This window comes from Festucalex cinctus, chromosome 5 (assembly GCF_051991245.1).
Source record: "Festucalex cinctus isolate MCC-2025b chromosome 5, RoL_Fcin_1.0, whole genome shotgun sequence".
In the NCBI taxonomy this organism is placed as follows: Eukaryota; Metazoa; Chordata; class Actinopteri; order Syngnathiformes; family Syngnathidae; genus Festucalex; species Festucalex cinctus.
Window position 1 is genome coordinate 27,341,698 of NC_135415.1, and position 229,440 is coordinate 27,571,137.

Sequence of the window (229,440 nt, forward strand, 5' to 3'; positions counted from 1 at the left end):
AACTCTTGTACTGAAAATCATTCGACATGCAGGTGTTTATAATGACATAGCCAGAGAGAGTCTCTATGATTAATTCCATTAAATATAGTAACATTCCTTGCATGTTTGTCCAATCGCCAACAGTCATGCTGGCAGGATGGCTCATTGTTGTTGTCGCGCACAGTGTGATCCATGATGCACAACTCGTTTGGAATGTCTTGCTTTTAGGATGTGGGGATGGTGGCACGGTCCCGCTGTGGCTGGCATACAGGTGGCAGAGGTGACGTACAAAGCACATCACTGACGCAACACTTTGAGCAGCCCAGTGCAAACACAAACACGCGCACCAGATTCCGCAGCACATTTCATACGCCAGCAAGGGCATCGACAATACACTGAGCCACCATAAAAAACAATCAAGCCGACTTGGGGAAGAAGAACTTCATAAAAATATTTGGAGACAACACATGGCAAATGCCAGGAATCCACCTTTCGTATTCCCGTCATGGGTGAATGCGGGCGTGTTGGAAGAAAAAAAAACAAACCAATGAGTCAGACAGGCTGGCGCGTTAGTGTGACAAGCGCCCCTTCTTTTTCCTGCACTCATCTTTGCACACATTTCATCTGCTTCCTGTATGTACACAGCTTACATCACTGTTACCCTCTGACCTCTGCTCTGGAATGTCCAGTCAGCCTGCCAGCAGTTAGCGAGCACGTGCAGGAGAAAATAGGCCATCGTTTTGGCTTGAATGATCAAACGCTCTCCAGTGGAGCCAACTTTGTCAGTCAGGGTTAAGTAGGAGGGTGCTGGAGGATTAAAACGGATCGTCAATGTGACACAGCAGGGAAAGCATGTAGGGCGCAGTCAGGATCTTTGTTGCTGGCATGAAGGCTGCGGCGAATCAGTTGGCAAATATCATCCATCCACCCATTTTCTTGACCGCTTATTCCTCACAAGGGTCACAGGGGGTGCTGGAGCCTATCTCAGCTGGCTATGGGCAGTAGGCGGGGTACACCGTGAACTGGTCGCCAGCCAATCGCAGGGCACACAGAGACGAACAACCATCCACGCGCACAAGCACACCTACACTGCAAAAACACGTCTGCTTAACATGAGATAAAATACACTTGTTCTTAGTGTAAATGTACTCGAAACAAGTGAAAATATCTGCCAGTGCAGTAAGATAATTTTACTTACTTAGATTTCTTGAAATAAGAAAAAAAGTGTAGGTCTAAATTAATCTTAAAATGAGCTTTAAACACTTATTCTAAGCAACAAATCAAGGAAATTAAATTTTAAAATAAGCTGTAAGCACTTATTCTAAGTAACAAAACAAGCAATTAAATCTTAAAATAAGCAATAAACACTTGTTTTTTTAAAAAGGTTATTAAATGGCCTTATTTCAAGTAAATTAAATATTTTTTGTTTTTAAAAGTGTGAAACACAACTGAAAGAGAGCATTAAGTGTCAAAACGTTTAATGACGTATCCTAAAATCCTAATGAATGCCGCCATAAACGTTAATTGATGTTTACTAAGGTTGTTTTTTTTTTCCTCTCTCAATGGGCAGTGCAACGTCTTGTGCAGCACTGCCTGCTCAATGGGTTGTGGAATCAAAAATACCCACTAACTATGGCCAGCAGATGGCAGCATTGTATCTTTTTTCAATGGCTCACGGTATATGAAATCACAATGAAACGTGACTGATATGATGAAACTGAACGTTTTCAAGGATGACATGAATGATTAAATCTAATTCACAGAGCGTCAATAAACAATAAAATACCAATATCTAAGTCACTGTTGTGCACAGAAAGTATCTTTTCAATGTCACTCAAATTACCTATTTTCAAATAGTGATAACTAAAGAATGGAATAAGGTAGAAACATACTTTTTATTTTTATTTTTATCTAGTCATAGCGCACAATATTTTGTTTGCGTTGAAAGATGAGCGGGTCCTCTAAGGGGAAGCAACATCTGTCCTCCTGTCAGAACGACAGTCTGGGAACTACAATTCCCATCGCGAGATGCTGTGACTATCGCGTGACCGGTAGCGAGACTGGGAAAATCTAACATGGCGGCGCTCTGTTGCTAAAATAGAATTAGCTTTATATTTCTAATTAAACCCGAATTTAATGATTAGATAAATTCGATTTTTTTCTTTTCTAAGAAAGATCGGAAATATTATCCAGTGTGGACGACCTCGAACGTTTTATTGACGATCATTTTTATAGCTGCGCGATGGATGAGCCGGCGGCTAGTCGGGATAATCCTTCGAAAAAAAAAAGGAAAAATGACTCGTCAACAGACACGGACGATTTAGCAACCGCCGACGTATCGGTGAGTATGCTGGATTCCATAAATAAAAAACTTGACGTCCTCTGTCTTATCCGCGAGGACGTCAAAGAATTAAAGGCAAGTTTGGAATTCGTTAGCCAACAGGTAAGCGATCTCCAATGCGATAACTCCGAGCTACGCTCCTCTCTCGTCGCTGTCACAGCCGAGTTGGAGACGATTAAAAAGGAAAATAAAATGCTAAAGGAAACGGTCTTAGATGTTCAATCCCGTAGTATGCGGGAAAATCTAATATTCTCAGGTATATCCGAAAATTCTCCAGATAATCCAGAGGGTGAGATAAAAAAATTCATGACATCATCGCTAAAGATCCCACAGGAGACGGTAAATAATATCTCTTTTCACCGTGTACACCGGCTCGGAGCTCGTAAGGGCAATAAGCCCCGTCCTATTATTGCTAAGTTCGAACATTTTAAACATAAAGAATTGGTAAAAAGTAAAGGACGGGAGCTCAAAGGGACATCTTTCGGGATGAATGATCAATTCCCAAGAGAGATAAACGAGCGGCGAAAAGTACTGTTTCCTATCATGAAACAAAATAGACAGGAGGGTAAACGGACTTCGATGGTCGTTGATAAATTATATATCGACGGCCAGCTATTCCGAAACCCAACCTCGACCCCTTGGCTGTTCTAACTGACAATTGGTAGAGCCGAGCATTGTGTGATTATTTGACGTAGGTATATGTATATGTATGTGTATGTATATGTGTATATATGTATATATATGTATATGTATATGTATGTATATGTATGGATAATGGGTTACGAAATAGAATATGAATTTATATTATGCATAGGCTATATAGTAATAATAATAATAATAATAATAATAATAATATAGAAATATATTCTTAAAAAAAATAAATTAATAATAATAATAATAATCTCGCTTAGGTCACCATTTACTGGTGTATTGTTATGTTGAATCCCCCACAGATTTCCTTCACACTCACTTCCCCCCACGTTTCTTCACTATTATACTTATCTACTTGCTATCTCTCTCTTTATATAAATTATATAAATTGCCTAATTACTCTTTTGCTATCCTACAATATGTTAATATTAATAAGCAGCTTATATAGATGTATACATAAGACTGAGTCTATATTGCTTGTATGCAGAAATTAGTTCTGGTCTCCTGGAATGTGTGTGGCGCTCGCTCCCAGGCAAAAAGAATAAAAATTTTAGACCATCTCTCAAAATTTAAGGCAGATATTTGTCTCCTACAAGAAACCCACTTACAAAAATCAGAAGAAAAATTATTTATAGATAAAAATTTTAGTCAAGTTTACTCTGCCTCCTATAATAGTAGACAAAGAGGTGTCTCTATACTTATACATAAGAATTTATTCTTTACTCTAAATAATATAGTAACAGATTTAGAGGGCCGATATATTATTATCCAGGTAACTATATTTAATAAAGTATATACAATTGGTAATTTATATGCCCCAAATAATGATGACCCTGATTTTTTCCATGAATTTTTCTCTCGGTTACTCGATTTAGCAACAAATTCTACTATTATTATTGGAGGTGATTTTAACACGGTCTTGAACCCGTTAATAGATCGTTCTAATAATACGATATATACAAGGCGATTACGATCCGCTAAAGTAATAGATGAATATATGGAGGATTTTGGCCTCAGCGATGGCTGGAGACTTCAAAACCCAACTAAGAAGGAATTTACTTTCTTCTCTGCTGTGCACCGATCATTCTCAAGAATTGATTTTTTCCTTACAAATAATTCTATTGTTGATAAAACTGCTATAAAAATACATTCTATAATTATAAGTGATCATGCACCAGTCTCCCTCACTCTACAAATTGACTCTACCTTTAAACCTCCCCCGATATGGCGTTTTAACATCTCATTACTGAAAGACGTAGAGTTTGATAAAATTATTAGAAGGGAGTGGGCAGATTTTTTGGAAATAAATGACTCTCCAAATATATCTCCATCTCTTCTCTGGGAAGCAGGGAAAGCGGTAATTAGAGGGAAAATTATATCATATTCAACTTATAAAAAGAAACAGGATCAAAAATTAGAAAAATACCTGGAAGATAAAATTAAACAACTAACGGATGAATATGTATTAAACCCAAATAATCAAATATGGATAGAACTACAGAATATAAAAATACAGTTAGATAACATGTTATCTAAAAAGACAGAGTTTATAATACAACAGTTGAGATATAATAATTTTGAACATAATAATAAATCAGGTAAATTCCTGGCAAATCAACTTCAACGGAATCGGGAAAAATCTCTTATAACGGCTATTAAAGATATAAATGGTGAATGCACACAATCACCAGAAGAAATTAACCATATTTTTTATAACTATTATCGAAATCTATACACAGAAATTAATAGACCTAACCCTGAATATATTGAGGAATTCCTAAACAGCTTAAATATACCTCAGTTATCTATTGAACATAAAGATATTCTCGATACCCCGCTTACTATAGATGAGTTGTATCGTGCTTTAGACAGTATGCCTAATGGCAGAGCACCTGGTCCAGACGGCTTTCCGGCTATATTTTTTAAACATTTCTGGTTAATGTTTGCTCCATTATTTCTAAGAGTAGTAACTGAAATTAAAAGTAAAGGTGATATACGTCAAGATATGAATATAGCAGCAATTAAACTTTTATTAAAGCCAGAAAAAGACCCTACCCTCCCGTCAAGTTACCGACCGATATCACTAATTAATACCGATATTAAAATTATCGCTAAGGCCTTGGCATCTCGATTAGAGACGGTAATCTCGACAATTATTCATAGTGATCAAACAGGTTTTATTAAAGGTCGTCATTCTACTAATAATATTAGGAGACTCTTTAACTTGATTAGTATGTCACAGCGGTATGATAAAAAGGCAGTTGTTATTTCGCTGGATGCAGAAAAAGCATTCGATAAAGTTAACTGGTCCTTCCTCTTTGCTGTCTTAAATAAATTCGGCTTCGGGGAGTCATTCATTCAATGGGTCTCAATATTATATGATTCTCCTAAAGCTACAGTTACTACTAATGGGATTACATCACAGAGTTTTACTTTACAAAGGGGAACAAGACAAGGGTGCCCAATTTCTCCTTTATTATTTGCTATATTTATTGAGCCGCTTGCATTAGCTATACGTCAGGATAGACGGATCCAAGGAATCCACTCCGGGACAATAGAACATAAAATTAATCTATATGCCGATGATATATTACTCTATTTAGAAGAACCTGCTATCTCGCTAGGGGAAGCATTTAAATTAATAACTAAATTCTCTCACTTATCAGATTACTCTATTAACTGGACAAAATCAACATTATTACCTATTACAGAAAATTCATGGAATCCTACAAGTCAGGATCCACACTACTCCTTTCCTACAGGTAATTTAAAATACTTAGGTGTTAAAATTTCACCTAAGTTAACTGAATTAACTTCTTTAAATTTTTCACCATTATTGGATAGTATCCGTAGTGACCTGGAGCGCTGGAATAATCTTCCGATCTCTTTAATAGGACGGATAGCTACTATAAAAATGAAAGTTTTACCAAAGATTAATTATTTATTTTCAATGATTCCATTTAAACCTACGTCTAACTGGTTCCAATCGCTGGACTCTGCTATCATAAAATTCTATTGGAATAAAAAAAAAGCCAAAATTAGTCTATCTACTCTTCAGGAAAGTAAATCTAAAGGAGGTTTAGAGGCACCAAACTTTATGTACTATTATCTAGCTAATCAACTACAATATCTTGTGCTATGGACACAACCCAACAGAGATACTAACTGTTGGTTGGAATTGGAGCAGAAGGATTGTAATAATCTTAGACTGTCAGATTTACTCTTTATTACAAAATCAATAAGACGACATAATTGTTTTAAAAACCCAATGATAGCCGCCACCCTGACTGCCTGGTGGAAGGCATTAGAAATTACAAACTCCCAATTGGCGCCCTGTGGGCTCTCTCCCATTTGGCATAACCCCGACTTTCAACTTAATAATCAGTCGTTCCATTTAAGCCTATGGGAGCAGAAAGGAATTACACACCTTCATCATCTTTTCTCAGATAATAAGTTTATATCGTATACAAACTTGGTCCAGAAATATGAAATAAAAAAGGGAAATTTCTTACATTATCTGCAAGTTAAAAATATGGTTAAGAAACAAATCCCAACACTTCAGGATACGCTCCAACTGCCTGTCTTAGCTAAAGATATTATAAAGCTTTCTCCAACAACAATAAAGAAAATATCAAAAATATATAAGTTATTTTTATACACAAATAAAACGTATTTACCGACTTTAAAATGGGAAAAAGACTTGTCTATAGTTCCGGAACCAGACTTTTGGACCCAAATCTGTGAAAATGTATTTAAAATGACCAAACAGACAAATTTGCAACTTATCCAATATAAGATACTTCATAGAACATATATTACACAATATATGATGAAAAAAATGGGACTCTCTGACTCCGACATTTGTCTCCAGTGCTCACAAAACACTGCCGATACTTATCTTCATGCTTTATGGTCATGTACTCCAGTGCTGCATTTCTGGACTAAAATCTTGGAAAAGCTCGCTGATATATTAAACTGTAGGCTTCCTTTATCTCCAAGACTGTGTTTACTAGGTGACTTAACAATAACTGAGCTACCATGTAAACAATCTCAATCTATATTTATAGCCCTTACTATTGCTAAAAAAATAATCCTTGTCAATTGGAAAAATAAACAATCTCTAAATATCGACCACTGGTTAAACTTACTAATAAATTATATCTCAATGGAAAAAATCTCTGCCTTAAATAAAAATCAAGTATCAAGATTTAAACAAATATGGTCTATGTACATAGAATATTTTAATCTCAATTTGGCAACTTAATCCTGCCAAGATTCTGCCTGTTAACGAGAGCCACCACATCGTTACAACTTCTGTTTTCGCTGCTCCTGTATTTGGTATTTTGTATCTGATTGTTTTTATTTTTATATAGTTAGGAACCTAGTTGCTGCTAGTGGGCTCGAGCATACCACACTATACGACACTATACTCAATAACTCCTTAAGATCTATTTCTAGTGGGCACTAAGCATCAACACTTGGTGTTACTGCATGCTAATTAGTCAATTTTCTTGACGCCGTCCCCTGTGGTCGGGCGGGGGTGGTTCTACACCCCCCCCCCACCCCCCCCCCCCCCACCCCCGTTGTCTGCTCGGTGGCGGTTGCGTCTTCGCCGCTCCCTGGGCCCCCTGTGGGGTGCGGTGTTGGGGTGCTTCCCCTGGTGCCCGGGGCGGTGCCGTCCCGGCGCGGTCCGCTGCTCCGTGCCCGGCGGCGCGGTTCGGGGTGGGTGGGCCTCCGGTGTGCCCCGTGGTTCCCTCTCCCCTCCCCCTTCCTCCCCCCCGTCGCCTCTCCCTCCTCGCCTCCTCCCGCCCATCCTCCTCTGCCTCCCGGTCCCTTTTCCCTTGTCGCCCTCCCTCCTCCTCTCCCCCCCCGCCTCCTGCCCTGCAGCCGCCCTTTCGCCTTCTTGTCGTCTTCTCCCCGCTTCCCCCGCCCCCCCCCCCCCCCCTTCCCTGTCTGCCCTGCGGCCCCTCCCCCTCCCTCTCCCTGGGCCTGGGGCTCCCTCCCCGGCCCGGGCGTCGGGCTCCGGGGGCCGGGCGAGGGTTTGGGGCCTGCCCCACTCCGGTATAACTCCTGGCGCCCCGGGCGGGCTCCGGTGGCCGGTGGGCTGTCCGGTAGCCCTGCTGCGCTGGCTGTCCGCCCATTGTGGTGCCGGGTGGATGAGGTGGGGGGCGGCAGGGGGTGGGGGTGCTGGGGGGCGGGCGTGCCACCTACACCCGCCGGGTTGGGTGAGGCCCCGCTGGTCGCTCCTCTTACTCACTTCACTAGCTTGCACTATACACTTTGTAAATATACACATAGGGCACACAACACATTTCTTGGTGGGGTGGGGAAGGGTGGAAACACCGTCTTCACCCTTCAACTCCCCTCCAATTTTAATGCACCTCACGTCCAAGGGGAGGGGTGAGTTGGGGCGGGGAGCCATCAGAGGGGATGGACTGCAGTGCCTGGCAGCGCTGTGGTCCCCCCCATTTGTGTCCCTGCCCCACCACTTTGTCCCTCCATTCCCTTTTTTAATGCACCACACATATACATATTCATTTTTTGGGGGGGGATACGGGTGTGTCGGAATAGGGGAAAATTTTTCCCTCTGCTCCGACTCACCTGCTCCCAATTTTAATGCACCACACGCACACACTTGTATATACACTGGGTGGGGCCACATTCACGGTGTAGGGTAGAGCTCGCCAGTCGGCGAGCTGGCGGACTCAGTAACAGGGTTAGGTGTCACTTGTACTCTGGCGTGACGACCGGGGCCTCTCCCCACCGGGCTCGGTGTTCTGGTGTTCCGCCTTCTCCCCTGGTGCTTCCTCCTCTGCTTCCCCCCTCCCGCCGCTGTGCAAATCTCGCGCGGCTGGAGGTGGGGTGGGCACATCTTCCCTCTCTGCGCTGCTGCCCGGTGCCGGTTTCCGGGGGGGGTGGGGGGTTCTCGCGGGGGGCCGGGTTCGCGGGGGGGGGGGTGGCGGCCGTCGGGGGGGGGCGGCTTGTTTGGGGGGGGGGTGGAGGTATGGGTGGGTGGGGGGTTGGGTGCTGGGGGTCGCGGTGTGTTCGGGGGTTTGGGGGTCGGGGGTGGTGGGGCCTGGGTCGTGGTGGATGGCGGGTTTGGGTGGGGTGCGGGGGGGTCGTGGGGGGATGGGGGCTGGGGACCGGTGGGGCGCTGTGGGGGCCCGCTGGGCCTCGTTCTGCGGCCTTGGGCTCGGGGGTGTGGGCCGGGGCTGGGGCGGGGGTGTTCCGGGTGTCTGGGTCGGCTCGCCGACCGGTGTCCGCTCGGGTGGCTTGGGGGTGGCCTTGGTGCTGCCGCGGCCTGGGGATTCCGGGGGGGGTGCTCGCTTTGCTGGACCGCGGTTGACGGCTTCTTTCTTTGGTGGTGGTCCTTATGCATGCCAGATCCATCGCACCAGCATCTACTGAAACTCAAACAGAAGTTGCCTCTCCCTCCCACAGCCCCTTGAATTAGTGGGTGCTGGTGTCTGTGGATCTCACTTTGCTTTATCTATCCTTCCCTCCTTCCTCTCTTTAGTTTTTCCTCTGGTCACTTGAGATCTCAATTTATTGGAAGTTTGAGGTTTCTGGGGTTGGCATAAGACTCCGGTTTTGTAACCACGCAGGAGGGGTCTTGTTGGTGCTGGACTTCACTTTGATGGATTGGATGTACTGGCTTCTATTGATCTCACTCTGCCTTATCGATCCTTCCCTCCTTCCTCTCTTTAGTTTTTCCTCTGGGCTCTTGAGATCTCGCTAAATTTGCTGGAATTTAGAGGCTTCCGGGGTTGGCGTAAGACTTTGATTTTGTAATCATGGGGAAGGCAGGAAGTGTTTGGTCGGTGCTGGATGTCACTTTGATTTACCTTTCTTTTCTCTTTATTTCTTTTTTTTTCTGACCTTTTCTCTGGTCTCCTGACCATTTAAATCTCACGACTCTGGCAAGATTCTGAAGTACCTGGTTAAGGCGAAGGGTAATGGGATATTTATAAGGTTTTAGGTGAATGAATGAGTATAAATTTATAAGTATTTGCACGCACGCACACGCACGCACGCAAACGCACGCAAACGCACACACGCAAACGCACGCACGCACGCAAACGCACGCACGCAAACGCACGCACACATACACACACACACACAAAAAAAAAAAAAAAAAAAAAAAAAAAGAAAAGAGCAATGATGACAAGACGTTGAATCGGTAAGACTACCGAATGAACAATTCTGAGCTCTTAAAAAAAAAAAAAAAAAAAAAAAAAAAAAAAAAAAAAAAAAAAAAAAAAAAAGAAAGATGAGCGAAAATGCTCGAAATCGGCTGCCACTGTTGGGGTTGTTTTTTTTTTGATAAGTCAAAGAGTTAACAGGTGGAGAGCACTGGGTAAACTTACTAACAGAATGTTACCATATAAACCTCCTGTAAAATGTCCTCAACATACATGAAATATGAATAGCTGTTATTATACTAAGCTTGTGAGTGTATTCTGTTAAAAAAAAATCCCGTGAGTCAGGATGCCTCATGACTTATTAAGAAGACCTCAAAGAATGAATAATGTATTCTTTCAGTAATTTTGTGAAATATAAATAATTTGTGCTGGGTGGCTAATGTTAACACTTAAAAATTCTTAAGCAATATTGTGCCAGATTGATACATAGGAAGTTTTTTTTTTTTTTTTTCAATAGTACACTATCATTGCACTTTTTTCTATTCAGTGTGCCGAGTGCACATCATTCAAAGAGTGACATATGGCCCGCGGCAATTCCTTTTATGGCGGGATCTTCCAGCAACAATGCTGAGTAATCCGAAACCGGCGTACACCTCATGCTTAGTTCCTCATGTAAGATGTTGGTTTGAACTGGTCTGCGCTGGATACGAGTTGCGTACCACTCCCTGCACTGTAATCACTTGATCTGGCGTCTTTGCGTCACCCACTACTTGAGACAGACAGACAGACAGACAGACAGACAGACAGACAGACAGACAGACAGCATGCAAACAGGTCTTGTAATCGTTGAAACATGAAAACTTACGAGAGTTATTTGTAGCCCTGCTACATTAAATATTTAAATTAATATAAGTGTTATAGGTCTATATAGTTTTTAACCCCATATGAGGTTAACTTTAACTTGTCTAGACCAACAAGAAATAGACAAAACGTGCAAATATTCATAATTACATTTGTTTTGCGCTATACAGTGTAAATATTTCACATAACTCGGTTTCATTATTATTATTATTATTATTATTATTATTATTATTATTATTATTATTATTATTATTATTATTATGCACCAGCAATTTCAGTTCAGAGTAGAATAAAATCTTGTTGACTAAACTGGTGTTATATATAAACCTTTGTTTGTTTGTTTTTTTATTAGCATTTCACATTTCCATAATTCCGTTGTAGCCTTTCCCGCCCAGCCCCGCACCGAGGGGGAGTTAGGAGGCAATGACCGTTTTGAATGCTGTTTTACGGGTTCTGCGCTGGTTGGTCGGGATGAGATCCGGGTCAGACCAGCACCTTGAAGTTGCCGCCATGGAGATAGCTACCCCGACCGAACGGGCTGGATCTGGATGATGACCCACTTCCCTGATGACATCTTCTTGTCGTGCTTGAACTTCCTTAATGGACTTTTGCACTATTCTAGTTAGACTTAGCCTTAGACTTGACTTTATTGATCCCTTTGGGATGGCTCCCTCTGGCAAATTTACATGTCCAGCAGCAATGGGAACAGATAATAAAATAGAAAATAATTCAATCAATCAATAAATAAGGTTATTACACCAGAAATTGAATTAATAATAATAAGAATAAGAATAAAATGAAAAATAAAAATTCAATCAATCAATAAATAAGGTTATTACACCAGACATTGAATTAATAATAATAATAATAATAATAATAATAATAATAATAATAATAAGAAGAAGAAGAAGAAGAAGAAGAAAAATAAAATAAAAAATAAAAATTCAATCAATCAAAAAATAAGGTTATTACACCAGAGATTGAATTAATAATAATAATAATAATAATAATAATAATAAGAAGAAGAAGAAGAAGAAGAAGAAGAAGAAGAAGAAGAAGAAGAAGAAAATAAAAAATAAAAATTCAATCAATTAATAAATAAGGTTATTACACCAGAGATTGAATTAATAATAATAATAATAATAATAATAATAATAATAATAATAATAATAATAATAATAATAATAAGAAGAAGAAGAAGAAGAAGAAGAAGAAGAAAATAAAAAATAAAAATTCAATCAATCAATAAATAAGGTTATTACACCGGAGATTGAATTAAATAAATTAAAGTACAGAAAAAGTGCCATATTTGTGTTTAATATCATAAAGTATGTAAATTGTTGCCCATTCGGCATCCATTGCAGCCGGGTCATCCTGGAAGGGGATTACCACATCTGTGGCACCTTTTCAAGGTTTCTTTTATTTTTTTCATTTTTTCCCAGATGTTGTGTTTTTTTTGTTTTTTTTAAATAGTTTTTCCTTGCCCTTTTGTGGTTTGATCGGGGACTGTCGCTGGTATTTGTCAACTGTGAGCATGTGAAGCCCTTTGAGACGTTTGTGTGATTAAGGTCTATTTAAATCAACTTGACTTGACTTCCTCTAACAGTCATCCAGGTCCGATGGCTGTCTGCCACACTGCCTGTTGACATGAAAGCGTTTGCCGTTTCGAAGGCTGATGAAAGGCAGGAAAAGGGTGGGAGAGGACCGAGCCGAGTCCAGCACGGCACACCGCAGCCAACACCGCCCAGACAATTGCCTCGAATATTTAGCTTTCTTTTCCTGAACAATTGGATGGCAATAAAAGGGAGCATTAAAAAACATCTGTTTTGAGATCATACACAAGCCAAAAAAGGAGACGGCCGAGAGCAAAAAAGTGCAAAAATAGTTAACGTAAGTGTGACTTATTACAGGCATGTTGCATGGAATGCAGTCTTTCCTTTAACATTCCTCTAATAACACTGTAGAGAAATTGTTCACAAGTCAAATGACAAACTTCACTCAACTGACTACGACAGGGGTGTCCAAACTTTTTCATTTGAGGGCCACATCCAGAAAATGAGAAGGACGCAAGGGCCACATCATGTTATGAAGAGAAATTGTGTTTAGTCCTAAAAAATTGTACAAATTATTTATTTGTGCTTTTGCATATTTAGAAAAATTCTACAGTATATAAACCAATTTATTTGTGATATGGCAATAGGGTTATTATAGTTGTGGAATTTTTCATTTTAGTTTTTATTTTGTTTTTTTAAATGTAGTTTTGTTTTTTGTTTTTTTATTTAGTTTTCAGGGTGGTTGTTAGTTTTTTTTTTTAATTAGTTTTAGTTCTTTAATAAATACTTAGTTTTAGTTTAGTTAGTTTCAGTATTAGTTTTAGTTTTTTTTTTATGTGTATTAATTACTTGTGTTAATATTTAAAAAAACACCACGGGCTCAATGTCATTATTCCAGTTGATATCAAAATAAATGTACTAAAAATCACATTTAAAATAATCTAAGAAAAAATTAATTGCCAAAGACGAAAACGAAGGACATTTTTCCTATAATTATAGTTTTGTTTAAGTTAGTTTTGTAAACATAATGTGTATATGCACTTCAAAATGTTTGCTTTGTTCTTGTTTTGTTACCTTATACTTTACTGCACAACCGATACTTATGTTTATGTGCACCACTTTGTATACAGCAATGCCTGTTCTTAAAGCGCTTTATAAATAAAGTTGAGTTATTTAACAGGCAAAGGTGTTTTACAAAATAAATGAGGACAAAGTTCTCTTGTTTTTTGTCATAATGAAAACGACAAAGTGCAATTTAAGGTACATTCCCTTCCTTTAAACATGGAGAGTGAATTAGAAAAATAAAGAAGTGACGAAAGCAAGCAGCTGTCAAACTCATTTAAGTTGCCAGCCAGACACTTGTTGCCAATGCTAACAGCTAGCTGCTAGCCACTATCACCGGAGACTTGTGCTGTGTCATACAATGATGGCGTAATGAACTAGCGGTTTCCTTGTATCCTAAATTAGCGATTAAATATACTTTTGGGATGGCATCATTAGGTAGGGAATTTCCATAAAACCTTGATGATGTCGGCCGAAAGATCAAAGACATCAAACAGAGACATCATGAAACATAAAAGAGAAGATACATTATGAAACATCAAAGAGAAGTCAAGCTAGCTGTCACGCTGCCATTCAAAGTAAAAGCCCACTGACGCTATTTGCATTGGCATCAATGTATTATTTGGTCATCTTTATTTTGATTAGCGTAGGCGCTGTTACCTTGAGTGTGTTTCCACATAGAGTAACTCATCTGTGACAGTTGCAATATGTGTCATAGAAGAGATTATTAGATAGTCAACGATGAGCTGTATTTCAATGCAACACTCTTCAATATACTGTATGATGTCCCAGCACGTGAGAGAGCAGAGGCGTCATGCGTACCATCTCAAGGAACTGGTTTGAGCCAGTAGAGGGACTATCAAAGCAAGCAGATTAGGAGGCAGCCTCTCAAACCATCTTTGTGTCAGCAGCAAAGCCTGCTGTAGACGCCTCTTATCCACTGATGGGAAGCTTTGAAACCCAGCAGAAAACGTCTGAGGTAGCAGGAAACGTACCACAAGCTTTCAGCATAGAAAAGTCATTTACGATTCTGTTGTGAGGGATAAACCAGAAGGTGAAGGAGCAGACATGGCTAAAGCCTGTAATGCTACTTGAACAGGTTCTTATCTAGAGAGGAGGGATGATTAAATAGACTCGAGCGCAAACACACAGCGCGAGAGGAATCACCCCCACCCTCGCCGGACTGATCTGAACTGGTTCTTGCCGGTCTGATGTAGCGCGTGGCTGTTTGAGGGAAACCCAGGGAGGCTTTTATTACATCCTTCTGTGAGTAATACTCACCCTCCAATGGGCTTGTCTCATCAGAACAAAGAGCAGATTTGCAAACAAAAAAATGTGCTAACCACGCACTTTATGAAGAAAGAAATTTGGGCTTGGTTACATGACTCAACATTAAATATCAACTATGAGCACCAACCTGTGACTAACTTGCCTCTCATTAACAGTGTTGTGACTTTCACATTTATATGGTGACTTGTGATTAATATGAATCGATTACAGTATATGTGAATGAAAATTCTATTCTACCTCATTTATTGTCACCAATTTTATTATAATAAACTGGTCACACTGGTGTTTTTCGCTCCATTTTATGTGGACTTGCTAAGCTATAATTATTTTTCAACTATTATTGTGGCTTTAGGAGTACAATACCCATGTTTAGTTTTGGGAATACATGTATAGCCGTTTTTTGGTGGTACTTGAAATGCATATAATAAATGTCAAATGTATCAAACCACACAAAGGACACTTGAGTCCTAAACGTTACATGTCAACTTGGAAATATGTCTGCATAGATGAATTCACAGGACAAATGAGTTTAACTTTTGTAAACAAAGCAATTTATTTAAAAAAAAGGACAAAGAATAGGAAACATTCGTGAAAATCATTGTGCTATTTGACATAAGAGTGACATTACAGTCAGTGCAGTGACAGTGTTCATGGAGAAAGAAGGCATGTGTTCAGGACAGGCATCCATGAAGGTTCTTCTTCTGGCACTCAAAGTCTCATCGAGTTGCAGCTTTTCAGCAGAATCTCCTTTGTTGTGTTGCTTCACAGTGGAGCAATCCGCATGGCTGAATTCAAGTCCCAAGGAAGTCATTTTCTGTCAATCATTGCTCCCCGTCAGCTCATCTGCTTCCATCCGGTCATGGCTGGCTGGACTCGCCATCACCTCCGGCGCGGCAAATGTGACCTCGGCTGGCGGCCTTTTTCGCTAGCCCATCATCGGCCCCGGGTGAGCCACCGCACTTTGCAAGCAAGTCGGCTTTCGAGTGCCCATTCGGAGCGTAGTCTCGTGTGTTCTGGGCTCCAAGTCGAGCCGAGTGAGAGAACAAACACGCACGGGTGGCCGCAGCGGTGCCGTCAGCGCAGTTTGAGCATTTGCCGGAGCGCGCCCGCGATCTGGAGGAACTTGTCCTTCTTCCTCTGCTTCAGAGCCATCAGCGCCCGGGCCGTCTCCTCCGGGTCGTGCGAGTTGGAGAAGATGCTCCTCACCCGCTCCTCCGCTTTCATGTCGCCCGTCTTCTGGAAGAGCCTGGTCAGGGCGTCCTGGCTCACGTTGTCGAAAATGTTGGCAACGGCTTTCTTGCGGTGAGCGGTGTCAAACTTGTTGCCGTGGACGCAAGGGCTGACACGGCGGCAGTCTGAAGACGCGTACGCGGACATCTCGTCGCTCGCTTGGCGTGGCGTGGCTGTGAGACAGGCTTGAACGGCGTTCAGCTGCTTGTCAGGCTCGAGTCGAGTGAGTGCAGGATGAACAGAGCGGCGCCTTTTTATACTTGCTGCTGTGGGCGGATCGCCAGCCAGCAGTGACGTCAGCAGTCGTGAAGCAGAGAGACGATCGCTTCCCTACTTCCTAACCGTCGAAAGGAATTTTCTTCTGCTACAAAAGCAAATGCCCACAGGCATACTAATGTTGACGAAATCTTATTTAAAATAGCAAAAAGTTGGCATTCTAATGCCTGACCTTAAAATTTATGGTATTGCTTTTTTTTTTTTTTTTTTTTTTTTTTTAACAGACAGGAAATGCTCAAACAAACAGCTGTTGCTGTTTTTCAGAGTAAAAATAGGATCTCGCCTAGACATCATTCTGGAATTCGCAATTTGAAGACGTCAAATTGAGTGAAGCAGGATTGTGCACCTTTAAATTCTGTGTTGGGATTAAGTGTAAAGAAATTCATTTGAAAATGTTGCATAATATTCCTCCTTGTTATGTCACAATCTCCAATTTCGCAGATATTGATGTGAATAGTTCGTACAAAATTGTGTCAACTAATTAAAAAAGAAATCGCTCTCCTACTTCCCATCTTGGCATAACATCATACCGAGAGACCTCGGTGACTCCCTAATATCACCCAAAATGATCAATTATTATTTTTCCCTGCCAAGCCGCACTGGCATTTGCGAATTTCGCTGTGCGAACGCCCGTTCCTGATTGGTGGGATGGTTTCACGCTCATTCTTGGTTGGCTGCTGTCCTCGGCTTTCATGGAGTGTCAATTTTGAAAGTTATGTTTGAAAACAGCAACTGAATAAAATCGGACAACACCTTTAAAGTGTTTCCGTTGTACACAACATTCAAAAACTGACGCACGATGACGCAGCCAACCAGGACTGAGCGTGAAAGCACCCCACCAATCAAAAAAGTGCGTTGGCACAGTGCGTTCACACAGAAAAATTTGCATATGTAGTCGCCTTGCCTCCATGGCTTGATTCGAAGGAAAACATTGAGTCTTCGCCCGGAAACGTCCCGGACACGGACAGACCAATACAAATCCTTTGGAGATTGTTTGTTTGTTGATTGGTTGCTCATCGGAGAGAGTCGAGGACCGCCACCACCCAGAAACATCGCGCTAGCACAGCTGTCCAATCAAAGCGTCGCGCTGGCACATTTTACGAAGTCCTGATTTATTTTCACATTACGGAATTCAATTTATTATAGTGTAATTCAAAAATCACATATTTTGATGTTATTAGATTGTGAAAGTGCAATTAGTGGGTGAGTTGTATAATGTTAATTATTGCTTGTTTGTTTTTATTTGGGTCATCTCTTTTAAACGTGTGCCATCTTTATAAAGGTAATACTGTATTTGATTGTCATTCCATGCTGTAGCTGGTGAAGAGTAACTGGCTTGCATTGCATGCAGGAAGAATACATGATGTCATTTTTGTTATTGATTGTGTCATAAAGACAACATTGTGGGGAACATTCAAATCAAACGTTTTGCAAAATGATGTCAGATGCACTCTGTTACGAGTCATTTACTGACAAATGTTACTTAAAGTGCGCTTATTTGTTTGGGTTCCCAAAATTTACACTCTAGATTGAGTCAGCTATTTCTGTGGAAAAAATACATTTGGATTGCAACTTTTTTTCTTTTTTTTTTTTCAAATGGGTCTTGAGTGGTATTTACAAGTTGACCTGAGGGCAAGTACTGGCTGGTTGATTTTATCTGGTAAGGTACAGAGCCCCCCATTCTGTCACAAATATGGTAATAAAAAGTGGTAAATAAGGGTTAAAAAAAAAAAAAGTAGTTACACTGAGCTTTGCCCTCTCACATCCTGAGTGCCTTATAAGGAAAAGGAAAAGTCCTCCACGCCAATGGTGATAAGTGACTCAGGAAGTATATTTTTTTATTTATTTTTTTCCTGTGAGTGCAGCACAGTGAAGGTCACACAGTATGCCCGGCATGTGGCACAATGTGGAACAATGAGCCAGGAATCCTTGGCGGGTTTGAAGTGAACTCGGGTCCAGCTTTTCCTGCCAAGTATGATTTCCAGGTCTGCGTGAACAATGCGTCGCCACAGGATTATCTGACTGTCTGCAGGTGGCTTGGCTGGAGACACGAAAAGTCAATGCATGTCTTCGTTTAAAAAAAATAAATAAAAATAAATAAAATAAAATAAAAAAAAGGGGTTAGGTGCATGTTTATAACCCCAAAGTTGTCATCGGGTGCAAGGCACGAGCAGTGCACAATGACAATTCAGCGGGAAGACGGAAGGCAGAGCCTTGAGCTGTTGGTCTTATTCTTCTGCGGACAACAAATATTCACACTTTATCTTGGCAAAAGCGCCACTAAAATGAAACAAGGACTTGAGGCTACGTCTCTTTTGTCCCCTGGGAGGGAGATTCTCAGGAGACAGTTGGTTCACTCGCTTGCTTAAAGATTAAACCTTTTCCGCATTGGATTATATTTAGCTAATATTGCATAACCAACGCTGACAAATGTCCCTAAAATAGAGTCCAAGGGACTGGTAAAATCTTATTGCCCAAGTTTTATAAGTCCAACATGTAGTAATATGATTAACGTTTCCACTTTAATTACAGTGGCTTTTCTTGTGTTTTTATTGATGTACTTTAGATGGTAAATTAACATTTTTTAACTCTTAGCCTACAAGGATCTATAATTTGAGATACAACATTTCTGTTAAGTACAGCAGATTTTGAGGCTCTAAATGAACTATGAGACATGACCATGCAGTTTGACAATATCCAGAAATCTTATGCAACTTAGCAATTGTAAACTATTTATAGTCTGCATTGTTAGATAAGGTGCACAGTTCATTCAACCCAGTACTCCAAATGAGACAGACAGAACGACCGACCGACTGATTACAAAAAAGAAATCAATGTTCAAATCTTGGCTCCAACCTTGCGTGTTTGTTGCGTGTAACATATTCCAGTCAGGCCTTGATGACTGTTATAAACACAGGGTAAACATTCTTTTCCTTTAACCCCAATGCATATGTGGAAGAGTAACTTAAACTATATAAAAAAATCTTCATAGTATAAAAATATAATGTAAAAATAACAAATTTAGTTGTTTTTTTTTCTTCATATTTCAAAAGGTTCATCAAAGAAGAACTTCAACTTTCTGTGGGATTATATTGAAGGAGAAGTCAAGTAAAAAAAAAAAAAAGTCTTCACAGTATAACAACAAGGCATTGTGATTAATATTGTGTGTGTGGAATTATGAAGTAAGCAGCAAAATCCCCAAGTTTTTTTATTTTTTTAATTTTTTTTTATTTTTATTTATTTATTTATTTATTTTTTTATTTTATTTTTATTTTTTTATTTTTTTATTTTTTTTATTTAAAAAAAAAAAAAAATCCCCAAGTTTTTATCCATGTCAGGGTGTGGCCCTTTTGACACTTGCTATTTTCAGTCAACGCACAAAGAGTGCCTTCCGCCATGTTGTCGCCTTGCTCTGTTTGATTGGTGTAATAGAGTCAAACGTGATGTGACATCGTCTATACTGAGCCCATATGTGAAAAAAAGGGTCCTCGTGTGTCAAAAAAAATAAAAAATCAAAAAAATCAAAATTGAGATAGGCCAGGATTTTAATTAATGGGGGGGAAATATTATACTCATGAAATAGAGGACTCAAATTGTCTTGTATTTAATATGATATGTTTGGCTTTGTAGGGTTCAATTTGTAACCAAGTGCGATATTTCCCACTTCCCATCCTGTTCAAATGCACCATACATTTCTATTTCAAACTCAGTATTTGAAAAAGACCTTTACAGAGGAAAGCATTCCTTACAGCAGGCTAACTTGTACACAAAGCGGAGTTTATGTTTCCTCCGTTCTCAAATTGTCCCTCGTTCACTCCATCTACCAGCACCCGGGGGAGGGCCTGACCTGTGCATGCAGATTAAATGACTGAGCAGTGAGTCTGCATGGACAACCAGGCAATGGCAGGCATTATCACGCTGAACTGGCTCGATCCGGCTCCCGCTCGCTTCCGCGGGGGCCCTGAGGCCAAACGTAACGCTCGTCTGTCCGCGCGATGGATCCTGCGCCGTGCCAGGAACTGCGGGCCGCTCTCATTCAGGTGGATCATATTAAGGTCACTCTCGTGCAAAAATGACTTGGAGGCCCCATTGCAGGCACCCTGCTTGATATCATACACTTGGATTAAACTGCATCTCATACATGTGTTCCACTTATTAAAAAAAAAAAAAAAGGCTTCTCAGTGAATAACATTGGACACCTGACACATTTCAAACCGTAGAAAGAATAAACAGTCCTGACCAGCAGATGGTCTTATGTCACTCACAAGTAGTGGAGAAGGGCCCTGTATCCTACTCAGAGCTGTTTGTAACATCTTGATGCCATCTTGAAATTGTAAGTAATTTAGCTTTTTTTTCTAGATGGCCCTGGTTGATCTCCTTTGCTCTGCTGCCACCTGCTGGCCGTTTGTGTTATAACTACCATTTCTGCAACCGTTCTTTGCAGTTGAGAGGCTGAATCAAAGCCTTCTGTATGCTCTAGCATAAAAACAAAAAAACAAAAAAAACGTATAAATACGTCTTTGGGACACTTAGAACATTTAAAAAAAACGTATTTACATGTTATTGGGAGCAAATGTGTTAAATCTTTTTTTTATTTTTTTTATTTTACGATGTGCTGTCATCCACAGAGGATAAAAAAAAAAAAAAAAAAAAAGAAACCAGCCTTTTTGACACTTATCACTATCCAAATATAGAGAATGAAAGTCAAATGTCATTAGAAGAACAAATGAGATGCCTGAAAAATTGACTTAGGTACAGAACAAAGTGTATTTGCACTTTGTTACTTCCCACCACTGGCGAGAGGCGGGGTACATCCCGGACCAAAGACGACCTTGACCTTGGCCACCAGCCAAATGCTCCATTCAGCAATAATCGGGACATTTTAGCATATTGAAATCTTGACAATACACTTTTGTCTTTCATTATTAAAGACAGGTCAATATGTGAAACATTTCAAAGCTTTTTTTTTTTTTTTTTTTTTTTTTTTTTTTTTTTTAGGATTAAGATGGAGCCAATCCCTCAGTGGTGTTAAAAAGTGACTGACGTTGACACTAATGGATGTGCGTAAAATCCCTACAAAGACAACACAGAACAAAGACGCATGGAGTGATGAGGTCTGACCGGGCGCCAAGCAAAGGAAAGCGCTGGAGCCGCTCGTAAGCGGCGCCATTGTTCAACGTGGCGGGAGGGCCAGGTCACGCAAGGATCAGGATGATCAGGGACAAGTCATCAGTGGTGCTTTCGTGGATTTGAAAGCGATACGGTACACGCCTACTGCGCGATAGCTGTTTTGTTTGACACGGTTATTAGAACAAATGAGAAGCAGCCTTCTGTGTCTAAAGGTAACACAATCTTGGGTGCTTGGGAGAGGATTCTGTTACCTGTTAACAGGGTCGTGACAGCAGTTTAATAATATTGCCAAACTCTATATAACATGTTGCAGAAGACAAAAGCTGTTGAACATGTGCTTAACACATTCACTGCCAGCCCAGCAAAAATGCATTATTTGACGTATTTTTCCGTCAATGGCAGTCAATGACTTAAGATGAGATGTAACCAAAATTGATGGATTTTTAAGCAACATTTGCCTTAAAAAAATAAAAAAATAAAGGAAAAAAGGAGGCTGCAATATAATCACAAAATATATTGGCACATTGTGTTTAATACATTCACTGCCAGCCCAGCAAAAATGCATTTGACGTCTTTTTCCGTCAATGGCAGTCAATGAGTTAAAGGGATTTAAGCAGTATTGTGCTGGAGTTTTCAAAAAATTTGACACCAACATTTTTTTTTTCCCTGCAAATGAATACTGGCTTCAAATATAGGTCTCTCTCTCTCTATATATATATATATATATTAGGGGTGTGGGGTGTGAATTGCTTAGTACCTGGAGATTCGATCCGTATCACGATTTATAGGTCCCGATTCGATTTGATGCCGATTAATCCCGATAGGAATCTGTACATTGATTAATGCGATATTTTTTTTTTTAATAAACACAAATGTAGAAAATACTAATCAGTAAACTTGTACATGTACACTGTAAGATTTGTATGAAAATGTATTTAACTGAAACCTCAACACTGTATTTGACAAATAGGTTGCAATCTGTTTCACAGCATTAAAATAAAATATTAAGGCTTAATGGTCCTTTAATATAACATTCTTCCATGCTTAAAGTGTAAACCCTAATCCTAAGTAAGACTTTTTTTGTTGTTGAATATTGCCATTAAATATTGATGTTTAAATATCCATTCGGCCGCATATTGAATCGATACGAGAATCGCGTGCTGTAATACTGCAATATATTGCCGAATCGATTTTTTTCTTCACACCCCTAAGATATTCGTGATACGAATCGAATCGTCAGGTACTAGGCAATTCACACCCCTATATATATATATATATATATATATATATATATATATATATATATATATATATATATATATATATATATATATATATATATATAGGGGTGTGAATTGCCTAGTACCTGACGATTCGATTCGTATCACGATTCACAGGTCACGATTCGATTCGATACCGATTAATCCCGATACGAATTTATAAGTCGATTGTTGCGATTTTTTTTCATTCAAATTTAGAAAATACTAATCAGTAAGCTTGTAGAGTGTAAGATTTATATGAAAATGTATTATTTATTTATCTGAAATTTCAGTCTTATAGAGGTTGTAATCTGTTTCATGTTTGAACAGCATTAAAATAAAATATTAAGGCTTAATGTTCCGTTCGTATAACATTCTTCCATGCTTAAGGTGTGAATCCTAACCCGAAGTCAGACGTTTTGTTGAATATTTTTCCATTAAAAATGGAAGTTTAAAAATCGATTCACACACAAAAAAAAAAAAAAAAAAAGGCAATGATGATAAGACGTTGAATCGGTAAGACTACCGAATGAACAATTCTGAGCTCTTAAAAAAAAAAAAAAAAAAAAAAAAAAAAAAAAAAAAAAAAAAATCGATTTTTTTATTGAATCGATTCGAGAATCGCGCGATATAGTTACGCGATATATCGCCGAATCGATTTTTTTTAAACACCCCATATATATATATATATATATATATATAATGTTCAGAATTAACAAGACCCATGGTGACTTTTAAACCTATGTGATATAGTGCTTACAACAATAATAAACATTTCTACTGTAGATGTCTGCGGCACATGAAATAGGGAAATAAAATGTGTGACTATTAATTGTCTTGAAGCAAAATGATCAAAGAGGAAGTCTCGCAGCTGGTCTTTCAGGAAATTCGATGAGCTCAGAGAGGTTTAGGAGTGCTTAGTGTGGTGACTTGGAGGTGGAACTGAGAATCCCAGCTAGCGTCAGAGTGAGGCTGGTTCAAACCGGTATGCTGGTTAGCGAAACAAGCCTGAGATGCTCGCGAGACAAAGAAGCATATAGAATGTGTGTTTGTCGTCTTTATTGATTGTATTCATTTTGTAAATTAAAAGGAAAAGTGACATAAAACATACAATGAGAAAATGTATCATTTACGTTTCTGTTTCAGAGCACAGAATATCGGACAGCAACAGAAAGGAAAAAGGCAGACAAGTAGAGTCATGGAGGGCAAATGCTTGTTGTAAATAAATAACCGTGACTTAAACACACAAGTCAACTTTTGCTTTCAGCTTGTAAATGTGCCTCCGAACGCACAATAATTGACAGCAGGCGAGAAGGCAGCGAGAAGAGAAAGATAACAACACTGAAATGAGGTCAACAGTCACTCAGTTGCTGCCACTGAGTGCGCTGCGATACGAACAAGGTTCGACAGATGAGAATCGAGCAAGTAAGCCGACTTTTTCATGATCAGCCCCTCCAGTTTGATGCAGTGGCACGTGGCTTGTTAAAAAAAACAAAAAAAAAACATCCCACGTGCGGCGTCAGCTCACACTCAACATTCCCTTGACTGCGAGGGAGAAATATTAAACATGTTTTTCTTATATCATTTTGACAGAAATGGAATGGATACCAAACAACATGTTTAGATAGGCGGCATGGTGCCTGACTGGTTGACATTATTATTATTATTACTGTTAACTGTGTGTTATAATAATTATTGACAGCACTTTGTCACAACTGTATTTATTTATTTATTTTTACCTGCTCTAGCAATAAAGTTGAGTTAAATTGAGAACTTTTTGGCCTCATCGAGAACAATTTACAAGAGCCACAAAATCACAGGGTTTTTTTTCCTTGACATAATCTTCTTGCTCTGGTTCATATTTTCCACCAGTAAAAAGTGTTTTCTCCGCAGTAATTCACCTTTGCGTCAAATTCCACAATGGCGGCCGTGGGAATTTCCAGAGCTTGACGTCAAAGGAAATTCGATTGACACATATTCATTGATAATAACTTGAGGAATTATTGTCAATGTTTTGTACCCTTATCGAGTTGCTTTTTCTGTCCAAAGATTTTATCAGTAAGGATTATGAAAAATATATCCATCCATTTTCTTGACCGCTTATTCCTCACAAGGGTCGCGAGGGGTGCTGGAGCCTATCTCAGCTGGCTTTGGGCAGCAGGCGGGGTACATCCTGGACTGGTTGCCACCCACACTCACAAGCACACCAAGGGACAATTCGGAGCGCCCAATTAACCTGCCATGCATGTTTTTTGAATGTGGGAGGAGACCGGAGTACCCGGAAAAGACCCACGCAGGCACAGGGAGAACATGCAAACTAGAGATAGACCGATAAGGTTTTTTTGGGCCCGATACCGATACCAATTATTAGTAGTGAAGGATGCCGATAACCGATATTTGGAGCCGATATTCATTTTCACTAAAAAGGGACATCAAAATTTGGAAAAAATACAAACTCGAGCTCTTATCTTTTTTTTTTCTTTTTTTTTTTAATTTTAAAGCACATGTTTATTGAGCAACTTTTAGGGTTAGTAAAATATTTTTAAGTTTTTTTTTTTTTTTCAAAAAATCTTAGTCAATACACAAGTTCTGGGATCTCCCAGGCGCAGTAGCATGTTTTCAAAAGTTAAATAAAAACAAACAATTATTTTCTACAAAAAATAAGTCTTCAAAAATTTCAAAATATCCAAAGTATTAAATTTTTACTTATCTTAGTTTTAATTTCAATCAAAAACAGAAGGTGCAGAGAGTTCCCAGGGTCGACAAAAATGAAAATAAAAACTTTTTTTTTTTTAATTTACATTTAAATTAGTTCCCTGAAGTTAACACTTAAAAAAAAATAAAAAAAAATAAAAAAGGATCTATTATCGGCCATATGATTCTTCAAAATGGCCGATGCCGATATCTCTCAAAATGCTGAATATCGGCACCGATAATCGGCCCAGCCGATAATCGGTCTATCCCTAATGCAAACTCCACCCAGGAAGGCCGGAGCCTGGACTCGAACCCGAGTCCTCAGAACTGGGAGGCGGAACACTAAAAAATATTAGCGGGCTACTATGGCTTGTATAAGCATTTGCTAGCCTGATGAGAACTTGCTCCAATGCAATCAGACTGAAATGGATCAAATGGATCATATCGCCTGCAGGCCTTTTTTTTGTTGTTGTTTATTTTTCCACATCCACTTCCATGGTCATCATTGATCATTAAGGTCAGACCAGCGGTTGAATGACATGTACTGTCCCTGGCTCGACTCTATCATCCAAATGTTTACTTCTCTGCAGCGGGATCTCCAGGCATTTGGAACCACATGAAGAAAGTATCATTTTTGAAATACAACTGTCTCGGGCCCCTGTCCCCCAGAATGGTCATAATTTCCCCCTCCTGTTTACACTGTATGTACAACAGTATATTTGCAAGCAAACGCAAGCCACATTTCGCCACAGTTGTCAGGTCATTTGAAACCGCCTGCAGGCTGGACAGCTGACAGACACTTTGTGCATCATCCAAGTGCAAATACGCAGTCTGTCCTCTTTGAGGGGGACACGATACGTTCGTTCACTGTACAGGTCGCTTTCGAATGTGAAATCAGACGAGCACTGCTCCCTGGTGGTGGTATTGTGTGATGCAAACTATTGAACATGAACGTTTCCAAGTGCAGGGTTAACATTTTTCCCATGGTGATCAATTATAATGAAATATATCCACTACTGGGCAAAACTGTTGCTGCCATAAAATCTATTATTTTAACATTACTGTGTTAACTTAAGCCAAAGACACGTAGTGGAATTGGTCCAAATGTTTGCTCCCTTGTATTCAAATTTGGCAAAAGCCCATTACGAAGTTGTTCCGGAGCTTTGAGTTTGTTGATGTGCTGAAACGTTTTCTTTTGAATTTCATTTATGAAGCACACTTCAACAATAAAAATGTGGCTTTCAAATCTTCTCTTCCTGGTATATTCAATTGAATAGTCATGCGCTACAATTTTATAATGTCCTAGAATTAAAATTCTTTATTTGGGGACATTTAGTAGATATGACATTAAAATCGATTAATTAAAAATTCTGTAATTAATTAATTACATTTTTAGTCGCATAACAGCACTAGTACAAACGTATTATATTCATGCGAATGTTCATCCCAAACAAGTGTCCCTTTTCAGTATTAAGCTTCTAAAGCACTCTGGTGCCCTCTCCTGGTGAAAAGCACGAATATGTAATATGTATATGCTTGATGAGTTGCTTTTAGCATGTTGAGACAAAAAAATAAAATAATAATAAAATCAAAAAGTGGCCCTTGCATCGATCATTTTTTTGTCTGTTTCTGACCCTCAGAGGAAAAGTTTGGATAGCCCTAATCTAGAATTACTGTACTCAGATTTACTTGAAAAGCGAAGCATTGAGACTCACTGGACAATGAAGAGGAACAGAAAGCACTGTGGGACACGAAACCAGATAAATGTGGGGAATGACGAGCTGTCCTTTCAGCTTAATCATCACTTTATCACTGTTTGCTTGCATGAGGTGGATGATGATGATGATGATGATGATGATGATGATGGTGATGATGACAGGAAGCAGGTTTAGCAGTCGTGCTGTGTCGTGTGCCAAATGCTCGATCAGTTTGACTGTTGGTCAGTTTGTTGGTAAGGAAAACTCAGACGCAGAAACTTGGTTCTTGGGCATTGAACCACGAAAATCTTTTATAGTATCTGGTACAAAAAGTTTTCGTGGTCCATCCATTGCATTTGGCCATTTGGTCTGAAAAATGTACATCATTTTGATTTAGAGGAAGAAGCTAACTGTACTGTAATGTGGCAGGAAAAAGATCAAAGCCATCCAAAAATGATGTAATAAAAGCAACAAGGCAGTACATTATACTGTTTAGATAAGATTATTTTTAACAACGTAACCAAACTGTTCTTGCCTCGGGCTGCTGCATCCAGTTTCCTCTGAGGAAAAAAACAAAAACTGAGGCTACACCTTGTTGTCGGTTCACGTCACTCGTAGGCTAGGCTGGCTTCCTTTATCTTCTATCACAGTGCAAACATGTCAAATCAGAACAGGAGTGAGTATGCAAACAGCCGTCGACTTCAAATGAGTCAAATGGAGTGAGTACGTCATCTTACAGACAATTTGGAGTCTTTTTGAAGCTAACGTGAATGACACACATAATAAGCACATTATTCAACTACATAGTAGTGTAAAATTCAACCTTGAACCTTTTTTTTTTTTTGCAATGAGGCAGCAGTGCTAAACACATGTAATATTCCTGTTAATTCTAATGTCTTTTTCCAGCACACCGCAAAATGCGTAGGAACGACATTTAGCTATCGAATATCTGAGCTAATCCGAGGTGCCCTCGCATCTCATTCTCTTAGCAATAGTCGATTCAGCCATCCATTTTTCTGGACAGCTTTCCCGTTTTAGACTTACAGCTTGCTGTTAGCCTACGCAAGCTGATTTTGATGAAAATGAAAGTGATGACAAAAGAAAAAACAATTGTTAAATACAAAAATTGTTGATTAAAAAGGGAAATGAACTTTTGGAAATATTTTTGCATATATTAAGTGGTTAAAATGTGTTTGATAGATTTATTGTTCCATAAGGTGGCTTCATATTTCTTTTGGCTGGACGGTAGGTTTATTTCATGTCTTAAATTTATGTTTCTGAAATACTTCACAATGTGCAAATATTCTGTTTAATTGTGTTGGTGTCTGTCTAAAGGTTAAATATTTATATTTAGCATTAAATTATCAACCTTTTGTTTTCCTGATCCTTATTTTGAAGAGAAAAAACAAACAAACCAAAAAACAATTATAACTGTCAATAACTACTAATAAATATTTAAACTGATACATGTGTACACACTGGAATAGCGGAACAAACAAACAATAGAGGAATTTAGGGGATTTTCATTTTCAACCTGGATAGATTTTTTGTTTTTGTTTTATAAAAAGTATTTACGTTACAAGAAGTCAAGAGAGACAGCCTATTTTGTTTTTCATAAAAAAAACCTTTATTTTCATGTTAAAAATGCACTTTCAATAAAGTATTTGGAACTCCGTTTCTACTGCATTATTTTTATGTTGAGATGGTGTTATCGGCAGCTGCTGAAAGTAACTAAAAAAGTAACTTTTAATCTAACTTAGTTACTTTTAAAATCAAGTAATCAGTAACGCAATTTAGTTACTTTTAAAACCAAGTAATCAGTAAAGTAACTAAGTTACTTTTTCAAGGTAACTGTGGCAACACTGCGTATAACAGAGGGGGAAAAAATGGATTTGATGGCATGGAATCGTATATTTAACTCCATAACTCACAACAGACACACTCAGTTCAAACCAAACCAAAACAAAACACCTTGAATATGTCGAACCTGTTAGAAAGTTAGGTGTAGCATCAATGCAGCATGTGTCCATCATTTTTATTTCCAGGTCACCTTAAATCCATTTTGGGTGAATATAAGCCAAACCAGCAGCGTCAAATCTGTAGGATTGTGACTTTTTATTAGAGCACAGTGTCATCCCTCCGTGACAGCAGCATCATTGTTTCGGCAGGTCATGTCCTCAACATCATTGTATGAATGTACGTCAATAAATCTCCGTGTTTTATGATTGTGTAAATATGCATGAAGCTGAAAAACAAGCGATAAAACACCGCCCTAAGATATCATAAAACTGGAGTCTTCAGTGACGTCTCTTTCTTTGGACCTTTGAAGTTCTTTTATTTGTAGTCGCGTCATCTTTGGGCAGTCGCCGATCCAAATGTTTATAGTGCAAATATACGGCACTGTTAATTAAATGCCTGTGTCTGTCTTGGCAGTCATACAGAAAAACAACCAAAACACTGTAACAAAAATCTTGCCAGTAGGTAGAATCATCATTGTGATGCGGCTGGATCAAAAATAAAAGCAGCACTCTGTGTCAGCAACATGCTCCGCAAACACTGAGCCAATGTTCAGATCCATCCAAGACACATTGGCCTTATTGTCTTCTGTCGCCTTTTTTTTCTTTTTTTTTCTTTTCGACAGACGCTGCAAGCACGCGTGTTGTGGGTGCAGGACAGTGCGCAGGGAAGGAGCGTTAATACAGAGCTCTGTCAAAATGACTTTATTCAGCGGAACTTGTCAAATCGTTGTGTAGATGTGAAAATTACTCGATGGCGTAATTGCGGTGACTGATGCTGCTGAGTTAGTCAGACACAATGCAGAATTAGTCAGTCTGCGGGTTTATGGGCTTCATTACAAAAAAAAAAAGAGAAGCGTCTCATTATCGACCTCAGCAACAAGGTAAGGGAATTTAATTACATTTTTTTTTAAAAACACACACTTAACTCATTTGCTCCCAATAACGTGTAAATACGTGTTTTTTTTAATGTTTTAAGTGTCCCAAAGACGTATTTATACGTTTTTTTGGGGTTTTTTTTTATGCTAGAGCATACAGAAGGCTTTGATGCAGCCTCTCAACTACAAAGAACGGTTGCAGAAATGGTAGTTATTACACAAACGGCCAGCAGGTGACAGCAGAGCAAAGGAGATCAACCAGGGCCATCTAGAAAAAAAGCTAAATTACTTTGAATTTTAAATAGATTTGTGAAAACTGATGAAACTTAGCTCTCTTCTAATGCTAATTGCTGCAAAATGGAAACAGATAGAAACATACTTTTTTTTTTCCTGATGAAAGAAGAGACTTTAATCTTTCTTTTGATAGGTTCCATGCTTTTATAGCAATTGAACACAATATTCTGTGGGCCTTGCAAAATCAGTCAAAATTCAGTAAAACAGCCGGGAGCGAACGGGATTGCGAAATGTGAAAATGGCTGCGAGTGAATGAGTTAATGAATTAGTTTGGATTTAGTGTTACTCGCACACAATTTCTAGGCCATGTCACTAAGAGCAACGCTCTTCCTGCATTCCTGAAGCGTAGCAGGGGCGTGCTCGGGCCAGTTGTGTGCGCTTGGGAGTATTTGATGTCAACGAGGAAGTAAGCTGTGACAGGTCCCACTCAGCAGATGAAGGTGTGGCCTCAGGGAAGCAGCAACACAACATGCAGGTGGAGAGAACAAAACTTGATCGCGTGACTATCTGCTCAGTTACGGCTTGTTACAATGACACGTCAACTTCTATTCTGGGCCCTCGTCCTAAACGCCTCACTCAACATATCGGGTAAGTCATATACTGTTACCTCAATTGTGAACAGGCTAATTAATTACTAACAGAAGGACTCTCTGCTGGTTATGTGTAGTTCATCGACCTGTCTGAAATGTGTCACCTTCTTCCGAAAAAAATATTGTCTTGAAACCTGTGAGTGTCATGAATATGTGTATGTACAATATCAGCACATTGTATAAAAGACGACACCTAATTATTTCAGCGTTGTCTTGAGGTGATTGAAAAAATATGGTGATCAAGCTATAATCATCATCATCATCATGCTAATAACTAATTTTGTAGATTTGCCAAATCAACTTTACACTTAATAGCAAAGCGCTTTGAGCACTATAGCTAAAAAAGCTACAACAATAATAATGATAATAATAATATTATTATTATTATTAGTAGTAGTAGTATTATGTTTACATTATTATTATTTTTTTATTATTTTACTATTCAATTTAATGATCTATCGAGCTAGCAACTTAGCTAATTACCTGCACCCAGCCTGCACCCCTTTTTTGTGTGATAACTGGGGAAAAAAAAAAAAAACATATTATAACTAAGAAATATATGTTGTGACGTGACTTAACGAATCTATTTAAAATGTAAATAACATGCACAGTACTTTTTTTTTTTTTTTTTTAATAGGATTTTCATTTTCACAAAAAATACACGGGGGTGGCGGGGTCTATACTGTATACAATTACCCCCCCCCCCATGCATTTCAACGGGTAAACTGTCTGTCTGTCTGTCTGTCTGTCTGGATATGCTATATGCACCCAGCAGTAGAGAATAATTGATTTAAATGTGACAAAACCACTAAAATGATTTAAGCCCCATATAAAACATTTTTTTTGTACATATTTATAAACTTAAATTTAAAGAGACTGTGTGTAGAAATTTTTGCAATCTAGTGATGAACTAATAGAATGCAAATACCTAAATTTGAAGCGTGTGAATGTTGAAGCGCGTGCACGGCGGTGCCTCGGAGAGATGACACTGCAGAATATCACCAATTGTTCACATTTGGAAAGTTTTACTACTTCGGGTATCCGTAGCAGAAAGATGGCGACGAAACATGTCAGATTTCTTTAAGGTCTGGCACAACTTATGTAGTATAATTAGCGAATACTAGACCTACAAAAAAAATAAAAATCCAAAAATTCTACACATTGTCTCTTTAATCTTACTGTAACCTCTAAAATTAAAGCTGGTCAATTGTCCCCCCTCCTCCCTCCCGCCCCCATTACTGTCACCACAAAGCAAAATATATGTGTTGCACCTCAACAGACAGCCATGCTCCCGTCTTCGAGGGGGGAAAGGACTTTGAGCTCGTTCGACCTGTCAGACTTCACTCTGTCAGAAGACGAGACACCGAGGTGAGCAAACACTTCAAAGGACCACGTCAAACTTTAATTTCATCATGTTGTCTCAAGTTGCAATGACAATATTAATTCTCAGTTGATTTATTCAAATACAATATATTAACATACTGGTGGCCTTTTGCACATTTTTGTCAGTCAAATGACCTTGATGGAGTTGAATGAAGCTTTTCATATTTTTTTTTATTTTATTTTTTTTATTGCAGAACTTCAGGCCCCAGACCATTAAGTATGCAATGACGGTTGGAGGGAGAGATGTTGAAATGCATTTACAAAAAAACAAGTAAGCGCTCATTTCTGCAAAGGAGGCGGCTAATGTTTAACGTGACATTTATTTAGCAATTGTAGTTGAGTGTTAATGCCAAAGGATGAGTTTCAGTCTGTAAAACTTCCTGATTGTAGGCTGAGGTGTTTCATATCCTTTTTATCTCTTAAGGATATTCAAGCAATGCTTTTGGTCAGTGTTTTGTTTTGAACCATGTTACTCCATGCTACTTTATTTTCATGATTTAGCATCAAATAGCGCGACTATGTATGACTGCTAACATCAACATTTATTTTCATCATCAGTGACCTGCTCACTCGAGACTACACCGAGACTTTTTACCAAGAAGATGGGACACGAGTCACCACGTCTCCAAATGATATTGTAAGTCTTCCAGATGTGTCGACTCTATAAGGCTTGTTGACAGTTGTTGCATGTGATGGGTGCAGACTGCAGACATAAACCAATACATGCTCACATCTTTACCAGGATCACTGCTACTATCATGGGACGATTGTGAATGAAAGTGACTCAACGGTGAGCATCAGCACTTGTGATGGACTCCGGTAAGGGCTTTTATTAAAAATGGCTTCTCACTAGGGGTGTTAAAAAAAAAAAATCGATTCGGCGATATATCGCGATACTACATCGCGCGATTCTCGAATCGATTCAATAATCGGCAGAATCGATTTTTTTTTTTTTTTTTAGGATTCACACCTTGAGCATGGAAGAATGTTATATGAACGGCACATTAAGCCTTAATATTTTTATTTTAATGCTGTTCAAACATGAAACAGATTACAACCTCTATAAGACTGAAATTTCAGATAAATAAATAATACATTTTCATATAAATCTTACACTCTACAAGCTTACTGATTAGTATTTTCTAAATTTGAATGGAAAAAAATCGCAACAATCGACTTATAAATTCGTATCGGGATTAATCGGTATCGAATCGTGACCATTCGTATCGGGATTAATCGGTATCGAATCGAATCGTGAGCTGTGAATCGTGATACGAATCGAATCGTCAGGTACTAGGCAATTCACACCCCTACTTCTCACAAAGTGGGAAACATACAATTGTCCAACGTATCTTAAAAGAAAAAAGGTTAGATCACACATTTTTTGAAACCGCAACATTTTATCTTATTTTATTTTATTTCAGGGGTTATTTCAGGACATCATCCCAGAGGTACTTGATCGAGCCCCTCGCTGGCGATGACGAGGGCGATCACGCCGTGACGAAGTTCAACGAGAAGGACTACACGCCCGCAGTGTGCGGTGTCACAAACACGACGTGGAGCACAGATTTCGAGCCCCCGACAAGCCGCAGTCGCTCCAGATCAGCGGTTCGACAAACACTTCCATGAGCATATGATACTGTCAGCTGCTTTTTGTGAAGATCAATCGATTCAAATTATGTTTATTTGAAACAGCAAATATACAATAATATTTTGACTTTTTTTTTATTTTATTTTATTTCAGGGTATATCTATCGTCCATCAACAGAAATACATTGAGCTCTTCCTTGTTGCTGATAACCGTGAGGTAGGACTATGCACTATGTCGCTCACTATGAATTAGAGATAGACCGATAAGGTTTTTTTGGGCCCGATACCGATACCAATTATTAGTAGTGAAGGATGCCGATAACCGATATTTGGAGCCGATATTCATTTTCACTAAAAAGGGACATCAAAATTTGGAAAAAATACAAACTCGAGCTCTTATCTTTTTTTTTTTTTTTTTTTTTAAATTTTAAAGCACATGTTTATTGAGCAACTTTTAGGGTTAGTAAAATATTTTTAAGTTTTTTTTTTTTTTTTCAAAAAATCTTAGTCAATACACAAGTTCTGGGATCTCCCAGGCGCAGTAGCATGTTTTCAAAAGTTAAATAAAAACAAACAATTATTTTCTACAAAAAATAAGTCTTCAAAAATTTCAAAATATCCAAAGTATTAAATTTTTACTTATCTTAGTTTTAATTTCAATCAAAAACAGAAGGTGCAGAGAGTTCCCAGAGTCGACAAAAATGAAAATAAAAACTTTTTTTTTTTTAATTTACATTTAAATTAGTTCCCTGAAGTTAACACTTAAAAAAAAATAAAAATAAATAAAAAAGGATCTATTATCGGCCATATGATTCTTCAAAATGGCCGATGCCGATATTTCTCAAAATGCTGAATATCGGCACCGATAATCGGCCCAGCCGATAATCGGTCTATCCCTACTATGAATACTTGGAAGCAACAAAATGTATACCGGTCGGTGCACGACGAATTTACAAACATCTTTGTATTGCTTTCCAACTGATGTCCGTTCTGGCCCGGACGCTGCCGACAACACGACACGATGCAATCGCACGCATCATGAAACAACCTTCTACGTTCACCAGACCTCACGCCATGCGACTTCGTTTTATGTGGATACCTAAAAGACAAAGTCTACACGATGAGACCTGCAAGGAGTGCTAACAAAAATAATTTTGTCAACACATTTTTCTCTGGAATAAAACTAGACTAAAATCCTCGTTAATAAATAATAACTAAGACTAAATCAGTATGCATTTACGGCGAATAATAAAGATGAGATGAAAATATACTTCACTTAGCTCTTTGACCGCCAAAAACGTTTAATAACGATTAGTAAAAATCACGATATATGCCGCCATAAACGTTAAATGATGTCAACTATGTTTTTTGTTTTGTTTTTAATCAATGGGCAGTTCAGCGCCTAAGTGCCTGGTCAATGAGTTGTGGAATCAAAAACACTCACTATATATGGCCGGCAGATGGCAGCATTGTATCTCTTTTCAATTGGGCCCATTGTGTATGAAGTTACAATAAAACGTGATGAAATTTGATGAAATAGAACGTTGTCAAGGATGACATAAATGATTAAAGCCTTTGCCATATTAAAGTTTTTTCTTTTAATAACGTGGCAGTAAAAGAGTTAATAAAAAGAGGACTGAAATCTATGGACATTTTAGTTCATAAACAAAAACTAGACGAAAATTATTATGATTTTGTAAAATCGTGTCTGCTAATCTGTCACTGTGACACTGTCATGTAGCGAGTGCAACATGCACAAACACATGGGACAGACAGAAGCTAGATTCACGGTAAAGGGTTAAAAAAATTAATAAAATAAGTTAGAGTTATGATGTAACATTAATCCAACGGCTATAATGTACCAGCTCATCGCATGGAGCCACAATAGAACCTTGTGATATACAGGAATTGTGTGTCTTGTCAAGTTGGTTTCATCAAAAAGATGAGAGTAAATTTTATGTGAAATAGTTTTAGATCCAAAATGTTCTGAGACTAAATTTAAAAATGGCGGATAAAATTAACACCACCTGCAACAGTCACTGAATTGAGAGCAACCGTTGAACGTGAATGCACGCAAATATAACGGAATTGTTTCATGGCGCGCGCTCGTCCATCGCTCCGTGTCATCGGCAGTGAACGGACGTCAGTTTGAGAACAGGCGGTGAATTCTCTTACATGTTGGAAATAAAACAAATCGGAATAAACACCAACTTGATAATTCTTTAAAGTGCGCTCGGGACACCGTCTGTGTGCGTGTGCCTGCTCTAAAAATGTTCACGTGGTTTCAGTATGTGAAGATGGAACGGGATCAAACGGCGCTGAGGAAGAGGATATTTGAAGTTGTCAACTTTGTCAACATGGTGAGTCAATGCAAATTCAAAGCATGACCTTTATATCGCACTGGCCTCTGAGGTTTCGGTGACATTCCGTGACAGCTTTGTTTTGCAATACGGATTGGTCTCATTTTGTTCAATCTTACCTTGTAGGAGCGAGTGTATTTGATGATCTCCTTTTGTTGCCGTGTGCAGGTATACAAGCCCATGAGGACCTTCATTGCGCTTGTCGGGCTGGAGATCTGGTCCAATGGCGACTTGATCACCATCACTCCTCCAGCTGGAGCTAATCTAAATGCTTTCATGACATGGAGGAATTCTGTGCTGGTCAAGAGAAAAAAACACGACAATGCGCATCTTATCAGGTCGGAGTGATTTCATGAGTTTGAAGAATTACACATACCGAGTCAGGACAAATCATGTGCAAAATAGCTTATGTGTCACACTTCCTGACCAGAAATCAAACCAAAAATCTACCCATTTTATTGTGTTGTAGCTTGACTTCCTGCTGGCATTTATGTTATGTTAACTCTGAAACTGATTTAATTTGACACCAAATTCAGAAGTGTCCCTTATAGATCTGTGCCTCACTCACACTCAATTTTAGTTTTCACAAATGTAACATCTAAGTTTATTGAGCTATACTAGGACTGTGGGAAGGTCTACCTTCTATTCAAAAGATGTTTGCGTTTGCCTTCCAGTGGGATTGACTTTGAGGGAGCAACGGTGGGACTGGCATACATTGGGACTCTCTGTTCGGGTCATTCAGTCGGGGTTGTGCAGGTAAGCTTTTGAACAACCAAACATGTGATCTCCATTTGAAAGAACTGGCAGACACATGCTTCATTCAGTGGCGATTGCGACCTTTGACTGACCTGATCAAAAGATGTGAGAGAGCGTTTGCGTGATCTCAAAAGGCAAGGAAATAACAAGAATTATGCAATATAGTATGCGCAAAGACTTTTGGCCCTTTCATCAACATGCAAAACTGAAGCAGAAATCTCAAACGCATTTAGTCGAGAGTAGTCCTGTCAGTTCACATCCGGCACAAATGTACTCCTGAGAATAATTTTGCAATAATAAATCAAGAATTTCCCCTATATTATTGCTATGAAACCAGACTGTTTCCCTACTCCCATGACCTGTCTGCGTTTGTGTCCAAATTCACGTCACGTGACACCTTTTTGTCTTTGAAACAGCAGCTAGATGTTATTTCTGAAAATATGTTCTATGTTCTTCCCTCTAGGAATTTTAATGGTAGTTTGAAGAGTGAATTTTGGGAATAGCTAAATCCTTAGTTTCTTTGCATTTACTAAAACCAAGAAGATATGTACAATATAATCGATTAAAAAACAACAACAACATGATTTGGTATGAAACTAGGGCTGGGTATCAATTCAGATTTCCAAAATCGATTCGATTCAGAAGGGCCCCGATTCGATTCGTTATTTGAAGGAAAAACACTCCCAAAGTCGATGCTAACTTCCTGTTAGCATTTGCTAACTTCCTCTTAGTGCTAGGCTAGCGATGTTTTAAAAACGAAGCACATTTTGTATTTAAGTAAACAGTGGATGTCATGCTTAACATTGTGTATTTAGTTTTACAATTAACTTCAACTGCGGTCTCATTAAACAGATAAAAGGACGCTTCGGGACAAAAGAATAACATGCGCTACACACTTGCTAGTTGCTAATGCTATGCAAGCAAAATGGTGCATTTAGGGTATTTTCACAGCATCAGAAACTTTGGCTTTCTTCTATAACATTTTAAGGGGAAAACAATTGGCCATTTAGCTCAATTGGCTGATTGTTTTGGCTGATGTTTGAAGGCCAATTATAATCGGAGACCGATTAATTGGTCAGGCCCTGTTTGGCACATTAATTTACAGTGGGAAACTGCATTAAAAGTATTGATTCATGGTTGTATGAATCGATATTGGGCTATGAAAAGGAATATCGATTCGATATCAATATATCGATATTTTAGACCTAGCCGTATATGAAACACATTTAAACAAAACTCCCACACTTGTTTTGTACAAAAAGATTGTGTACAGGGAAGTGGATATTTCTCATGAATTGCAAAACATGATCTTAAAACTTATGACACACACTAATGGTGAAAATAAAGGAGAAGAAGGCAGATTGAGGAAGCTCACCGATGTTGCTATTGAGGAAATTGACGCATTTGTCTCAACAGGACCATAATAATCGGGCCATTGCTGTGGGGGCCACCCTGGCCCATGAGATGGGTCATAATCTTGGCATGAATCATGACGACTCCAGTGCTTGTTTCTGTTCTGGTGATAGCTGCATTATGGCTGCGGCCCTCAGGTAAGGAAAATCCCGGAAATGTGGATTCACATCTCGTGAATTCTCACTCAACAGTTGAACGCTGGATAGGTCAGTGTAACATGTGAAGACATGTTTGTCTAGTTCCTATCAGGCATGAAAATTTCAAATCCCTCCATCACTTGCATTAAACACACAGTCACTGATCGTACTAACTAATATGTAGGCTACATGTAATGTACAAACCTCATTTAAATTATAGCATATCAACTGCAGATAGTGGGACACCAAGTCAGGCAGCTGAGGTGATATATACATATACATATACTATTATCGTATATGTATTAACAGTATTTTTATCCAAAAGGTTCCAATTAAAAAAAAAAAAAAAAAAAAAAAAAAAAAAAAAAAAAATCCTTTTCAACAAAATAATAGAAAAATGATCAACAATCAACTAATCGGATTCATTTTGCATTAAAGTGCATACCCCCATAAAAAAAAATCCCTGAAAACTGTTATAAACCAGTGATTGGTGGTGATTTCATGCTTCATATTTGTATAGTGATTAAAAAAAAAAAAAAAAAAAAAAAAGTGTGTTGATTGATGTTGTACTATGTTACCGGTCCGGTTATTATATTATTATATTTTATATATATTACATATCCAAAGTAAAAACAAATGTTTTCAAACGTCTTATGTATTGATTAAACACAGAAGATAATCAGTCTTTCTTCATGAAGGACAACAGAAATCAGTGAACAATTATTGTTGATATGCTGAAGTCAGAGGATGTGGATAACATGTAAATTAAGAAAGGGCTCCAAACGATTACTCGATTATTAAAATAGATTAATTTGATACTGATAATCGATTAATTGTTGAGTAATTGATTAATTTTGACATTAACGGATTACTTGCGGACAAAAGACAATATCTATAAAAGTCTGCTGAATAATAAGAGGCAGTGTCAGACTACACTTGGTTGAAAATGAAAAATCCAGCTTGTTAGTGTGCTCTCCTGGGCTGTGTTTGGTCACATCCAATGTCTCGGCTTATGGAAGAAGGCATCGCAATGTCACAAATTGATATTCGATTCATGTCATATTTGCCCTCGACTCCACCAGCTGGGACACCCCTCGCGCTTTCAGCAGCTGCAGTAGCAGAGACTATGAGAAATATTTGAACGGCCGCAGCCCAAGCTGTATGCTGGACAAGCCCGACTACATGAGCCTGGTGGCGCCTTCTGTCTGCGGAAACGGTTTCGTAGAGAAAGGAGAGCAGTGCGACTGCGGCACGGAAAAGGTAAACGCGTACACTGGACTTGAGCGAATTCATTTCCTCTTGATCGGAAAAGTCGTTATCAAAACTTGTCTTTCCCTTTCAAGGCTTATCTTTCGTCAAGGACGCCCGTCAAGGCCTTGCTAGTCGAAGGGCTAGCTTATCCAAGCAGCTAAACATTCATAAACAAACTCCACGGAGTCCAGGTGCGCAGTGAAGTTGTCTATTTATATTGTGAAACTGCAACAAGAAACATACAATTGACATTTGCGCTACATAGCCTAAACATAAATAGTAATAGGACAATAAACGTCATTAGCATATGCTAACAATTAGCGATCGCGATCAGCATTAGCATTTTTAAATGATTAGCGTTAGCATTTTTAAATTGACAAACATCTACAATTTGGCACACATTTAACACACATGCTTAGTATGCAAAGTTTCTTTTAAATCACTTACAGACGATGCTTGAACAAAGAACTGTAAGAAGGGAAGAGTGGAGTTGTTCGCTAGTTTCAATGAGATCAATTACTTCCGGTTTCTGACTTCTTCTATTTCCACGCACGCAAATAACGTTAACCACTAGGTGGTGCAATGATACAACTTACCCACTGGGTGGTGCGCTAACACAATTAACAAACGGTAAACACAACAATGTCACTTAGTTTGAATCTGCACGACACAGCCAACTCTATATCGATATCTATATCACATATCTGATATGATAACACAAGTTGCATTCGATATCTGTATCAAGAGGACTGATTCTGAGGATTTATTTTCTCTTTCTCACTTCCATGACTCGCATCCAAATTTTTGTCACTAGAGTAAAATGTCGCGATTGTGTCACATGACTCACATAGTGTAAATCCAAACCTTTGAATGGTACATTTGTACCACATGTCGAGGTTCCCCAAACAACATCTGTGGACGGCTTCTCAGTGGGGAACTTTGCAACAGTGTTGGTGTGTTGAAATCTGCCGCAGGGTTGTTGTTTTCATTAAAATAAGGTGGAGCACATTGCTTCCCTTGTCTGAGAGTTTGGTTTGGGTTTTTGCCCGAAGGCACCATCAGAAGTCTGACATGAACAAACACATTTCCAAATGATAAGAGTCGGTGGCTAGAACTGGTTTATTATTACAGTGAGTATCATGTGAGATGGTTTTAATATCATGGCTAAATGAAGTAGCACTCTGGTTTAATTCTCTAACACTGTAAATTACAACCAGGAGCTTTGATTAATGTATTTTTATTTTTTTTAACAGTTTGTCTTGTGACCACAGATTTTGTTACCACATTTGAATGTATGAAGTAAAGCTCCAAACCCCAGCAACTTTTGCTGGAAATATGTATTAGTCAACTAACTAAATTAACGAATGTAAATAATCATTTAGCCTCAGGAAGAGGGGGTTAAACAATGTCAAGAAGCAGAGGTGAATTTTTGGGTGTGAATGATTGGATGGAATGTTCTTGTTTTAGTTTAAACTTTGGTTGTAAAACTTGTCAGAAACCTCAGCGTGATTTGCTGCCACTTGTGCCCCTTTTGGAATGTTGGTGCATGATGTTTGATGAAGAAAAAAATAAATTGCGATCTGCACATTCCAGTGGAATTTTATGGCAAGCTGTGAACATGTTTGTATTTGCTCGTTATACCTTGTCTGATAAGCCTTCAGCTTGTTATCAGCTGAAAGGAAGACCACCATGACTGTATCTGCTTCAAAAAGCATTTACTGCCATTGCGTCTGTTGATCATGTGTGATCAATACCTTCGGTCCTATAATGAGTGTAACGTCTTTTCACAGGAGTGCACCGACCCATGCTGTAATGCTACTACTTGCATGTTTAGTGAGGGCTCCCAGTGTGCTGACGGGGAATGCTGTCACAAGTGCAAGGTGAGCAAAGTTGCAGTTGCACATCGCTGTGCAACGCAAGTCCATTTTTTTGATGTGGTGCAGCCATCTTGTGGGCCACAATGAAAAAACAGTGCTATACTCTCACAGTCCAAAAGTCAGTTTTCAGTTGTTACCCCTGAACACTGTCAGCCAGTCATAAGCCAGATAAGTCACAGTAAAAACAAAACACTCAGCAGTTATTTTATTTTAACTCATTCACTCCCAAAAACGTATTTATACGTTTTTTAGGTTTTTGTTTGCTAGTTTTTGTATGAAGGCTTCGATGCAGTTTCTGACCTGAAGTGGTCGCTTAAAGCGATGTTAGTTATTACCACAAAAAAAAAAAAATTAACAGCAAAGTATAAGAGATCAACCAGGTCCATGTTGCAACAAGCTCTTTTTCCCAGTATTTTCAACAGGTTTGTGAATAATGATGAAACTTAGCTAATTCTAATGCTAATTGCTACAAAACATAAAAACTGGTAAAAAATATACCGTACTTTTTTTGCTTTTTTTTTTCCCCCTGATGAAAGAAGAGACACATTTTTCCTTTGGTAGGTTCCATGTTTTTATAGCAATAGTACATGAAAATGGCTGGGAGTGAATGAGTTAATGGGCTAAACGGGCCACATGCTTTCGTAATAGGGGAATTATTAACTGTCCCTTAACTCATGACAGGAAAGGCAGTCATCTAAATAAGGGTCAACTCCAAGTATGAATCTGTCGCTCCAACATTAGACTGGAATACTTCAGTGACGGCAACATCGTACTAAATATGTCCAAAAAAGGACAATAAAATGCAATCGTTCTTGTCGTCTTTGCAGATACTTCCGCGATCCCACGAGTGTCGGCGGAAGCAGGATGAGTGTGACCTCGCCGAGTACTGCGATGGACACAGCGCCACCTGTCCTGAGGATGTATTCAACGTAAACGGCGTTCCGTGCGATGAAGGTTCCGGTTATTGTTATAATGGCCAGTGTCCAAAAAGATCAGAGCAGTGCATCAAATTGTATGGAGCAAGTGAGTTTCAATGTTCTTTGAACATCCAGCAAGGATTTCATCCGTGGATCGAAAATGTCAACCTCACGTGTCATCAGGTGCTACCGAGGCCAGTACTTACTGCTACCGGCAGAACACCAGAGGAACTTACTACGCCTTCTGCAAACGTCCCTCAAATGATCAACACATCCCCTGCCAGCAAGAGTGAGACGTCCGCGGAATCAAAATGGAGCTTATTTGTGTCTGCCGTACGTTCTGTAAAACTATTGCGCCGGTTGCAGAGACATCTTTTGCGGGAAGCTCTTCTGTAACGGTGGAAACGACAACCCAAACTACGGTCGCATGGTGCGTTTTGGTGAATGCAAAGCAGCTTTCTTTGCAGACTACAGCAAAGACTACGGCCAGGTGGACACCGGGACCAAATGCGGGGACGGAAAGGTAACGGCCAGCATCACTTTTTCTGAATTGGATTTTTTTTTTTAGTAGAGTGTCAAAGTTAAGTTAACAAGTTCAACCTCTAACATGATAGTTTTGTTTTTTCAGGTGTGCAGTGAAAATGAATGTGTGACTCTTCCGATTGCTTACAGAAACGTCAACTGCTCTGCAAAATGTTCTGGCCATGCGGTAAGCACTTTCATTATACATTGAGGGCAAGTGTGTCAAAGGTTTTTTTTTGTTTTCATCATAGACCACATGGTAAGGATGGTTGCCTCACGTGGCCCATTAAAATGCTGAAGCCACAATGGTGTATAGCGGTCCTTCTCAAATAGTGGGGGGTGCCATGCCAGTGTGACCCTGAAGTACGACGGCATATTAGGGCCACATACAAATATATATATTTTTTTTTTCAAATTTTTTTTTAGGGGGCGGGGGCAATATGATGAGAAAAAAGTGGCAAATTTGCCACTTTTTAATATGATGAGAAAAAAGTGGCAAATTTGCCACTTTTTAAAATGCCACTTTTTTTCCCGTCATATTAAAATGTGGCAAATTTGCCAATTTTTTTCTCGTCATATTAAAAAGTGGCAAATTTGCCACTTTTTTTTTTTCCTCCTCATATTGACCCCGCCCTCTAAAAAAATATATACATATATTTGTAAGTGGCCCTAATACACCGTAGTACTGAGGAACATGTTTCTAGATTTGATTTTTGATTTTTGATTTTTTTAATGATGCACTCACTTGTCCTTTCAACTTGTCAGGTGTGTAATCACAGAAGTGAGTGTCAGTGTGAGCCTGGCTGGTTGCTTCCTTCCTGCGGTTCCAAGGACGACGCATTCAGCTCTCTTTCCACTGGTACCTGCAGTTATTTATTAGAAAAAAACCCCAACAAAAACATGTGTATGAGAAAAATCATGTCAAGCTTGCATTGATGCATCTGCAATTCATCATATTTCTGCCCGTGCAGGAGCGGCTGCTGCCATCGCCGTGACGATTACATTAGTGGTTCTGGGGATTATTGTTGCCATCGTGGCCGTCGTCTGGAAAAAACGACAGAGCCCCATGTTACCAACGTAAGAAAACATCAGACATCTTTTTTTTTTTTTTTTTTTTTTTTTTAAACACAGCTTGGAAATGTGACTGCAAACAGAGCTTTGTGGAGCCAACAAGGATCAAATGTTGTTTTTATATGACAGTGCACACAAAGTAAGGAAGGAGCCAGCAGTGGACAGCTCCGCTCTCCGTCTTAACAAAGCGCCAGTTTCCCGCCCACCCACACAAGCGCCACAGGTAACATTGCAGTGTACGAGTATGGAATAAATGATCATAGGCCATTATATGTAATAAGTCATGATCACTTCAAATATTCCGTGCTAAATTGGAGGTTGGGAGGCCAAAACCCAAAGGAGCCCCTCCTCCACCTCCAGCAGCTGCGAGCAGACCAAATCCCGCGAGCCACGCCTACATGGGAGCCCGCCAGGTAACACTTTCTTTTCATTCTTTCACTTGATCCATTCAAGTGATGTCACACAAACCCAGACGTGCACTCAGTCTCCCACCCAAATTCAGCTGTGATTGGCTCCTGGTCATCCCTGATGTAACAGCGTTTTAATAGTTTGGCAGATTTCATTATAGGGAGATATTTTTTTTTTTTTTTTTTAACGCAGTTAGATTTAACTAATTTTCACAGTATTTTTGTTAGTTTTTATTTTTTGTCTAAAATGCTTTGTTATAGTTTTATTTTATTTTTTTAATGAATTTTAGTATTACTTTTATTTTTTACTTTTTGTGATAAAAAAAAAATCGCAGTATGTAGTAAATAAGAATCAACACAGATATTGATTTTGTTTTAAATTATTTTTTTATTAATTAATAAATTAATAAAAAAATATGAATTAAAAAATAAAAAACTAATTAAAATAAATTAAATTATTAAACATTTTTAAAACAACCATCCTCAAATCAAATACAGGTACCTGTTTATCAGTGCACTGACTTTGAATGACAATAAGACATATGTGATGGGAGAGTGGGAAATAAATAATTATGATAATTGTGGGAAGTACGTACATTTCCATATGTTACTGTGATTTTCATTCTCCATACTTTTTTTTTTTTTTTGCCATGTAACAACTCCCACATAATACTTCCAATTTACATAGTTAAAATTTCAACTAGCTTCAAAAATTCACCCCTCCCGAGGTACATATCGTTTGATTCCACATTACTGACAGTATTCGCACAATTTAACGTTAAATGCCAACTTTTCCCCCCATTCATTTTCAATGGGAGAGACATTGAACTTTTTCACATGCATTCAAATCTTAGCATTCGGCTTTCAGCATTCCCATGCAATTTCTCCAGAAAATTGCACTTAGTCTAGTAATAATAAAGGTTTTATCATTTCATTATGTGTTTGAAGATGTTTTCCTTCTCGGCTCACTAGGCACTGAGACCCGTACCTCCGCCTAAGGTCTAACGGCTGACACTACAATACTTCCAGTAAGGGTAAACCAGGAGGGAAAGAGCCACCTTTTCCTTGGAACAGCCATTTTTGTTCTGCAGGTTCTCTACTGCGGTGCAGTCAGAGGCACAGAAAAGCTAAATGGACTGTATTGAGTCAAGTCCCAGGACTAAGTACTCCAAGACTTTTTTTTTTTTTTTTTATCCAACACGGGGCTCTTAAGTGTGGCATTTGATACATCTTTACTTTAATTACCAGTGCCAGCAAGTGTATTTTAATTATTTGGATGTTGTATTTGTATATATATACATTTTTTACTCTAAATGTATTCTCTGCATAATTTTAATGTTATGGTCCTGAATTCAACAAAAAAAAAAATGGTTTTGTGTAATTCAATGTATCTGTTTTCTTCACTTTTAAATGTAGCAACAACAACAGCAAAACGGACTCAGATCAGCCTTTGACTGCTTTTGTTGATGGGGTCCCTCTCAGGTTCAAGTGTAAAAATGATTGTTATCTTGTACTTGGTAAAAATGGCAGAGCAAATATTATGTTAGAATGTCATTAACATTCAAAAGGACTTCCGTAAATATTTCTCAAAGCTAAAGGAGTGCAAAAATAAATAAATAAATAAATAAATAAATAAACAAAAACGATTACGACAACTTGCGGTGTCGTGTTTTCTGTTGCTTTAAAGATTTTAGTGTACGATATACGTGTTTGGCTGCAAACACGATGGCTATCAATTACTGTATTGATTGCAAAGGACTGGGAACATGTGTGGTGTCGTGATGGGAAAATGAAGCTTCATGAAGCATCGGTGGTATTTTTTGACTCCTCAAGGCGGAGCTCTTGGCTAGTGCAATGGAAATTGAGCACATTTTATTGGTAATATCTAAACAGCGTTATAGTACAAGTCTTTTTTTTTTTTTTTGTAATATCAAATGTGTTTCTTGTTTCTTCGAGATCTGTCAAGCTGCTAATTAGTTACTGCTTGTATCACAATGGTTTGACATTTCAATATACACAAGATCAGGTACTACTGGGGTTCTTACAAATATAAAAGGTTACCAGATTCATATACATATAGAAGTAGGCTTTTGTGACAAATTTGTTTCAAATACTTTTTTAAAACTGTTATTTCAAGGAATATTAACATAAAAAAAGGTATAGGAAGCTCACTAGTAAGTGGCACTATTTCTTTTAAGAGTCAGTGTGTAGAATCAAGTGCTCTCTAGTGGTGAAAAATAGAATGCAACAACTTAAGTTAAGAAGCTTGTGCATTTTGAACTAGAGTGCCTGAGTGACCACACTTGCAAGCCTACCACCAATTACTACGTTTTTGCATATTAAGTTAATAGTGGGGTTTCAAAATGAATAAACATTGGGAAAAAAAAATGGAAAAATTCTACACACTGTCACTTTAAGAGTAGCCATACAAAAGCAACTCACTCATCAGCTACTTTTAGAACCGGCCCACTGGCTACTCATGCGGTCCCTGTACTGGGGGCTACCTGCACCACACAATCAGTACGTTGCTGACACCTGTATTAGATGCTTCAAAACATAAAACACTGTATAATTAATTTTAAAAAAAAATGGAGAAAATGGGAGCCTTTACTAGCATAAAGTTACAAATTTACAAATAGTTGTAATGTTAATTAGGACAATTTTGCACAAGCCTAATTATTGGGGGTGGGCGTTAGCCAGTATTAAGACAATGCCGCATTATAATTGCAAGGTTTCGATTTACAAACCAACAGACAAATGAAATAAAACACATGATCTCAATTTTATTTTCTTTCAAGTGATACATCTATGTATAAGATTTTCATGGCCTCGCATGATACGTACGGTACACTTTCACCATTTGAAGATCCTTGGTTAGCGGTTTTTCTTCACTTTTTTTTTTTTTTTTTTACATTCTGCAAGATATGTACTGTACAGTATAAGACCTAAACAGGTCAGTTATACTGTGTGGGTCACCCAATAAAGCTTTACATTTTTAAAGAAACATTAAATGAACATGAACTTACAACTCAACACTTTGGGGTCTCACTGAAATGTCGTGTACAATAGAACAAAGTACAATACTTGACTTAAGGAACTCCTATTCAATAACGTTTGCATGGCTTGACTCTGTTATGCCTTCCACACACATGCAGATCTTCAAGTGTGTCCAGAGTGGCACGGCACGAGTGCAAAACAACTACTCAAATGAAATCAAGGAACATTTCTTCATGAAGATAGCATATTCTTCTTTCGTTAAAGCTCCGCCTTTCCCCGCAAGACTTAAAGGGGTAGTTCTGATTTTTTGACATGAATCTGTATTTCATCCTCACCTCCAGTGTGTGCGATCATCACTGACTTACCCCTGACAGCGTTCTGGTTGGGTGCTGGACGAGAGGGAAAATAGTCCAGCAAGCTGGCTGGGGTCACGGAAATAAAGCGTTTTTCTTCTAAAAACAATTTGTGTTCAAAAGAGTGATACATTTGTATCACAATACTTTCTGGAAAAAAAAGTCAGACGACATTACCGCCAGGCACTACTTTTCTGTTCGTATTACTGCGCGGCGCCCCGCATGCAGCTGATAGACGCGCACTAATCTACAAGTTGTTTGTCTTTTCGAAGGCGAAAGGCTATGGAAGCCCAAAAGTGTCAAAATTCAATAAATAAAGCTGTCATTTTGAAATAACTATCCTGTAGATAAACAACAGACAATTATGTAATATGGCCATTAAAAATAAAAATGAGGTGTTAGTATTATGAAAAGTGTTATGCTATTCTTTAACATGTAACAAATATTTTATTTTGATTAAATATTTCATGATTATTTTAACGTCATACTTTTTAAACACAATGACATTTAATTTATTCTTCAAGGTTTTATAAGATAAGAAAACTTTGTTTTACAAAGTCAGTTTTTATTTCATAATGTCCAATTCCACAATTGTCTTCTTTTACATAATGGCGTTTTACAGCGGTAATGGCGTCGTACTTTTTTCAGAAGGAGTATTGTGATGCAAATGTATCACTCTTTTGAACACAAATTGTTTTTAGAAGAAAAACGCTTTTATATCCGTGACCCCAGCCAGCTTGCTGGACTATTTTCCTCTCGTCCAACACCGGACCAGAACTCGTGTCACAGAACGCCGTCAGGGGGTAAGTCAGTGCTGATCGCACACGCTGGAGGTGAGGATGAAATAGAGATTCGTGTCAAAAAAATCCAAACTAACCCTTTAAGAGCCAAAAACCAAGCGTCGGGTATATAACAGCACCAGTTGAAACGTGAGAGGAGGCTCTGGGTCGCATATGAACATACAGTGCTAGCAAAACAAAACAAAAAAAATGTTAACCATTATATATACAGTATATGAGAAAAAAAAATATTCTTAGGACCAGGATGGACTGTTTCCCTTTTTTAAACAAAGAAACAAAACAAATATTGCACATATAAGTGGCCCATCTCCTCCTCCATTGTTGCTCTAGTGAAAGGTAAAAGCAAGTCTTAAAGGGTTGCTTGGGTGCCAATGGAGATAAGTGAAGGTGGTTTGGAGCTTAAAGTGCGAGCAAAGCCACAAGAAAACTTCACAAAACAGCAGGAAATCACAGCGACTATTAAGCGGCTCCCACACCAGCTTGTAAAAAGAAACACGGGTGAGGCGGAAGATGACTACAGTACTGCTAAAGCCTTGTCAGACGTGCGGAGTGGCGGCGCTCCACGTAGCAACATCAGTCACTGAGAAGCCTTTTTAACAGAGTAGTCACATTTGTTTTTGTTTTTGTTTAGAAAAAGTGCACGCACACACACACACATCTGCATACTGTAGATGGAGACACTTATACAGCGTTAGTAAAGCAACAAAATGCGTTTGACAACAATGCTGTATTTCCTTTCAATACTGAAATATTTTTCAGCGTGTGAATTAAAAGTCTGTTTTCCAGAGTGATCGAGTGTGCCCGACGGCTCCTCTGTTTCTTGGGCAAAAAAAAATTGTCCTCTTTTGTCTTGATTCAGTTTCTCGATGTGCTTCCACTGCGCCGACGGAACCAGTCGTGCCGTGTAATATCATCTTGCTAATTTGTTTTAGGTGAGCTTAGCGCAAACGTCCCAGCTGCCGTCATGTCAACAACTATTCGAGCTACAGCACAAAAAGCATTTTATCTTCATTTTTAAACCATCTCATTGACAAATGATAATACAGGATTATTGTAACTCAAAGAGAAGAAAATACTCAAATCCTTCAAAGTTTTGCGAACATAAGACATCACATTTCTGTTTAAAGTATAAAATAGTATCCCCCCGCTCCCCCCCCCCCCACCCCGCTATAAGCAATGTAGCCCACTTAAAATCTTGACAAAAACTTGAAAGTGAGGCTGCGGGGCTACAGAATTCATACTTCAACTTATTCGTTATCACACACATTAACAAACAAAATAACCGAATGAGGCGAAAGCTTCATCTTACCAAATCAAATGTATACATTTCTTTTTAAAATCATGCACGCAGAAGACGGACGGACAGATGGTTTGGACAGATGATTCGATCGGATGGACGCGATCGGAAAGCGAGGTGGAGCGGGATCGGTGCGGATGAGGTCGCAAAGGTGCGCTTCCCGAGCTCTATCCGTCAGTGCCGTTCTTGTTGGGTGCGCTGGTGTTGATGGTCTTGCCGTCCGGCTGCTGGCCATCTTTGCGAGGCGGCATCCTTTCGTTGATCCTGTCTAGGCCGCGCGCCTCCTCGAAATTGCGAATCTTCCTCGTGGGAGAGAAGCCTTGGATGGCTGAAGGGCAAAAAGAGGAAATGAAGTGACTAAAAGCCACAAAAACGCTCCATCAAGAAAGCTACTGGAGTGGCTGTTCTTATAGAATGTTACAACACAGTACAGTATTGGCCTAACAGTAAATACTAGTAGGACACATGCACACTACAGTATGTTGGAAGGGTCCAAACAGCTGAGGGACAAGCTACGACAATCAAACATCTCATGCTGGCTTGACTTACGGTCGTGTCCCGAAACATCCGCGGAAACCAGACAGAAAACCAGATGAAAAACTTGTGAGGGATTGTTTGAAAAATGATTGTGTCATCAAGTTCAAATGGCAACAAGCACTCAAGGGGATCTCGAAAAAACATTTCATCTTTAATTTAAAAGATCTCTAGCAAAATCAGATACGTGTAACTTTGACAAGATGTATGAGAGCTCATGTAGCGTAACCACTTAATCGGACAAATTTATGAAAATAATAATATACTTGTTTACTATGTTGGGGTTGCAGGGATGGGCAATCTCGGTCCTCGAGGGCCGGTGTCCCTGCAGGTTTTTGAGGTTTCCGTTTTCCAACACAAGCTGATTCCAATCAACGAGATCGTTATCCCTCTTATGCAGAGCTTGCTGATGAGCTGATCATATATCAGCTGTGTTGGAAAACGGAAGCCTCAAAAACCTGCAGGGACACCGGCCCTCGAGGACCGAGATTGCCCATCCCTGAAGGGTGACGTTACAAAACAGATAGTCAACACGTAAATAATTACTGGTATGCTAGCTTAGTTGACACTCGGTTTCCGACCACCTACCTGAGTCCCGGTAACTACATTTATGGTTCACTTTACTATTATGTCGCTATTTACATGGCCAATAGGGGTCGCTAAACGATAAGACGTAACACTTGGTCGTAATTTGGCACATTTCAAAACGATCTATGTGGTCGTATTAATTGGAGGACTGTCAGACTAATCCCCACCATCAAAATGATTAATTATTGCCATGGTGGCAAAAACGTATTTATACGTTTTTTTTTTTTTTTTTTGTTTTGTTTTTTTTGTTGTTGTTGTACTAGAGCATACAGGCTTTGATGCAGCCTCTGACATGAAGAGGCCGCTTAAAGCACTGGTACCTATTGCAAAAAATGGCCAGCAGGTGGCAGCAGAGTATAAGAGATTAATCACACCCATGTTGCAACAAGCTCTTTTCCCCAGTGTTTTCAACAGGTTTTTGAATAATGATGAAACTTAGCTATATTCTAATGCTAATTGCTGCAAAACGGAAACAGATACAAAAACACTTTTTTCCCCCAATGAAAGAAGAGACTCTAATCTTTCTTTTGGTAGGTTCCATGTTTTTATAGCAATAGAACACAATATTCTGTGGGCCTTGCAAAATCAGTCAAAATCCAGTAAAACAGACGGTAGCGAAGGGGGTTGCTTCGATCAAAATGCCTGGGAGTGAAAGAGTTAACTAACTTTGTTACCATAAAATGATGGATTAATAGTAGAAGCGATAACATAAATTGAATGCATTTGGTTGGAAAGCAGCCCAATGAATGTCACCTGCGTCTCCTCCATTTAGTGTGTTTGAGCGAGCTGGAAAGTAGCTCGTTGCTCCATAAACCAACCAGGAGGGGCAAACAATCGAGCAACACCCAAATGGTGTAACAGGATTAGCTGCTGAAAATATCCCGGGAAGGGATGTCCCAGGTCTTAGCAAGGTCTTAACAGGCTTTTCTCTGTGTGGGGAGCCACAGTTGGCAAGAAAAAAACAAACAAACCATGTGACCTCACAGAAGTACAGTTCCACCCCACCGACAGCTACAATAATAAACGTTTCTCCGATCATTAAAACTGATCATTCAATTTAACGCTGGAGTTTATGATAAAGCTCTTAAATTGGATGATTGAATTAATTTCATTGTAAATTTATTGTGCAAATTACAGTCCCTTGTCGCCAGTGAGTGCATATTCCTTTAAACGAAGTCTGCTGCTATGGACTTGCAACAGCGCAACTGCAGTTTGTGTAAGTGCCATATTACAAAAGTAGAAGGCAAAAAAACGCAAGAGTAATCGGCAATTACAGTACAGAATAATGCAATAGTATGTGCAATTGGCAATGTGAACAACAGAGAGAACACAAACATGAGAATTGAACACAAAAGCCATGCGTACCTTTTGCTTTAGCTGCCTCAATAGTAGCTATGTTAAAAAAAAAAAAAAAAAAAAGGGTTTGGGGAAAGAAAGCAAAAAGTCAGACGTTACAATGCAGCAAATACCAGAGCCAGCAAATACATCATTGAAATCAGGCCTTGATGTCATTAACTCATCTACTCCCAAAAACGTATAAATACGTTCTATTTTAAATATTACCATGCTCCCAAAGATGTAATTATACGTTTTGGCTTTGATGCAACCTCTGAACTGAATAGAATGCTTGAAGCAATGGTAATTATTACAAAAACGGCCAGCAGATGGCAGCAGAGTATAAGAGATCAAAAGCTCTTTTCCTCACTATTTTGAATGGTTTTGTGAATAATGATGAAACTTAGCCATGTTCTAATGCTAATTGATGCAAAATGGAAACAGCTAGAAATACACTTTTTTTTCCTGATGAAAGAAGAGACTTTCATCTTTCTTTTGGTAGGTTGTTTTTATAGTAATAGGACACAATATGCTATGGGCCTTGCAAAATCAGTCAAAATCCAGTAAAACAGCGAAAATGTCCTGGGAGTGAATGAGTTAACAGTTGTCAGCTGATGGTGAAACATATACAGTAGGTCAAGTTGGTCAACGACGTCATAGGCAATGAATGTTTGGCACAATTGGCAACAGCTAGAAATTATGAAAACATCTTGTTGAGTGAGTGAATGAGTGAATGGCTGGGAATGAGAGAAGAGTGTTGGTTCAAGATTTAAGATGCGGCTGCTAGTGTTAAAGGGCCACGAGGATTTAGGAAGAATGAGAAAAGGGGGGATTTGACTGAGCACTAAGGGCCTGATTTACGAAGATCACAAACAGGCACTAAATTGCAATCAGTCTAACAGTCTGACGGTTTTCACCGGCAAAAAGTTAGCCGAGTACCACGAGCGTAGCGTGAAGTTGAAAGTGATGGAACTGACCGTACCGTGGCACGCCCCTCCCCGCCCACAAAACGCGACGACCAGCACCCTCCGACATTTACCGGTCGAGATGAGCTGTGAGTTTGTTAGCGGTGCAAACGTTCGCCTGTCAGTGGGATACGGCCTTCCTTGTCATGTGGTAACATTTGAACAAATGTGACAGAAAGCAAGTGCTAACCTCGTAAGCACTACTTTCATGTTATTAAATTTCAATTAAAGTGTACTCAACTCAACAACAGCCCAATAATTTGTGGCTGATGTAATCTTTGGCAGCCATTTTGCTTAGATTTCACAGTTATTAGTAGAAATCCTAATATGCTTGATCTGATCGCTGATGAGCTTGGAGGAGTATTTGGGTTAGAAACTGCAGTACTGCTTGATCTGTTAGAAAGGTAAAATTCTCCAAATTTGACAACCAGACTAGCGGTGGCAAAAGGTGTCAACATGAACAATGACATTCTCCCTAAAGGTCATAACATGTGGTTTCCCTTCTGATGGCTTCAAAACTTCTGAACATCTCCAGCGTGGCACCCAACATGTTCTCTGAGGGTGAGACCAGGAACTGACCTTTAGATCAGAGGGGTCAACACCCTTTTCTAAGCAATCGGCTGACCTCACAGACAGTTTGGCCTGGAAAATGTCGGGGGGGGGACTTCTAGTGATGAGCATGCTGGCATCGATCTAAAGCCCTTTAAAGCTACTGGCAGACAGGGGAAGCAGTGAAGATGTCACTCACGATGTACACCAGTGGTGTCCAAACTACGGCCCGGGGGCCAATTGCGGACCGCTGTCCATTTTTAGTGGCCCGCGACATATGCTACAAATGGCAATTGAATCAGTTCAAATAAAATAAAAACAAAAATGTTTGGAGATGATCAAAGTACGAAGGGAAGGTGTCGAAAAACACAGGTGCTATTAAAGGTTATTTTAGTTAACTAAAACTAACGAAAAAAATAAAATTCAAAAAACAATTTCGTTAACGAAATAAAATAAAAACGAAGATGCTTTTCAAAAAAGAAAACTAACTGAAACTACATTTTATGTTTACACAACTAACTAAAATAAAACGAACTATAATTATAGCAAAAAAGTCCTTCGTTTTAGTCTTTGGTACTTAATTTAACGCATGAGCCTTTGGGGATGATTTTAAATGTGATTTTTAGTAGATTAATTTTGATATAAACCAGAATAACGACGTCATGCCCATGGTGTGTTTTAAATATTGCGCACAAGTAATACACATAAAAAAAAAACGTAAAACTAATACTGAAACTAACTAAACTAAAACTAAGATTTTATTAAAGAACTAAAACTAATAATAATAAAAATAAAATAAAATAACAGAACCACCCTGAAAACTAATTAAAACTAAATAAATAATAAATAAAAAAAACTCAAAATAAAAACTAAAATGAAAAATTCCAAAACTATAATAACCCTACTGCCATATTACAAATAAATTGGTTTATATACTGTAGCATTTTCCAAAATATACAAAAGTACAAATAAATCATTTGTACAATTTTAGGACTAAACACAACTTCTCTTCATAACATTATGTGGCCCTTGCGTCCTTCTAATTTTCTATATGTGGCCCTCAAATGAAAAAGTTTGGACATCCCTGATGTACACCATTGCACCAGCCATCCTCCATGTGGCACATGAAACATGAAACCATTCCAAAAATGTAAAACCTCTTAAGTGGAATGCCACTAAGGTTGTATAATTTTTCGGAATTTAGTACACACTTGGTAACATGGCGGTCAGGGAATGTTCTTTGGGGTTCATTGCTATTGCTCACCCGAAATGCATGCAGGTAGTCGGAAAGCACTAACGAGCAGCCAGACTGTGGATAAAAGCACACTCACCCGTCTGTAATGTCTGCTTTCCACCTGACAGTACTCCCATGGGAAGCGTTCCGGTGGGGGTCAGGCCTTTGAGAGTTAATACGCTCTCGCTCTCCTCCCTGGACCACAACGCCAACAAAGCACACAGGTGCAAATGCATCACATCTTGACAAGAAACACTTATTGGTTGCATTGTTATGATCAAATTAAGAGCTTTCATTTTTTTTTTTTTTTACTGTCGTCTCATTATAAAGAAAGATGCAACCAGATTGATTCGGCGATATGCAGCAAAAACAATGACAAAACAAAAAGGATTTCTTCAGGGACAATAAGTGGAAGGTTTTGGACTGGCCAACTTAATCTCAAGATTTAAAGTTGGGTGAAAGAGGACTGAACAAAACCATCTGAAATATTGTAACACAAACTGGAAAAGCATCACAAAAGTATCACAGCCTTGATGGATGCAGTTATTCTAAACAAAGGATTTGCAAACAAATATTAAGTCTTTTCCCCTTTAATGCATTTTATTTTATTTTAAAATTTTGATGCTTGGTGAAAACTCCTCATTTAATTATTTTACTTACATGAAAATGAAAGCTAAAATGTTGATCCCTTGTCTCAACAAAAATAAAGGAATTACGCCGTGTTCCAATTGTTTTGGAAGGAAAGTAATTTTTGCAAGTGCCATTTTGGTGTGGCTTGTCTGTGTATATAGTTGAAGAGCTTCAAATGCTTTTGATATTACTTTTAGAAGATATTCCAGACATTTCAATTGGTAAAAATACACTTTTCACAGGACCACTTTGTGTCCAATGTTTTACTGTAGCTGCTCATGTGAATACAAAGTAAACTAGTAGCAAATTGTGGTCTATTAGTGTAACGTGTATGTGCCTGCTGTCTGATTCTGGCTTATTGATCCTTGCAGGACCACAACCGTCTGTTGTGTCGAGTTTCAAAGCACATATGTCTGCAGAAGCTCCATTTGAGGAACGGCTATAATGTTCATGAAGGACGAAGCACAAAGTCAAATCAATGGCTCGTACCTGAGGACCGAGAAGACTCGGGCCATTTTCCCAACAGCACGGATCTTGTTCCGGATGACCTCCTTGCGCATCGCTGAAGTACCACCTGGAACACATAGCATGTACTACTGTACTTTTCCTTTTTGTAGTCAGTCATGTGACTGACTAATGATCTGTCCAGTGAATAACTCGCTTTCTCAATCGACTGACTCTGTCTCTAGCTGCCCTGATAACATGAACAGGACACAAATGGACAAAGCACAAAACAGCAGAATTTTCTGATTGTCTGATTTCTCTTTGGATTGTGATTGGCTGGAGGGGTATAAACACTGTCTTTCCACAGAAACGTCCCGCTGTTTACAGAACAAACACAAAATGGCAAAATAAAGGCTGGGGGTGTGGGGGTTTTGGACAAAATCACCCCCACACGTTACGAAAAGCCTATATCTATAAATTCAGAAGTAGTCTGTTTAAATCCTGTATTTAAAAAGTGCATTTTCCTGAGTGAAACCAGCAGACAGCCCCTTTAACATGCAGTGAAGAAAATCTAACTGTTGCATTTAACTGATAGAAACCAGATTTAAAAAAAATACATGTCAACTTTATTGAAACACTATTTTGATTATGAGGTATAGAAAATCGATGTATGAACAATGAGTTGTAGAGTGAACATTTGTGATATAATTAGCAGCTGCATCCTTACCTTCATATAGATCGTCTCCCTCTGACATGAGCTCATCATCAGAGCAAATGTTGAGCACATTCACCAACATCTCCGTCACTGTAGATGCAGGGAAACTTAAGGTTTGAATACATTAAAATACATTTGTACAGTCTCAGCCGTGCTGGGAGAAGTTACTGTGTACGTTTTAGAAATTCAACATTTAAGTTGTTATTTGTTTTATGCACAGCGGTTGAGAGGAATTATATAAAGTGTATTCACTATTAGCCTATTATTTTATTTTTCCAAAATACCTTTTTCTCCAACAAATGGCAAAGACCATGTGAAGACATCCATAAAGTTGGGTAACCAGTAAGGGTGGGGGGAACAGTTGAACTGTCGAATATTCATCACGTTGTTCTCATATTTTAATACAGCAGCTGGAGCAAAAGAAAATGAAGGCTGAAGATTAAAACTTTAACATGAGCAAGAAAATCAACTACTAAGTCAACGAAACGGACACAAACCTTTGTTGTTGTACACGTCAAGGTAATTTGGAGCTGAAAAGATCGTAATTAACGAAGGGAAGCCCGTCGTCTGACTTTTTCTGTACATCCGGTATCTATTGGGCCACAAAACAAAAGTGCTCAGACATATACTGTCTTGCATATGATAACAAATCTAAACAAATCTACTTACCCAGCATCTTGGGCTTCATGGGCTCGAATTACTGATAACAAGTTATTATTTACCAAAAAGTCACAGACTGCTGAGTAACTGCAAAGAGGACAAGAAGACCTGTTAAAAGTTGAGTTCAATGCAGTGCTTCTTAACTCATTTGCTCCCAAAGACGTATTTATACGTTTTTTTTTTTTTTTTTTTTATTTTTTTTTTTTTAAGGCTAGAGCATTCAGAAGGCTTTGATGTAGCCTCTGACCTGAAGAAAACGCTTGAAGCAATGGTAGTTATTACAAAAACAGCCAACAGGTGGCAGCAGAGTATAAGAGATCAAACAGGGCCATGTTGCAAAAAAAAACTCTTTTCCCCACTGTTTTAAACAGATTTCTAATGAAACTTAGCTATATTCTAATGCTAATTGCTGCAAAACGGAAACAGATGGAAATATAATTTATATATTTTTTTCCTGATGAAAGAAGAGATGCTATTTTTTCTTTTGGTAGATTCCATGTTTTATAGCAATAGAACACAATACTCTGTGGGCCTTGCAAAAGCAGTCAAAATCCAGTGCTTCAGTGAAAATGGTTGGGAGTGAATGAGTTAATGTCATGGTGTGACAAACAGGAGATACCTAATACCTGAAAAAGTAGGAACACCCTCTGACGGAATTATGGTTGAAGTGTTCAGTTGTCTTTTCACTGCCATAGTCTTCACCGGGGTCGGCCCAAATCAGGTCACACATTGGCCCAAATGCTGGAGGTTCTTTAAATCTATCTAACTGTTAGAAAAGACACGTTTACGAGCATTATATGTACGCGTTCATGACGGCGTGTGACTCATGTGCGCTTTTAAAGTATGTTACTTACTTTCCTTATGTCGTCAAGGCAGTTAATTTCTGGTGAGAGTCCACCATGTACACACAAGAACTGTTGGTTAAGCAGGGCAGCAAGGGGCAGGCAGTCAAAGGCCTCCATACAGGCGTCATAGACCCTTTCTGAGTACTTAATTTTACCTGTACAAATATTGAAAACAGAGTTGTATGGTTATATAACTGATATATCAATTGACATCATGTAGCAGGTTACACTGGGAAATTGGGGCAAAAGGGATACACGTCCATAACAAACATAAATTGTTGGCTCAATCAACAAAGTTTCGCCAGAGGAGACGCTGTGAATGATTTCGACGGCTCCTTAGCAGTAAGAGTCGTAATACATCTTCCACTGTGTCACTTGTGCAGCACTGCAAATCAGATTAGGGTCAGGTGAAGCAAACTCATTACAGGAGGGAGCAGACAGGACAAAGCCAGTCAGGATACTTGGTTGTCCAATTCTGCACAAATAATGCTGGTTGAAGTCAAGGCAGACTCCATCACTGTACTGCAGACTGGCATCTAAATCATGTCAATGCAATATGTCAGTGCATATGGGCACACTATTGCCTAATATTGCAAGGAAAATGAAGTAGCTATTGCACATGGGGGGAAAAAAATCATCATTACCAAATATACTTTTGCCGTAGGCTTTTTGCACCTATATCACGTGATCAGCCGAGTGGACGGCGGAAGTAATAAATGTTGAGGGGGGGGGGGGGGGGGGGGGGGGGTTGGGGCAGGGGGGTACTTTTAGCCCTATGCTTGAGTTTGACACAGAGGCGGCAGTTACACTTTAGGTCAGAGGTGGTCGTTGTGAGTTAAAAAATAAATAAATAAATAAAGACAACCTCCGCAATGCACCTTTAACCACAGAACTTATCTAGCTAGCTTTGTATATAAATAAAATACAAAAGCATATGAAATATAAAGTCTTCAAGCAGCAGATCTTAGGAGAGGTTTTGTTTTGTTTCAAATTGCAAGCTTTGCAATTTGAAAATTTCATTCAACTACATTGCGATGATTCAAAATTGATTTTAAAACAAAAAGCACATTGCCTCAACATTTTTAAGGCATGTAAATATGGATGCACATAAAAACACAGTTTGTGCATCTGCTGCTGAGATTGCATGTGGGTGGAGGTGAAAAAAAAGGTGAAGATGCTTTGAGTGAAATCAATTAGCAGTTGGCAAGGTTGTCTATGCTGTCCCATTAAGCCACACAAACACACACAAGAATAACTGTACACAAACACGCAGGCTTCAACTGAAATTGTGTTTAACTGTGTGAAAAGGATCAACAGCATGCCCGGCGGCTCTGACAGTTTATCATCGTGACAATAAAAAAGGCTCTTTTGGCTGTGCAGTCTCTTACGCCGATGAAGTGTCACGCTGATCTCACCAACACTTTCTGACAAAGACGGCCAGGGACACTGCTTCATTTATTAAGTGGACTTTTTCCACTACGCAACCGCCGTCATGCTTTGCAAAACTGCAGCTTCAAATATGCTGCAGCAGCAATGCAAGGTGCTGAGAGAAAATTAGGGCTCAGTGTCTTGGCCAGGGACACTTCAACAGTCAACAGTTGGTGAAGCGACTCGAATCTGCAACACTTTGATCGCTGGACGGCCAACTGAGCCCCAACCGTCCATATATGAGTTCATAAAGTTTGAAATTCTTTTCTTGCAATAACTGCATCAAGCCCACTGACATCACTAAGCTATTCTTTGTTTGTGAAGCTTTTCCAGGCTTTCATCACGGCCTCTTTCACTTGCCGTTTGTTTTGGGGGTGTTGTCCCTTAAATAAAGTCGCTTCTTTAGCAGTTGCAATGAATGCCGTATCGCATTTAGTTCTAGTGTCTGACTTGGCCAGTCTAAAACCTTTCATTAATAGCCCATGAAGGAATTCTTTGTTGGGGGGCATTAAACTGGCAGACAAAAATGTTTCTTTCGAATTTTTAAGTTAATTTTGCTGCTGCCATCGTGTTACATTAGCAGTGAGGTTTTGTGAGCTCATCGCAGAGGTTGACCTGCAAGCCTCAGTTACTCTAAATTGTGTATCAAACCCACATGTAAACACCTGGAAATAAAAGCTGAGAGTTTATCTGTTGTCTGATATTTATCTTTTGAAATCAAACAAAAAAGATTTCCGGCTGTATAAGTTCCATAATTATTATTATTATTTTTTTTAAATGGACATTGTATCATTGCATCTTAAGTGCATCTTTGCTTTTTCTCAGAATTATGGATGAGCATAATAATAATTTAATAGATTATTGATAATTAAGGATTCTGACAAATGTGCAAAACTGAATCGCGGAGCTCAAACACCAAAAAAAATAGTGCACTACTTGGCTGCACCCATCCAAGGAGCTATTGATTTAGAGTATTATACGTGATGATGATGAAAGCTGAGCTATGTTCATGAAAACCTGCACTACAGCACAAGTCTGCAGTGTTAACCTCTTCAATACAACCCAAACAGGAGATCATATTTCATATTTCGTCTCTCATCACTCACTGAAATGCAGCAAGATGCCCACAGCTTCTGATGGTATTTTCTTTGCAGTAGTTATGCTTCAAACTGTTAACAGAGATTGTAATTATGATTTTGCATTCATCAACACTTTCTCAGTGTAGCAAATTACTGAGCCTCGGGATGAGACATTTCACGGTTTATCGATGTGTGGCATTGTAAATGGTTAGTATTAATATATCAAATGTGAATGAATCGTTATTACTGCATTCATCGTTTATACCGAATTTAGTGTCTTACATGACAGCAGTTTGTTGTTTTTCCAGCATCATCCTTCTACCAGCGCAACAGCAAAAAATATGGCAAATGTTTTGACTCATCTCCATGAATAGCAGACATTGTACAGCAACTCGAGGCAAATTTGCTATTAGTTGAACAGATCACTATCGTGTTCGGCATTCAGTTGTTAAAAGGGAAGTCAAGTCCAAAACATCTATTGATTGTATTGTGAACAAGATGTTGGACTTGACTTCCCCTTATAGGTACATTTTATGGGACCCTGAATGGCAATTAATTTGAATTTACGAGATTACAAATTGTTTATGTTGCAAGATGATATATATATATATATATATATATATATATATATATATATATTGGTAATATTAATTTGATCAATATCATCCATTCATTTTTAAACTGCTTATTCCTAATAAGGGTTGCGGGGGCAAAATCCCAGTCAATTGCAGGGCACATATACACTAGGGATAATTTAGACTCCTCAATTAACCTAGCGTGCATGTTTTTTGGGAATGTGGGAGGAAACTTAACATTGTAGGGCTCTTCAAGGGATATTTCAGAGATGCACCTTTACATAATGTAATGGTAAACTACTGCTGGACAATTTAGCAATTTGCTTTGGTGTCCAAGTGACTAGAAAATGTAACTTCAGTCCTTACTGTTAAAAAGTACAGAGACTTGGCATAATTCTGCCTTTAAGTCACCATATTTTGTCAGCAGATTTCATGCATATTTCAACGAGGAAATTCAATTCTGCATACATTTAAGAGACTTATCCTGAGAAAATGAGGGTGGTAAACCAGCATGCCTCCGGTCCTGAGCTGTCCTCAATGTAAATTTTGTTGTGGATATGCAATTATGACAATAAGCCCATAATGCTGATTTAAAAACAAAAAAAAAAAAAAAAAAAAAAAAACATGTCACAAGACGAACAGCATTCATGCATGAAATCTGTCATCACTTAGTGTCTACAGACCTGAGACATACTGTATAATTTTGTTGTGTGGTGTACAGAAATGCTGTTTTACACTCGCGGACAAGTGGTATACCTATGTGAAAAAATAAATCTATATCTATCTATATATATATATATATATATATATATATATTAAAAAACAAAAAAACAAAAAACAAAACAAGCTGCAAAATGTTGGACATTGAAACTTGGTGTGGGCCAGTATTATGTAAATTAGGTAGACTGTTACAGCTGGGCAGGCCTTCCAAAGACTACGACAATATTTGAATAAAAGCAATGTTCAATGTTCCGACATGTCTCCATTAATATGTGACAGCACAGTATTAGCGCAAAGGGAGTGGGAGTGCATTGGACTGGCCTTCATATATCTGAAAGACATGCACTTACATTCCTGCTTGAAGGTGAAGTACTCTGTAAGGTGCCGGCACTCGTGGTTCCCTCGCAGAAGGAAGAGTGTCGTAGGGTGGTTGATCTTGAGCGACCAGAGGTAGAGAACACACTGCGAGGACGGACAAAGCGACAGGGGGAAAAAGAAAAAAAAAGTATATTTATAGAGATGGAGAAGTTACTGAGTTATGATGCACAACAGGTACATGCACAGCCTTTTAGCTCGCTGTATAAAAGGCAGAAGGAAGCAAACCAAGGACACATTTGCAGGAGCAGAAAAGTATGCTTCTACGCTGTTCATTTGAGACAACCCCCGCTAGTACATCTGAAGCAATTTATGAACAAAGACATTAGATGGGTAATTTCTTACAAATTATGCTGCTAAATCAACGTTATAAATTTCCTTTTAAAAACAGTTTACTGATACACAGGTTTTTATTTTAAACATTTTTTTTTTTTAAATCAAATTCTGTTCTTTTCTTCCCTCCCTGTGTCGATGCCTTCTTAAAATAATTGCATTATTTTGCAATCATTTTTTCAGATTTTTCAGGAAACAAAAAATTAAACGATTTGCATCATGAGGAGATGATTTAGGCATTTTTTTTAGTATTATTATTATTATTAAATATAAACTACTTAGACAATTATTTTAAGAGTAAATTGGTGCCAATTGTGACTAAAGGAAAATTTAAATTGTAAAATAAGTAAAGAAAAGGGATTATTCACTTGCTCTGAAAGGCTTTCTTGCAAAGGTATAATACAACTTCAAGGACCACTTTATGTTACTAGGCAACCACATCCCTGTATTCATCTTCATGTACACCAATCACTCATTTTTGAAGAGAGCTATGTTGCCTTTTGCAACAAAAAAAAGAAGAGAATATTCAATCCTAATAGAGTGCAAATGTATCTATGTAGATTGTGTGCAACATAATATATGACAGTCAATGTGATACATGTAACGTCTATGTTTCATCGTATAGATTACTAACAAAAGAAAAAAAACCTACATACTAAATTTAAGTTTAACAATGATCATTTAAAAAACTCAAAAATAATCTGCAACAACTAGTTTCAATATTGAGCCTGTATTCTACACCTGGGATAAAGTGGCAGCACAGTGTCATTGTTGGTCTGTATTCTTGCCCAGCGCCTCCATTTAAATAACAAATTTACTTCAGCCCACATGCACTCGTGGGTGTGTTGCTTTGAATGCAAGATTTGGTCAAGCACATTGTTGGTACTTTCCTGACTTGATGCTGCTGCCTTCAGCGCTTGCAACAATTAACTAAAAAAAAAAATGGAATGAAAAATATATCTCAAGACAGTGGTGCATCTTTGAGAACAGCAACGTGAAACAATCGTTCATTCTGTTTGTTCCAAACTCAAGGACGAGCTGTAGCACATAAATTAACTAAAAAGCTTGGCAGCAAAGATCTGGCCACATCTTGATTCAATTTGTGTGATTGCATCATAAACAGACATCAAACAGGAATAACATTTGAATTTTTATTTTAAATAACTGTGACCAAAGCTATGATAATAATTGGTATTTGTCATAATATTGAACTAAACATTAGTGCTTGCTTTTTGGCTTTGGGCTTCACCTGTGAAAACTGCATTGGCTGTTCAGTGGCATGACTCAAGTGGTAGAGTGGTTGTCTTCCAACCCAGACGTTTTGAGTTCGATCCCCAGCCCTTGTGACCATGTTGAAACACGCTTGAGTAAGACACTGAGCCCCAGTTGCTCCTGTTACTACATCATCAGTAGGTGAATGAGGAGTCATTATTAAAGCGCTTTGAGTGCACTATAGACCCAATTTCAGTTTACGTCATCAAAGGTCGCGTGCACATCATTGATTCAAAACAACGGGAAACATAGGAGTGTGGCTGTGACTGTTTTGTTTTTGTTTGTTTAAACTCAGTTATAGTTTTTGAACAGTGTCAAACGACATCAACATGCCTAGATGTTATGTGCGTACGAAATGGAGTACAAAGGAGTTAAAATTATCTCAATTCCAAAAGTAAACAGACCATTTCAGAAACTCCAAAGGAGCCTGTGGCAGCAAGCTATTGAACGCACAGACTGGACCGAGGACATAATCAGGAATTCCCATGTTTGTGGTGCTCATTTATTGTGGTAAGTTATCGTGACCATTTGCTTCAACTAAACCTCTGTCCAGAAATGTTGAGTAAGCATATTTATCAGACATTTCCGTAGCCCTACACAAGACACCAAGATCGTCTTCACATCAGTTTGAGGTGATTCTCAGTTCCCTCTTGCATAATATAACAAGAAGTAACGCAAACTAGTTGGCTAGTTACACACCCTGCCAAGCAAGAACAGTTAGCTGTTTGGATGTAGTTGCCCTTTCTGTTGACGGTGACCCAAGCATCATACATTTCAGTTTTGTGTCCTTCATCTTTTGACTTGGTAAAACATTCGTTCAGAAACCAAAACTGAATCGAAATCATGATATTGTATGATCTCTACATGGCCGCACATCACATATTTGTAAGCATTCAAAGACTTGTTAGCTTGTAGTTTTTTTTTCTAGTGTAAACACGAGGGATCTCCACTACATAAAGACGAATATCTGGCCTTTGGACATCGGGCCACTTTGAAACATCTTCCTCCCACTCTAATTCCAGAAGGATAGGAAAGTTTCTCCCACTCTGTAATCTCATAAGGATCGGAAAGTTGCCTTCCATCTGACAATGTTTATTTTTTTTTAAAGTAATTTTAGCGATCAATTAAAGTCGGCTTGTGTACATGTTAACGAATCCCGCCGTGCGTTGTGCGTCAACAATACGAATGCATCCTGATTACATCATCTCAGTCTAGGGGAGAAAAGCAAACCGTTTTACGGCTGAGAGAAGAGAGAAAAGTGGGCATAGCCAATACAACAATTTAAAATGTCCTGAAAAAGAAAGAAACTGCTGATTGTACTGAACAATAGACGGCAAATAGGTAGGTCAAGCATAACAACAGCAGTTGAAGACGGAAACATTGCAAGAGCTTTGAAAAAACACACAATAACAGTGACATCACCGCCAGGCCAGCCTCCACAGGACAGGGGCGAAGGTGTCACAATCCATTGTTCGAAGAAGACTTTGAGGGAAGAAATAAACAGGCCAAACCACACGATACAGACCACTCATCAACAAAATGAATCGGAGGGCCAGATCGGATTTTGCAAAGTACACAGACAGATAAGTCTCAAAGGTTTTGAAAGTTTTATGGACTGATGAGACCAAGAGTAACTTCTATGATGGAAAGGCCAAAGTTTGGAGCGAGAAAGGATCTGGTTATGATCCAAAATACGCAAGCTCATCTGTGCAGTATGGGGGAGGGAATGTCATGGTTTGGGTTTGCGTGGCTGCTTCTGTAACAGGCTCACTAGTCTTTGACGAAAGTCATGAATGACTCATGAAGTCTATAAAATCACTTTGTCTGGCAATTTCTAGAAAGATACATCCAAATTAACTGGCTTCATCATGCAAAAAGAAGACAATGACCCAAAATGCGCTGCCGCCAGGAACGTTTGTGTCAACCAAAACAAACGTAAGACTCCAAACAACACCAATATTTTTTATATTTTCACTACATTACATGGTAATGAATTCATTTTTTTTTAAATCCCAATTAAAGAATGCAAATAATTTTTGGATATGAACTGATTGGAGCATGTGAATGCATCAATCACACAAATGCATATGGAGCGAAAAAGACAGTTCAGGGATATTTTGAGAAACTTCTATACATGCTTTGATATCCTTTTACTCATGAAAGTGGGTCATCTTTGCAGCGATAATGAATCCAAGCTTAGTCTAGTTGCCACCCTCTAGCCATGACTCTCACCAAGGCCACTGCAGACCACTTGGTACAGCCGGCCTGCAGCCCTCTATTCCAAACCGTGTCTTATTTTTAACCATTCCAATCAGCATGTATGAACTGTGCCCTTTGGAATTGTCACTGGAATAGAAGTTCAGGCAGCTAGAAACATTCAACCAAGAAGCGTATATTGAAGCCCTTTAAAGTGGCACCGAAAATTAAGTATATTTAGGAAGTTACAATAAAACAGCAACAAGAAGCTTCATTAAATTATGACATAATAGGTGATAATGACAAAAACAACAAATAGAATATAACTTACCTCAATGCTGAAGTATCCTCGATCTACGTAGTCTCCGAGGAAGAGATACCTTGTATTACTCGGTGATCCCCCTACTTCAAATAACTTCATGAGGTCAAAGAACTGACCATGGACATCGCCACATACTGGTAAAAAAAAAAAAAAAGAAAAAAAAAAACCCCATAAAACTGCAGTTAGTTAGATTGCATGGTAAACAGATACTTAAAACAATGTTGTTGTTTTAAATAAAACCTGCATTAGGAAATGATTATAAATTAGCTATTGTGGTAGAAAATTGTATTATTGCAAATGTGTAACTTTTGTATTTATGTTGTGTTTCTCTATGCTAAATGTAAACATAAAGGGAGTATGTTTTAACACATTCATTGCCAGCCCAGCAAAAACGCATCATTTGACGTCTTTTTCCGTCAATGGCAGTGAATGAGTTAATTAGAACAAAATATTATTTCATTTATTTATTCTTGTATTATTTTAATGATTGTCTTGTACATTTTATGTACAGCACTTTGTTACAGCTGCAGTTGTTGTTGAGATGCTCTATAAATTGAGGTGAGTTGAGTGGAGTAGGCAGCAGAGCAAAACTTTCTAACATATGCTTACGCTCTGACTGGAAATTATTCAAATCGTCTCACTTTTCACACAGTTTGTTACATTAAAATCGTATCCCAAAATTTATTCAATTTTCCACGTCAGACTCACACACAACACAGAAAAGAGATTTTTTTTGTGGATAATGCAAATAAATAAATAAATACATAAATAAATAACATGAAATAAGAAATCATGCGTAACATTTCACAGCTTCTCATAAGATATTAAAGCTATGGCTTGAGGACAACTCTGTGAATGCGCTTGAGCCCAGACATAAATCCTATTGATTATGTATGGAAAGACCTGGATGGCTGTGCAGTGCACCAACATCACCACATCATCATCCAAGAGCAAAGGGCAAAAGACAGTTATGCTAAGCTTGCATGCGATATTATAATATCATTACTCGAAAAATAACACAAAAAAAGGCTGTAATTGGTATATTGGTGCATTTAAGTATTGATCAAAATGCTATTATGAATACTTGTGTACATGGGATTGATTTCTTAGTTGTTGTTGGGTTTTAATAAATATGGGTTGTTGTACGTTCAGAAGAAAATTTGAAAAACTTACGCAGTGGCTTTGCCAAATAGCAAAGTTGGCTTGTACGCTCAGTAAAAAATGAAAGCAAAGCAGACCTGCCAACAATCACTAACAATCAACGGTCTGGCATCGTAAAAGTTGTTTACCACCATACCTGTAATAGGTGCCTCCACTTCCAGCATGCACTTCTCTTGGCGAAGGATGTTGGCACCATCGTTGATGATCTTTAGCGCCACATCTTCTTCCACTCTGCCCTCTTTGACGAGGTGGTTTCGAAGCAGCTCTGCATTTGGCTTGCCATCTTCAAATAGCTCTTTTATGGTCAGTTTATGTTGTGGGGGGTATGGCACAGCTGTTGAGGGGGGTAAAAACAAACATTGCTTTATTTGGATGAAAAGAGGAAAGGCAGTTGTGAAATCATCAAGAGATGTGTTTTAGCGTTTATAGGCAAGACGCTCGGGTTCAGAGATGACAGGGAAACTGTAGGCGTTAAGAAACAGATGTGCACGGGTGGAACAAAATGAGGAAGAAAATCACGGAGGGCAGGGGATAGGAAACAGCCATGCATCTGCATTCTGCATCACCTACATACGATGCGAAGATGCATAATACACAGCATGAAGCCCTGCACCTTACATGACCTGCCCTCCATTTGCAATCTGCTCCACACCACCCACACAATCCTTTTTGCCATCAGCAAAAAAAAAAAAGGTCAGTGCTTTTGAGGCTAGAACTTGAGTGCTTCATGATTAAAATGAACCTAAAAGGCCATTTGTTTTCAATCTCTAATTTAGTGACAATATAGTGCTGCTAGAAGACAGCCACCGCAGCTGCAACTCAAATAATGAGGGTACTAGCAGTATCGAACTTTAATCCATTATGGACCCCAAAAAAAAAAAATGTCAGTCTGAAAGTCTGTCCTTGGAGCTGGTTTGGGTCATTAAACATCAATTGGATACCAATATGCAAGCTCAGCACTTGCATTGCACATCAACAACAGCAAACAGGGCATCGCCACTGAGTAAATTGTCACTGTCCCAAAAAAAATACATTTTGTGATATTTAGGATGAAAAGGATGCACATGGTATAAATAACCAGTAAGTGGTCCTCAGCCTACGAGGCACGGCCGCGAAGAGAGCCGTAAGCTGAGGTGCTGCAAGCTTTAAGAACAGATTAGGTAAAGCCTCTATTAGCCGTGGCTTCCAGATTCAGCGACTGTTTACTTAAAAGCCCTGACACACTCCAGACGGCTGCTGGAGGGAAGAAAGTGGGTTTTTCAAAATAAATAATTAACGCAAAGAAAAATGAAGAAATGAAAATGAAAATCCCTCACATGAAGGTATCGATAAATGATTCAAAATGACAACAAAAACACAACCGCACTAATATTGGTATAGATATGAAGAGACTATGTTCAATAAGGGTGTGAATTGCCTAATACCTGACGATTCGATTCGTATCACGATTCACAGGTCACGATTCGATTCGATACCGATTAATCCCGATACGAATTTTTAAGTCGATTTTTGCAGTTTTTTTCATTCAAATTTAGAAAATACTAATCAGTAAGCTTGTAGAGTGTAAGATTTATATGAAAATGTATTATTTATTTATCTGAAATTTCAGTCTTATAGAGGTTGTAATCTGTTTCATGTTTGAACAGCATTAAAATAAAAATATTAAGGCTTAATGTTCCGTTCATATAACATTCTTCCATGCTCAAGGTGTGAATCCTAAAAAAATAATAATAATAAATAAATAAATAAAATAAAATAAAAAAAATCGATTATTGAATCGATTCGAGAATCGCGCGATGTAGTATCGCGATATATCGCCGAATCGATTTTTTTTAACACCCCTAATGTTCAGTGTACTTTTTCAATTCACATTAGTCTTCGGGGATACGAGCTGCTTTCATCAATGTACGAAATGCTAATCACGCTGTGGCTAATGTCAGCCAGCTTGCAACGGCACAAGCCTGGCTCAGTGCAGGGCTAGTCATTTGGCAAACAAAAGCAACCCCCACCCCCACAAAATCCCCAAACTTGGGATGCGCGGTATAGACAATCGTAATATCAACATTTTCTTTTATCTAAAATATCAAATACTTAAAAACTTGCCACTTGCCAGAACATAACCGTCAGTAAAAGAGGAAAGGGGGTTGTCCTTGATAGAACTGATTTAGTGAGAATTGTGAATAAATCAAACCGAGTTGACAGAAACTCAAGACCTGACTTTTGATAGGCAGATTTTAGGGCAAATATTGTCTGACGTTCACTTTGTGCATTGGTTTATGAATTCATAACCATTGTATTTGATTTCAAATATATCTTGCCAAACTTGTGAAGTTTCTTGAAAGTTTTTTTTGGGGGTGTTTCAATAATGTGACCTCTTGCAGAGGACAGGTTGAATAATAGACCCCGTGACTGCTTACTTCAACTTTAACCTTTTAAGCATGTTAATTGTGATGAATCTATTGTATTTATTTTTTTAAATACAAATGATACTTTCTTATGTAGGTCAACTCTCAGTAATCAGTGTCAGTGATACAGTGATTAGGGGCTGGGCCCGTTCCTAAAATTCCAATTTGCTAATCGTGCCAACATCAGTCAATGAAATCCAGTTGGATCCGTAACTTAATATGACGTAGAGTGTTTGTGTGTGTGTGGGGGGGAGAAAAAAAAAAAAGAAAAAAAAAAAAAAGACATATTTCAAGTCCACGTGAGAATTCTTCTTCATCAAGACGCGTGTCCTTATGTGGGTGCCACCTAGTGTTCAGATGGAGAAACCACAGTTGACAACTGGTTTAATTCCTAATTGCTACATGAAGCTAGGGATCTAACGATAAGAGCAATATCGTGATATCATGATATTAAAGCTGCCACAATATCGTCGTCGTGATGTTCACGATATTTAAATGCAACACATCTGTTAAAAAAAGGTCAGGTTGATTTCCATTTGTGCATTTCTAGCACCCTCTGGTCGCTATTTTTTTTTTTTGTGCAATTTAATTTTCATTAGGGATTTGTGGGCCTTCTATGTTTAAAATCTACACTAATTGTCAGATAAAGGGGAACGTAATATGCCCGTGAAGTAAGCCATTATGTGTTGGAACTCAATGTGTGCATGCATTAACAACATAACATAATAATAATAATAATAATAATAGCATAATAATAATAAAAAAAACAATAATATAACATTGATGTAATGTACAAAAACACAATATTGGGCTTTTTTTTTTTTTTTTAAAGTACGAGCTCATTCTTTTTACAATCTTGTGACCGTATTTAAATATCGCCAACCTCCCCACAATATCGTGATAATTATCGTATCGAGAGCTTCATATCGTGTTAATATCGTATCGAGATGTTTGGATATCGTTACATCCCTACTTGAAGCACTCTTCTTATTTTCCTTAAGTTTTTATTATACTTACACTTCATGAAATTGAAATGATTAATAGATTGATTAATTCCATACTCATATTCAGCCAGGATCAGCAACAGGAATATGTAGGTAAGTGACAAAAATAAAAAAATCTTTTTGTCAGCAAAACTAAAGCGTCACCACACTGATCTACACTCACACGCACACACACAAAAAAAGAAAGATGATAGATACATGGTCGCTCTGGCACAAGAGTGAAAACGTTTAAGACAGCATATGGCAGCAGTTATGCTGACCAAATTCTAAGCTTTTGACCATGACGAACACACAATAATAAACAACATACGTGTCGCCAAATGTGGCCAGAGCAAACCTGTTCAAACACAGATAGAGAAGCAGATCTGTCTGTCATTGAACAGCGGCAAATAACACAAGCACAAATGTTTGCGCTCTCGACAGGCTGAAGTAAGCTTTTGCACCCCAGCGAGGAAAAATGTTTTGTTAAAAATAAATACGTACCGCCGCCCCGAGCTGGGTGTCTTATTAGAGAGCGCCTGGCTTAATTAGCATTAATGTTTGATGAACTCTTCAAAACGACAGACACACATTGGGCTACTGCTGCACTGCATCAACACCCACGCTGTCTGGCATGACAACAAACGACTCGCCAAACAAAAGCGCTACTATCAACCATCCTGCCCACTGTGGACAGTGTTATGAGCCGGTGCCTAGAATATGTTTAGTATTGTCTCAAAATCAATACGATACACAGCATTGAATTATGAAGATGCGGCTGGGTAGAGATGAATGGAGCAGAATGTGGCAGGGTGAATTATAAAACCCACTTCAGATTGCTCTAATTATCAGTGAATGCATTATCCTTGCATGCTAATTAATTAGGCAATCCTTGAGATTATTCCTCATCACCGTCAGTCAAACCTGGGGTGGTGGTGGTAGCGAGCAAAATCCGCCTCTTAAGCCTGCACTTTTACTTCATTTCAAACAGTGGAAGGCCTCCTGAGCAGCTTTAAGGCATTTTGACACATGTCGGTCTGGACTAGAAGAAATGGTCTTGTGTTTCGAACATTACTGAATCACTCAGAAACGACAAAGGACATATGCCGCATATGGTGGTGTCACGGACCAAATCATAAAGCTGTAAAACTGTTTGACAATGGAAGAACAGTTTTTGCCGCAAGTGGAAAATCTGTTCTTACTTACCTATCTTTCCTATCGAATAAATTACATTTATCACCAGATAACGAGCTTAACTATTAATAAAATTAGAGAAATATACCCCAAAGATCAAGAATTTACAGCACAGTACACAACACCAACATTCAACCTGTCTCGCTTGCCTCTACTGCTGGGCCAACGCCAAATACCGGGTGGTTTGATTACACGCTTGATGTGTGGCAGGCAGCCCAACTATGTGTATTGAAGCAATTAACAAGTCGAATTCCCATAATACCTCCCTTGGAAAAAAAATAAATAGTTGTCAGTTGTACTAAAATTATCTGTACCTTCCTTTCTGGCACTACAGTCTACGTATTTATACCTAAAGGCCGTCGCACACTGCGTGATGCTTCTGAATGCAACGAGCACTTGACCATCACCAAAATAACAATAAATAAATAAATAAAAAATTAAATAAAAAATAAAAAAAGATATTCGGACACTCACACCACACATTGAGTGACTTAATGTATAGACTGCCTGCAATGTGAACTATACGAGCCTGTATTGTCTGCATTCTGAGGTTCCCCATAAAATGTTATTTTGTGCTATTCACTATTGAATATTTTTAGAATTGATTATTCTGTCGAGGGCGGCACGGTGGAGAGTGGTTAGCATGTCCGCTTCCCAGCACTGAGGACGCAAGATCGAGTCCAGGCTCCGGACTTCCTGGGTGGAGTTTGCATGTTCTCCCCGTACCTGCGTGGGTCTTCTCCGGGTACTCCAGTCTCCTCCCACATTCCAAAGTCAAGGTTAATTGGGTGTCCCGAATTGTCCCTAGGTGTGCTTGTGAGTGTGGATGGTTGTTCGTCACTGTGTGCCCTGCGATTGACTGGCAACCAGTTCAGTTCAGGATGTCCTCCGCCGACTGCCCAAAGCCAGCTGAGATGGGCTCCAGCACCCCCCGCGACCCTTGTGAGGAATAAGCGGTCAAGAAAATGGATGGATGGATGGATGGATTTATCCGATTCAATTTAATTTTGCATTAACATGTACTAAAAAAGCTTTTTTTTTTTTTTTTTTTTAATTGATTACTGTTTATTAACCAGTGATTGGTGGTTATTTTGTATTTGTATAGTGATTAAAAAAAAAAAAAAAAAGTGGGGGGGGGGGGGGGGGATTGATGTTTCGTTATTGTTTATTAGGGGTGTGAATTGCCTAGTACCTGACGATTCGATTCGTATCACGATTCACAGGTCACGATTCGATTCGATACCGATTAATCCCGATACGAATGGTCACGATTCGATACCGATTAATCCCGATACGAATTTATAAGTCGATTGTTGCGATTTTTTTCCATTCAAATTTAGAAAATACTATCAGTAAATTTGTACATGTACACTGTAAGATTTGTATGAATATATTTATCTAAAACTTGAGGCTTATAACCGTGAGCCACTGTACACAAACAGTTTGCAATCTGTTTCACATTTGAACAGCATTAAAATAAAAATATTAAGGCTTAATGTGCCGTTCATATAACATTCTTCCATGCTCAAGGTGTGAATCCTAAAAAAAATAAATAAATAAATAAAAAAAAATCGATTCTGCCGATTATTGAATCGATTCGAGAATCGCGCGATGTGGTATCGTGATATATCGCCGAATCGATTTTTTTTAACACCCCTATTGTTTACCAAAGTAAAAACATGTTTGTAGATGTCTTATTTTGATGAAACACAGAAGATTTTTTTCATGAAGGACTACAGAAATTAGTGAACAATTGTTGTTGATGTGCTGAAATCAGAGGATTTGGACAATTTTAATTATTAAAATAGTTCATTTGATAATTGTCGACTGATTAATTTTGACAGCTCTCGCAGTTACTATATTGTGAAACATTTGTGCAGATGTTCATAGCTCCAAGTACGAGCTTGCAACATTTATTTTTTCACTTTTATTTATTTTATTTTTTTTACTTAATTGGTACTGTCCAGTAAAAAGCACAAATACCGGTACAAGGACTAGGGATGCGTGATATTGTTGGCCGATAATTATCGACCAATTTGACATCATACAGAGAAACCAGATGATCAAGAAATCCGCCGATAATAATATACATGGCACGTTGGCCCATCTGTCGTGTTTGTGGCTCAAGTTGTGCCCAACTCCTCAACCCCTCCCCCCTCTTATGGTAGTGCAGTTGACAGAAGATGCATCATGGTGACATGGCAGTCACCAACAAGCACCCAAGACATACATGACATGATTTCGCAAACAGGAAATGAAAAAAAAAAAAAAAAAAACTGTACTCTGCCTGTATTAATTTTGACAGCTCTACAAAATGTTATACTGTATCACTTTATTTCATCCATAAAAATAAAACACGAAAATTGGCTATAATTTGCGATGTCGCCACATCATCTAACCGCAATTCAAATTTTGAATCGTCGCAAAACCAGTGGCCGAGACTCGTCCACTCGTGAAATATTGTGGCAGAGCCCCACACAGTCAGCAAGTGTTTAGTGGAGTGCTGCCGCATCTCTCAGTGTGCAGCTGCCATAAAGGGTGGGGACTTGACACACAGCAACTACTTGGTTTAGAGAATTGGTACGTCTATAACACTGGGAATGGAATCCAGAGAAACGCTCCTTTCCTCTGGGAATAATCTTCTTGTAATGTACAACCATACGTAAAGAGAAGAAAAGCTAAATGCTGGATGTCTTTTGGCATTGTGCTTCGTAGTTAGACTATTTACATAGCTGATGCTACTATTTCAGTTTCTCTAGAATCCCTATGGTAGCTATGCAAACCAGGTCAAGGTTTACTATTCTGAAATGGACCATAGTGAACTGAACTGAACTGAACTACATTACATGATGGAAACATGGCCTAAAAGCCGCTAGTTACATTATTGAGGCAATGCACCTACTTCCGAAATATGAGACAGATTACACTGTATTATCATGGATTTAATGGAGATCCCATTTTAATTAAACATATTGGTTTGGGGCTTTCCCTAAATCAGAAACGCTTCCGAAGTAATGTCACCCTTTTTTCCTTCTCGGGTTCCTGTTCTCGCTGGCCAGCATGCGGCTGGCCATGTTGGGAAGATCACTGGGGAGATTCTTTCCACAATTAACTCACTCACTCTCTACTGGCTCACACTTCAGCATTCCAGTCCCCTGGCAGGACACACTCGTGCCCTTGCAGACAGACAGGGATGTGAGCTGTGCTTGCTCTAAGTAGTAGTACTGGTGGCCTAAGTTGGGTCGGATTCTCTCTCCTGGGAGTTACCTCAGCCTTGGCCCTGCCCGTCTTGGGTAGACACAACAAATGGTGCACTGCCTGTTCAATGGAGCAGAGAAACCTCAGGGTGAAAGAATCCATCTTGTCAAGCTCTGCTAGCAACCTGATCAGACCTTGGGTATTCCCGTGAGTGAGCAAGGCCCTGAAGAATTAGGTATTCATCTCTCCTAAATGTCAAGGACAGTGAGCACCAATATAGGACCGTGACTCTCCTTTGATTTATGCTTAAACGCCACATACATAAACAAAATAACTGCGGTGTAGATGATGCGCTTGTTGAGTTTCACACTGTCATTTACCAGAATCTGCATTGATGGAACAGGTGATTAATAAGTATTTAAAATTTGCCGTACATTTCTCGTTAAAGCACAAACTCTTTAAGGGTGCGGTTCTTGTAAAGAAATCAAAAATAGCAAGACGCAGTACAAAAGAAAAAGCCAGTATGATGAGTGCCCGTGAAGACAATCACTCACCTTTAATGAGCCGCTCCGTGGTGGACTGTTTCTCTGGTTTATCTTTATCCTTTCCTGACATCTTCGCTTCGTGTGTATTTCGCAGTTGAAATAGTGTTCTGTTCTCCACCCGGCTAGGTTGATACAGTCTCACATCGGTTTCGTGGTCTTGACTTTCGGTTTAAATGTTATTTCCAACAGTGAAGAAGAAAAAAAAAAGGGGGGGAAAGGCTCGACTAGGAGCTCCAGCTCTTTGTGGTGTGCTAGCTTGCTTGCAGTTGCAGCAACATTAGTGCTGGAGAAGAATTACGGTGTAATAAATGTTTGCATGAATAGAAGCGTATAACGCGGAGAGGGGGCTTTGTAAAAGCTCTCAACTGCAGCAAAAATACCTGGATATTACCTAGAGAGAAGAGTGCCGTTACAAGATAATCCGATTCACTTACTCTATTTTTCGCTAGTTAGCCAGCTAACATTTTAATGTAGTGGAAAGTGGGCGAACAGGAAAAGACGGCAAATGAAGACTGGCGATTCATCTTCTAGGTACAAGCCGTTCCCTGAGGGAAAATGACGACCTCTAGGTAACACACATAAAAACGTAAAGTCGCTCCAAGACACCGAGCTCGTCTTGACTGTGTATCCTCCTCCACAGATTAAAGTGTAATCTGACAGTGTGGAGCAGCGGTGGATTTCCTACAACATGGTGGAGCCGCTGTGACGTGACTATGGAAACGTGACACGTGGGTAAAGGGGTGCGTTCACAAACATTATGCGTTCTAAATCGACACAACTAACAATTAAGCCTTCAAGGGGGAGTTTGTTGATGTAACAAACGCTTGCGCTTTTTTTTTTTTTCGCGGCCGACATCCACACAATTAATTAATACGCTTATACTACATGTACTACCTACTCACAAAAAAATAAGGATATTGACCATTCCGGTGCATCAAACACCTGTGAGTAAGGTGTTCATGTACAGGTAGAGCCAAAAGTTTAGATTGACTCCCACATTTTACTGCGTATTAGGAGTGGGCCTACCCTAAAAAGTATTTCCTCCTTTTCCCGAGTAATGTATTCGCAAAAAATAATAATAATAAATACAAATAAAGCAACTGGCTGCCATTTTACAATGTTTTTTTTTCTCAATTAAAATCGAATTAAATGTTTGCAATTTTTGCACTTGCAGCGGTTTTAAATTAGCACAATACACCCACTTAAAAATAATAGTTGGACGAGCATCTTTCAGGTATTCACTAGTAGGATGAACACGGAGAATTGTATTGTTCATGTCCTGACAGGTTCATGCATTATCAATCCAAGACACTAGATGGCCATCTTGTTCAGTATAAAATAACTATCGTTACAGTACCTACCTGAAAGGCTGTGCCGTCAATATCACCGTGTGCCAATGAAGAAAAACTTCAACTGATACAAAAATTTGCGATTTATTGAACTTGAAAATAGCCTAAAATTCCACCTAAACATTCAGAATAAGTAAACACCTAAACAGTACACTGAAAATATCACCAACCACACAAAACCATGGCTATGGGTATCAGGTCAGCTGAAGAGCAGCTAAAATAATTGTTAAGAGGAGTTTTCAGACTAAGCACAAAGGCCATGCACAAAATATTAATCTATTTTAATTTGAAATGCTTTTTAAATCAAGTTTTAGCTTCCAATTCTGTATTCTTATACTCTGATATTGAGGGGTAAATACAACTGACAATTATTTCAGAGCCCTGTTAGTCCACACATTGGGTTAAAAAAAAAAAAAAAAAAGACAAAAGAACAGCACATGCAAAAATATTTAGTCACGCCAGGCATACCTCAGTACAATGTGGTAAGAACGAGGGAGATCACAAGCACCAGTCGGCACAAAGCCTGCTGAGGATGTCACACTGGCACTTGCTCAATGGTCTGGCCTTCTGCTTCTTGTGAGAGCAGACGTTGACAGTCCTGACAGTCACAAGTTGCTCTTTTCAAATCTCTCAACCGGCCAAGTCCATGAGCAGAATAGAGGAAACGGAGCAGTCAGCAGGACGTGGTCGACGCCACCACACGTGTAGGCACTCGTGGCTCTTCAACAGTGCACAGCAACAGCAGTATGGGTTAAAAGTGATGTTCGAGTTACATCAGAAAAAGACTCGTTTCAAAGATTGGCTACTCCTGCAAGTCCCTCTTTTAGAAATCTGTTTTGCATGTGTGCAAATGTGTTTTTGATCCACATATTATATAACACATGCCAGACAGTCTGACCAAAGACTGCATTCACAAAAAACAAACAACTTTCAAACACAGTGCTGCGTGAAGCCTTTGGTGCTCAGTGTGAGATAAGACAAACAAATGTTTGTGATCAACTTAAATGTTTAAGATCAACTAATTTGTTGGAAGCAGCTCCAAACCAAATCAAGGGAGTTGAAGACAAAAGATGGTGCTGCACTACAACATGAATCCAGAGAAGACACACAAACGAATTGTACTGTATGGCAATATACAAGTCCTTCATGTTAGACTCTGCTCGAAAGGCCCAAATTATTCATCAAAAACAGTTCAGCCACCCATCTTTCTCAAGTCCCTTTTGACATCTGCCCTGATATTTGACCAACTGCAAAAGTCAGCCCCCAGTGAACAAGTCAGATCTGGACTTTCTGAGACACGTTGCATTTTGATTCACTAAATAAAAGTTTCCGTTACATTTGTTGATCAGTCTAAATTATTTATCATAAACATAAATCTATTAAGCACTACTCAATAAAATGATGCTGAAAATAAATGTTTTTCTATGTACCATGTGAATTTGTGAACGTGTATAGAAAAAAAAAATCACAGCATAGATGCTTTCCCTCTGAATATATTCTGGGAAATGATATTTTTGTCAAACAGTAAATATGGTCTCTGCTTGCATACATTTAAGTAGTAATAGTATGCTTTGACATGAAAACAATGACAAAGTAAAACCTAGCTTCCTCCAGAGTTCCATCAAAGCTTAATAAGGAACAGGCCAGGAGAGTGTGGAGAGACCCAAAACTAATGGGTTGACAAAACTGAGGGCACTAAATGGAGACAAAGTGCCAGTAGATGACAAGCTCAGCAGCCCACACGCTGCAGCTTATGTCATTATAGTCTACTGGGCGCTTCCTCTGTGGAGAATTGGGGCCAAATGGCGAAGCAGGCTGATCTCATCATTTGTTGTTGGGAGTGTATTGAATAAGAGGTACGCACGTATCCCCATGATTAAAGATCGACTTCAGATGAACGTCACCATTGATTGCATACAGTGCTGGTCTGCGTTCTTGTCTGTGTGGGGATTGTTCAAAATCAAAGATGGCAAGGGCCACCGAAAATTGTTCACAAGAGTTCCAGTTGTGGAGTGTCCTTGGCACACTGTAAACTCTTTAGTGGCAATGGCTTTAATTCACTGGATGATGAAGCCAGGCTGTGGGGCCACACCAGAGGGGGTTCTCTGTGGCAAAGCAGGTGGGTACTGTGCTAAGAATGGATAGCCGGATGAAACATGCGGGTAGGGTTGACCCGTTCTGGGAGGGATTGGCGGATATGGCGATACTGCATAGTGGGCAACAGTTGGAATTGGGTTTAGTATTGGGGCCGTTTGGGATGGGGGAGGTGGGGGTTTCCTCCTGGGTTGAAGTTGAGGGGATGAGTCACTGGCTGCCTCACTGAGGTGGGAGGTTGAGGGCCGGGCTCCAGCTGACATATCCTGAGATCGGGAGGTAGATACCGATGCCTGTGGAAGCTGCTGGCCCTTTAGCACCATCTCCTGCAGCTTCTCAATCTTCACCCTTCTCAAGTGTGCCAACGTCCTCTGGTTCTGGTAGGAATCAATGAAGGCTTCAAGGGTCATGTCACCATCCAGGAAAGAATCTGCCATATTCTGTAAATAGTGAATACAAGTGCAACATGTATAATCAAACAAAGATTTCTGCATAGATCATGTCTGGAGTATTTTTTTTAATACAATAACGTGTATGCATTATCAGTCATTCAGCATTATTTTAACTATTAAAAAACAAACAAATCAGAAACAGTTTTAAATTTGGTTTACTAAAGATAATTATACCAAGTGTCTACCGCTACGACTGCTTATAATGTCAGGACAGCATGATAAAACAATACAACTGACTAAAATGGTAGTTGTCATCCCCATTTTAAAGATGCTCTTTGTAACAATTTGCCTCCAAATATATAAAGCCTTTTTATTTGACCATTTATAACTGAAACATCTTCTAATTACCAGATGAATCCTTTAGCGGTTCACAATGGGTACTCCTACAAGGCTCTGGCCAATAGTTTTCAGACTGGATTTCGGTGTGCATTTCCCACCCTCTGTCTTTGTTTTGTTTTTGTTTTTTTTAACACCACAGGTGGCAGCAACGATTCAAAATTGAATTTCCTGCATTCAGCAGCTTTAGCATGAAATAATTTCTACATGAGAATATCAGGCAGAGGAATTACTCGCAGGTAACTGTGAATGAAGCAACACATTTATGAAGACGGCAATGGAATTACCTCAGTTTCCTCCTCTATTTTGGCTCCCTCTGCCTGCAGTAGAGCCAAAAGTATGTCCAACGATGTGTTTCCCAATTTGTGGTCTGAAACAAAAAGAACGGTAAGACACAATGACATTACTATTAGTTCAAAAAATGAAAATGAATGCCAGCAGATCCAAAAGATGTGAAAAGTGATGTCAAGTGTGACATTTTTTCAACAAGAAAGACTGCAACATGAACCAATGGGTTAATTTAACTGCTGTATAAACATTTTCTGAAATATAATTTACTTGTCAAATCAAGCCTTCGCCTGAATACATTTGGGTATGAAAACACATGCTTGTCACACAGGGACTGAGGCTATTTATGCAAAATGTGCCACTCCCGGCCCTGTGACCAGCACATCCCAACAACCACAATTACTTTCTGTTTGCCCAGAACTTGTTCCACTGAGTAAACTGAACGATCATGTTACCTATTCATCTCGAAGGAAGGTATCTGTTATGTTTGAGCTCCTAGGCAAGCCTGAAAGTCAACACCAGCAAGTACTTTGGTCGGATCAAGACCAAAGGGCCGAGTCATCAGGCAGGTCTAGTATTCAGGTAAATCTAAGCACTGAAAACTAGCAAAGACTGAACAGTTTATCTGCTGGGATATAGCGTTAAACTCTTTCACCATTTCAGTTGTCCAGGTTTTTTGGATGTGGCTAGAACACAGACCCCAGTGATGCTTTCGTGCCCTTGGCATGAATCCGCCCAGAGGAGTGTCAGAGAAAACAATCTAATTTAACTTATTTAGTCTGTACACTTTTATTTACAGAGAATAATCTCTTTGTTTAGCTCTTTATTCAACAAACACATGATTATGGACAAAACAGACCATTAGAGCAACCTGTGTATCCACCTGTTACCATTTTTACAACGGAGTATAAGAGCCCAACTCAACAGATGCAGTTTGGACACCAAAGAGAATATACAATTATGATCACATTTTAATACAATATATTTTTGTGACATTTTTGTGCGTGCTGCAGTATTTTATCAATCATTTATTTATTTTTAACCTCAAATGTGCCTTATCTCAATAAAGGGAGGGAATCTTCAACTTGTCTTTAATAACTAACCAAGTCATTAAGTGACAAGGCTTACTATCAATACGACCATAGTCCATACGACGGCAATAATTAAAACAATAATCAAACCATCTCCACTACTCATGTTCAAGAACAACTTCCAATGCACTTTCCTTCAAACCAGATTCATATTCACATTTTAATAAGTATTTATTAAGCTGTAACTAAATGTACTCTCCTCTCCTATTCCACTTAATTAACTTCACTATGGTGCCTTGCATCAAAATTGGCTGGGGGAGCAAATCAAGTGGAAAGTGGCTTGTGAAGTTTGTGCGTAAATACATGCACAAAAATCACAGTTTGCTGGAAATCAGCAAATGACAATACACAATACAATAGACCAGGAGCCCAAAACAACCTTAAAATAAATAATAGTGCCTATCATTTATCATTTTATTTTTTTTACCTTATGTACCATACAAAAAACTTAACTTGTACTGTTTGCTCATAAAGGATATTATGAGCCAGTCTCCCGGATCGCCCCCATTCACTGATGCATGGTGCACTACATATTTTTATGAAGGCAGTGGTGCGTGCCCAGAGTTTAAGTCAAAGGTGGGCGTGTCAATGAATTTTGAGCGTCAGTCATTCGGCAATGAGTCAATATTTCAAGTCGAACTGCACTGTAATCATCAATCCATCATTCCTTATTGTTCAGCAAAATGGGCGGCCGTCAATGTTTCTGTCATCAGCAAAATGGGGCATCCGTTGACGGATTGATGACTACATTGATGAATGACAATGCTTAGTTCGTCAATTTTTCCAGGTTTCTCATCAATCGTCAACAAAATGGGCGTCCGTCATTGACTGTTTGACGCACCTGCCGTCAATATTGACGGAAAGCCCCCCTCTGGTTTTACTATTCATTTTCTCAACAACTGACTTAATTGTATTATTTCTAAGTACACACTTGCACATTGTGGTTGGGAAATGTTTCAGCTTCGATAGCACATTTTGGGCATGTTGTGGATGTAGTCCGGCCTCTGGTGCGTTTGCGTTTCTGGATATTGCAATGTCCTGTAAGGACTTTTACCATTAGATGCAGTTAATTTCTACTCAAACTGGATGCAGTTGTACAGCTGAATCGATGGCCAACCAACATTTAACTTTGTTCTTTTCCAATCAGTTGTGTTTTTCCCCAGATTGAATGCCAGCTTTTTATGCTCCACTCCTGCAAACCATAGACACAGATAGCATACAGGATCGGAATGAAGTGTTCTGATCCCTCAATGAGGAGCTCTGATCCCCGTTTTGCAAAATTATACAAGTTTATCAGCCTCCTCACTGCCCTCGATTCCCCGGCGATGACTGAAAGAGAAGATTGTCCCTCTAACCCAGTTCATTAACGTTTTCGATGCAATACAAAGCCGTCTGATGTGACAGCATTACATTCCATTGCCTTAACAGCAGCCTAACTATCAGAAAGCAGGCAGTACATAAGCCCCTCCGAAGTATTGGAGCAAGAAGGTCAATTCCCACACACATACACACAAAAAAGTAGCGCAAAGATGATATGTTGACTCGTAAAGGCGGCTGAATGAATAAAACAGCTCTCCTAAAAATAAACTAAAATAAAATAAAAAGGAAGGTCAATTCCTTTGTTGTTTACTAAAGACATTTAAAACCAAATGCGAAAAGTTCAGATTTCCCATAGACAGCTCTCTGCTGCAAATGCAGTTTTGCAACAACAACGAGATGTGAGTGTTGCCTCCCAAACATTCTTGTGACAAACCATACGACAATACGACCCGTTCTAACTTGAATCCAAAAATTCTGGTTCAGCATTTGTTTTTAATGGCCAATTCGCTTCTCTATTTGAGTCACCACCCCAAAAATCCGTCTGACTTATGTCACAACGCGCGATCGAATTACTGGGTGTCGATCCTCCTCTGTCCTCTCCCAAGTTTTCCCAGCATGAGTGGCTGGGATGTCAAACGTTAAATATTCATTGAAATTTTATACTGCTTGAAGGCTTAAATAATAATCATCAAACCTTATTGAAGGCCAAAGACATTTTGTACAATATTGGGTATATAGAAAATGATCACATTCAATTGTTAAGTATTGTGACAAAATCAACTAATCAGTAACCAAGTTACTTTTTCAAGGTAACTGTGGCAACATTGTTCATTATTCATGTCTCCCTAGACAAACCTAAGATTTAGTGCCTTTGTTGGGGGTCATTCTAATTATTTTACAGACTTCCTTTACTGTCCTCTCATCTGCACTCAAATTAATTCAGGTATATTGGGAGTGCAAAGACACTCCTCATACTTGGCTGACTACTCATTGCCCTGTCCTGCCACGTCATGTTCTATCCTGCCCTTTCCTATTTGCACCTTTCCACATTCATTCCTCATAGGGTGTAGCACCGCCTTTCCAAGTCCATGCATAGGTTAGAATTGGTTACCCTAAAATATCCATTCTAATAACTGAGAGTGTATATCAGACTCTTATCATTTCACATAAAAACAGTTACAGTGAGAATGGGATGCAGATCATTCATACTACATTGCCAAGTAGCTGAAAAAGACTTGGAAAAAGAATTCCAGTGAAAGGAGAAAAACAGTCATTGGGAGATGTTACTCACAAACAATACAATTGAAAAATGTGTATATTATGTTACGGCCCAACTTTCCCACAGCACAGACATCATTCATAGGCATCCCTTAAGATAGAGCCCATGATGTCACCATACCAGGTTGAATGAGGCATCATTTCTTGTGTCAACAAGATCCATGTTTTTGTAGGCCAGGTACAGCTTGCCTAGGAAAACACTGTTTAGACAGTACTTTTCCACAAGCAGGATTAACAAAAAGCTGGGCCTTTAAGTTTGCGTATTTTGAAATAAGTTTTAATAGTTTTGCGTGAGAATACTAAAGGACAAAGTATAATAGAGTTAAACATTCTGCCTGCAAATCATGTTATTGTTGTAAGCATACAAGAACCAAAATATATTTTTAAATAATCAGCCGATTATATCATCTAATGGAATTTTATACCACCATGCAACAGAATCTGCATGAAAAAAAAAATCCATCAGTTGGGCTCAAATTCAAACCCAGGATGTCCTGTTTCGGGGACTACAATGAAATTATTGACACCATCATTTTGAACTAAAAAGCCAGTATAGTGCAGTGGAAAAGAGGCAAATATGCCTGGTCCCATCATCCACCATTCTCTCCGGCCACTGCTTCTGTTTCACACAGGCTTTGGTAGTACAATGGCCCACTGTGCTACAACATCCTGAGAGGCAACAGACTTGTGGGCTGGTGGCAGTGGACAGGCATTGCTTCGACACCCAAAGCATAACGGACAGGAGAAGGCAATCCACCAGGAGGCCACACTACCACTTAAAGATAAGGTGGAGCCTACAAATAGTTGTACGTACTATATTTAAGCAAATACATAGAATGCCTTTTGAGTCTTTTATCTCAGTCAAAAAAATTTTGTGATTGCTTTGAGCATCAATGTCCTCCACCAGCTGCTCAACCGCAAATCCATAATCAGGATGGCTCGACCATGCAAGTAAGGGGTTGGGGGGGGACATTGAGTAACCGACATTTGACAAAAGAGTCTTTCTGATGACAGAAGAGGCTGCTGAACACCTATGAATAAAATACTGGGAAAAAGAAACTAGTAATAGCATTTTTTTGAAGGCGGAGGAAACCTCATTTTGCCTAATTGACCCAATTAGTGGATCAGTTTTTCTTTTTTTCTTTCTTTCTTTCTTCTTACCTGTTCTAGCATGTACGGGGTGTAACCGAAAATAATTGAGAAGCAGTGCTGCACATAGGCTCTAAAAAAATGGCACTCAATTTTACTTTGTTAAGTGGCTGCGCTAAATAAAATCTGGCTCCAGTATAGATATGGGGAGAAATTTGTCAAAAAAATATTCACAAAATAAAATTAATGATTTTCACGTGTTTTTGAGATCCAAAAATACATGCGTGACACTATAGCTCAGCTGTTACTCCTATTTTTCATTCACCTGCCAGTAGTTTTGACATGCAGTTACTTACACCTAATTTACTCGATTCACTCATTCCAATTTCAACATATTGCAAAAATTCACGCCTTGCAGGTTACTGTTGTCTATAATAGTATTATTATTCCCATTACAAAAATTCATTGTTTTCCCAAAATTCAACATTTTTAAGTAATACTTCCCCATTCATTTCCCATGGGACATTCATTATAAAATATTCAGCTCATTCAATTTATCATTGGAACAATTTTGAACTTGCCAAAAATCCCACTGAACAAAACATGTTCACCACTGAATTTGACACCGAAAAAAAAAAACCCTATCAAACATATACAGTTCATAAAGACAACTGAACATATGTCATCTCAATTGCAGGTGAAAAAGTCAAACTTCTGCCAGCATAAAGGAGTAGTAAATGTCTGGAGAGCTATTTTGAGATGGTAGCTAGGCAACCACTGCATCAACACAGCCAGAAGTATAAACACATTATGTTCACGCGCTAGAAGAAAGCAGTGAAGGTGTGCCAGTAATATTACAGCTTATTGGATATTTATGAGTCTGCATCACAGAATCAACTCAGTTTGCAGCCTTCTTCATCTAAAATAAAACAAATTGACTATTCAGCCCCTTATGAAGCAACAATTTATGGTAAAGTTATTCAGCCTTGACAGGGAAGTACCCAAACTGGAAAAACAGGTTTTCCAGCACATATTTGTCAAATGAATAACTCTACAACCAACATGGGAATAAATGTTAAATTGAATTTCAAATCCATTCAAAAAATTGACGAATGATATAGACCTCATCGTCACAATATGTCGATGAATGTGTAAGTATGAGAGCTCGGATTCACCACCACTCATCACTCATTAGTGTACTCAGGTTGACAGTAATGAAATTAACATCATGTCATACTCCATCAAATCAAATACCCAATTTGATATAAATGTTAAATCAAATGCTCTTATATATGCTTTATCGACAACATACAACATATTGTTTGTCTTTCCTATTAATTGTGGCACTCCTGTGACTCCATACGTGTGTGCTATTTTTACAATTATTGGCCAATCTCAAGTTTTGAGAATTGCTTGCCATCTCTGACTATGTTCAGTCAAAGACCTTGCAAATGTCTTTTTTTGGACTCTTGAAAAGTGATGATATTGTAGGTAGATAGAATGATTCTTTTTACATACATGCATTGCACAAATATATTGATGAATCACAAATTTGTGCATGCATGCATTTAGTAATGATCTGAAAAATCTATGTATGGAAATGACAAACTTGTGTGACAATTTAACTGATCAATCAGTGTTGGACTGTGTGATGACACACAATAAATTGCCTTTATACCTAGAGTGGACTTGAGCAGCTGATGGGCTTCAAAGCTTTCTTGAAGGCAGCCGTATCTCTTGGTGAGAGTCTCTTTCTTGAGCTCCAATCCAGGTTGAAGAGCAAGGTTTTCCTCTGCCAGGGTTCTGTTGTTTACAAGTGTTGTCTCTTTGCTTTGCTGGACTTCCTGCATCTGCAACAAAAGAATGTCACTAGTCAGTACTGTATCTTAACATAATCTAGTTTAAAAAAACAATTTTTTTAAAAAGCCTGCAAATTAGCTAAAAGTTCATAAAGAATACCCTTGTGAGAAAATGGGTTTTACCAATTTTGTTTTAACAATTTTACCACTGATGAGCAATAAATGTTACCAATGATGAGGAATAAATAAGTATCATGCATGTTAATCTTTGTGAAAATTCTACAATATGACAATCTCATGTCAAAAACAACTATGAAATAACACTTTAAATATTACTTTAATCAGAAAACAACATATTTAAAACTCAAGACTGGTAGTTTAAAAAATACATGTTCATATTGACATGAAACCACTAATTGTGGTCATAACAAATAACCTTGATTAATTTTCTGAACAACTGTTAAAAAAAAGAAAAAAGAAAAAAAAAAGTAAAAAAAGCATCTCACATGACTAAATGCATTTAACAAACTGGCTAAATGTGCAAATGTAGGAAGCATAATGTGAGGATGACGGAAGTTGAACAAGTATCTCAATGTTACAAACAATAGAATACATAAGAGTGACTCATGCATGCCTTTACACTGAACACAAGAAAACATGTTATACTGGACAAGTACCGACCGGTAGCTAAATATATGAAATACCATTGTCTTGTGCTTAAGTAACCAGTCTGTCTTTCTTTACATCAGCCAGTTTGCTCTTCTGTCATGGCTAGCTAAAAATGCAAATCTCTAAATAGCATCACAACCTGCCAACAAAAAAAGGGATACACATATCTCTGTCCTGGCTGCTCAGTACAATATAAACAAGTACGCACTAACAATGAAGTAATGGAATGCATGTCTTGCATGAGAGTTAAGAATGTTAAAAAGTCCCTAAATAACATTTGTCTCTAGAGTTAAAAAGAAAAAAAAAAAAGTTCAAAGATGGCGACAGATTAACCAGCTGGAACATACTTTTTCCATTGATATAATATACTTCGGGAAACAACACCATTTTTGTTGAGGAGTATGTCTATTTGTTGCCATTTGATGGCACGGCCACAGGACACTCGTTGTTTTGGGCTTTACAAGGCAGCATTTATGCAACAGCGCCATTTTTGTTCAGCAAAAAATGTCAGTGTTGTTGGACACTCTACGATGCAATGGCTTGGAGGAGCTGCGAAAAATTTGGACAGGAATAAGAGTGGGCACTTAAAAATAAAGTGAAGTGAGAGAGAGATGACTAAATGGGACTGAAGAAATTAAGCATTCTTTCTATACGTGTTTTACTTTACATTTAATCTTAACTTGTAGCAAGTTAGCAACCATGAGTGACATCACACACGTTCTAATCGTGACAGCTATTATCTTGATGACCTCACCCTTCAAAGGACACTCCCTTGTTCTTTTTCATCTATTAACAGCTTCAAACAACATGTGCAGCAAGAGGGAATCAAATTAAATGCAAATAAGAAGGGATTTATGGTGTATTTTGAAGATTTTGTTTGGTCATTTATCGTAATTGTATTATTGTTATTATTATTATTAGGTATTTTTGTGGGGGGAAACTACATAAAATTGAGCTGTGAGTTAAGTTGAGAAACATCGTTTTCAAAAATATGAACATTCCAGATATCAGAGGGACTGACTGTAGTTGATCTCAGTTCTGATTATTCAACAACGCCAAGTCAACAGTCTACTATATGGATCTTACTGCAAATAAAAAAGTAGAAGAGGTAGGGCTTGGGTATGAAAACGCAAACAAGTCCTAAAAGCTCCACAACAAGTGATTCAATAACAATACTACATGATTTATATTTTAGTAATTGCTAGAAATTATACTATTAGTGCTTTTATCGTTATACAAAGAAAGAGCAACTTCACATGTGTTTACATAGTGGGTCAATGTTCTTCTGAAGTCGAGACACTTTGGTGAATGCTTAAGTTTCAGTTAATGAACCGTAACACTCACTTCCTTTGTTTCCATTTGGTGTCTTTTAGAGCAAACTACCCAGACAGCACCTATGCATGTCTTAACTTTGGTTGCTTCTCTTCTCATGACTAAAGTCAACAACTGTATTATTGTTGAAGTAAATACACCCCTCCCACTGTGTAGCTTATGGAAAGAGGAAACCATGGAGACTGACAAGCCAGGGTGTGGGATCTAGAAACAGAAAAACGGACTCACAACTTGTAACCCAGTAATCTTCCAACTTCAGAAATGTTAAACGTAGTGGTGCTAGCGCACTTGAATCCTCTAACTTTCGACTGACAGCATAGGTGAAGTCATCATTCGTTGACGTTGCAAGAACATCAACCACGCACACACATACGTCATCATGAATTAGTTTTAGCAGAATCTAAATAAAACCGTATAGTAAGAAATCCGTTTGTCTATATCACGTTAATCTTTGTAATTATTTAACTTCGCTCATGAGATGAATATGTAGCCTATGAAGTCCTCAAAATGATCGCTAGTTTCAGTTCACTGGAAATATTGTTCTCGGAAAATACGAAAAGCCGGCCGGTTTAATGCCTGTCAGATTAGATAACCGTGAAAGCATACTCACGAGTTAGCCAATAATTAGCAGGTTTCCGAGTTGCTGTCTGGCAGGACCATACGTCTCCGAAAGTGTCGTACCTAGGAAACTTCTTGGCATGTTTTCGCGTGACTCACCATGACAGCGCTTCTTTACTTTAAAGGGTCTCACTCATATTCCAAAAGATTCATTATGTAAAATTTTTATTCTCTCCCCTGAAGCGATGTGGCAAATTGAATATGATAACAATCAGACTCGAAACAATCCTTGCCCGTGTTTGTTTGTCAAAATGTGTACGTCATGTACAACTACTTTAAATGTAGTAATGTATATATGTAATATTTACGATGAAATGATGAAAACCCATGCAATGTCGATGGGCGTTTTGTGGGGAAAACAAAACAAAACAAAGGATTCAGCCAGGAAACGGTAACCGAGTGAGCCAGTAAGCTAGCAACTGACTACATTAGCTAAAGCTTGACATACCTCGTCCATCTCTTGAATCATTTTTGTCAGTTTTTCGTCGTCCTCTAGAATTTCGTTGAGCTGAGTCAACGTGTACTCGCTGAACTTGTTGGAAAAACTCGACATTTTCGCTGTCGTCGTGTATTTCTCCTCGGCTACGGTCCCTCTTCTCGCCTCTGTTTGTGACAGCTGACTGAGCTTCTCCTACAGGAAGTAGATTGCGATAGGCCCAATGTTGCCTTCAGGGCCCGTCGGAAATAAATGAAATGTTGTAGTTCCGTCTTTCCCAGACCAAAGCGCGCATTTACGTGGGGGCGGGGGGGCACACCACTGAACAAAAATGTCACAAAAAGTGGATACACCGGTTAATTTTCTACCATCTAAAGGAAGAGCATTTAATTGTTCGCCTGTCACTATACATATCTGAAATTGGTAAATGGTCAACTCGGTCTACACATTATTTGTAATAAATACAAGATTTTGACCAATTAAGTGAATTAGATAATTTCCCACGGCACATAAATCTAATCCTATCTGGCATAACATACTGGTCACCTAAATGACAAGATGGTGATCAAATGAATGCATTTATCAAAGGCACTAAAAGCTGCATTTCTTTCTAATGAAGTGCATACTTGATGAAGACAAAATGAAAATCTATTGTTTAATAAAAAAAAAAAAAAAGGTATGAATGTGATATAAAAGTCTTACTAGGTTAGTTTTTATCACCTATATATATATATATATATATATATATATATATATATATATATATATATATATATATATATATATTCATTATTTTCTCACATAGGGCTGCATAAATTTGTTTTTTTTGTACTCCCTTCGTGAATATAATTTTCATTTAGAAAATGAATTTTGTATGAATGTCTTTTTGAGATATGATTATTATATGGTGTGAGAAATTGGGATGTGGCAAATAGTTCTCCACTGCACTATTTATATATTTTATTGCCCACCACAAACTGAAGCGGTCATCAGAAGTATTGTTAGAAATATATAGAATATATTTGGTGAGAGATTCAATAACCAAACAACAGGAAACATTTGCACACAGTTTATTCTCAATAGCGGGGATTGTACTCTTCATCACTGGCACTGCTTCTTTGTCTGTCATGCTGCTGTTCTTCATCAGGCTTCCAGAAGGAATTTACTGAAAGATTTATTACTTCATCCCCAGTCTCTATGCCCAGAACCTGCCGCTGCACCAGTTTGTAGTACAGCCCCCCACTGGCCATCAGCTGACCATGAGATCCCTGTTCGGCCACACGGCCCTTATCGATTACTATGATGCTGTCTGCTCTCTCCACAGTACTGAGCCGGTGTGCAACCACCAACACCGTGTGCTCGCTCATGATGTTGTTTAGAGCTTGCTGAACCTGTAGGAAGCATAATGATGAAAGAAAAGATCAATTGGATCACTTTTTTTTGGATTAGTAAACTGAGGGTACAGATTAACAACATTTTTTTTTCATATGGTGGCACGAATGAGTTAAACAACAACTGCACAAGACACATTGAAGCGGTGGGTGCATGTAACCATTAGTGGAGGTTATTCAAAGTTTCTCTTTTTTTCTATCATTTAGCTCTGTTAGGGGTGGAAAAACACCCTGCTAGAATTATCAATTAATGTTACCAGGATGGGCGCGTACTGATACCAAGTATCAGTGTCGGGCTGATACCCGGCCTTATTTCAAGGTATTGGTACTTATTTGAATAAGTACTGCAAAAACAAAACAAAAAGTCCAATTGTCAGTTGGGAAAAGCAATGTTACTCACAATGTGTTCACTCTCTGCATCTAAGGCACTGGTGGCCTCGTCCAGGATAAGAACACGAGGGTGTCGGACAAGTGCTCTTGCAATGGCCACCCTTTGTTTTTGCCCACCTGACAACTGTGCACCTTTCTCTCCAACACCTGGCAAACAATAGGATGCAAACAAAAACAGTTTGTACAAATTTGACTCCATTTGAGGGGAAACTCGCACAACACTTCACAATAATACAGCTATTCATTGAAACTCGATTTCAAAGACAGAAATGAGGATGTGCAATATTAACTTGTTTGATAGCCTTGGGGCAGGTCGATGATGAAATCATGAGCATTCGCTTTTGTGGCTGCCTGTATGACAGCCTCCATGGGGACATCAGTCAGGCCATAAGTGATGTTCTCCTCAATCGTTCGGGCAAAAAGCACTGGCTCTTGACCCACAAGCGCCACCTGCACAATGACTGTCATTACTCCAAATGTAAGGGCGCTTATTCAAGTCATGCAGCATATCATTAAAACAGGTCATCAACTCAACTCATCTTTATTTATAAAGCAGCAATAATGAATGACGTACAGCACATTTGCTAAATGTCACAGCAGAATGATGGATTTTCTTTCCCGATGGTCTGACGTGGACTGACCTGAGAATGGAGGTCTCCGTGCTGGAAGGTGTGAACAGGCTTTCCATCCAACAGGACTTGACCCTGCTGGGGAACATAGAAGTTTTCCAGGAGGTTGACACATGAGCTCTTTCCACTGCCTGAAGGTCCCACCAGGGCGGTCACTTCACCAGGCTTTAGAGTGAATGACACTCCCTGCATTACACCAATCATAATTAAACCAACTTGTAGTTGCATAGAATGTTTCACTTGTAGGCTATAATTGTGGGAATGCTGAAGCATTCCCACATTGTTATTGTGATTTTTATTCTCCACACTTTTTTGCCGTGTAAAAACTCCCACATAATACTTCCAATTTACATCGTTCAAATTTCAAATTGCTTCAAAAATTCACGCCATCTTGGGTATTTATTACCTGATTCCAAATTACTTAGAGTATTCGCACAATTTAATGTTAAATATCAACTTTTCACCATTCATTCTCAATGGGATAGACATTATTATTATTATTAATTCAATATCTGGTGTAATAACCTTATTTATTGATTGATTGAATTCTTTTTTATTTTATTATCTGTTCTTATTGCTGCTGGACATGTAAATTTCCCAGAGGAAGCCATCCCAAAGGGATCAATAAAGTCAAGTCTAAGTCCAAGTCTTTCCACGCCCGCTTCCATACGTATAACTTATCAATACCAGGTGTCTGATACTGCTTGGTGGCACCAGGAGGTTATAATTTCATAATTTATCTCTCAATTTACTTCATAAGCATCCCACATGCGTTCAAATCTTAGCATTCAGCATTCCCACGCAATTTCTCCAGAAATTGCACTTAGTCTAGTTACATATACATATAGTGTATACATATATAACCTGAAGGATTTCAATTTCTGGCCGAGTCGGGTAGGCAAATTTGATATCTTGAAACTCCACCAGACCAGTGAATGTCTCCAGAGTCTCTGTACCATCTGCTGGGTGATCAGGTTTTCTATCCAAGTACTCAAAAACCTTTTCCGCAGCTCCGACGCCCTGCATAAGCCCTGAGTAAACGGACGCAATGTTCTGCAAGATGAAGCCCACATGAATTTAGTAACAGAATGAGTCACTCCAACCAAACACGGTAAGAGAAAAAGAAATTGAGATGAAATACCGCCAAACATTCCCCCATTTCAAGCATGTATATGAAAAATGATAGCAATTGGCTGCTTTCCATCTGACCGGTAACCACGAGGTGGCCACCATAGGCGAGGATTGTCACCTCTAGAGCAAGCTCTGAGATCTAGAAAACAGAAAGACTAGATAAAAACCTGCTCTGTGACCAATGCAATCGTTTCATTAGCGATGCATCATCTGATACCTACACAACTGGACCACATATAGCAAGCATACGCCAGGGCTTGTTTCTTGTTGAGATGGTACATGACAAGAAGCTTGTCGTAGTAGGAGTCAGCCTCTCGATGCTCGTTAGCAAAGCTCCGTACTGTCTTCATGGCGGAAATGGTTTCTTCCGCAACTTTGTTAGCCTTTGCAAGAGTTGTTTGCACCTCTTTAGTTAATTTCTAAAAAATAAATACATAAATAATAGTAGCTAACTTCCAATAATAAAAAGTAAGAAAAAGAAAACAGTCAATACTACATTACCTTGTAGTAATTGCCGTAATACTCAGAAAGAAGGGCAATAAAAGGAAGTCCCATCATGTTCACTAACGTTAGCTTCCAGGACATCCCAAACATGAAAATGAGAAAGCCAACAGCCTTGATGGTGCTCCTCAAGAACACGTTTATGTTCTGGGAGATCAGGTCACTCACTTGGGTGGTGTCAGCTGACAGGCGTGAAGTGATGTCACCTGAAGAGTGATAAATCAATGAAAATATTAAAGTGCTTCACCGAAGGACTGATGTTATGACGAATGAACTTACCCGTGTGGTTCTCATCAAAAAAGCCAATATCCTGTTTCATCAAAGTTCTAAAGAGGTGGTTCCTGAACCGGAGATTCAATCGTGCAAATGTGAGCGTGAACACTCCTCCACGCACACCAACTGCAATCGAACTGAATGGGGGGAAAAGTGGGTGAGGAGTTATTTAAAAATGGATGTACTCCACATTGTGATTTCTAAGACCAGGTATACCTGCAATCATTGGATGTTTTACTGACTAAAAATGTTACTAAATAACCAATACGACAGATTAATATACAACTGGAATGATATGAACACAGGTTTAATTTAAATCAGCTCCAAACTTGTGCTGAAGCATGATTCCCCCGTTCTGCACATAACAGTCAGATAAATTGATGCTTAATTCTGTTAAGATGAAGTAACAATGTTTTAGATTAATGATCCACAACAAAATAATAATGCTTTTCCATGCTCGTTTTGTGGAAATTCCTTATGCTGTTTATGATTCTCCAGACAACGAAACTTATTAGGAAATATCTTAGTTGTCATTTTAACCTCCCACAAGAGTGATGTTGTGTTATGTTTAAAAAAAAAATAAAAATGCATAAAAATAATGGATCTTTCACTACGCCCCAACAAAAGGATAACTGAATGCTTACCTGGTTAAGGCCAAAACTGTCAGTGTGATGGCAGGTTTAGCAAAGTATTCCATGCTGTGATGAACCACAATGCTATCTATTGCCTTACCATAGTAGTAAGGTATGAAGGCTTCACCTGCGGGTGAAAAAAAGAGAGAGTCATAGTAGAAGCTATACTAATATCAGAGATGGGAAATGCCGGTCCAGAAAAAACCCTGCCAGTTTGGCTTTCACCCCAGGTACTTCTACTCAAGTGGCATGTAAACAAGCTCGCCTACAGTATTCAGAATTGTAAAATAGTTTTGAATGTGTCATCCAGCGGTATGTTAGTTTAAAAAAACAGGAACCACTTGATTAGTAATCCAAGTCGATACTCACAAACAGCAGAGATGATGAGGAAGATGACAGCTACAGTTAAGAGTCCTCCATCTTTTTTTGTGTACCTCAGCAGACGTCCCAGTGTAGCTCCTGTGGTGGTCTTTGCTTTTTCTGTCTTTTCACAATTGTTCTTCCTCTCACTGCACACCCCCTTCTCCTCATCCTCTTCCCCATCTGGCTGAAGCAACTGCTCCGTGTCCTCACAATGTTTCGGTTTATGGCTGTTACTATCTTCCTTTCCTAGAACCCACCACAGCACCAGAACTGCCAGCGAGGAGAAACAGGTCCAGCAAATCAGACTCAAAGACCAGGGGCGATGAGATAGCGACTCAAGTTCACTCAGCATCAGCAGCTTGGCCAGAGTATACGTTATAATGGTCTGGCAGACTAAAAGGATGAGGGTGGTGAGTTTGGTCACCCTTTGTGGGCCATCCTCTCTGTTCCATAGCACTCCGATAGAGGCACCCAGAAGGAGAGAAGCCCGAAGTAGTGCAGTACCCCAAATGTCCAAAGTTGACTGCAGTATGCTAAAGTTCAAGCCTTCCTCAACAAATATGTTTAAATGTGACCCATGTGCATATAGGACTGTGGCAATAATGAGGTCCAGTAAAACGTATAAAATAGTACAGCTCACGTTTATTTTAATACCCATGCTTATTTCTTTGTCAGGATCTAAAAGAAAAGCGTGCAGTAATACTTGAGGATTATGGACCAAAATAGGCCTACATCTCTTATCTCTCACTGATGTCTATATCCTATATTCTGTCAGTTCGGTTTATATTGGGCAGTAACAAAATAATTCCGCAATAAACTGACACAAACACATAATTGACACGAAGGAAGTCATTCAGGGGGCACAGACAGTTCTGACCCAAGTGCCATCACTATTTTGAGCAAACGTTAGTTATCTTACAGCAGGCAGCAAGTGCAGTCTTTCTGCTGCTATCAGCGCCTCTGGTAGTAAGTCTCGTAGCACTGCATTCTTGCTATAAATAAAGTCCGAAAAGGCTTACCGGGAGTGTGATGAAACAAAAACAAAACTACGCTGCGTTAACCTTTCACAGAAAGTGCACTCTCAATGTCAAGTCGTGGTAGTTTGGTCAGGTGAAAAAAAAACATTTACAGTAGCCTATCGACGTAATTAATGGAGTGCCTCCGCTTAAACCCTGGTAACAATAACATTTGTTCGGAAAGTAATTCACATTACGGCGGCGGCGACCCCCATTCACTCTACGTTACGGTTATTACTGGGGGGAAACAGAATGACACCTGAGCGTGAGCATTTTTTTGATGCGGAAGGAAACAGTGTAAAGCTCCGCCCACAGTCATTCTGCTCGTTCAAGAGCACCAAGTAGACGTGAAAGACGACGTCAGTGATGCATTCGATCACACAATGATGAAAGCCTTTTAAACGGTTTAAATTACATATATAATTGCTTATACGTATTTTGAAACACACTGCGCATTGCAGCCTCTAATCTGTCTCCGCTTTACTTTGCTAAGACGCATCGAGATAGGTCTAATTAATCACAATGCGATTTTGTTATTTTGCCATATGATGCATGTTCTTACGAAAACTACACTGTATATGCAGCATTGCTAACATTGTCAGTTTTATGGACAATACTGATTGGCAGAGTGAACTACTTTATTGAATGTCAAAATGCGTGGTGGTTCTCTGGTTTGTTTACCCATCATGAACCAATGTAAAGTTTGGAAAACCCTGATATCAGTGCCCTCCATAATTATTAGCAGCACCCGGGGTTAAAAGTCTTAAAATAAATTCAATTTTTATTGGTAAGCAGTGGGGGGGGGGGGGGGGGGGGGGTGACACACAATTAAGCCGGTCCTCCCGAGGTCGCTGATGACCGAGCCTGTGCAAAAAAAAAAAAAAAAAGTCCCCTCTTTCTGTATTCTCCCATTGTGAATCGTTACAGAAGATTAGGTGCTGTTTTGTTTTGTGGGATTGCCACCCCGAATAAATGCACTTGAATTAAAAATCGTAGTTTCTCTTTTTTTTTTTTTTAAATAAAATTGGTCCAATATTAAAAAAAAATTAAAAAAAAAGGTCCAATATTAAAAAAAAACAAAAAAACAAAAAAAACACTAAATTTATTAGAAGCTAAAGAAAACATTTACCAGTGACGCCAATAATTATGGAGAGCAGTGTATAGTCAACAATATAAGTAATGACGTATTAATGTTAAAAGAGTACTCCAACAACAAAATGCTACCAAACACAAGGTGGACTGAAATAATTTAATATTTTGTAGGCAAATATTTGTATTTGATCTGGAACTCAAAAAAAAAAAAAGAAGCACAATTAATGTATGTAATTGTAAGAGACACTTCAGTGGCTGAATGTTAAGATGAACTGTGATATCTAAACACACCACACTCATTTTAACACTATCTGTACGCCATTTTCTGTTCATAACCACAGATGGCTCAAATGCAGTGTCCTTCTTGTGAGATGAACATTTCAAAGAGCACGAAATTGTCAGTGGACATCAGACTCAGCCAAGTGATAAGTTAATTCAGTTTTTATAACTTCAGAGCTGCTTTGCTCGGTGGCCAGCACCGTCTCCACAGGGAAAGACAAATATAAACCGTCTTCTTTCGTTTTCTTCGAGGAAGGGGCATCTCCAACACAAAACAGTGGCCCCGATGTTTTTAAAGTCATTGAGGGGTTCTTGTGCGCCTTTCTTTTTACAATCTTCTTCTCCTGTTTGTAGGCTGCTTTCATGTTGGCTATCACCTGAAAAGAGGAGACATATTCAGAGACCAAACAAATGTGTGTGACAGTGTAGAGACTGAATGAGGATTAGATTTTTATTTCCGCCTTCATATAAGAGTAAATTTAACGCCAACTGCCGTATGCTGATATGGAGAGAAAGCACAGATTGTAAAAAAATTGTAGCTGAAGATTAACCAACATTGTACTCTACAACTCCTCACACTGTAGCGTGCACTTCACCTCACAAATTTGACACTTTACTATACTTTAATTTATTTAATTCAATCTTCGGTGTTATAACCTTATTTATTGATTAATTTTTTTATTTTATTATTATTATTATTATTAATTCAATCTCTGGTGTAATAACCTTATTTATTGATTGATTGAATTATTTTTTATTTTATTATCTGTTCTTATTGCTGCTGGACATGTAAATTTCCCAAAGGGATCAATAAAGTCAAGTCTGAGTCTAAGCCTAAGTCTAACACTTGGCGGGACCGCTTTCATTTTAAAGTATAATTCCTGGTCATATATGTGGCAAAATTGGTTTGAAGAAAGTGTCTGTCCTTACATGAAACTTAAAAAAAAAAAAGGCATAAAATAGAGACGTTTTCTGTACTCTCTTAAAAATGTAATACAGTGTACCCCCACATACTTGTGGTTTGGCACCTGCGGATTTGTGGAGGTTTAGAAAAGGGGTTGGGGGTTTGGTGCTGCCCGTTTGCCCCTTTGACCCCGTTTTTCTGTTTATTTTGGGGGTTTCTTGTTTTCCTCCTCTGAATGCTTTTTCATTGGTCTTCAATTATACGCTTATTTTCGCTGTGCGTGGGCTGGCGCTAACCCACGCAAATAGCTGGGGTCCACTGTATAACACAGCAAATGAGGTGAGATAGAACCAGACAGTTTGCTGTCAAACTACTCACATCAGAAAAATTGCACTTTAAGGCATGCTCAACATGCAACATACACATATTAAAAGATAACCAATTACCAGCTGCTTAACAGTATTCTGCTGTTCTTCCATTATAGTCATGTATGTAGAAGCTTTCTCTTTCATGGAATACACATCCTGCTCATGATCATCATATCCAAGTGGACCAAGTGTAGCCTAGATTAAAGCAAATGGAATTTAGAGAACAGAAAAACAACTTATTTGAAATAGCTTGGTTTAGCTTACCTGGTTTAGAGTGTTAGCTTTCCGGTTGAACATGAGAGAATAAGGAGTAAACTTGGTTGTGGGGTTAATGGATGTTCTGAAGAGAAACAGCACAGGGTCCAGAAAGTCATCCCAATCTGCCTGCTTTTCCATCACCATCTGCATAATGGCCTCCTTCAGTAACGGACTGGTGCAGTCATGTAGCGGGTTAAGTTGAGGCTGAGCCAGAGGAGAGACTTTCTGCACGACGCCCCATCGGTCGCTCAGCAGATTTGTAACCTGTCAAAGAGAATCCTCAACACACTGATATCCACCAGAGAGCCACACAATCTCATCTTTCTGACTGATCAGCTTTGCTTGATTCATTCTTGACTTACATCTCACCTCATCACAGAAGTCTGGCCTCTGTGTGCACACGATGGTTTTCGGGGCACCAAACCTAAAAACACAATTAATTACAATATCTGAATATCAAAACATCACAAGGATTTTGTTTTTCCCTTTGGATAATTTGATGTTCAGGTTTTAATTAATGGTTTTAAATAAATATCTACTATATTTCAAGGTTCACTACATCAATTATATGAGCCAAAGACACTTAATTATTCAGCTACATGAGTTTGAGAAGCTGCAGGTATAACAGCTTCCAGAATGTTGAACTGTCAACAATATTTTGGAGAGCTTCTGTGAGATTCTTTTTTTCTCCATGGCTCACGATAAGGTGGGAACTTCTACAAAGTCCACATTTTAGTACGTTTAGGCAACATAAAAATATCGACAGATCTAGCACAAAGTAAAACACTAAATATTAATCATAGTAACAAGACTCCATGTTCTAGATCATTTTAAGAAGTCAGATTGTATTCTCTTACCTGGACATACATTTGGAAATACACCTTGCTATGGAGACAGCATCTGTCTTTTGCACTGGAAATGCTTCCGGCCATTTACTAAAGTAGTCAATGAGAACTGTAGCATGCGTGTTTAATTGCTGGGTCTCTGGGAAAGGCCCTGTGGAACATACACACACACAAAAAAAGCAGAGAATGTGTTTCAGAACTGGAACCACGACACAAAATATGTTTTTTTGTAACAAAGTGAGGCAAAAACCTATGATGTCAACTCCAACTATATCCCATGGAGCATCAACTTTGATTGGCCGTACGGTCCTTGCCAGATTTTTATTCCTCTCTGCATGCTGACACGTCTCACATACTTTAATCTAAAAAATCAAATCATTCGGGTTAGACATCATCATTAGCGTCACAGTCCATTGATGTTAAACGTAATAATAAACACATGATAGCAGTACCCAGTCCACCACATCCTTGATGATGCCCAGCCAGTAGTACTTGCTTTGAATTCTGTGGACGGTCTTCTTCTGACCCAAATGATGTCCGATGTCATTGAAGTGGCAGTCAAGAAAAATTTTCCTCTTCTTCTCAGCCTCAATGACCACCTCTCTCTTTTCATCTTTCTTTGGCCCCACATAATAGAGTTTGCTGTCTTAAAATGCAGAGACAGAGACAAATTAAAATATAGTGGATGTAGTCAGGAAAGGCTCATAACTATTTCAAGTTACCGGTACAAAAATGTGAAATGATTGTGAAAGCAAAGGCTAATGCTCTTACATTGAATATTCTGTATTACCAAATGTATTTAATTTTGTTATTGTTTGCTGTGTTGGCGGCTAATAAAGTATCAGTATGAATTGTGTGAATTTAAGATCAATTTTGGCATACTTTTCTGACCAAACAAAACACTTCAATAAAATGTTCAACGTTTACAGTCAAGCTGTTATATCAATGATGCCCATTGAGTGTAAATATAGTAAACGTTTTAAAAGTTGAGTTGAATTTAATAAATGACGTTGGTTAGATTATGCATTGCATGCCGGAAATCCGTGACACGTTTAGGAAACGGAAGCTTGGCTTGATCACGGACATTTGGCCAGTAGGGGAGCGGGGAAATCAATACCAATCACTCAATTAAAGATCGACAGTATAAGATTTTAAAGCCAGCCTTACCGTCGATGATGAATTTCTGTGCGTATCTTTTGAGATTCTTCTTTCTTAAAGGATTCATCGACTGCGGGAAACATCCCTTGGCCACAAAAGTGTAAATGTCGCCGAGTTTATTAGAACTGGAGTCGACCACCTCCTCTTCTGCAACTTGCAAAGCGTCCACACTCAACATTTCTGCAAAAACCTAATCGATAACGGAACATAAACAGGTCAGGAAACATCCAGAAGCATTTTTTAGCTAAATGCTAAAGCATGCGACCGGAGGAGCGTCTTCTTCTTCTTTTACTTTAATGATGAAAAGCAACACAGAGGATCATTATCGCCACCAACTGTCTCGCAATCAAAATCCTGATCCTCGTTTCGTAAACGCACGTTGTGCCCTCATTATCATTTTAGAAAGAACAAAACTAACGTCTATCGTTTGAAAAAGATCAGCTCAAACTGTGTGAATCTATCAGATTACAAATTTGCTGTAATTGATCAGATCGGCGGTGAAGTGTTTTATAGCAATTTGTCACAATAATCAGGTTAGAAACTGTGACAACAAACCAGCTTTCACGAATTAATACACGCAATTATAATGTGACCCTAAATAGATCATACACGGCTGAAAGGAGAAAAGTAATGTATTTTTGTAGTAATTGTACTATCTAAAAACAAAACGTTACTCCTCTTTTTCATACAGTATATAATTGTACAGTAAATACATATTTTCAACTTATTTCGAACAAGTATAAACATTAAAAGTACAGTACTTAGAAAATACGACAACTTGGACAAATATAACACAATTGAAAATATAAGCAATTACAAACAAAAAACAGAAGTCAAAAGGTTTGCTGTTGCTGTTGTTGCTACTTTCGGCTTATCCCATCAGGGGTCGCTATAGCATTACTTGCATGATTTATTTATTTATTTTTTAATTATTATTTATTAATTTTTTTGTGTGGGGGAAATTCATCTTCTTCTATATTCACAAATAAATTACTTATAGTAGAAACTTACCCTTTTTATCCTTAAATTCTTTTATAAATTTTATTGTTATTGATTGCACTTGTCACGCGTTTCCTTTGTGAACCGGAAGTTGTGTGCAAATTAAACGCCAAAACAAGGAAGTTTGCGTGTAGCATAACGTATCAGATGTCGAGTATCCGTATGTGTAAGTTTTAGTTAATACTTTTCGTAGTGGCCACGATGACAAACGAAAGAAAAGCAAAACCACAGTTTTATATCTGCAGCTGTTTCACGACAGACAACATATTTCTCGAGGACTACAAGCTTCACGTTCGCTTTCTGACAGAGGTGCAGTTCAGACGAGACTATGAAGAGGTGAGTTGAGTCCAGGGTCACTTGTTTTATTAATATGGAACGTGAAACCCCACTAACCTACGTGACGCGTAATTTTTTAGCTCCTGAAGAGTCTTGGCTGCGTTACAGAGCAACAATTTGAGGATGTCCTGAACAAGGCAAGTGCACCAAGAAGTGATATATTACTGTTTTTTGTTGTTTGTTTGTTTTTTGCTGCAGAGGTCCACACCTCAAGTGGGAATCCAAAGCTGTCAATGGCCCTTATTTAAAAGCAATACTTAATACGATTTTAAATGATATATTTGGTCTTTACTGAAGATAAAATACTGAAGCGTGTAGAACTATGAGTGTCACAAACATGTTTTTAATTATTGTTTTTTAGAATTGATTATCCTATGTTCGTCTCTCTGCGATTGGCTGGCAACCAGTCCAGGGTGTACCCCGCCGACTGCCCAACGCCAGCTGAGATAGGCTCCAGCACCCCTTGCGACCCCTATGGATGATTATCCTATTTTTTATTCGATTACTCAGCTAATATCTGTCCATGCGGAAACATGAAAAGAGCCAAACATTTGTTGCGGGCATCGCAAATATGGTTTTAAAATGATTAATTATATTTTGAGGCATACATTTTTTGTGTCGACCCATTTTTGTGGTCTGTTTAACCGAGTTAGCCGACTTATTTTTCCTCAGCGGGCGAAATGCACAAATGATTGCTCAACTGAATTACAAAATATTTTTGTGGTTTGTGGGAAAATGTGAAAAAATTCAAGGGATATGAATATTGTATTTTTTGCAAGCCACTTTAGAGTCAATGCACGTCTTTTCTTTCTTGTTTTAGATTTCCCTGGAAGTTGACAGGCGGATGTGTCTTGCTGTGACATCTGTTAACAGAGCTGCTGTTATTAAAAAGACATACCGGCCTCTGCATCCTCATGTTTACCAACTGCAGGTACAGTATTTGCTCTTGACGGTGTCACCATTATTTATCACAAACAATATCGTGATACATTTGCGCGCCTCTTCTTAGGAGACGTTCCTCGCGCCAGAGTTCAAGCATATAGTCGAGTATTGTCGAAGTCAAAAAGTCACGCTCAAAAGTCTTTCTGACTTGTTGGAAAAAGAAACAGGTGAGCTAAACAAACATATTTATATTTTGCCTGAACTTTGGTTGGACATTTAGATCATTTTTAACAAAGTAATGCAACTATAGTACATTTTATTGTGTGACAACCAGGTCGATACTGTACAGTTTTAATTAGGGGTGTTAAAAAAAAAAAATCGATTCGGCGATATATCGCGATACTACATCGCGCGATTCTCGAATCGATTCAATAATCGGCAAAATCGATTTTTTTTTTTTTTTTTTTTTTTTTTTTTTAGGATTCACACCTTAAGCATGGAAGAATGTTATATGAACGGAACATTAAGCCTTAATATTTTATTTCAATGCTGTTCAAACATGAAACAAATTACAACCTCTATAAGACTGAAATTTCAGAAAAAATAAATAATACATTTTCATATAAATCTTACACTCTACAAGCTTACTGATTAGTATTTTCTAAATTCGAATGAAAAAAAATCGCAACAATCGACTTATAAAGTCGTATCGGGATTAATCGGTATCGAATCGAATCGTGACCTGTGAATCGTGATACGAATCGAATCGTCAGGTACTAGGCAATTCACACCCCTAGTTTTAATATTATGTAAAGTAGTAAAAACATATATATAAAAATAATAATAATAATCACTGTACAGGTAGGTACGGTACATTAACATATAGGATTTGGTGCGATACATTGTGGTCATACGTTAATGACAAAAATATTTTTGTTAGCAGCTCTTGTGGTTTACCACCAAGCGGCATACCGGGTTGAAATATGTCGGCACTGCAGAGCAAGGAGCAGTTTTCACAGACACACCGGGAAAATGTATTAATATGCACGAGCCGATATGAGCAAAAATATCAAAGTATTGAAATTACAGCTCTAAAATGTGCTTACTTTAATAGTTGGGAAAATAAAAACAGCATTTTTTTTCATGTCACACATTCTATTTCATTTTTAAACAAAATATACGAAAATTGGTACATTAAGACACGTGCCATGTTAAGTTTAAAAGTAAATAAATGTTGATATTCTTCCTCTGCTTTAATTTTTCTTAGCAAGACACAGTGTCCAATCACGGGTGAGCTATTTTTGCATTAATTGAAGTCAATTAACTTCAAAGACGCTGCTGTTTTAATTTTTAGGTACAATGCAAGCTGCAAAGGCAAACGTTAACTACCTATTTAAAGTTAATGAGCAATATCGATTCTGATGCCTGCGTATCGATACGTGTATTGTAATGAGGCACGCAACGATATATTGCCATATCGATTTTTTGAGCACACCTCTAGTTTGTTGGCATGATACTGGCACACAGAGCAGTTAACAATTATTGCACTCTTCTTCTGTTAAAGCTCCCAGGGTTTATCGCTTCCCAGTTTTCAACAAGAGCTTCTGCGCGGATCTGATAGACGAGCTGGAGCACTTTGAGCGTTCTGCAGCACCGAAAGGTCAACCCAACACCATGAACAACTATGGGGTGATGAAACCACCTTTTCTGCAACTATCTACATTTCATATTCATGCAGCTTGCGCCAATCTCACTCAACAAAAAACCTTAAACTGGAAGTCAATAAAAAAAATGTTCCTTATAATAATATGTTCTATGCGCCCCTACTAGTCTAAAGACGGTATTCGGATTAATACAGGGTAGGGATAGACCGATTATCGGCCGGGCCGATTATCGGTGCCGATATTTAGCATTTTGACAAATATCGGCATCGGCCATTTTTTTTTTAATCTGAAGGTCGATAAACCTGGTATCTCATTGAGCAGTGAATGCTTGCGAACGTAGCGAATTTGGGGTTTTCATCAGGCATTGTAAGATGTTCGCAGTCAGTTTTTATTTGTCATAAAAACATTTGGAACATTTTCAGACAATTTTTTTTTTTTTTACGAAGCCTAACAAAAACCCCAAATGAGCTACATTCGCATGCATTTGTCACTCAGTTGTCATTTATGGATCTATTTAAATTTCCACTTTATAAAAAAAATAGGAACTCCCTACAGTTTTTATAAAAAAAAATAAAATAAAAAATAAAAAAAAATCAATAAATTGTGCTGAAATTTTAGAAAACTGTATTTACAGTAGAAATCTTTAGGGCTCTATTTACTTGCTTTTTAATTATTATTATTATTTTTTAATTTAGCTTAACATGCTCATGACGCTGGAAGCTCTGCTCTCAATTTTTTGTTATAATTTTAATTCACAGTGTCACTAAACAAAAAAATATTAGTGTCAAAGTCACTGTTGTGGAGAAAATGTATCTTTTGACAAAAAGCTTGTTTTCTCTTTATCTTTTCAATTTTTTTTTTTTTCAATGTCACTCAAATGACCTGATTTGAAATGATGATTACTAAAGAACAAAATAAGGTAGAAAAATATTTTTTTTTCCAAATAAAAGAATAGAATGTGATCTTTCATTTGGTACCCACATTGTACATGTAGTAAAAGCACACAATATTCTGTTTGCCTTGAAAGATGAAGTTAAAATGCTCGGAAATCGGCTGGCACTGTGGGGCTTGTTTTTTTGTTTTTTTTTTGATAACGTGTGGCAGTAAAAGAGTTAAATATCGATGATGTTATCTCACTGGCAGCATGTTTTTCTTGGTTCCCAGATCCTCCTAAATGAACTTGGCTTTGATGAAGGCTTTGTCACACCTCTTCGCGAGCAGTACCTGCATCCACTCACCTCTGTGCTGTACCCAGATTGTGGAGGCCGCTGTTTGGACAGTCACAAAGCCTTTGTTGTCAAATATGACATGAAGGAAGACCTGGACCTCAGCTACCACTACGATAACGCTGAGGTCACGCTCAATGCCTCCTTGGGCAGGGACTTCACAGAAGGAAACCTTTACTTTGGCGATATGAGACAGGTATTTACGATGTGTCTCACCTGTAGGAGTGCTTTTATTATTATGCATTCGAAATTGAGGCTTTCGTTCCATTTTATTACCGTATTGTCCGCACTATAAGGCGCACCCAAAAGCCTTCTATATTTTCAAAAGCTGACCATGCGCCTTATAATCCAGTGCGCCTTATATATGGATCAATATTGAGCCGTCAAGACGCTATCGGTGACCCTGCACGATCGGTGACGCGCACGCGTAGAAGATCCCGCCATCTTGGATCGCTAGCTAATACTGATACTTTACCTCAGAGAAAATAATAAAACAGCTGTTTTGGGAGTGAATGGAGTTGTCAGAAATGTGGTTTGTAATCTATTAATAAAGTTTGGCTGACCTATCTGACTGTTTTGTTGACATTCCCTTTAGCGCAGCACCATCTAATGGATGCAGAACGTAACCCCAGCCTCTACTGTAGCGCCTTATATATGGAAAAAGTTTTCAAATATGTCATTCATTGAAGGTGCGCCTTATAGTGCGGAAAATACGGTACTTTTTTTTTTTTTTTCTTCTTCTTCTTCAGGTGCCTTTAAATGAGACGGAGTGTTCGGAGGTTCAACACAGAGCGGGCGAGGGCCTTCTTCACCGAGGCCAGCACATGCACGGGGCCCTGCCGATCTCTTCCGGCCAGCGTTGGAACCTCGTCATCTGGATGAGGTCATCCCAGGAGCGCAATCAACTTTGCCCGATGTGCAACAGGAGGCCAGTGCTGGTGGAAGGGGAAGGCTTCGCTGACGGGTTCACCAGAAATTCCACTCCGACGCGCGTCGACTTGTGTGAACTCACCTGATGCATGTTGAGGCGCTATTTGACTGAGAGTGCGTCCGTTCCGTCATTGGCGACTTTTTCATTGGTTACCACTGTAATACACTCGGGTTGATAGTGATGTCGATGTGCCATGCGAAGGTAGCGTCACTAAACGGCTGAATGTCGGTGTTATGTCAGGTGAGCATTAGTACTCGGCTGCTTGTTTCATCGTCATCCGAGTGGTCATTTGTAAAATTGTACGTTTAGAATTTTTAAAATCTCAACTGTTGTGAAATGTGTGGTTTTTATTAAATTATGTTTCTTAATTTTATTCAAAGCGCTTTTAGTCCACTCAGAACTGGGAGGCGGACATTCACTAAGTCAAATTCCTTACAAGTATTTTTGATTGATATAAGTCATTAAATAGAGTCTGTTAAATTTGTAAGCAATAAGAAAGGTCCATGAAATGTATCACCTTTTTTTTTTTTTTTTTTACTTTAGCTTACTATATAAATTTGTAATTGTGGTTGTGATGTGATATTAAACTGGTATGTCAGTATGTATATTTTTGTTGTTGGTTAGTATTTGACAGTATTTGCTAGGGCTAGCTGCTAGCATGCTGAATGGCATGGCACCAGCAGGCCATTTCGTTGTGCTCGATTTAATCGTTTTTCTGGGAAGTTAAGTCGAACTTGGAAAGCTTTCAAAGTTACAAGAAACAGTACGTTTTACAGTAGTATTTTTAATACAATATTTAAGTTGCACAACATATGGACATTTTTGACACATTTTCCAAATGGGCCTGCATGTGAATGTAATTTCTCATTCAGCATTTGTGAAAACAAAAAAACTGAACTCTAAAACTTGCTTAATAAAACCACAAGAACATCAAGACATTTGGTTGTTTCTTTTTGTTCCAGGTAAATATCCCAATGTGTGAATCTTTCCCTGATGACTTTGGGAGGCCATGGTCAAAAGAGAGCTGGTTCTGAGGGATCAGAAATGCAGTACAGCTTTTCAAACACACAAAATGCAACATACTACAGCAAAACTATTGAAAATAGATGAGTTAGGCCTACTATACTGCATGTTAAATACATCTGTACTTTTGAGGTGCAAGTCAGCCTGACAACATAACGCTGTAGGCGATGCACGATAGTACGGTATCATATTTACATAGTATTGCAACAGTAAATACATCATTGTACATCAAAGGAAGTAATACAACACATGGAAGCTTATATTTCTCAATAAGTACAAGTTCAGGAAGTTTATCAGAAACCCACTAGTTCAAAAGAGTTTTTGAAGGTGTCTGGGACACCTCCGGCTGCCCGTGGGCAAGCTCGGGTTCGGAAGCACATCACGCTACGAGCATTTACTTCATAACGTCGTCTCGCTGCTCATGTCCCGTGGCCGGTGGTGGTCCACGTCCGAGTCGTCGTCAGACTCCATCTCGATCTTGACCTGTGGGACCGGGCAGGCCATCCCTCGCCCCATTGGCATGGCAGGAGATGACGGGCAGGAGATCTTCAGGTGGAGGGTAATGCTGAGGAAGGGCAAGCGCCGGTTACAGTATCTCACACACTCGGGCAAAAACATGACGAGATTGAGGAGGATAAAGGTTGTTCCTGATATGCCAGACAGAAACGACAGCAGCTCATGATGGAATCTTGGAAAAAGGGGCAAGTGAAGGGAAAGTGCCTCTACGGTTAATGAAAGAAAAAAAAAAAAAAAAGAAATCACTATAGGGTACCGCAGGTAAGTAGGTCAATTTTTATAGTTAAACTTCAAACTATACGTCAATGATTTTTGTGACAGAGCTAAATTTAGAAAAAAAAATACAATATACACTTTGCTGCCAAAATAAGTTACTTTATCATTCATTCCTCACTAGTCTGTTGTCATATAGACAAACTACAACTAGCAATGTATGGTGATTTATGTATGTCAAAGGGATCATTCGGATTTATTTATTTATTTATTTATTTTTTACATGAATCTCTATTTCATCCTGCCCTCCACTGTGTGCGATCAGCACTGACTTACCCTTGACAGTGTTCAAATAGTGTTCAAAAGAAAATAGTCCGGCGAGTTGGCTGGGGTCACATAAACAAAGCGTTTTTTCTCCTAAAACAATTTGTGTTCAAAAGAGTGAGACATTTGCATCACAATACTCTCACCTGAAAAAAAGTCAGACGCCATTACCGCCGGGCACTACTTTTCTGTTCGTTCGTATCACTGCGCGGCGCCACGCATGCAGCTGATAGACGCGCACTAATCTACAAGACGTTGTTTGTCTTTTCGAAGGCGGAAGGCGCGATTATCTGTTGTCTGCAGCGCGTCTATCAACTGTCTACAGGGCGGCGCGCAGTGATACGAACGAACAGAAAAGTAGTGCCCGGGGGTAATGGAGTCTGATATTTTTTCAGGAGGGAGTTTTGTGTGCAAATCTATCACTCTTTTGAACGCAAACTGTTTTTAGAAGAAAAACGCTTTATTTAAGTGAATCCAGCCAACTCGCCGGACTATTTTCTTCTCGTCCAACACCGGACCAGAACTCGTCTCACAGAACACTGTCAAGGAGGGTAAGTAAGCGTTGATCGCGCGCAAAATCCGAACGATCCCTTTCAACTACTTCACATTGTGTCTGTACAAGCATTTTATGACAACAGACAATTTTGCGTTCGCTTTCTTTCCAAACCATGCCTCTTTCAAAGCAATGCAGACTTGTTGGTCCATTTGCATACAAGGAACGACCAAAAAAAAAAGAGGCAAAAAGAGTGATATGTATTTGTAGGGAAAAACAAACAAACATATACTTTGACTTTAGACGGGGAAGATCAACTAGATTACAGCGGATTTGCTGGATTTTGGAACATGGATGAAAAAAGAAACAACCAAAGTAATAATGATTCTTGTTACACTTGGACGTGTCTACAAATAAAACATCTTGAATAAATCTTCTAAACACGACATTTGTCCTTTGGACACCAACATTGTGATTGATCTCGTCTATTCTTACCATCCATGCAACCACTGTACAATATCCTACAGACAGAAAATTAAACATCCTGAAAAATGGCTCACAGACCCAGCAAATATACAGCACACAGTACAGATGAATTATTTTCACAGCCTTTCTCTATCAACAAAGTTGTAAAAGGAAAAATAACATTTCAGTGCATAACACAGGAAGAAAAGTAGCCAACATTATACAGCAAGTAGGATTGTAATGATCTGCATTGCCTTAAAGTGCATGGAGAGGAAACTGCATGATTACAACTGAGCCAAAGCACGGCACACTATGAAAACAATGTTGTATGTATTGCTGTAAGTAGAATGTCTACGATTGTCTATTATTTACATCTCATCCAATAATAAGACAGGAAATTATATACAGGGAAGCAAAAAGACTATGGATCATCGCAGACCTAATTTGAAGACAATTAGAAGCAGCAAAATAAAAAGCAACACATTGAGAACATTAAACTATTGTAACAACACAAACTCGTTTTCAGCTGTAATTACAATATTTTTCTAAACGTAAGTTTTAATGTCAATTTCTGTGTGGAAAGTCATCAGACGGTGGAGGTTTTCAGTCCTGCAGATCGTTTGCGGTCGGATTTTTACACTTTTGGATCATAAATCCGAACTGTAGCGTATACTTCAACTTTATGCTTTTTTTCAATCTAAAATCCAAAATATGTGTGAGCTGCAGATGAGGGTAAGTTCATTTCTTGCACCTCAGTGAAAAGATGAGCTTTAGTAAAATATGTTTTCTAATTAAAAAATAAAAAATTAAAATTGCTTTCTCCCTCAAAGTAGCAAGGTGACAAGTGGCTGCCATCTTTGTTGAATTTTCTTTTTAATTAAAAAAAAAAAAAAAAAAAAAAAAAAAAAAAACGTGCCTAAAATCCTCAATAAGAAATAAATTCAGGAAACACAATAATTTTGCCGAATCAACTTGGCAAACCCCTTGTAATTTTCTGTTTATTGGTGGATATTAACTGAAACTTGTCAGCCATTTGGAGAGTAGCAGAGTGGAGAAATAATCACTTTATAAGTTTTACTCTACTTTGAAGCTATTTTGACCAGATTTTATGTAGGCAATGAAATATATATATATATATATATATATATATATATATATATATATATATATATATATATATATATAATGCTGTCAAAGTTAAAGCGTTAACTAATGAATTAATCACAAAAAATGTATCACATTAATCATGTATGAACGCAGATTAATCCCACTATTAATTTTGACTGCAGATGATCCTTTAGCTTGACAGCGGATGGTTACGTTAAAGGTAGCACAGGTTGTGTTTGAACAATAAACATAACATGCATTAAAGTGAAGCATTTAATAAATGTTTGCTTGTGACATTCAGAATATTTGTTTATGTCAAACTATTGGGGTCATTTCCCCCCCCCCCCACTTTAAAATATGCAAGTAATTAACTGATTAGAAAAAGAGGAGGATGAGACGTCCTCTTAACATTAAATGCCGAAAAATTAACACATAAGAGGTGCATTTTAATTTTGGCGGGCAAAGAATGTTGATAAAAAGCCTTTTTAATTAAGCGATGAATGTGTGTGTGTGTGTGAGCGTTAAAGAGCGTGTTGTGTGGCAGAGGGCTGGCAGTACGCCCCCCAGTCAGACTGTACATCAGGATCGACCAGATCTTTGTAGGGGATGTGCAGTTTGAGGACACAGTACCTGCGATCCAAGTCCGAATCTGAACTTGGTGAATGGTTGGAGTATGGGTTGTACTTATCCTGAAAATCAACACACGCACACACAGACAATAACAGAAGATCAGTTGCGGGCTGCAGGGGGCAGCAAAAGCTCATTTTTTTTCTCACCTCCTCTTCGCTGGCTTCCAGTTTGGGTTTTTTCTTGTCTTTTCCGCCCTTCTTGTCGTCATCCTTCTTTTTCTTCTCTTTCTCTGGCAGAAGGTCATCCAGCCAAGCCAGGTCATGCTGGGAGAAGACCATGTCCAGCATTTTGCGAACGACCAACAGACCCAGGATCTGAAGTTTTATGCAACACAATGCACCAACATTTGTCTCATATAGGCAGGTTTTGTCTATATTTAATGTAGTGGGATGGCATTTGAAGATGGCATCAACTAGGGATGTAACGATATCCAAACGTCACAATACGATATTATGATATAAAGCTCACGATACAATAATTATCATGATATTGTTATTTAAAAAAGGTCACGATATTGTTTAAAAAAAAAAGAGAGCTCATACTTAAAAAAAAGCACAATATTGTGCTTTTGTACATAACATCAATCTTGTTATTATTATTTTTTATTATGTTGTTATTATTATCTTATGTTATGTTGTTAATGCACACACACGGCGTTTCTCCACATATTGACTTGCTTCGCATTCATCTGACAATTTGTGTAGATTTTCAAACATAAAAGGGCCAAAACATCCAATTTAATGAAAATTAAATTGCACTAAAAAACTAGCCACAAGAGGGTGCTAGAACTGCACAAATGAAAATCAACCTGACTTCTTTTTTTTTTTACAGATGTGTTGCATTTAAATATCGTGAACATGACGACGATATTGTGACAGTTTTATGTCACGATATCACGATATCGCGCTTATCGTTACATCCCTAGCATCGACATGAATCACGCGTACTTAATATACATGGCTCGTTTATGTACTACAGATTGTTTCATGGCAATGTATTCTGGAGCAGACAAAAGACATTTCATTTAGCAACAATCTTCTAATGTCGAATAATAGTTACAGAAGTCATAATTCCATACCATAACTGGAAAGATGATCGCTAAAAACGTAGATTTGAGTATCCAGAGTACAGCCAGGCATATGATCTGGATCAAGGTGAACAGGTGCACCCTCCTCAGAGGAACATGGCGCAGGTAGGAGAGGTCAGGTTGATGCTTGGATGGCATCATGTACAATTTAATCCGGTCCCAGAACTATACGGATGATGAATAAAACCAGGTAGTGTCAGTTTCAAACACCCGGCCGGTCAAATTATTCTAGAAGCTATCACGGGTCACTTGTTATACAGGTCCAGACGGAATGCATTATAAAAACATGAATTATTTAAGCAAGTGGCAGAGGGGTGAAGAATTGAATTAATTGAATGCGGACCTATAAAATGAATGAGCAATCGCTGAATATTTGGAGGGTTCGCTTAATATGTATCACAGCTCTGACTGGCTGTGCATAAGTGTTAGCTTTGCTGCGTGGAAGAACCAGGTACAATACAAGAGCTATCAAAACTACTAGGCCATCTTCATTAAAAATAATAATAAGAATTTTGATTGTTTCTAAGGATAAATTGTATAGAACTGCAGACTATCATACTATAAGAACTGCTAAAATATCTGGGTGAAGTGATTTACAGTAGCTTTATGAGATGGTCAAAATATATGAAGCCGACTTCAGAGTTATGCATGAGTGCACTGCAAACTGCAACCACAGTAATGAAAGTATTATTGAATCATGACCCACTGACAGAGTCAATCGAAAGTGATAATTGTTATCCTGTACGTGTAGACTATTTCATAAAACAATCAGATCTCATTTATGAATGCAAACAGTTGAAACTGCTTCATAATAAAAAATAATGATGCGGCTTGCGAGTGCACGAAACGCCCTATAATGATTATGTACAGTTGGTTTCGTTAAATGAGCGGGCCGCCAGGTGTCTGTCTGCCTGCTGATTGGTTAGTTTGGCAGCTTGCAATGAGTTGCTTCCTGTTCCCTATCAATTAAAAAAAAAGGTAATAAGAATGACATGCAACTGTGAATACCTGAATTCCGCTGAGGGAAGCTACTCCCATGTAGAGGAAGACGCCGTACAACACGGGCATTGGGATGTACTGTAGAGAAGGATAACAAAGAATCATTTAACTGTGATGTTTAACCACCTACACAGTGTGTCATGCTGAGAGAGACAGAGGGGGGGGGGGGGGGGGTGTTCACTGCCTAAGTTTTGGCCACCATCAGTTTAGTAATTTTAAAGCTGCACGATGCAAGATTAGACTCAAAATTGAGTGTTAAAATAACCATTTTTAGCAGCTAGTTTTTAGTAGCTAGTTCACCCAGGAACAGATGGTCAACCAAACACAAATACGGCACTCTGTGATACACACGCAGATAATTCTATCACTTTTATTAACAGTTCAGCTCTTCTAGGTGAAACTGTATTTCTGATCTGGGATGGTCCAAGACTAATGCACAGAACCAGAGCCAAAGAGCTAATGTCTTATTTGGAAAGTGTTGAAATTTATTCAGAGCCGTCCCTTTATTTCTGCCGATAATATTTGTTTTTGATCATTCATTGTTGGATTTCCCTACAAGAGAGGACTGGGGTTGATTTACACAATATTCGAGGTGATGATTGATGAAACATAAGATACAGAATATCAAGTTATGGGGGAAAGAAAAAAAAAAAAGGTCAGCAAGAAGAAAAAAAAAAAGTGTAAGAATGAATACGATACGTTAGCATGTCTCAAACCCGTGGCCCCCGGGCCATTTGCGGCCTGTATCATTATATTTTGCGGCCCCGCGCTTGACATCAAGTTTTAATGTTAGTGCAGCCCCTGCGGTTTTTGGCGTGGTGTTGTTTTTTCTTCTTCTTTTAATCACTCACGACAGCTTTCGGCAAATCGTAATTCTGAAATGATACCAAGTGGAAGGAAACGATATCCTTTCACCCAGTCCCAGTCATGTCTTTTTGAAAACCTGCCGTGAAGAGAAAGGTTGGAGACGAAAACAGCCAATTTCAAGAAAAATGGAGATGGAAGAAGAGTATGCAAAAGACAAGGGAGGTAAGAGAAGACTAGGTCATAATTAAGTTAATTTTCAGAAATGTGAATTAAAAAAAAAAAATAGTAGATTGAATTAGTTGTAAATTTTTTTAAATACTTGATCTCCCTTTTTTTGTCGAATACAGTACTTGCCTGCTCTGCATTTGTTGCATGATGATTACATGAATAAATATAAAGCACATTGTAATAGCACAAGTGCTACATTTCCAGTATTCTTCATACCTTTAGCACTGGAGCGAGGAAGATGGAAACCCCAGTGAGAACAAACACCAGAATGCCTGTCACTCGTTGTTCTCTGAAAATCCACACAAAACATATCAGTTCAAAAACGTATTTTTCTTCTACGCTAAATAACTTTCCAAAGGATTTCACTCCACAGGGAAAACGACGGACATCCACACATGATGCAAATGTATTTTTGCAGTTGCTGACCTGACTCCGAGGAACTGTGGCTGCTCTCCGGGAGCGCTGGATTCGCTTTCCATCTTCAGAGAGTCAATGTGGGCGATAGAGATGACGGTGGCAGCTACGTACCAGGGCAGACCCAAGAAGGAGCAAGTGGCCATCAGGACACCCACCCAGAAGAGATCCAAATGGTAGCCGCAACCTTTCTGCCGGGACGTCAGCCATAGGACATTTCCATCATTTAACCACGCATCAAAACATTTTGATAGGCAAGAAGGTCACTCATTTAGCTTTTTGTTCTGTAGTGGGATTCAACACCAACTCCTCTGCCAGTCCAAAATCCATTTCTATCTCCAATTATGTTTTATTTAGGAAGTGAAGTATTTGCTCAGAATTGTCCCTACCTTGAGTTTGTTCTCCTTGCGATTAACAATGACAGCACTGATTTGCTGGTCCATGAAGATGAGGATGGTGACGAGGAGGGCGGGTACAAAACTGGCCAAGTAAACCCACCAGGGGTTCTTCCCAAATGGCAACACCAGCCAGCCGCGATCAGGCCGAGTTGGCTGGTTAGAGACGAGAAGAAGACGCTTCATTTCCACAGTTGGAAAAGTCTCAAACTGTCATTAAATACTGTATAGCTGATATACAGCAAATGGAAGCTATTGCGGCTTTCTGAAAATTGTTATGCTAGTATTTACATGCTGAAATTGCTTGTCTCTTCTTTACCCTACATTGATTTTTGAGTGGTTGTCCATTTTCATGATAGATTCAAATGAACAAAAAATGGCACTTTACTGTACTTTAAATTATTTATTTATTATTATTTATTTTAATTCAATCTCCGGTGCAATTTATTTATAAACTTATTTATTGATTGATTGAATTTTTCTTCTTCTTCTTATTATTATTATTATTAATTCAATCTCTGGTGTAATAACCTTATTTATTGATTGATAAAAAAAAAATAAAAAAAAATAAAAAATGGTACTTTACTGTACTTTAAATTATTTATTTATTATTACTTATTTTAATTCAATCTCCGGTGTAAGTTATTTATTAACTTATTTATTGATTGATTGAATTTTTATTTTATTTTGATTATTATTATTATTAATTGAATCTCTGGTGTAATAACCTTATTTATTGATTGATTGAATTCTTATTTTTCATTTTATTTTTATTATTATTATTATTAATTCAATCTCTGGAGTAATAACCTTATTTATTGATTGATTGAATTATTTTTTATTTTATTATCTGTTCTCATTGCTGCTGGACATGTAAATTTCCCAGAGGGAGCCATCCCAAAAGGATCAATAAAGTCAAGTCTAAGTCTGTTATTAACTATGAGCGGTGAAAGAAGCATCTTTAAAATGCAAAGCAATGGCTGGAAACATGTTGCATGCATTCATCCCTGTAGTAATATGCCATATTTTCGCAGCGTGGCAAATGAAACATCCAGAATACGTGCATCATTACAGCGAGCTAAGCAATTTCATTCCCCTCCTGTCGGGAAAAATGTTTTTCCACCCTGTGCAAGATTGATTTAAGCTTGTGCACAAAATCAGATCCGAATGTTGTGAATAAAAAGAAAAGAGTTTTGACTGACTCAAGCATGGGTTAACAAATCAAGCTGGGAAAAAAAAAAAAGAGCAGTATGATGGGGAGAACAAGAAAGTTTGTACCTTGAATTCTGTTGGTACAATTAACTTGGGAGTTTTAAGACCCATCAGCATGTCTAGACCCACAAACGTCATGATTGACATGAAGATAGAAAAGTCACTGATGAGTTTCCTAAGCTGGAAGAAGAGACACAAAAAAACAACACAACAGTTACAATTGGACACACGGAAATGTTGAATAATTTATACAAATTCTAAATGGAAGCATGTTTCCCAGCAAGGTGTAATCTACAAACTAGTTCTGTGAAACATCTCGATGTACTTTTATGTCAACTGATTTTGGCAATATTCCTTTTGATGTGATTTATTGCTGGGCCATTGATCATTTTCTGTTGGGTCGCAGAGAAAGGATAAAAAACGTTTTATGCCTTCCAGCAGATTGTTTCATTTTGAAAAATGACTTGAACATTTTTGTCCCATCATCCTGTGATCGGCCCGCTGTGAAGGGCGCCAACTGATTGTACATTATAGTGAGTTGTACACTCAATATATTGCTGCTGTGCAAGAACAATCATGTATAACACTTTCTTTTTTTTTTTTTTTTCAGGAGCATTATGTTTTTGTTGTTCACAAGCGCATCATCTTTTCATGCTGGAGCAAGTCTAGTTCAGCGTGACAAAAAAAGTAGACCAGGTCGTCCAAACTACGGCCCGGGGGCCATTTGCGGCCCACCATCCATTTTTTTAGCGGCCCTCAGCATATACAAAAAAATAATAATAATAATAAAAAAATCTGGATATGCAAAGAAACTATTTAAATCTAAAACAGAAATACTTCTTTTTGTAATTTGATTGATTAAGTCAGATATTTCAGTTCCAGAAGCATGTTCTGCTGTCTGTGTCAAGGTGTAATTTGTGAACACATCACATTTATGATTAACTAAGATCCACTTCTTTAAAATTTTTCATTTTATTACCGACTACTCTTCCTTTGATTGCGAATGTGGAGATTTGGTTCAGGGCTGGGGCGGATCTATTCTTGTGGGACACCCCAAAATCAAGAAAAAAAAATCCAAACTGTCCTGTTTAAAAATCACTAAAAAACAGCTAAACTATAGCACATTATTAATTGACTTGTTAGTTTTAGCGCGTTTAATAAAATCAGACAATTTCACAATGGCCCTAGCATCCTTTGATTATTCCGTATGCGGCCCTCAAAGGAAAAAGTTTGGACACCCTTGAAATAGACTATATTTTAGACTCTCTAAAACCAAGTCTAACTTGTGGTGCAGGTGCTGCAATGCGATGTTGTTGGCTTCAGCTGAGGCAGAGACAGATTTGGCAGTATGCGGACGTCGTATTTCATTCATAAATACGCCAACAGAAATCAATTCTTTGAACAAATTATTATCATTACCATCTTAAAAATATTTAAATAATATTTGTCAATTCTGTCATTAGGGCAACCTCAGAAGCTTTATCAAGTCTAAGTAAGTTTTCTAGCTTTGCCTGCACCACGTCTACAAAGAAAAGAACATTTGACTGTGAAAGATGAAAGAGGCTTGGTTATATTCTGGGGCTGCTTTGCTACATCCAACACCGGGGTGGATGACAAGAGACATATTATGCAGCTATTAAAGAGTTGCTTGGTCACCTTGGTGGGAAAGTAGCGGCTGAACTTGAACTTCTTGAGGGTGACGGTCATGGAGTATGTTCCAAAGAAGAGGATGAAGGACATAAGTGCCAGATCTGGGACATACTTGCAGGAATTCCCCACCAGAGAGCCCCCGTACTTCAAACACTCCTTCTTACTCAACTGGCTCCAGTCCAGAGCTGTCACATTCAACTGGGGGTGGTCCGGTGGCAGTGGTGCAGAGAGAAAGATAAAGATAAAAGGAAGGTGCTTGAATTGAGTGTTTGTTTATTTATTTATTAATTTCCAAGTAAACAGTGAGATTAGTCAGCAGAAATGTGACATTGTAATCCACGCAAGACAGAGGGAGCGTGAGGATTATGGGATCGGTGGTGATAAAGGAAAGAAAGTAACAGGACAGCAGTTCTCAGAAAAAAAAACAGCATCTGTAACCAGGGCTCTACTTTCAACTTGAAATCAATGGCTCCAAAATAAAGTATTCGGTGAAAATAAGCACTTACCCCAGAGACACTAGAGCTGTTATCTGGCATTGGAACTAAACCATTGAAGATCATTGCAGCCGCTGTTTGTGAGTTGGAGCGGACAGGTTGAGGCCGAGGGTTTAATTTGACATAAAGAGTAGATGAGGAGGGGGAACAGAAGGGAATAGAAAAGAAATGTACAATGAGAATGCAGCAGAATGCAGCCAGCGGGGCATGCCGTCACAATCAAACGGGGACTCACTTGTAAGAGAGAGCAGCCAAATTGGTTGAAGCGTGCCAAAAACAAACAAGAAACAAATCAGTTACAGAAATCAATGTTTGGAGAAATGATTGCATGTTTTACAGTCCATTTGGGCCTCAAATTGAGATAAGTATTTTCTTGGGCCCCTGTCAGCCTTGGGGTCTTACAATGGACAGCCCCCACCTCACCTTTGGGATTCCCTTGTTCGTTTTGAAAACTGCTAATTGTCATTAAATACTACGGCTGGGTATCAATTCTAATTTCCTCAATCAATTCGATTTTGATTCACAAGAGTTCAGTTCGATTTGATCTTGATTCCCCCCGATTCGATTCATTTCACTTCAATGGATTCATTATGGCACATCAATTCTTCTAAAATGTCAAATACATGATAGAAACTCCACAAATATTAAATTCCAACGTAAATTTTGGGGAGGCAGTAACTGGTCACATGGTTTAGTTTATTAAAGTAACACGTGTTATAATCACTTAACGGGGTTTTTTGACTCAATGAGCCATTTTCAGCAGTAAAACGTTACTATTTTGTGCATAATTAATGTGATAACTTAATTGTATTTCATGTACAATTAATACCTTTAAAATGTCAATTTTCTACTTGCTGTCAACTGATGATGACATCACCTGCGCTGAGGAAGTAGGTAACGACCAATCATGGCTCAGTTTACTGACCAAAATCCAGAAAACAGGTGAGCCATGATTGGCTGTTACCTACTTCCTCAGCACAGTTGATGTCATCATCAGTCGACAGCAAGTAGAAAAATTACTTTTTAAAGGTATTAATTGTAAATAAAACAAAATAATGAAGTTATCAAATTAATTCTGGACAAAATATTAACTTTTCACTACTGAAAATTGTCCAATGAGTCAAGATTCTCTTTAAGTGCTACACAAACAATGACATCAGCATGGATGAGCTGAAAAAAAAATTCATAATCTAATTCAATAATTGTGAATATAAATTAAAAAGATTCTGAATTTGTCTTCTAGTGAAATAAGTCAGGTATAAATGGAAGAAAAATACTTTAAAAATACTTTTAAATTCATGTGAACAGTAAATTTCAAGAAAACAATAAGATTAAAAAAAAATGACCGATAAAATTCTATTTTATTTATAATTTATGGGGAGGAAAGATATATAAAATCGAGTCATGGTTTTACTAATCAATATTGGGCTTGAAATAAAAAAAAAAATCTATTCAATATCAATTATTCGAGTTTTTAAACCCAGCCCTATTAAATAAAATTACGCATGATGAACTCTGTATTCCTTATGAAAATCAAACACAGGTGTGTGCGCTTACCATGTAAAATTGCATTCATAGTTGCCACTGACTGGCATGAATGTTTAAAAGATAAGTGTTGAAAGTCAAATGTTTGGGAGAGTGCACATTAGTGGCTTCACTGTCCGTTACGATCTTAAAGCTACACTTCATGGTCAGTGCACTCGTCCCTGAAAGAACTCACTCGGGTCTGGCGCCAAGCACTCGCACTTGTAAGCAGTGACGTAGTCTGGCTTGAAGTTGGTGTTGATCGGGTAGTATTTGAAGCAGCCCACCATCTTCTTGATTGCATCGGAGATGAAGATGAAGGAAATGAGGCTGGAGAAGCCCTCCTCAGTGAAACGTGTCATGTACTTGATAATGTAACTGGCGTCGGTTGCCACCAGGATGAAACACTGCAAGCACGAGTGGATGCCGATCCACAGGCGCAGCTCCATGTAATCGATGTTGTTATTCCTTCAGGAAGGAGAAAGCAGGCAAGCGTGGTGAATGAATGGGTGAAATTAGTCAAGCTCTGACATATCAAGTGCTCAAGGCCCTAAAACCCCTCAAGGACAAATCCATCTCATTTCCGGCTAAGAAAAGATGTCCTGAACAGTTCAATAACAATCACTTTAAAAAACAGACACGAGGCCAAAGTTTCTTGTCCTAAGTTTTATGTTGTGCTGAAAACATAGCAAATATTTTGGTTTAAAGGGGAAGTAAAGTAAGAATAGCCACCCCACTCATCCAAACATGTCATTCTGGTTAATATTGTGTTTGTGTAATATGAATTAAGCTGCAAAATCCACCCATTTTTATCAATCTCAGGGGCGGCCATTTTGTCTCTTGCTGTCGACTAAAAATGACATCAGAGTTGCACAGGGTTCGGCTTGCACATGACCAAACCCAGAAAACAGGTGAGCCGTGATTGGTCGTAAGCTGAGCCCTGAGCAGCTGCGATGTCATTTTCAGTCAACAGCAAAATGGCCGCCTCCTCAGATGGTTTAAAAAGGGGGTTAGGGAACCCTGGTCCTCGAGAGCCACTGTCCTGCCTGTCTTCCATGTTTCCCTCCTCCAGTACAGCTGATTTGAGGAACTGGATCGTTATCACTCTTCTACAGAGCTTGCTGATGATGATAATGATGATAACGAGTCAGCTGTGTTGGAGGGAGACATGGAAAACAGGCGGGACAGCGGCTCTCGAGGACCAGGGTTCCCTAACCCTGATTAAACTGGTGGATTTTACAGCTTAATTCAAATCCAACACATTAATAATCACAAATGCTGTGTTTAGACTAGGTGGGGCACATACAACATATTGTTGTAAATACATTTTTGACTTGACTTCTTCTTTACCAGTTTTTTTCATCCGATATTGTGGATCACCATATTTAAATGTGTCTACTCATTAAAAATGACATTTTTAGAGATGGTTTGTTGCTCTGGTTGTATTCATGTTTGGACGCAAATAATCTCCTCCTTTGTTTCAATTCTATTATCTTTTAATGTCAACTTTAGTCGCCCCAAAATCCACTCATTCTCCACCCATTCATTTTCTATGGTGCTTGTCCTCTTTAGGGTGACAAGTGAGCTGGGCCAGAGGCGGCACCATGCACATGGCAATCACAGTGCACGTATTATGCCCTTTTGTAATATAAAGAATGCAAATTTGGACACCACATGTGTTAAATTCTTGCTTTTGTTACAATACGTCTCTACAGCCTTATGAACAACTTGGCCCTGCTGAACAACAGATTGGTCGTTTAACTTGCTCTTTATCGACGCTATCAGCTAGCCTAATGCCAAAGAACGCCAACTGGAACATCTTTATGACAAGACGGGTCTCACGACACATGACGACAGTTACAGTTGTGTGTGAAAGTTTACATAACCTTGAGTCGGGATGTAACGATATCCCAAACGTCATGACATGATATTATCACGATATGAAGCTCACGATACGATAATAATCACGATATTGCGGGGAGGTTGGCGATATTTAAAAATGGTCACAATATTGTAAAAAAAAAAAAGAAAAAAAAAAGGCTCATACCAAAAAAAAAGCACAATATTGTGTTGCAATGTTATGCTATTATTATTATTATTATTATTATTATTATTATTATTATTATTATTATTATTATTATTATGCTATGCTGTTAATGCACGCACACATTGAGTTCCTCCACATATTGACTTGCTTCACAGGCATATTACGTTCCCCTTCATCTGACAATTAGTGTAGATTTTCAACATAGAAGGGTCAAAACATCCCTAATGAAAATTAAATTGCAATAAAAAACTAGCCACCAGAGTACATAAAGTATGCATTTGTTTAAATGATGAGCAGCGTTGTGCTTGAAACTAACATAACCGTTTGATATTATGACCAAAAAGTTTAACCTTGGTTTAATCGGAATATTGAAAGCAAAGTTTCAACAGTTGTAAATGGGGCCTTAAGACATGTGAGGAATTTTTAACAGTTCGAAATAGCAGTCAGTGTAAGACTTGGGAAGTTTATTTTAAGGAAGCAAGGAAAAGTTGAGTTTGCTGGAGCGGTATAGAGCTGCGTGCCATCCGCATAGCAATAAAAATGGATTTTGTCATCGTGGAATATATTTGCAATGGGAATGAGCTAAGTGATGAAGGCACCCAGAGTAGCGTGTGGAAAACAAGTAATGGCTACCAGACAATAAAAAACATTTTTGTGGCAAACTGACACATCACTAAACACAATCCCAACAATGATTTGTTTTCTTTTCCCTGATCTACTTTTGCTCTTAGCGTTCCTTCTTCCAAAGTCAACTTTAACAGGTTTCAGATTGGCTAATAGCCACTGCGTATTTATATTCAAACTCTAAAAACAAACTGTATAATAAATAGTGATACAGATTTGATGCAACACATTTGAAAAGTGAGGCTATGCAATGTTAATAGTGTTAGATTTAGCAGCAGGTGGCAAATCATTGCCAGCAAAATTAGATGTCTTTCTATAGGGAGATTAAAGATCATTCAGGCGTTTACTCATTTAAACGGATCACCTGTAGAGTTAGAAACCTTCTGATGTTTTTGAACCTACATGCACAAAATTGAGTTTAAGTCATACCTGTGGGGTTATTCACACACATTTTCAGATTCTAATTATTCTCTGAACTGTTTTAAAAAAAAAAAAGGACCGTGAACTGTAATCCTCATTCATTTGCAAAGAGGCTCACTTGCTGAACTCATACAGGAGCTTTTCAAAGATGAGGATGGGTCCAGTTGAGCTGAGAATGATGAGAGGCTGACCCCCGAGCAGACAGAACACCGAGCCAGCCAGGGCAGTACCGAGAAAACTTTCCATGACTCCCTGTTGAGGATGAGACAGATAACATTGCAGGAGGAGGATGACTACGTGTGAGGCCTTTTAAAATTGAGTAAAGAGGAAACACAAAATGAAGAAGAAACAAGACGCCCAAAGCTGAAAATCGCAAGATTGATCCAGTGAGAGATCAACATAATGAAAATAAATTAAAACAATGAAAATTAAGAATATTTTATTTTGACAGTCAAATGATGCCATTCAGCAAAAACTCAAGATCAACATATCTAAAACAAGCAATCATTTACAATCGTAGAAACATTTGCCAATTCGTGAATGTACACCAGGGGGTGTCCAAACTACGGCCCGGGGGCCATTTGCGGCCTGCTGTCCATTTTTTTAGTGGCCCCTGACATATGCTAAAAATGGCATTTGACTCAGTTCAAATAAAATAAAAACAAACATGTTTGGAGATGGTCACAGTAAGAAGGGAAGGTGTCGAAAAACACAGGTGCTATTAAAGGTTATTTGAGTTAACTAAAACTAACAAAGAAATTAAAATTCAAAAAACAATTTAGCTAACGAAATAAAATAAAAACGAAGATGAGTTTAAAAAAAACAAAAAAAAACTAACTGAAACTACATCTTATGTTTACAAAACTAACTAAAATAAAACCAACTATAATTATAGCAAAAATGTCCTTTGTTTTAGTCTTTGGTAATTTAATGCATGTGCCTTTGGGGATGATTTTAAATCTGATTTTTAGTAGATTTATTTTGATATAAACCGGAATAATGATGCCTTGCCCATTGTGTTTTTTAAATATTGTGCACAAGTAATACACATAAAAAACAAAACAAAACTAAAACTAACACTGAAACTAACTAACCTAAAACTAAGCATTTATTAAAGAACTAAAACTAATGTTAAAAAAAAACTATCCGAACCACCCTGAAAACTAATTAAAACTAACTAAATTTAAAAAACAAAATAAAAACTAAAATGAAAAATTCCAAAACTATAATAACCCTACTGCCATATTACAAATAAAAAAAACTGTAGCATTTTTCTAAATATGCAAAAGCACAAATAAATTATTTGTACAATTTTTAGGACTAAACACAATTTCTCTTCATAACATGATGTGGCCCTTGCGTCCTTCTGATTTTCTGTATGTGGCCCTCAAATGAAAAAATGATGTACACAGACATCTTTAGGAAACAAAAAGAACAAAAATGGCTAAATGTAGTTGTTGTTTTTTTTACTTTCATACAGCAAAACAAAATAAGAGGCCAAGCGCACTGTTTACCTGGTAGTTTTCTGTGGCATCTCCCAGCAGGCCACCAAAGGTGATGGCATTCGTGATGCAGCCCAAGTAGATGAAGAGCACAGCAGAGATGGACTGAATGTGGAAACCCTCGTAGAAATCACTGGGCAGCCAAGGCAATTTGCGCTTTATGTCCAGGTATAACCCACCACAGAAGCTGTTACATAGACAGGACACAGTTAGTGAAGCAGATGGTGAATTGTGCTGTAATTTAGTGCGATTTGCAATCCGTCCTTCCATCATTTTCTTCCCCTCTGCACAACAGTGACAACATTGTCATGTCTGGGTCACGCCAGGGTTAAGTTTGAGTTCATGGCCTGTTAAGTTTGGGTTCATGACCATTAGATCTGTTTGGAATTGATGTAACGTGTTACGTGACAGCTATGTGATGTCAGGAGCTTTTTGATGTCAATCTTTAATCCTTTACTTAGTCACAACCAATCGGATCGATTCACTGTCTGTAGTAGCTGTCTGAGAAGTGTGTGTGTTTGTCGGATTATTACCACTGTTCCTCTGTGCAACTCTCGTTTCTCATCTAGTCAAGTTATGTGAATAAATAGTTAAAATCTTATTTGTGTCTGCGCTTTGGGAACCAACCTCAGAACGTAACAGACATATGGTCAAGCTGCAAGAGATGTAACGGTAATATGTATCAAAACATTCACATACACCGAAATGGTAAACAATTTTATTCATAACTGTTGTATGTAATTTGACTGAAAGTGTTTTTGATTAAACATTTTTATTATTGTGATTTGCAGAAGTGAAGAGATGCCAGTGTGGCGTAAACATTTTTTAGTGGCAAATATGTTTAAACGTACTTGCAAGTATACTTTTGAACATGTTTAAATACATTAGAGTGCATTTAAACGTACTTACAAATACATTCAAACAAAAAAAAATGCTGTAAACATGTACTGTAGACATAATTATGAATAATAATGAATCATGAAAAGTAGGAATAAACAATGTTTGCTTACTTAATTTTCAAATGTATTGGTTTAATGTAGGCTAAATGCTAAAAGAACAAAAACATTTTTTTGGGTGGGTGGTCAAATGTTTTTACGCAGTTAGCCTCCAAGTACATTCGAACCTACTCACAAATATTAAACGTACGTGCAAATACGTTTAAACATATTCGCAAGTATGTAAATCTACTTAGTAATACTGGACCCTTAAAGGTAGAACACAGGGCTCCAATTAGTCTAAAGTGTTTTAGGAAATAAAAAGAATCAAGGTGAAATATTTGCTATAAAAATTAGGAAAAAAAAGTTAGTTTCAATTGTTGCTGCTCAACAGTCCATTACTTTATAGTCTTTTCACATATTTGATGTATTCATTTTTATTTTTGTTAATGAAACAATCTGCTCTATGCTGTATGCTGCTCTAAAACTTACATTTCCCTTTCGGGGCTCATTAAAATATTGACTTATCTCAGCTGAAGAAACATTTTAAAATGAAGTATCGGGAACTTGGGACACCACAACACAGTTAGCCGACGCTAAACAAAACACAGTTTGTCTGCTAACCTTGCATAAAGCCACCAACGGCAAATGTAACCACATTTTCAGACATAAGCTGATAAAGGATTTACTTGGCTTTATTTGGAAATTGATAGCTTAATTTCACTCCTAAAGTCTGAGCAGGCAGAGACTCAACTATTTATATTAAAACAATAAAAAGTACATTTTCCATCATATATAAGTAGTCACTTAATGACGCAAATCAGTGTTGCAGAATGCGGATAAAAACACACACATTAGCATTTATATGCGTTGTGTCCGTCTGGCTCGTTTGTTTAGAAATGATTTGACTTGCTTTGGCAGAGTGTGAGTGGTCCCACTGGCATGGTCAGCGGAGTCATTGCCTCAGGCCTCAGCCCAAGGTTTTATTAGCTAACAAGCCTACAACAGATGCATTATAATCTATAACATAAGCCTGTCATTATTCGTTCGAAATGATTCTAAACACCTGATTAGTTACTTATTATTTTTGATTTGGAAAGACCAATGTAATGAGTACTTAACCCGCATTGAGTGACGTTGACATTTTGGGTGGTTTCAAACTGATTTGGATCAAAGGGATCACAATACTAATGATTGTTGTATTCCTTTACTAATTGGAAGGATGAATAAATTCTGATTGGTATCTGATTGAACACCCCAAAAGTTCATGTCCTATATTTGCCTGTTCCACTTTATTACTGGACTGTCAGTATAGTAGTTGTGATGTAGAGGGGAGCATTTCTACCCCACAACAAACTACAAGCATGTTTATTATTGCGCTAATAACTCTCTGACAATCAGGATCAGGTGACGTCTTTATAAAGCGAGTTTTTATAGTGCATTAGATTGTGTCTGTCAAACCCATTTTTCTGTATATTTTCTAATAAACGCAATTTAGTATTTAAATGCAATATCTATTCAAATAAGTGCAAATAATATATCAGTTCTCAAATTGGGAGGTGAAGCTATATTATCCGCCAGATAATTAACTCATTTGCTCCCAATAACGTGTAAATACGTTTTTTAATGTTCTAAGTGTCCCAAAGACGTATTTATACGTTTTTTTCCTTTTTCTTTCTTTTTTTTATGCTAGAGCATACAGAAGGCTTTGATGCAGCCTTTCAACTGCAAAGAACGGTTGCAGAAATGGTAGTTATTACACAAACGGCCAGTAGGTGGCAGCAGAGCAAAGGAGATCAACCAGGGCCATGTAGAAAAAAAGCTCAATTACTTACAATTTTGAATAGATTTGTGAAAACTGATGAAACATGCTAATTGCTGCAAAACGGAAACAGATAGAAACATACTTTTTTTTTCTGGTGAAAGAAGAGACTTTAATCTTTCTTTTGATAGGTTCCATGCTTTTACAGCAATAGAACACAATATTCTGTGGGCCTTGCAAAATCAGTCAAAATCCAGTAAAACAGCCGGGAGCGAACGGGATTGCGAAATGTGAAAATGGCTGGGAGTTTTGTTTTTTTTAGGATCGCTGTAATTCTACATAAATAATTCTGACACATTGGAAATCCCCAAAAATACGGATGAATGAACAGTCACATTTTCTTCCCCTAAAAAGGATGACTTGTAAATGCACCGTCCAGTGAAGGCCAGTTCCTCTCCCAGTTCATGTTGTGCTGGCATTTCCTCATCCTCAACCAGGCCTCCTCCTCCACCCGCTGTGCCATTCATCTGTCCCAATTCATTTAAGGAGAACACCGACTTCCTGAAGATGGGAGTCACACTGAGATATATTCGTGCTTCACGCGCATTAAAGGCACAAGAGAAGGTACAGCTCCAACCTTTTGTCTGCCGAGGGAACCTTCTTGGGCGGCTCGATACGGATTTTAGGATCCCATTCCCCAGGCGGAAGCACAATCACCTCATCCAAAAACTCATCTATGCCAGCAATGAGGTCCTCACGGTCTCTGGCTTTGTAAGCTACATCACTGAAGAGCTGTGATAGGAGGACAGAATGAGATTTTAGCATTTCATTTGGCACATGCGATGGTGATTTGTATACGTGGCACTTCGGTGTATGCTGAGTATCTTATAAGATGGGTTTGACTTATTTTCAGCCTCTGCTGTCCTTTGGAGACTTGCTCACATAAATTCTGCAAGCCATACTGACATTTCAAACCCAGCTGGATTTCATTCAAGAACACCTGCCAGTCACCAGCAAATGATGCGCCTGAGGCTGAGCGTCAAGAGCGGGGGGGGGGGGGGGGGGGGGGGGGGAATCATTCAGTAAAGGAAATGACAGAGGAGACTGGTAATTGACGACCAAATGAGTCCATTTTCATAGTCCATTCCAAAGAACAGGTCTCTGCCCAATGGGATTAATAACCAAACAAAAAAAACAAAAATAACATTCACAGGATGGCCTTTAACATGTTCAATCATCAGACTGAGAGAGCGATATTTTCCCCAGAGCAGTGACATGGTCATTGATTTTCTCCCACCAGCACAAGAAAGTTCACTTCATCTCTGTCGGTCTTTTTTCCAACGATTCAATTTGAAACCAGCAGACAGGTTTTACAAGACACCCACACTGAGAGTATGTTTACTAATAGAGTCAACAATTATTGCAGAGCATCCTTAACTCATTCACTGCCATTGACGGAAAAATACGTCAATGATGTATTTTGTCGGGGCTGGCAGTGAATGTGTTAAATTAACAGTGTTGGTAAGTACCCAAATGTATTTTCATGCTTCTGTAATGCTTAATCCACCAGTATATTCTGCAGAAGTAGCTGAAATTATATTTATAGGTGACGTGACTACACATTCGAGACTGTCTGTCAAGTTAGCGTGCTACTTGCAACACTTCTTAACTATACCAGTAATTGTTTTCAAACTTTCAAATAACTTCTAATGAAAAACTTTTCATGAGGTTGTCACTTAACTGCACTTCATAAGTTATAAGATGTCTGCTACGTCACCAAATTATGGTTTAATCACCACACCTGTCCTTTTCACAAGGGAGCAGTAGCCAGGTCAACTTTGCAAAAGAGAGAATGTGGCCGGAAAGTCGATGTTTATTACACTATCAAAAGTCAGGGTTTCATACTGTATTTCCATTCATCAAAGATACAAGAATCAAATCACATATTTATTGTGGCTATCCATGCAAAACCCGTGAAATGTGGAAAACAAATTTGCAGTTCCTGTTGAGGAATTTTTAGTCAAAGAGTGTAATATTGTATTCTTAAATCTGGCTTTTGGAGGGAAAATACATGAAAATTTCACAGATCCTTCTTAAATTTTGCTCCTACAGGATTATGATTGCCATCTATCTACTGTCTTAACTTCGACCTGTACTGATGATGAAAAAAATGAAGATTGATACATTTTTACACAACAACATTTTCAGTTGTAGTCAGTGCAGCCCAGCATTGCATCTCAGGAGGTCTTGCGTGCCAGAAACATTAGAAAAAATGTAATTACTTACATCATCGACCATCAATGTTGCTATGGCGCGGCCTATCTCGTTATATGACTTGGCCTTTCCCTGTGGTCCCAAGAGAATGAACAGGAATCTGTGCAGTGATGAAACAAATATGAGGTATCTGCATAGAGGAAAGATTTGATACGCGACATTCACACGATAAGGGACATTTTGATAAGGGACATTTCACCTGGTGGGCACGGGCACCTCAGTCAGACCTCCAAGTGTTGTCGCTTGGGACAAGCGAACAAAGGCAACAAAGGGTTTGTTGAGGAAATCCACTTCTCCCACCAGCACGTTGGAGGCCTCAGCATCTCTGGGGATCTTCTTCATGAATTTGTTTTTCAACTGATGATGGCAAAGACATAAGGTAAGGAAGTGTCTCATAAGACATAACAAAAACACATTGGGCCTCATTCACCAACTTTCCTCACCAAATTTTCATTTTGAAATGCGACTCGCACACATTCTTCAAGAAGATGTTGGTATTCAACAATGTTTTCTTATCTGATCTGTTGACTCCAAAGTTTTCAACCCGATACAGATACCTGGTATCAAATATAATGTATAATGATTTTCTTTTGTCTGTTTTTCTTGTTCATTTTGAACTTGGGTATAAAGAAGTGGCTAAACAATGCAGGCTTGTGCAGAGGAACTGTATTTCATAAGCATATTGACCTACATATTTGGATGTAAAGGTGTGACAAAAGTTTGCCACCACATTAACTCATTCACTCCCAAAAACGTATGTATACGTTTTTTTTATTGTTTTTTTTTTGTTTTTTTTTTAGGTTTTTGTATGCTAGAGTTTTTGTATGAAGGCTTTGATGCAATTTCTGACCTTAAGAGGTTGCTTAAAGCCATGGCAGTTATTAAAAAAAAAAAAAAAAAACATCCAGCAGGTGGCAGCAGAGTATAAGAGAACAACCATGTGCCACAAGCTCTTTTTCCCAGTGTTTTTCAACAGGTTTGTGAATAATGATGAAACTTAGCTAATTATAATGCTAATTGCTGCAAAACATAAAAACATACAAACATACTTTTTTTCCCCCTGATGAAAAAAAAGAGACTCTAATCTTTATTTTGGTAGGTTCCATGTTTTTATAGCAATAGAACATGAAAATGGCTGGAAGTGAATGAGTTAATCATCATATTTATCAATAATATGACAGCTTTGTAAATTAAGAATTTACATCACAAGTCTAGTTGGTGAAATGAAGCTCCCTGCTCATTGACAGCATTGGAATTCATCCATCCATCCATTTTCTTGACCGCTTATTCCTCACAAGGGTCGCGGGGGGTGCTGGCGCCTATCTCAGCTGGCTCTGGGCAGTAGGCGGGGGACACCCTGGACTGGTTGCCAACCAATCGCAGGGCACACAGAGACAAACAACCATCCACACTCACACGCACACCTATGGACAATTCGGAGCGCCCAATTAACCTGCCATGCATGTCTTTGGAATGTGGGAGGAGACCGGAGTACCCGGAGAAGACCCACGCGGGCACGGGGAGAACATGCAAACTCCACCCAGGAAGGTCCGAGCCTGGACTCGAACCGGAGACAGCATTGGAATTTGGATCCTTGTAATTTGATTTGTGAGGATTATTTTAATTTCAAAATGTGACAATCTGCCTGGATTGTATGATAGTCGCAGGAAAAAGGAATACACCGTATAAAAGGAAGCATTTGCATTGCGTTGCATTGATGAAATATCAGAATATGTCCGGATGTTCGGGTATGTCAATAAGCCACAGCCTGAATCTGTAGCACCATGTGAGGGCCAAGCACGTGGACAGTGTGATCTTTTTTTTTTTTTTTTTTTTTTAACCAGTTCAATATTGACACAGATGATGCAGCAAACAATCCTCACATGATCTGGCCAACTATAGGTCAGCAAATACAATCAGAGTGCCCCTCCCACATTTGTATCATTGTGTTTGTATTGTATATAATTAACTTGCACATAAAATAAAGTAGAGGAGGAATGAACTTTTGAATATTTCTAATCTAATTTTATTTTGAACTGTAATTTTTATGTTTGTTTAATTTTGCCTGTTAGTTGTTAAAACATTCAGTCATTCCAAACACAATAACTGTTTTAGTTGGCACGTCATTCATTCAACCAGTGTGAAAACCTTATTGTCAACCTATGCATTTCCCATCCTCGCATATGTCTAAGCATGCATCAGTGGGCTTAAGGCACATTGGTGCGAGCCCTGGAAATGAATGTGTTATGTGTGTGCACAATCCCTCGCTTGCCGGTTGTCACCTTCAAAGACTGATGGCAGAGCGTCCTCTCAACAAGCATGAAGCATCATTTCAACACATTTGTCAGATATTAGGTGGTAATTTCAACAATAATTCAACGTGGCAAAGTGGAAAATACAGCGATATGCTTCCAGGCAGAAAATAGATAATACGACTTTTGTAGGAAAATGAGTTTAGCCATCAGTCATTGTGGGGGATGAAACGCTACAATGTCTCTTCTCTGAAGAAATGTTAAATGATGAGCTTTATTTTTTTTTTCTAGCAGATCATTAGCCATTGAGTACATGACAATACCTCCCCACCGTAGATTCTTTCTTTATAACGCTACTTTATATGCAAAACATTAGAATTAAAAGCGATGAAGACGGAATTAGAAATAAGTCAAAGGATCCGAGATAGTCAGAATGTGGAGCTTGTTTCAGGATAAAGATGGACAAGAAAGGTTGATCACGTAAGGAGAGTGCCATGACAGAAGAAACACTTTTGAGAATGAATGAATTAAAAAAAATGAAAAGTAGTCTAGAGGAGGTAGAAATGTAAGGCAGGAATTCGAGCAGATTTGAAGGGAGGAAATTATGCCATTACCAAGGCTGAAGAATGGAAAAACATTTGGTCCTGATGACTGTGATGTTCTTGATTAGTTTTTTACATTAAAAATGACAAACAAGAAATATACGAGGCGTGGAGGAAAAGTTTACTGGTACTGACTTTGAAACAATTTGTGACTAGCAATGTTAGGGATGTAGAAAAGTATTTGACAAGGTACCAAGGTTGGAGCTGCATTGTATGAGAAAGTCTAGACTGAGTGACGGAAAAGTCAAACTGGTGCCGCATATGCAGCGTGACAGTAGAGATGTGCGCAATAGAAATTACAGATGGCTTCAAGGCGCTGCATGCTATGACTGCATCAGGGATCGGCCCTGAGACCCTTCTTGCTTGCGATAGGGATAGACAGGCTGATGGATGAGCTGAGCTAGTAATCCCAGTGGTCTTTCCATGTAAAAATGTGTGGGAACCGCAGTTTTTACTTTTACATATAATTGTGTTGAAGGCTTACCTGGTCTGTGCTGGGAGTATCTGCAATGTCATTCATGCTCCTGCTCTGAGCGTGACCTGCTGGGTGACAATTATCAATTATATATGACTATTTTGACAACTTAATCATCAGCTAATTATTTTGAATTAATTCCTTTTTTGGTATAATTTCTCAGTGCCATCTCACAGTTCACTAAACACAAAGTTTTGAATGACAAAACACTGTAAATATACACAAGCATCCGTCAATCTTTTGTTGACCACTTGACCTTATCACTATAGTCAGATGGCCTTTTAACTCTTTTAAACCCAAAATTGTGTAAACATTTTTTTTAAATACTTTGTCCTCCACTCCCAAAAACATTTACACTTTTTTTAAATGTTTTTTTTTTAAATGCAAGAGCAAGGCTTTGATCCAGCTTCTGATATGAAGAAGTGGCTTAAAGCAATAGTAGTTATTACAAAAACGGCCAGTAGGTGGCAGCAGAGTATGAGATCAGCCAGGGCCATGTTGCAACAAGCACTTTTTGACAGTGTTTTCACCAGGTATGTGAATATTTATGCAACTTCTAATGCTAATTGCTGCAAAACGGAAACAGATACAAATATACTTTTTTTTTCCCTGACGAAAGAAGACACTCTAATCTTTCTTTTGGAAGGTTCCATGTTTTTAAAGCAATAGAACAATATTCTGTGGCCCTTTCAAAATCAGTCAAAATCCAATGAAACGTCTGGGAGTGAATGAGTTTTTAAGTGTGAGGAGTGTGGTATGTAAATGACAACTACTGTTGTGAAATAAATAGAATTAAAAAGCAACCAAAAAGATCGCTTAAAAAAAAAAAAGACGTATGGCAATACAGCCATAGTTAAGTGCACAATACTGTGAAAACTGTATCAGATCATTGTGAATTGAGCAATAAGTAGACACTCACGCAAGCGGCCATAGCTGCCAGACTGCTGCTTGATCCGGAGGTCCTCTGTGGATCGATTGTAGTTGGCCGCCGGCACCGGGCCAGGTGCCCCTCTGGGTCCCACTGGGCGAGCTTGACAGGCAAGAGACGCAAACAGAAAAAGAGGTCAGACGTGTCGAGCAGCTTACACCCTGGATACCGTGTGGGAAATTGATAGCTATCAAGACATCACACATTAATAGAGTCACCGTGGACAAATCTTAATATACAAATGGAGACATGTTTGAATAATAATAATCAGAAGATGTCACATTATTCACATCACTTAATAACTCAGGGGAATGAGAAAACATTGCCACGTCTACACGTTCCGCTTGTAATGGCTTGTCATAATACGTAATGCGCAGCAATGAGCCGACTATTTTGCCTCCATTTCCTTTCTCTAGCAAGAGGGCTTTATTTTTCAGACAAGAAGCAAAACTCACAGGTGGACGAACTAGACTTTCCAATATCTGCTAGAGAGCGATGAATCGGCTTCTTGGTCTGGTGTCGATGCTTCCTCAGCAGAACAAAACTGATCTTTTCTCGCAGCTCGGGCATGATCATGCCTTCCTCGATCTGTCTCTCAATGATGTCATCTAGAAAAACATACATGGGCAAACGTTTAACGTCTGCTTTATTCAAGAGTTTGCACGTGCAAAAAACAGGTGCAAACTTTGTTCATCCACGCAAACAGATGTGGAAGCTCATCCACTAACAAATTAAATATTCACATTTCATGCAGGCACTGCATCTGTTTGGAAATTTTGTGGACCATTCTGCGCCAAGTTGGACTTTCCAGCATACCGAGTCCTTTGACGTGAACCGGCACATGTGACAGTTTGGTGGCAGTCTTTTAAATGATAGGCCAATCCGATGACAGTGATGTCACGGCTCTCCTTAGCCTGTACTTTAGAACCTGGTTGGAAGGGGTTATCAGGAACCGTTCAATTGTAACCACATGGGGCTTAAATACGTTGGCTTGTGCGCATCTGCAAGATTACAAACACTCGGTCTAATCTGCCTCTTTGCAGTGACGCCGAGCTCAGCACTGGATTTGCACTCACTCATCCGATTGAGTTGACTCCTGGGCCCTCTTGGGATTCTCTTTTTTACGTAGGAAATTTCCTTTTGTATTTTATCCGAGCGAGTTAATTGTCATTGAATAATGTATCATGTGTAAGCAGAACATTCTTTAAACAATGTACATATTTTAATGGGGGGGGGGAATATGTCTTGAGGCATGATGTGAATTTATTAATTCAACATTTGTTGTATTTATATTCTAATCATTTGCCCATGTAAGAGTAGGTATCATATGGATATATATTAATAGCCCTGACTCCAGCAAAATGATTCATCGCCACAAGCAAATCCCACTTCCGAGTCACTTGTAACTGCTTCACGGGGAAATTGCGGTTTGTAAAGCTCAAATTATAAATGCTGATCCATGTTATATCAAGCTGCTCATCAATATATTGACTGCTGCATACAACTGTGCCTGCAGCTTGTGTTTGAGCCTGTGCGAGTTGTATTGCACCAGTACTGCACACGTCGGCGTGCCATACTTTTCATCAGGATTGTCATGGCATGAAAGTCTTAATAAAATGCTTTCATTGCTTTTTGCAGCAGAGCAAAATAAATTGGCTTTCAGCAGCATCTTAACCCGAGTTGTTTGACAAACAATAAATAAATATCCCTGAGCCCAAGAAAGCTTTATGGTATTGCCTGCACCACTTCACTTGAATGCCTTCTTCAGTCGGACTCTCAGCTCCACATATTGTCTGCACGTTGCAGTATCCCGTGCACAATACTTCAGTACATAGCTATGTTACCTCGCCTGCACACCTTGTAGGCCATGTGATAATGCAGAATAGTGGCTCAACATGGACCATAAAACAACTCCTAGTTGAAATCATTGTCAACGCACCACAAAACTTTCTGAAATTTGTAATTAAATATAAAATGTTCAGAAATTTGAAGTGAGAGCTCTCTCTTGTGGTACACAGAAGAATCACTGCATTAAGTAGGACTAATCTTGAGTTGTATTGATTTTTTATTATTATTATTTTTTTATTACAATAGTGACCTTTTTTTAATATCGCCAATCCCCCCACAATATTGTGATAATTATCGTATTGTGACCTTCATATCGTGATATCGTATCATGATGTTTGGATATTGTTACATCCCTACAAATTTGCCACTTTTCTTCTCGTCATAATAAAAAGTGGCAAATTTTCCACTTTTTTCTCATCATATTGCCCCCGCCCTCTAAAAAAACCTATATATTTATATGTGATCCTAATACGCCGTCAACATCCCACCTTAGCAATGTTTTTAAATTTTGACAGAAGTGGTTTGGTAAGCTATGACTGCATACGCCCAGACAGATTTAACATACAACTCCTGATGCCATGTGAGTAATAAAAAGCTCACCAACTATTTGAGGCAAAGAATAGCCGTCCAGATCCAAAAGAATGGTTCCTGTCTGAAGACACGTCCTGAGCTCAAACAGGCTGTGCAAAGACAGCGTGGACACGTGCGGCTTGCTCCACCTCTCGCCTCCCTCTTCCACTTTCTCTTCAAACTTCACCCATCTGAAAGCAGGCAGCAAAAACTCACAAAGAATGACAAAATGTTGAACACAATAAGACACAGCTGGCGGTGCCGACGGAAGCCTTTTGGACGTTGCGCACTGTGAATGTGAAATAGAGTGAGGCGAATGTTCGGCTGAGCTCTGAGGAAATGTGCCCAGTGTGAGATCTTTTCAAGAACTTTCCAGAGCTGAAAAGATGTAAAAAATATATTTTGCTTCTCTTTAAAAGTATGTTATCATCGCTGAGCAGCTTATTTCCCCTGTAGTGTTTGAGTTGAACTCAACTGGCAGGTGATGATCCTAAATTCTTTGCAATTGTTCATTGAGAAACATTTTGGACATGCAGTTGTTCAGAAAGTAGATTGAAAAGCATTTGCAAATCATTGTATTCTGTTTTTCTTTACATTCAACTTAATTTGAATTGTTTTGTTTTTTTTTTTTTTTAGATTGATGCAGTTTGTATTATTAGTAAGTGAGAGCATCCACCTTGCAGATTCCTTCCACTCCAGTTCGTCCCCTTCACGCTGCAGAGTGTCCATTTCAGTGAAGAGTGTGGGCGTAGGCATGTCATCATCCTCACTTAGGATGTAGCGTAGCCGCTCAGCTGCCGGCGACACTTGTCGGAAAACAGGAAAAAAAATAACCTTTTAAGCTTCACTGTTTGTTTGAGAAACTCGGCCAAGCATCGGCTATGGAAGGATTCGGGAGTTTCTTCACTTTTTTTTTTTTTAAATGTGCATTAAAAAATAATTTTCCTTAATTTCCCATAATTTTTGTCACTAGTGCATCTGCCTCGCAGTCAAAGATTCTGGTTCCCATGCCCATGCTTGCTGGATTTTCTCTGTAAATTGTTCATAAGTGTAAATCTGAGTGTAATTGGTTACTGGTTGATTGACCGGCTGACCAGAAGGTAGCTGCCAAAGGCTTGAGCTCACAAACAAAATGCTCGAAAATGGATGGATTGATGGAGAATGAATTGATCTTAATGAAAAAGTTCAGGCATATGCCAGAGGTGTTCCAATTTGCTGCTGATCCAAACAGTATTGTTTGGCCTTGAAAGAGGAAAGAAAGAAACCATTATTAAAAGTGTGACAAATAGCAGCTGTTTCTTCCCGTTTTGCTGTTTGGCAATCAAACACAGTCAATCAACAAGACATTAATGACCATCTCAGACTGTTCAGTTTTACAACCAGGCTCTGTGTGCTGCTCGTTTCTGAGACTGAAAATATAGTGAAATCTTTAAAGTCCCCCCATATTTCAGCAAATCAGCATACATTATACAAGCTCAGGCAAGCAAGAATCAAAGGATTCATTCTGGACATGTGTCCTTTTTCTTTGGCATTTTTTTTTAGAGCACTTATTTCAAAAGTTATAGACCACAGCCGTGGATCGGTTACCGGTCAGTCTCAGAGCACTCAATCGTTAAAGGGGAAGTCAAACCTCCAAAAAATTCTTGACAATAATATGTTCTATGCAGCCCCACTAGTCTAAATACATTTTTCTGGTTAATATTGCGTTTGTGGACTATGAGTTAAGCAGCAAAATCTGGCAGTTTTTATCAAGATCAGAAGACGGCCATTTTGCCACTTGCTGTCGAGTGAAAATGACATCACAGTTGCCCACAACCAATCACAGGTGAGCTGTGATTGGTCGTAGAGTCCTGAGCAACTGTGACGTCATCTTCAGTCGACAGCTCGTGGCAAAATGGCCGCCCCCTGTGATGGATAAAAACGGCTGGATTTTGCTTCATGACTCTTATTCCACAAATGTAATTTTAATTAGAATGTCATGTTTAGACGAGTGAGGTCACATATTACATATTATTGTCAGGAAATGTTTACGGTTGACTCCTCCCTTTAACACTCAGTGAGAACCGAAACCATGCTGCCTGCAAGGATGTCATGCAAGAGCAACACTTCTGTTTGTGACATGATAATATATAAATAATGATAATTTGGTTTCAAACCTATTTTTACCTAACTATATTAACCATATTTGAATTTAATGGTAAAATGATCTAAAAGGGATTTTTTTCATCATTCTCAAAAGGACAAAACTCATCAACCAGCAGGTGAGAAAATAATGTATTTCTTGGTCATCTATTGAATTGTTGAATCTCCTGCACAAATAACGACAGAACTGAAGCACACGTGACTCACAAATTTCTACAGTATTATTGATATCCATTCCGTGCCAACCTGAATGTACAGTACAATCCATTCAGTACTGTATTGTATGGGTGAGACCTAACATGACTTCACCATTGGTGCTATAGGATAACAAGATACATGTGAACATATAGGCAGATGCAATTACTGTACACGTGTTGTTTCCTAATGTCATCAGTGATCAATAGTATTGACGAGCACTGGTGACAGCAAGCCAAGGCTTATTCCAATTGTGATTTTTTTTTCTGAATTGGTAAAGACAATTACAGATAACTACAGAAAACTGCAACAAAAGGTCTAGTAATACAAAGATGAATTAAAAAAATGTCTCACAAAATCAACACTTATTATCAAATGATGCCAACTACATGTCTAAGTTTCTTGTACAATCGATTAAGGAGGGAAGGTAGATCATACAGCGAAACTCTGTATAACTTACTTGTGCGGTTTATGTCTTGTAGGCTGTGGTCATGTGAATCCATGAGTCCTTCCTCCATGTCTATGTCTCGATAGTGGTCGGGCTCGTGGTGTCTGTGATGGCTGTAGCGTCTGTCTCTGTTGGTGTTGCTGTTGTCATGACTAGAACGCCTTCGCCTGCGCTTACGCCGATATCCTCGAGGAACCGGCACACCGATGTAGATGGACTGATGATCTGCTGGCAAAGATGATCCCAAGATACATTAACGTATGCCGCATCTAAAACATTTTTCAAAAATAATAATTAGCCGTCAACCGCTTGCAGTACGTAAGATATATACACACTAAGAAAAGAACAAGCCAGCCCATTCCTCCATAGGGCCTGATTTGATTATGTTGCCCTCTATTTCAGCCAATAATATTGATTATTGATCATTCATTGTTGAATTTTCCCTGCAGGGATTTTAATGTGTATAATAATTTAAAACAACCACCCCCCAAAAATATACCACAACATATTTGATTCACACAACTTTCTAAGTATTAAAGCCCCACAAATGGGACAGTGAATATCATCTAGGCCTACTAAAAGTAACATAAATCATAAATAATCATAAATCAGTATACTCTGCATTTTTAAATATGTCATTTGGTTGCTTATTTTTGGGTTAAAAAAACACAACAATAAAATACTGTAATTTCAGGCAAGAACAACAAAAAGGTGCAACAACAAATAAAATCAAGTAGAAATATATTATCTCTTTAAAAAAAAAAAAAAAAAAGAATATAATAAAATGTAAAATAAAATGTCAAGCAAACCCAAAATTATCTAATTGAATAGAGGTCTACCTCAAGTCTTGAAACAATGCAAAAATGTATAAGTGCTTTATTAAAAATAAATAAATAAATAAATCTTTAAAAAAAACAACAACAACACTGTCTCAATCCAGACATTTACTCTCTTCTTCATCAATACAATTAAAAAAATAAATAAATAAATCCTTCCGTACTCCTGTCTCTGTTGACAGCGGTTGAATGACTACACTGCATTATATGTACAGTAAAATACACACACATAGAAAAGAAATCAGTCAGCACTGCCATCATGAACTGGATCTCACAGAAAAATGCTTTCATCCGATTTACAAGTAAGAATTTTCATTCCACTTTTTACTCACGGAGCATTTCCTCAAGCGTTAACCCACTGAATGAATTATTCCGCACAGTCTATTTATTACTCGCTCTATTAACACCAGTAAACTTTTTTTTTCTTCTTTGCACAGATACCAACAAAAAAAACAACCCTGCAATGTTTTTTAATTTTGCATTTGGAAAGCATGTTTGACGTGCGCTTAAATTACATGTGCAAAAGCAAAACTGTTAGTGTAAGAGGATGGAGAGAATGCTCCACAACCTACGCATCAGTTTCCCTGTTCATTTTGAGCCTATTCACAATTCCAACTGAATAAATTATTAAGAAACCTATCCTGTGTTTATTCTCCAAGGATGTGGAAATACAGTATTACACTCACCTTCCTGCTCCTCATAACGTAGTTGTGAGGCACCCATCCCTCTGTCTCCATGCTCCATCCTGGTGATATCGATAAAGAGTGACAAGTGTTCAGAAGAAATTTCATGAATATTTCAAAATTGATTATTGTTATTTCATATTTACTGTTGCCACAGTTTTTCACATTTGTGACTTACATTGCTTCATGTTGTGATGCGCAAACATTTTACACATTGACTTTTTCCACAAATTAGATGTATTTATGAAATGTATTTTTGTGTTAGTAGTTCCGTGATCACACAGGCTAACGTGTTGCACGTGTGTCATTGCTCTGATTCTATGAGAGCCAAACAAGCGCAACAACAGCCGTGAATCTTGTGCACTGACCTGCATGCTGACTTATGCGGGAGATCGATGGGGAAATAATTAAAAGGCGGGCCAAGTCGATGGAAATCTGCATGATTGAAACTAATGTGAGGGTAACTTGTCGCACGAGGATCAAACTCTCACATTGAATGCAACCAGCAGAGTTTAGAGCCGCCATGTTTCAATTGGGCAGAGCTTAACGACATTAACTGCTTGATAAGGTATTTGCTGCTGTCACATGCAGATGTGAAGCAGTGGCGGTTTTCGGTGTTGGGAAACAGGGGCCAGGGGCTCCGTAAGGCTGAGTCGAGATCACCCTGTGCCCTCCTAAATATATATTACAAAGGTAGTGTAATTATTATTATTATTATTATTATTATTATTATTATTATTATTATTATTATTATTATTATTATTATTATTATTATTATTATTATTATTATGTAGCTTCAACATAAAAGGTGGAACTAATGTGCACTGTATCAAGGCCCAACAAGCCGCACTTTTTTTTTGAAAAAAAATATATATAAAAAATAAAATAATAATAATAATAATAATTCTTAATAATATGTTCTATGCAGCCCCAGTATTCTGGTTAATATTCCATTTGTGGAATATTAGTTAAGCAGCAAAAGCCAACGTTTTTATTTTTTCCAGAAGGCAGCCATTTAGCCACTTGCTGTCGAGTGAAATTACATCACAGTTGCTCAGGTCTCAGGTAACAACCAATCACAGCTCAGTTTCAGAAAACAGATCACCTGTGATTGGTCGTTGTCTGAGTCTTGAGCAACTATGCATGTCCTCGTCAGTCGACAGCAAATGGCAAAATGGCCGCCCCCTGAGATGTAACTCATATTCCACAAATTGTAATATTAATCAGAATGTCATGTTTAGACTAGTGAGGTCACATATTATTGTCAAAAAAATGTTTAAGGTTGACTTCCTCTTTAAATTAAAGACCCAAGGTAGCAACGCTTGATCACACATGGGCTACGTCGGAATAACTAGCTAGCTAGAAGATTAAGAGCATCCACCACAGAGCTAGCAAGAAATGATTAAGCCTACCACAAAAAATATTGTATTGTTCCAAGGTAAGATTTGTGGTCAAGAAATGTTGGCTAACTTTATGTACCTTATGTATTATAAGAGTCTGCCAGACCAGGTGCTAATAGCTAATGTTAGTTAAGCTTCCCAAAACACTAAAAATAAAAATAAAAAATCAAGCAATTCACAACAGAAATCTGTTAAGACACGTTATTTATTATATACATGGTTGCTGAAATGTTGTGCATTCTTCTCTATTGATTTTTTTCCCCTTATAGTTAAAAATAAACACACGCGCACACACACACGTTCATTTCCATCTGTGGCTACGAAAATACCAAGAGAAAGTAAATTCCACCGATGCGCAGTTAGATTGCACTTAGCGCTAGACTTGTGAAAATAGCGTCTCACACTGCTGGTATCTCATTCTCAGTCGCCTCAGTCTCACGATTTGCATTTCTTTTTTTCCCTGCTCTGCGTGCTCTCTCTGAAAACCAATGTCTCCCAAGTCCTCTGCCGGTCCCTCTGTAGAGCTCAACAACGTCATCTGGATCGGTCTCAATGACCGACACATTATTTGTTATCTATTTGTGATCTTTTTTCCACTTCATTTTGTACTGGAATCACAGTAAAGTATTACAAAATATTTCAGCAATCCACTCTGTAAACAATATGTATTATAAACGGCTACTAAAGCAGGTTGTTTTGACACTGCAGGTCTTAATGCTCAATTCGGATTTTTTTTTTTTTATTTTATTTTATTTTTTTAATTCGTTTTTGTGTGTGTGTAACCATTCACATTACACGTTAATTGTAACCTCAGTCTGTATCCCGTGTGTGAGCCAAAGAAAAGAAGAAAAGACAATGTCACTCACGTTGCGTATACGGAAATATATGGAAATATATCTCATATCTACAGAGGAGTGATGCGAAAGGAGGTTGAAGTATTTGAAGGAAATGAAGCAGGGCTTATTGATCTCATTTTCATGGAGACGCCTTCGAACGATGATGTCACATCATTGCCACGCGCAATAAATGAACCATCTGTGTGGCTGAATGACCATTATCACCATAAATGTCCACATTATGCTTCATGTTTCAAGTGGGATTACATTCAAGTCAAATAAGGTCAACGAGTCGAAACTACTTTGCAGTTTCACGGACGATTGGCAGTACAGTAGCCTCTCGAGTACGCTCACCCGCACGCGGGGAGCGCATATTCGGCTTTAGATGACGTGTAGTCGTATACATGTGACTTGACTGTTCAGGTGGAGGTCTACGTATCAGATCTAGGACCATGTATGAAAGTGACCCAGGTCGGATTGGGCGAAAAAAAAAAAAAATCAGAAATGAGCCATTCAGACTGACAAAATAATAATAATAATAAAATAAAAATAAAATAAATTGTATTCATATTCGAAACAATAAATAACTTTTTTGCTCTGTTGTACTTTCACGGAAGTTGCATTTGTCGGTTCATATATTTGCTATCGGGTGTTCTTGTGCTATACTAAAAATCTTGAACCAATGATGTGCTTGCATCCGTGTTGCAAAATTATTTCATGGTGAAAATCAGACACATTAAAGATGAAAACTACATTTTATTTTTACATCAAGTGGCAGAATGGAGATGCAGAGGAGTGACAACAAATTCTCTTGAAGTATAACTCAAACATTTGACAGTTAAGTTTAATAAAATACCACCATGAACACATATCGTAAAGAAGCTTATAACATGCTTCCTACACGTTTGAGATTTCAAAATTCCAGACTTTTTCCCAGACCCTGATTTACAGAATTTGAGTAATTAGATGCATGTCATTCATGCCATTATGTTGTCAAATAATTCCCATAAGACTATAGCTAGGTTGACTTAATGTTTCTAGCCAAAATATCCACAAATCTCGGTCAGAGCAGGGAGAGATGACGAGTGCTTTTTTTTTTTTTTTTTTTTCTCCCCAGACATGTAATTCAAAAGTGCCGCTTCTGCCATGTTGGAGATGTGAAATAATTTCACACAAAGTCTGCAATTAGCTTTCTTAATCCATTTGGTGATCCTAAGCAAACCAGTCTTTACATTTGGGCTTTATGAGCCAGTCATCAGAGAAATTACATGTAACCATGATGAGTTTTGTAAATGATCCTGCAAGATCCCGACGAGGTACACTTGTCAGGGATTAATGGAGGCGTGAACCAACGGGCAACAGATGACGGTTGCCAGTCCATTAATCTCTGATATAACACCTCGGAGGGTGTTAAACTCGCTTATCATGGTCACTTGCCAACGGAAATAACTCATGAAATTACCAATTCATAGTTTCTTATTGCTGGTGTCGGGCCAAAAACCCCTTACCTCCCAAAAGGTCCCTTTTCTGGATACGCCCAAAATGACATGTTTTTTCAAAACATTAACATTACATCATCAAAGCGAGCACGGCATTTTCAACACTTTAGATTGGTCAATAATTTGTAAATAAAACAGCCACAGGTGTTGACTGACAGCTCAGCCCCAGTAGGGCTGATGAATTTTTTTCCCATCCCTGCTCTTAATGTCATTATCAAAATAAAAAATAAATAGACTTAGACTTAGACTTAGACTTGACTTTATTGATCCCTTTGGGATGGCTCCCTCTGGGAAATTTACATGTCCAGCAGCAATGAGAACAGATAATAAAATAAAAAATAATTCAATCAATCAATAAATAAGGTTATTACACCAGAGATTGAATAATAATAATAATAATAATAATAATAATAATAATAATAATAATAATAATAATAAATAAATAAATAAATAAATAAATAAAAATTCAATCAATCGATAAATAAGGTTATTACACAAGAGATTGACTTAATAATAATAATAATAATAATAATAATAATAATAATAATAATAATAATAATAATAATAATAATAATAATGCCAGGCAAGTATTCAACATGTGAGCCAACTTGTCTTGTTGAAAATCACAGCTAATGGCCTATTTATATGTAAAAGTGTTATCTGAAAGTAGCTTCCCTTCATTTAGATGGAAAAAAATGGGACTGATATCCAATGGAAAAATGCAAAATAATAAAATAATATTCACGCAATAGTGCCACCTAGGCATGCAGCACCCGCCATTTATTTAGATGGAAAAGTGGAACTAAGAGAGTTGGTATACATGTAATCACTTAGCATAATTGCCATGGATACATTTGCAATATACAGTCGGAAGTGGGATTCGAACCCGCAACCTCCTAATTACTGGACAATTCATTCTACCAAGTGCGCCACTGAGCAGTATCACAGAGCTGGTAATGATGAGAAGTTGTATGTATAGGAGTGGGCGTGGAAAGTGGGACTTAGAAAAAAGCTCAATGTCAGTCCCATTGAAAACGATAAAATTAGTTAACATTAAATTGTGCGAATACTGTAAGTACTGTGAAATCAGACGGTATATTCCCAAGATGGCATGAATTTTGGACGCAAGTTGAAATTTGAACGGTGTAAAAGTGGAAGTATGATGTGGGAGTTATTACATGGCAAAAAAAAGTGTGGAGAATAAAAAGCCGAATAACATATGTGGGAATGCAATCAGTCCTTCCTTTTTACAAATACTGCCATTGAGGTTTGCACTCAATGTTGAATCCATGATGACAGTGACTTATCACAATACTCTTTCTATTGTGGACATCCCAAATGGGATGTGATGAGCAATTTGCCTGGTGGAGTGTAATTTTAGCCTTCCACAGCCAAGTTGTGCTGCAGTTGGGAATGTTTGCAGTGGTGGCTCCCTACCTCGGTAATTAGTGCTGTCACATCAGTGTCCTTCACACCCAGTAGGCAGCAGGGATCAATGGGATCACCCTGTCAAAACTGAACACAAGCTATACTCAAGCTCACATGCACATGGGACATTGTGTTAGAATGCCTACACTGTAAAAAAAATAAAAATAAAATAAAATACCAGCATTTCACAATAATTGTAGGAATGCTGAAGCATTCCCACAATTATTGCCTCTTGATATGATGATTGATGAACTTTGACCAACCATGGCGAGGCCTGTTCTGAGAGGAACTTGTACTGCCAAACTGCTGCAGCTTATTTTCAGGTAGTTGGCGATCTTGGCCATCGTATGACAAATCTATTTATTTCATATCCAAAGAAAAGATGCCACATTGAACTTGCAGTGAACAGTATGAGAGTATGGGAGTGAGACCACCTCATTTAACCTGCTCCACACTCAGACATGAAATTTGGTAACAGTAACGACTAACGAGTCACTTAATAGTTACCAAGGAGGGGGAAATGGCCCAATTTGGACAGTTTCACTTAGGGGTATACCGGTGCTAATTTTGTTGTTGGAGTTGTCCCATGGGAAAATATACTCAAATAAAATATTTACAAAAATGTGGGGAGTGTTCTCACCTTTGAGAGATACTGTATACCATTTCAAAAGTTTAGTTTGGAATTACTTAGAAATTTACGATTTATTTACAAATGTATTTTAAAAAATATATTTTTGAAAGAAACTTTTTTATTATTATTAGAGCAACATTTAATTAATCGAGTCTAGACATTTTTTTTCTGGTAAATATGCATAACATACAGTTGGTGTAAAGGGGACCATTACAACAACCATCAATCCTGTGTTCTAATGGAATATTGCTTTAGCTAATCATGTTGAAAAGCTAATTGATGATTAGAAAACCCTTGTACAATTATGTCAGCGCGGCTTAAAGCTATTCAGCTAATTAGAGAAGCTTTAAAATTGTTTTTTTAAGCTAGTTTAATATCAAGGGGCATCTGAGTTTATTGGTTTGTTTATCCTTTCAAAAAGCCATAAAAATGACAACTGTCTTCTGAAAAGGCAACATAATAGAATGTGGCATGTCCTGAGAAGTAAAGGCAATTTAATGCAAGACATTGACACGCACAAACCAGCTCTGACCAGAATAGAAAGAGAAGTGGCTGGAAGTGTAGCACCCGGTGCACAACTAAGCTATATGACACTTTTTAGTTTTATTTTTTTTTAGTTAGTCCTTCCACATCATTGCAGATTAATAATACAAAATGTAAAATATACAACAATTAAACCACACAATTGAAAAGCAGTAAAACCATACCAATATTGCATTTAAAGTAGGTGAATTGAAACCTTCACTTGCAATGCTATAGTACAGGAAAAAAAAACAATCAAGACATAAAAAAAAGAAGCATATCATAGTTCAGAATTACCACACATTATTTACAGGCAAGTACAGTTTTGTTTTTTCTTCAGACAAATTTTAGTTTTAGTAGCAAACATCTACAAATCCAAGATGTATTTGATTTCTGATGGCAGTGTGTTCCAAGGTCGCCAACATAGGAAAAGACTGATGGATTTTGCAGTCTTGTTTGAACTTTTTTTCACGATATTATAGTTTAGTGAGATATAAAGATGAGGCTTGAATGGTATACTGTACATATCATATAGGTGTTTAAACTTTTTCAATTGAACAACTGAAATGCATTTTTACATATTTACACACTATTCAAATTCATTGACATGTACCTGTCCATGCGTCCACAGCTTAATAATGGATTTTTGACCTTACATTTGCCCTTTTACAAATGAAATTTTGTACTTGCATCAAGTAATGGGCCTCAAACGTTTGAAAAACAAACAAGTCAACTGCAATCATTCAAGCTCTTACAAACCTATGTATTTATTTATTATTCATTTATTCATTTGCCCAATGTAAGTGTGGGGAAAGACATCACTTCACTTATCACCAAAACATTTCTACTGTTCGTCTGATTTTTGGCCAACTATATTTGAGTGGTTTCCTAACAACCTAATAACAAACACAACAAACAACTAAACACGACAGCACATTACAAAACACAACAGCAAAAAGTACATCAGATTGAGTGAACTTGAGTCACTTGAGTTCTCAAAACCTCCTTAAAAGCTCGAATATAACCAACTTGTGTTTGCAAAGCGGAGCCTTAAGAATATATTCAGCTCAAACTGCAACGTAGTCATCTTTCAATAATATTTCTTTTATTATTTTCTTTTTTTTTTCAAAATTACATTATTGCCTAACACAATAATTTGTGTATTTTTACATTTCGGCATTTGTTAAGAAATAAAATCCATTAAAGTTATAAAACATGTCTTATCATATTACAGTATATTGTTTTTGTTCAATTATAATGTGTTAGAGATAAAATACATATTTACATATTTAAATTTGTTCCACAACTTCCACCGCCAAACACAACAACACAGCACAGCATGGAATAGCATGGTGTAGGATAATGTTTGACCGTGGAGTGCAACAGCACATGAAATCAATAGCCCAGTGGACGAAAAACAAACAAACAAACAAACAAACAAACAAACAATAATAGTGTCACAAAACACAATATAATTACTGAATTAAGTATAAGTCCTACCTGGTTTAGTTGTCAAGACAGATGAGGCAAAAGAAGAAACGGTCCAGGTATCTTGTTTGGTCACATCAGTGAAAACACACCAGTGGAGACTTGTACATAAGAAAAACAAAGTAAAGAGGAAAGTGCTCCATTCTGTTTGCTTCCGGTCTATCTGTCTGTCTGATTGTCAAACTGTCTCTCTTTCACTCTCTCTGTCTCATGACTGGTTCAATAATGGCTAAACTAGGACTGGCAAAGACCTCCAGGCAGGAAGTTATGTCAAAATATACTTGACATCAGCCCGTCATAGGAAATCTCTCGGTGTACTCCACCAGCAGGTCAATATACACTTAGAGACACTTTATTAGGTACACCCACACAATCTAGTGAGGTCGTTTATACCAGCTGCCTGAAAGAAAAACAGGGGGGGAAACCTTTTACAAATGATAATTACTTGTTGGATTGACGCTTAGGGAGAAATTAATTTAACATGTTACAATATTCCCAGGAGGTACAGTTGAGAATATGTAAAGCACATATGCCTCATAGTAAGTCTGAATCTCACCTCAGGTCTAAATGGTCAGTTAGCATGTTACTGTGGAGTTAGCATGCTTTCGGAGAAGTATTCATTTTTTTTAACAATACGTTCATTTTTGCTGTAGTTCACAGTGGTATACAACTGTAGTTCATCATATTGAGAAATGTTGCGATAACCAAAATGTCAAAGTTATACTGTGTAGAATTTAGTGCCATCTAGTGTTGAACTAATAGAGGTGACTCAGACAAACCACACTCGAGTGAGCAATCCGGCAAACAGGAGCTAGTGTGAACGGTGATTAAGAGTGGCTAGCAAGAAATCGCTGGAGCGGCTAACAAGAGCGGTAGTGGGCGAGGTTAGCAAAAGCTAGTGAGAGAAAAGCAGAGGGAGACAAGCCGAAGGAGCCGAAATCACGGGACTCAGCGACAACCACCTGCAGGCCCCCAGCTATGGAAGGTAAGCGGCGGTCGACCCATTGGGTCCGACACCAGCTATGACTACCAACCGGATGCTAACTACGTTTGTGAAGTTCTTCTCCTTCGGTATCTGTAGCAGAAAGATGGCGGCAAAATATCGTCCTGAAATCAATAGTGGATTTTTAACCGTCGTCAACTGCAGAATTCCATTATCTTCAAATCTGTGCCTATAGGTGATTTAAAGGAAATTGATCTCATAATAACTATTCTCATCCAATAGACTACTCATAGTTCTAGCTATCACTTAAAATAATATTGTTACGGTGGAAAGATAAACAAGCTAGCAATATCAACCATTAGTTCACTCTCATCTCATCACAGAATACAAATCACACTAGAGAAACTACTGGGTAAATGAAATGCTCAACTGGATCATTTTATAGAAAATTAGTCACCTTTTAGTAATACACTGACTTTAGATTATTAGAGCTTTTAACGCAATATACACCTGAGGGCCACACTTTTTTTTTTCTTTTTTTTTTAATTCACCTGAGGGAGGACGCCACTCACATTTCTGCCAATATTTAATTATATCTTTTCATAGAACAACACTGAAGAAAGGACACTTTGGCTGACTTTACTTTGTAATTTCAAAATGAGAAATTATATTGGCGCACACGGGGTCAAACTTGTTGCAAAAATCAATTGCTGCTTATTCAGCAGATAATTGTCAAAAGTCAAAGAGAAAAGGTTTTTTTTTTTTTTTGTTTTTTTTTAACGAGCTAATGGATTGAGACCGTGAACGTACGACGAGCTTTTCAATGGAGATGCAAATGAAGAGTGTAACTGTCGTGCACATGATGTCTGTTACCTTCTTATAAGGGGGCCAACGCTGCATATTACTAAGCATTCAGTGTGAAATTAATTGCAGATTGCTTCATGAAGCTTCCCCCGTAACATAATGCGGGCTCATTCAAAAGGGGACACAGTGTATATAACTTAAGTAAAATTAAAATAATAAAGTTTGAGTTTAACAACTCAACTCGACTGTATACAAAGTGCTGTACATAAACAAACATCAGTTTTGCAGTAAATAAAATAAATACAATTATTATTTAATAGTTATGTAATTGTATATTATTATGTGAAATGTAACTTGTCACAGAACAGTGACTTTGTTAACATTTCTTTTATGAAGTCTCAAACTACGACAAGTATAGTATGTTTTTAATTTTATGGATAAGCTACAGATATAAGTAATCAATTTATAATACTCTGCGATCGGCTGGCAACCAGTTCAGGGTGTACCCAGCCTACTGCCCATAGCCAGCTGAGATAGGTTCCAGCACCCCCGCGACCCTTGTGAGGAAAAGCGGCTAAGGAAATGGATGGAATTTATAATACTAAGATTATACAACTTTAAAATAAAAAATAACACAAACCAAAGTTAGGGATCCATAATTGAATAAAAGAAATAAGAGGAATATTGGTTTAACCCAGTACAAACACGTAGGTAATGCTTAGGGAACGTTAAATAAAATAAATAAATAGTAAATTAATAAAAAAAAAAAAAAAAGTGTTTGCAAGCCATGGAGCACATCTGCGCTGTGAGGCAGATGTGTTAACGAGTCAGTCACCGTGCCTAAAATGTGATTGAGTTGAATTAATTCACTGTGTGCGTCTGCTAGCGTAAATCTTTTATTTTGAATGCTATCAATCTTAGATGCTTGTGTTGGTGCTTCTGCTAGAGTGCTTCGTGAGCACTATAATCTGTTCTGTGGATTTATTTTGACTTACAGGTTCATTTTCTTTCCTTTGAAATTCAGAATATGTGCATTTTGCTTTCTCTGACCCATTCTATTACTAAAAGCCTCTCTTCTGTTCTCCTTGTCTGTCCAGTGTATTGTTTTCATGTCAGGACCAAATAATCCTATAAAAAGAAATGAAAAAACCGATCCACAGCACTGCTGTTTTCTCCCTTTGGCTATTATTTGACAACATGAGCTGTTCGCTGCAACATTGACAGCTCGAAATACATCCAGCAATTTTACCCAGAAAATTGTATGTCATTATATTCGCTCAGGAAATGTGCTGTTGACAACAACTGGTTATAATCTTCACAGTGGTGGGATGTCATTGAGTGTGCGTGTTTTGGCTCCCGACTTACATTTTTTATTTTATTTTTTTAAATCCTGCCTACATTGTGACAATCAGTTTGTATGGAACCACACAAGCCAAAGTGCAGTTCGTGTATGTCATAAATCATCTATTAACCGTAGTTATTCAATCTGCTGTCCCTGAACCGTCATCATGAGGGAGGAAGAAGAGAGGTGAGAAGTGAATGAGGATAGATGACCTGCAGATGGACAGTGATCTGTTTGTAGCCAAGCACTACTGGAATTCAATTAATGTGGCTCATCTATTGTATCCACTGAAATAGAGCTGCTTAGAGACAAGTACAAAACAGAGAAGAACACGAGACAAAAATGACATCACACTTTTTGTTGTTGTTGTTGTTGGGGGCGATTGTTGTACTTTATAGCATCAAAATCAGTATCCACTGCAGTAGACACTAGATTTGTTTGTTGCTGGGTGCCCTGTCGACTTGAACAAATAAACACCTCCCCCAAATAGATGTCGGCTTTTTCTGGGGAATTTTTTTCACGAGATGAAAATAAACAAATCCATCCATTTTCTGTAGGATTTTTATTTTCTATTTTATTAGGGTTGTAGGCGAGCTGGAGCCTATCCGAGCTGCACACGGCTGCTCATTCACTCCCAGACATTTTCACTGGGCCCTCACTATTTTACTGGATTTTGACTCATTTTGCAAGGCCCACAGAATATTGTGTTCTATTGCTATAAAAACAGAACCTACCAAAAGAAAGATTAGTCTCTTCTTTCATCAGGAAAGAAGTACATTTATATCTGTTTCTGTTTTGCAGCAATTAGCATTAGAATATAGCCAAGTTTCATCATTATTCACAAATCTGTTTCAAAACAGTGGTGAAAAGAGCTTTTTGCAACATGGCCCTGGTTGATCTCTTATACGCTGCTGCCACCTGCTGGCCATTTTTGTAAAAACTATACCATTGCTTCAAGCGTTCTCTTCAGCTGCATCAAAGCATTCTGTATGCTCTATAGCATAAGAAAACATAAGAATGTATAAATACGTCTTAGGGAACATGGTAATATTTAAAATAGAACGAAGAATAATGAAGTTATCACATTAATTATAGACAAAATTATATCTTCTTACTGGTGAAAATGGCTCAATGATCAAGTATCCCTTTAAGTTAGGAAACCAGTAGGCATTGATTCCGCCAACTGTACTGTAGCTATTCATAATTGCACCATAACGGTGGCTCCATCCATCTTTCCACAAACATTTTACAAATGCTCCCTTTAACACTTGGCATTGCCTGGCACTGAGTTTAAACCTCGACCAAGAAAGTCCACTTTCACCGCAATGCTGCATTACATTACCCATCATATTCAACTGATTGGTCTCAAATAATAATGGGTCTGTTCTTGTCCCTCGCCTGTCACAGTTTCATGAATTTGTATAAAGTTGTAGTTGTAAACTTGTAGTTTGTGTGTAAAAGAACAAACACATACAAACATCTAAGTCAGTAGACAAATTCCAGTTTATTAACAAGAGCAGTAGTGTTGGTACAAGGCAGGAGCTGGAGGGAAGCTCGGAACAGTGGTCTGATATTAGCTTAAACTGTCAAACAACTGTTGTAGCCTGCAATATCCCTTTCTTTGTCCCTTAAATGATGGAAAGAATAAAAACTAATTAAAAAAAAAAAAGAAAAACTGAAGCCTCCCCCTTGAAAGCTTAAAATGTAAACTGAGTGTCATTTTACAAATAATTTAATTCATACACAGTACAAAACGTGCATTCCATTATTAATCCACAACTATCAGTTTAACAGTGTACACTAACTACACAAATCCAACTGACATCCTAACTAAAAAAAATTGACACATCCGTCACAAACATTACACGCATGACATACGGGCTAGTTCTATTTGTTCGACACTGAAAAACTTCCGTTACTCTACAATTTTTTTTACACAAGATACAAGATTCATCCTCGCAATTGGGCTGTCTTAGAAACAGCCTGAGGTAAGCTTCAACACATGGGATGTAGCTCAAATTCAAAGGTAAAATCAAATTAAAAAGTTACATAATGCCAAATTTCCTTAAATACTGAGCACCATAAACAAGACAAAATTAAAATAATAAAAATAAAAGCTGATGCTGTAGATTGGTTTTTTTTTTTTTTTTTGCTCGAAATTTCTCGTAAACACAACACTTAAAGTGACAAAGTATTTTGGATCCCTTTTGGCTGACCAAATTCCCTAAATCCATCAGCAGAGGCTCAACCATGAAGCAGTGCAACACAAATCAAACAAAAATAAACCGAGGGAAGGCGAGAAGGGCGACAAGACCGCTCAGTGTTCCCTTTTCAGCTTGCGGCCCACGTCGACCTCGTCCAGCCCGGTGGCCGACCTGGACTGTTGAAGTTCTCGGAGCTGCGCGTGCGTGCGAGGCTGCTGCTTCTTCAGCTTCTGCAGGTGAATGTCAATGGGGTCCAGCTCGGGCTCGGAAGCTGGAACGGGCAAGTAGCCGCCGTCCCTGGGCAGACACATACACCAGCCGGCGCCGGCCAGGTCCAGCTCGCTGTACTTGAACTCCAGCTTCTTCAGCTTGAAGTCCACCATGTCGACAGATTCGCTCATTTCCACCAGAAGGTTCCAGAAGACGCAGCTCAGGATGATGCCAAGCAGCTGCAGGGAGACATGCACGCTGTTTAAGTAAACAGCCATGACGCAGGATGACATTCTGTGGACTGAAAGCGGGGTCGAGTCGATCCTAGATGACTTAAAGCCCGCGCAACCCGGAAATTTGTGCGCAAACACCAAAGAGGAGTGACTGAAGTCGTGATGGGATTCTCGGCTCTTTTCGGTGATCCGGTTCATTTGGATCGGCTCTTTTTGGATCTCAAACGGCTCTTTAAACTTTAGCTTTTCTTTTAAATATTTACGATAAATTTTGATAAATGACTTGGTGAACTAAATATTGCACTCTACTGACTGCAAATGATTTCATTGAACATTAAAAAGGCTCCATACAATAAACAAGAAACAAAATTAAAACTTCAACCAACAACAATCAAAATAATCAAATAACAAAAATAGTGAGTAAAAATTTAACTGCAACAGCAGCAGGAAACAAAAACATTAGCTACTCACCCGGACCAGGATTTAAAAAAACAAACAAAAAACTATATATCAACTTGACGGGCTGATCCGGCTCCTTCTCTCATCTGACTTTAACCAATTAAAATGTCTCCAAATTCGGCTCATCTTGTACAAACCGCGTGTACGTGTTGTCCTTTCCTCTCCTGTTTTCTCCTCCTCCTGTCTCTCTCTGCGGCTGCGCAGACGAGGCGGAGCTTGTGCTGAGTGCAGTACAGTTTTGTTACAGGTGCTTGGAGACTAAATACCTCTTTACAAAGAACCATTTCAAAGATTTTCCGTGGTAAAAGTTATCAGATCCCACAATACAATTTTTTTTTTTTACGAGGGGCAAAACCGTAGCAAAATCATGATGGTAATATTTCATCCATGGTGGTCTACAAGAAATTGTAAATAAGATGAAATTTTGTAAAATGTTTGTTATTTGAATATATTGTGTATTGTTGTGATGGCGCTGGCCGGTCGGCAGGCACCTGGTTGTGTCTCGCCAAAACATGCAATGGAAATTCATATTTTGAATCTTGGCCAAAAACAATGGCCGAGACTCCACTGCCATTCGTGAAATGTTATGGCAGAACCGTTTTAATGAATGAATGCTTTAACATGATCGTAGTCATATTATTATTGGAATTCTTAAAGTATGTTACCTGTCAAAGAAAATTAGTCATTTGAATTTAACAGAATACATGCATGTCATGGTGCATGGTCAGGATTAGGGATGTTCGATACCACTTTGTTTCTGACAGATACATACTCAACTCTTGAGTAGTCTCCAATACTGATACGACATACCAATACCTAAAATTCCCCGCCCAAAAATGACAGATGACTTTAAGAAAGACCTATATATCCCAATATATATTTTTCCTTAAAATTGCCTGAAATTAATGGCACCTTACTATTCCTATAATTTCTAAATTCTAGTTCTTGATCGTAAAACGGCCGCAGGAGGGTGTGTTGATGTAGTGTTGAGAGCATCACGCGGTAATAATTATGTTTTGACCATCATTTCCACATGAGTGATGGATGTAAACAAAGTGATTATACGTATAATTGGCATTGGTGCAGAAGATGGCCCAGAGATGAACAACGTAATGTGGCCCTAGTGTCTCCGACTGGACATTAAAAATTGAATAAACTGCAGTCTCAACTGTGTAATTTAGTTGCGGTTGTGTTGTCTGTGTTAAATGAGTGGTGAAGCAGAGGAAATAAAAAGCGCACCAGAACAGAGTTACTAAGAGCAATTCCCCAAAAATCACACAGACACAGAGCTACTGTTGTCAAAGCAAATGTGTAGCTAAGTTAAGACAAGTTCACTGGCATCGAGCCAAAACCTCATAAGTCAGAATTGGGCAAATTTCATATTTTTTCAAAAAACTATACTTTTGTCCCGCCACCATTTTGTTTGTCATTTTCACAAATTATGGACAAATTTAAAATGCAGAAAATCGTTTGCTCTCTTTGTTTATGCAAATTTAATGATAGAACAAATGTGTCGTTTTTGGGGTCTCCTGAAAAGTGACGATTTTGGAGGTACAATTTTTGTGAAGTGATATTTAAGAATTTCATTGACCCCCTCAGAACTATGCAGGCTGACTTTCTTCCAACATTGCCCCTTTTCACCAGGTATGTGCAACTCAATGCGTATAATTCAACTGAGAAAATATGTTGCATAAGTACACCCCCAGTGTAAGCAAAAATAAATAAACCTTGACATTCTTCTAGAAAGAAAAATAAATGTCAGGAAAAATACACTAAAACAGCTGCACTTTATCTGGGGTTAATCAGAGGCACTTTAAATGTTGCCAATTGTGTGCCAAGTTCCGTTTATCACTAGTTTGAATAACTGGTTAATTCCGAACACAGCCACATCTTCAGTTATGAGGGTGTGCACACTTGCGCAACCACATTGGCTCAGTTGTTGTTTTTTTTTCCACTTCCCCTTTAAAAAATTTCATTTTTATGAGTTGAATTGTAATGGTTATAGATCGTTTTCAAATAAATGTCCTCTCTCATTTTTAATAACATAAAAGCTTGGCATTCGAACAGGGGTGACTTTTTATAGCCGCCATATAACCATACAAGATGTGTATGCTTGTCCCCATGAAAATGGATGAACAAATCCATGCTGCACATTGGTGCTAGTGTTCACGTCTGTGTGCAGTGCCCAAGAGAAACTGAATGAGACACGAGACAAGCCTCGTTTAAATCAAACAGTTTCATCCGGTTTTCAACTTCTGATTTGCAGTTACTGTGCAAATCTCAAATAGGTCAGCACTGGACAAATCGCCATTGAGTTTCCAACGATGGCAGCATCATTATCGATAGAGAAAACTATCTTTCATCAACTTTGGACATCAACCATAAGGGACTTAAAGTATGCAAAACAAAACAAACAAAAAAGCTTGTTGAGGTACAGCATGTTGGCACCTTAACTTTGAAGTTACCTGCGGCAGCCCGATGGCACAGCACAGCGCGACGGTGATTCCGATGTTGTCGCTCATCCAAAGGTTGACTGCATGGATGCAACCTCGAACGTGGATCTCCTCCTGCAGGCTTTCACGCTGATGCACAGCAAAAAAGAAGACAAGGGGACACTTCAATCCTAAGAGCGAAGCGCAAAACCGAAAAGATATTCTTGAAAAGGTCCTTCACGCATCTCCACACACAGAAAGTTAGAGAAGAAAAATGTAATGTCAACTGACGTGAGAAAAGGTGAGAGCCATATTCTCACTGATGTGTATGATCTTAACACAGAGATTCTTCTTAACCTCGTTGGAGGTACTGATAGAAGGTAGTGCCCTTCTTTATTGAAGAATAAAACGATTTATTCCCGCTTCAAATTCAAAATGGTTTACTGGTGAACAAAATGAACAGGGAAAGTGGCGTTTTCATCCAATCTGTCTCTTTTCACCTTGAATTCATTAAGCATTGTTTTTTTGTATTCGCCATCTCCATGCAGCTTAAGAAAGTGTTCCTTTGGTTTTGGTTGGTAGTTACTTGGTAGTAGAATTGCTCAGCTTGGCATTGCAAATCATGCAGTTAGGACTGACTCCCATCACTCAACTCTATATTTATAGAGCACTTTAAAACAGCCACCACTGTGTCCTTAAGAACCACTGTCTTAATAGCAACAGCACACCATGCTAATGTTTTTTTTTTCCTCTTCTAATACAATTACTCTTTGGTTCCATTTGTGATCAACTTATCAGATTTCACAACAAATGCACATTCTAAAAAGCAGTCAACAAGGCAGCATGGACACGAAAGAATTCAATTCATTCATTCCCAAGTAGAATTGGGTGCATTCCAGTAAATATTGTTTGTCTTTCCCACCTTCATACATCCAGTTATATGTTCCCATAACCAAAATATTGTGTCAATGTCCTTCATTATCTGTTACACACCAACATCCTTAATGGGAGCAGCACAATACGGCGATGTGCACTATAGGAGCAAATAAGTACAAAACTGCACCTACCTGTTTATCCAGAGCCTTGTAACCACACAGGGTGTTAATGACCTCTCCTACCTGTGGAAAGAGCCCACAATGAGTCAGTCTCAAATTAGACACAAAATGCGGGGACATAATGTAACAGTGACATGCTCGGTTGGATGTTGGAGAGGGCTGAGTCCATGCCGCCCACTTGCCAGAGCACGAACTTGCGTGCTAGAAAACGGCGGCCGTGAAAGCCGGGAAGTGATAATGGCGGCAATCTCGCCCATGTTCAGCCTCTCTAATCAACTCCTCTATCACTGTGTGTGTGCGTGTGTCAGTGTCAGAGAGGGCAACTGTTCCTTATTGCTTCAACATAGTTGCGCCGCTTCCAGAGACCATATCAGCGCTTTGGCGGGAGGGACAAGGATGAAAGCAGACATTGAGAGCACAGAGCTGCGCCTCAAGGACGACCATTTCATTCAGTGAGTGGAATGAAGGCGATATACCCGAACATGTCTGTCTGCACCTCGGAGACATGGAAATAATTAAAGTCTCTTTTTGCAGCGATAAAGTACGAGGCATTTGTTACTGTCTTCACCAATGGGGAAATAAAATGGGAGGGAGGGAAAAAAAAAAAAAAGAAGTCATAACCAATATGTGCTGTGTATCATGTCAATTGAGGATCTTAACTCGAATTGTATCTTGGTCAATCATTGACATTTTAACAAAATTCCATGGTAGAAAATTACAAGTACATTACCGGTACATTGATCTTATTTAATTTAGTGAGGCTCATTATTATACACACAAACTTAAATTTCTTCCCCAAATTTTTCTTTATCAATCTTGTACTTATCAATAACCAGTATACGTGGTTCCGAGCAGCTGATCAAATGAACATTTAATGATAGTATGACTAAACAACATGATACATATTAACAAGTCATTGCGGGTCAAGTTGCGAAGTGATTAGCAAGTTAAATCACACCTGCTTTCTACTTACACCTGCACACATTTACCCATAATTAGCCTGAAAAGCCATCACGGTTGCTAATAGTGTCTTTTCAACTGTGATAAAAACAAACGCTAAGTGGAAATACTATTCTATTAAATTTTGCAATCATTAAACATTCCACTAATGTTCAGTAAATTGCTGAACTCGGATTAATAAGGAGAACACCATCTGTTTTGTTTTTTTTCTCCAAACAAGATCCTTAAAGACAAGATTTTTTATTTTTTTTTGCTGTGTCAAAACAAGTACAGTTTTCGGAATGATAACATCTGTTCCTTCTTTTTGAACTGAACATATTAATATGCAAATGTTCCTTGTCTATTTTACATTCTCTGGTGGCACGTGTGTGCATGCGTGTGTGTAGTACAGAATTGAAGCCTCCACATTTCTCCCATTTGTACATTGGCATACTTGATCTTGATTGGGACTTTGTGTACTTTGTGTTTGTTAAGCACTTTGTGTATCCAAGTTTTTGTGTGTCTTGAGAGGCATATTTTCACATTTCAAAATGTATGACCTTTTGGCCGTTCTCACCCACGTGGGAGTAGCACTCACCTCACGGCGGACACAGCAGGTATATGGAACCCCACATGCGAGAGGGCCGGTACCGTTACAGAAATGGTATTGGTTGACGCCCCAGTCTTTATATTCATCTCCTCCGCAACATGAAAACTGGACAAAATAGAACAAACAACAGATTAGACCTTTCTGTGCAATCGATTCAGAAAACACTTTATACATACCAGGTTTTTGTTGACAAATTATGTTTTCATTGTGCGCATTTTCGACACATTTTAGATAATCAATCATTTAGGTCAGACCTGTCATTATCTCATTAACATTGAAGGATAAATCAATTTTTGTCAGTCGGCTTTGAAGCAAAAAGCAATCTTTATCGCTTCAATAAAAAAATACAATGTAACCGGCCAGCAGAAAAATGGAAATGCCCAAATGAATAATTTGAAAAGGTATCAGCACGTTACTTGTGAGTAGTCACCGATACCGATACCACTGTTTTAATGCCGTATCGGCGCCTCAGTATCGGTATCGGAACAACACTACTACCCACAATGCACCATGCCTCTACCCATAATGCACCTTGAATTCGAGATGTGCACTTCGCTGATTAATTATTTGTTTAAAAAAAATAATAATAATAATTGAATTGAAAATAAATAACTACAAATTTAAAATCATATTGAATCATCGGGCTTGAGTGAACCTATAACTAATTTTTCATGCAGTGAATGCATATTTTAACGAAATACCTTTTCTTGCACGTAATCCAAAATGTTTTTGAAGTCCAGGTCGTCGTAGTAGTGTTTGATTCCCTCTCGTATGCTGCTTTGAAACAATGAAGACGTCTGGAACGAGCGGCAGCGTGAAAAGGTCAGCGAATAATGACTGAACTTGTCAACAAAGCCATCGTGAGCTCACTGCGATGAGAGCTGATAATCGGGCTCGTTGCCACCCGCTTACCTTCTTCTCAAAGATGAGAGCTATAATGAGGGCGATAGCCTGGAGAAGAAGCAACACGCAGAGAACGCAGAGGAACTGTGGAGGCACAGAATAAACATGAGATTATAAAGACGCGCACACAAATGCTTTCTTTATTAATATTCTCACCATGTGCAGCAGGGTTTTGTTGTCTCTGAGGGAGCCAACCATGCCCACAAGTGAGACTGTGAACATGACCAGACCCAGCAGGATCAGCACCACTGCAGGAGCCAGGAAGAGACCCTCCAGGGTTCGATTTTTCTGCCTTTCCACCTCGGCGTACACGCCCACGCAGAGCACACACAGACCCACCAGCTGCACAAAGAAAACAACAGGTTGTTAGAGGATTGCGGCGAGAATTCCTTTGATGCTTTTTTTTTTTGGGGGGGGGGGGGGGGGGGGGGAAGACACCCTCTTTCTCAGACAGTGGATCTCTGGATGTAATTTAGCAGCAAAGCAGTTTTGCCTCTCTATAACGTGTACAATAATGTAGAACGGCATCATGAAAGAAAAAAAAAACACAAAATATCACTCTGTCAATAACAATTAACGCACATCATTTGATGAGTGCAGAAAGGCACTTTAAAAGGGAAGTCAATCCATTTTTTATTTTTTTTTACAATATGTTGCATGTGTCCTCACTAGTCAATGTTCTGTTTGTGTAATATGAGTTAAGCAGGAGGGAAATGCAACTCTTTTTATCCAACTCAAGGGGCGGCCATTTTGCCACTTGCTGTCGACTGAATATGACATCACAGTTGTTCGGGGCTCAGGTAAAGACCAATCACAGCTCGGCTTCAGAAAACGTAAATATTTAACTTTCAATGAGATTCTAGGAATATTCAACTGAAAATATCTAGTCAATAAATATTTGAGGGTATGGATAATTTGACTATCTTGCTGCTTTAAAAAAAAAAAAAAAAAACAAGCTTACCTCTCTGAATCTTTTATATATTTTAGAGAAAATGTGAGAGATTACATTTCATTCAGAATTTTGTCACATGATCCACAAGGTCAATTTCAAGGTCAACTAAAATAAAAGGTTATTATCTTCAAAATGATTGCAGATTTGGAACCCTTGTTGAATTCCCTTATCCCTTTCCTACAACACTTGGTTTGTGAAGATTGGGCCAGTACTTGTGAGATATAAGGGTTTAAACAAAGGAAGGTGGCCACGCCACTTTATGTTGAAAATATTAAAATTTGGCGGGCCATGGCGCTCAAATCCCTGCTCCAATTGACCTGAAATTGATGAACTTGTGGGATCACCATCAACAAGTACACAAAGTTTCATGAATCAATTGGTGGTGATTTGAAATGAAATGACCCCAAAACTATATTTGATGAGTGCTGAATCTGTTTGCGTGAAGGTATATGTTATTGCTTTTTATAAAGCTCACATTAAAATCAGACAAAAATAAAAGCCACAAATGGATTTTCCCTTCATCCAATTGATTTTCAATCGAGTGCTCAAGCAATCTGCCTTATGATGACTTCACCTCCATTTAATGCTCACACTCGCCCATAAAACATTGGCAGATACCTTTGGCTTTGTTCCCACAGCCAACTAACTTCAGCCTTTTTGCAAACACTGGATTAATTAATGTAGCTAAAGACCAACAGACTTCACAGAAATGTATCTAAATCGACTCCATGGTGGGACATGACAAAACCGCGACCTTCAAACACAATATTCATCATCAAGGTCCATTTGTAGCCGACGGTCTTGTGGCTGGAAGTGACTGATAGAATGGATTCCTCAGAACGCCACATTGTGCCAACAAATGCTGAAATGGAGGGCACAAGACTGACTGAAATGATCACTTAGGTGGCTTACAATATAATATCTACCTGGCATATAAATTGTTTCTCACTAAATTCGAGAAACTTTTACATATATAATTCCACTGATAAATTATTAATGGGCTACCACCATACAGTGGAATCTCAAGATGTTGAACACATTGTTTGTTGTGCTTAATGACAAAACGCTCTGAATCGTCACCACAATCCACATGTACATCTCTACTCATGTCCACTTCAACCTCAGAAAATATCAAAACAATAGCCACAGCATTTTGGGTTGTATTTTTATTACTATACATTGTGCCCATAAGTTGACATACCCCTAGATATTACACATCCCTATGTATGTAAACATATGTATGTATGTATGTAAAACTTACAAGTTACGAGCACAACTGTATAGTCATAAAATACAATGCAACTAATCTGTTGAAAGATCAGTCAGTATTATGCCCTAAATCACAATTATATCATTTTCATTTATGTCTCATAGGTCTTGAAAGACTCACTAGAGTGTACATGTCCCTGGTGCTGTGTACTGCAAGCTTAATTCTATTCAATCAGCTTGGCATGTGACGCAAGAATGCTGAAATATAACGCTACTAAGGCAAGTCTCAGCTTGATAGATTATTACAGAGTAACTACTGCTTATAATTATGAAATAGTACGTGTATAAATACTAAAAATAGTTTGACACTGATAGGAAAGGCATGCGTGGGGCCGCTGTCATTTTGTATCGGCAGAACAACAATAACTCTTGCCTTTAAGGGAGTCCAACGCCCTGCACCACCGTGCTTTTCATTAGCCGGTGAACGACGTGTGAAGCTATGAGACCAAATTCCTCGATGTATTGTTCAAATTGTACATTACGCATTCAATAAACACATTTAAACGTTTGTCTCAAAATGCAAGTGGGTTGCAGTGACATTAGTTAGAATTAGAATGTTCATGTTTTAGCAGCTAGCTAGCATCCCTATACAAAATCCCGTTAGCAAATATAGCAATTTAAGTTGACATTCACCAAGAGTAAATATGCATAACCATATGCTTTATGTTTATTCGTTATTGAGTTTCGGGAAGTATAATCATATGTGCTATCCAAGACTGAGTCTTCAATCGCAATTAAAGCATCTTATACATGTCATAGCACTGCAAACCCGCCTATCCATCAGGTCTTCGGCTTCATAGGAAACAGACATACTATTTAAAAATGTGGTCATACGGGAGGCAGTAAAATGTATTGATGTATGCCGAATAATATGATGAGCAATCCTGATGTTTAATGTACCCATCTGTGTCTATTAAATAACATATTTATGCATATAAAGCCTGGTGTTTAAATTCAAGCGTTCTAATATTGAAGTCTGGGTATGAATTTGGGTGGCTCGCGTTTACAATCCAAGATCCACTTTCACGTCATTATTTTACCAATCGCGCGTCAAATTAAAAACAAGTGCATACAACTTACCGAAAACAGCATCGAATACACATTGAGCGTAAATTTGATGAAATAATAGAAGTGGTTGCTTTTCCTCAATTCAGAATAGGGAGGCATGGCCGCTTGCGTTGTTGAAGCTAGCTAGGCAGCTCGCTAACTACACTTCGTTTCGTTCTTCTACTGGTAACAAACAAAATAAAAATGAGGAAAATTACACCGTTAACAACATGTTCAAGCGAGTGAACTTTTTCCTTTGTTGTTTTCAAAAGGTATCTGGTCTCATTTCGCACACGGGTGTAACAAAACCACTTCCGTGCAACCGGCTCCTGTACGCTTTGTTTTGAATACAACCTTAAAGGGCCAGTGCACTAAACCGACACTCCCGTTGATCTCGATGCCGTACTGTACAAACTGTTTAATATTTATTAGCAGAATAATTCATATTTTTTGCAGTTAGTGTATATTAATGAAACTTTTTCATTTTTTTTAGTTATCTGATGACACATTAGAGACTTAAACATGAAAAGGGTTACTGCAGAGTGATGGCCCAAATTGTTATGAGAAAATAAGTGAATGCATAGTCCATATACAGGAATTTAAACGAAATATGTCACAGTTTACTTTATTAAGAAGTTCCTTTGTGACTGTAGGTTACTGAAAAAAATAGCATGAAATCACATTGTCAATATGTACGCTTTCAAAATATATTTTGGTCCAAACAAAAACATCTTCATATTAGGGGAAGTGAATTACCTCTCAGCCTCTATTCAAAACTAATCCTCTTGCTTCATGTTACACCAGTTGCTGTTGCCACCACTTGTTGGATATATTTGGCATGCTCATGACTGACATATTTACAAATGGGTTTACCCGTCACAAAGCTGGCCATGTGTCAAGTTCACCCCCATGAGATTATCTGCGTCTGGTTGTTTTTCTTTTAAGATTTGTTTTATCCTGAGGTCATTGCATTGCTACTGTAGGCTATATATTTTCTTTTTATTTGGAATTATCATCTACAATCAGTGCTGGACATACATAGGTATACATTTAGGCTACATGAGTGTATTATTTCAAATTCAGTGGTGCCATTTTGTCACTGACAGTCTACGTGTAGTTTGGAGTTAGATACACAATCTGTCCCTAATTAGGTCGAACTAAACCAATTGCGGCAGTGGTTTAGTTGGTTTGGTGTTCCTGTCTGGAGTTAGCATGTTCTCCCCGCGCGTGCTTGGGTTATCTCCAGCTGCTCCAAGTTTACATACACCCTTTCATTCCAAATTATGCATTTTCATTCACCCACATGACCCTAATGTAAACAAGGAAACAAGTGTGACAGAAAATGGATCAATGAACCAATTGCTTGAGTTCCTTTAAAAGTGTTTTACTTGCTAATAAGTGTGCAATTTGCTCTGAGAGACTGGCAGGTGACAGTTTTGTTTAGTGGTGTGCTGTGAGTTTTTTCATGTAAAATATGTATGTGCCTTATAAATGCTGTAGCAGACTTCTTGATCTTATGTTTAGGCCATTCAATGATGAAAAGACAAAAACATGCTTATGTCATCCCCAAGCCAGAAAATACTCAAAGCAGAACCAAATACTAAACATATTATATTCATTAATAATTCGGCATGATCTGTTCGACTGACGAGGTAGACAATTTTAGTAGAGGTGGCCATCAAAATGTTTGATGGTTCTGACCAAGCCATTTCAAAATAAGATACTGCCTGAAATGGAATAGGATGATGCAACTGCTCATCTAGTCCTATCCCGATTTTACCTCACTTACTTTATTACCTCATTATTTGTAAACGCCTTAACAAACATTCTACTTTCAACCACTGTTTTATTATTATTCCTCCTTTATCAGTCAAAGAACATACGGCAGTCAGAGTCCACTTCATTCTCTCTTTGGCCAAATTGAAGATGCTAATGCATGCATTCATCACCAGTCAGATTGATTATTGTAATTTCTGGTCTTTCTGAAAGGAGTATTTCAGGTTTCCATGTGTCCTGATGAGGCCCAGAAGGCGATAGCATATTACAACATATTTTAATATCACAGCATCTGCTCTCCATGTGCTTCAGGATTGATTGTAAGGTTGTTGCACTGGTTTTTAAGCGCTTTAAAGGTATTGGGCCTTCTTATCTTTTTGAGTTTTTTTTTTTTTTTTTTTTTTTTTTAATAACCTTCTGGACCCTTTCAGGCCATGGGGTCTTTCGGTTCTGGCCTTCTCGTCCTCCCTAAAGTGAGGACAGAAACTCACATTAAGGTGTCGTTTCAGTTTCCAAAAGGAAAAAAAAACAAAAAACATTTTCATCCATTGTGTTTACACTCTGTGAGAAAAATAACCAAATTGTGATGAAAAATAGGACAGACTCGCTGGGGTCAATTTGACCCAAGTTTCAGCTCAATTTGTCTCAAGGTCGCTAAAAAAAAGAAAAAAAAATCGCTAAATTGTTGCAGACGACATTAACATTTGCTACGTTCGGCAATGTTTGCCTTTCAATGGGATATATCCTTTTAAGAGGCACACTGTCAAGCGTAATCACAATCACTCACTCTCACAAATTAGCATAGTTCTGATCTCAGTGAAGAAGCTAAATCTGTTCCCTTTGTTCAGTGTCGAGGACTCAAAGCAAGATACTCCTTTTAAAAATATTCAGTTGTAGCTTTTTTTACAGTTCAAGCAACCATATTTGATAAGTGGAGGATTTGATTCTCATCCAAATTTAGCATAATTTGTTATTGTTGGCATGTTGAATCTGTTGTCACCATGGAAAGTTTGTTTTACAAAAAGAGTGCATTTGAAACATAAATGCTACTATGTATGTACAGTCTTTTTGACTCACTCTTGATCCCTGAAAATGAAATATTGTGTTAAATTATTATGGATGCGGCTGTGCATTAGGGACAAATGAATTAGAAATTACGTTTAGGAAATTTATTCAGCCTAATTGTAGTGTTGGACCAACATAAAAGCATTCTAAAGTCCCTTTAAGAACATGTCTACATAAACCTGTTCTTAATTTTTTATCATTTTCCTCATCCTCCTCATCTGCTTGCAGCTCCACGCATGTGTTTTTCTCCACACGTCCATTAAGCTCAGCCAAGAGCCTTGATGGGCTTCGTGCATAGAGCAGATGCTGTTATTGCACTCATCAGAGCTGAAACGTATCAAACATAAACATAAAAAGTTCTGACCTTGCCCTGATTCATGTTTGGGTTCTCTTCATTGACTTTGACGACCTCCGCATGATTCTGCATGCCAAATGCTGTCATTGTACACATTTATGTTGTGGTCATGTTTGACGGGCATGTTTGCTCATCTGTGGGCCCTCGGTAAACACTGTCTTGGGGCCCTCGGCATCCGTGTGAATATTAATGTTTTTCATCACTTGAGAAGTGTAAATTTTCCCACATGAATAAAGGTCTTAAATCCTTCTTGAGGATTATTACCTAATACAGGTGAATCATCTTAATGCTTTTTTTGTACTCGATAAAAACAACAATCAACATTTAATACACAGCAACCATTCTGTCACTTTGATGCTTAAAGGGATCGTTCGGATTTTTTGACATGAATCTCTATTTCATCATCATTTGTTTGTCTTTTCGAAGGTGGAAGGATCAGCTGTCTGCAGCGCGTCGATTAGTTGTCGACAGGGCGACGCGCAGTGATACGAACGAACAGAGAAGTAGTGCCCATAACATAAGAATGGCCCATTACGTAATAAATTTGCCCTTTTTTTTAATATAATAGTCCCATCACATTATACCTGACCAATAATGTAATGCAAATCTTGAACCTATAACGTAATAACGTTTGGCCAATAACTTAATAACTTATTACTTGTCAGGTTCTTTGGTGTGGTTGTGGACCCAAATGCAACGAAGCAGGGCGAGGAGGCAGAGGTGAAGTTAAAAAAAAAAAAAAAAGAGGAATTTAATCAAACCAAACAAAAAGCAAACTCCAAAAGGTAAGCAAAGCAAGACGGGGGAACAATAGGGCAGAAAACCGGCAGCATAATGAGGGAAAACGACAACGAATCGACGTGGACAGAGGGGAGACAAGATACTAAATACACACACACACACACGCAGTTAATGAAGTTATTGGATGTTAATGTTTTTGTTACTAGTAGCTGAGAGTGTTTTTATTTTTATTTTATTTTAATTTAACCTTTTTTTTAACCAGGTAAAATGTTTGAGAGCTAATTGTCATTTAAAAACATGACCTGGACGAGTGTTGTATTCAACATGTTTAAGTTTTGATTTTTTATTTGTTATTTTTTTAATCTTTTTCAACAAACCGTAACTCTAGGTTGTGTGTAAAATGCCATTCAGGTTAATTATGTGTACAAGTTGCATTGCTCATCTGTTGATAGTTGTGAAATTATGAATTTTTCTATATATTTTTTATTTTGGCAGTCTGATTAATTGGGCCGACATTACTTTACAAGATCACCTCGCGGGCCGGATTAAACCCCTTTGCGGGCCTAATCTGTCTGGTGGGCTGTACATTTGGCACACCTGATTTATTTAGATGGACCACGTTTGCCTGGCTGTGTCTGAAGACAACAATATCTGTACAATCATTCATTAACATGTGTTGTCATTAGCATGTTTTTGTCATTTGAGCAAAGCCGCTGGCATCAATCACAAATGTATATGAAGATAAATGATGACAAAAAAAAAATGCCTCTAGTGTTTTAATAGCATTGGAGGAAAACATAAATACATCTTCCCTCTTCATTTTTTTGCATTTGGAGTGAAACTATAAAGCCTAAATGAAAATCACTCGCAAATGTTTTTACTTCCACTGTAAAGTGTCTCCTCACAATTTCTCATAAATTAACTGCACAGAAATTCAAGACTTGGTTCAATTACTCTGCTGGTGCACAAACTTGTCTTATCTTAGTGAGAGAGCAAAAATCGTGCCCTGAATGTAAGCTTTTTCTCAGATATATTAGGTGCCATATAGGCCAAAAAGAACCTCAAGAAAACGTCTCACATTCACCAAAAACATTTTTATCACAACTTTATTCTTTTTTTTTTGTTTTCAATTTTAATCTTGTAATTGTATGACATAATCATCACTGTAGTAACACTAATCAAATACAAAATCAAGTAATATCCTTAAATCAAAGTGTTTTTTCTTTTTCTCACCATTGTTACAAAAATATTCGCTGCAATTTTCAATCATACGGCAACGAGGAGGACCCTTCCTAGAATTGGACATCTGGTAATCGGGAAAGGGGAGATTTAGGGTGGATCAATCAAAAATAATCCCCCATCTGCATAGTGCACAGATAATGCAAATGATTCCAGATTTTTGGCCCACTGGAACTAAATTGCCCTGTGGATACTCTTTATTTGCTGAATGTGAGTTAAGCGCGTAATGTCAATTAAATTTAATGTACTGTATGTCAATAATGCATTTCCGTGGTTGGTTTATGTTTTCAGGCACCACAAGGCATAAACACATTAACAAATGGTCAAAAAGGACTTTTAATTTAAAAACTTGGATGGTTCCTCAAAACAATTCCTGGTGGAAGTGGAAGAGAATTATTGAAGTACTTGTAGATGTAATCTGTAGATTGAAATTGAGTCCAAAATATTTGAATAATTCAATGAAACTCATTGCCTCATCTATCCTTCCCTCCTTCCTCTCTTTAGTTTTTCCTCTGGTCTCTTGAATCTTTAATTTGTTGGAATTGAGAGGTTTCTGGGGTTGGCGTAAAACTCTGATTTCGTAACCATGTGGAAGGCAGGAAGCGTTTGGTCGGTGCTGGATTTTACTTTGATTTATCTTTCTTTTCTTTTTATCTTTTCTGACTTTTTCCTCTGGTCTCCTGACCGTCTGAACCTCACGACTCTGGCGAGACTCTGAAGTATCCGGTTAAGGTGAACGGTCATGGGATTTTTATTAGGTTCTAGATGAATTAATGAGTATAAATTTATTTGCACGCACGCACACACATACACGTTATAAAAAAAAGGGGGAAAAAGAGGGAGAGCAATGATAATAAGACGTTGAATCAGTAAGACTACTGAATGAACAATTCTGAGCTCTCTCTTAGAGGGGGGAAAAAAAAAGTGTAAATACTCTTCTCAACAGAAATTGAAGCCGTTTCCTTCCATCGGTTCTTTCAGTCATCCAGACTCGATGGTGCACATATTGTACATCAAGTGCTGTGCAGACAACCATGGTGAACCGCAGGGCACACTGTCCGGAGGGAGAGAATATTTCAACATCTCACATAAAGTCTGGCACCACACCTTGCCGAAATCCATTTTTCAATGCAGTGGCTCTTCTTAATTAGCATTTTTGCTGCAGCATGTATAGCGCTTCCCCCAACCTGTCCTTTTATGAAGATAAATTGAGTTTTGACGACATTTGGTGTGTCGTGAGGTTCGACTTATTATCGAAAGGGGAGAGTTGCTGATCATTCTCCTGTGTTATGGCTACATCGGAGGCAATGCGTTTTTAAAGGAGGACTAAAAGAAGTTTGTGCAGCAACAGGAATAGTGCAGGTTGCAGCAATATCCCACAGACACACAAATAAATTTTAATTGTTTATTTATTTATTTATTTATTTATTTAAAAAAAAAAAAAAAAACATGTATATGTTCATTCATAAAATATATGTATAATGTAATATTAATCTTATCCAGGCATGATCAGGATGCTGAAATGGAAATTCGTAATTTATTAATAATCTTCTGATTCAGTGAAATAAAGCAACATGTTCCTGCAAATTAAAAACAAACTCTGTGAGTCAACGTTCACCAAATCTGTCAACGGTTACACATCACACTCTAAATCCACGCGATGCAACAGTAATCAAATAATTTTTACTTCCCACAGGTGGAATACAATTTTAATATGCCGAACAGGATGTTCCAGCAGTCTGTACCAATTTCATATTCCTGTCTACAGTGAAGGCTGCCAAAACTTACTGTGTGGTATAGTACTACTTTACAAAGATACACTTAGATCACTCGATAGACGGTGCAAAACAGTCACGACAATTATTTGGGGCTTGTCATTCATAAATTCACCGATTTGAAAGATCCTTTTGGAACCTTTTCTCCATCATTTGTGGAAAAGCTTTTTGTAATGTGGCAAAAAAACAACAACCAAAAAACAGTAAATAAAGTCAGAAAATTATTATGTGCCAAAATGCTGCTCATAATTAAATATGCTCAACCCAACATGCGGAGCGGAAGGCAGAATGTTGTAGGCGGAGGTTTTACCTCTTATCTTCCTCTCCCCAGCTCCAACCTCGCTCATCACATCAGAATTGTGACTGACAGTCAGCGGGAGGGAACAAGTCTGTCTGCTACAACTGCCGGGCAGTTAGCTCGCAATAGTTTTGCCAAACTAGGATTAAACACGACATCGAGTGGAATCTGTAACAACAGCTAAGACCTGATGCACACATAAAAGATAATCGGTGAAAGCTGACTACGCTTTGAATCATTTGACTTTGTGAATTGTGATGTAGATGGAAGGTAACCAATTTTGCTATGTGTTGGTTTCCAACACATGACGTAACTTGGGCTGAGGGGGTGGGGGTGCAAAAATATCCAGTCATCCATCCAACCGTCCGTCCGTCCGTCCACCATCCATCCATCCATCCATCCATCCATCCATCCATCCATCCATCCATCCATCCAACCGTCCATCCGTCCGTCCGTCCATCCACCATCCATCCATCCATCCATCCATCCATCCATCCATCCAGTATCTGCCTATCTATCCAGTATCCATCCATCCATCCATCATCCATCCATCCATCCATCCATCCATCCATCCATCCATCCATCCATCCATCCATCCATTCATCCATCCAGTATCTGCCTATCTATCCAGTATCCATCCATCCATCCATCCAGTATCTGTCTATCCATCCATCCATCCATCCATCCATCCATCCATCCATCCATCCATCCATCCATCCATCCATCCAGTATCTGCCTATGTATCCAGTATCCATCCATCCATCCATCCATCCATTCATCCATCATCCATCCATCCATCCATCCATCCATCCAGTATCTGTCTATCCATCCATCCATCCATCCAGTATCTGCCTATCTATCCAGTATCCATCCATCCATCCATCCATCATCCATCCATCCATCCATCCATCCAGTATCTGTCTATCCATCCATCCATCCATCCATCCATCCAGTATCTGCCTATCTATCCAGTATCCATCCATCCATCCATCCATCATCCATCCATCCATCCATCCATCCATCCATCCATCCAGTATCTGCCTATTTATCCAGTATCCATCCATCCATCCATCCATTCATCCATCATCCATCCATCCATCCATCCATCCATCCATCCATCCATCCATCCATCCATCCATCCATCCAGTATCTGCCTATCTATCCAGTATCCATCCATCCATCCATCCATCCATCCATCCATCCATCCATCCATCCATCCATCCATCCATCCATCCATCCATCCATCCATCCATCCAGTATCTGCCTATCTATCCAGTATCCATCCATCCATCCATCCATCCATCCATCCATCCGTCTTCTACCATTTATCCGAGGTCGGGTCGCGGGGGCATCCATTTAAGAGGGAAACCCAGACTTCGCTCTCCCCAGCCACTTCAACAAGCTTCCCAGAGACATAGTCTCTCATATTCTCACCACAGATTGTTTTTTTTTTTTACATCTGAAATTTGCCAAATTGTGATAACAGTGATATGCACATGCAGCGTGGTATATCGAACAATACTAGGCCTATACTGTCTTCCTTTTTCATATCAAGTGCAAGTACCGTACAGTTATTATGAAAAATATTCACATCTGGCATAATTTCCCCTCTTGTCTTGATGTTTTTGTCTTAAATTAATATGAAGTTTACCAGCTGTTGTTTATGTTGATAATGGAGATGTTTAATTGTGTGGCATTTGACTGTGTTTCAGAAAAAAATTAAACATGAGCTCTGATGATGTCTATTCAGAAAGTGATTTGTATCTTGCCGTATGTAATGACATAAGCTGGCACGAGCAATGTTCCTGTACATGATTGTAAATCAACAAACATCCATTTAATAAGCCGAACTGTCATTCATGACAGTTAATGCGACACTTTAATGAACTCCCAATCAAATGTGTCAAAATTGTTTGTGTTCCACATAACTCATTCTGAAAACATACGGTGTCATCAGGAAACCAATTAATAAACTCTAATAGGCACGTTCACCATCTCGCATTTTGCTACTGCACTGACCTCTGAGAAAATAGAAGCAGCTCAGAAGCAAAATGCTAATGAAATGGATAAGGGCACTGTCGACTATGAAGTCACTTCTACTCCCTGAACACTTGCATGAACAGCATTAATGAACACCAAATGCAGCTACAACTACTGTACATATATATTTCGCTTATAGAATGTATGCAGGCATTGTTGGCTTTGCTTTACTCATGTTGATATTTTTTTACTATTATGATCTCATTATTTTCATTTTTTTGTTTGCTCCTGTCAAAAGAACGTTGCATTTCATTAGGTTCCATTTCAAAAATGTCAACTTGACTTTTTATGGTAAACCAGCTTGTAGTCTTCATTATGGAGAGGTGAGTTGAAGCCTAACCCAGTGGACTTTGTGCGAGAGGTGAGGAACACCTTTGACTCACACCAGGGACAAACTGGGCCTGAAATTCAAAACGCAAAGCCACTGACCGCTAGCCAAATAAGCTAATTATTCGCATGCGCGTTGTCAGCCATTGCGGCTAGACTGTCAGCCTTTTTGCCGTTCAAAAGCGCACGTACAGAAACAACGTCTGGCCTTCCGGTTTACAAAGCGGAGCTTCCTCTCGCGAGAGACCCGTTTATCGTGATGGTTCGTGCGTGCCAACTATCTGCTGTCGGCTTTCCAAAAAAATAATAATAATAAAATTAAATTTAACATTTTTTAAAAAAAATATCTCCGCTGTCGGCTTTCCAAAAAGAAAAAAAAAAAACAAGAAAAAAAAAACTCTCCGCTGTTGCTTCAAAAAAAAAAAAAAAAAAAAAAAAAACTCTTAAAAAAACAAAAAAAAAAACTCTCCGCTGTTGGCTTTCCAAAAAAAAAACACCAAAAAAAAAACCCTCTTAAAAAAACAAAAAAAACAAAAAACAAACTAACAAACAAACAAAACAAAAAAAACTCTCCGCTGTAGGCTTTCCATATCTCCGCAAGGAAAATAAGACAAATTACACAGGAATTTAAGACCAAAAAGCAGTAGAACTAAGGTATTGTATAACTATAATTATTTCAATGATTTTATTGATCGCTCGCCACTGGCCTACAGTACAGCAGCCTGGCACACATCTCTGGTCATCATTGCTGGTTCCTGCTCCATTCTCTTCCTTTTCGACTCGCTATCTCCATAACGACCACCGCTTCTTCTTCTTCTTCCTCGTTCTGCAAGACCAGCACCACATCTTCAGCATCACTGCCATTACTGGGGGGGGGGGGGGGTCACTCAATAACCTTCTGCTTATAACCTTCACCACTGATGTTGCTGCAGCTGATAATAAAAATTATAATCAGAGTAAGTGGTATGTTCTTTACTCACAAAGGCAATCCATGTATGAAAAGGCCAGATATAAATCACGCACATGCACACACACGCACTCACAAAACACGCCCCCTCTTTACGCGTTCTTAAGTTAGAGTAGTCCGGCACGTTTGTTTACATATCAACTAATGTGTAAAATCGCTTCTTAACTGCTGAAAATGTATTGTTTCCTCATTACAATCAGGCTAGGTCATAAAAAAATGATCATTTTCTGATGTTGAACATACAACAAGAATCAATCATACAATTGATTAAAAAAGGACAAAACTATTTTCCAATGTTACCATTGATTGTAAATCATTTGCCAACTACGGTGTAATATCTTGCCATTTTTCCCACTCTGCCCACCTGTCGTCATGCTGCTGGATCCTGCCTCAGCAAAAGAAAAGATCTGTCAGCTTTGCACATTTGGCTGCACCTTGCTCCAACAGGTTTCCTTTTTTTTTTTTCAAAATCTTATTTGTTCTGCACCACCCACTTCTCTCTCGCCTGCCGTCTTTCCTTACGACATTCTCACCTTTCTAACTTGCTGTATTCACAAATTGCTGAAAAGGTGAACCTGAGACTAGCCAGAGCCAATCAGAGCTCATTAAAAATGAGGACAAATCCAAAGTGGTGTAGGGGGCAGGGGTGGATCCAGTTGAGGGTTGCTTAAATTGTTGGTCGCACGATAGCAACGGTACGACGGAGCATGAACATCCGACAGTCTGTAACTCTTAAGTTGTGTGTGACACTGACGCCGGTCGAGCCGCTCAACCAGCTGTGTGTACGCTGCATCCGCTTGGCATGTGTGGGGCCAGTGCTTGTTGTGCATGGCATTGTTGACACTATGCAGGCCTATAGTATAAGTCAGCCCCTATTTGTTGAACAGGAGTCTATAATTATATTTTGCTAGAAGAAGGCTGTGTGTATTAGAAATTATAGGAATTAGGAACTATTTTTTTTTAAAATCGTGGGACCAATTTAACTTAGAATGGCCGTTCAGGAGTTGTCCCGAATTTCCCAACTGCCACCCCGTGACTGATTCGCACTCACATTCGCACCTAAGATAAGCTTCTCTTCAAAGGTTTTCAATTAACCAAACATGCATGTTTTGGCTAAGTAAACACTCGTAAACGCCACACTCGAGCGTGATGCAGACATGCTAACCACGAGTTCACACTAGGGGTGTGAATTGCCTAGTAGATGACGATTCGATTCGTATCACGATTCACAGGTCACGATTCGATTCGAAACCGATTAATCCCGATACGAATTTATAAGTCGATTGTTGCGATTTTTTTTCATTCAAATTTAGAAAATACTAATCAGTAAGCTTGTAGAGTGTAAGATTTATATGAAAATGTATTATTTATTTATCTGAAATTTCAGTCTTATAGAGGTTGTAATCTGTTTCATGTTTGAACAGCATTAAAATAAAATATTAAGGCTTAATGTTCCGTTCATATAACATTCTTCATGCTCAAGGTGTGAATCCTAACCCGAAGTCAGACGTTTTGTTGAATATTTTTCCATTAAAAATGGAAGTTTAAAAATCGATTCACACACACACACACACACAAAAAAAAAAAGGCAATGATGATAAGACGTTGAATCGGTAAGACTACCGAATGAACAATTCTGAGCTCTTAAAAAAAAAATAATAATAAAAAAAAAATAAAAATAAAAAATAAAAAATCGATTTTTTTTAATTGAATCGATTCCAGAATCGCGCGATGTAGTATCGCGATATATCGCCGAATCGATTTTTTTTTTTTTTTAACACCCCTAGTTCACACCATATACTGCCCTGTCCCAAACATATGGCGGCTTTTCTGGCAGTACTAATTATTAACGTAGGCAAATGTAAGTGATGTGAAAAATTAATCCGGATAACCTTAAACCTCAGTGTATGTGCCAGGTATCTTTATTAAAAAAAGAATGTCCCAGTTATTAAGTAACATGACTGTGACATGCTTTTGTCAAAATAACCAAATGATCATTATGTCTATCTTTACACCCCATATTTTTCTTGTGTTGATATTAACCAGTTTTGTTCAACTTGTAGATGGTCCCGTCTTGCGCAAAATGAGCCGCGGCGTATCTTATTAACTATAATGTTGGGTCAAAGCCGTGTTTACCAAAAAGACTAGAGGTGGATCTCAGAGGAGGTAATTTGTTCTTCAAGTCTAAAAAAAAGCAAGTGCAAAGCATGACGAGCCCCCATAACGACATCCCTAATGGAGTCAGTCAATATTTGATTACAAATGACACTTTATAAGTAAGATGCAGATCCATGTACGTGGAGCATGCAGCAGACACAGCTTGGCTTTTGGTTTAGACGTAACTGTCTTTCTCACACATTTTCAGAAATAGGCAGCCCACAAAAGATTTACTTGGTTGTTTAATTTCACACTTGATGGGTGGGCACTGAGCTTGCACTCCAGAAATCCAGATAAAAAATTTAAATGTCAATTTCCACTGTATGTCCCCTTTCAGACTGCGATTTTTGAGCAACCTGTCAAAGGTGCACCCTGCCTGGCTATCGCCCAAAGTCATCTCGGGGAAGCTTCGGCTCCCCCACAACTCTATGATGAGGAAAAGTGGTGTGGACAATGGATGGAATTATATCCGGAGCCAATAAAAGCAAGAAAAACCAATAAACAATCCATCCATTTACTATAGGCCTACTGCTTATGTCTAAAAATCTTGGATGGATTTCCAGCCAATCACAGGGCACTATCAGACAATAAACACCTACAAACAGTTTAGTACTGCATCTTCAATTGACCTACCATGATTTGAAGCCTGAACCTGAAAACTGCAAGTTCGCCAAGGTCACCTGCTAAGTCTTGCCACCCACAACAAATAAACTCCTGAATCCTGATTGAATTAGATTTGACAGTTAAATGTAAACAAATGTAATTAGCTATGATAGAGTAACCCCTTCAGACCCGCATTTTTTCTGCTGGCCATTTTGTTTTTGCTGATTTAGACTCATTTCCCACATAAGAACAACAATGATTTTTTTTTTTATCTCATGTTTTTATTTGTTATAGTGTACGCCAGAATAATATGGCTGTCACATGTTACAAAGCTTATATGTTTGGAAGACCAAAACTGCCAAAATTAAAAATAAATAAATAAATAAATAAATAAATACATAAATACATAAATACATAAATAAGTGACTAAATAAATAAACAAACAAACAAATGAATAAATAAATAAATAAATACATAAAGGACTAAAAAAATAAATGACTAAATAAACAAATAAACAAATAAATAAATAAATAAGTAAATGACGAAATAAATGACTAAAAGTGACAATAAAAACGGATATAAAAATCTAATTCAGAAACTAAATACAAATGCATTGTTTTTATTTTCACTTTTTAGTCATTTATTTATTTATTTAGTCATTAATTTATTTTACATTTTGGCAGTTTTGGTCCTCCATAAATATAAGCGTCTGGAATGGACTCCAACTCACTTCCTGATCCTCAAGAAGCAGAAATGATTACATGAAGAATAAATGTTTTCTTTACTTTGTCATTTAATTTTAATTTATTTTTTATTTTTTGGCAACATGGTTGATGATTAAATAATTAAAAATAATAATAATCAAACAAACTCGCACCAATGAAAACCTCATTTGACGAAGGGGTGGGGAGAGTCCTTATCGTGGCACCACAGGGGGCAGTAGGAGGCAGGTTATAAATGAACGTGAGCTCATTTTCTCCAGCGTGTGTGCAACGTGTTGGAAGCAGTCAGGGGAAGGAGCACGGTGACAGACAGCATGGGCAGGACTGTGAGCACTGAGCACAACTCGCATCGTGGAGATTCCGCATTCCCTCTTGGTTGCACGGGCACGCGCGTAAAATACGCGCTGCAGTTTACGCATCGTGCAAATGTGAAGATGTAGCAACAATTAGATTTCAGTTGAACCCCAAATAGTAGAAGCGAAATCTTGCATACGTCCACGTGTGAATGTGAAAGTTTTCATCGATCAGACCCGAATTTCACAAGACTTCCATTTGGTGAGTGAGACTTTTTTTTACTCCCGAGTGGTGTAAAATGGATCCACTATTTGACGGCGCGGACGAAGTCAACTGGACAACCAGCAACAATGACACCAACAACGGCACCGCGTACTGGAACCAGTTTGTGCAGCCGGCCTGGAGAATCTTCCTGTGGGCCGTCGCCTACTGCTGTATAGTCATCGTGTCGGTTGTCGGCAACGTGACGGTGATTTGGATCATTATGGCGCACAAACGCATGAGGACGGTCACCAACTACTTCCTGCTCAACTTGGCGTTCGCCGAAGCTTCCATGTCCGCCTTCAACACGGTCATAAACTTCATCTACGCCGTTCACAACGAGTGGTACTTCGGACTGGTCTACTGCCGCTTTCACAACTTCTTCCCTATCGCGGCCGTGTTCGCCAGCATCTACTCCATGACCGCCATCGCCCTCGACAGGTTAGCTAAACCGCTTCTACTGGTGCATTCCAAAACCTTTTAACGCTTGCCGTTAGCGTTTTGGTGATGAGAATGAAGAAAACGGTAAACTTCCACATTTCTACATATTCTATTCATTTTGTGTACATATACAATATAGACTATTTAAAATGTGACAAATTAAATGTGATTGCTGTAATGTTTTTTTTTTTTTCATATGTGATTGCTATTCATCAGTGGATGTTGTTTCTGTCAGTGAGCCGAGATACACGAAGCGCTGTAAGCTTTACTATAGATATATGTGCACAAATTTACTATCAGCTTTCAAATAAATACATAAAAACTCTCACTTCTTCTCTCAGCAATATGAGCACCATGCATGAGCAGTGTGATCTGCTTGCCAGTTAGAAACAGTACACTGTAGTGAGTGTTGATATTTTGGCCCCCTATGAAAAAAAAAAAATGGAATAAAAATAATATGCTGCCAAACTTACGCTGCATCATTAATTTGGGGCAGTGGGCAGAAGATACATTTTGAATATGATGGTATGATGTTATGATAGATGAAAACATTTTCACAATTGACATCATATTACCTGACGGAATGCTGGCAGATTTTCAAAAATGGAAATCTGGTTGCTGGTTATCAAACAGTTAGTGGCGCACAGGACAAAACACTCTTACTGTATTGCATGGGTGTTAAGGACCAAGGACGAGATCCTGATCACCACATCATTTTATGGTGCCCACTAAAGCAAACAGTGTCTGCTTCATGTTTCTAGCTGAATTAATTTGCTCTTTACACTTGGGCAAATAATTATGCTTAAATTCACTTAACCAGATTTACAAGCATTTATTTTCTCCAAATGTATTTTTTACGTAAATTGGATAATAGTTGTATACTAAAACTACTTGATTCTGACTATTTTCCATGACTCCTAATTTAAAAAAATGATTTCAATGTGACATTCAAAACATTTAACTCATTCCTCTCACTTTAGGGATGATTATTAGCAGTGTTGTTCCGATACCATTTTTTAGTCCCCGATTCCGATACCCAGCTTTGCAGTATCGGCCCGTACCGATACTTAAGGTTTTTTTTTTTTTCCTCAACATGAAAAAACTGTCCTGCCATTGGTTCAGAGCATTCAAGCGCCAATAGGATATCTTAGATCGGCATGCAGTGAGCATGTCACATATCAGTGAATGTCGTGCACCAGCAAGACACAAGATGCTGCATCCAAAGTCCTATATTAGCCTTGGAATGAATGGTATCGGCATGTTACTTGTGAGTAGTCACCGATACCGATACCACGGTTTTAATGCAGTATCGGCGCTTCTGCCGATACCAGTATCGGTATCGGAACAACACTAATTATTAGTCCATTCCCTACTTCACCTTATTTCATACCCTACTTGATTCTTTACACCTTACCCTTTTATGATTTTTCCACTAAAACACAATTCCCAAGTTTCTGTGTTGTTACCTTCAAATCAGCTACACTGTGCAATAATTCAAAACATTTTGTCAGATAAAACTTGCGTGTATTTCCCTCCTCTGTCTCTAAAGACATGGAAGTAAAATAACTTTAAATTGCATCAGCGGCTCTGCCATAAATTGGTAGTTGGCTTCAGCCTGTGACACTTGGAAGGGAAATTGGGGAGTATATAAATGATTAATTAACTTTTTAGATAGTGACTTTCAAGGGACCTAAGGCTGCTTAACACTATCTCGTGAGGTAATTAAAATGTAATGGATTTCATAATCTCATGATCATGTCATAAAATGTGATCTGCTCTTTATTAAAGTCACAACAACAGATCAACAGTCAACATTTAAACACATTCACAGAATACAGTACTTTAAAAACATCAACATAATGGGAGAAAATAATGTTTTTAAGATTTAATAGCATTGACACCCAAAGCTGATTTCACTTCTTCTTGAGTTGGCAGCTCATTCTATTTGTGTGCAGCATAACAGCTAAATGCTGCTCCACCATGTTTGTGTTGAACTCTGGGCATCACTAATTGGCCTGAGTCTGTAGACCTCAGGAACCTACCAAGCTAATATTCAATCAGCATTTCATTTATGTATTCTATAGAGCTGAATGATTTGAGGAAAACATTGAATTGCGATTTTTCTTCTCACAAATATTGCAATTTCGATTCGATTTGCGGTTTTCATTTTTGGTATAAAAAAAAAAAAAAAAAAAAAAAAGCAAGTATCCTTGGATCAGTTCTTTACAAAACACCAGGCAAAAAAACACTTCTGAGAGAGAACACGAAACAAAGAGGGCAAAAAACGACGAGGACAGCAGTTAAAAAGGTAAATGACCATCATTTTTATTCTTTACTCTATTCTTTGTTTTTTTACATTACGCACAATTCTCATTTATTGTGCAATAATCTAATTGTAACATGTATTTGTTACATGTTTTGATGCATTTTTATGCTTTATAATACATTTATGCCCGAATTTTGGGAGGCTTGGAACGGATTAGGGCATTTACATGGAAAATGCGTCTCTACTTACAAAATGTTCTACTTAAGAACTTTCTTCCAGAACCAATTAATTTTGTAAGTAGACACTGTACATGAAAATACATAGTGGATTTGCGTTTGTTGTTGTAGCCTTTTGATTAATCAGCCGCTGAACATCCTCGGCGACCTTGGATTACCGTGTATTTAAAAGCAGAGGGGCGGCACCATTGTGTACTTTTAATAATGGATCAAATGGTGGGACCCAGAGTATTAAAAACCTATTTGCGAAATTAATATAGGATCTGGAGGCAGCACAAAGTTGGCTTCATGTGAAGCAACACTGGCTCAAAACCGCTAAAATGAGACTGAATAACCCCGCCCAGGTTTATTGTATAGAGTGGGGTGGTAATTCCTTTCCTGATGTCCCCAACTTTGGATGTTAAAAAGATTTAAAAAAAACCTGTCACATAATTCAGTAGATAGGTCATTAAAATGGCCAGATGTAGGGTTAGTGATGAAGCTTAAAATTTAAGCTAAAATTCTAGGAATTTTATGACGCTCTAAAATTACAATTGAATAAAATGCAGCCTTTGCATCTTTGACTGCCTTCTGGCTAGCATTTATTTGCACTATGAGTAAAATTAGTATTTTACTTACCTACCAACTTGTTCATGTTCCTCATATAGCAGGGATGGGAGACAATAACAGTTGTTCTTATATGTAACCGGAAAGTTTTAATCTAAATAAATGATTCATGCAATTGATATGATCATTATTCTGCATATATTCTGCTTATTATTATTATTATCTAGTGCATTTCCTAGGGGGAACTGATTTCCCTGTACGAATGCCTATGTTCTAGCCTTTACACAGTGGAAAACCATATGGGGTTGGGGTATCTCTGTGGAGCCACATATGTTGCACATGACATAATCTGCTACTGGCCACAGAGGATGGTACTGCTGTCCAAAAAGTGTTGCTACAAGTTTGAAGTTCATAAAAGAGCACCTGGATGTTCCATAGCGCTACTGGCAGACACACCAATGGACAGATGGAACCATTGTTTGGAAGGAATACAGAGTAAAAATAACAACATAACCAAACATCATCCCAAACTGTGAAGCATGGCGGAGGGGGCCTCATGGTTTACCACCATGTGACCCCACCCGAAACCAGTGTTTAATTTCAGTAGTTTTGATATCATCTAGGTTTTTATGTCATGCATGCAGTTAAATAGTGATGATGGAAGTTGAGTGAATGGGTGTGTTTCAGTATTGATCAGGGTGGCATTGGCATAGGAAGACAAGGTCAGTCAGCTATGATACAGTATACACTCAGGTTGTGAAGAGTAGGGGTTCCACATCAGAGCTCTGTGGTACACCTTGGTTGATTGGACCTGGCGTGGAAAATATATATACAGTCTAAATACAGTACATGGATCTTGATATTTAATATTATTATTATTGTATATATTAGGGGTGTTTTAAAAAAAAATCGATTCGTCGATATATCGCGATACTACATCGCGCGATTCTCGAATCGATTCAATAATCGGCAGAATCGATTTTTTTTTTTTTTTTTTTTTTTTTTTTTTTTTTAGGATTCACACCTTGAGCATGGAAGAATGTTATATGAATGGAACATTAAGCCTTAATATTTTATTTTAATGCTGTTCAAACATGAAACAGATTACAACCTCTATAAGACTGAAATTTCAGATAAATAAATAATACATTTTCATATAAATCTTACACTCTACAAGCTTACTGATTAGTATTTTCTAAATTTGAATGAAAAAAAATCGCAACAATCGACTTATAAATTTGTATCGGGATTAATCGGTATCGAATCGAATCGTGACCTGTGAATCGTGATACGAATCGAATCGTCAGGTACTAGGCAATTCACACCCCTAGTATATATACATATATATGATGTTGATATATTGTAGTATTATATATTAGTGGTGTCAGGCAATTAAAATTTTTAATCGTAATTAATCACATGACTTCAATAGTTAACTCACAATTAATTGTAACATTTTATATCTGCTCTAAATGTACAATAAAATATTTTTTTCCTAAGTATTCACACTCTTGATAACCCCCAAAAAATGGGAAAAAAGTGTTAAACTAATAGAAATATTGCATATTTTAGTCAGTGACAAAGAAATTTCATAATACAATTGAGTTCAAATTAAAAACGTACTGTACTGTTAAAAAACAAAAACAAAAAAACAACTAGTGTGATATTGATTTGTGTTGAGGTCAATTTTCTGCCACTAGATGGCATTATTTGTAAGACATTGGTGACAGCTCAGTACATTTTTCTTTTCATTTTAAGAGCTATCTAATCTTTAATATGAAGTAACTTGTGAAATTCTGCACTTTTTTTAAAATTGTAAAATACAACTTGATGACTCTCAACAAATACATGCATTATTATTATTATTAAATTTATTACTGCTAAATGTTGACGTGGATGTGTCTGCTGCCTTGCGACTGGAATTCCCCCAAGTAGTGGTCATTAATCGCGCGTTAAAAAAAATTAGTGGCATTAAAGGAACTTAGAACTCAAAATTAATGCACTAATTTTGACACCCCTATTATATATACAGTATATTATATTATTCTAAAGTAACTGTACTCTCACTAGAGTTGGTTAAAAGAAGAGTGTGAAATGGCTGACTTGAGTCATGTTTAAAAACAGTTTAGTTGTTACAGTAATGTTATTCCATCAAGTGTATGAAAAAGGACTTTGTTTTTTTAATGTATTTTATGTTCTGAGACAATTTTGACATTCAATCTTGGGGCCCAATTACTGTGAATGCGAAATATTACGTTTAACAAACAAGCTGTGTACATTTTGCTTTGAAGCTAATTTCTTGTAACTGTTTTTATGTGCTTTGTCTGCTGTTTAAGTTGGCAGTTCATTGTGCAATGTCAAATTGATGAGGCACTTTCATCAGTTCAAGCTCTGTAGCTCAGCTGTTAAAAAAAGCATACAAAAAATGTTTCCTCATTCAAACACCATGCCATTCATCTGAAAACAGAAATCAATGTCAACTATAGTATTTTGATTGATAGATTCTAAATAATGATCAAGTTTAGTGAGCCCAAAGGAAATGTGTGATAAATCTCGATTACCTAGTAGACAAATGAATAAATTGATGAATTATTTTAATCACCAGACAGGGTTAGCTGTGTAGCAGCAAAATAAATAGTAGCCATTCACATCATGCACTGTAAACCGCCAATAAAGTTGACAAAAAAAAAAAAAAACAGGACCAATGACAGTCAATCAAAGGCAATAACGGAGGACTACACTGCAATTCCTTGGCATGTGGCAGAAAATGTTGCCTCTTCCCACACCATTCATTTTCTTTGTTGACATAAAAGTGATCATTGGGCAGTGTTTCAACCTCTGCTCGTTCATGTGCCATTGCGTATGGTGGCCAAAAACTGAACCAAACTCTTCCAAAACAGAGCTCTTGAGAACCTATCAACCTGTTCCAATTGATTTATTTCCTCAATAATGATTTTTCTTATCATCTTTATGGTCGGACTGAGCCTTGCATAGCATATGCAGCATGTGTTTCTCCTCTCATTGTTCCTCTCCAGCTGCATCGTCTTTAAACATACAGTGAAACTATCACCCGATTGTTGTCTCTTTCAATGGTTGAATCATGCTGGCTTTGTCCGTTTGTGTTGCGCAGCACAACATCTCCATAAGCAGAGTTGTGGGTTGCCGTGTCATTCTTTACGATCATTGTAAAGCAGACATCAACTCTAATCCCAGCAGCTGGCCCAGTCTCTGCAGTCTTACGTTATACTGTTATCTTTGTCAGGAGCACTGACTGTATCTTGTGTATTCTGCATATGCGTACAATAAATCGGGGTTAAATTCTACCTCTGAGAGCGCCAAGGGAAATAAAATCATTGAGTAGTGAAACCATGTACCGTATTTTTCGGATTATACGTCGCTCCGGATTATAAATGGAACCAGCCAAAAAAAAAAAAAAAAAGCATAATTAAGAAGGAAAAAACATATATAAGTTGCACTGGAGTATAAGTCGCATTTTTGGGGGAAATTTATTTGGTAAAATCCAACACCAAAAACGTACATGTCATCTTGAAAGGCAATTTAAAATTAAAATAAAAGAGAGAACAACAGGCTGAATAAGTGTACGGTAAACTAACGTTACATGACTGACATGCCTGGTAATGTCAGCAACGACGTAACATATTAAGAGTTTGTGCAGTGACGGGAGTCGGAGGCGGAGTGTTGAAGCACGGAGCCAAAGGCTGGCGTTTTATTGACATCAGCTTCTGAGGTCTTAACAGCAACTCCCCACTCAGCGAGAAGCTAACAGGCTAACTCCCCTTTTCCACATAACAAAACCTTCCCAGTTATTCATATAACTCTAGCATAAAGAACACGCTAACAAGTTCACCAAACTATCAGTTTCACTCCAAATCACTAAATCCAATGAAATCTTCATCCTCGGTGTCACTTTTAAACAACTCCCCCAACTCGGGAGGTAGACGATGCGCCGCTTCCTCTTTTACCGGCAATGTTGAACTTATCAACACAGGCCTAGAGCGCCCTCTTGCGGTTTAGTGTGAAATTAACATGTGAAATGATATAATAATGTGTTAATTTCACACATAAGTCGCACCCCAAAGAGATTATGATGCATTATCATGAAGTCACATGCTGGCGCATGACCGCTCTGCACGTCACATCTCCTTGATTTGTGGGCTAATACAGTGGTGGAAATTATTCCACACTAATTACTCAATACCGCATTAATAGGAACACTACTTACGCTCAACAAAAATATAAACTTGTATGACAATCTAGTAATAATAGGAAAAATGCACTTACAGGAGGGAGCTAATAATATACAAGACTGGATGAAACGGGGCCAGTTTCATGCGATTTTTCCAAATGTCGACATTTTAAACAGTGTCAAAGAGCATAAATTGTTTATATTATTTACACAGGATTATATGTCCAAACAATACACTGAATACCTTTTTATTATATTCCAATCCAGTTTTATACTGGACTCTGGCCTCAACTGGTTGTTTTTTTGTTTCCTTCACTTCCAGTGTGTCCCTTGTTTATAAAAAGAGCCTCGGTGCATCAGTCCGAATCAATCACAGTCAATGTCACACACATGGATACGTATAAACAGCTGCCTTGCAGCCATGTCACCTCAAAATGAATAAACAAGAGAACAATCAACACCAGCCCGCTTTAATCATCGGGGGAAAAAAAATCAAATCTGATTGGATCTTGATCTTGAGGATGGACATGTTTTGCCAGAGGTCCGTTTGCAAGATGGATGCTTTTGGACAATTATACCTCGATGATAGGAATACTATTTTGTTAACATTGTTAATGTTAACATAATGTTTACTTTTTGCCAGCATTTCTCATTTGTAATTGTCATCCTTTCTTCTCACAACTCAAAGATGGATTAAAAAAAAAAAAAAAAAAAAAAAAAAAAAAAAAAAAAACAGTTTCTTTGAGCACAAGCGACAGAGCAACATCGAAAACTGATGTAAATGTGTGACACTACTTAGCACAGCTATTGGGCATAGTGAAACAATACAAACCACAATTTCAGAGTATATATTTCTAGGGATGCACGATAATGCTATTTTCAACCGATACCGATAATCCAATAATTTAGAAGTGTCGATGTCGATAACCGATAAGTAAGCCGATAATTGTTTGCAAAATTAACTTGAATACAAATATACTTTTGAGTCCTACTATAAGTCTAACAAATACATTGAAACATTGTATAAACTTTGCACAATGTTTCAATGTTTGTAAAGAACCACAAGCTGAATTTTATTGATATGAGCCATAACCACAACAGATTGACCAACGTGGCATGTCTATAATTATTGCTGGATTTCTTTATCTGGTTTATCTGTATGAAATCAAATTGCCGAAAATTATTGGCAGATTTCTCTATTATCGGTTTGACATCAAATTGGTCGATAATTGCCGATAATTATCGGCCACCGATATTATCGTGCATCCCTATATATTTCCATAAACAAACCAATACCATCCACCAGCATTAACAACTGAAAACTTTCAAATATTTAGCAATGCAAAATTTTGCTAATAATGCAATAAAGGCGCAGACACCGAATGCTCACATTAATGAACAGTCAGCGCTGGCAGACGATAAAAGTGTACTTTTATTGTGGTAACTGCAGCTAATTGATGAAAGGAGTTCCTTACATCCAATCATCTGATTGAGAGGACGGATTAGTGGGCCAAATCAGGGATCAAAGACAATCTGTCAGTCAATCAGACTCCGAGCACGAACAGATTTGCATACAGAATCACATAGTAAATAGCGATAGTGATTAAAAGCCGTTTTTGTAATCAATGTCTAGCTTCTATTCCTGGGCAATCATATGCTGTGATTCTACATTTTCTGCATTCTGTGTCCGCTTATGTGTGTTCACTATAGTGCTGTGCAATACCTGAGATTTTGGGAGCTATTGATACCAAGTAAGTACTGGAACCAGTATCGTAGATATTAATATTGTGATCAATAATTTTACCAATTAAATGACCCGTCTTGTGCACATTAAACTTTCTTAATGGGTTCTCAACATGCCATAAGATATGGAAACTAGTGTTGTTCGATACCATTTTTTGGCATCCGATACCGATACCCAGCTTTGCAGTATCGGCCGATACCGATACTTAAAGTTTTTTTTTTTTCCCTTAACATGAAAAAGCTGTCGTGCTATTGCTTCAAAGCATTCAAGGGCCAATAGGACATTTTAGATCGGCATGCAGTGAACATGGCACATATCAGTGAATATCGTGCATGAGCAAGACACAAGCTGCTGCATCTAAAATCCTATATTAGTGTTGGAATTAATGGTATCGGCGTGTTACTTGTGAGTAGTCACCGATACCGATACCACTGTTTTAATGCAGTATCGGCACATCTGCCGATACCAGTATCGGTATCGGAACAACACTAATGGAAACATACCTGGACTGTTTGAAGTCGCATATGTAGTAGTAATATTAATATTCTAGTTCCTGTCTAGTTTCCGCACTCAAAGGAACTTTGTAGAAACAGCCACTGAAGTTCCTCTAATCAAGTCAACCTTCTCCCACCTCGTTTTCATCCGATTTGTTACAGATTACTTTATTTACCATTGTTATTGGTTTCCTTTCCGCTGGCCTCGTACTGCCAATCAGAGAGGCACGCGAGAGGAATAATTGCAAAAAAATTATGTTTACTACACCCACTAATTTTCTTCCAATGATTGCTACAGTCTTGTTAGAGCAGCACCACCAAGTGCCACAAGTTAAAAAGTACAAATCCAGACAAGGACAAGCTTAATGCGTAATAGTCTTATAATTGCTGCTTGTAAACCGTTAAAAATAGAGCTGGGAATGGACTTTGCTCATTCCTAATTTCAACGCCAGCTCGAGAGGAACTGTGAATCGTCGCTGCAAGCAGAGAGGTTGGATCTCTGCCAGGTGTGTATTCGTTTCTGACATCCACAACGTCAACATCTACACAAAGAAAAGCCACATGGCTTCCAGAGCTGTTAGAAGCAAGGACAAAGTAAATCTTTTTTTGTGTGTGTGTGTGCTTTTAAACACGCCACTGAGAGATTTGAAAGGCTTGTCGTATTTGAAATAATTAGTGTGAGAAGTCTATTAGAGTTATTTATTTGTGTTATTAGGGGGATTAAGCCTCTAATTAGACCTCTTAAAAAAAAAAAAAAAAAAAGCATTGTACCATAGTATTCATTGGTGCATATGAATGCAATTTATCTTGATAAGCTTGCTACAATCATTTTCTAATTATAATATTTATTGACGTGTACCGGTTTTGGTCACACTAAAGGGCAATTGCATAGGTCAGCAAATGTGTTTCAAACTAATTTATTGTACTACTGAGGTCCAGTCACTACTAATGTACAAGGTATTTAAATGGTTTAATTATGAAGCCAATTATTAGTCAGTTGTTTAGGTAAATGGTCTGACTTCAAATCTTCAATCATTCCTGTCGACACAATTAAAACTGCTCCTCTGGAGTTGGATTCTCAACAGGAGGTTTTATCATTTTTAATATATCAAATAAAGATTTATATTTTCAATGAGTGACTGCTTGTACATACTGAGCAAACATTCTTCGTTCTATCCTACAATCTGTCAGTGTGATTTGTGTGCGCTTATATTTAACCCACACCAGGAGTTGATGTGTGGCTGTAGCTAAACACAGGTGACTTGTTCGAAAAATAATCTAATAAGAGAAGGCGATGACAAAGAATGTGAACAGAGTGATGATGAATGATGCAATGTTTGAAATAAATAGTTTTCCTTAAATCAGGGAGCCAGATCAGGCCTGCGAAATGTGTTCATAGAGATCCTGACGTTGCGTGATTTTGTCTGAACACGCCCCCCTGTGGCAGGAAATTACAGTATTGGCACAGTGTTAATGGGCTACTACAATGTCGTGGAGGGCGAAAACTAGCATCAACATTCACCCCAAGAGCATTGACAGTCACTTTAATGAAAAGGACATGATATAGGATATATTGTACATGTGCAAGGTGGACATTAACTCATTTGCTCCCAATAACGTGTAAATACGTTTTTGTTTTTTTGTTTGTTTTTTTGTTTTAAGTGTCCCAAAGACGTGTTTATACGTTTTTTGTTTTTGTTTTTTTTAATGCTAGAGCGTACAGAAGGCTTTGATGCAGCCTCTCAACTGTAAAGAACGATTGCAGAAATGGTAGTTATTACACAAACGGCCAGCAGGTGGCAGCAGAGCAAAGGAGATCAACCAGGGCCATGTAGAAAAAAAAGCTAAATTACTTACAATTTTAAATAGATTTGTGAAAAGTGATGAAACTTAGCTCTCTTCTAATGCTAATTGCTGCAAAAACGGAAACAGAAACATGTTTTTTTTTTTCCTGATGAAAGAAGAGACTTTAATCTTTCTTTTGGGTAGGTTCCATGCTTTTATAGCAATTGAACACAATATTCTGTGGGCTTTGCAAAATCAGTCAAAATCCAGTAAAACAGCCGGGAGCGAACGGGATTGCTTCTGTGAAAATGGCTGGGAGTGAATGAGTTAAGGATTGCCAATGAAGTGTCAGGAGTATTTTTGTTTTGTTTTGTTTTGTTTTGTTTTGTTTTGTTTTTTCCCAACTTCGCAACGTTGCTAATGTGGAATTTCCTCCTCTTTTGCTGGTTAAGGCTTTCAAATCTGATCATACAAAGGCTTTACAAGTTTGTACAATGCCATCGAAGTTGGCAGATTTACGCAAGTCTTGGCAGTGTTTTATGTAAGTTAGCAACTTAGTAGTCTTCTTTATGGTGGTGGTCAGTTGTTAAATTATTGCAATATCTATGGGGAATATGCCACAGAAGAGGCGGGACTTCCGACTTCCGTGATTTTGGACACGAGTTTGGTTCCGGTCCAGGTTACGAAGGCGCAACCGAGGGGCACAAAGTCGGAAGCACAAGTATTTTGACGTAGCCCACACGTCGCAAACCGAACCGGAAACAAACTGTTGTGCAAAAACAGTCCCGCCTCTTCCGTGGCATATACCCCCCATTAAACCGTAGCAGCACAAATGAAGGACACAGATTTCCCCCACATTTTGTGTGTGGTAACAGTTAGCATCTGCTGATTTAGCCATCATTGGCTGGCCTGGATCATGCGCAATCCTTTATTTGCCTCTTCTCGTTGTCCACAACAGCTGTCAATCATTGTTCAAGTGCGGCGTTTGCCGTTTACGCAAAGTGGCAGATGTGTTTTCGATCATGCCAAAATGTCTGCTCTAACGGCCATTTTGGGGATGCGTGACGTCAATGTCAGGATCTCTATGGAGTATTAAAATGAATAGGACCCGATTCATTAATCCACCATCCAAAATCAATCTACTAAAATCTTAATGTTACAAACAATGCCCAGATGAGCAACGCAGCTGCTACATGGTAGTAACCATTTTGCACACAACCTAAAGTCACGGTTTGTTTAAAAAAAATAAATAAAAACAGTGCAATATATAAATCAAACGCAAATGTGTTAAATAAGATACACATATGACAAGGATTAACTTCCTTATAACTCATTAATTAAATAATAAGGCATTCCGGGAACCCAAGATATGCAAACTAGACTCACCCGGACGTTCATATGGGCAGAGTTGCCGCATTCCATGTTCGTGGAGGATGTCACAAAACCCCCCAAAATCTAGAAACTCAAATGTTCAAAAACTTTGAATTAGTGATAGACCGATATGGTTCTTTCAAGGCCGATACCGATACAGATTATTTGTCGTCAAGTAGGCCGATAACCGATATTTCAAGCCGATATTCATTTGCAGTAAAATGGGGGGGGGGGATTTTTAAACTATATATAATTTCTCACTGAGTAACAAATTCATGCGAATGTAGCTCATTTGGGGTTTTTGTTAGGGTTCGTAAAAACGTTTCAAAAAGATTTTCGCTGTGAAAAATGGTGTGAATATGTTCCAAATGTGTTTACGACAAATAATAACTGACTGCGAACATCTTACAAATCCTGATGAAAACCCCAAATTCGCTACGTTCGCAAGTATTCCCTGCTCAGTGAGCTTTATCGGCCTTCAGATTCAAAAATGGCCGATCGTCCCGGCCGATTATCGGTCTATCCCTACTTTGAATTGTAATGCCTTGTCGTACGTTCCAATTGCAGGTACATGGCCATCATCCACCCGTTGCAGCAGCGCATGTCATCCACAGAGACCAAGGTAGTGGTGGGAGTGATCTGGGTTCTGGCTCTACTCTTGGCCTTTCCGCAGTACTACTACTCCAACATCGACCAGCTCCCTGGCCGTGTGGTGTGCTACATTGACTGGCCCGAATACACAATATGTGACTTCAAAAAAATGTGAGTCTGTCTGAAAGAGCTTTTCTAAATAGCCGACTTGCATTTTGAATTTACAGCTGTCAGAGTAAACGGTTGATATTCAGAGTAAATTAAGGCCGTGCAGATTTGAAGCTTTTTGTGCTTTCCATTTCATAAACTGAGGGGACGATGGATTTGTTTTGAGAATGAGAATGACAAACACAGTTGGCCTGAGAAGATCATTGATTGGATGCGAGTGTGCTTTTGTCAACATTCATTTTCCATTTCTTAATGCATCTAGTGGCGCTTGCATATTCAACACATGGTGGGATACCAACTTCTCTGATTCTGTCATTTCCAGCTTCAACCTTGTAAATCAAACCGACAAACGTATTTTGTTACTCATTATTAAACCGAACAACAGGGGGAAAACAACCAACCACATGAGGCCACAAAAATGGCGAAGGTGAGTCATGATGTTCAAGATGCATCTCATTTTTCAACTGTCATACAAGTTACCTACCAAAAGAAAAATTAGACTCTCTTCTTTCAGCAGAAAAAGAAGTCTATTTCTATTTGTTCCCTTTCTTTAGTTATCAGCGTTAGAATATAGCTAATTCCAAATTCTAAAAATGTAGAAAATGAGCTTTTTGTAAACATTTCAAGCACAACTTGTACTTTAACATTGCTATTTTTTTCTATTTTGTGACAGCTTAAACATGTTTTCCTGCTTTAAAACAACATTCCAAAAAGTGCTTGTGATAACAAAATAACAGTTTATTGCACATAAAAATAAAAAATTTTAATAACCAAAAAGCAATCCTCCAGGGTTACCTGTTTTGTTCTGCCCATCGCTTATTTTCTACTTCCTACCAACATACGCTTCCTCCTTCTCTTCTTCTGCAACAAGATCCTAGCGTGATACTGGCTGATCTTATACTTCTGCCACCCGCTGGCCGTTTCTTTTAACAACATTGCAGTCAAGCCTAATCGTTCAGTCAAAACCTGCATCAGAACCTCCTGGATGGAAAAAAAAAAAAATGCTTATTACATATCTATACGTCATATGTACATGGCGACTATGACTTTTATGACGTATTGATATGTCTTATGTATGGAAAGAGTTAAGTAATTATTTGGAGTATGATTTTTTTTTTCCAGGTAACTTCTGGTCTATATATTTTCTCATTTCCTTTTTTTTTTTTTTTTTTTTTTTTTTTTTTTTTTTTTTTTTTTCCTTAAATCACTCCTATTTGAGGCTGCTCTTATTTTGGAATAATTGTCATTTAACTCATTTGCTCCCAATAACGTGTACATATCTTTGTTTTTTTTCTTTTAATGTTTAAGTGTCCCAAAGACGTATTTATACCTTTTTTTTTCTTTTTCTTTTTTTTATGCTAAAGCATACAGAAGGCTTTGATGCAGCCTCTCAACTGCAAAGAACGGTTGCAGAAATGGTAGTTATTACACAAACGGCCAGCAGGTGGCAGCAGAGCAAAGGAGATCAACCAGGGCCATGTAGAAACAAAAGCTCAATTACTTACAATTTTAAATAGATTTGTGAAAACTGATGAAAATATGCTCTCTTCTAATGCTAATTGCTGCAAAACGGAAACCAATAGAAACTGATGAAAGAAGAGACTTTAATCTTTCTTTTGGTAGGTCCCATGCTTTTATAGCAATTAAACACAATATTCTGTGGGCCTTGCAAAATCAGTCAAAATTCAGTAAAACAGCCGGGAGCGAACGGGATTGCGAAATGTGAAAATGGCTGGAAGTGAATGGCGCGCAGATTAGAAATGAGGTCTTGGGAATATCTTTACGCTAAGGTCTATTCCAGTGTGACTTATTGAATGACAGCGGTTTGAACTAAAAGTTTTGAAGTTAAATGAAGAAGAAGAAAAAGGAGGAGGACTGTATTGATGCCCCAGCGGGAAAATCCACTCGTTACGGCATTTAGTTATTCCGCAATATTAAGCAATTTGCAGTTTCTATGCATAGTATGGAAAATTCTGCCTTCTTCTGATGATGCAAAGCACAAAATTGTCCAATGCGTTGCAAAAAGAATGAAAGTCATTCTTTGGAATGTCACCGTACTGTTAAATAATTTGCGAGTGAATCGAAGATAAAGAAATGTGTCCTTTCTGATAAAGATGGATTGAGCAGAGTTTCTCTCAGGCGATCACGTCGTATTAACAGAGCAGCTGATTAAAAACCCACTGAGCATCCTTAGAAGAACGATCAATGATGTCCACCTCATAGTTTACTGCAGTATAAAACTACAGCAATTCTTGTAGCCTCAAATAGGATACAGGCAGAAACTTGGATGGATGAGCGAGTTGTTGGCCGATCCCAAGTTAGTCGGTAATTTTATCAATTATGGGGTCGAAATGGTTTTGTTTATTCAATGATTTCCGGGTGAGTACATTAGTGTGCAATCAGTGGTGCTCAGGTGTGCTGTGGGAATTTTATCCAATTACACTTAATTGGTGCAAAATGGATTTATTTACTGCAAAGAATGTAGTTTTGTTCCTCTATGCCAGTAACATTTAAGTGGTAGTCAAAACAATTAAATGCTCTTCGAGACGGAAAAAGGTTTATAATTAACGTTTTTTCCACTTTTTGTAACATCTTTGGTTGTGCGCAAGAAGTTTTGTTTTTGTTTTTTTCGCTAACATGACAGATTTTGTCGTTGCTCCTGTTGTTGTTCATCAAGTCCTCCTCATGTGAGCTTCAAGGTTCGAATCTCACCTCTTTTGTCAGTCCAGCTTTTTTATAAACGAGTTCTCCTCAGGCAACACAGTTGTGCTTTTCACACCTGTGTTAGCTCATCACGGGAGCCTTCCTTCACATCTCCTTTTTTTTTTTTTTTTTTTTTTTTTAAGCAAGCTGTTAGAGAAGCCTCGAGGTCCGAGTGCAAACAGCCAGTTATGATGGTCTGCTTGCATAAACAGAATATGACAGGTGTGAAATGCCAAATGCAAACGCCAGTATAGCGGAATAGGGTGCATAAAAGCATGGGACCTATCAAAAGAAAGATTAAAATCTCTTCTTTCATCGGGAAAAAAAAAGTATGTTTCTCTGTTTCCGTTTTGCAGCAATTAGCATTAGAAGAGAGCTAAGTTTCATGAGTTTTCACAAATCTATTTAAAATTGTAAGTAATTGAGCTTTTTTTCTACGTGGCCCTGGTTGATCTCCTTTGCTGCCACCTGCTGGCCGTTTCTGTAATAACTACCATTTCTGCAATCGTTCTTTGCAGTTGAGAGGCTGCATCAACGCCTTCTGTATGCTCTAGCATTAAAAAAACAAAAAACAAAAAAAAAACAAAAAAAACGTATAAATACGTCTTTGGGACACTTAAAACCATTTTTAAAAAAAAACACATATTTACACGTTATTGGGAGCAAATGAGTTAATAAACTCCAAAGTAGACAGGAACACAACTATTATAAATTCCTTGATACAGGTTACTGCAAGAAGTTGCTACTGTACAGTAAATGTGTGAGGTCCTTTAAAACTCTAGGGGTGACATAAGTACCCCAGCAGCTTCAACACCTATGCCCCTAACCCAGTGTTTCTCAATTCCGGTCCTCAGGGCCCTCGATCCAGCCCGTTTTCCATGTCTCTCAATTTCAGCGCAGGTGAGGATCGTTATCAGGCTTCTCCAGAGCTTGCTGATTCGCTGTCATTGGAATCAGCTGCATTGGGAATTGGGAGACGTGCAAAACGGGCTGGATAGGGGGGCCCTGAGGAGCGGAATTAAGAAGCATGTTTTTAAAATGGGTAGGTTGATAGTTACAAATGGCAGTTAATAACAGTCTGTTTTGCCTTCACCTCAGAGGGCGGCTAATTACTGCATGTGGAGCAGGTTCAAAGCAGTGTATTAAATCAGACCTCTCAAGTCTTGATGGTGGGAGAGGAGGGTCAATTATTGGTCACAACAGCATAATAATGAGAAAGGGGCTTATTTCTATTATTTGTATTGTTGGTTCCATTATACGGTGACTAAGTAAAAAGTGAAGTATTTCTGTTGATATTCAATTATATCTTGTCATGGGGCAACAATGAAGAAATGAAAAAATAAAAAGTAGTCAGTGTACAGCTTATATAACAGAAGGTCCCTCGCTACTTTGTGGTTCACTTAATGCGGATTTCCTCTATCATGGATTTTGATCCCCCATTTTCAAAAGAGTACAATATACAATTCTTTTTGTTGTGCTGCTGTTTTTGTCCTTTTTTTGTAATATTTGAGTAAATATAAACAGCTTTCTTTCATTCAACACAATCTATTACACTTTTAATCAAAATATAGAATATTTGGTAAATTAAGAAATGCACAGCATAAGTTTTTTTTTTTTTTTAAGTTTCTTTTAATTCTTCTGAGCTATTTTTAGAACAGATCCCAGTTACTTGTACACAACACGTCTCATTTCTCCAACACCCGCCCCCAACTTGCTGCACACATGCACTTGCTGAAGTTAAAGGCAATTAACTTAAACATGGCCGCGTGTTTACGCAACTACGCAAGAAGAGCTCATGAAGGTCACAAAAAAAAAAAAAAAAACATCAAAAAGGCTAAAGTCTTGGCAAATGTACAGTAATTATTGTTATTCATCAGGTTTAGAAAATGATTTAGTGCAGGGGTGTGAAACTCATTAACTCAGAGGTCACATGGAGGAAAATATGTTACCAAGTGGGCTGGACCGGTAAAATCACGGTTTATAACTTCAAAAAAAATTGGCATCAATTATACACAGATTTTTGCTATTTGGATGCCAGCCCTAAACAGCGGGGGCTCAAATGTAAATATATCGTTCCAAAAAATAACACAAATGCAAATCGAACGCGGCAACACTTTGCCCGTATGAGTTTCGGGTGTGTTATATGTACCTGTTTTGCATACATATTGTTCCCAGAATGCATTGTGTTATCGTTTTAAGTTAAGTTAAAAGATGTTAATCAATGTCATGTGTTTGTGTTACCAGTAGCATATGTCTTATTCAGCATGATTGTTTGATTTACTGTATGTATCTTCCAAACCGTAACTTTAGGTTGTGTGTAGGGCTGGGCAATATATTGAAAAAATATCGATATCGCGATATTTGGCCATCCAATATGCATATCGCAAAGACATGCAATCATTTTCATATGGAATTTTTTGCTTTTACCTGAAATTGACCAATCAGACACAAACTTAAATGTGCATCACCATCCAATAGTTTAGGGTAATTACGGGGTAATTACAGGGTAGTAATAGGGTAATTACAATAAATTAACTAGGAACACATTGAACTTGCTTTTTACCACATGAACAAAATGTTATTCTTTCATTTGACAATAAAAATGTTATTTCTTTAGGTACATGTTAAATATCGCAATAATATTTATATTGTAATATTCAACAACTATATCGCATATCACATGTTTTTCCAATATCGTGCAGCCCTAGTTGTGTGTAAAAAAAAATGACATCCAGGTCAATTCCGTGTACAAGTTGAGGACTGCTTTTGAAATTATTAATTTATGTTTTGATTTTAGCCATTTTTAAAAATTTACAAGATCATCTTGCGGGCCGGATTAACCCCCTTTGCGGGCCTGATCCGGCCCGTGCGCCATACGTTTGACACCCCCGATTGAGCGCCAATCTTTGACACTACGGCTGCACTACGGTTTGCTTTTCACCTTTACTCCAGATATCGTATGTCCACAGGCTGCTACAAATAGAACCAACTGCTCTCATGTCAAACCTAGATGAAATATCAAAGCCCACCATGTGTGTCTTTTGCAGAAAAGATCAAGCTAATAAATCTGTCACACAAATTGCATCTTACCTGTCACCAGGAGCAATTCTCGAAGGGAGGCTTGGGGAAATGTTTGATTGTGCAAATGTTGGTGTTAATCATACCTGAACACACTTTAATCATGTTGTTGATTGACGAACTTCTGTAGGTTGTTATGGGGAGAAAAGAAAAAAAAAAAAAAAAAAGAGGATAAACGCAGCAAGTGTGGAAATGATTTATCCGCAGTTTGTGCCGCCCCCGTCACCTTTTGCGTTTCCTTCATTTGTATTTCTCTAATCCCACTGCTTTCACCGGCCAATATAAGCAGGAAGCTGCACCAGCGTGAGCACTTTCACACAAATAACCAACGTTCGAGAGCACGCACGCACGCACACGCACGCATGCAGTGATGCACAAAAGCGGTGTTGCAGTCATCGCAGCACTGCTCGCAGCTACTTCTCAGTTCAATGTTTCTGGCTCAACCAGCCATTTGCCATTCATTTGTATCCAGATTGTTACATTTCTCCATGGAAATATAGTTTGTAATAAACTGGATGACAGAAGCTCAATTGATCATGATGAGATCGCCTCCATTTTTTTTTTTTTTTTTTTTTTTTTTTTTGGGAATGAAAACCATTTAGCAGGATACAGACGCTAAGTCAAAATGAAATCATCTGCTGAAGCTGCGTATCCGAAGTCTCACGTTCCTTTTTTCAGGCACTGCTCTAGTACACCTTATGGAGCCTTTAATGTTGGTACCTTGTGCTGATGGCACTGCCAGTTAGTCTTCATTAAAGGGGCAATATTTTGGAAAATTGACATTTTAATTGCTTGGATACAAATATTTGGTTCTCTGGAGTGCCTGCTCAAGTATGAAATTACACATTGACTTAAAGTTCCTTTAACTTCCCCATTAAATCATGTGTATTTTTCCAGGAATACAATTTTAAGACATGTATTATTTCTTTTTAAAAAAAACATAATCTGCGCTTCGGTTTCGTCACACAGTATTTATTCCATAACATAAACTATTAATGCGAGCAGCTACTGCCTTTTATGCTGTTGCCATAATCGTTTTGCTGGGATATATGGACTTTTTTTTTTTTTTTCTTCAGATTAAATCTATTGAACTCCATATTTGAGCATTTCAACGCTTTTCTGCCTTTATTTGGTAACCTTCCATCTTTGCGGTGTACTTTAATGTGTGCTTGCACGTTCATTTTCATCCTGATGAAAGCCAATGGGAGTTTCAGTGGATTTAACATAATTGTACTTAATAGCCACGGAAATGGCCTGTGAGGCTCTTCTGCAGAATTTGTTGAGGAGCAAACAGATTCTGTTTCTCTGTGCAGGTCGAAGTCAGTCTCACAACATGTTGGTACACACATTATATGCATTGTCTGAAAGTTGTTCATTTCTTTTTCTAATTTATATTATTTGCATAGTCAGAATGCACACACGCATACACGCACGCCCCGCTGCATAATTTGACATGCCCATTTTCCAACTTTAACATGATAAAAACGCCGTGTCTATGATAAATTATGCATGAAAAATGTTCTAATCACTGAAAATGTCACATTTGATTATATATCGGAAAGGCTTTAAAATCACTTGACAGTTAATGGAGGAGAGGTTGGGATGATACTTCAATGTTGGTATATTAATGATTTTATTAAAAAAAAAAAAAAAGTAATAATTAATAATAATTAATAATTTTTAATGAATTAATCTGTTTAATCTATTTTAATCTCATATCTGCTAAAAGTCCCCAAATAAAGAATTTGACATGACAAAATTTGAGTGCATGACTAATCAATTGAATACGCCAAGAAGAGAAGATTTGAAATCTACATTTTTATTGTTGCGGTGTGCTTCACAAAAATCAAATTCAAAATAAAACGTTTAAGCACATCAACAATTAGGCCAGGCATTATTTTAAAAGATAATCTAAACTAGGGCTGAACTAGGGCCAAGCTGGGGTCAACCTCGTTAGTACCCTCATTGTTCTCACCTGTTTCCTGCACTATATAACCAGCTCTGCCCTTCACTTCATTGTCCCTTGGATTTGCGGTACTCTCCAGCTCCAACCACCCCCCCCCCCCTTTTTTTTTTTTTTTTTTTTCAGAACCGGAACCTGTTTTTGGATCTACCTCTGTCTCTGACCTTCTTTGTCAGTCTCACCTGTCTTGGTTATCTGACCTTGTCAGTTACCATGGAGTTTGCATGTCCTCTCCGTGCCTGCGTGGGTCTTCTACGGGTACTCCGGTCTCCTCCCACATTCCAAAGACATGCATGGCAGGTTAATTGGGCGCTCCGAATTGTCCCTAGGTGTGCTTGTGAGTGCGTGGATGGTTTTTCGTCTCTGTGTGCCCTGCGATTGGTTGGCAACCAGTCCAGGGTGTCCCCCGCCTACTGCCCAGAGCCAGCTAAGATAGGCGCCAGCACCCCCCGCGACACTTGTGAGGAATAAGCGCTCAAGAAAATGGATGGATGTTTTTTTACCAGTCTTGGCACAAACTATATACAGTAAACATTCAGACAAAAAGAAAACCCATTTGTTTTAAAAAAATAAATAAATAATAATAATAATAACAATAATCTGTTTTTGTCAACACAGTCTCCTACTGGCAATCTCAACAAAAAAAGCGTCTACATCCGCAAATGCATCCTTCCACTTATGTCCGTTTTCACTGAATGTTTTTTCCGATATCTATTTTGCTTGTCACTGAAGGCCAATTTTAACGATTGACCCTTCTGAGCGCCTCCACTTCAAGCTGACTACTGCTCATGTAAGAACAGCAGATGGTCTCCCCCTTTGTCGCGTTTGATGTCACTCAGCGGGACGCAGTGACGATAAACTGATATTTGAAGAATCCTCGATTCATAAAGATTGCACGTGTTGCAGGTATTACGTGTGCGTGGCCATCCTGATCTACTTCCTTCCTTTATTGGTGATGGGTTGCGCTTACCTCGTGGTGGGACTGACCCTCTGGGCCAGTGAAATCCCAGGAGACTCTTCGGATCGCTACAAGGAGCAGCTGACTGCCAAACGCAAGGTTCGCTACCTTTGAGCCTCCCACAAGCGTTTATTCTATTTTATTTGACAAGCTCCTAATAAAGATTGCCTTATGTCTTGATTTCATGTCACGCATAATAGCTTGGACGACAATAAACTATACCGGCGGGCCTTGGTGGAGCCAAGTATAGCAGCTTTATTGTTCAAGTGAAAGCAGTTTATGTAATGTGTACATGATACCGTGAAATATTCTTCATTTCTTATCTCATCGTCGCTATGTATACTTATCATGAATAATTAATTAAGTTGATCCTGCTGTGCATGGCTCGTGATATTTATTGGGCTGACATCATATATTATGTTATCTCAAATAGCTTACAAATTTAATGGATGCATACTTTTTAATTGATTTGATTTAATTATGAGAATTTACAGACTTAATGTAGAATAGATTTGCCCTCGAGATCTGAGTATGTGTGAAATGCTTGTACATGCATGTCAATAATGTCAAATCAGACATGATTGAATTGTACAATTAACATATAATGTCATAAAGTTTGCACAATAAAGCAATCAATAAGCAGTAAAGAACTCAACTAAAGTTACAGTCCAATAAGTTTAATCAATTGAATGCTTCGGTTAGTTCACCCATTTCATTTTTCTTTTCCCTAATTTCCTTCTTATTCAAGAAGGGTTTGAAGTGTGCATGTTGCATACACGTACGTATACTGCGACCTATAGTGGTGTGGAAAAAGTGCCCTCTTCTCAAATGATTACTTTCTTCCATAGTTTCCCCTCTTTAATGTAACTACAGGTACTGATGCCTTTAATATAGATTAAACAGTTGATTATTTTGTCTATTAATCAATGAAATCGATACCAAAAAAATCTGTATTTCTGGTGTGGAGGAACAATGGATGATGCTCTGATGTGTGTTGCAGGTGGTGAAGATGATGATTGTGGTGGTGTGCACGTTTGCCATCTGCTGGCTGCCCTACCATGTCTACTTCCTGCTGCACCAGTTTTTTCCCGATATGTTTGAGGAAACATTCATCCAGCAGGTGTATTTGGCCATCATGTGGTTGGCCATGAGTTCCACCATGTACAACCCGATCATCTACTGCTGCCTCAATGACAGGTAAGCGTGTGAACTCTCAACTCGGATACCCTAGTGTCACTTTTATCACTCCATCGTCCTTGGTTGACACTGACAGCAGCGCGAACTGCTACTGGCTACGTATTACACGTCATACCTGCTTACATACAATCATTATATTCATAAACAATGTAAATTATGAATGTTAACTCATTCACTGCCATTGACGGAAAAAGACGTCAAATGATGCATTTTTTTTTTTTTGCTGGTCTGGTATGACAATATTAACAGCTAAATATGTCGGGCCAAAACAGACAAATGTTTAAGTGCAGCAAGGTCATTTGTGAAAAATAAAAACAAGTAGCCCGTCTATGTAAAGTGAAATTCATTGCTCATTTTTTTACAATAAAAATAATTACTTATGTTCCGATTTAAATATTAGAAAAACGGTTGTCAATTTTATGTTAAGATGGGTTATCTGCACCTGTGGTGTGTAACTAATAATAATAATAATAATAATAATAATAATAATTGATTGAATTTTTATTTTATTTATTATTAATTAAATCTCTGGTGTGATAACCTTATTTATTGATTGATTGAATTTTTATTCAATCCGTGAGCCGGCACCTTAACGTGGTGGAGGGGTTTGCGTGTCGCAATGATCCTAGGAGCTATGTTGTCTGGGGCTTTATGCCCCTGGCAGGGTCACCCATGGCAAACAGGTCCTAGGTGAGGGGCCAGACTAAGAACGGCTCAGAAGACCCCTATGATGATAAAAAATTTTGGAGACGCGTTTCCCTCGCCCGGACGCGGGTCACCGGGGCCCCCCTCTGGAGCCAGGCCTGGAGGCGGGGCTCGCTGGCGAGCGCCTGGTGGCCGGGCCTGCACCCATGGGGCCCGGCCGGGCACAGCCCGAAGGGGCAACGTGGGTCCCTCTTCCCACGGGCTCACCACCGGTGGGAGGGGCCAAAGGGGTCGGGTGCAGTGTGGGCTGGGTGGCGGCCAAGGGAGGAGACCTTGGCGGACCGACCCCCGGCTACAGAAGCTGGCTCTTGGGACATGGAATGTCACCTCTCTGGCAGGGAAGGAGCCCGAGCTGGTGTGCGAGGCCGAGAAGTTCCGACTAGACATAGTCGGACTCGCCTCCACACACGGCTTGGGCTCTGGTACCAGTCCTCTTGAGAGGGGTTGGACTCTCTTCCACTCTGGAGTTGCCCACGGTGTGAGGCGCAGAGCAGGTGTGGGCATACTTATTGCCCCCCGGCTCGGCGCCTGTACGTTGGGGTTTACCCCGGTGGACGAGAGGGTAGCCTCCCTCCGCCTTCGGGTGGGGGGACGGGTCCTGACTGTTGTTTGTGCATATGCACCAAACAGCAGCTCAGAGTACCCACCCTTCTTGGAGTCCGTGGAGGGTGTGCTGGAGAGCGCTCCCTCTGGGGACTCCCTCGTCCTGCTGGGGGACTTCAACGCTCACGTGGGGAATGACAGTGAGACCTGGAGGGGCGTGATTGGGAGGAACGGCCCCCCTGATCGGAACCCGAGCGGTGTTCTGTTATTGGACTTCTGTGCTCGTCACGGTTTGTCCATAACGAACACCATGTTCAAGCATAAGGGTGTCCATATGTGCACTTGGCACCAGGACACCCTAGGCCGCAGTTCGATGATCGACTTTGTAGTCGTGTCATCGGATTTGCGGCCGCATGTTTTGGACACTCGGGTGAAGAGAGGGGCGGAGCTGTCAACTGATCACCACCTGGTGGTGTGTTGGCTCCGATGGTGGGGGAAGATGCCGGTCCGACCTGGCAGACCCAAACGTATTGTGAGGGTTTGCTGGGAACGTCTGGCGGAATCCCCTGTCAGAAAGAGTTTCAATGCCCACCTCCGGCAGAGCTTCTCCCTTGTCTCGGGGGAGGTGGGGGACATTGAGTCCGAATGGACCATGTTCCGCGCCTCCATTGTTGAGGCGGCCGATCGGAGCTGTGGCCGTAAGGTGGTCGGTGCCTGTCGCGGCGGCAATCTTCGAACCCGCTGGTGGACACCAGCGGTAAGGGATGCCGTCAAGCTGAAGAAGGAGTCCTATCGGGCCTTTTTGGCCTGTCGGACTCCGGAGGCAGCTGACAGGTACCGGATGGCCAAGCGGAACGCGGCTTCGGCGGTTACTGAGGCAAAAACTCGGACATGGGAGGAGTTCGGTGAGGCCATGGAAAACGACTTCCGGACGGCTTCGAGGAAATTCTGGTCCACCATCCGGCGTCTCAGGAGAGGAAAGCAGTGCACCATTAACACTGTGTATAGTGGCGATGGGGTGCTGCTGACCTCGACTCGGGACGTCGTGAAGCGGTGGGGGGAATACTTCGAAGACCTCCTCAATTCCACCAACACGTCTCCTTTTGAGGAAGCAGAGTCTGGGGACTCTGGGGTGGGCTCTCCTATCTCTGGGGTCGAAGTCACTGAGGTGGTTGGAAAGCTCCTCGGTGGCAGGGCCCCGGGGGTGGATGAGATCCGCCCGGAGTTCCTAAAGACTCTGGATGTTGTGGGGCTGTCGTGGTTGACACGCCTCTACAACATCGCGTGGACATCGGGGACAGTGCCTCTGGATTGGCAGACCGGGGTGGTGGTCCCCCTTTTTAAGAAGGGGGACCGGAGGGTGTGTTCCAACTACAGAGGGATCACACTCCTCAGCCTCCCTGGTAAGGTCTATTCAGGGGTGCTGGAGAGGAGGGTCCGTCGGGAGGTCGAATCTCGGATCCAGGAGGAGCAGTGTGGTTTTCGTCCTGGCCGTGGAACAGTGGACCAGCTCTACACCCTCCGCAGGATCCTCGAGGGTGCGTGGGAGTTCGCTCAACCAGTCCACATGTGTTTTGTGGATCTGGAGAAGGCGTTCGACCGTGTCCCTCGGGGAGTTCTGTGGGGGGTGCTTCGGGAGTACGGGGTGCCGGGCCCCTTGTTACGGGCTGTTCGGTCCCTGTACGACCGTTGCCAGAGTTTGGTCCGTATTGCCGGCAGTAAGTCGGATTCGTTTCCGGTGAGGGTTGGACTCCGCCAAGGTTGCCCTTTGTCACCGATTCTGTTCATAACTTTTATGGACAGAATTTCTAGGCGCAGCCGAGGAGTGGAGGGGTTCCGGTTTGGTGGCCTCAGCATTGCATCTCTGCTCTTTGCAGATGATGTGGTGCTGTTGGCTTCATCAGGCCGGGACCTTCAGCTCTCACTGGAGCGGTTCGCAGCCGAGTGTGAAGCGGCTGGGATGAGGATCAGCACCTCCAAATCCGAGACCATGGTCCTCAGTCGGAAAAGGGTGGAGTGTCGTCTTCAGGTCGGGGATGAGATCCTGCCCCAAGTGGAGGAGTTCAAGTATCTTGGGGTCTTGTTCACGAGTGAGGGTAGGATGGAGCGGGAGATCGACAGGCGGATCGGTGCAGCGTCTGCAGTGATGCGGACTCTGTATCGGTCCGTCGTGGTGAAGAAAGAGCTGAGCCAAAAGGCAAAGCTCTCGATTTACCGGTCGATCTACGTTCCAACCCTCACCTATGGTCACGAGCTGTGGGTCGTGACCGAAAGAACGAGATCCCGGATACAAGCGGCCGAAATGAGTTTCCTCCGCAGGGTGTCCGGGCTCTCCCTTAGAGATAGGGTGAGAAGCTCGGTCATCCGGGAGGGACTCAGAGTCGAGCCGCTGCTCCTCCGCGTTGAGAGGAGCCAGCTGAGGTGGCTCGGGCATCTGGTTCGGATGCCTCCTGGACGCCTCCCTGGGGAGGTGTTCCGGGCATGTCCCACCGGTGGGAGGCCCCGGGGACGACCCAGGACACGCTGGAGAGACTATGTCTCTCGGCTGGCCTGGGAACGCCTTGGGATCCCATCGGAGGAGCTGGTTGAAGTGGCTGGGGAGAGGGAAGTCTGGGTTTCCCTCCTGAAGCTGCTGCCCCCGCGACCCGACCCCGGATAAGCGGAAGAAGATGGATGGATGGATGGATGAATTTTTATTTTATTGTTGTTGTTATTATTATTATTATTATTATTATTATTATTATTATTCAATCTCTGGTGTAATAACATTATTTATTGATTGATTGAATTTTTATTTTTTATTTATATTGCTTTTAAAGTCAAATCAGTAAAGAGTCAAATCAGTAAAGAGTCAAGTAATCAATAAAGTAGTTAAGTAACTTTTTCAATGTAACTGTGGCAAGACTGGCTTTCAGTCCAGTGTTTGCCCACATCCACACGCTGGACACCCTGCAATACACTTGCCTCAAATGCCATCACAGTCAAACGCCGCTTCTCCTAACCCACATCATTGACAGACCACTTTACCTTTCATATTGCCATCTCTTAGTCGTTCAAAGTCACCCGTAAACTATGTACACTCTCTTGTGACTGGCTCCCGGACTTCCTCACTGGCGGGCCCACAGTCTGTCATGATCAGTAACGGTACTTCAGACGACACATGCAACAAATACGAGCGCATTCAGACGTGCGTCCTCCGCCACATTCTCTACCCCGTTCACGCACGAATGTGTCGCCTCCCACAAGGACAACCCAAAGTGAGTGGATGGCACCACGGTAATAGGACTCTTTACTGATTGGGATAAAGCATCCTACATGATGGAGGAGGCCAGTCTGGTGTCATGGTGGGAGGACAATAAAATGGCACTCAACACGAGCAAACAAGATAATATTGGACTTGAGGAAGAGGGTAAGATATTGCGCATCCAGTAAATTGAAGTGGAAAGCAGTTTATCTCCATATACTTGTTGATAACAACTTCCCTGCCTATATTACGGATGACTTTTAAGTTTTGAGGGTATGAGGTCTTTTCCGGCCATTAGTGTTCTAAGCGTCTCTGTCAATCATCACACTCATAATATGATCCAAAGAGCGACACACCCCTGATTAGTTTCAGGATTATTTTCTCCGCCACAATCATTTTAATATCCCCGGTTTACTTGACATGTATTGAAGTTTAACATAACACTTAGATCAGGGGTGTCCAAACTTTTTCATTTGAGGGCCACATACAGAAAATCAGAAGGACGCAAGGGCCACATCATGTTATGAAGAGAAATTGTGTTGTGCAAATAATTTATTTGTGCTTTTGCATATTTAGAAAAATGATTTTACCACCTGAGCTATGCCCCTACTACTGTTCGCTTTTCTCCAAGAGACCAAAGACATCATTTTTTTGGTCTCTTGGAGAAAGATTCCATGGAATCTTTAAATCATCTGCAGCTGACACAAAGATACGAACAGAAACAGGGAGCTGCATGGCTCATGCAGTACATCGGCTGTTTCCCAAGCTGAAGGTCGTGAGTTCGCTCCTACACCCTTGAGTCACTTTTATTTTTTCCAATTCTTTATTTTACTATCTTCCTAGTGTAAATATTTGCAGTTGAGAGGCTGTAGCAAAGCCTTTTGTATGCTCTAGCATAAAAAAAACAAAAAAAACAAACAAAAAAACAACAACGTATAAATACGTCTTTGGGACACTTAGAACATAAAAAACGTATTTATACGTTATTGGGAGCAAATGAATTAACTACAGTGTAAAAAAAAAAAATTATGAATAAATAAATGATCACAGCAATACTATCATCAGTATGAGCAAGCATGTTTGTGTCTGCTCCTTGGGGGGGGGGGGATAATGCTGACTAAACCTGCTAATTAGAAGCTTAGAATAAATACTTATTCAAATTACCTGATTAATCTATGGCAAACACTCCAAGAGAGACTCATAATATTTCCTCTCAAGACATTCTATGTTTCTTCCTCAGATAACATCTCTCAATTGTATCAGTGATGTGTATATAAGGTATAGTTGCTTGAAAGATTAAGTCATAACTGGCAGCAATCAGCGGAGAGGGAAATTAATCTGTTTGCAAGGGATGGAGAAGAAATTGAAAAAGGAAGTCAAGATAAATGTGTCACACTCTGTAAACCATTAACAGCCACACCGTTGGACTGTCAATCTTCAATCTTCTGTTATATTTGTGCAAATGAAATAATGAAATGAAGTCCTGTATACTTCCTCCACAGGTTCCGCGCAGGATTTAAACAAGCTTTCCGCTGCTGCCCGTGTGTCCCTCAAAGCTCCTACGAAGGCCTGGAACTCAAGTCGACTCGCTACTACCAAACTCAGACGAGCGTTTACAAGGCAAGCCGGATGGAGAGCACCGTGTCGACTGTCGTCCAGGCGGGGGATGAAACGGAGCAGTCCAAGGCCAAAGCTCCGGTCGGGCTTGGGCCCGTTGAAGCCGCAGGACCTCAAAGCTGTTCGCCGGACCTCACTTCAAACGGTTCTTCATCCCGGAGCGTCTCCAAAACCGCATCTGAGGCATCGAGTTTCTTCTCGCATAACAATGTCCAAGCGCAGACGTTAAACGCAAGCTGCTTTTTGTCAGATAGTCAGGAGAGAATGTGAGTCGATATTTGAACAAACAAACAAACAAACAAACGTGTGTTGGTTGGAATGTGCGACTTTGAAAGCTGCACACTGAAGCAGATGCACTGACTCGATTTGTCACAGCTTCTGCTTGTCACACCAGCCGTGGAAGGTTCACACATTCTCAATCCCACAAGCTTGATGACTTCGCACGCGAGTAACTTGGAGAGGAAAATGCACTCTCTCATTCGAACTTGCCGATCAGTTCGCCAATATCTCCAAGCAAGCAACATGAAGGATGAGGACTTGTCTTGGGATCAAGGGACCGCCAACAGGTGCTGCTGAATGTTCTGCCAATTATACCTGACACGTTGTTGTTATGACTCATCTTTTACCAGGCTGCTCGAATGCTCCCCAGACGAACCTTGAGCAGAAATAACAAACACAAAATACCAGTTTATGTTTCGAAACTGTGCAGGAAATCACTGGAGGGAAACTCCGTCGATTTCTTATAGAAAGCAGAACAAAGTTTCCTATTACCCGGGATTTACACCGGATGCGGATGCGGCTGCGGTGCGGCTGCGGTGCGTTCCGGCGACGCAACCAATTAGATTCCATGAATCCGATCATGAATCAGGTGTGTTAGTGGAGAGAAACATGGAAAACAGGCTGGATAGGGGCTCTCCAGGACATAAATAATAGCAGCAACAAGCTAAGAACTTCTCTCCATAACATTTATGTAAACACCTCTCCTGTCAGTGTGATGAAAGTAATGCCAATATTGGCCTAGCAGTTTTGACATGTTATTGTGAAATTTTGCTGGTGCGTCCTTTCTGCAATTGAGGCGCTAATGTACAGCGATGCGCCATGCTGCTTAGCATAATGACTGCAAAAGGACAAGGGAAGCAGAGAGGCAGCTCAGCTCGCTCTGCTGGAGTCCAGTTAGATAATATGTGCTGCGGATGCCCACCAGGCTAATTTAGCATCCGGCGGGCATACATTCACACATGCACACCCACTATAATATACAAAGTGTGTGTGAAATGGCGCTATATGATTTTCGTCATGCGCATTCATCATGCCCGTTAATTGCCAGAAGTGGAACTGAAACATTGTTAAAATATTTTTTTTTGTAAGCAGAAGTCAAGTTAATTAATGGAAGTCAAGCTGATTTCCTACAAAGGAGGATTTATGGAAGTTGACAGATTGGATTCCTGCTGGTTTTACACACACACATCCACCAATGTTGAACGCCCACTGTCACATGGCAAACCTTGCCCTTTCGTTTACGTGGAATTTTTCATCGAAGGAAAAAAATAAAAATAGGCACACCTGTTGAAATGCATCATTACTCTCCCTCGTGTCCACCTCCGGATCTATTCTCAGCATACAAAAGCTGCTATTTTAAATTCCAACGTCATCTGATGTGAAAGCGAGAAGCAAATGGAAATCTGCATAACTCCTGAATGACAATCTTTGTGTTGTGTTACTTAATGGCCGCATTATTCAACTGCAATGTTCCTGTCCTGCTCCGCGTTTCACTTTCCATCAAATATATTGATGATGGTGTTTACATGGTCAAAAAACTTTTTCTTTTGGCCTTATTTCTGGTAAAGATTTTTTAGTTGGACAATTAATGACCTCTGCTGCTCACAAATGTGTGCAACTGCCTGGTAATAGTGGTATAAATACTGGTAAACTGTCCTTCAGTCCGGAGATTTTAACTCAGACTTAAACCATAAACACCTGTTGTTGTTGTTGTTGTTGTTGTTGTTCCCCGGTAGGATCATTTTGATGACATAGTGACGCTTTATTATGTTTGACACTTACAGTATAGTTGTTCCAACTATTTCTCCATTACATAATCTCTAAAGCAATGTAAAAAGAAGTTTGGAAAAAGTGTAAATCGAACCTCTGACCAGGATCAGGCCTCGTTCGTATGTGGATAATAATCAGATAGCAATGTGATGTCATTGTTAGGGCTACAAGTCAATTCCAATTTTGGTACCTATATGTGACATGCATGTCGTTTTTTTATTTTTTATTTTTTCGTGCAATGTGAACAGTACAAATCCGATTGATTGATTGATTTTATTTAATTATTTATTTATTTATTCCCAAAATCAAGAGCCAAATATGCACTGCATGGTTTTTTGTTTTGTTTTTTGTTTTCTTCATGCAATGTGAACAGTACAAATCCGATTTATTTATTTATTTATTTATTTATTTATTTATTTTACCCCCAAATCAAGAGCGAAATATGCACTGCACGGGTTGGTTTGGTTGAGTAGGCATGATCATCCTTGTGTTTGCAAATCTTGTGTGACGTGTAACCGTGTTAATTTTATATTTGACTTTATTTTAAAGCTGCCCAAGCTGCAGGAAATTGAATTTTGAATCGCTACTGCCACGTGTGGCGGAAAAATGTAACTGCACAATCCCGCCCCCTTTTTGTGTGTGGGTTTTTTCTTGCTTTGCTTTTTTTTTGTCCCTCCAAACACGTACACATTGTGCCCATAACATCACAGCTGCAGACACAGTGTGGGAAATTCTAACCTAAATCCAATCAAATAAAAAGCCTAATGTAAAGATATTTTGGGGAAATGTTCTATGTTAAGAAGCTTTAATCCAATTTGAAAACATAGGCTAAATTATAAAGTGGTCATTCTGTAACGAATGAATGATTTTTTGCCCAAAAGCTGAATATCTCCTAACTTTTTGTGAACATATTAAAAACTCATTCACTGCCAGTCATTATAGAAAATTTTTACATTTCCAATACTCACGTGATATTACATTCAATAATTATATATAAACCGAATCTACCAAATAACAGAATAGACTCCCTACTTTTTGTCCCGTCCCGTTCTTTTATAATTGACAGCAGAAAAATGTAGGTTTGCCAAAATACAGCCATTTCTCCCATGGACTCTGAAACTGTGTTTATTTCCTATAAAATGGGGCAATGATGTCATCTACCGGTGGTTGGGCATCAGTAAAGTTGTTTCCAAGTTTGATATTTACAGTGGAGCATGCTCAGATTCGCCCCCATTTAGCACCGCTCTAAAAAATACAATTGACAAGTATACTTGTCAAAGGCAGTGAATGAGTTAAAAACTACCAAATTCTGCTTCCTTCTGCTGCTCTGCCATGTAGTTTGTGATTAATAATCCACTTGGGCAGGGTGGGTAAAAATTGCAATAAAAAATACAAATACACAAAATACATACACAAAAATTACAGTCCTGGCGCACTGGAGTGTTTTTGTACCCCTTGAACTTTCCTGTTTAAGCATGACGTAGCCAGTAATGTATTCAATCCAGATTTAATTTAATTGGAAGAAGTCCATCAGGCTGAGGAACAACATTAGCATGACTGGATTGGCAAGCAAAGTCCAAACAGAAGGATCTGGGAGAACAAAAGCGTAACGGTTGTTCTAATTAGAGTTATCTGATTGGACTCTCCCAACCTGCTTTTGTAATGTTCCTGCCTGCCTGCATGTGATGTCGCATTTAAATGAGCACTTAAATATGAGAATTGTTTGCTTGGTTGATTGTTATGCAGATGGCGGGACCGAGTGGCTTCTCGGCTCTAAATTGAGCATCATTGTTCAACGTGGCAAATATTTAAAAAAGTAACATGTCGATACCATTAATTCCAACGCTAATATAGGATTTTGGATGCAGCATCTTGTGTCTTGCTGGTGCATGACATTCACTGATGTGTGACATGCTCATTGCATGTCGATCTCAGATATCCTATTGGCCCTTGAATGTTCTGAACCAATGGCAGGACAGCTTTTTCATGTTGAGGAAAGAAAAAAAACCTTAGGTATGGTATCGGCCGATACGGCAAAGCTGGGTATCGAAATCGGTATCAGGGGCCAAACAACGGTATCGCAACAACACTTTAAAAAAAAAACGTAGGTATCGGTATGGTATCGGTATCGGCCGATACGGCAAATCTGGGTATCGGTATCGGGGCCAAAAACAACTGTATCGGAACAACACTTAAAAAAAAAAAAAAAAACAGGTATCGGTATGGTATCGGTATCGGCAGATACGGCGAAACTGGGTATCGGAATCGGTATCGGGGGCCACAAAACGGTATCTGAACAACACTAGTAAATATTTTCAACATGATTTCTATCACTAAATGCATAAATTGATGGGCTTTGCAAAATTCAGGTGAACTCAATGAATAGGTCTGAACTGATGTCGATTTCAGTACAGAAAATGAACACTAACAACCATTTACCATGTACTTTGTCATTTATTGTGTTTCATTTATTTGTTGTCTCGCCTTGTGGGGTGAAAAACAAACACGAAAACATATGTAGCCTACTTGTAGTTCTGCTATCATTTGGCCATGTCAAGTGATGCAGGTGAAGATGCTGGCCCTTTAATGAATGCTTAATCAACTTTGTCGGTGAGTGCTGCCGAAATGAGCCCGCGGTCGGCTGTCTCTTCTCCAACACACACTGCAGACTAAAGGTCGCTGTTTATTACGGAGAGGCGCCAGGCTGGCTACACAGCGGGGTGCATGGTCTCATCAGCGTCATGTCTTCCTGCGTTTCGATCCATCGCTCACCATCCAATCATGCTAATTAAGCCCAGAAGTGGGGAGAGCGCACGTAGATATGTGCACGCACGCGCACGGTGACTTGGGTGAATTCTCCAGGTTGGGGGTGTGTGCACAATTGGGTCTAGTATTCCTCAAAACAGGTATTTTATGGAAAATATTTCATTAGCAGGGTGAAAAGTGCAAAAGTAAGAAATCAGGAAGTGAGCAAATTCAAATTAACATACAGCTGTGTATAAAGAGGAAACTAAAGGACTGCCAATAATAATAAATATCGAACTTTTTGGCGATATGTGTGCGTATGAAAACACTCCAGTTATCCAATCTAGTCGTACAAAATGATACCTTTCTAGCATTCACTTCTTTAACTAGAGCTACTTCGAATGTTGCTCATGTGCTGTAAAGAGCACACTGATATTTGAAATAGAAATATGTTTTGTAGTCAATAACTAATCTGTAGTGTGTGGAGCGCTGACATCAAAATCAGCAATTCTGTGGGTAATAATTAGTGTTGTTCTGATACCGTTATTTGGCCCCCGATACCGATTCCGATACCCAGCTTTGCAGTATCGTCCGATACCTAAGTTTTTTTGGGTTTTTTTTTTGTATTGTTCCCATACCGTTTTTTGGCCCCCGATACCGATTTCGATACCCAGCTTAACAGTATCAGCCGAAACCGTACCGATACCTAAGTTCTTTTTTTTAGTATTGTTTCGATACCGTTTTTTGGCCCCCAATACCGATTTCGAAACCCATCTTTGCAGTATCGGCCGATACCATACCGATACCTAAGTTTTTTTGGGGGGGTTTTAGTATTGTTCTGATACCATTTTTTGCCCGCCGATTCCGATACCCAGCTTTGCAGTATCGGCCGATACCATACCGATACCTAGGGTTTTTTTTTTTTTTGCCTCAACATGAAAAAGCTGTCCTGCCATTGGTTCAGAACATTCAAGGGCCAATAGGATATCTTAGATCAGCATGCAGTATCTGTATCGGAACAACACTATTAATAATACATACTTTCCATATAAACACTTGGAAATACATCATTTCTATCCTCCCATATCCATAATTGAAAGAGCAATTGAATTATACCACATTCTGAGAGGTAGTATTTCGGCCTAGTAACCAAATACTTAGTAAAGTATTTATGTTGTCCAATAAACAATCATTTTCAGTTGAACCGGTTTTATGATGGACACTGAATTAGTTGTAAGTGCGCATTTGATTTCTGCTAGGAATGGGAGAGTACCAATACCAGGTATCGTATTGAGCCGATACCTGGCCTTAGTTCAAGGTATGGGTACTCGCGACGGTGGCCGATGTGGCCGTTTTACACATCAGGAAGTGAAAATTAGAAGTATAGAAAATTGCCTTTAATTTCAGGCAATCTTAAGGAAAAATGGTACATTGGGATGCAGTTGTGTTGATAAGTTTGCAGATGGGTGTATGTAAGCTTAGGAACACAGCTGTATGTCTGCCAACTAGCGGTGAATGTTGTGCTTGTAAGTTTACACAGGGTATGTTAAACTTATGAGCGCAATTGTATATAGGTCTTTCTTTATTATGTCATTGTTTTTTGGGGAAAATTTTATGTATCAAAAGTACTAGTTGTACCGGTATTTGGTATGTTTTTTTTTGTTTTTTATTTTTATTTTTGTTTTTTTGTTTTTTGTATCGGTATTGGTGACTATTCAAGAGGACTAATATCGGTGTTACTGAACTTCCATAGACAAGTGCCCTTGTCATATCTTTAAAGCTGCTAGTTCACACATTTCGAGCAAACCATACTTTTTGTGGTGACCCTTTTCAGTAGAATGTATCAGTAAATGTGAAACTTGGCTGAGTTATCGATTGAATGATCAGACGCAGCCACGCATGTTGAGTTACACTGCAACTGTGTATTTGCTGGTTACTGTCATGCTTTTTTTGTCATCACAGCAATGTCGCAAATAACTGTAATGGTTCCATTGTACTGTAATGGCTTTCTCCGAAACCAGACCATCATTTGTTGTTGTTGTTTGCAATTGAAATATTATATTCTGTATAATTAGCAATGTTTTGAAATACGCTGTTTCTGCCTCCACTGTTATCTGCTGTTTTCTGTGCTCTGTGCCAAAATATCAGGGTGTAAATGTGTTAATGTCCTCAACTGTTTAAAATGAATACAGTTTACATTCACAGTTACAAATTGTGCTTGCATTGTCGTATTTTTACGCTTTCTGTGTTTCTCCAATAACCCAACATCAATCACACACACACACAAAAAAAAAAAAAAATCTATAGCTGAAGAGCTGCTCTAATCACACTGGAAAAGACTTGTGATTTTTTTTACTTTGTTGACGAACTTCACACATTGGTTCAAACAGGTTCTTTTTCAAGTCTGACCTGCACAGGTGCATAGAGATGAGAGAGATTGTGCGTGCGTGTACAGAGAGAGAGTTGAGTGCTTTTCAGCTGCTGAAAGACCATCAGAAGAGGCTGGTGTGTGGTGTGTCATGTCACAGTCAGACTCCACACAGTTTATTAGCTGTTGGTGATGCATTAAGTCTCTTACTGAATGTGTAAACAGAGAACTTTCAGCTCATTTTAATTGGCTTCAAATTAACAAATTATATTATTCGCAAGTGCTGCCAAGATATTTTTTATTTTATTTTATTATTATTATTAATTCAATCTCTGGTGTAATAACCTTATTTATTGATTGATTGAATTTTTATTTATTTTATTTATTTTATTATTATCATTATTAATTCAATCTCTGGTGTAATAACCTTATTTATTGATTGATTGAATTATTTTCTATTTTATTATCTGTTCTCATTGCTGCTGGACATGTAAATTTCCCAGAGGGAGCCATCCCAAAGTGATCAATAAAGTCAAGTCTAAGTCAACGACAGGGGCAGAAGACGAGGATATACGAGGCATGTGCCTCTCCTACAAAAACTTTACAAGAAGTTATGGTAACCATTGTGGGGGCTTTCGCCTCGACAAAACTGAAACATACAGCTAACATTTGGTTAGCTAGCGGTTAGCATTCACGCATGTAGCATGTAAACATGGACTTTTTGTAAGTCCGTGCATGTAAAAATAATCCCATAATGTTTTTTTTGTTTTTTTGACAATATCAATACAAAATTGTGAGTTTTTTTTGTTTTGTTTTTTAATCATCAACCTCCCAACATCCATCCATCCATTTTCTTGACCGCTTATTCCTCACAAGGGTCGCGGGGGCTGCTGGCGCCTATCTCAGCTGGCTCTGGGCAGTAGGCAGGGGACACCCTGGACTGGTTGCCAACCAATCGCAGGGCACACAGAGACGAACAACCATCCACACTCACACGCACACCAAGGGACAATTCGGAGCGCCCAATTAACCTGCCATGCATGTCTTTGGAATGTGGGAGGAGACCGGAGTACCCGGAGAAGACCCACGCGGGCACGGGGAGAACATGCAAACTCCACCCAGGAAGGTCCGAGCCTGGACTCGAACCGGAGACCTCCCAACAATAATGTGATAATTATCATTTCGTGAGATTTCTATTGTGATATATGTATTGAATCGTGATGTTTGGATATTGTTACATCCCTAGCAACTTAATTGGTAACAAATAAGCAGAGTAGAGTGTTTTGTTGTTGTTTTTTTCGAGGTTTCGCGTCATAGAGCACTCGGAAAATGTGGCCATCCGTCAACGACGGGAAGACATGAGATGGAAGTACCCACCTTGGAAAATAAGTTAACTCAGTTAAATGTCTCAGTGGCTGCTTGGGACTTGAGGTAGCTGGTGGCGACCCTGTTAGAATATCAGCCATAAGTATGAGGCATGTTAATAAAGGCTGCTTAGAACCACAAATCATCGCCACCATCTACTTAGCAGCAAAAATAGTGGCAATAATTTCCCTGCAGTCAGCCCAAAATAATGGTCGTAGAATAATACTTGCTCAAAATAAAACGGTCTCACTTCACCCCCAAGTCCATATTTTCCGATCCGCTTGGCCTCCTCTTGCCCGATTCTTTCATTCTGAAGGACAGAGTGCAACAATAGAAACAACTTGTTTGAGTCTGAAAACTCTCCTGGCAGAGCTTCGGACGTTGATTTGTGAAGTGTGCCTCGTCATGACTATTAAGTGAGTGGATTCCCTGGAGAAATGGAGGGGCTAATAGAGGACACCGCTAAATGTCAGGAAGACAAAGTGCCACACACTCAGGGGCACTGCTGAATCCGTTATTAATATGGTGAGAGCACAAATAGTGAAGACTTCCAGCTAAAGCTTGGCCAAAATAAACTGGGTTTTTACTTTACTCATATCTCACTTGGAATTTATATTAAATCATCATGTAAGCATTCATGTGGCACGTGCTGTGTTACTAAATTATGTGTTTACTTTTGTACTGTATCTTATTTCAAATACTAATACAACCATAGACCACAACATATATTTTACCCTCCATTGTAAAGCTGTTTAGCATATTGATATCCGCAGCTAATACAATATAAATATTGTAATTTTTATGAGCATTGTATTCCTTTGACGTTAGTAAAACACTCTCTTGTGAAGATATTCTCAGCGAAAGTTTTTTACCACACTGAGACAATAACATGACTTGGCTGGCGGTTGCTATATTTGCTACGCTAGCATGCTAGCAGTCATCGGCGTAACTTTCTGCCGTGCCCACAATGTGCGTGTTTGTGTGTCGTTATCATATTAACTCATTAGCTCCCAAAAACGTATAAATACGTCATATTTTAAATGTTTTAAGCGTCCCAAAGACGTATTTATACGGTTTTTGTTGTTGTTGTTTTTTATGCCAGAGCATAGACAAGGCTTTGATGCAGTCTCTCTACTGCAGAAAATGGTTGAGTGGCAGCAGAGTATAAGAGATCAATCAGGCCATGTTAAAACAAGCTGATTTCCCCACAGTTCTAAGCAGAATTGTGAAAAACGATGAAACTTAGCTATGTTCTATTGCTAATTGCTGCACAGCGGAAACAGATAGGAATATACTTTTTTCCCCCTGATAAAAGAAGAGACTCTAATCTCTCTTTTGGTATGTTCCATATTTTTATAGCAATTGAACATAATATTTCGCGGGCCTTGAAAAATCAGTCAAAATCCAGGAAAACAGTTAAGTGAAAATGGTTGGGAGTGAATGAGTTAATGAGGTGGGGATAAACATGGGGTACATTTCTGGGTATCGGATGCTCTGCAGAACCACCTCTTAAAAAGCCATCTTGTGTGCCACATATCACTGTCTCATCTCTTTTCCGAAGACATGCTGTTCACAAGATTGGTGGTGCTTCCAAGTTATTGTCCCATCAATCAGTTTTCATCACACAGCAGCCCAAAGTATATCGCCATCCCTATTGTTAATGTCCCTCCAAAAGACTTGCCTTAATTGAAATCCTGCCTGAATTGTGGATTTTATTTCTGGATTAAAAAGAGAGAGAGAGAGAGCGAGAGAGAGAGAGAGAGAGAGAGAGAGAGAGAGAGAGAGAGAGAGAAGGGGGGGGGGGGTTAGTGGCTGCACATATGCCAAAGGGCTGCGCTCCTACAGTGTAGTAATGTGTCAGACTAATTTTAAATTGATAATTTGTCGGACCAAAGACTGTCAAAGCCCTCCGGTGCGGCTTACAGAAAAGGAAGGAAAGCGGACGCAGAGAAGAGGTCGCAATATGTCTCTTTTCTATCATTTAAAAAAAAACTCCTTTGTTGTCCTGCTGGGAGACTTCAATGCTCACGTGGGCAATGACCATAAAAGGCCACTCTGAAAGCCAAAACAGTCATTACTACCGAGTCCCCAGAAAAACTAGAACATGTAACAAAACTGCACCTTTCAGATTGGCTTTTTCTTGTGGGCAGTCAAAGGCACACCTGTGCACTAATTATGGTGTCTAATCACCATCTCGATATGGCACACCAGTGAGGTGGGATGGATTCATCTTGGCAAAAGAGAAGTGCTCACTATCATAGATTTAGACTGGTCTGTGAACAATATAGTATACAGTATCGATTGCATAGAATGAATGCACTCTAAAAAGCCATCCAATCGCCCTAGAGAATAATTAATATATGCTGACCGAGTAAATGAATTGGCAGGAATCAAATGGCTCAGGTGATATAATGGAAGATTTCTCTTGGTGACCGCGCTCATTCCTGTGAAAGTACCCATTAGCAAGATAGTAAACCGCCATTTACTTTTCTTGCCGTGTCATCGTATTTGAATTTTACTTTGCTTCCTTTGCTACATATGCCACTATCGGTTGTCATTTAAATGAGGTGACATAAAAGTGCATAAAGTAGCATGTCACATGATCTGTTAGCATTAATTCTATGATTTAGTTGAACATTTTGGTTAAAAAAAAAATTACTGGCAATAAGACGGTATTCCGGTTAATATTGTGTTAGTGGGATATGAGTTAAAGCAATAAAATCCAGCAGTTATTATCAATATCAGAAAGCGGCCTTTTTTTGACACTCTCTGTCGAGTGAAAATGACATCACAGTTGCTCAGACATCAGGCAATGACCAATCACAGCTCAGCTTCAGAAAACAGGTGAGCTGTGATTGGTCGTTGCCTGAACCTGAGCAACTATGTCATCTTCATTTTACAGCAAGTGGCAAAATGGCCGGCCCCTGAGATGGATAAAAACAGCTGGATTAGGCTGCATAACTCATATTCCGAAAATGTAATATTAATCAGAATGTCATGTGTAGACTAGTGGGGTCACATAAAACATATTATTGTCAAGAAATCTTTGTGGCAAGCTTTTTTTTTAGACAAGATATACCGAAGCTTCTTGTTCTCCCAAACTTGAAAGTGAAAAATACTATTAAATCATGAAACATCTTTAGTATTTTTTCATTTTAACTCAACAGCAGCAGACCGACCTCACTGATGTCCGTGGCAGACGTCCATTAGAAGTAAATCTAGTATATAAATATTTAATATCAAGCTAGCGTAATTGTGGATGAGTACGAGAGGTCAGGTCGAGGAAGCTTGATTGAAGAGTCGACTCTCCACATCAGTGATGAAAGGGCATTGAGATTTCACACATTATGAGGAAATGATTACAGAGAAGATGAGAGTCAAGTAATCAACCTATTGAGTTGTTGATGAGGTAACCGTGCCACTCACCTGGCATGCAAATGAGTTTTCAGTTTCGGCAGTGAAGTGAACGGAAAAGGCATATTTTTTAATATATTGACATGCAGGTGTGGGAGAATAGCTCGTATCTTCTACCTAGAGCTGTTTTCCACAAATTAACTCTTGAGGTTAAGGTTCATGTGGCGCTTTAAATTTGAAGTAATTTCTTATTTATTTTATTTTTACTATATTCTGAGGCGGCACGGTGGATGACTGGTTAGCACAGGGGTGTCAAACATGCGGCCCGTGGGCCGGATCAGGCCCACAAATTGGCTTAATCCGGCCCGCGAGATTATTTTGTAAAGTAAAAAAATGAATAAAAATTGTAATGTCGGACTAATTAATCAGCCGGGCACAATCAAAACATAAAGATTTGTAATTTCACAAGCAGTCCTCAGATGAGCAATGCAACTTCTACGGGGAATCGTCGTCCTGGATGTCATTATTTTACACACAATTTAAACTACGGTTTCTTTAAATTGTTATTATTTTTTAATCATACACCGGCATAAATGTGTTAAATACGACACAAATTCAATTACTGGTAACACAAATAGATATGACAAGGATTAACGTCCTTATAACATCATTATCTGCGTCATGCAATGCATTCTGGGAACAATATATATGCAAAACAGGTCGATTTAACACGTCCGGAATGTATACAGGCAAAGTGTTCCCGCGTTCCATTTGCATTCGTGTTATTTTTCGGAACAATATGATCACAATTGAGCTCCGTAATTTAGGGCTGGTCCATGAAAATATGCGTATAAATGACGGCAATTGTTTTTAAGTTATATACCGTTATTTTCCCGATGTGGCCCACTTGATAATATATTTTCCTCCATGCGGCCCCTGAGCTAACATGAGTTTGACACCCCTGGTTTACAGAGTCAACAAAAGACTGGGAAAGGTGAGGAAATCAAAGAATTCTGGGAATTTATCAAGCGATTTTGAGACTCTGGACAAATCGCTGCATGTAATTGAATGCCCGTGACTTTCGATAGCTCATTTGGCACTGCCTTAAAAACTAGCAAAAATATAGAAATGATATTGCTAAGTGGCTGAGAAAAACTTCAGAAAACCTTTTTCAGTTAATTCACACAGTTTGTCACTACATCCACAGATGCAAGCTAGCTCTACCATAGAAAGCGAAAGCCATATAACCACAACACCCAAAAGCACCATTGGCTTTTCTGGGTCCGAGCTCATCTGAGATGGATTGACGCACACATTCCAAATTATTTTTTGGAAATACATTGTGTCCTCCGGGCTAAAAACGAATCAGTGTTAATCAGCGCAAAGTTGAAAAGCCATGTTGGTGCCCATGACACGGTTAACTTGAACATCTGTGAAGTAACCAGAAAAAAATACATGTTTTGGAATTACATATGCTGCCATATGTTTCTTTCAGGCACGTCTGTGCTTATTTCAGTAAGACAATGCCAAGCCACATTCTGCATGTGTTACAAAAGTAACACAAGTAGCTCTTTGCGCAGTTCGACTACTTCCTGAACTGAATACCACGTTTTTGTTTCCTGTCTATCATGAGTGGACAAACTGATTAATCCAGGTGTGTCTGGCCAATGTTGTTGTAGTTACTGAAATCAGGCACTCACTCATGAAAGACAGGAAACAAAAACGTGGTATTCAGTTCAGGAAGCAGTCGAACTGTGCAAAGAGCCCATTGCAGTTGTTAGCATGTATTTACATTTGTTTGTGCCCATTTGTCAAAATCAAATCATTGACAATAAATCAATGCTGATTACTGGAGAACATATTGCTGGAAAATATGTGAGGTAAGTCTGGTGAGGCCGCTTCCTCTCTCGTCCTAAAGAGATGTATTCAAATGAGTCAAGGAAGCCACTTAATAGTGTTTAAGCAGCTGTGAAGAAGCAATTTGCTGGTTGCTGTGTAGCTTGTTGATTCACCCTTAACGAGTCTCATTCTTAATTATCTTAAAATCGAATCTGCTCTTTTAATACAGTATGTCCTTAACTGAGGGTCATCAGTTGCACATTATTAGGGACGGGCAACCACACTCTGACAGTCCCCTTGAGCAATTTCCCCCGTTAAAATAATTTATTTATTTATTTATTTATTTATTTATTTATTTTGATTATGTTTTCTATGAAAAACGGGGTGACAGAGGGTGGAATAACAGTATGTTGTTATTTTGTGGTTTACTTCCAACCCTTTGTTGCCAGATTAGTTTAGTGGATCTTTTATACATGCATTGAAAAATGTATTATGATGAACAATAAAATAATGATTGTTAAGAGCATATATTTGACATGTATTATGTCCATATTTAAAATTACTTTTGTCAAACAATTGGTTAGGAGGTGTGTGGTCCTATGTGGTCTCCCAAAAACTGTCGGGCCAGTGTTGCTTTTTTTTTCGTCAGCCCATGTCCTGTCTTATTTTGAAAGTCTTTGCCTTGCCTTGCCTTGCGAGAGGCGATTCCCTGAGTCCTCCCTTCCACGTTGTGTCAAGAATATGCGGATAGATGTGACTTTAAGCAAATTGTTTTGTTTTGCGCTTCGCAAACAGGTCTTTACTCTACATATACATTGAACAGTTGCTGTTTTTCTTCATTTTTTTCAATACAGTACACGCTCATTTCTGTTGGAACGCTTCACATAATTTTAACACATTCACATATAGGAACATTGGTGGTGGTATTGGAATAAAATGCATGACTGATGGGCTAAAGAAATATTGCCTACTTCATATTTCCAAGTAACGGCAGCCAACAGCTGCACTTTGAAGATGAAAACCAAGCCAACGGCAAACCAATGTGAAAGCAGAGCAGCTGAGGGGGAGGACAAGAAAATTGAATCCGGTGTAACTTTTTTCAAAGTGAGTTAGGAGAAGATTTATCCAATGTAAAAAAAAAAAAAAAAATCCTATGTCAAACCTTTGGAATTTATCTGTTAGTATAAAGCATCCATCCATCCATCCATTTTCTACTGCTTATCCAATAGGACTTCAACGGGTTCGGGAATTGCCGCCAACAATGGAGGTAGAAGAACATGGTTCACTCTGACTCAATGTCCTGCAAGTGAAGAGTGGAAAAGTATCCAACCCCTCTCGAGAAGACCAGAGCCCAAGCTGTGTGAGGAGGTAAGCCCGACTTTGTCTAGTCAGAACTTCTCTGACTCACACATCACCACCAACATCCACCCATCAATCAATCCATTGTCTTCCGCTCACTATCTTAATAGTTTGTTTTTGCTTTATGTTATGTAAATGTGGGCAAGGACGCAAAATTATCAAGCACAAAAGACTGCCTGTCGTCGCATGAATAATTACAAAATCACAAGTGTCTCTTTCCTAAAGTCATGCTATTATGCTTGCATAGCTGCGGAATGACACCACAAAGCCTGTAGTCTAAAAATACTACCTGAATATGAGCAGGCTCTTCAGTCTAAAACATTGCCTCCAAACATGGCAGGTCACATTGGGACAGGTCACACACTATTAAACTCACAACTAAATATATCTTGAGGGGAGCGCATCGCCTTTTTCTCCGTGTTTCTCTCCGGTGCTGAATAAAAACCATCATGCCATGACACGGTATCTCCACCTAAAATATAAACATGACATTTCGCATTAACTGCACATTTACAGGCGGCACGGTGGGCGAGTGGTTAGCACATCCGCCTCCCAGTTCTGAGGACTCCGGTTTGAGTCCAGGCTCTGGCCTTCCTGGGTGGAGTTTGCATGTTCTCCCCGTGCCCGCATGGGTCTTCTCCGGGTACTCCAGTCTCCTCCCGCATTCCAAAGACATGCATGGCACGTTAATTGGGCGCTCCGAATTGTCTCTAGGTGTGCTTGTGAGTGTGGATGGTTGTTTGTCTCTGTGTGCCCTGCGATTGGCTGGCAACCAGTCCAGGGTGTCCCCCGCCTACTGCCCAGAGCCAGCTGAGATAGGCGCCAGCACCCCCCGCGACCCTTGTGAGGAAAAAGCGGTCAAGAAAATGGATGGATGGATGGATAGCTCTGCCTTTTTTGTAGCCTCATTCTTTGGAAGGAGGAAAGGTAACTTGATAGATTATTGTTTTGTTTTCACAAAGCCTGCTAAATGTCAAAGGCGAGGGGCACGCTTGACTACATAGTGAATAATTTTTATCAGCGAAACGGCTAAGATAAAAGAAAGATAGGCTGCCACGAGCAATTAAAGGTAAGGTCAGTGAGGAAAAATGGCATGGCTCAACAAATCTTTTTTTTTTTTTACAGTTTAGGTTTCCCTATTTTAAAATAGAGAAGGTATACCGCCCATTGATTGCATGCGAGTCTCCAGTGACTTTCACAGATGTTTATTGCTCAGCAATACACCGTAGAACAAAAAGTTTAGACATACAAAACAAACATTTACTACAAACATGGCATTGTGTTAGCATCTAAGCTAATGATAAATATTTGAAATGCTAATGACCACTTTGGCCTGCTCAATCAACGGCAGTCTTCTTACACAAGTGATAATCACAGTCATGAATGCTTTAACAGCTTCTTAAATCAATTTTGTCCATTTGCTCAACTTTTCCAACGAAGAATGATGACAAAAAGCAACCAGCCTCGAAAGAAAGGAAAAGATGCTTGTGGCTGTCAATTTACGGAAACGCTATACGCCCGCAACTTCCGGTTTAACGTGTCAAAATAAAAGCATCATACTTCAAAAGGAAATAAAGTTGGTAGCATTTTTACAGAAGGGGAGTGGAAGTTGACCTGGTACATTTGCCTGTATAGCAAAACCTCTCCCGAAAAAATGAAATGTACAGCTGAAGTTTAAACCTCAAATTAATTTTATGTAAGTACAGTATATTAATTTCATACACAGCAAAAGAGCAAAACAAACTTGCTGCACAACAAAACAATTAATATGCAATATGTATTTAATGGGTTCAAGTAACGCTTACGACCCTTTGAGGACAAGCGGTATAGAAAATGGATAGACGGATGTAATACGTACACGATTACTGTTTGAAATCAAGCAGAGGTGCACCAGGTGGGTGATGATGCTCTGCCTCGTTTGTCTGATGTTGTTTATGACACACTGGCGGATGATGTAACCAGCCCCCACCTTTGAGCGGGAGGATACTACCTTCATTGTTAACTGTATTCTGGTCTAGACACCGTTGTAAATAGGGGATACGTACATATTATCAGAGGCCAGGGGACTACCTAAAAGGTTACAGCGTCATTTTCCTTCCTCTGATGCAGTTACTGTAACTACCTTACCCACACTTGATGTCCTAAGTGCCTTCCTCCCCTCAAAGCATTATTTTGGGTGCAGTATGGCTCAGAACTGATGAACATATACTATCCAATAACACTTGTATTTATGTATATTTTATCAGACCACAGCACATTCGCACGCTTGCAAATTATAGCAGATCGGAAACGATAGTTGGTTCACAGTTGGTGTTTATACAACAGCATAAAAGTGTCATGGACTAAACCTTCCGCTTTCAAAGAGACACACGGATGGCGATGATCTAGATTGAATGTGACTATGCAGGAAAAATAACCATGTTGTCATTTTTCCAAATAATCAAAGTATTGTTATGTGCTCAGTAGCTACAGGGAAACTTGTGCCACAGGTGGTTGTGAACTTGAACTAGTAAGGAAAAAAAAAAAAAAAAAAAAAAAAAAAAAACTGTCTTGTACGAGAGAACGTCTGTTAAAGATCAGATATTAGAACTAACCCAATGAACAAATATAGTTGAAAGAAGGCACCAACCCGTTTGTGAAGGTCCCTCAGCCCTTGCCTGCCTTAAACGGCCTGTCTGCCGGTTTCACTCAGGAAAATGCACTTTTTAAAAAACAGGATTTAAAAAAAACAAATTACTTCTCAATTTATAGATATGGGCCTTTCATAACGTGTGGGGGTGATTTTGTCCTAAACCACCACACCCCCTGCCTGAATTTTGCCATTTTGTGTTTGTTTTGTAAACAGCGGGACGTTTCTGTGGAAAGACAGTGTTTACACCCCTCCATTCCAAAAAATCTAAACATTTTTTGTTTTTATTATCACGGACTCACATGCCACGGACATCTAAGGCTAGTAAGAGGCCGAAACCACCAAAATATTACAGTCCTATTTAAACCCATTAAAGACCTAATCTAGTTTAGTTTACTGACCATCAGCACAATAACAGATGCGCGTCTAAATCTGTGGACTCCTTGTTGATGTCTTTTAACCAACAAGACTACATTGCAGTACTTCACTCCTTGGGGCAAACTATGAAGCAGAAGACAATTATAGTTTGGGCCCTGAATGGGATTATAACAGTTCCCTGTGGTGAGAGGTTGCACATAAAAGCTGTTACAATGTTCTGTCTCCCCATTTCTACATCATGACATCAAAGACATGTCCGAAGGGCTTTGCTGTAGTTTTACTTAAATTTCCCTAAAGTTGGCCCATGACTGCCACATTGCTGTTCGATACCATTTGAATCTTCCTTCGTGACACTGTGACCCCCTGAGAAGATGTAATGTATACATGTATAAACCTTTCAAATTTTAGCCACAAATTTGGGGCAGTTAATGTAGGTGCACGTTTTAAAGCAGAGGGATAATAAATAATTTTCTGTCAATCTTGAAAATCAAAAATGATTTTCCTCTAAAACAGTAGATCAAGGAATCCGATCAATATGTGGAACTCAGACTCTGTTACCTGTTTTATGGATATGAGCCATCAATATTCATAGGATTACTTGGACCATTAAGATTGTGGTATTTAACTGTGTGGGGCCATTACGTAGTCTGTTTAGTTTAGTTTAGTTTATTCATTTTTTCCTTTCGGACACATTACAGTTTACATCAATCACATCACATCATTTGCAACATTGACATCCGAAAGAAGGGCTGACGGGTAGAAGCCGAAGCTTATTCGAGACCCGTCCCCATCGACCCATTACTATAACGCATCAATCATATACATTATTTAGAATAGTCATGAATTTTTATCGTTATCAATTCAATTGTTCAATTGTTCAATGTATTCTCAATATCTTGTTGTATAACAAACATATCTTAAGAAGATGATAAATACCTGTACAGTGACTTTTCAACTGCTCATCAGACAAGTATGAGAGGGGGGAAAAAACTAAAATTAATGCACAATATGCATTTCATCACAAGATTTGTGTGCATAATTCAGTTGACACATTTTAGCAGAGGGCGAGTAAGACACAAAAGGGCACAGACACACTGTCACAAAAATATATTTTGTCTTTCAGCCAAGTTTGTACAACCGCTCAACCGCCCTTCCTTGGTTCTTACATGACAACAATCCATATGCAACAACGGTTCCACATGTATAGGTGCCGAAGACTTGACTGGAGATTCTGCGGCGTATTAGAAACTCATGATAAGAACAAGACAAAGCACATGTCCAGAATGGAATTATCCATCCATCCTTTTTCTGAACCGCTTAACTCCTCACAATGGTCATTGGGGGGGGGGGGCTGGAGCCTATCCCCGCCGGCTATGGGCAGTAGGCGGGGGACACCCTGAACTGGTTGCCAGCCAATCACAGGAGAATGGAATTAAAACTCTTGAATTTTCACCATTGACCTCCACTTATTTTTTTTATACATAAACATGGATGGATGGATGGATGGATGGATGGATGGATGGATGGATGGACGGATGGATGGATATTTGCCTTGAGGGTGTTCCGAGGTGAGTACAGAGAATGTCAGAAGGACTTGCATTGTGTCTTTGTCAATCTTGAGAAAGCCTGAGTACCCAGAGAGGAAAAGTATTCCATGAAGAAGTCTGGAGTGACCGAGAAGTATGCTCGAATAGTACATGACCTGTATGAGAGTAGCAGAACAGTAGTGAGGTGTGCTTTAGGTGCGGCAGAGGACGAAGAGAAGGTTGA

The 229,440-nt window shown here is 38.8% G+C and overlaps 10 protein-coding genes and 1 long non-coding RNA gene across 27 annotated transcripts; 3 read left to right on the forward strand and 8 right to left on the reverse strand.

The window, feature by feature from the left end:
• Positions 1-15,407: 15,407 nt before the first annotated feature.
• On the reverse strand, positions 15,408-16,349 carry tcima (transcriptional and immune response regulator a). Its single transcript, XM_077522189.1, has one exon. The coding sequence runs from the start codon at positions 16,254-16,256 to the stop codon at positions 15,954-15,956; it is 303 nt and encodes a 100-aa protein (XP_077378315.1). The 5' UTR covers positions 16,257-16,349; the 3' UTR covers positions 15,408-15,953.
• An 11,317-nt stretch (positions 16,350-27,666) lies between these two features.
• On the forward strand, positions 27,667-46,281 carry adam28 (ADAM metallopeptidase domain 28). Of its 3 annotated transcripts, XM_077522766.1 has the most exons (23): positions 27,667-27,841; positions 30,702-31,078; positions 32,222-32,310; positions 32,520-32,596; positions 32,884-32,962; positions 33,068-33,144; positions 33,750-33,933; positions 34,070-34,132; positions 36,204-36,275; positions 36,444-36,613; positions 36,950-37,031; positions 38,448-38,581; positions 39,664-39,841; positions 41,623-41,712; positions 42,537-42,732; positions 42,810-42,915; positions 42,993-43,149; positions 43,255-43,335; positions 43,914-44,007; positions 44,120-44,225; positions 44,349-44,442; positions 44,537-44,632; positions 45,599-46,281. In XM_077522766.1, the coding sequence occupies exons 2-23, from the start codon at positions 31,012-31,014 to the stop codon at positions 45,629-45,631; spliced, it is 2,325 nt and encodes a 774-aa protein (XP_077378892.1). In that variant the 5' UTR covers positions 27,667-27,841; positions 30,702-31,011; the 3' UTR covers positions 45,632-46,281. The 3 variants fall into 3 exon arrangements, with proteins under 3 accessions (XP_077378892.1, XP_077378891.1, XP_077378893.1); XM_077522765.1 differs by having other exon boundaries at positions 27,667-31,078; XM_077522767.1 differs by having other exon boundaries at positions 27,668-30,940.
• On the reverse strand, positions 32,174-44,187 carry LOC144019603 (uncharacterized). The gene is made up of 3 exons (XR_013283720.1): positions 43,894-44,187; positions 36,395-36,572; positions 32,174-32,287 (listed from the first exon to the last, which is right to left on the reverse strand). It is a non-coding gene; the product is annotated as an uncharacterized LOC144019603 (long non-coding RNA).
• A 1,227-nt stretch (positions 46,282-47,508) lies between the features above and the next one.
• Positions 47,509-77,052, reverse strand: ppp3cca (protein phosphatase 3, catalytic subunit, gamma isozyme, a). Of its 3 annotated transcripts, none has more exons than XM_077520926.1 (14): positions 76,368-77,051; positions 68,170-68,367; positions 66,882-67,006; positions 62,725-62,836; positions 58,582-58,727; positions 58,354-58,493; positions 57,737-57,814; positions 57,565-57,659; positions 57,352-57,477; positions 57,080-57,157; positions 56,398-56,482; positions 55,376-55,473; positions 52,561-52,587; positions 47,509-50,392 (listed from the first exon to the last, which is right to left on the reverse strand). In XM_077520926.1, exons 1-14 carry the CDS (start codon positions 76,426-76,428, stop codon positions 50,241-50,243), a joined length of 1,521 nt encoding a protein of 506 aa, XP_077377052.1. In that variant the 5' UTR covers positions 76,429-77,051; the 3' UTR covers positions 47,509-50,240. The 3 variants fall into 3 exon arrangements, with proteins under 3 accessions (XP_077377052.1, XP_077377051.1, XP_077377053.1); XM_077520925.1 differs by having other exon boundaries at positions 47,509-50,401; XM_077520927.1 differs by lacking the exon at positions 52,561-52,587 and having other exon boundaries at positions 47,509-50,401; positions 76,368-77,052.
• Positions 77,053-77,772: 720 nt separating this feature from the next.
• vps37ba (VPS37B subunit of ESCRT-I a) lies at positions 77,773-90,738 on the reverse strand. Its single transcript, XM_077520933.1, has 4 exons — positions 90,522-90,738; positions 87,334-87,505; positions 80,877-80,959; positions 77,773-80,241 (listed from the first exon to the last, which is right to left on the reverse strand). Exons 1-4 carry the CDS (start codon positions 90,624-90,626, stop codon positions 79,765-79,767), a joined length of 837 nt encoding a protein of 278 aa, XP_077377059.1. The 5' UTR covers positions 90,627-90,738; the 3' UTR covers positions 77,773-79,764.
• An 825-nt stretch (positions 90,739-91,563) lies between these two features.
• Positions 91,564-97,149, reverse strand: abcb9 (ATP-binding cassette, sub-family B (MDR/TAP), member 9). Its single transcript, XM_077520924.1, has 11 exons — positions 95,826-97,149; positions 95,469-95,583; positions 94,831-94,961; positions 94,552-94,757; positions 94,272-94,469; positions 94,061-94,189; positions 93,784-93,972; positions 92,932-93,105; positions 92,581-92,740; positions 92,301-92,437; positions 91,564-91,900 (listed from the first exon to the last, which is right to left on the reverse strand). The coding sequence occupies exons 1-11, from the start codon at positions 96,475-96,477 to the stop codon at positions 91,586-91,588; spliced, it is 2,406 nt and encodes an 801-aa protein (XP_077377050.1). The 5' UTR covers positions 96,478-97,149; the 3' UTR covers positions 91,564-91,585.
• A 931-nt stretch (positions 97,150-98,080) lies between these two features.
• Positions 98,081-102,091, reverse strand: LOC144018596 (gypsy retrotransposon integrase-like protein 1). Of its 2 annotated transcripts, XM_077520928.1 has the most exons (8): positions 101,749-102,091; positions 101,034-101,227; positions 100,832-100,943; positions 100,594-100,732; positions 100,106-100,160; positions 99,743-100,000; positions 99,557-99,673; positions 98,081-98,583 (listed from the first exon to the last, which is right to left on the reverse strand). In XM_077520928.1, the coding sequence occupies exons 1-8, from the start codon at positions 101,915-101,917 to the stop codon at positions 98,326-98,328; spliced, it is 1,302 nt and encodes a 433-aa protein (XP_077377054.1). In that variant the 5' UTR covers positions 101,918-102,091; the 3' UTR covers positions 98,081-98,325. The 2 variants fall into 2 exon arrangements, with proteins under 2 accessions (XP_077377054.1, XP_077377055.1); XM_077520929.1 differs by lacking the exon at positions 101,749-102,091 and having other exon boundaries at positions 101,078-101,218.
• Positions 101,649-108,711, forward strand: ogfod2 (2-oxoglutarate and iron-dependent oxygenase domain containing 2). 3 transcript variants are annotated; one of them, XM_077520931.1, is made up of 8 exons: positions 101,649-101,954; positions 102,984-103,074; positions 103,155-103,211; positions 103,895-104,005; positions 104,084-104,183; positions 105,521-105,645; positions 106,785-107,042; positions 107,596-108,711. In XM_077520931.1, exons 4-8 carry the CDS (start codon positions 103,919-103,921, stop codon positions 107,860-107,862), a joined length of 837 nt encoding a protein of 278 aa, XP_077377057.1. In that variant the 5' UTR covers positions 101,649-101,954; positions 102,984-103,074; positions 103,155-103,211; positions 103,895-103,918; the 3' UTR covers positions 107,863-108,711. The 3 variants fall into 3 exon arrangements, with proteins under 3 accessions (XP_077377057.1, XP_077377058.1, XP_077377056.1); XM_077520932.1 differs by having other exon boundaries at positions 102,998-103,074; XM_077520930.1 differs by having other exon boundaries at positions 101,649-103,074.
• On the reverse strand, positions 108,548-150,745 carry slc4a5a (solute carrier family 4 member 5a). Of its 10 annotated transcripts, none has more exons than XM_077520917.1 (27): positions 149,718-150,745; positions 147,074-147,151; positions 141,905-141,963; positions 140,395-140,607; positions 138,274-138,403; positions 137,628-137,788; positions 135,635-135,787; positions 135,171-135,281; positions 134,261-134,319; positions 131,122-131,279; positions 130,935-131,022; positions 129,286-129,440; positions 129,081-129,209; positions 125,964-126,138; positions 124,568-124,701; positions 121,555-121,826; positions 119,847-119,908; positions 119,347-119,538; positions 117,757-117,870; positions 116,473-116,634; positions 116,096-116,274; positions 115,886-115,958; positions 114,644-114,712; positions 113,627-113,800; positions 112,695-112,862; positions 112,549-112,607; positions 108,548-109,365 (listed from the first exon to the last, which is right to left on the reverse strand). In XM_077520917.1, the coding sequence occupies exons 3-27, from the start codon at positions 141,960-141,962 to the stop codon at positions 109,200-109,202; spliced, it is 3,414 nt and encodes a 1,137-aa protein (XP_077377043.1). In that variant the 5' UTR covers position 141,963; positions 147,074-147,151; positions 149,718-150,745; the 3' UTR covers positions 108,548-109,199. The 10 variants fall into 10 exon arrangements, with proteins under 10 accessions (XP_077377043.1, XP_077377040.1, XP_077377047.1 ...); XM_077520914.1 differs by having other exon boundaries at positions 140,395-140,610; XM_077520921.1 differs by lacking the exon at positions 147,074-147,151 and having other exon boundaries at positions 119,847-119,881; positions 134,261-134,316.
• Positions 150,746-154,275: 3,530 nt separating this feature from the next.
• Positions 154,276-165,448, reverse strand: LOC144019581 (tetraspanin-15). The gene is made up of 8 exons (XM_077522731.1): positions 165,141-165,448; positions 161,996-162,181; positions 161,849-161,923; positions 161,638-161,733; positions 160,925-161,041; positions 159,400-159,450; positions 158,366-158,482; positions 154,276-155,447 (listed from the first exon to the last, which is right to left on the reverse strand). The coding sequence occupies exons 1-8, from the start codon at positions 165,225-165,227 to the stop codon at positions 155,112-155,114; spliced, it is 1,065 nt and encodes a 354-aa protein (XP_077378857.1). The 5' UTR covers positions 165,228-165,448; the 3' UTR covers positions 154,276-155,111.
• A 13,951-nt stretch (positions 165,449-179,399) lies between these two features.
• On the forward strand, positions 179,400-213,669 carry tacr1a (tachykinin receptor 1a). The gene is made up of 5 exons (XM_077522481.1): positions 179,400-180,168; positions 193,385-193,579; positions 202,227-202,377; positions 203,279-203,475; positions 209,470-213,669. The coding sequence occupies exons 1-5, from the start codon at positions 179,765-179,767 to the stop codon at positions 209,852-209,854; spliced, it is 1,332 nt and encodes a 443-aa protein (XP_077378607.1). The 5' UTR covers positions 179,400-179,764; the 3' UTR covers positions 209,855-213,669.
• Positions 213,670-229,440: the final 15,771 nt, after the last annotated feature.

Coding starts and splice junctions, on each gene's coding strand:
- tacr1a (XM_077522481.1), top strand. CDS start 179,765: ATGGATCCACTATTTGACGGCGCGGACGAAGTCAACTGGACAACCAGC. Junction 193,580..202,226: donor ATATGTGACTTCAAAAAAAT/GTGAGTCTGTCT, acceptor CACGTGTTGCAG/GTATTACGTGTGCGTGGCCA. Junction 203,476..209,469: donor TACTGCTGCCTCAATGACAG/GTAAGCGTGTGA, acceptor CTTCCTCCACAG/GTTCCGCGCAGGATTTAAAC.
- tcima (XM_077522189.1), bottom strand. CDS start 16,256: ATGTCCGCGTACGCGTCTTCAGACTGCCGCCGTGTCAGCCCTTGCGTC.
- vps37ba (XM_077520933.1), bottom strand. CDS start 90,626: ATGTCGAGTTTTTCCAACAAGTTCAGCGAGTACACGTTGACTCAGCTC. Junction 87,506..90,521: donor TGATTCAAGAGATGGACGAG/GTATGTCAAGCT, acceptor CTTTTGTTGCAG/ATGCAGGAAGTCCAGCAAAG. Junction 80,960..87,333: donor GCTGCTCAAGTCCACTCTAG/GTATAAAGGCAA, acceptor TTTTTGTTTCAG/ACCACAAATTGGGAAACACA.
- slc4a5a (XM_077520913.1), bottom strand. CDS start 141,962: ATGGAGCATGGAGACAGAGGGATGGGTGCCTCACAACTACGTTATGAG. Junction 116,635..117,756: donor TTGTACCAACAGAATTCAAG/GTACAAACTTTC, acceptor GTCTCTAACCAG/CCAACTCGGCCTGATCGCGG. Junction 116,275..116,472: donor GCAAGGAGAACAAACTCAAG/GTAGGGACAATT, acceptor ACGTCCCGGCAG/AAAGGTTGCGGCTACCATTT.
- adam28 (XM_077522765.1), top strand. CDS start 31,012: ATGTGTAGTTCATCGACCTGTCTGAAATGTGTCACCTTCTTCCGAAAA. Junction 33,145..33,749: donor AGCACTTGTGATGGACTCCG/GTAAGGGCTTTT, acceptor ATTTTATTTCAG/GGGTTATTTCAGGACATCAT. Junction 44,008..44,119: donor ATTCAGCTCTCTTTCCACTG/GTACCTGCAGTT, acceptor CTGCCCGTGCAG/GAGCGGCTGCTGCCATCGCC.
- abcb9 (XM_077520924.1), bottom strand. CDS start 96,477: ATGGGTATTAAAATAAACGTGAGCTGTACTATTTTATACGTTTTACTG. Junction 94,758..94,830: donor TTTTGATGAGAACCACACGG/GTAAGTTCATTC, acceptor ATCACTCTTCAG/GTGACATCACTTCACGCCTG. Junction 94,190..94,271: donor GCTATATGTGGTCCAGTTGT/GTAGGTATCAGA, acceptor TCTGTTTTCTAG/ATCTCAGAGCTTGCTCTAGA.
- LOC144018596 (XM_077520928.1), bottom strand. CDS start 101,917: ATGTTGAGTGTGGACGCTTTGCAAGTTGCAGAAGAGGAGGTGGTCGAC. Junction 100,001..100,105: donor GGCCAGACTTCTGTGATGAG/GTGAGATGTAAG, acceptor TCTCTTTGACAG/GTTACAAATCTGCTGAGCGA. Junction 98,584..99,556: donor AGAATACTGTTAAGCAGCTG/GTAATTGGTTAT, acceptor TCCTCTTTTCAG/GTGATAGCCAACATGAAAGC.
- ogfod2 (XM_077520930.1), top strand. CDS start 102,940: ATGACAAACGAAAGAAAAGCAAAACCACAGTTTTATATCTGCAGCTGT. Junction 103,212..103,894: donor TTGAGGATGTCCTGAACAAG/GCAAGTGCACCA, acceptor TTCTTGTTTTAG/ATTTCCCTGGAAGTTGACAG. Junction 104,006..104,083: donor CTCATGTTTACCAACTGCAG/GTACAGTATTTG, acceptor GCCTCTTCTTAG/GAGACGTTCCTCGCGCCAGA.
- ppp3cca (XM_077520925.1), bottom strand. CDS start 76,428: ATGTCAGGAAAGGATAAAGATAAACCAGAGAAACAGTCCACCACGGAG. Junction 62,837..66,881: donor GAGGATACTTCAGCATTGAG/GTAAGTTATATT, acceptor CCGTCCTCGCAG/TGTGTTCTCTACCTCTGGTC. Junction 57,478..57,564: donor TGACGTGTACAACAACAAAG/GTTTGTGTCCGT, acceptor CTTTTGCTCCAG/CTGCTGTATTAAAATATGAG.
- LOC144019581 (XM_077522731.1), bottom strand. CDS start 165,227: ATGCCTCCCTATTCTGAATTGAGGAAAAGCAACCACTTCTATTATTTC. Junction 162,182..165,140: donor TGTATTCGATGCTGTTTTCG/GTAAGTTGTATG, acceptor TTCTTTGTGCAG/CTGGTGGGTCTGTGTGTGCT. Junction 161,924..161,995: donor ACAAAACCCTGCTGCACATG/GTGAGAATATTA, acceptor GTGCCTCCACAG/TTCCTCTGCGTTCTCTGCGT.